Raw genomic sequence first — 288,358 nt, forward strand, 5'->3', positions numbered from 1 at the left:
ATGTGAGAGAAACAGTGATTGGCTGCCCCATACATGCCCTGATCTGGGACCAAACCCACTACCCGGGAATGTACCACAACTGTGAATCAAAGCAAAAACCTTTTGCTTTGCAGATGATGCCCAACCAACTGAGTCACACCTGCCAGGTGAAGTTGTCTTAACATGTCTCTTTAGTTTTGATGTTTTTAAAAATATGTTTTAAATTATATTTTATTGATTATACTATTAGTTTTCCCAATTTTCCCTCCTTTATGCCCCCTCCACCGTGCGCCTCCCAACCCTCCAGCATCCCCCCACCCCTTAGTTCATGTCCATGGCTTGTACATATAACTTCTCTGAGTTCTCTGTTTCCTATACCATTCTGACCTCTCCCTGTCCATTTAATGACTACCAATTATGCTTCTTCTTCCCTGTACCTTTTCCCCCTATTCCTTCCCTCCACCTCCCCACTGAAAACCCTCCATGTGATGTCCATTTCTCTGATTCTGCTCCTGTTCTAGTTGTTCACTTAGTTTTTGTTTTTATTGTTTTTCTTTCTTTTATTTTTAGGTTCATTTATTGATAGTTGTGTTTGTTTTAATTTTACTGTTCATATTTTTGATTTTCCTTTTCTTAGATAAGTCCCTTTAACATTTTATATAATGATGGCTTGGTGACAATGAACTCCTTTAACTTGACCTTATCTGAGAAGCACTTTATCTGCCCTTCCCTTCTAAATGATAGCTTTGCTGCAAACAGTATTCTTGGATGTAGGTCTGCCACAGAACAGACCCGGGGGCGTGAATGATATACTATTACTGAATGCACGCAACCTTGTAATCTGGGTATTCCCCACCCTGTACTAGGTTCGTCTTGCCCACTACCAGGGACGTCTCTCAATGCCAGAGACTGGTGAAAAGGAAAGCGATAATTTAGTTAAAGAGTTACACAAACTTAAGAGTAATGACTTCATGTCTTCACTGAGATCCCAAAGTCCTTTAGAATACCCACAAATGCACAGTCCTTCCTTCCCCCTCTGCCCAGTCTGGGGTACTGTATCTCAGAAAAAAGAAGTAGAAGTCCATGGTTCTTCTCTGCCCAAGCCGAGTGATCCCAAAAAGACTCTGCATAGCTGCTGTACCTGGGTTTAAATCCCAGTGCCAATCTTCCTCTGCCACACCATTTCTGATTCCTCCCACGATTCGCCACAGCTGCCAACATTCCCATGTTTTTCCAGATTTACTGGGCTTCCATAGTAAGTCTAGGCAGGTGTGGTCCTGTGGTGTGGAGCCAATTCTCTCCAAACTCTTACATAGGCTCTGTAACCAGGGAGAGCTGCCTCCCAGTTACATCATGGGTTGAAGTCATTCCCATCTCTCTGGCTCGAAGCATGAACACAGCTATTTAACATATCTATGAAACCAGTTTAAAGTTATAGATATGTTAAATGACTGTTCTAAGTTTATCTGAAAAACTGTTACTATGCAAAACAACTCTCAATGGCCCTGTTCCATGTGTCCCATCCCCTAGCTCAAAGGTGTTGGAGTGAGGACATCCTATATATATATTTTTTTCTAATATTCCTGGACACTAATTTCTGGACCCTATTACAAATCCCTATCCCCCCCCACCCCCTGCACTGGCTGCACACTGTTACAGGTCCTTGCCTTTCATGACTTCAAGTACTTTCCAGTACCTTCTTGTCCGCAAGATTTCTTTTGAGAAATGAGCTGATAGCCTTATGGGAACTTCTTTGTAGGTAACTGTCTTGCTGCTTTTAAGATTGTCTCATTGTATTTAATCTTGGGTAATTTAATGATGATATGCCTTGGTGTGTTCCTCTTTGGGCTCAACTTTTTGGGGATTCCCTGGGCTTCCTGGGCTTCCTAAAAGTCTATTTCCTTCACCAAATTAGGAAAGTTATCCTTCATTATTTGTTCAAATAAGTTTTCAATTTCTTGCTGTTGTTCTTGTCCTTCTAGCACCCCTATAATTTGGATATTAGAATGTTTCAGGTTGTCAGAGAGGTTTGTAAGCCTCTCTTCACTTTTTTGAATTCTTGTTTCTTCATTCTGTTTCACTTGGATGTTTATTTCCTCCTTTTGTTCCAAATCATTGATTTGAGTCCTGGTTTCCTTCTTGTCACTGTTGGTTCCCTGAATATTTTGTTTTTTTCCTTTTGGGTATCTTTCATTTGTCAACCAAGCTCAATCAGTTCTGTGAGCATTTTGATTACCAGGGCTTTAAATTCTCCATCAGATAGGTTGGCTGTATCCTCCTTGCTTAGCTCTCTTTCTGAAGTTTTGCACTGTTCTTTCATTTTGGCCCTATTTCTTTGCTCAGGGCCCCTGATAAGTTTTAAGGGGGCAGGGCCTTTGGTAATCATCCAGGCAGGGCAAACCTCCTGGCTTTGCTGCAGCACTGTCTGTGGGGAAGGGGCCAGAAAGAGAACAATGCAGTGTGCCTGCTCATCTCTAGTGCAAACCCTTGTATGAGACTGGGAGTTTCTCCCACCACCGCAACTGCCATAGTCCACAGCCACTTCTGAGTCTGTTTCCCCTTAAGTCAGCCTATCCCACACAGTCTGCAGCCTCACTGTGGTTTCTCTTTATATGCTGCCTTACTGGTATGGTTGTTCTGGTTGATTTTTTCTTCAATCCTATGGTTGTCGGAGTTCCATGCAGTTTGATTTTCTGGCACTTGTGGTTGTTTATTGATTTCAATTGGTTGTTTTTCTCCTTTTGGCTGTGTGAGGAAGCAAAGGGTTTCTACCTACGCCTCCATTGTGGCTGGAACTTCTTGTTTTGATCTTTTTTTTGTTGTTCTGATTGGGTGTTTTCAGCTTCAAAATGTCTGATTTGGTCCTTTGCTTCATCTACATCACTGCTGATTACCTATAATGTATTTGTCATTGCATTTAATGTATTCTTCATTTCTGACTGGATCATTTTTATGTTTTCCATTTTTTATGTTTCCTGTCTCTTTGTTGAAGTTCTCATTAAGTTCATCTACTCTTCTCCTAAGTTCATTGAACATCCTTATAACCAGTCTTTTGAACTATGTATCTGCTAGATTGCTTGTTTCAATTTTATTTATTTTTTTCTGGAGTTTTGCTCTGTTCTTTCATTTGGAACATGATTTTTTTATTCCTTATTTTGGCTGCCTCCCTGTGTTTATCTGTATATTAGGTAGAGTTGCTATGTCTCCCAGGCTTGGTAGAGTTGCCTTACATAATAGGTGTCCTGTAGTAGGGTCCAGTGGCATAGTCTCCCCAATCATCTGAGCTGGGTGCTCCAAGTGTGAACTCCATGTAGGCTGTGAACACTCTCCTATTTGTAGTTGAGCTTTGATTGCTGTTGGCACCTCAACAGGAAAAATATAACCCAGGCTTATAGACTATAAAAATTGGTTGCAATCACTGTGGAGGATCAGCTGTTCAGGGGCCAACCTCACAGAACAGGACTCCCTTGAACAGTGCTCTGGTGCCTACTGAATCCACCCATTGAGAGTGTTGCTTGTGGAGGCGGTCGAGTGGTAGTCCTTTGGCATAGTCTCAAGTTGTCCACTTGGGTACACTGGCTCTGGGTTCTTGTGGCCTCCCAGGAAGTTCAGGCCAAGGTCAGCTTCCACCTGTGCCATGGCAGTAGCCACCTGGCATGAGCTACAAAGAAATCTACAGATGGTTGTTACTTTGCTGGGATTGGAGGTTTCCAGGTGAGGCCAAGTGACAAACCAAGGCCGTCTGCCATGAGTGTTGGGCCTGGGACCACTTAGTGACAGGTACAGGGCATGCTGAGGCCAGATGATGCTTCTCTGAGAGATTTTAGGAAAGTCTGAAGCATGAGGCAAGACTGGTCATTTGTATGGAAAAGGTTTGAGTGGGCTGACAAATTGAATGGGCCAGGATCTCGGGGAATCACCAGGGTGAGGAGAAAAGTGTTATGCATATTTATGGAGTATCAGATATGGCACCTGCCTGCCAGTTCTGTGGGAGGAGGGCTCAGAAAAAGGAACAATTGTTTCTGGTAGCACTTCTGTCTGGGAGAAAGCTGCCCATACAGCATATTGCCCTGATGCCAGATAATTCGGTTCCTCCACATAGTTTCTGATATATTTTGAGGTGCTGCTCCAGTGCTTGAGTTTAGAGGCAGTGAGTCTGAATAAGTCCATGTGTGGACCTTTTAAGAGGAATGTCTGGGACTCCAGAAGCCCTCTGTCTCACTTGGCCGCAATCCCTACTTATTTTTATGGCAAGAAGTTATGAGGACTTCTCTTCCAAGAAATGGAACCCTGGGCTAGAGGTCCTGGTGCGAGGCTGAGACTCCTTGCTTCTCAAGGGGAGCAACTGTAACTGAGACATCTCTCCCAATTTTAGTCTGCCACATGTGGGTATGGGACCAACCTGTTGCAATCTCTTCCCCTCCTAACAGTCTCAATGTGGCTTCTTTATATTCTTAGTTCTAGGCTTCTGTTCAGTGAAATTTCAGGCAGATCTCAATGATGGTTGTTCTGTAGTTTAGTTGTAATTTTGATGTAGTTGTGGAAGGATTTAAGTACTGTATTTACCTATACCACCATCTTGACTGAAACTCTGAGGCCCTGATATTTTTGTGTATAGGAAGAGAGGACCAACCATCTCAGAGACTCAGTTGAGCCTCTGGATGACTCCAGATGCCATCTGACTACAACTGCATGGTAACCCCCTAGTAAAATAAATAGAAGAACTTCCCAGTGGAACCCATTCAATCCATAGAATAGTGAGATAAAATAGGTTGTGTTTTAGCCATTACATTTCAAAGAAGTTTGTTAGGTAACAATAAGTAATAGAAGAATTCTCTTTCATAACTGGACCCAATACCACACACTATGATGTAGGGTAATAGAAATCTAATACCAAACCCCTTCTGTGCACACAAGGCCAGGTTTCCTTGTTGGAAACCTGTTCAACTCTCCGTGAAAAAGGTTTTACTTCTGGGTTATTCACACTTCTGTGTGAGCCAGGGATCAGTACAATATCTTCCCAGAAGGGAGTATTCCAAATCTATTCTTGAGTTATACAGGAAAGATTTAAGTTCCAGATCTTGGCCTTTCTAGCATAAATAGGCAGGTAGGGAAAACTCTATGAATGACTCTACATGCCTGCCTATCCAGAGGCTGATAATCACTCAACTGTATTGCCTTTCCAGGGCTTACAATATCCATCCACCACCACCACCACATACCCTTACAAGTTCTGGTTGCACTAAAAAAATTCTCCCATATGAATGCATGATGTCATTCTCAGGTTTGCATTAGATTGAGTTCTGAGTGCACCCACAAACAGGCATCATTCTCCTACAAATTTAGAAGATATATTGCTGACTTTATTTACTTCTTTTCATTTCCTTAAAAGTTCCACATCAACAGGTCCTTTGAAAACATTAATTTGCTGCTATAATAGTTTCAAAGTACATTTTGGAGGTAGCTGATAGGCATATAATGAAAAAAGACAACTTGTATAAAGCAACCATCCTGCATTGTTTTATTTAGAATGCACATCTTTATTTTATAAATATGGCCAACTTGTTTATGTAGGCTACTGAAGGGCAAAATGGTCTAAATAATCTAAAATTTTTGAGAAATGGTCATTGATATTTGTTTTAGAAATGCATTATAGATTTTTTCCACCACAAGCAGCAGTTATATCTAATCATGATTTTGCTTAGGGTAACACTAGAATTAAACTGCACACTGAGCATATATATGTCAAGAATATGTTGGGCAACTGAGCAAGTACAGCTAACTCAAGATTCTTCAGAAGCTGCTTGATGTACAATTTGCCTGCAAAGTCTTGACTCCTCTTTTTTGAAACTGATCTATCAGATTTCCCATATAAAATGAGAGCTATTTCTCACTTTGACAGGCTGCATACCAACTCCAAATATGCCATCATTTATAATATTCTCAAAATATCTATTCAGTTTACTTCTAAAATCTGTCCTCTTTTCCTGAGTCATGGCAGAATCTGGGCTCCTGTGTAAACTCATCCATTGCAATGTGTATTCCTGATACACTTTGGAGGTCATTTGAGAGACTTAATAGGTAAAGAAGAATGTTCTGGATCAGCCATAAGAATGCATAGCTTCAGCCATGGTCTTTACTCTGATTGTCCCTAAATCCTTTTTCCTAGCTAATACTTTCCCTCCAAATCTAGTGGTGTGTAGATCTGCCTATTTGTCTCCCCCTTTAATGTCCCACAGGAACTTCACCTGGCTTTCCTTTCCTCACTCCATTCCAAATTTACTTCTCCTATGTTCTTTATATCGGTGGTGGTACATCCAGTCCCCAAACTAAGAATTTCGGCATCCTTCTTGCCTTCTTCCTCCTCTCCTTGGTCCTTCCCCACCTTCTCCAGTTTTTGCTGATTTTACTCCTTGATTATCATGTTGGTTCACCTGCCCCTCTCCACCCTCTCTTCCACTCAGACCAAGTCTCCATCACTTCTTTTGTGGTTTATGAAAATGTTCTATTAATTGGCTTTCTTGCATGGAGTCTTGTTCCCTGCTCCCATTCATCTTTCACAGAGGAGACACAGATAAGCATTGTTCTAATACACACATCTTAAGTTACTCCAGTGCTGAATGGCCACCCATTTCCCTCAAGGCAAAGTTTTAAATCATTCACTCTTTTGCAAAAGCCTGATACAAGTGTGACACCTGCCAAACTTTCTAGCTTTGTGTCATGTCTCTTTTCCCTTTGGTCTCTCCACTTCACTCATGTTCTATTTTTAACCTGAGGACATGCTAGGCTCTCTAGTCTCTAAGCCTTTGTTAGGGTCCTCCCTTTGTCTGGAGTACCATTTCACTTTCCTGTTTATCTGGTTATGTCCTCCTCATTATTCAGATCTGGATCAAAATGTCACTGACTTAGGACAATTGTCTCTGACACTCCAGACTTTTAGGTCTCCTGGTTTATGCTCTCCTATCTCCCTGGACATCTTTGTAGCACTCTTCAGGCTATGAGTGCACAAGGGGATAGGATATGTATGTTGTATTTCTTTCTTTCTTTCTTTCTTTCTTTCTTTCTTTCTTTCTTTCTTTCTTTCTTTCTTTCTTTCTTTCTTTCTTTCTTTCTTTCTTTCTTTCTTTCTTTTAAATGTGGAACACTATGCATTTGAGTGTCACCCTTGCACAGGGGCCATGCCAATCTTCTCTGTATCATTCCATTTTATTATATGTGCTGCTGAAGTGAGAACAGGACATCTATGTTTTTGTTCCTTGATCAAGTCATTAGCACAGTGGTTAGGACAAAATAGGAGCTTAGGAAATGTTTTCTGGGTGACCAATTAGACAATAGCCTCCAAACTGGCCTCCTTTCCTCCAGGTTCTTCCCTTCCAACCTATTCTTTCCACTCCCACATGAGTGATCATCTAACTCTAAGATACGAGGCTAAGCTCCATTCATGTCACATTTGGAATAAAAATAATCAATTTTCCCCCTTATATACATAATGAAATTCAAATGCTTTCATGTAGGACATCAAGATCTTCTGTGATCTGTTCCAATACTATCTGATCAACCTTATTTTTGTCTTAATTTCTGCTTAGAAGAGTAGTCTACATTCCAGTCAGATGGAAGTAAACATTCTTTTATGTCCATGCCTCATGATTTCTAGCCTACATACATTTGCTTTTGCTGACCAATCTACCTGGCAAGTCTTGGCTGCATTCATGCATGACTCCCATATCTCCTTTATCATCCAGCTTAAAATTTTTGTCTTCCCTGAAGCTTTTATAGTTCCTCCCCATTGTAGCTAGAAATGACCACTTCTTTCTCCCAACATACCCAGTGTTTTTTACCTCCCTTGTGGCACTGATCCCATTACGTACACACAAGGCTCATTTTCTTACAGACTGCAAACTACAGGAGAGAAAGATCTGGCTATTTCTTTATCATTGACAGGAGTCAGGTAACAGTAGAGACATGGGGCCTATTTGCAGGCATACCACTTGTTTCATAAGCTTGTATTCAAAGTATGGTCCAAGGACAAGCTGCATAGGTATCATCTGGGGGTTTATCAGTAACTCACTATCTGAGGCCTACTAGACTTACCAAATCAGAATCTGCATTTTAACAAGATCACCAGGTGATTTGCACACACATCAAAATTTAAGAAGTAGTGCACTGTTTTTGTAACACCAGGGAACATACATTCTCAGAAAAAGATAAATACCACATTTTGTCATTCCATGCTCTCAGACCTGGTACCAATTTACAGATCAGCTGCACAGTGCGTGCTTCTCTATTTCTGCATTATTAGCCAGTAATCATCTGGCTCTTAGTTTGGGACCCTCCCCTTTTCAACAGCATGGGATAAAACCTATCCTAGACAAGGGAAATCCCTTTCTCCTAATAGAGGGCTGTGGATACACAAAGCCGATCTCAATCGGGGAGGAAAGCTGTGATTCTTTAAGCTTGCCTTAATCAATGAAGTCTCTGGCCAAGCTCTGAGTCAGCCTTGTGTCCTCTATTAATCATCTGTGAGAAGAATGCCATGGGGTGATAGTCAAGTGAGCTTTTGAGCTAACCACTCCTAGAAACATCTGGAGCCAGTGGAGGATCATGACCATGAATACAGATGAGAACAATTGAACAATTTGACTTAATCACATTTTTAAGTGCTTTGTACAAAATATATTTGTGTTTTGATCTAAAGTGGCAAAAAATAAGCAATGCTTGCACTTCCTAGGTTTTAGAAGAGATGTCAAGACTCCATTAAAGGGACTCCCCTGAACTTTCTCTCCAGATTGTTTGAATGAGAATAGCCTTCTCTTTTTCCTTAGGCCTTACTTAATTATTAATGTAGCTCAAGTGTTATATTCAGTGCCCACCTTGTCTGCAGAAGCTGATGGGTCCTATGGAGCACACTGTCATTTCTTCGCAGTGTGCTGCAGAGAAACCTGGTGATTGGAAATACCCTCAAGTTCAGGCAAAGCAGCTCAAAGTGGGAAGTGGCAAAACCTGTTTGCTTGCGTGTTTGATTTATTATGTACGTACGTACGTATGTATATATTTACGAGTGAGGCATGTATTTGCTGATAAATGACTGCTTCTAAAATCTCTTCACTCTGATTTGAGCTGCTTAGCCTCTAATCAGAACCACATCCAGACTCAGACAAGAGTGGCTTCAAACTAGCTTCAGTCTGACACTGTAGAAAATAATACAAAAACAAACAAAAAGCAACCCCAGGGCTTGCTAGCAATCCGGCTGTCACAGGCCCCTGACTGAGTGAACCTAATCAGAAGTATCTATTGTCAAATAAGGCTTTGCCAGAAAAAAAGTCAACTGCTTGGAATCAGAAACTGGAAGATAATGTATAGGCCACTAATGGAAGCTGTCCTCATAAGAAAGTTGCCCCTGGACAAAATTGTGAAATAGACACATTTTGCACTTTCTCTCTAACTATCTCTTCTTTTGGTGGGTGTATCAATCAATCAAAGTTCTCCAGAGATAGAGAGTAGGGGTGGTCTAAGGAACTGGCTAACATGTTTGTGGATCTGGCAAATTCAAAATCCATATGGCAGGCCATCTGGCTATAAACTCAGGCAGGATTTTCATGTTTTAGACTTGAGAACAATTTCCTTCTATGGCACACTAAGGCAGTTCTACCATTATAACTTCATTTAGTATAGGCCACCTTTTGCCTATGTTTCATCCAAACAAACAAGCTGATACACTGGGCTAGCATCATCTGGCCTTTCTGGTTATTTAAGGTTGTTGGTCTGGACCACAAGGGAATAATGATTGGGTTCCCTGTAGAACTAGGAAACCACAAAGGATTGACAGGGACACTTGTCTGATGCTTCCAGCATACATAACAGGAGTCTCTGGTGCAATGTCAAGATAGCCAAATTCCCAGGCTGTCAAATCTCTCAGGCAATGACTCCAGAGCTATTGTATGGTCTTCTTTTGACTTTTTAAGCCACAATAATTTGGCCTTCTTTATTGTGTACTGTTCTGCCCTGCTAGTCTGTACATTTCCTCTGAATTGAAAGAGTAGTCACTGGTCTCTTCCCAGCTGCCTGGCTCTCACCTCCCTAGGGAGCCCAAAAGAAGACTTGATTATGCCTGGCTGCCTCTTTCCCTGCTAGGATCCTGAAAGGCATCCAAAGATCCTTCATTTATTGAACAGCTATTCTGTGGTAGGCAGAGGTCTTTTTTTTTCTTTTTTCTTTTTTATTTAATTAATTTTATTTAGTTATTTTTCAAATACAGTTTTTTGTCTATTTTTCCCATCCCAGCCTCCCCCACCCCTTGCTCCCCACCTCCCTCCCATTTCCCCCCCCTTAGTTCTCATCCCTGTGTCCTTCCTATTTGTTCCTCCAAATCCATCCCCCTTTTTCCCCTTAACTTCCCTTCCTTCTCCCCTCTGGTCACTATCCCCTTGTTCTCTATTTCAGTGTCTTTGTTTTTTTTTTTTTTTTTTGCTTGCTTGTTTGTTCTGTTGTTTAGCTTCCTGTTAAAGGTGAGATCATATGGTATTTGTCTTTCAGCACCTGGCCTATTTCACTCAGCATAATGCTTTCCAGTTCCATCCATGTTGTTGCAAAAGGTAGTAGCTCCTTCTTTCTCTCTGCAGCATAGAATTCCATTGTGTATATGTACCACAATTTTTGGATCCATTCATTTACTGATGGGCACCTAGGTTGCTTCCAACTCTTGGCTATTGTAAATTGTGCTGCTATGAACATTGTGGTGCATAGTTCTTTGATATTGATGTTTTAGGATTCTTAGGATATAATCCTAGCAGTGGAATTGCTGGGTCAAAAGGCAGGTCGATTTTTATTTTTCTGAGAAAATTCCATACTGTTTTCCATAATGGTTGTACCAGTCCCACCAACAGTGAACTGAGGACCCTTTTTCCCCACAACCTCTCCAACATTTGTTGTTTGTCGCTTTGTTTATGATAGCCATCCTGACTGGTGTAAAGTGGTATCTCATTGTGGTTTTAATTTGCATCTCTCTGATAGGGCAGAGGTCTTTAGAAAGAAATCATATATGGTCCCTACTCTTGAAGTGCTCCAACCCAGGAAGTCAATAATTTCAGGCAACTGGGATTAAGAGGAAGCTAGCTTATCAACAGGAACTAATGTTCCTCCCTACTTTCCAACCTTGGTGATCCACATCCTCCCTCCTCACTATGTGCCTTTATTGGCCTTTTGGTTGCCCAGGGTTTTGCACTGCAGTTTTCTGGCCTTGCTCTCCCTCTCCATGCTTCCAAAATAGGTCTGCCCTACTCTTCTATGTGTTCAGAACTTGTTGACAGTTCATGGGTCATTGGTTATCACTCTGATAAAGTGGAGTGACAACATGGTATGAATAAATGATAGTGTACTTAAATTAATTCATTCTACCAACAAGTGTGTACCTGGAGTCTACTGTGTATCAGGTCTTGTGCTAGGTTCTGGGTATAGCGAGGTAAATCTGATATGGTTCTTGCCCACAGTGAACTCATCATTTTGTTAAGAAGATAGACAAGCAGATAAACACAGACAATTGCCACACAATATAAGAAGTGCAATGAGAGAAGTGTGTGCTGTGGACAGCTGTGGCAAAGAGAAGGAAAGAGTAACGCTTCTTGGCCTGGGAGAATGGTGATTAGGGAGAGGAGAGGCTTGAGCAGCTTCTTGAAAAATAAGTAGCTGCTCACCAACTAAACAGGCAAAATAGACATTCCAAGGAAAGGAAACAGAAGGAACAAAAGCACAGTTGTGTAGTCACACACAGCCTGTTGGGAGGATGAAGATAAATTGAGCTAGTGTGTCTACGTATGCCAGACACAGCACACAGCACATGCCAGAGGTTGGACATGTATGTAGACATTAAGGCTCTGGTCTTCCAGGCAATGAAACTTTGACTAGCTATTATGAGCAACACAGAGCTATGCACATTTTTGGATTTGGGTAATAGCTTTATTAAACTATAATGTATATACCATACAGTTCACTTACTTTAAGTATATAATTTGTGCTTCTCAGTATAGTCACAAATTTGTGCAACCACGATGACTACATAATTCTAGAATATTTTCATCACCCAAAAAAGAAACCTTATATTAGTTAGGAGCCATTTCCCATACCCCCCCAACTCTCTAGCCACTAGCAGCCACTATTCTATGTTTTTCAAACATATATATTTGCAAATTATGTATTATATATGTATATATAAAATTTGCCTATTCTTGATATTTCACATATATATGACATCATGTGGTTTTTGGTGAGAGGCTTCTTTCACTTAGCATGACTCTTTCAAGGTTTATGCATGTTGTAGTATATATTAACACACTCCATTTTTTCATGTCCAAATAACATTCCATTATATGAATGTACCATATACAGTCATCCATTTGTGACTTAATGGACATTTAGGTTGTTACTTTTTGGATCTTATGATTAATGCTGTTGTGAACATTTGTCTGTAAGTTTTTGTATGGATATATGTTTTCATTTCTTTTGGTTATATACCATTGAGTAGGATTTCTGGATGATATGGTAACTCTATGTTTAACTTTTGAGGAACCTCCACATTGTATTCCAAGGTGACAACACCATTTTACATACCCATCAGCAGTACAGGAGAGTTCCAATTTCTCTGCATCCTTGCTATCTTATATTATCTTTCTTTGTGATTATAACTTAGTCAATGTGATATGGTACTTTTGTTGTCTTTTTCACTTGCATTTCCTTGATAACTAATGATATTGAGTATCTTTTCATATACTATTAGCCATCTGTGTGTGTGTATAATTACCTATTCAGATCCTTTACCTGATTTTTATTGGGTTATTTGCCTTTTATTATTGAATTATAATAATTATTCTAGATACAAATCCTTATTTTATATATATATATATATATATATATATATATAATTTGCAAAAATTATTTCCCAATCTGTAGCTTTTTTTCACTTTCTTACTGACATCCTTTGAAAAAGTTTTTATTTGCTGAAGGGCAATTTATTGATTTTTAATTTGATATATAATGCTTTGTGTATTGCATCTAAGGACTCTAGACAACCTCATATCACAAATATTTTCTCCCTTTTTTTTCTAGAATTTTTAGAGTTTTAGCCCACACATTTATAATAGGTCTGTAATTTATGTTAAATTAATTTTTGTATATCCTTTTCACTGAGACTCTAAATTGCTCTTTTTTTGCATGTGGATGTCCAATTCTTTCAGACCATTTGTTGAAACAGCTGTCATTTTTCCATTAAATTGTATTGCCATATTTGTGAAAAATTAGTTAACTATACATAGATTCAATTCTGTCCCACTGATCTTTTTGACTATCCTTGTGCTAATACTACTAAACTGACTTGATTACTATTGCATTATACTAAGTTTTGAAAACAGGTAGCTCTTTTTTTAAAAAACATTCTTTTGGCTATTGTAGATCATTTGTATTTCTATACAAAATATTGGGATCAATTTTTACTTGTCAATTTTTATACAAAAGCTTATTGTGATTTTGATAGGGCTTGCATTGACACTATATATCAATTATGGGAGAATTGCCATCCTGACAATATTGAGATTTTCATTCCATGAACATAGAATCTATTTCTGTGTTCTTAGTGGAAGTCTGACAATGACAAAATTAAAGAAACCGCATCTATCCAGGCTGGTAGGAGGGGCAGAGACACAGAACATCCATGTGTGGGGGATAGAACTTTGGGAGAGATATCTCAGGAATGTGGAGTTCCAGCCCCACTCCAGGCCCTCCAGCCCAGGGTTCCAGTGCCAGGAAGATAAATCCCTTAAAATTCCAGCTGCAAAATCCAGCGAGGACTGAGTCACTGGAAGAAACTTCTGAGCTTCCAAGCAGTTCCTCTTAAAGAACCCACACATGGACTTACTGACTTACTGACTTACTCAGACTCACTCCCTCTGAGCTCCAGCACTGGGATAGCAGCATGAAAGACACCAGAGGCATACAGGGAGAAACTGAAGTGTCTGGCATCAAGGCAGTAGTTGGGAGACAGTTTTCTCCCAGACAGAATGGCTGGCAGAGGCCATTGTCACTTTTCTGAACCCTTGCCCCATAGAACTGGCAGGCAGGTGCCACATCTGAGACTCCATCAACCTAGCTAACACTGTTGCCCTATGCTGGAGATCCCCTGAGACTCTGTCCCATCCAACTTATGGGCCCATCAAAACAGTTAACAGTGGCTTTTCCATATGAATGGCTGGTCTTGGCTCATGCTTCACAACTCCCTAAATCCTGTCAAACAAGCCAGCCTCAGTGAACCCCCAGCCCCTATACCTCTTGCTAAGTGGCTCTTGGGCCAGCACTGGCAGCAGATGGCATAGATTCACAGCTTGGCTTTGCCTTGGAAATCTCCAAGCCGAGCACAAGTAGCAGCTGGAATTTTGTCCAACTATTTGGTGGATTTTGAGGGAGAAGATTGGCTCATCTCTTCATTTGGCCATAGCAATATAGAAGAGATTAAAACAGGGAAGTGACATACTATGTTTAGCAGGAAAGAAAAATCAATATAGCCAATATGTGGTGAAAGGCCTTTGTAGGACGTTTGAAAGTAGAGACCAGTTAAAAGATTATTGAAGTAACACAAGTGAAAAATGATAGGGGTTGTGAATAAGTTGTTGCAAGTGATGATGAACAAAGTGGATGGATTGAACGATTCTATCAAATTTGAAGTCACAAGCATTTAAGTAGGCCCAGTTGGAAAGGTATGTTTCTAGTTGGGTACTGGAAATATCAAGGGAAACAGTTTGTATTGTATATGATTGTCTAACCATTATGTTGTACACCTGAAACTAATGCAAAACAATGCTGAATGTAAACTCTGATCTTAAAAATTAAAAGTAAGATCAAATATAGAGCACTGTAAGTAGAACTGGAAAGTAAAAATATTTTAAAGATCTATTGCTTTGGTAAAGTTGCAAAGACTTTATGTCCAATGGAAAAATTAGTGTGTGTTGAAAGTGAGAGAGAGAGAGAGTTTGGGTCTAGATTACTGGAAGTATTAAAGCACCAGGCATGGAAAACAGAACAAAGGATGGGGACAGGCTGTAGTGTGAAAGGAGAAGGAAGTTAATTTTGAAAAAAAAAACTTTATTTTCAAAAAGCCATAATGACATCCAAATGGAAATGCAGAGTAGGTAGTAGATTTAGCTCTGCAGCTCAGGAGCAATGAAAGTCTGCAGATGCAACATTAAAAAACACCTTTTACATTAACATCCAAGTAAAGATGTGTCCAGAAATATGAATATATCCTGGGTGTTACTGTTTTCAATAATAATGTTTGGTTCTCCATAGTCTCTTATGCTTATGTACGACCACAAGAAGGTTTTTTGTTGTTGTTTGGTATATGTTTTTATTTTGGTTTGGCCATGCCAGGAAGAGACTGGTCATTGGAAGAGAAACATATAAAAACTGGGTGAAAGAGGAAAGAAATTGAGATCAAGAGAGGAAAAAAAACACATAAAGCATATCAGAATCATCCTCTATCATGAGCCTCATAAAACTTTGATGGGAATGCCAGGTCGGAATGAGCGACTATGTTTTCCACATACCTCCACTCCCTAATTTTCAATGAAAAGTTCACTCTATCTTCCTTAATATCTGTATCTGTGTCTTACTTGTTTTGGCCGCGTTTTTGCATTTCTCTGCTTATCTTTGTCTCTCTTAGTTTCTCTATCAACTTTCCCTCAGGGGGCATATTTATTCTTCATCTGTTCAATATTTTATACTTGGGCTGGCCCATGTTTCTCCAAATGGCTGGCAGAACCATCTAAGAATATACACAGGCCTTTGGCCCAATATGTAGCTATGAACTACCACTAGATGGCAGTGTCTGGGAACTTTGCTAATTAGGCCTAGATATTCAGGCAAGCCTGACTGCTGAGTGGTGGGGAGTATTAACCTGGTTATATTACTTTTACTCTGTTGCAACAAAAGGCACTAGACCTAGCAGGATCCCTTTTTTAATCACAGAGGAAAATTCATGTTTGAAAAATACTCAGGACTGGAAAAGCCTCTTCTCTAAGCTGGTATTTTCTCCCACCTGAATTCTCACACACACACTCCTAACTTCAAACCTTTCCCTAGATGCCCTCTTATTACCTGCTCAGCTTTTTTTGTTTTAGATCAGATTTCCTCTGTAACCTGGTTAGCAAGTTGGGTTGATCCTCTTTCTTCACTTTGAGCATAGGCTTATAGAATCATGAGCTGTCAAAGCCTGAAGAGCTTTTAGACTTTGTTAGGCTAATTCCATCATTTTCAGATGGTACAGCTGAGGCACATAAAGGAGCAGAAATTTGTTCAAAATCATATAAATAACTCAAGGAAGAATCCTCTGGGCCAGAGTCTCATAACATACTTATAATAATTAATAAAACAGCCAGATCATTTAGGCCCACTAATTGCATTACCAAAACTAAATGTCTGGGGAAGGAGAGGGAGGCAAGAAACATCAGACATGATGCTTGTCCTCCAGGCACTTGGAATCTAATTGGGAAGAAAGACTTACACTTAGCAAAAAAGAGGTAATGCCCTTTGTGATAAGGCAGTGCAAGAAAAATGTTAATATGGGTGAGTGGTTCAAGGATTCAGAAGAGAGAAAGAGCTGTAAGCAGTAGATATAGAGTGGTAGAGAACTAGGTGAAGCTTGCAGAAGAAAAAATAAACCATTATAGTTTCTTCAGGGTCAAATCCTAGGCTGACTTAGCAGAAGGAGATGGTCAAAGAGAAGTAAAACATAAGACTAGAGTAAGGGGCTGGGATCAGGCTGTTCAGGTTCTTATAGGTCAGGCTAATTTCCTCCTAATACTAAAGAAGAATTCCCAAATGTTTTTGATCTTCATATTTTCTATGTTTGGAGGTAACTTTTACCTAAGTTTGTTTCCCCGGGACGTAGCCTCTTCAGTTTGCCCTCTTTCTCCCAGTAGTCTCAGGTGGTCAGAGATGAAGTTCAATGAAAAAGATAGGCTGATGCTTGTTTCCTCTCTCTTTCATGCTCAATCCACTGGGTTACACCAACCAGGACATAAATAAAATCTTTTTAAAAATTAAAAAAATGGACAAAGGAATTGAAGAGACATTTTTCCAAAAGATATATACAGATCATCAATAGGTACATGAAAATATGCTCAACATCATTAATCATCAAGGAAATGAAAATGTAAACCACCATGAGATATCACCTCACACCCATTAGTATAGTTATTATCAAAAGGACAGAAGATAACAAGTGTCAGGATGTGAAAGAAAGTGAAAACTTCCAATGTAAATCAGTATACCCATTATAGAGAACAGTATAGAGGTTACTAACAAAATTAAAAACAGAACTATACTACATGACCCAGTAATCTCACTTCTGGTATTTATCCAAAGGAGATTAAATCTGTATGTCAAAGAGACATCTGCACTTTCATGTTCACTGTAGTATTATTCATGGTAGCCAATATGTGGAAAGAACCTAAATCATTGCGAATTAGTGAATGGATAAAAATGTGTTATGACTGTGAAATGAAAAATTATTTAGTAGCAAAAAATTCTGCCATTTGTGACAACATAGATAAACTGGAGGATATTATGCTAAGTGAAATAAGCAAGTACTGAAAACAAAAACAGCATGATCTCACTTATATGTGGAATCTAAAATAGTCCAACTCACCCCAGCTGGTGTAGCTCAGTAGATTGAGCACAGGCCTGTGAAGCAAAGGGTCGCCAGTTTAATTCCCAGTCAGGGCACATGCCTGGGTTGCAGGCCAGGTCCCCAGTAGCGGACCATGAGAGACAACCACACATTGATGTTTCTCTCCCACTCTTTCTTCTTCCTTTCCCTATCTCTAAAAATAAATAAATAAAATATTTTTTTAAAGCCCTGGCTGGTGTAGCTCAGTGGATGGAGCACGGGCCTACAAACCAAAACATTGAGGTTCGATTCTCTGTCAGGGCACATGCCTGGGTTGCAGGCCAGTTCCCAGCAGGGGCCAGTTCCCAGCAGGGAATGCACCAGAAGCAACCATACATTAATATTTCTCTCCTTCTCTCCTTCCATTCCCTTCTAAAGATAAATAAAATTTTAAAAAATACAATAGTCCAACTCATAGAAACAGAGAGTAAAATAATGGTAGTCAAGGGCTAGGTTGAGAGAAAAATGGGGTGATGTTTTGATGGGTAAAATGTTTCAGTTATACAAGATGAATAGGTTTTGGAAATCTAATGTAGAGCAATGTGAATATAAATAATACTGTACTGTATACTTGAAACTTGCTGGTAGGGTAAATCTTCAGTGTTCTTACCACACAGAGAAGGAAAGAAAGGAAAGGAAAGGAAAGGAAAGGAAAGGAAAGGAAAGGAAAGGAAAGGAAAGGAAAGGAAAGGAAAGGAAAGGAAAGGAAAGGAAAGGAAAGGAAAGGAAAGGAAAGGGAAGGGAAGGGAAGGGAAGGGAAGGGAAGGGAAGGGGGAGAGAGAGAAGAGAAGAGAAGAGAAGAGAAGAGAAGAGAAGAGAAGAGAAGAGAAGAGAAGAGGAGAGAAGAGGAGAGAAAAGAAAAAAGGGAAGGGAAAGAAAGGAAGAGAAAGGAAAGAAAAGGAAAAGGAAAGGAGAGGGAAGGAGAGGAAAGGAAAAAGAAAAATGGTAACTGTGAGTACATGGATATATTAATTAACTTGATTGTGGTGATCATTTAACAACACATACATATACCTAAATATGTTAAACATCTTAAATATATACAATTTCTACTTCTCAATTATGACTTAATAAAGCTGAAGAAATAATTTTAGGTAATCTCTATACCTGTTCACTGCTGGCTTTTGAACTATGAGTCTTGTAGTCTCCAGGGCTTAATGAAAATGCCTCAAATATCATCAAGGGAATGATTCTCTCCTCTTTACCTCCTTATCCAAGCAACTCCACTTTTGCGTATTTTATACATTGTAATTCTACATAGTTCATTTAAGGGAAGGGTTCCTCTACTAAAAATGATTGCATATCACCATGAATCAGCTTATCCCTAAATACCAAAAGGACAAATATCTATCTACCTGTCAAATTAGAAAGACAATTTCCAAATCAGGGAGCAGACTGATCCTGAGTATCTCCTCAGCAGTGATATCTAGACTGATTAACCATTCAGATGCCTCTGAGATAGGTGGCAAAAAGTAACTAAAAATAAAGAAGTCATATTGGTGCCTGTAAGGCAAATAGGGTATAAATCAAAATGGGAGAGCGGGGGAAAGAGATGCAGTGATGTTAAAATAGTAAAGAATCACATTCTTGGGACCTGCAAGATTTTGAGTAGGCTTTACCTGAAAATAATCAAGCCAAGATTGTCATGGACAATGGCACAGGTATAACAAGAAACTGACCTTAATGTTCCTTCTTTGCTACATACTTGCTACCACTCAACCCTTCTTTTTATATTTTAATTGCTGTTCAAGTACAGTCTTCTGTCTATTACTCCCATCCCAGCTCACTCCCCCAGTGCTCCCCACCTACTTCCCATTTCCGCCCCCCTTAGTTTTTGTCCATGTGTCCTTTATACTTGTTCCTGTAAACCCTTCCCCTTTTCCCCTGAAATTCCCTCCCCTCTCCCCTCTGGTCACTGTCAGCCTGTTCTGTATTTCAGTGTGTTTGGTTATATTTTGCTTGCTTGTTTGTTTTGTTTTTTAGGTTCTTGTTAAAGGTGAGATCATACAGTATTTGTGTTTCACTGCCTGGCTTATTTCACTCAACATAATGCTTTCCAGTCCCATCCATGCTATTGCAAAGGGTAGGAGTCCTTTGTTCTTTCTGCTGCATAGAATTCCATTGTTTATATGTACCATAGTTTTTGGATCCACTCATCTACTGATGGGCTCCTAGGTTGATTCCAGCATTTGGCTATTGTAAATTGTGCTGCTATGAACATTGGGGTGCATAGGTTCTTTTGAATTGGTGTTTCAGGATTCTTAGGATATAATCTTAGCAGTAGAATTGCTGGGTCAAAAAGCAGATCCATTTTCAGTTTTCTGAGAAAATCTCACTGTTTTCCATAGTGGTTGCACCAGTCTGCACTCCCACCAACAGTGCACTAGGGTTCCCTTTTCTCCACAACCTCTCCAACACTTGTTGTTTGTTGCTTTGTTTATGATGGCCAATCTGACCTGTGTAAAGTGGTATGTCATTGTGCTTTGAATTTGCATCTCTCTGATAGCTACCAATATTGAGCATCTTTTCATGTGTCTCTGGATCCTCTGTATGTCCTCCTTGGAGAAGTGTTTGTTCAAGTCCTTTGCCCACTTTTTAATTGGGTTGCTTGTCTTCTTAGCCACTCAACCCTTCTAATCTTTTTTTTTTTAATTTATTTTATTTTTTTAAATTTTATTTAGTTATTTTTCAAGTACAGTTTTTTGTCTATTTTTCCCCATCTCAGCCTCCCCCGCCCCTTACTCCCCACCTCCCTCCCATTTCCACCCCCCTTAGTTCTCATCCCTGTGTCCTTCCTATTTGTTCCTCCAAATCCATCCCCCTTTTTCCCCTTAACTTCCCTTCCTTCTCCCCTCTGGTCACTATCCCCTTGTTCTCTATTTCAGTGTCTTTGTTTTTTATTTTTTCTGCTTGCTTGTTTGTTTTGTTGTTTAGCTTCCTGTTAAAGGTGAGATCATATGGTATTTGTCTTTCAGCACCTGGCCTATTTCACTCAGCATAATGCTTTCCAGTTTCATCCATGTTGTTGCAAATGGTAGTAGCTCCTTCTTTCTCTCTGCAGCATAGAATTCCATTGTGTATATGTACCACAATTTTTGGATCCATTCATTTACTGATGGGCACCTAGGTTGCTTCCAACTCTTGGCTATTGTAAATTGTGCTGCTATGAACATTGTGGTGCATAGGTTCTTTGATATTGATGTGTTAGGATTCTTAGGATATAATCCCAGCAGTGGAATTGCTGGGTCAAAAGGCAGGTCGATTTTTATTTTTCTGAGAAAATTCCATACTGTTTTCCATAATGGTTGTACCAGTTTGCACTCCCACCAACAGTGAACTGAGGACCCCTTTTCTCCACAACCTCTCCAACATTTGTTGTTTGTTGCTTTGTTTATGATAGTCATCCTGACTGGTGTAAAGTGGTATCTCATTGTGGTTTTAACTTGCATCTCTCTGATAGCTAACGATATTGAGCATCTCTTCATGTGTCTCTGAATGTTCTGTATGTCCTCCTTGGGGAAGTGTTTGTTCAAGTCCTTTTCCCATTTTCTAATTGGGTTGGGTGTCTTCTTAGAGTGGAGTCGTGTAAGTTCTTTGTATATTTTGGAGATTAAACCTTTGTCTGAGGTATCATTGGCAAATATGTTTTCCCATACAGTTGGTTGTCTTGCTAATTTAATACTGTTTTCTTTAGCCATGCAGAAGCTTTTCAACCCTTCTAATCTTAATTTTCTTCATTTTCAATTGACAGTAAAAATTCCTGTCTTGCTTTATCTCACAGAGATTGAGTGAAACTCAGGTAATAGACTAGATATAAAAGAGCTAAAGAAACTTTTTAAAGGCTGGGGAGCCCTGGCTGGTTGGTGTAGCTCAGTGGATGGAGCACGGGCCTGCGAACCAGACAATCGCGGTTCGATACCCAGTCAGGGCACTTACCCGGGTTGCAGGCTGGTTCCCTGCAGGCCAGTTCCCAGCAGGGGATGCATGAAAGGGGACCATACATTGATGTTTCTCTCCCTCTCTCCTTCCCTTCCCCTCTAAAGATAAATAAATAAAATCTTTAAAAAAATAAAAATAAAATAAAGGCTGGGGAAATGGTAGCTACTATTATGTGTTCTAACTGTCGTCTTTCTTCAGCTTTGTTTGGAAATTGATATATAGGTATAAATTGAATGGCTGACCATGGTTCTTTAGTCTAGACCCATCATATCCTCCAATCTGAAATCTCTATTTATGCCATCCATCAACCATTACCATGAATGAGCTTACCATATAGCTGGGTAATTAGGGGCTGGTTCATCAATAGAAGAAGGAAATGGTGCCAAGAAAGGTGTCTGGCCTAACAGAATAACCAATTTCCAACTTCTCTCTCTCTCTCCTCCCCTCTCAAAGATATTTGCTTTATATGTTTCTGTACATGTGTGTATATTTATGTGCAAACATATGTAACAAACATTTATATGGAAATAAGGACAGAAACTTGTCATGCAGTCATAGCTGGTATTTATAAAAACCTTCTTCTACTATTTATTCCACATTACCTTTTTCTTTAGCAAGAACCTCAGCTGGTCATGGTTCTTTTTTTTTTTAATTTATCTTTAGAGGGGAAGGGGGAAAGGAGAGAGGGAGAGAAATATCAATGTATGGTTGCCTTTTGTGCGTCCCCTGCTGGGAACTGGCCTGCAGGGAACCGGCCTGCAACCCAGGCATGTGCTCTGACTGGGAATCGAACCTCGATCGTGTGGTTTGCAGGCCCAAGCTCAATCCACTGAGCTACACCAGCCAGGGCTGGTCATGGTTCTTTACCTGATGAGGTGACCCATTCATTCCTGAATGGCTTGGGCCATTATTAGTTATACCTGTATTGGGTTGTTATAGTTTTTCATTGACCTTAATCACAGGATATGTTAATACTGAGATGCCCTAAAGGATTTTATGTATTTCTGACATATTCTTTCTTACCTCCATATGGAGTAGTGGTCCAATTTCCCTTGGTAGTCAGGATCGATCACCCCAACCAGTATAGTAACTCTCATCTGTGCTTTTGACTCAGAGGCACGAGGAGGTCAAAGTAGCTGTAGTGCTGCAGGTGTCCACTTTTGGATAGTGGCTACACATAATGCAATAGCATTTGAAAAAGGCCTGAGTCTTCTCTTCCTTTATCAACTGATCATAGGGAACTCCCCAAGGCCATAGATGAAGAGTGGGAGAGGGAAGGTAGTGTAGCAGGGCTAAGGACCATGGATATCTGGGCCACTTCTTTATCTAATTTACTTGTGCCTTCAAGGCTTACTGAGGCCCAATCATGTATATTTCACTTTCCTTTGGTGATAGAGTGCTTCTTTACATTCTCAATTTTATCTCCTGATGACTCAGATAAAACCCAATTCATGATGGGCAGCTCAGTTGGCATGGTAACTTAGGCAGCTCATGGTTTAACATTCAGTATGTACTGAGGCCTAGTAGTAGGCCAAACACTCTTTCTCAAAAGGAGAGTGGTTATCTGTAGTGGATAACAGGGCTTTATTCCAAAATATTAAGAGTCTATGGTATAATTCACCAGTCGCTACTTGTCAAAGACTCCAAACAGGATCTCAGTCTCTACTGACACTTCAAATAACATTGGATATGCTGGATCATATGGCCCAAGTGACAGAGCAGCTTGCACAGCAGCATGAACTTGTTGCAGTTCCTTCTCTTGTTCTAGACTTCACTAAACATAGCAGGTTTTCAGGCCACTTGGTAAATAGGCTGGAGTAACACATCCAAATGAGGAATATGTTGCTGCCAATATCTGAAAAACTCACTAGGTGTTGTACCTCTTATGGGGTTGTATGATGTGCCAGATGCAACACCTTATTTTTCTCCTTAGAAAGGATATCTTGACATACCCTAAAGCACTGAAATCCTAGAAACGTCACAGATAGATCTTTCAATGTTTATTGGATTTAAGTCCCACCCTCTAATAAGACGTTGATCCATTGTCTTCCCTCTTACACAATTTCCAATCTTGTCATCTGTTTTTGTTCTGAATATAACATGTCTCTTTTCTCTGTTTTTACAGATTTTCTCTTTATTACTGCTTTTGAGCAATTTGTTTATGATGTGCCCCGCTCTAGCTTTCTTCATACTTCACATACGCATTTAGCTTCTTAGATCTGTGATTTATAGTTATCTTCAAATTTTCAAAAATTTCAGCCATAAGTTCCTCAAATCTTTTTTTCTCCCCCTACCCCCTGAAGTTCTGCTTACATTGCATATTAGGCTACTTAGTGTAGCCCCAAGCTCAATGATGCTCTGTTCATTAATTTTTTCTTTCTGTTTCATTTTGGACAGTTTTTATGGGTATTTCTTCATATTCACCAATCTTATTTTCTGCCATGTTTACTCTGCCATTAACCCTAATCCAGGGCATTTTTCATTTTAGAGATTGTAATTTTCAATGATGTTAATTCTTTCTGTCAAGGAACATCATATGTGCTTCTACTTTCTTGCATCTTGTTGAATTTCTTTCTTCAGTGCCTTATAATTTTCTGAATACAGGGCTTTTATATCCTTGGTTACACTTATTCCTGGGCATTTTATTCTTTTTGAAGCAATTGAGAATGGGATTGTTTTCTTAATTTACCTTTCTGTTAGTTCACTATTGGCATATAAAAGTGCAGCTGACTTCTGAATATTAATTTGTATCCTGCTACTTTGCTTAATTCAGTTCTCATTTATCAGTTCTCATAGTTTCTCGGTGGAATCTTTGGGGTGCTATATGTACAATAATATGTCATCTGTAAATAAAGACAGTTTTACTTCTAAACTGTATACTTTTGCTGCAATTATGTGAAATGTATATGTGTATTATAAAAACAAAAGTATGAGAAAATAAATAAATAAAAATAAAAAAGGACAGTTTTACTTCTTTCTTTCTAATTTGGATGACTTTTATTTCTTCTTCTTATATGAGAATAAGAGAGGTGAAAGCAGACATGACTATCTTGTTCCTGATATTAAGGGGAATGCTTATAGTTTTTGCACATTAAGTATGATGCTGGCAGTGAGTTTATTGTATATGGCCTTTATTACGTTTAATGTGTTCCCTCTATTCCCACTTTGATGAGAGTTTTGATCATAAATGGGTGCCAGATTTTATCAAATGCTTTTTCTGCATCTGTTGATATGATCATGTGTTTTTTTAAAGATTTAATTTATTTATTTTTAGAGAGGGGAAGAGGGGGAGAGAGGGAGAGAAACATTAATGTGTGGTTGCCTCTCACATGTCCCCTACTGGGGACCTAGCCTGCAACCCAGGAATGCGCACTGACTGGGAATCAAACCAGTGACCGTTTGGTTCTCATGCCAGCACTCAGTCTACTGAGCCACACCAGCCATGGCTTCTGGTTTGTATCTTTCATTTTGTTTATGTAGTATATCAAGTTTATTGATTGGAGTGCTTTATCAACCTTGCATTCCAAGAATAGATCCCACTTGCCTATGGCTTATGATCATTTTGATGTATTGCTGTATTTGGTATGCTAATATTTTGTTGAGAATTTTAGCATCTATGTTCATTAGGGATACTGGCCTATAATTTTCTTTTTTTGCAGTGTCTTTATGTGGTTTTTGGAATTAAGATAATGCTGGATTTAAAAAATTTTTTATTTATTTTTCTTTAGAGGGGAAAGGAAGGAGAGAGGGAGAGAAACATCAATGTATGGTTGCCTCCCGAGTGTCCCTTGCTGGGAACAGGTCTACAACCTAGACATGTGCCCTGACTGGGAATTGAACCGCAATACTCTGGCTTGCTGGCCCACACTCAATCCACTGAGCTACACCAACCAGGGCTGGATTTTTAAAATTAGCTCAGGAGTCTTCTCTCCTCTTGAATTTTTTTAAGTAGTCTGAGAAGGAGAGGTGTTAGTTCTTCCAGGAATGTTTGGTCAAACTCACCCAGGAAGCCATTCAGTCCAGGGCTTTTGTTTGTTGGGAGGATTTTGATTACTGCTTCAATTTCACTAGGTGTAATATGTCTATCCAGATTCTCTGATTCATCCTGAATTATTTTTAGAAGGTTGCATGTTTATAAGAATTTATCCATTTCATCCAAGTTGTCCAATTTGTTGGCATATATTATAGCTGTTCATAATATTTTCTTATGGTCCTTTGTATTTCTTTGGTGTAAGTTATTATTTCTCTTCTTTCGTTTCTGATTTTATTTATTTGGATCCTCTTTTCTTCTTCTTTTTTTTATTAAATAAATTTATTTATTTTTTTGAATTAATTATGCTGTTACAGTTGTTCTATTCCCCCCTTCATTCCCCTCCACCCTGCCCCCCCAACCCCACCATTACCCCCCTTTAGTTTATGTCCATGTGTCTCAAGTCCTTTAGGTTCTATATTTCCCATACTATTCTTGCCCCCCCATCTATTTTCTATCTACTGTCTATGCTACTTGTTTTCTGTACCTTCTCCCCCCGTCTCCTCCTTCCACTCCCCTGTTGCTAACCCTCCTTGAGATCTTCATTTCTATGTTTCCACTCCTGATCTAGCTGTCCTTTTAGTTTGCTTTCGTTTTAGGTGTGGTTGTTAATAACTGTGAGTTTGTTGTCCTTTCACTGTTCATGTTTCTTTAACTTCTTTTTCTTAGATAAGTCCCTTTAACATTTCATATAATAAGGGCTTGGTGATGATGAACTCCTTGAATTTGGTCTTATCTGAGAAGCACCTTATCTGTCCTTCCGTTCTAAATGAAAGTTTTGCTGGGTAGAGCAATCTTGGTTGTAGGTCTTTAGATTTCATGACTTGGAATATTTCTTTCCAGCCCCTTCTTGCCTGTAAGGTCTCTTTTGAGAAATCTGCTGACAGCCTGATGGGGACTCCTTTGTAGGTGATTGTCCCCTTACCTCTTGCTGCTTCCAGGATTCTTTCCTTCTTTTTAATTTTGGCTAATGTAATTATGATATGCCTTGGTGTGTTTCTTCTTGAGTCCAACTTTTTTGGTACTCTCTGAGCTTCTTGGATTTCTTGGAAGTCTATTTCCTTTGCCAGATTGGGGAAATTTTCTTTTATTATTTGTTCAAATAGTTTTTCCACTGGTGGTTGTGTCTTTCCCCCTTCTGGTACCCCCTATAATTTGGATATTGGAGCGTTTATAGATGTCCTGGAGGTTCCTAAGCTTCTCCTCATTTTTCTGAATTCTTATTTCTTCATTCCTTTTTGTTTGATGATTTTTTTCTTCTTCCTTCTGGTCTACTCCATTGATTTGAGTCCCAGTTTTTTTTTTCATCTCTATGGTTTTCCTGTGGAATTCCATTCATTTCCCTTAATTTAGCCTTCATATGTTTCTCTAATTTGTGGCTATAGTCCACCAGATCTATGAGGAAGCTGATGACCAGTGTTTTAAACTGTGCGTCTGAGAGATTTGCTATTTCTTCGTCACTTAGATTTATCTGTGGGGCTTTGAGGTCTTCCTGCGACATTTTTGGTCTGTTCTGGCCCTTTAAGTGGGAGGAGCGGCGCCTTGGATTCCCAGGTCGCTGGGTTGTGACGCTGTATGTGGGGGCGTGGTCAGAGCGGGAAATGGCAATGGCGCCGCCACCGCCACCGGTCCAAGCGCTCACTCCCTCACCCGCGTGCAACCATGCAACCTCAGTCAACTCGCTGCCACCGCCTCCCCACTGACTCCTCCGTAGTCGCTCACCCGGTGGGTTGCTCACTAGGTCCAATCCTGGGTTTGGAACCCGTGCGACTGGATTCGCGCGTCTGGATTCCGCGCCCGGGTCGACTCCTTTGTAACTCCTCACCAGACGCCGGTTTCGCCCCTTACCGGTCGGGCCGAAGAATTTGTTGTTAGCGGACTTCCGAAAAGTTCAGTTTTCCGTGTTCTGGTTGTGTTTTCTGATGCTAATATTTAGTTGTCCCTCAACTTGGTTGTGTGAGGAGGCAGGCACATCCACCTTAAACCTCCATCTTGGCGGAAGTCTCCTCTTTTCTTCTTGGTGACTGAATAAAGGTTTGTCAATCTTTTTTTACTTTTCAAAAAATGAGCTTTTGGATTCATTGATCTTTTGTATCTTTTTTTAGACTCTTGCATTTATTTCTGCTCTAATCTTTGTAATTTCCTTCCTTCTACTCACTTTGGGGTTTATTTCTTGTTCTTTTTTCAATTTCCTTTAAGCATAAAGTGAGATTGTTTATTTGAGTTTTTCTTGCTTCTTGAGATAGACCTCTCTTAGACTTGCTTTCCTTGTGTCCCGCAGATTTTGGGACACATTTTCATTTCACTCTCATTTTCATTTTTTTCAAGGTATCTTTTGATTTCTCCCTTTATTTTTATTTTTATTGTTTTAATTTTCATTTTATTGATTATGCCATTACAGTTGTTCTATTCCCCCCTTCATTCCCCTCCACCCTGCATCCCCCACCCCCACCATTCCCCACCTTAAGTTCATGTCCATGTATCTCAAGTTCTTTAGATTCTATATATCCCATACTATTCTTGCCCTCCCCCTATCTATTTTCTACCTACTGTGTATGCTACTTATTTTCTGTACCTTCTCCCCCTTCTCCTTCACCCACTCCCCTGTTGCTAACCCTCCATGAGATCTTCATTTCTATGTTTCCACTCCTGATCTAGCTGTCCTTTTAGTTTGCTTTTGTTTTAGGTGTGGTTCTTAATAACTGTGAGTTTGCTGTCCTTTCACTGTTCATCTTTTTTATCTTCTTTTTCTTACATAAGTCCCTTTAACATTTCATATAATAAGGGCTTGGTGATGATGAAGTCCTTGAATTTGAACTTATCTGAGAAGCACTTTATCTGTCCTTCCATTCTAAATGAAAGTTTTGCTGGATAGAGTAATCTTGGTTGTAGGTTTTTGGATTTCATGACTTGGAATACCTCTTTCCAGCCCCTTCTTGCCTGTAAGGTCTCTTTTGAGAAATCCGCTGACAGTCTGATGATTTCTCCCTTGATCTTTTTGTCAACCCATTAATGGTTTTTTTTTTAATATTTTATTTCTTTATCTTTAGAGGGGAAAGGAAGGAGAGAGGGAGAGAAACATCAATGTATGGTTGCCTTTTGTGCGTCCCCTGCTGGGAACTGGCCTGCAGGGAACTGGCCTGCAACCCAGGCATGTGCCCTGACTGGGAATTGAACCATGATTGTCTGGTTCGCAGGCCCGCGCTCAATCCACCCATTAATGGTTTAATAACATGTTACATAGCTTCCACGTACGTATGTGCTTTCTAGTGTTCTTCTTGTAGTTGACTTCTAGTTTCATAGCATTGTGGTTAGAGAAGATGCTTGATATGATTTCAAACTTCTTAAATTTATTGAGACTTGTTTTGTGCCCTAACATGTGGTCTATCCTAGGAAACATTCTATGTGCACTAAAAAGTATGTATATCCCTGGCTTGCGTGGCTCAGTGTATTGAGTACTGGCATGCAAACCAAAGGGTCATTGGTTTGATTCCCAATCTAGGGCACGTGCCTGGGTTGCGGGCCAGGTCCCCAGTAGGGGGACACGCAAGAAGTGACTGCCCATTGATCTTTCTCTTCCTCTCTTTTTCCCTCCCTTCCACTCTCTAAAAATAAGTAAATAGACTTAAAAAAATAAAAAGTATGTATTTACTGCTGCTTTGGGGTGAAATGCTCTGAAGATATCAATTAAATCCATTTGATCTAGTGCATCATTTAAGGCCACTATGTCCTTGTTGATTTTCTGTCTGGAAGATCCATCCATGGAAGTCAATTGGGTGTTAAAATCCCCTACTCTGACTGTATTACTGTCATTCTCTCCCTTTATGTCCATCAGTATTTGCTTCACATACTTGGGTGCTCCTATGCTGGGTGCATAAACATTTACTAAGGTTATAACCTCTTCTTTGATTGCCTCTTTTATCGTTATGTAGTGCCCTTCTTTGTCTCTTACTACAGTCTTAGTTTTAAAGTCTATTTTGTTGGGTATAAGTATTGCGACTTCAGCTTTATTTTCTTTTCCATTTGCATGAAATATCTTTTTCCATCCCCTTACTTTTATTCTGTGTGTCTCTTTTGATCTGAGGTGAGTCTCTTGGAGACAGCATATATAGATGGGTATTGTTTTCTTATTCATTCAGCTACGGTATGTTTTTTCAGTGGAGCATTGAAGCCATTTACACTTAGGTGATTATTGATAGATATATATTTATTGCCTTTTTATTTTTAACTATTTTCTTGTTTGTTTCACTCTTTCCCTTCTTCTTCTTCTTAAACCAAGCCCTTTAACATTTCTTGCAGTACTGGTTTGGTGTTTACAAACTCCTTTAGCTATTTCTTGTCTGGGAAGTTCTTTATTTCCCCTAAAATTTTAAATGATATCCTTGCTGGGTAAGGTAGCCTTGGTTGTAGGCCCTTGCTTTTCATCACCTTGAATTTTTCATGCCAATCCCTTCTGTCCTAAAAAGTTTCTGTTGAGAAGTCAGATGACAGTCTAATTGAAGCTCCTTTGTAGGTAACTAAGAGTTTTTCTTGTGTGGTTTTTAAGATTCTCTCTTGTCTTTAAGCTTTGCCATTTTAATTATGATGTGGCTTGATATAGGCCTCTTTGGAACCATTTTGTTTAGTACTCTCTGTGCTTCCTAGGCTGGTGTTTTTTTTTTTGTTATTGTTGTTGTTGTTCACCAGATTAGGGTTGCTTTTGGTCATTATTTCTTCAAATAAAGTCTCAATCCCTTGCTCACTCTATTCTCCTCCTGGTATTTACATGATGTGGATGTTGTTGCACTTCATGTTGTCCCAAAGGTTTCTTAAGCTCTCCTCATTTTTTTAAATTCCTTTTTTGTTGTTGCTCTGTTTAGTTGTTTTTTTTCTACCTTGTCTTCCAAATAGCTGATTTGATCCTCAGCTTCATCTAGCCTACTGTTTATTCCTTCTAATGTATGATATTTCAGATATTGCATTCTATATTTCTGACTAGTCCTTTTTATGGTTTCTATTTTTTCATGCTATTGAGCACCCTTATAATCCTTACTCTAAACTCTATATCTGATAAATTGGTTGCCTCCATTTCATTTGCCTCTTCTTCTAGAGAATTCTCTCTCTTTCTTATTGGGACCTGTTTCTTTGTCTTTCCATTTGGGTTTCCTCTCTGTGTTTGTTTCTATGTATTAGATGGGAATGCAAAGACACCTATGTCAGACAGTGCCTGTGACTGGCCCTGGTCAATCTGAAGCTATCAGTGATTCACAGCTTGTGGCTCCCTCTGCTGGGCATGGGTATATTCAGAAAAAAACATGCTGTGCACCAAGACTGGCTTTTACCAGCACTGGGCCTGGGGCAGGGTCAGCTAAAGTCTCAAAGCTCCCAGCATTCTGCCTTTGGCTGAAGATTTTCTGTTAATCTTAATCACCCAAAGTGCCTTCATCTGCACTCATCAGCAGTCTGGCTTAAGCTCCACAAGGTAGGATTAAAGGGATTCCTGCGGATGTAACTACTGCTTGACCTCAGAGTGATGCTTCCTGAGAAAGATGGCTTCTGCAGTATGGGGGTGACTGAGCAGGGATCTGGTGGCTGACCCTTCAGCTCTTTCTCCCCAGAGACACCAGCCCCAGACTCTCCTCACATGTCTGTAGTCTATTCTGTCTTCCCTCTGCTAGAGCCCAAGGTAAGAGGCTGTGAATAAAATTTTGTGCATTGTCCCTTTAATAGTCTCTCTGAATCTCTAGCCATCTCCCCCTGGTGGACAGAAACCCTACTGCTTTTTACATTGGATGTTATTTGGGTTCCTTTGCTGGTTCTGGTGCTCTAGTCTAGGGAACCTGGCTTGGGGTTTAGACCTCACACTTCTCAGGGGGCACTCCTGGACCACTGGAATGTCCCTCTGGAACTTTAGCTGCTGCCAGTGAAAGCCCAGCCAGCCCTCTCACACCTCTTCCATACTCTATCAGTCATGTCGTGTTGAAGTGATTTCTTTTGTCTGTTTGTGGTTGTAAGGCTTCTCCCCAGCTAGTGTTCTATTAGTTATTCAGGGTGATTTTTCTTTAATTTAGTTGTAACTCCAGTTTTGTCTTGAGAAGAGGTTAGAGTAGCTTCCACCTGCTCCACCACCACCTTGGATCCCCAGACATTATAGTTACCATCTCTAGCAGTTCAATTTGGCTCCTTTTATATCTTCCTTGTCTCTATTCAACTTTTTAAACATATTAAATACAGTTGTAATAACAGTTTTTATTACTTTTTTTTTTTTTTGCTAATTCTAACACATTTATCCTCCTCACCTCGGGTCATGTTTTTCTGTCTTTTTGCATGTCTGGTATTCTTTTATTGGACACTAGCCATTGTGACTTGTATCTCATTGCATGTGAGATATTTTTGTATTCCTATAATATAAACTTTTGTCCTGGGATGCAGTTAAATTACCTGGAAACTATTTGATCATTTCAAGACCTAGTCTTCATAATTTGTTAGGAAGGTCTGAAATAGTGTTCAGTCTATTTCCCTCAACTGAGAGAAGGCTTTTCTGCATACTCAACCCAATTTCCTGGAATCCTGAGGTTTTCTAATCAGGCTGGTTGGGGATAGGCACTATCCTGACTCTGTGTATGTGCTAAAGCACAGTTGCTTCTGATCCTGTAGAGTGGTACTTTCTCCAACATCAGGTAGTTTTTTTTTTTTCAGTTACTGTTTAGTACTCAGTGAGTAGTATTGAGGAATCCTCTGTAGATATCTAGAGTTCTCTCTATATACAACCCTTTACTCTCTGCTGCTCTGTTCTGAGAATTATAATCTCTTCCCATATTATCAATTTTTTATCCTCAACTCGAGGAGTCTGTCAGATTCTTCCTGGGTCTCCCCTTCCTGTACCATGACCTGGATGACCTTTTAAGGTAGGAAACTGGGGCAATCATAGGGCTCACTTTATTTATTTTCTATATTTCAGATGTTACTACTATTTATTTCCCAATATCCAGTGTCTCAGAAAGTATTTTTAATATTTTCATCTATTTTTGGTCATTTCATATAAAATCTCATTTCTTTTACTCATCTTAACCAGAAATAGAAGTTTATCTTCAAGGAAAGCTCTTCTAAAGCTTCTATATTAATACAGCCAGAGTTCTGACTCTTAAGTTTGTTCCAAATACTTCACCTAACTTCAAACCCCATGTATCCATGGGCTAAATTCATAACATATACAGAATACAGGTCCTTGGCCTAAAAAAAAGAAAAGAAAAGGTGTAGCTTACCACTTAGACTTTATGCTGATGGACACTTTGTCTCTTCAGATTGCAAAACTAATGTCTCCTTTGGCTGCAGCCTCTTACAATTTTTTCAGAATGAGTTTTGGTATATACTCCAAAAAGAACTGTATCATAGTAGTTCAGAGTTTGATAGTTTTCCCTTGATTTTCTTAGTTTCTTTCCTTTAACATTGGACACACTTAGAAAATATTTCACTGGGTTCAGGCATGATGCAGGTATCCTAAACTTCCCTGTGGCTACTCCAACAGTACTCAATATAAAGGGAAGCATGACATAGAGAAAGTTGAAAGGGAAAACTATAGTCAGCTAATTTAAAATATTTTACTTTAAAAAAATTTGTTTATTTACATTTTTTGAGAAAGAGGAGAAGGGAAGGAGAAAGAGAGGGGGAGAAACATCAATGTATGATTGCCTCTCACTTACCCCCCACCGGAAACCTGGCCCACAACACAGGCACATGCCCCAACTGGGAATGAAATCAGCAACCCTTGGGTTCAGAGGCCAGCACTCAATCTACTAAGCCACACCAGCCATGGTAAAATATTTTACTTTTGAAAAATTTACAAACACATACAATGTTGTGAACAGCAAGTGTCAGGGCCATTTCCAGGGTCTTATAAAAATAAGGGTCCCTGAAGCTTTATGGTCTATTACTTACATGGTAAATATGCCTCTACATATATAATTTTGATTGTGCCTTAGTCCATATGCTGGAATCTGCCTTTTAGTGTTCATCCCTGTCTCTCCAGTGACTCCTTGCTAAGCAACTCAATGATCACTACTTTTGAACTTCATCTTAGTTGGTTTTCACCACTCAACTACCTGATTTTCAAAGCATACAACTTTTCCATATTCTTATTCTGACCTCACCAACTGCTATTGTAAACACCAGCACTAGCTCTTGTTCAACCTTAATGCTTACACCCTGGCCAAACTCTGACCAACTCCTCGACTTACCTACATAGCTATTAAAAAGACAAAATCGGGATGCTGGGAAGATGGTGACAGAGTAGGACAGAGCAGATTCTAGCTCCTATCCTCGTGGGTGAAAATCCTGGCAGATCTATAGAGAAACAGCACAATAAACCATCAGTTACCCAGCATTTATGAAATTAAAACACCAGAGATTGTGACTGATGCTGAAACACGAGGCAGCGGCAGGGTCAGCTACGGGAGCTGGGACACATGCAGGCCCTGTGCCGCTGCCAGAGCAACAGGCCTCAGTGCCGGAGGAGTCCATTACTGGAGCCGGACAACTCAGCAGTGGTAGGTGACCAGCGCTGGAACCAGCATGAGGACCAGCGTGAGAGTAAGTGGAGACAGAGAACATCAAGATACCTGAGGAGTCTGCACTACTGAAATTCACAGGTATTATACCACAGAGGTTAACAACATAAACCCAAGGAGTCAGAACAGATTAATCTAAGAAGCCGAGGCTAACAAGAAGAGTCTCTCAAAAAATGGGAAGACAAAGAAACAATCCCCAAATGAAAGAAAAAGCAGAGGCTTCAGAAAGAATGTTAGATGAAATAGAGGCTAATCAACTATCAGATAGTGAATTCAAAGGACTGGTTATCATGAAGTTCAAAGAGCTCACAATGAACTACCAAAAACTACACAGGACCTACAATGATCTCACAGCAAACTATATCAACATGAAAAAGGAAATAGAAACTATCAGCAAGGGACAAGAGAAAATGAAGAATAAAATTTCCTAATTGAAGAACACAGTAGAAAGTTTCAAACATAGAATAGATAAGGCAGGGTATCAGATTAGTGAGCTGGAGGACAAAGTAGAAAGCATCTCACAGAAAGAGCAGGAAAACAAAAAGAAACTCAGAAAGAATGAAGAGGAATTAAGAGAAATACAAGACAATATGAAACGTAATATATCTGAATAATAGGGATACCAAAAGGAGAAGAAGAAGAAGGGATAGAAAACATATTTGAAAGAGTGATGAGACAAAACTTCCCTAATTTGATGAGAGAAAAAGTCACACAAATCCAGGAATCACAGAGAGTCCCAATCAAGAGGAACCCAAGGACTTCCACCAAGATGGAGGCATAGGTGGAGACGCCATGCCTTCTCACACAACCAAGTTTAGAGACAACTAAATATTAGCAACAGAAAACACAGCCAGAACACAGAAAATTGAACTTTTCGGAAGTCTGTTAACAACAAATTCTTCAGCCTGAACAGTAAAGGGCAAAACCAGCAGCTGGTGGAAAGGGGTTGCACAGGAAAACTCGGTCAGACGGACTCAGGCGAGGGGAATCCAGGCACAGGGAGGAACACAGGTACAAAAATGGCAATGAATAAATACCTATCAATAATAACCTTAAATGGAAATGGATTACATGTTCCAATCTAAAGACACAGAATAGCTGAATGGATACGAAAGCATTACCCTCACATATGCTGCCTACAAGAGACCCACCTCAGGACAAAAGACCATCAAAGACTAAAACTGAAAGGCTGGAAACAAATTTACCAAGCAAATGGAAAAGAAAAAAAAGCTGGGGTAGCAATTCTCATATCAGACAAAATAGACTTCAAAAAAAGGGGCAAAAAGAAAGACCCAGAAGGTTACTTAATAATACTCAAAGGAAGAATCCACCAAGAAGACATTAAGATTGTAAATATATATACAACAAACATACGGGCACCCAAATATATCAAGAAAATCTTAGAGGACTTCAAGAAAGATATTGAGAGCAACACAATTATAGTAGGGGATTTTAACACCACACTATCAAAAATGAACAGATCTTTGAAACAAAAGATCAACAAAGATATTGCACCATTAAACAAGACCCTAGAGGAAATGGACTTAACTGATATATATATATATATATATATATATATATATATATATATATATAGAGCCCTTCATCCCAAAGAAGCTAAATACACATTCTTTTCAAATACACATGGAACATTTTCAAAAATAGACCATATTATAGAACACAAAACGAACCTCAACAAATTCAAGAAAATTGAAATCGTACCAAGCATTTTCACTGACTACAAGGGACTGAAATTGGAAATAAACCCCAAAGGAAAAAACCCAAAGCACCCAAAATCATGGAGATTGAATGGTATGCTATTAAACAACGAATGGGTCAAGATTGAAATTAGGGAAGAAATCAAAACGTTTCTGGAAACAAATAAAAACAAACTCCGAACACCCCAAAACTTATGGGACACAGTGAAGGCAGTCCTGAGAGGGTAGTTTATAGCAATACAGGCCTACCTAAAGAAGATAGAAACATTACAAACAAACAACCTAACCCTAAGCCTACAAGAACTCGAGGAACAACAACAAAGACAGCCCAGAGCAAGTAGAAGGAAAGAAATAACCAAGATTAGACAGAACTAAATGACATAGAGACTAAAAGCACAATTCTAAAGATTAATGAATCCAGGAGTTGGTTCTTTGAGAGGATAAACAAAATAGACAAGCCTTTAAGTAGGCTTATCAAGAAAAGAAGAGAGAGGACTCAAATAAACACAATCAGAATGAAAGAGGAGAGATTACAACTGATACCACAGAAATAGAAGGGATTGTAAGAAATTACTATGAAGAGCTGTATGCCAAGAAATTTGAAAAACTAAAGGAAATGAACACATTTTTAGAAAAATATAATCTTCCAAAATTTAATGAAAAAGAAACAGAAAATCTAAACACACCAATAACAGCAAAAGAAATTGAAGCAGTAATCAAAAAACTCCCATCACACAAAAGCCCCAAACCAGATGGTTTCACAGGAGAATTCTACAAAGCATTTAAGGAAGAGCTAACCCCTATTCTCCACAGACTATTCCAAAAAATCCAGAAGGATGGAAAACTCCCAAACTCCTTTTATGAAGCCAGCATCTTCTTAATTCCAAAACCAGCTAGAGAAACAACAAAAAAGAGAACATCAGGCCAATATCGCTGATGAACATAGACGCAAAAATCCTCAACAAAATATTGGCAAATTGCATCCAACAATATATCAAAAAGATCATACACCATGAGCAAGTTGGATTCATCCCAGGGATGCAAGGATGGTTAAATATTTGCAGATCAGTAAGTGTAATACATTACATAAACAAAAGCAAAGACAAAAACCACATAATAATATCAATAGATGCAGAAAAAGCTTTTGATAAGGTACAACACCCATTTATAATAAAAACACTGAGTAAAGTGGAAATAGAGGGAACATTCCTCAATATAATAAAGGCCATATATGAGAGACCTACAGCCAATATCATACTCAATGGAAAAAAACTAAAAGCTTTTCCACTAAGATCAGGAAGAAGACGAGGATGTCCACTTTCACCACTTCTATTCAATATAGTATTGGAAGTTTTAGCCACAGCGATCAGGCAAGACAAGGAAATAAAAGGCATCCAAATAGGAAAGGAGGAAACAAAACTGTCACTGTTTGCAGATGACATGATAGTGTACATGGAAAATCCTATAGACTCTACCCCAAAACTGCTCAAACTAATTAATGAATTTGGCAAAACAGCGGGTTAAAAAGTCAATATCCAGAAATCAAAGGCATTTTTGTATACCAACAATGAATCAGCAAAAGCAGAAATCAAGAAGGAAATCCCATTCAATATAGCAAAAAGAAAAAGTAAATGAATGGATCCAAAAATTGTGGTACAAATACACCATGGAATTTTATGCAGCAGAGAGAAAGAAGGAACTACTACCTTTTGCAACAACATGGATGGAACTGGAAAGCATTATGCTGAGTGAAATAGGCCAGGCATTGAAGGACAAATACCATATGATCTCACCTTTGACAGGAAGCTAAAGAATAAAACAAACAAGCAAACAGAATAAAAACAAAGACGCTGAAATAGAGAACAAGTGGGCAGCGACCAGAGGGGAGAGGGAAGGGAACTTAAGGGGAAAAAAGGGGGGAGGGATTTTGAGGAACAAGTATGAAAGACACAGAGATGAGGACTGGGGGGGGGGGTGAATGGGAGGGAGGGGGGAGACCGGGCGGGGGGGGAGAGGAGAAAAAAAATGTACTTGAAAAGTAACTAAATAAAATTAAAAAAAATAAAAAAATAAAAAATAAAAAATATATATATCTTAAAAAAAAAAGTGTCTTTCCACTGCACCACAGGGAATTATTGTAGTGACATTTCCGATATTTTTTTCTTCAACCAAATTGTTTCTAAAAATAAAGTCATTTCAGTTATTTAGCTTCAAAAAAAAAAAGAAAAATAAAATATCTGGGAATAAACCTAACTAAGGATGTAAAAAACCTGTATGCAGAAAACTACACAGCCCTGAAGAAAGAAATCAAGGAAGACACAAACAAATGGAAATATACACCTTGTTCATGGATTGGAAGAATTAACATCATCAAATGTCCATACTACCAAAAGCAATATACACATTCAATGCAATACCTATTAAAGTACCAATGGCATATTTCACAGACATAGAACAAACACTTCATTTATATGGAACCATAAACGAGCCTGAATAGCAGCGATTCTTTTGAGAAAGAAGAACAAAGTAGGAGGGATCACAATACCTGATATCAAACTGTATTACAAGGCCACTGTAATCAAAACAGCCTGGTACTGGCATAAAAACAGGCACATAGACCAATGGAACAGAACAGAGAGCCCAGAAATCAACCCAACTCTCTAAAGCCAATTAATATTCGACAAAGGGGGCAGTAACATAAAATGGAGTAAAGATAGCCTCTTCAACAAATGGTGTTGGGAGAACCGGACAGCTACATGCAAAAAAATGAAACTTGAGCACCAACTTACACCATACACCAAAATAAATTCAAGGTGGATAAAAGACTTAAATGTAAGTCCTGACACCATTAAAGTCCTAGAGGAGAACATTGGCAAGAAGATCTCAGATATTTCACGCAGCAACTTCTTTACTGATATGTCCCCTAGAGCAACGAATATAAAGGAAAGAATAAACAAATGGGATCTCATCAAAATAAAAAGCTTCTGCGTGGCTAAAGAAAACAGTATTAAATTAGTAAGACAACCAACTGTATGGGAAAGCATATTTTCCAATGATACCTCAGACAAAGGTTCAATCTCCAAAATATACAAAGAACTTACATGACTCCACTCTAAGAAGACACCCAACCCAATTAAAAAATGGGAAAAGGACTTGAACAAACACTTCTTCAAGGAGGACACACAGAACATTCAGAGACACATGAAGAGATGCTCAATATCGTTAGCTATCAGAGAGATGCAAATTAAAACCACAATGAGATACCACTTTACACCAGTCAGGATGGCTATCATAAACAAAACAACAAACAACAAACGTTGGAGAGGTTGTGGGGAAAAGGGGTCCTTAGTTCACTGTTGGTGGGATTGCAGACTGGCACAACCATTATGGAAAACAGTATGGAATTTTCTCAGAAAAATAAAAATCAACCTGCCTTTTGACCCAGAAATTCCACTGCTAGGATTATATCCTAAGAATCCTAAAACATCAATTTCAAAGAACCTATGCACCACAATGTTCATAGCAGCACAATTTACAATAGCCAGGAGTTGGAAGCAACCTAGGTGCCCATCAGTAAATGAATGGATCCAAAAATTGTGGTACATATACACAATGGAATTCTGTGCTGCAGAGAGAAAGGAGCTACTACCCCTTGCAACAACATGGGTGGAACTGGAAAGTATTATGCTGAGTGAAATAGGCCAGGTGGTGAAAGACAAATACCATATGATCTCACCTTTAACAGGAAGCTAAACAACAAAACAAACAAGCAAGCAGAAAAAAGAAAAAAACAGACACTGAAATAGAGAACAAGGGAACAGTGACCAGAGGAGAGAGGAAAGAGAAGTTAAGGGGAAAAAGGGGGAGCGATTTGTGGATACACATAGGAAGCACACAGGGACGAGAACTAAGGTGGGTGGAAATGGGAGGGAGGTGGGGAGCAAGGGGCAGGGGAGGCTAGGATGGGGGAAATAGACAAAAAAAACTGTACTTGAAAAATAACTAAATAAAATTTGAAAAGAAAGAAACATTAAATAAAAAATAAATAATAAATAAATAAATAAAAAGTGAGCAAAGGACCTGAATAGACACTTCTCCGAGGAGAACATACAGAAGATCCAGAGGCATATGAAAAGATGCTTAGTATTGCTAACTATCAGAGAGATGCAAATTAAAACCACAATGAGATACCACTTTACACAGGTCAGAATGACCATCATGAACAAAGCAACAAACAGCAAGTATTAGAGAGGTTGTGGAGAAAAGGGAACCCTAGTGCACTGTTAGTGGGACTGTGGGCTGGTACAACCATTATGGAAAACAGTATGGAATTTTTCTCAGAAAACTGAAAATATACCTACCTTTTGACCCAGCAATTCTACTTCTAAGATTATATCCTAAGAACCCTGAAACACCAATCCAAAAGAACCTATGAACCCCAACGTTCATAGCAGGACAATTTACAATAGCCAAGTGTTGGATGCCACCTAGTTGCCCATCAGTAAATGAATGGATCAAAAAATCGTGGTACATATACACAATGGAATTCTATGCTGCAGAGAGAAAGAAGGAGCTACTACCCTTTGCAACAACATTGATGGAACTGGAAAACATTATGCTGAGTGAAATAGGCCAGGTGTTGAAAGACAAATACCATATGATCTCACCTTTAACAGGAAGCTAAACAACAAAACAAACAAGCAAGCAGAATACAATCAAAGACACTGAAATAGAGAACAGGCTGACAGTGACCAGAGGGGAGAGGGGAAGGAATTTCAGAGGAAAAGGGGAATGGTTTACAGGAACAAGTATAAAGGACACATGGACCAAAACAAGGGCAGCGGCTGGAAATGGGAGGGAGGTGAGGAGGCCTGGGTGTGTGTGCTGGGATTGGAGAAAAAGGCAGAAAACTGTACTTGATCAACAATTAAAAAATTAATAATAAATTATGCAAAAAAAGAGAAACCATAAACAATGGCTTATAGGCTTGAAACAACAGGGTATTTGCTGAAAACTACAAGCATTTACCTGCTGTTGAAGTAGCAATTCCAAGGCAGTAAGTGACAAGACATGAATCCAGGGTAGTAGACAGAGACTGGGTCATGCCAGATGTTATAGGCTATCATAATGTGTTTTTTGGCTTTATCCTGAGAGCTATGGGAGATAATTCAATGGTTTTTAGGAAAGTAGTTATGCAGTCAAACTTGTGTTTTAGATCAGAGATTTTCTTTTTTTCACATTACATTATTGTATACATAGCATGCTAATTTTTGTGTGCATTCTGAAGTAGGTAAACTTGCAGCTGCATGTTGCTGGAAAGGATAGGCCCAAGCTTTACCTGCCTCAGGCGTAATACAGCTGTCCCAAGATCTAAGACTAGTAAATTGTCTTAGATTATTCTGACAGTCATGTGAAGAACCAATTGGAAGAAAGCAACACTGGAGGGGGATGTCAGGTTAAACTCACTGGTTGTAGTAGGGATAGAGAAACTCACAAGGAGATAGAATTGACAGGACTTGATACATTGGATACAGATGGTGGGGTTGAAGGAGTCAAAATTGATTCTCAGGTTTTTTGCTTGTACAACTGGGTGGAGGGGCAGCATATTTGAGAAGGGGTATTATGAGTTTAGGGATGGATATAAAGAGTGTTTTTACTTTCAGATGATTGGCTGGAGATGTTCAATAAAAGGTAATGTTCTTATTGGCTCTATTTGCTATGGAGATTGAGCTGTGTAGAGTAAACATCTACAATTAGTTTAGTGTGGAAATTCTCATAGCTTTAAAGGAGCTGTTGGAGTGACTATACTAGAGATCCACCTTCTTTGAAAAGTTTTCCAGCTCATAACCTCAAAGATGCAACCTTTTATTATGTATCATGTGACTCCAACTTTTTGGCTTGAACTGAATGTTACAGAGATGAACATTTGATCTACCAATCAAATTATCACTTAACAGAATTAAGTATTGGGGCCCAGTGACTGAGTCAATTACTTCTGAGGAACCAATCTAGAAGATAAAAGAGGAATCATTCTCAAATTGTGTCCCCAGATAATCAGAATCATTTGGTAACTTGCTAAAAGTGCATGCTCATGCCTCATCCCATGTGTACTGAATCCGATACTCTTGAGTGAGTCCCAGCAATCTATGTGTTACAAGCCTTTCAGGTGCTTTGAGTTCAGGATATCACTGATATAGACTGTTAGGAAGGATAAGATTACAATTTTGGAAGTGTCTGACAAGTAAGCAGAGTAAGGTGGTTTGCAGAAAGGAAAAGAGAAAGAGAAAGAGAAAAACAGAGAGAGAGTGCTACCTGATAACTTTCCAGCATTCCATGAAGCCCAGTTTTTCCTGCAATTGGAATTTGTGAAATTACCCTATATCACTACATAAATCCCTTTTATTTAAATAATGTTTTTTTACAATAAAACTATCTTGATTTCTTAGTTGATTTTTTCTCAAAAAATTTTATTATGCATTTACTATGCAGCTATTCTTTGAGACACTATAAGGGTTACCAAGATCAACTAGACCTAGGTTTTTGCCCTTCAGAAGCCTAGTTTAATGGTGGAGTCATATAGACAATGTTAAAATCACTTAAGGAAAAGTGGCTCCTGAGCTTTGAGATTATCTCCTAAGCACTAAATAAATATTAGCTGCATCTCAGTGGTATCTGGTAAGGCCATAAAAGATCTCAAGGGAGCAAAAGTTGATATCTCATTACCTTGAGTGATGAATTTGATATAGATAAATAGATAACTAGACAGACAGATAGACAACCTGATGAATAATAAGAAAGATGAGGAGGAAGAATAGGGGAAGTGGAGATGCAGTGGAGGTGCACTTTCTCCAAGTGGAGAGAAAAATAGCACAAAGATATGTGGACTGTGGTATGTATCTGGGGAAGGGTGAGTAGTATAAAGGTAAATACAAATTTAAAATAAGGTGCTAAATTCTCCTTGTGAAAAGTAAAGGAAGAGACTTCTCCCCCATCCCTTCCCTTTTCATTCAAAATTTCTTTCCTTATCATTTTCAAATGTATTTAAATATTTATAATGGCTAAATAAGCCTCTCATTAGTTTCACAACTTCCAGAATGTTTCCCCAAGGACCTGGGAGTAATCTCTTCAAAATGCAAATATCAAGGAAAGTAGAGCCTTATTTCCTATGATAAAGCAGCCTAACTTCCTTGAGCACCTTGCTCCAGTTTACAAAACTATTTCATGTGGACTTCTCCTATGAATGAAGTCAACACAAGTGGTCTCCCAATTATGATCATAAAGTAAGAACACACTATGAATGACAAAAGTTGCTGCCAAGTCCTCTTTTTTTAGTATAATTATAGTTAATTTTGAAAATATGTATGTGATGGGTTGTATCTGCTTGGATGTATAATGTGGTGAGATTTCTTTCTATCTTCACAATCTCTTACTAGATTGCCTGTGATGCACATCACATTCTAGTTTAATGTTTATTCAATAGTAAAAATGTTTTCTTCTACTATTACCTTCATGAGGAGGACTTTTTGATTGGAAGAAGACCTCATTTGTTATTATATTTCCCAAACAATGCTTTGGTTTGTCTGGAGTGCACACATTACAGAAGACAGGGAAGAGGATGAAGTTAGAGGGCAAGCTTAAAGCCAAAGCAAGGAAGAGTCTTTTGTTAGAGGATAGGCTTTATTCCATAGCCCATGAGGAGCTATGGGAGATTTATAGTCAGGGCAGTGAAGTAAGCAATTTTTTAAATTCTTTTTTAAAATTTTATTTATTTATCTTTAGAGGAGAAGGGAAGGAGAGAGGGAGAGAAATATCAATGTATGGTTGCTTCTTATGTGTTCCTTGCTGGGAACTGGCCTGCAACTGAGGCATGTGCCCTGACTGGGAATCGAACCTTGATCCTTTGCTTTGCAGGCCTGCACTCAATCCACTGAGCTACACCAGCCAGGGTGAAGTAAGCAATTTTTGTCCTTAGAAAAATGACATGGCTAGTAATGTGGAGGGTAAGTCAAATGGCCAAACACTAAACATGGACATAGTAATTTAAAATATTATTTTAAGGTTTTCTTAGTCTATTGTTATTCAAAAGTGATTCTTGGACTTACCTTTCTCTAGGTCTCCTAACAATATCTGGATCTCTACATTTCTATTTTTACAACAGGGACATTTCTCCTGGATGTATAGAGAACAACAGAGGATGTGGCTGCATGTATGACAACCCTTGGCCACTTTTCCTGAATGGTTTGGGTACTCCTTTGGCCTCACAATCTCATCCCAATGACTTTTGAAGTCCCAAGCACCTTTAGGGTCTAGAATACCTTTGATGGTGTCCATCAGGAGAAAGGAGTTGCTTATTACAGTGGCCTCTACCATTGGTTGGTGTTTACAGTAAATGCTTGATATTCAGTTTGGTTCTGTACACAATACAAATTGAGGTGTGACTGTTAACACAAATGCCTCATTTATTAGCAACCTCTGCCTGGAGGCCCAAATTGTGACCATTGATTGCCTGGATTCATGTGGGTGCAGGTTTTCCAAGTATAACAGCCCATAGATATCTTTAACATGGGATTTTGTGAATAGAAATTGAGAAAGACCAAAACGCTTTGATAGAATTACACATACATTTATTAAATAGTTATCAAAAGCACACATATATAATTGTCTCTTAGCTGCCAATTTCCTGAACACAGAATTGTTTAGTTCTTCAGATCATGAAGGCTAAAGCAAAGTCTCAGTTATGATATTCTTTCTTACTCTCTTCTTGAGACCTACATTGATCCTCAATGGGTTGACCACCATATTTTATAACTGTCACATCTCTAGAAATATGCTGACTGCAGAGACTCCTCAAATTCCTTCTGCATTCTCTCAAGTCCAGTTGTTAATGGAATTAATTAACGGAATCTGCTTAATGGAATTAGGTTGTCTGCTTTAAAAGGTGCTGTTGTTACTGCTTGCTGCTATTCATCCGCTGTTACTCTGATATTTTCACCAATCTATTTGCACTTGTAAATGCATGCAATGCACTGATTCACTTATGGGGAGAAAATTCCCTCTCCCTCAATAGGAAAACCTGTGATTTGTCTTGCACTTGTTGCCCTGCCTGCCCCTGCACTTCACTTTATTTTCATGCACAATTCCAAAATTCTGGGCTGCACTGACAGGAACTTCCTTCTTATACTGATTTCTGCATCTACTTCAGAATGTTGTGCTTTTGTTTTTAGCATTCATTTGTAAAGGCAGAAATCAGACCTCCTGTTTCCCTTCCAAACCTCATCATTTTATCTAGGTGGCTTCCCTTTCTACCATTTGAACTCCTGGCTTTTATTCCCCAGACTCTCACTGTCCTCCTGCCTAAAGAAGAAGTGTAAGTCCAGGCCCCGAAAGGAAAACCTTACTGGGAGGGCTAAATTAAATGAGTATTTTTAGTACAGAAAAGAGCCAAGTAAAAAATTGGAGTATGTGTGTCCATTTGTTTAATATTAGCAAGTATAGGCATTAGACTACTCCAGAAATGTGATTATGTATCACATTTCTGCACAACTATCATTGTGTCATGCTTTCTACTATAGATGCTGACCATGTGAGTGATTTCTAGTCTGTTGAATTTTGGGATATTCACTATTTTAGACTCATTATTTTATCAGTACTTTCCTGACAGTAACAAAATGGCGGGTCTTCCTTTTTAGGCCTTCTTCAGGGGGTAAATGACTGCACTACTCATCCATGGGAATTCAAGTGCCTAGTGGTTTGCTTCATTATAACCTCCCTCATCTACACATGTGGCCATCTAATATTTGATCACTGGAGAGTCATGCTTTTTAAAATACAAACACTCCCATGAGTGGCAGCACATTAAGCATTCATTGTCAGGCTTTAACATAATGTGAGTTAACTTTTAGGTCACAACTATGAGCTGCTTTCCATGGCCTGAGATGTCCAACAGGAAAGCTCTGGAGGAGAAAAGTCCAGATCTACCTGGGAAGCAGGTCTGATAAGTTGCTACTATGGGACTTCTAGAGGGCCAGAGGCCACTAGGAAGTATGAGAATAGGAGAGGCTTAGAAGGATGATGGGAAAAGAGGTTGAAAAGTGTCAAAGTAAACTTGGTTTTCATCTGGTTTTGCCTGTGGGTCAACATTCTTCTGCCTAATAGAAACTCCATTTTCATGGTGATCAGGAAAGCCTGACCTGAATTCTTACCTATAATTCAGCAGCTTCAAAGAGAAAGACATAAACTGAATTCTGAAGAGGCCAACATCTCTTGTAAATGTTTATATACTGATTTGGTTTTGGTGCTGGGGTTATCACAGACTCACAGGAACAAGCACAACACATCAAAGGGATCAAATTTGGCTTATTAAAAATGCCATAATGGGAATCACACTTGGAAATAGTAGAGTCCAAGAAGCGAGGGAACTAGTAGCTTTGAATGATTCAGCTGATATTCAACAGAAACCAAACCTCCTCCCTACCCTTTTTCACTGTTATAGACCTGTGAACAATAATACTTTATTCTGTCACAACCTCTTATCCAAAGCTTCTTCACTACAGTTTTCTATCACCTCCAATACTTAACAGTCGCCAATGAAAAGTTCACAGTCAAGTGTTTTTAATTATTTAGAAACCTGACAGAATAAAGTATTACCAAGTTACATTTTGCTTTCTTAAAAACCAAAAATGATTATCCTTTTATTCCTGTGTCACTTATTGGACAAAACTGATCTTAAGTGAGAGAAAACATTTTAATGGAAAAATCCACACACCCCATTGTTATAAAACCATTGATGCCCATCTTGAACAGAATAAAATGAATAGCACTGGTTTCATATGTTGCATTTAAAATGCATGGTAGGAATGAATAACTGGAAAATAGAAACTTCTAATATATCTTAGAATATGCCTGAATTTCTGAAGCAGAATTGAAACCAGTAAGCATTATCCCCAAATTTTTAATTTTATTTTAATAAAATACATGTGTCTTCCTTAGAAATAATACAAATAATACAATGGATGTATTATATATATATTATATATATAAAATTTAAAATACTAAAGGTATATTTGGAAATAAATTTATTCCATGTATGAAATATAACATTGAACAAAATCACAAACTTAAAGTTTTATTAGAATTACTAAATGTTATGATTCATATTCTAGAACATGAATAGCTTTTAAGTGAACTCCTGATGTGTGAAATGGATTAATAAAAAGACATATACCAAGAAATTTAACACTTTATTAAAAGATCAAAAATAGACATAGTAATAACATACTAAAATGAATTGCATAGTACACACTTTTAAACACAAACAAGAAGTACAGCACTATAACTTGAAAAAAACAAAAATCAAAGCACGTGCCCTGTTGATAGCAGTTGAAGGAATGAGCTATTGCATTTTGGAGGCAAAATATTATGAGAAGTTTATATATCTGAAATATTGTAGTCAAAATCTATAATTGTTACACAGAGCTAATAATTTTCTTATCTATAGGTATTTTTAAATTAAAGTTTTCTTCCTAAGTACATACTTTCATTTTATACATTATACTGGATTGTTGTTGTATAAATGTGGAGAATTATCCCTTAAAAAGACTACATTTAAGAACATCTTTTGAAAAAATCTCTTAAATTTTTGTAATTAGTGAACATGGTAACAAATGGTTCATTTTCTAATAATTAAAGCAGCAACAAAAACCATAACAGAAAATTTATTTTGAAAAAGGGTAACCCCAAAATCCAATGATATGATAGTTACATCATTCTCTCAACTGCTAGACACAAAAGACAGCAACAAAATAATTTTGTTTTCATTATTAACAAATAGCATCCTGTATACAGAAATAAAGCTTTAAAACCATGCAGTGCTATGACAGATAAATATTTAGGTTGTGTGGTTTTTTGGGGGGGAGGAGCACTGCTTAAAATGGTATTACTTTTAGGTCTTGTTACAGAGGTATTTTATTAAAGTAATATGATGTAGGAGATAACCAGTAAAGATTTTTTGCGGTATCTGAAAATAGTAGTGACTTACTTCATGGTGATACATTTTTTTCTTTTAGATATAGCACTATAATTAAGGATGGGTTCTATTTAAAGGTAACATTTCTCGGGAATAATCTCATTTTGGCTTATTAAATGGTGATTCTCTTCCAGGTGAGGATAAATGGAGAAGCTAGAAACTGTGTGAATTAGTCAACTAACCCCTTTTCCTGGCCTTAACAGCAGGGTCCTCTTTTGGCCTCAAGTTATTCACATTCTGTTATACTTTATTCTCTAGTTTTACATATTTAAACACAGCTACCTTGATTAAGCTCCAAAGAGTGTGATCCACTGGCTGTCAAGACATATTATGCCATAAATAATTTGGATATCTAGGTTTATTCTTACTATTTTACAGATGATTTTTCCTGACTTAAAATCTTACCATAATTTTATTGACCTCATGATACTATATTCTTGTGGCTATACATTCACAAGGCCATGTGAAAAAATATGTTGGTGATAAGATTAAAGTTGGAGTTCTTAACTGCAGAATAAGTGAATGCTTACATTTTATATCAGTGAAAATGCTGGTCAGATGGTTAGACTGTTAGTTGTATGTTTGATTCTAAGTGATATGGGCTGAAGGGAAAAAAATTCTAACCAACTGGCCCTGAGCTATTGGAGAACTATAAGGCTTGGATTGCTTTCTAGCTTTGGCTAAATTTCCTGTCTCTCAAAGTGAAAAATATCATAGTGGGTAGCAATACTAGTAACTCCCTCAACCCCAGGATGGGCTCTTTCTCCAGGGCAAGGGCAGCAAATCCCAAGATGTGAAGGACTCAAAGTACCTTTGGTGATCTATTGTTAAAACTTTCTAGTCTCGACCTTTTCTAGAACTCTTTGGAGGCAACAAAAGAGTAAAGGGTGATGTGTGGATGATGTGGGAGCTGAAATTGGAAGAGATGGTGTGATTGAAACATTCTTTCCCAGCTCCTATGTATGTAAGATTTCAGCTGATTCTTGTCTGTTTAGTTAAAACAGTTAAAGGCGGAAGTGACACACAGTGAAGTACTTTCTAACCTTAACCTGGTAAAAGTTAAATCAGAAAACAGCTTCCAGTGAACAAGTATAAGGCAAATAGAGTCATTTATAAAGTTGTGGCAGGAACATATTTCCCTTTGTTGAAGGGAATGAAAAGCCCAATACTGGTCATACTTAACTGTTAAATTAAACCTTTTCAATGGTTGTCAATTTGGTTTTTGGTTCTGGATCTTAATGGGGAAATAGTGGTAAACATTAACAATTTGCCACTTAAATATATTTTAATTTATGTAACTGATATATATCAGTTGGTAATTTTCTGTGACAGATGCAGTCTAATTTGATCATAGTGGGAATATCCATTTCAGGATTTGCAAGGTATTTCATTACTTGAAATCAATGAAAAAAACTCAGATAGAAACCTGCCTGGTGTGTGTATATGTGTGTATGTGATAATACAGAGAGGATTACTTTAAAAAGCAAACAATCTTTGCTAGTGGTCTTGCTAAAGGATAAAGTAGTTTTACTCTTGTTCAGTGCTTCTAGCTGAAGATAAGCTGTTACCTGTTACCAGTCCACTCTTTTGATCAGCTGTAGCAAACTAGAAAGTCTCCACAATAGCAAAGTAACATGATGTTTAGTTAAGTCTTACAGCAAATAAACCCCTCCATCTCAAAGCCTTAGAAATAACTCTCTCTTACTAACTTTTCCACTATTCTCACAGACTTATTACATTTTTAAAAAGCTCCAATGATTGCTTTCATGGACTATGTACATAAGTGCAAAAAAGGTGTGTCTCACACATTCGCACCCTAACTGAGACAATCAGTTAACTGCAGCATATGTCTCTTGAACACTGTTAAGGGGTCATTCCACGGTGTCTTTATGCATGGTTTCACAAATGCATTAATTTCATAATATGTTTTCATCATTCTTTAATCCTTATTTGGATATATTTGTTTAAATATGTAATTCCAGAAAAGAGAATTTTTCCAGCTATAACTATGCCACTTAAATAATTTTGAATAAATGAAGCTATGAAAAAAGATCAGGTAATGTATTATAAATACCACAATTGTATTTTGAAAGTCTAAATACTATGGAATCTCCCTATCCAAACAACAAATTCTATAAGCCATAAACCCAAATTCTAGAATCCACATTTTGTAAACTTTTTGATGAAAAAGCCACACAAGGGCACAAATTAAGCTTTCAGATGGAAATTTGGGGTAAAAAAATAAATCAACCACATACATTTTCTGAGATTTGAGTTGTATCTTCTACATGTGCATACTGTTAAAACTATGTATAGTGTACAAGTAAAACTTTCACCAAAACGGTGTCTTAAGGTAGCCATGTTGTAGTTTTGTTGCTAAAGCAACAACTAAATATAATTAGTTAAAATTATTATTTGTATATAAAGTTAAGTTTGTTCTTAAACTGTGAACTGTAAAGAATAGTTATGTATTTCAATCTATATCTTATCATGCTTCATTGTCAGTTTAGAACTTATCTAACCAGGTTGAATATATACATGTAGTAAAATCTTAAAATTTCTCTAACTCTCCTTCAAAAGTAAATTCATTAGTTACTAAGAGATATATAAAAACTACTAAAATCAAAACCTTAAAAACTAACAAGTAAAATTAAAACATGGCACCAATTACTGAGTTTGGTGCTAAGAACCTTAATTTGTCATTATGTTCACAGTTTGATTAGGTTATCAACTAAATTTCCAAATGTTATATGCTTTTACATACTATTTATTCTACTGTCTTTAACAGGAGCTGGTAAAATTAAAATTAGGGCACTATTTTTCTAAATCTATTCAACAGAATTGAGAAATAATATTTCCCTATTTCTATTTCAATGTGTGTGAAATGCAGAAGAGATAAAAGAAATAAAAGAGGATTCCAGTTTCTAACCTGTCTGTATATAACATCTTACCCTACAGATTAAAATAACTCAGAAACCTTGCAGCTGCATTTTACTTAAGAGCATCCTCATCTACTATGTACAAAGGATTGGGGAAAGAGTCAAATAACATTCCAAATAGCATAAGGCCTTCCTTACATGTTATTTAATAAAATTTACTGCCAATGTTGTCCTTATTTATACATTACTGTGCTAAATGGTCATGCCATTAAAAATATAGTCAAGTTGTAAAAGTTAATTTCATTTAGTTCCTGCTGGTGGTAGTGAGGAGGTACTTGCTTTTCCCAAATTGGAGAGCTGGTAAGGCTGTCAATTAGTGAATACAACCTAGTGATGTAGAAAAACAACTTTGGAAAAATAAAAGTACTTTAAAACATGTTCAAAAACAAATGGAGGAGATTGATGGAGTTGGGAGAAGATGGCATTTCACACCATGATCAACTAGAAATTACAGACTAATCTAAACAAGTGAAATGAAATGCAATAGCTGGTTGTGGAATCATGCTCCATTTGCAAAAGCAAATACTGTATTTAATAGAAATTTTATTAATTCATTTAATTTGGGTTTAATATTAATCTCTATACTTATGGTCACAGTGTTTTAAAAAATTGACACTACTAAAACCCTCTTAAAAGATAGTTTTTAGATTATTTTCTCTATATACATGACTTATTTTGTCTAAGTTTCAGCACACTCGCATATTTTTTGCAAAAAATTAAAAGAAATAAACAGAAACAATTTTGGATAAGTAAAAATAGAGGCCCTTGCAAATTACAAAGCTTATAAAATGTTAACTAATAATCATAAATGATTAGAATTTTATATATACAATTCATTCAGTAAATTTTTGTTTAGAGTCACTGATTAGTTTTGTGACTTCTCTTTATCTGAAAATTTATAGTCTAATGACTGATCTTCTCTTCTTGAATAAAGATATGTTGAACAAGTCATTGCACAACTAATTTAAAGAATGTTATCTTAAAATTCCATTTATGTCAAAATTCTTCTGTATCTGCATCAAAAACTTTAGTACTTTGACTTTCTTTAAACTCATTTATAAAGCAATATTTCAATGCTAACATTGAAACTTGTGGCACCCAAAATTGAACTACCCTAAATATTCTTCACCAAACCTTTTACTAAAACATGTCTTCCAGTGCTTAAAGTAACATGAAAACACCTGCACTCCAGGTGTACTATCTATGTACATCTTCATCAGAAGTTTAAAAAAACGAAATGATACATAATGTTGCATCAAAATGTCAAACTATACAAAAAGTTCATTGTGCCCCCCAAACTTCTCTATCTCCTTTAGGGATACATCCAGGCTAGCTCAGGTGCAGCCTTCCTGGAGTTTTGTGATCAGATCTGCCCTTCTGGAGTGGCGCTGACACAGGATATACAAAATTCAGTTCCAAACATGAGTAATTTCATAAAGATGTACTCTCCTTTCTTCTCTGACAATGTTAAGGTTTGAGGAAAGAGAAATTAAGTGGTTCAAAAACAATAGGTAAAAGTCAGGAAACATCTTGTTCTTTAACTCCAGGCAATACTGTAAACAGATGGCAATGGTTCCATAAAAGCAAACCCATTTAGAAATCACTGATGATCATGACTGGATTGATAATTAAAATTGAGAGGATATCATTAACTATTAAAGAGCTAATTTTGATCTTTTGTATTTTGACCCAAATTGATCTGCTTTGGGATGGAGTTCCAAATGTTTTGAAGCACAAATGATGTGAAACAGAGGAGCAACTGGGAGTCAGGAGATACTTCTGAGTCCAACTGTACCCAAAAAGGTAGGTAACCATGGGGAAATCACATACCCTAGGCCTCAGTTTCATCAACTGTGAAAAGGTTTTACCAACTCCATTGTTCAGTGATTCAAACAAACTAGCCTGCTTAAGGTATCCATCAGATTTTCTTTGTCGTTTTCATGAAGTATAAAACAAACTTGTTATAAACATCAAATTTGATGATTTTACACTTATCAGTGAGAGAATATATATTTAGTAGAAAATATTAAATCTGCATTGATGCAAACTATCATATGGTTCCACCACTATATAATAATTGTAATTTTAATGACTGAAAAAAGAGGAGGAGGTATGTCACATAACGTAAGAATTAATTAGTATTTTACTTGGTTAAAAGTATTTAATAAGAATGTGAATTCAGCTCAGCTCTGTGGAGTGAAGCCAATTTGTCTCATCCAAAGGGTCTTAAAAACCTCTCTTATAATTTCCAAATACATGTAAAAATACAAATACAAATCAACATTGTTTGTGATGAGAGAGACTCTGCTGTTAATAAAGTTTTGGGAGGGCAACATCTGACATATATCATAAGCACTTGCTCCTTCAATAAGTGTTTAACAAAACTGAAAACTCAGCTAAACTGGAGCTAAAGCCAACTGTGACATCCTTCCTAAAACTGTTAAATAAATCAAGGAGAAATTTTAAATGTCTTCCTATCCTTCTCCCCACTTTTGCCATTTCTCCAAAGCTATACTCAGGATCCAACTGTGATCAATATAAAAGTGTGTCCATTTGGGGAGGAAAGGCCTCACTTAGAACCAATTCTCTTTCACCCTGACTAATCTTGCTAGATTGCATCTTACTATTCAGAGTAGTCTAAAAAGCATGAGCCATTTGGATTCAGAAGTGGCTCTCCTGTAAAAGGTTACATTGCAATGTTTTTTACAGGCTTTCCTCCAATATATAACAAGTGCCTCCACATTCCCATCTCCCTGTTAAATTTATAACCTGTAATTAGCATACCTTTAAGCCTCCAAGTACCAATTTTTCAACTGAGGATGACAAATGGCTGTTTTAGACACTCAACCTAAGAGTGTGTCTAAATCCTTCAGCCACGAAAAATATAATGGGCACTTTATACACTTTTCAGTATAAATGCTGAGAAATGTATTTAAAGATAAATTCTAGTTTTCCAAGATGTTTAAAGAGTGAAATTAGGGATTAATGTTGTTAAGAAGTTCCCACTTTTTAGCAGGTAATTATATCTCCTCAGAAATAATCTACTAATGTAATCATATTATGCAAGGTCAAATTTGCAGCTACAAATTATTTACATGGATGTTTATGAACAGGTTTTGCAAACACTGAGAAATGAGGCCTTTTAAATGGCTGCCCTCAGAATCCCCCAGAAATGTTCTAAACAGAGAGAGCATATTAACATTAACCTGTCATATTTTACAAGCACATGTATTTCTGTTTACCATTAGTAACATTTTAGTTGATACCAAAAACAACACATATTACAGCAAATCCCCGTAGTATGTAAAAACCTAACACAACACAATATACCACAATACAGTACAATACAATAATGGGAAAATGGTCTTTGGATATAATTTTTACCTTTTTAAATCAACCGATTAGGCTACTGCATAAACAAAACAGTAAGGTAACACTTCAAAAACAGTTAAACATTTATCCACTAATAATGCACAGTAAGCCAAAAACTCATTGTGGAGATTCACTCAGCATAACAGTTATTAGAAAATCACAAAGAATAGTGTGACAAATTACAAAATTTTATGGTAGTGTTCTACCTAATGATTCAAATAACATAGATGGTAGTTTTCTATTCACGTTTTGTTTTAACATCTCCATTGATTGTTAAATGCTTTTTTTTAATTTAAATTTGTTGGTATTTTTGTTTTGTTTACTATATTGACTGTGCTGTGCTTATTGTTGTGTTGGTAGAAGAGGACATACAACACTATATATATATAAAGGCTACATGGAGGTTCTGATGGAGAGATTCTGATATTCCATAACTCTGTTGTTCAGAATTTCAGCTGAAATGCAAAAAAAAATAATAATGAGAAATATTAAAGGTGTATTCAAGCAGGGGTAAGGATACTTGGTTCATGTTTCAGTTTTTTATGTGAACTATGCCAAGATATTACCCATTGTGAATTTCATATTCAAATGCTCTAAAAATTAGGCTGTTGGAGATAGTCTTTAAAGAATCATGTACCATGATAGTGTATGCTTCTCATTGAGTGCTAATGTGCAGAACTGTCCTAAGTTAACAGAGATAAACTCAATTGTTTAATGTATTATCTACACAATGCCAAAACTTGTTGATGAACATCCACCTATCCATCCATTTCCTTCAACAAATATAGTAGAAAACATGCTTATACCTGAAATGAATATAAAGTAATATTGAATGTCAATTGTAATTGAAAAATAAAAGAAAAAAACACTTGACTCCAAGCATTCAAAATTATGCAGATATTACATAAACTTTAAATATTTTATCTGAATGCATTGGAGCCTCAGTATGAAATATAGGTATATATTGTATCTTACAAAATTACATTTTTTGAATTTTGGAGAAATTTTCAATACCTTACATATTAAAGTGATTATTATGTGCTAAATGCCTCTACAGTTTCTAGTGGAATCAAAGAAAAATGAATCACTATTCCCAAACATGTTTTGTTAGGGAGTTAATTTGACAAGTTTGTTTACCTTGATATAAAGCAATGCATGAGAATCATGGAAGTGTTTCCAAAATCCACAGTCTTATATTTAGTGCTATTCTGAAGCTGCCATTCTCCCAAATTATACCCCTGAAAATTACTAAAATTCACAGCTACTTCAGTTATTCCACATACTCAAAGGCATATTTTTAAAACATCTTCTTATGATTGAAGGGACCTATTTATCTAATGTACAGTCAACTACAGGATCTGTCCAAAACAATTAGTGTTCTGGGCTTGTGTGTCCTTAGCAGGAAAGAAATACTAGCCAGTTCTGGAAAACTAGTTCATGAAGATAATAGATCTCTTGCCTCCTTCAACCAAATGATACACTCTGATTGTGAGAGCCTCAAGCTTTTAGTGACTAATGTATACAATTCAGAATTAATCACTCATTTAATAAGCCCCTTAATTAATTAATTAATTAATTAAGATGCCTCAGAGTCTTAAGTGGCTTCAAAAGTCATATGCTCCAAGTGAACAATTGCTCAAATTAAGTGTGTGCTATTACAGGCTCTGGGCCAAAGAGAAGATCAAAGGTGAAGAGGGTAAAAATCCAACAACAGCAACAAAAATCACATGCAAAAAAAGCTATGATATGAATGAAAATAATGATTAAATTACTAAATTATGTCACTCAACATTTGAAACAGCTGGAGCAATTCTGATGACTTACATGGGAAGCAATGAAAACTGGCAGACTATAAAAACACTATTTACTATAATGAAAGAGGGAAGCACATTGCTTACTGTCTTTAAGATAACTATCTCAGTCAAATTGTGACATAATTACTTTGCTTAAATTTAATTTTGAAAATAAGCTAGAAAATGTTAAAGAATTAAAACTGAAAACTGATGTCTGTATTTATCTAACAAATCATACCCCTTTAAGAATAGAAAAACATTTCAGAATTTGTAAGCTCATTGGAAAAATATACTACCAGCTGTCATTTTCATATAAGAACTAGATATTTATTGTTTACATTTCAATTTGGAAAACTTAGAATGCTTTAAATCAAGCTCTAAGTTATAAGCAATGTCTACTATTGAAAGTATTCACCAAATCTTTAACAAATGCAACTGTGTAAATAAAAGATATCACCTATAAATATGACTTATATTAATACTTAAAGAAACTTACTGTTCTACCGGTAACTTCTACATCTGTGAAACAAACATGCTGCTATTCAGTTCATCTATTGATAATGGGGATATCTATAGCAGTAAAAAAGATTTCAGATTAAAATAGTTTCTTGAGAGAAGTATTTATTTTATTCACTGCTTGGGCATGGTAATCAATAATAAAATCAATTCACAGGAAAATTTAAATATATTAATTATATCCACTAATAGTTAATTTTGCTAAGCACAGATTAGAATGTGATTTGTCTTCCCAATCAATTAACGCTTTGTGTGCTATATAGTTATCATACTTGTAATTGAAGCAGCAGTGGAACTTGCAGTCTTTAAGCATGGTTACCACTCTAATCAGGCAAAATAGCCATAATATTGCACAATAATTATTTATGTATCTCCTTACAATTTTAAGACTTCTCCCATATTTATAAGTTGCCTTATGACCCTGCTTATCAATACCTAAAGCAAATGAAAATCAAAAACAACATAAGTACTAATGTCAGTATGAGAAGAAATTTCTGACATAATTACCAGATAATTATAGGGATATCTGTGCCTTGGAAAGAAATGTGTTAACTTGCTTTCTTTCTAGTAGATCTGAAGGTAAAGGTAATGACTGTATTAAGTGAAATTTTTAAACACAATAACAAAAAATGCTAGTAAAATAAAACAAATTCACCTCTTGACCAGTAAGGAAGCATTTAACAAACAGTATACACATTTAAGGATTGGTGTAGTAGCAACAATTGTATATATAGAATATCAAGAGATACATCTAGTAACTGATTGAAAATGAGAAGACTGCTGATTCATCTCAGGATAACTAGCAAAGTAGATACATCCTTCTAGAACAGTGATGTCAAACTAATTCCTAAAATTGTGTGGTATACCAAAAGATGTTATATTGTTGCCAATATAACCAAAGTAAGGTATAATTTTGATTCATTTACACCACATGGCCATTGTTGTCTTGACTGTTGTCATTTTTTAATTTGACAATCTAAAGGAAAATAGGTGAGTGGCCCCGACTAGTCAGGTAATGCATGTTTTAAAAATTCTTGCAGCACACAGGTTAAAAATTGCTGCTCTAAAATAAACACAAAAATTAAAATTCCAAATGTAACAACTGCTTAGGAAACACATAAAATTATGAACTAATGTCTCTCACCAATCCAAAAAGCATATACTATTTGTCACCAATACATTATAGTTATCTAGGTGAAATAAATTGTCAAACCTGATTGCCTGTAGCTGTTGCAGCAAAGGGAATGCTGGTGGCAGGTGTAGTTGCTGCAGACACAGTGGTAGGTGTAGCACTGTGCATCATGGGCACTTTCAGCAGGAAACCATGGAAGCGACACATGGGAAAGTGAACCATTTATGCAACCATGATATAAATGATGAAGTGGGGTGTGGTAGGTATCACAGCAATAAGCCATGTGACATCATCATGATGGATACACCAGGTTGCAACATACAATCACAGTGCAAAGCAACACAGCACAGAATGGGGAAAAATTTAAAAAGAGAAAAGGGAAAACAATTATAGTTTACATTAAGAAGCATGAAATTATTCTCAACATTTAGCTTTTGAGTAGAATCACATTTTATTTTAATTAAAAGGCCAAATTTCCAGAAGGGTTTACAATGGCTGCATGTTGTAAAATCTAATGTTATCAAGGCTATCTGTATGAATAGCTAGTTAAGCAGACAAGTAACTGGGTTGCACATTCAAAATGGGAGTAGGGAACTGTGAATTGGTATTTGGGTTCACTAACTTGTAAACTTGAGTGCTGTCACTAATACAGACAACTGTAATTGAACAACAATAAAATAATTTAAATTTTAAAAAGTATACAATTATATGTATACTTACCTAATCTACACACAAAAATGTAGTACTTCAGTTGGTGGGTACATGGTAAGGAAACAGATATGAAGAATATAATGGCCTACACATGCAGGTTTTTAAGTACAGTTCTGGCAAAACCCTGGAAACTTAGGTTATTTAAGCCTTGTTTAATCGTTTAATCAGTTCCTATAATTACCTAATTAATTAATTAAGATACCTTGGAGTCTTAAGTGGTTTCAAAAATCACATGCTCCAAGTTAACAATTGCTCAAACTCAGTGTGCTATTACAGGCTCTGGGCCAAAGAGGAGACAGATACATAGGACACTTCATAGAAAATATTTGACAAAATCTTGACCTCATGGCAAAAATTACAGCAACAATGGCTAGCAGCTATAATGACAGTTTCAGGGTGTTTTCTCTTTGCCTTTTCTAGTGTTCTGCCTCATTTAAGCTTTTTGGATGTTTTTCTCATTTCTAGTTCACATTGGAAAGCAAACCAAGGAATTAATGGGTGAATGTCAAGCATTCATATATAATAATTTACAACTACATTGATTGAATTTAGATTTTCTGAAAGTATACAGAGAAAATGAATAACCTGAAGGGAGGAAAATCAACATATACAATGTCATAGAAACTACAGTTGTACCCCAAATGGTGGGATAACAGAAATTCTGTAGTTATTCCTTATGCCTATCACAAGTAAACCATTACTTATAGATATCACTTATTGTACAATATGTCAATTCTAAAAACACTTCTGTTTTCCCTTTGGGAGCACAGAAACTATACAGGATGCAGCAGTACTGAATCACACAGTTTGCATTCCCACACAGAGTTCTTACATGAAAGGACAAGGGAGCAGAGTCACAAATTGTAAAGAGAGACACATTTTTACAAACTTGCAGAAGTCTGTTCTTCTAATCATATGGATATAGTGTTCCTGTTAGTACCAAGGAAAATGATTTTAGTTCTTACAGGGGGCAGCCAGTCTCTCAATAACAGAAGCCTCACCTCTGTCACCAGTTAGTGCTACTACTATGTGGTTGTCATTTTGAATTTCTGTTTTTATCTCAATAAGTCTCTTAGTCCTTTTTTAGGCTTTGCATCTACTCTGGTTGACCAATGGGACAGAGGTCAAATTATTGTAAACTCTCAAAAAGAATGAAAGGAACTGGATTAATATGAGATGATGTGGTGGGGTGGAATAATTTCTCCTTGTATCAAATGGAGCCATTTTTCCTGGTCTGTTCCTGATAGTCATGGAGGCTATAAAAGCTATGAACTTCCCAGAAATTCTAGAAAGGAAAATAAGTCACTTTCTTTTCTTCTTCTGTATTTAGTGATATACCAAATGCTTTTGAGATGGCTACCATATTGTATTGGTGGTTAAACAAAGGATCTTGTGTAACTAATTAAAAATTAAATATCTGCAGAGTCATTTTGAAGTTATTCTGTTGTACTTAGTTTCCATGCACATGCACTTCCTCCTAGAATATTATAGAATTCATTATATAACATTACAAAATGTTCTACCTTTGCTAAACTCATTCTTTCTAAATACCTCAGTATTAAATAATTTATATGCTGTAGATAACTTTTTTGGAGGGATTTTTATACTTTAGATATTGCACATTTGAACTATTTTATGACTTCTTAGTAACAGATGTAAGGCAAAGAATAAAACTGCCCATTCTGGCTAGGTTAAGAAATGTTTCAAAATAGTTCAACTACAATTTTTAGGGTGAAAATAGACCATCATTATTTGGCCACAGTGGCAAACAATGAGGACTTGAGAGGGCAGGACTATTGTGACTCCACAAGGATGTGAGACAGTACCCTATTAAAACTTATATACTCAGAAAGTATCCAACCACTTTATTCAGTCACTCATCTCTTTCACAGTCACACAGAAAACACTTTTTTCAAATTATAAAAAGTTAAGAATTTTTATATAAAACCTACCAATATTTGAAGCAGGTGCCATGCACAGTATTTGCCCTGTACACCATGAAGAAAAGTGTGAAAAGTAAATAAAAGATATTTCATTATTGAAGCTTTACTGATAGAAATAAATTTTAACTAGAAAGATATTCTTTGCAATATTAATTAATCAGCACATGCAAATTCAAGTAATTTCATATGTTTGCAATTACAGTTTAGTTTTAAGATCACACACCCAGGTAATCAAAGTAATTCTTGGATCTTAGGTAAAAAATGAATATTAATTTTTCTATAAAAGGATTATCTCACCTTAATTGCATCTTTTATTTATTTTAGACAAATACAACCTAATTAATTTTAATCATTAAAGAGATAATTTTATTTATTACATGTGTTAGTTTCAAAATATGTGCCAAGATTTGGTATCAGATGCCAATATTTCTATTTAGAGCACTAATCTGTTATCACTACCTCTTCTACCTTCTTACTGAGGGCTTAAATATGAACATATGGCACATAGGCTTTTCATAAAGAGGGGGTGTTCTCAGCCTGAGAGGTTTTTAATTTGCTATTAATTAAGGGGTACAGAATTCTTCAGATATTTTGACTTATAAATCTAGATTTTAAATTAACCAAATCCAGCAAAAAAAGTCTAAAAATGGTAAAAATTGTGCTTTTAAATGGTACTATATAAATTATTGTGGTTAGTAACTAGACAAAAGACTTAGTAGCTTCTTTAAAAATTTATCACCTAATTAATCAATTAACCACAATATTTTTAAGTCCAGTTATCTGTTACTATGCATTTAGTATATTTATACATTAATAAGGCTTTATAAATTAATTTTTAATTACTGTAATTTTCAATTAATAATAATTTACAAACTGGGCATTTATAACTCTGGCAAAAAATCTACTGTACTCTGGGTAGTTAATATTTTTAATTTATTCTTGAGACTATACACTCATTCTTAAAGTGCTGAAACATGAGAAAAAAATATTTTCCCTCATATATATGTACTTGAGTAAAATTCTGGCTTAAATTTTGTATTCAATTTGATACAAACTGTTATACTATTAAATATAGCCAAATGGAGGAGATAACAAAATATGTTGGAAAGTGCCAGGGAAATATATCAGGAAACTGCTATATTTTTGTTTAATATTTTATTTTTTATAAATTTTTATTTATTTATTTTAGAGAGAGTGAGAGAAATATTGATCTTTGTCCTGGCCAGGACTAAATGTGGCTCATTTTTTTAAAAAAGATTTTATTTATTTATTTTTAGAGAGGGGGAAGAGAGGGAGAAAAACATCAAAGTGTGAGAGAAACATCAATCAGCTGCCTCTCCTATGTGCCGTAACAGGGGGCTGAACCCTCAACCAAGGCACATGCCCTGACCAGGAATCAAACCTGCAACCATTTGCTTTGCAGGATGACACCCATCTAACTGAGCCACAATGGTCAGGGCTAAATATGGCTCATCTTGATTCAACTTTTTTTCAGAGGAGAGGAGAGGGTCTGTGGAGTATTTTAGAGCAAAACCCTGACATGTCAAGAAAACTGCTATATTTTTGTATTACCTAATTTAAGAATTAGAGGCTAGAACTACCTGTCACAGAGTTCTATTATATATGTGTGTGTGTTATATAAATGTTATATATATTATATATATAAATTTAATGGTAGCTTTATTATAACTATTTTCAGTATGTCAAAGATATATTTACTATATATTTTTGCGATGGTGAAAATGGGAGATTTTTTTTTAGGGTAGACCAATGTCTTTGGAAAGTGCTACCTAAGAGTCAAAAAATTAGTTTGAGACTGAACCAAGTGAATCAATAATAAAAGCAAAAATTAAGAGATGCTAAAAAGAAAAATGTTGACAATGTTTTCCAGTTCGAATTCAAATCACTAATTTTCAGGAATCATAGAAACAAATTTATTTATATATACTAGCAGATTGAACATAAGTGCCATGTTTTATTTCTTGTCATAACACCTGTTATAGTCCTGGCATAAAAGTTCTTTGGAAGCTGGTGTGCATTGTATACATTCGCAAGATGATTACATTAGCAGTGTCCAGAACCTTGTTCTTACCTCCAGGGAAAAATGCTGGCTGCTGGAGCTGCATGTTAGCCAGAGACTGTTGGCAGTGGAAAACACTGGGATTAAACACCGGGGTGGCACCATTGGTCTTTTCAAGTGCCGATCTCTTTGGTATCAGTTGAAATGCACCAGACTGTAGGGCCTGTGAGGGAAAGAGTGATTAATAAATAGTACCAAAGAAAGTAAAGAATGTACTCAAACCAAGCAAGCAGCACTTAGATAAGATATGGTCTGGGAACCCTCTGGAAGTGTATCCCATAGAGCAAGGTAACCACCTGCAGAGATGAACCAGTTCACGAAATGAGGACTTATTTTAAAACTGAAAAAATATATACAAGAAAAAAAGAAGCTTTTCAACTTCATTAACTTAGGCAAATAATAAAGGACCTCATCATTTGGGCAGCACAGGACAGGAAGCTGTTAACAGCAAATAAGTATTGAAAGTTAACATGTCAGGGATGCTCATTTATCTATTAAAATGAGATTTGAAGAGGCAATAGCTATTGCAGGAAAGAGATTTCTTTCAGTTAAAATTATTATATGGATTTAGGAGATAAATGGTATATAGGTGATAAAACAGATTATCAGTAGCTGGAGTCTGATACTGTAGCTCTGAAAAACAAAATCCAAATTATATAAGGACTTCAGGTGCAAATTCTATAACTGTATATCTCTTAACTAACATGTAAAGAAAAAACAAATAAATTCTTCCTCCCCCATTACTCACCTCACCAAGATACCATAGATACTTAGTAAAATCAATGCAATTCTAATTTATAGAGGCTTGTGCATTTCAGTTTGTGCGATTTGTTTTTTTTAAGTCCTTGTAAGTCTTAATTCTAAAATATTTAGCATTTTAAAATCCTCCTTTCATGTCTACAATTCTTTCAAAATCTCAGTGTGCTCATAATGTTCAGTCAAACTTGTCCCTAGATCAGCTTTATTGGAAAACTTTCACATTACATTTTTTCCTTGGCAAATTGTACATTATTTTAAAAAGCATGCCCCTGGAAAAATAATTAGGTATGCTTCAAATTCTTAAGAAGGCAGGATCACTTGTGCTGAGTAACTAGCTTTCCACACATTAAAAAGGGATATCCCATGATCTACTTAATCTTGTGGCTAAAGAAAGTGTAAAGGTATCATTATTTTATTTGAGAAACTAAATATTAGCCCTTCAAGTCTTTTTCTTTTAAATGCATACAAGATTTTTAGTGCAGTCGACCTGAGCCATGCATATGAACATGAACAGTGTAAAAATATCTCTTTTACAAAGATTACAAAGTAGAATCTGAATCCTGAAAAATATAAGCTTTAAGAAAGCTTAAACTTCTTCATGGAAAGTCTCCTTTGTTTTGTCTTAGTTCAGACAAATTCCTATAAGCCAATTTGAATTTAACACTGAAACTCTGCTCTGATCAGTTACTCAGAAAGGAATATTATATTGACATTCACAAGTACCAATCACTTGAAGGCCAAGTACATAATATTTAAATTTCTATATGAAAATTTGTGGCTGACATGTGCATTTTACCAAACACACCCAGATTATCAGAAAAGGGCACATGCATATGAAGACTCCATGCCTGAGTGTGGGATAGGTACATAATGGCACAAGCAAACCATTCTTTATACACTACACGCATATGAAAACCTAGAGGGTCAGCTGTATTCTTCTCTTTTATAAGAGGTCAATGTTATTTCTGAATTCTATTGCCAACAACAGAAATAATCCAAAAATTGAAGACATAAATTCTGCATTGAACATTCTGAATACATCCTATTTTCATAGTGTAAAATTCCCTCATTCAACGAATTTAAGATAAAAAAAAACATGATGAAGTCTTTTTAAAAAATATTCATTAATAGTGTATGTTGTCCAGATCAAAGGAGAAAATAAGTTTGTTCTATTTTGGTGGTCAGCTCTTTCATGATGTAATGGGTTCAGTTCAGAGAGAAAAGGGGTATTGAGAAAGTGTAGCAAGTCCAAAACTGTTACTGCAGCCTTAAAGCCATGATCTACCAAAAAGTTTGGAGAAATTTGGGTATCTGGTTTAGAGAAAGATATCAGAATCACCACTCATATGGAATAGGAATTAACTAATTTTGCATAATAAAATAAGTGTAAATTTGAGTTCCAGCAAGGTAGATTTCAACTACTATGAGAAAAACATTGTTAAGAAATGGGAGGGCGAAAATAAATGTATTTCCCAAATTAAACATAAGCTCTCTGTTGTTGACTTCAGGGTCTTGTAGGTGATTTTTTTCCACAGACAGGAAATGTGAAGTTACTCAGGGGTTTGTCCCTTATTGGATTGTTAAACCCTATTACACAAGGAAAGACCCAAGCTAAAAAACAAACAGCAAGCAGCTTATAAAAATAATTGACAGCTGTGACAAACAAGTAATCATAACTCCTATTTATCAACCTTTCACAATGTAGTGTGTTATACAAATATTTTCTCTAGTTCCTACCTTTCAGTATTAACTACAACTAACTTTTCCCCCATACTGACTTGCTAAGACAACTCTTTTAGTCTCTTCTTCCCATGTAGAAATGCCTCCCCAGTCTTGGCTGGCTGCTTCCTTGAAACCATCCCTTCAGAAAGGAAAGAAAACCTTAACCTTTGGGAAATGAGTGCCAACCTATTATCCCATCTCTCAAGTTCTCTGTTTTTTGGAAGGCATTATGGATATTACTAGCAAAGTACCCATTAAAGTGGCTCACAGGCAGAGAGGCAACTTGTTGCCTTTTTTCAAATACTAAAGTTAGTTACGGTATAAAAACCACTCAGAACTAATTTACTGTTTAAATTATATAATTTTACCTTTCTGTAAAAATGAGAGAAAAAGCACAGCAGATTAAAATGATCAGTAAACCTTTTAAATGATTACTTTTAACAAATTTTAGTGCATTAAGTAGAATCAATACACCCTCTATTTTTCATCTTATCACCTTGGCTATTTATATTCAGGTCCTCTCATGACTATCCAAGATTACTACAAGATACTAATTTATGTTGTAGAATATACTAATCATTTACCCACAAATAAACAGTGCACAATTGCTGGCCTGTTCTTACCATGGTGGTGGCAGCTGAATGATTCATCTGGTGATGAGCTGCCTTGAGTTTGGCTTGCAAGTGTGGGGGAGGATGAAAGTACTTGCATTTCTCCCGGGAACATCGGCCTTTGATGTAATCCATGCAGATGGTCACAGTATTATCACTTGCTTCAATCATAGAGGCATCAGTAGGATGAGCATAGCGGCAATCACTCTCACCACGGGTACAATTTCCACGCTGAAATTCTCGGCAAATCTTAAAAAAAAAAAAATCACATTGATGACTTGGAAAGTCATTAGGTTTTATTTATTTTGCCAGTAAATATAAGAGCAATAGTATATGTTATTATTTTTGTCATCTATTTAGAAAATATCTAAAAAGCTGAAGGATAATGTTAAGCCATATTCACTATGAGATGTAAACATAGGCAATTTTTGATTCCAAGAAAAAATGCATTCTCTTAAAAAAAAGTTGTCTTTTTTTCTTATATTGAAATAAAAGTACTTAAAAGCATTGTTGGAAGCCAATTTTTAATTTTCCACTTAATACAGCCTAAAGTATAATTACCTAAGTTTGCAAAAGGGAGTTACTTTGTTAAGATTCAACATGAGTCTTTATCACACAGCAATGCACTTTTCCAGAAGCAAACTTGTGGACCATGACTGAGTTACATTATGTGTACGATCAAATTCCATTATGACACACTGCCGGGCATATAAGGAGCTGCCAATGAAGCTTACTTTGTAAGAAATTGACTAGTTATTTATTACAATTTATGAAGAATGACAATTAAGAAACATTTAAAGGACTTTATTAATAAAATTGTTTGAAATTTCTTTCAGATTTCCTTTTCTTAGATCTCAAGGGTTATATAATATGTAATACACTATTCTTAAAATGGAAGAAAAAGGTGTACACAGTATGAGAGTCATTTACATTCTGCATTCATAAATTAGTTTACTGTTTTTAGTTAGAATATTCTAGCAAGTAGAGGCTCATCAACAGATATAGTAATTTCAGTCTATGAAACTGGAGCCTCAGTAAAAGCAGCATTCCCACCAGACTTCCTGTGGCTGGGTATACTACGACATTCTTTGACCTACTGCACAACTCAAACACTGCACTTCACAATAGGGTATAATTACAGTAGTAAAATATTAAACATTTTTCTGAAATTATATTCCACAAGCTAAAAACCCAAGTGCACTCATTTAAAGCATTGAAAACATTGGTCTCTGAGGACATTGTTTTGTGCATAAGATTAATATTGACCCTATAAGGTATTTATATATTTTTATGCAAATACCTCCAGTTTATCTGAACGCATCACTTTTGGACCAGCAGCTCCTGGCACTGGGAGAGGTGGGTTTCCAGAAAACAAAACAGGTGTATTTGGTAAAAGTTCGGCAGGAACCAGACCCATCCCAGGATGAGGCAAGTAAGGATTGAATGCCATGGTAGGATTAGGTGCAAGCGGTGGAGTCACAGGAAAGGAATTCTGTATATTTAAAAGAGAAAATGTGTTAGAGGCAAAGAGATTATTCTTATTAACACACAAGGAGGCATTCTTTTAGAAAGCCTACTCATATCAAAATTTGACATTGTTTCTCAGATTTATTTTTAGTCTCATACTAAATCCATATAGGAGTTTCTTTTAAACCAAGACATCTCTTTGAGTAACAAATTTATTGATAAGCCAGCAAAACAAGCCATATACCATTAACAGTCATAAGTTAGCCAAATTTAACTTTATTGGTGGATTCTGTTCCAAATGTGTTTTCTTTAGTACTTCCATTTTTACCTAAAAACCATGTCACCAATGATATTATATAGCCAGACAATCTGCCCTGTCTCCTTCCATAGGCATGACCCTTGCAGGCAGATTTCAGGTTCTCCAGAAAACCCCCTTTGTTTCACCCTCCTCCTTTCTCTTCACCATCAGTACTGCTTGGCTGTAAGGCTGCCTGTCCTACCGCAGTTCCCACCTGCCCTACCAGACACTTGTTTCTCTTGGTTCACTATTAATTGTAGAAGACAGCAATGAGTGAGGAAGAAAGGGGTAGATTTTAGAAAGTAGGGGCTGTAACAATTCCATTCCATCTACCTAAAATAAGATTAGTATGGTTCTTTAAAAAAATTAAAGGTCCTGTTTCACAAACTAATTGGACCTGCCTAGCCTTGTCTTCATCTAGGGGGCCACATGATAGGCACAGTTCAAAACAAGGCCACAAAAATACTACAAGGATCCCTGCTAGAAAGAAGAAATAAGATAACAAGATGATAAGGTACATAAACCAAAGTATAACTTGTGAAGAAAATCTTTACAGACACAAAGGACTCACTGATTTTTCTATTTTTAAAAAATCCAGTCCTGATCTCAAATATTTTGATGTATGTATTGCCTTTATTATCTGTAACTACAAAATTTATTGCTTTACTGTGCTGTTTTCCAGGTTGTTCCACATGTGGGAGGCCTTACTCCTCAAAGTGGTTATAATTTCTTTGATAATTCTCTTTGTCTCCCCTGTAGTGCCCAAAACTTAGTGAATGACTGATTGACTGATATAATCCAAGATAAAATGTAAAAATAAATGTGAACAGTTTAATGAATTGATAACAAATTATGGTTAAATGTAGTACAATTCTAACAAACTCTGTAAAACAGTTAGTGCCTTGCTGTGTAACTGCTAGTGTTTCATTATGTATTACTAGTAACATATGTTATTTCATGCTTTCTTTGAATTTATATCTCTTAAAAAATAATGAATCTTTATACCGACAACCAACCTGTGTCCACATCTTCTGCTAAATCACATTAACAGGAACAACTCTAACTCCAAGTAGTAGAATATGAGGTTGTGGACTATGAAGTGAGGGGCAGTATATATTCACTCCATCACCCCTAGTCAGACTTGAAGTTTTCACCACCACAACATTCTCCATAAAGTCATCGTTATAAACTACATTCAACTTGGAAGGAAGGGCTTCCCTATTAGCACTCTACCTTAAAATGAGTTTATCAGATTAGCTAACTGGCAGTTGGGAAGGACATAAAAAAATATGCCCTCCCCAAACTGGCAAGACTCATTAGGGTAAATAGACAGGGCATGTGGACCAAGAACTTTAAGAGGAAAGAGGCAGCACCAGGTGCTAGGAAAGATGATGGAGCAGACAGGGAGGTGCTTTTAAAATCTGAGACAGGCAAACTAGGTACTGTGATATAAGAAGCTATACAGACATGTCATACTTCTCATTGAATTAGATATGAAGCTCCATGAATTAGCTGATATGATATATCTTACATGGTGAGATAGAAATCCCTTGGAAACACCCACACATGCATATTTCCACAGAAGGCACACATTATCAATTTGATGATTTATGGTTTTCTCAAAAGCAGCAAGACTCTCTAATCATAAAAACTCCATATTTGATCCACACAACTGTACTCTTTGTTCTACTTCCTTTTTCTCTCTTTCATAATAAATTTCTCACTAAAGTCACCATCTTGTTCTCCTGGATATTTTTTTGCTTTTGCCTTTTACAGAACTGAGAAGGACCATTATTATGTAAAAAATATTGAAGTAAAAGAAAGACTTGCAGATGAGTAAATTCTCAAATTGAACATCACTAATGACTAATAAATACTGAATAATTAATAATAATTAAGCCTAATGTATAATACATGTAAGCAATGCCTCCTATTTACAGTAGTTCTGAACTCCTGTAATTTTTCCTTCCTTTTTTGGGGGGAGGTTCTTGGTTAACTTCTACTTTCTTTAAATTCATTTTAACCTTCTTCAATGTGTTACATGCTCCAAGTATATGAAAACAAGCTGTAAATTAATTTAAAATTCTACCTAAAAAGTGCAAGTGCTTGCTGAAAATGTTTAAATTTTTAAAAGTTTCTCCACATACTACACTGTACTATCTTTAGGTTTCAAAATGAGTATTATAGCTTTTATAATCACTTCCTTCTTAAATACAAACTTCATTCTATAACACTGTTACTAGAAGAAGCAAGTTCTTCTATTTCTAACCCTGGGGCATAGACAGGAACTCCTGAGATTCTTATTCCTTTTCACATGGACATTTTTATTTTATCACTACCACTTCTGCCCAAGGTAACTACTCCATTTAATGAATTTGAACATTCAAGGATTTGGCTTTGGGTAACAGGCCTCTGTTAAGCCAAGCAGCCTGCAAAACTTGCACATTCAGCTTTAATAAGCAACTTTAATCCTGCTTATACCTATATTGCAGCCTTACATGTCAGTTAAGCTAACACAAACTGATCCAAAGGGTAATCTTTATTTTAAAGAAAAATGTTCTTAAGAGGTTGAATCTGATTTCTATTTATAGCCTGGACATGGTCTGGACCATGGTCTGGACCTTAAAATGGTCTGGACATTTACATATGTTTCAGATATTCACTTGAACCTAAATTATTTACTAAATACTTGAAAATATGAGACTTTTCCTCCTAAAACCAGAGGTATAGATTTTCAACTTTCTTCAAAAATCAACAAGAATGGTGAAGACAATTGACTTTATGAATAAAAAGATCATCCAGACAATTATTTACCTTCACTGTCTCTAGCAGGATTTTCTCCTACAGTAGGAATTCCCATGTGTTCTCAGTGACTTACACAGTACCAAGAAACTCTAAGGGTCTTAGGAAATGACTTCTAAAAAACAGTGAATTGAGCATGGGCCTGTGAACCAAAAGACTGAGGTTCGATTCCCCATCAGGGCACATGCCTGGGCTGCAGGCCAGTTCCCAGCAGGGGATGCACCAGAAGCAACCATACATAGATATTTCTCTCCTTCCCTTCCCTTCTAAAGATAAATAAATAAAAATTTAAAAAATAAAAATAAAAAAACAGTGAATTGAGCCCTGGATGGTGTGACTCAGTGGATTGAGCATGGCCTGCGAAACAAAGGGTCATGGGTTCAATTTCCAGTCAGGGCACCTGTCTGGGTTACAGGCCAGGTCCCCAGAAGGGGGTGTGCAAGAGACAAGCATATAGCAATGTTTTTCTTCCTCTTTCTCCTTCCTTTCCCCTCTCTCTAAAAAAATAACTAAATAAAATTTTTAAATAAAAACAAACAAAAACAGTGAATTGTTTCTACAATAACGCCTCCTCATCTTTTTAGGTGCTGGATTCCTCTGAGAGTCAGATTAAAGCTGTGGATCTTGTCCACGGAAAAATTCATATGCTTTCAAAATGCTTCATGAAATCTCAGGAAGTTCGAGAACCTTGATGAAATTCACCACCTGGTGTCAGGTTATGGACTATTTACCGTTTAAGTGCTTGTCTTCTAGTGTAAGTTTTAGCAAACTACAACCCCTGAGCCAGATCCTGTCTGCCCTGATTTTGTATGTCCAGAATGGTAAGAATGATCTCTACATTTTTAAATGGCTGAAAAAAGTAAAAGATAAAAAAAAATATTTCATAATGCATTAAAATTATATGAAATTCACATTTTGGTGTCCATAAATAAAGTCCACTGTGCTCATTAGTAGATCTGTATTACAAAAAGTTGTGGATGTTATAGAAATACCTACAAAATATCCTCAACTTTGCCCATTGTCCCACAAAGCCTAAAATCTTTACAATTTAGTCATTCACAGAAAAGTTTGTTGACTCTCATTCTAGAGGATTCCCCCAAATAAAGCACTCTATCAAATTTTGGAGTAAAGTGATAATTATATGCAAATCTATTGATATAAATTTAATACTTGTGGCAAGACTCTAGGAATTGAAAAAGCTTTGCTTTAGAAGCCAATACTAAAGTATTTACTGAAATATTCCTTTAAATAGTCACTAAAATTAGGGTTTTTATCTACTCGTTATGTATAACTACTAAGTGATGATGATAGATGGAATCTTATCAAAGTAAAATTTTAGGAGTCACCACATACTGGCATTAAAGGATTCTGAAGCACCTTTGAATAATAATACTAATATAATTCAGTGAAAAATTATGCCTTGATAAATATGTCAAGTTTACACATGCATTTTAGAAACATTGATTTAATACTTAAATTGAGTTATTTTTCAGCTAGTATAAAGAAATAAAGAGTAAATGTTATGCTAAATCAATCTTTGTGTCTCCCCAATAGCCTAGATTTATTTGTAGTTACTTCAATAATATCCCAGGTTAGTTACAATTATTGTTGGATGACTGCAAAACACTTGAAGTCACTTTGGCTAATCCTAGCCTGAAATCAATATAATAATTAAGACCTTCCATCTCTGAGGTCCTATCTAGAGGTGGATGACCAAACACATTTTTTATAGAATGGTAAGCATTTGGTAACAATTTGTTGACTCAGTTTTAATACCACAAAAAATAGTACTCTTAACTTTTACTAGCACTCATAATACCATAATTTTATTGCTAATTTAAAATCATTTATATCATATAAAAGGAAGGCTGTTTCACCATCACTGTGCATATTTCTATCCTTAGATTATCCCAAATCACATTGAAATGTATAATTTTAGTTTCTATTAGACCTTACTAAAGGCTCACATGGAGGACAAATGAATAATCTTGGTTTCACAGTTTTTTCTTGGTCATTTATGCACTCTGTGTGTGATTTTTCTGCAGGGACTGAAGTGGCCAAAAGACATGGGAGGAGGCCCATATATCCTTCACTAGTTAATTGGTCCCTCGGTAATTGAGAGTTAACTTTATAAACAGACACAAGGAGATAGTGGTGTTTATGTACTAATCATACTTGTTAATGAATTAGTCACTGTGGCTCCAAAGAGAGCTAAGAAAAAAATAAGTTCAAGGATCAAAAGTGGATAGTTGTTCTCACCTAGAGCTGGGTTTTCTGACCTTATTAATCACAGAAGTCTTCAAGTAATAGCAAGGATTGAAGATAGGCAAGTAGGTGAAGGATCAACACATTATTGTGGGTATAAAAGGTGTAAAGTATAGCATGCAAGAAAGGACAAATCACAGTTTGGATCTGCCTGTATTTGGTGGAGGAGAAGCTAAAAAGTAGGCCAGAAGTTATAATGGAGAACCTACACACAGATAACCATATCAAGAGGGCAAGTTACTTCTTCCCTATATGGGCAAGGCAATTTTGACTCTGTTCTTGAGAAGTGAACAAGAGCTGGTATAAAAATTATTTGCTGGTGAACCACCATGTGATAATAACAACAATTCAATTAAATTTAACACTTTAACATCCCTCTAGGAAAAGTGTTTTTTTCTTAAATCAAGTTGTATGAAACAAAATATTGATTTTTTTGGTGAGGGGATGACAAGAGCTTAGAAAATCAAAGACTCCACAGGAAAGTTGTAGACTATAAACATCTCAGTGCAAGTCCAGGGTAAGTGGGTGCTAAGGTTATAATAATAAGGGGTTCAACAAACAACCACCAACCTAACACAAGTCAAAACACAACCTTGCATGGTTAATAGCAAGATAAGTCTATGGGAAAAAAAAAGAAAAGCCAAAAGCTATACAAATACAGAGGATAGGGTATATATCAGAAATTAAGGGGGTCACAAAAATGTTAATTCACCATCTTAGTACTGTCATACTTTCCTAGAGGGTAGAGACAGTTTCTAGTCATCTTTTTACCCACCTCTTACTCTTTTAAATGTTTGGCACAGAGTAGGTGTTCAATAAATATTTACTGAGTTGAGTGTAAAGGAATTCTAAGTCATTGATCACTTTTATAATTCCAATTAGAAAAATGCAATTTAAAAATCACAGTACAAACATCCAAGGATCAATAGTGGATAAATACATCAGTTTTTCTCTCTATTGAGGGAGACTTTAAGCAGAATTCCACTCACAAATTGTCTTTTGATATAAGTGTGAAATGCTAGATGAAACAGAATGAGAAACACAGGGTATTTTATACATTCATACACATGTGTGTGGATGTGCATGGATGCACAGAAACATACATATGCTATATGTATGCATTTTTTATTGGAATAGCTAAATCATCAGTATAAAAGGTTTTGTGATACTATAAATCAAAATATGCAGTTTCTTATCACAAAATGTATAGTTCCAGGGAACTAGTGAATTGTTAACATGACTAGTCTCCACAGAATGGTTTAAGAGAAGAGACTAGGTAAAGAAGGATGTAAAATATTTCATAGATATTTACAAGATATTAAAGCAAATTGGGATTGTTTGGGGTGCCAGTTTAAGATTATTAACAGGTGCAGGGGCAACCATAGGATTTATACTCGGTCTCCCAATGGAGATTTGAGCAAGGGGATAGTTTTATAAGAAAAAAATCATCATCCTCTATAGGTGAGATTGTTAAGCACTGGTTTTGTTTATTTTTATTATTGTTTGTTTGTTTGTTTATCTTCCATGAAGGAAAAACCTTTTCACGGAGCTCTCCCAGCTTCTTGCCTTCATTTCACTGGTGATCAACAGCAAGTAATTTTCGGGTAGCTGGCTGTGACCATGAACAGAAAAGCTAACAGGCCTATGTAGTCTCATTAGCACCAGATTCTAACCAACTGAACTAACCAGCCCCAGAGGAAAAATATACAATGTGGTCTGAGAGAGGTTACATTTAATTTATCCCATGGGAATATATGAGGGAGGATAAAGGGAGAATGCTGAGATCCATCACTGTCAAAGAAACTGGGCTCCATAAAAGATATCATGTACAAATGCCCTCTGTTTGTCTACAAAAGTGCAGCATTTTCGTGTAACTTTTCAAATAAAAAGATTATACATTGTGTATTAACAGTGTTGGCACAGGCAGCAAACCTATAGCTTGTATGATTTGTTTTGTTTTACTGAAAAATAAACTTTACGCAGTGCAACATACACAGCCTTGGGAAAGGACCTGAATAACTACTCTACTTTGGACAAGTAATTGCAATCAGGAGTGAATAAAGGGTCTGTGGGGCCAAAAGTTTATTCAGTAGATTTGGAGAGGGGAGCTTTATACAGGAATATAGTTTGCAAATTTTACAACCCCATTGTAAACCTATTGCTTGGGCTTCTCCAGGCCCTTGGAAGGAGATCATGCAAATGAGTAGACCTGAGCCTTCAATAACCTCAAAATATTTTGTCAAATAAATAATGCTAGCCTTTGGTCGTTATATCTATTAGCAAAATCTTTTCTGATCTTTTAGAACACATAGTGAAATCCAGATGAAATGTGGGCTCATAGTATGGTTTCACTTCACTCACTCCTGTGATGCGATTTGGTGAACTTCAGTTAATTGGCACTTCACATGGTAATAACAGTCATATTAAGAGGAGCATATTAGCCTTTTAATTATATAATGCCTGTTATCCACTGACTTGAATGTTTTGCAAAAATCACTTTAGAAAATATTTAACATCAATAAATTGATATAAAACAGCTAAATGTTATTTGTCATTCTGCAAGTAGGTAAACTGAGAAGCCCACTGAAAAACTGCCATTAAAATATACTATAATATCTGTACTGACCATGAGACTGGTAATCTGGAATATGGACATAGTTTTCTTTTCCTCAAAATCTACAAAATGCCTTGCCTGCTTTTTTCATGATAATTTTAAATAAAACAGTCATGACACTAAGGGAGATAGCATGAAGGGCTCAGTAAATAAAATTACTTTATGTGAACTAGAAAAACTGTAACTCTGATGTGAATATGGAAAATGTACAATGCACCTTGGTGAGGGAAAGATATTATCCTTTAGTATTTAACTACTAAATCATTTAACTATTTTTCAAACTTTTTCAACAATTAAAAAGTAAATAAATATTTTAAAATTTTACTTCACTTAAAAGTGCTTTAGTCCAATTTCCCAAAGTGATACACACCTTATAGCTCCTATTTAATTCAAGAATAAAATTATTTGTGTCTAAAAATAATGATATTATTTATTAGTTGGTATATCTCTTTTCTCATTGGAGTCTAAAAATAATAATATTATTGATTAATTAGTATATTTCTTTTCTTCCTATCTACTGGAACTTCCTATTCTCCCCTTTTGGTGAAGTGTTACATAACTTTCATTTCATACTATATTAATGTCAGATAAACATGTAAGCTTGTGTGTGAGAAATGCATTTGGTAAATAGTTATACAAATGATGTAAAATGGTGGGAGGGCCCAGACCGACAACAGATGATTCTCCCTGTGATGAAGGAAAACTTTGGAGTGGGACCCATGCTTATAGCCTCTGTGGTTTGGGACACCATAACCTGGCCACAGGAATGCAAGCCATGAAAAGGCACACAGCAGATCAGAGGATTTGGCACACCCCAGTGGTTGAGCCAAATGTGCCAAACCAATAATCTTTATATAAATCATCAGGTAAATATGCTCAACTGAGTCAAGTTTACCTGTGTGAAAACAATTGCTTCCATGTGAATCAGCACATTCAAAGAGAGAAAGTAAAGAAATGTACTAGATATCAACAGGTCTACAGTATTCAAAATGTCTAAGTCAAAAATATTCTAATAGCCTTATAAAACCATGTCCACTTTACACATACATACATTGCACCCAGGATTGAGAATCCTTCCTCCATGTAATGAAAATTCCTAGTTATGAAATTGAAAATTTAAACCACTAGCTGTGTTGGAGAGTAATTCAGTGTGTCTACTTTTCCTAAAATCCTTGTACAATGCTCACATTGGCCTCACTAATTATGCCAAGGGGGACGGGTCTTATAATTTCCTGCCATGAACATCAGAAATTCTCTCTTAAACAATATTAAAAAATATTAGGGCCTCACACCCTTTGTCTCACCTGCTAAACATCCTTAATAAAGCTAGCAAAAGCTTTTAGAGGTGGAATTTTACACCAGCAATTGTCAATTCAGGAGTATTAAATATGGTGAACAAACTTGTCTGCTAGAGCAAGGATTCCACCCAAATTGACTAGGGGTGGCTTTTATTCATTGTTCAGTCATACTGAACAAAATCTGTTCTCTAGCTACCATCCCATTTAGGCTGACATTACCTTTATCTGAGGCCTTATAATAAGCAAATCATACTCACTTTTCCCAAAGCAGATATGCTCTTCTGGTATCTTAGAAACAGATCAAAGTATGTTTTGTGGAAAGACCTGCAGTTCAAGCCAGTGATATTGAATAGGTCTTAATATGCAACCATATAAATATAAGGACTGGAAATTTAAACAAAAGCTTGAGTATTTTAGAGAAAATAATCATATTTTGGAGGGTGTAAAAAAGGATAGAAGATTATTTGGGGAGAGTAGGTGTCATAGAAATTAAGAACGACAATATCTTACTTCTATCATAATAACAAGATCCATAATAAAGAACATTTCTTTCTAATCAAACTGGTAAATATCACTTCATGGGGGAAAATAAGGATAACTGTAATTGAACTACAATAAAAAATTAAACAAATTAAATTACAACACTCCTACAAGGCAGCTTTCTAGACCTCAAAAGACGATCATATTAACCATTATGGGGTTAATTTTTTGTATACAGAATAACTGCAGAAATCAATCTTTTCTCTTTAACAAGACCCATTGTGATGTCTTATTACATCACAATGGGTCTTGTTAAATAATCTACAAGTTAGAAAACTAATTTCTAATTGTTCTTGGCAGGGGTCATCTAAGTAATGTCCTGTATCATGTAATATGGCATAAAATAAATTCCCATGAGTCATATCAGTTATGTTCTGCAGACTGAAATCTGAAATTACCCTCACTGAAGAAATAAGAGAAATGCATTCTATTATAGAAAGCATAAAGTATCAAATCAGAATGCCCAAGAGGCCAGTAAAACCTCAATGTATCTTTTATTGGACTCTAAAAATGTATGAAGGGTTGAGACTTGGAATGGGGAGAGTCTGCTGGAGGCTGAATAGAAAATGAATAGTCAGCCTTCTGTCTTTACCCCTACTTTACTCCAGTCCTTGATCTGATTCCCAGAAATAGGGCATTTGATTGGTGCCCTGATGCTGTTCCTTGACTAGAGAAAAGAGATGCTCCAACTCAATAAGAAAGGCTGGATTCAGGTGTGTGATTAAATTTAGCACCCATTCTTTGCTCAGTTTGAAATTGGGACATCCATCAGAGGCTGAGAGTAGTAAGGATTGGTGAAATCTCCTTTGATTTATTCCTCATCTACTCACATTTTCTAGATTCACCAAGCACACTCATTTCTCTGTGGCTTTGTTTAACCTGTCTTGGTACCTAGTATATGTTCTCTTCCCTGCCCCCCTAGAAGTAGGAAGGAACTGAAATATTTCAGTATGTGAAAGTCCAGGTAAGAGTCTGACGGAGTTCAACCATATAAAGTAATCCTGTAGGCCAAAGAGGAGCTCTGAGGACTCACTGATGATCTTCTGGGAATTAATTTATAATGTCATTAATCAACATTAAATTCCAAGGCAATATTTTTGGCAAACTAATAATATAGCACATAAAATCTATTTATTTCACTTAAATATGTCTAGACATACTAGAAAATGAGAATGATAATGCAATATTTTAATGACACATCAATGCCCCCACCATCTTTTTGGTACATTGTCTACACATATGGAATAGTTAAGGGGAATCCTATATATACATATCTTCTTTAATTCTAAAGATCGACTTTATAATGAGATAGTCAATCTGCTATTGGCACCCATATTTTATTTTTCTTTTTAAATTTATTTTATTTTTAATATATTTTATTGATTATGCTATTACAATTGTCCCATTTCTCCCCTTTATTCTCCTCCACCCTGCACACCCCCTCCCACCTGTACTCCCCCCCTTTAGTTCATGTCCATGAGTCATACATATAAGTTCTTTGTCATCTACATTTCCTACACTATTCTTAACTTCCCCTGTTTATTTTCTACCTACCATTAATGCTACTTATTCCCTGTAATTTTTCTCCCTTATCCCCCATCCACTCCTCTGCTGACAGCCCTCCATATGATATCCATTTCTGTGATTCTGTTCCTGTTCTGGTTGTTTCCTTAGTTTATTTTTTTAGGTTCAGTTGTTGATAGCTGTAAATTTGTTGTCATCTTACTGTTCATATTTTTTATCTTCTTTTTCTTTGATAACTCCCTTTAACATTTCATATAGTAAGGGCTTGGTGATGATGAACTGCTTTAACTTGACTTTATTTGGGAAGCACTTGATCTGCCCTTCCACTCTAAATGATAGCTTTGCTGGATAGAGTAAACTTGGATGTAGGTCCTTACCTTTCATGACTTTGAATACTTCTTTGCAGCCCCTTCTTGTCTGCAAGGTTTTTTTTTTTTTTTGAGAAATCAGCTGATAGTCTTATGGGAACTCCTTTGTAGGTAACTGTCTCCTTTTCTTTTGATGCTTTTAAGAGTCTCTCCTTATTTTCAACCTTGGGTAATATAATTAAGATGTGCCTTGGTGTGTGCTTCCTTGTCAGTGGCCATGTTTTCATTGGATCTAAATACTATATATATTTTTCAACTTTCAGTGCATTTATTAATCAATGACAAAATAGGTAACAAATAAAGATGACTTTTTCAAATTAGTATTTTGTTAATGGTTCAGGAAATAGGCCAACTCTAATTAAAATGAGATACCACTGAACTAAATTTGAGACCTGTTAGAATTCAGTAGAAAAAAGAGTTTTCAATCCCCCCCCACACCCAGGAAAGACAAACTGCAACTTCTAGTTTAAGGTAGCAGGACAAGACAAATTCTCAATAGGACAAAGTTACTTTTAAAATAATCTATCTAAACTCCCTGATCCACAAAAATACTAGACACTGGTCCAGAATTATACCATAACCTTATTCCCTTATTCATTTCTGCAAAGGGAAACTCTGTGGCTAGGTTAAATTAAAACCACCATCAAATACCTGACCAGTATTCCTCAAGATTGTCAAGGTTGTGGGAATCAGGGAAAGACTGAGAAGTGGTCACAGACCAGAGGAGAGAGGGCGGACAAGATTCAAATAAATGCATTGTGGTACCCTGGATTAGACACTAAAACAGAAAGAGTACACGAATGATGAAGTCTGAATAGAGTCATAGAGTCTGGAGTTTAGTTAATAGTAATGTGTATCCCTGCCTGGTGTGGCTCAGTGGGCTGGGCATCATTCTGCAAACTAAAAGGTCGCTGGTTTGATTCTCAGTCAGGGCACATGCCTGGGTTGCAGGCCAGGTCCCTTCTTGGGGGCATGTGAGAGGCAACCAATTGATATTTCTCTCACACATGGATGATTCCCTCTCTTCCTCCCTCCCTTCCCCTCTCTCTAAAAAGTAAACTGATAAAATCTTTAAAAAATTGTATCATATACTGTCACAAAAGGTATCAGCTCCTTCTTTCTCTCTGCTGCATAGAATTCCATTGTGTAAATGTACCATAGTTTTTTGGTCCACTCATTTGCTGATGAGTACTTAGGTTGCTTCCAGCACTTGGCTATTGAAAATTGTGCTGCTATGAACATTGGGGTGCATAGGTTCTTTTGGATTGGTGTTTCAAGACTCTTAGGGTATAATTCCAGCAGCATAATTGCTGGGTCAAAAGGCAGTTCCATTTTTAGTTTTCTGAGGAAATTCCATACTGTTTTCTACAGTGGCTGCACCAGTCTGCATTCCCACCAACAGTGCACTAGGAACTGGAGAGCATTATGCCAAGTGAAATAAGGCAGTCAGTGAGGGACAAATACCACATGATCTCACCTTTAACTGGATCATAATCAACAAGAGAAAAAAGCAAACAAAGTATAACCAGAGACATTGAAATTAAGAACAATCTGACAGTAACCAGAGGGGAGGGGGAGAGGATAGTGGGGAGAAGGGTTTTCAGGAACTACTATAAAGGACACCTGGACAAAACCAAGGGGGAGGGTGAAAGCAAGGGAGGGAGGTGGTTTGGAGGGGGTGGGGAGAAAATATGGACAACTGTAGTTGAACAACAATAAAATAATTTAAATTTAAAAAAGTTGAAATCAGGATAAAAATTAAAATTAAAATTAAAAAATAGTACTGTATAAATGTCATTTTCTTAGTTTTGACAAAATACCATGGAAATATAAGATATTAACAGTGGTGGAAACTGGGTGAAGAATAATATGGGAACTCTTTTACTATCTTGCAATTTCTTTTAAATCTAAAATTATTTGAAAATAAAAGTCTATTGAAAAATAACAATAAAGCCACCATCAAAGACTGTTTGAAATCTTAGAATTTGCATATTTACATAATGTAATAATAACCAAATCTCTTCTTCATCTTAAAATGCCCCTACTCCGTTATTAATATTCTTCTATAAACAGAATTCATGTTTAAATACAACCCAGATTATATTTTATTTTTTTGATAGGTAGCAAGTTTTAATAAGGGAATTTATATACATATATGAAGCTTGTCTTCAGTGGCCACAAGATGAGTAGACTTCCACACACAACCACAGAATAGTAAAAGTTTATACAGAGGCCTTAACTGGACAACCCAGATTTTATTTTATTTTTTTAAATTTTATTTAGTTATTTTTCAAGTACAGTTTTTTGTCTATTTCTCCCATCCCAGCCCCCCCCCGCCCCATGCTCCCCACCTTCCTCCCATTTCCACCCCCCTTAGTTCTCATCCCTGTGTCCTTCATATTTGTTCCTCCAGATCCCTCCCCTTTTTTCCCCTTAAATTCCCTTCCCTCTTCCCTCTGGTCACTGTCCCCTCATTCTCTATTTCAGTGTCTTTGTTTTTATTCTGCTTGCTTGTTTGTTTTGACAACCCAGATTTTAAATTGAACACACTTGATGCCTCCCTTCACATGCAAGACAGCTTTATAGTGTCAATTAAAATATTAGCTTGTTTCCTAAATCCTTCTGTAACTAACTTCCCAAAGACCCTATGAGGTAATTCCAATATAGATATATCTTCTTTAAAAAAAAGGGCACACACACAATTTTTCAAAGTCAATGATGTGACTTACAAGTGGTGGCATTTGACCATTTTGGAGCATAAACTGCATCTGCTGGGCAAACATGGCTGCGGCGGTCTTTTGTTGAATCAGATTGTTCCGTCCATTAATTTCCAGCTGTGTTTTTAAGTGTGGAGGAGGGTGAAGATACTTGCAGTTGTCTCTAGCACACCGACCCTAAAAGTGAAGAATTAGACAAATTTTCATTAGTGTCTCTAAAAATATAATATGACTAAGAATAATAAAAGTGTATTAAACAATCAAGAAAATTGAGGGAGGCCCAGCTGGTGTGGTTCAGTGAATTGAGTGCTGGCTTGAGAACCAAATGATTGCTGATTCGATTTCCAGTCTAGGGCACATGCTTGGGTTATAGGCCAGGTCCCAGTAGAGGGCATGCAAGAGGCAACCACACATTGATGTTTCTCTCTCTCTCTTTCTCCCTTCCATCCCCTCTTTCTAAAAATAAATAAAATCTGAAAAAATGAAAAGAAAAAATGTTATTTATTTAAGTGATTATGTATTGAATGAAAAAAATTCTATTGATTTTATATTGTTCCACTAAAACCTACTTACAAGCATACACATGGCCTCTCAAAAGAAGTAACAGCAATTTTAGAATTACAAACTATATGTACCAGATTACCTGGTTCCTATAACCATTAGACACCTATTAAAGGCTAGGAACTATCTGAAAGAGCTACATATGAAGCACATCTAAATAAATTGAGTATTAGCCAGATGTTAGCACACTAATGACAAATTCCCCATTTTTTTCCTTTTAGAGTCCTATCTTTATAAATACAAATACAGTCTGCATAATTTTCTCCTTCAATATTGAACCACCTATGAGTATATATATATATATATATATATATATATATATATATATATATATATATGAAGTGCATCTCTAAAATCTTGTGTACAAGTTTTGGGATGCAGACAAGAATTTTTAAAGACTATAATAAACCATTTCCTGAATATGTTGAAGGCAAAATTAATGAGGTTGAACATAGACCCCATGCACAGGGCCAGATACGTACATACACCCCAATTGTAGTCAGCACTGATATACATGCACAGGGCAATGACTTTGGAGCAAACCAGCACTAAGTTCAAATAGGCAGGAAGGTGGGAGGAGGGAGGAATAATTTTCTTGTGTATTGGTCTCAAGAAAACTTTCAAATTGTGATCTTCAAAAGATAAGAGGAGAAATAGGCTCAGCAATCACACCATTGTTCTGAAAGAGCCCACTAAGATAACTTGTTTACCAGAATCATTACATTTAGGGCTGAAACAGATTTTAAGGAACATCTTGTGCACCCTTATCTTATGCAGAAAGAGATGAGGTGGCTTGCTCTAATTAACAAGCAGCACAGTAAGGACAGGAGCCAAGTTTTGAGATTCTCACTACCCAATATGGATTTTCAGTTCAAATGACTCTTCCTTTGTAAAAATTTTCCTGAGCCCATCTCCCCACCCCCACTACCATTTATCTCTCCCTCTTTTGTGCCTCCAGCTGCACCTTGTACTCAGTTTTATGGTTGAACTTATCACTGTGTACACTGTGATAAATTGTTTGCATGCCTATCTCCCCATTAGACTTTGAGCTTATCTAAAGGCACGGTTATATCTTCCTCATCTTTGAATCTCCAGGAATGTTTCTTATGCCTGGTTAATACTGGCCACTCCATAAAAGTTTGCTGAATGAATAAATAAACTTTGTGAAAATAATCTTACAGGGCTTAACATTAAGTCTGCCTTAGAAGTCTAATTCGTTCTCTTGCTATTTCTTTCATAAGGTCTTTTATCTTCCTCCAAGAAGAAGATCATAGCCAACACATGACTGAGGTTGTTCCTGGTTGTTTGTTCCAAATGAACCGTTATTCTATTCAGGCCCAGAAAATAATTAATCTGTATCTTTTCTATTTTCACTTTTTTTTTGCTATGAATATATATTCAGAGGTGTACGTGACCATATGGCTGAAAAATTCTGGTAATTCAGTATCACTGAGCCAGAAGTGTCAGGAATCCATAAGGCACACAGAAACTAACTCTGGTCTAATTCCAAGAGTATGTAGTCACAAGAACCCCCAGGATATGGGGCCCCACATTGCCGAGTAAAGGAACCTGCAACAGATTATATTTAAAGAGCATCTAGGCCTGCCCAAGGGGAGCAGTGCATTTCCGGGTCTGGCTTAGAATACACAGCTTTCTCAAGCTGCTCAACCCCCACCCTACATTTCTGTGAACAAACTGCAAGTCAAATTCCCAGAAGCTACTTGGACAAAGGTGGAATAACTGGCTTTGGGATAATCACATAGGTGGGGCCTTCTTGTGGATCTCTATTGCATATACTGACTTCTTACAAGAAAAATACTCCCCTGTACTTCAAGACACGCATTTAGCTGCATTCATATTACACATTTATTTTGATATACTCATGAGCTTACATTTTTTACTCAAAAAAATTTGAAGGGCTAATAACAAAAAAAATTATAGTTGCTGCTCACAGTGAAACTAAGCCTGCCTCACGACTACTCCAAATATGCTTCTTGCCCTCTCCCTAACCCCCCACTGACCTAATCAAATACCTTCAATCACTTTAGAAAAATATTAACTGAATATCTGTTCAATAATAAGCTCCTCAAGAATGCATCATCTACATTTACAAAATAGCCAATTAGAATGAAATTAAAACCCAGAGACAATTGAAGTATGCTGGTACTAAGTTACCAAAAGTCAGAGGCATTTCTGATGGTAAGTATTCATGGAAGTTGTCTTTAAAGTAGTTAATGGCAGGAACATAAAATGTCATTAAAATATGGGGGAAAAGGAAAGAAAAATAATGGCATTAGATTTGTTATTCCAGAAAATAAAATACACATAAAATCATGCAACTTCAAAATCTACTTACTACCTAGAATTTGTTATGAAACAACATAAAAGGTTATTTCTTTCAGCCCTTAGTGAGTTAAATCTCCTGCTCTTAGGGTTCCCTCACTTCCCTTTTCTAGATACCCAATCCAGTCACCTACCAAAGCAATTTAGAACAAAGACAAAGGGGACACCAGCTACTTGCACTCTTTCTTTCCAGCTAGGGCTTTTCCCTAGAACCCTGGCTAGGGTCGCCAAATATATCTAAAGAAAATACAGGACTCCCAATCAAATTTGAAATTCAGATAAACAACGAATAACTTTTTAGTATAAGTATGCTCAATACAATATATTATCTCTCAACCCTCTCCCTATTTATTCTTCTACCCTGGTGAATTGAGCTAAATAAAGTCAAGCTCCAAAACTCAATTTACCTCCTTTACCTTAAAGTTGTAAGCCGCCCTCTCCATGGAATCAGCCCAGGTTCTATTTGGCCTCCAGTTAGTTGCCCAGAGCAAACCAGAAGGCACGCTCAGTCCCAGCTTACCTGACCAGCTACAAGGAATTTAAGGAAGTTGACTGTTGGGGAAAGCAGTTTTTTATTCCATGGCTCCTCCCACAGAAAGCTTCACACGGCTCCCAACCCTGTCAGCCACTCAGCTTTCCCACTTGAAGTGGTGCAAGTGTATATTCAAATGACTTTGATGCCTGCCAGAACTCCTCCTTAGGTTAGGGCAAAGACAGGCATGGTGAGTGACCACCAAGTCTAACTACTGACTCTAAATTTTTACACAATTTTTGAACATATGATCTACTACAGGAAGAAGATAAGGCTTTTATGTTTTTAAGGTTTTACATGTGTGTGGAAAGGTGAGGAGGGCAGATTAACCTTTTTCAAGCATCTCCGTGGAATACTAAAATTTAAGCAACAGTCATCCATTGAAGTCCAGGAAAATGACTGCTTAAGCATCATGTTTCTCTATGCACACATAAAATCTATACAGATACATATTCAAAACATGCAAAAATAGCATGAATAGCCATTATTTGCATAGATCTCTTTTTCACTCAACCTTTAATTATACATATTAAAAGACAGGGAGAAGTAGAGGGGCATGGTTAATTCTAATGAACAAAATAATATGTTTAGGAAAAATGGCAATCGATAATAGCTCCACTTAACAGAATATGTATATCACAAAATGGTAATTTTGAACATTTAAGAATTAGTTTCTAGACAGAATCTTGAAATTATTTTGTATTCATTAAGAATAAAGACTTCTTCACTTGAATTATTAAGAATTAAGAATTAGTACAGTCAGAAAGAATGAAATTATACTACATTGAAGAAGTTTATAAAATAAACATGTCAGATCATAGAGATCATTTAGTCCAGAATTTACCAGAGTATGTACCACAGACCACTATTCCCAAGAAGTCTTAGAAACTGAGTTTCCTGGTTAAATACTTCCAAGAAATGGCAAAATATATTTCTCTTTTGGAGGCCGACAACCCACTGGAGCATGGTAAAGGCTGTCTCTTATCTGTCCTACAGTGAAAAAAAACTGCTTACACTTAACTCAGCATTTCCCAACATAGCTTAATCCCAGAAGCTATCCCTCTTTTTTCATAAAACACCTTTTAACATATCTCATAAGAGTATCCTCGTGAAAATACTGATCTATTTCAACTCCCTTCTACTAAAGTTCAAACCAAGCCCTGTAGCATTTTACAAGTCAAGCATTTTCCGTCATACTTTTCATTTCTATTTCTCCCCTAAATAGGAATATATAGTAAACTCCAAACAACTGTATCTTCCATTCAAATGACATTTAATGTTTTTGCCTATACAGTAAGTTCTCACTTACCATTGTTAATAGGTTCTTGCAAACTGAGCATTTAAGTGAAATGATGTATAAGGAATCCAATTTTACCAGATGCTAACTGATAAAAACAAGAGTTAAGTTCCTATGGCATATTTCTGGTTGCAAAAACATCACCATACTTCTAAAAAAGACCCTGAAAAACTTCTAATAATAAACATGGAAATAAATGGGAGCTATACATACATGTAAAAAAGATGAAGAGAAGACAAGTGAGGGAGTTATTTTCCAGTCTGCTTATTTTAGTTCAGGATCTGAGATGGCTGGAGCCTCTCCCAGCAGCTCAGGGCACAGGGCAAGACCCACCCTGGACAGGACACCTTTCCATCATAGAGTCATTCACACCCCACACTCACTCAGACTGGGACCATGTAGACATGCCAGTTCACGTCACATGCACGTCTTCAGGACGTGGAAGGAAACTGCAGTTTCTGTGGAAGGAAAACCACACAAACACCACAGAGATAGTGGCCCTGGCCTGGAATCATTTTTCCCCCTCATCAACTTTAAAACAAAATGACATTATTTGAAGATCTGCTTACTTGATTTTCCAAAAACTAACAAGATGGTGGGGTTTTTCCTATGATTGCTACAAAGAAAGATTCCACAATCATCTTCCCAACAACACTTGCAAAAGCTGTAAGTTGTATAAGATATTTGCAAATGGCCCCTGGGGCTTTCTTCTTTTATTTGAATCCTTGTCAAGAAACTTCTGAAATTACAATTTTGAGTCTTCTCTGTCAAACTGGATTTCTCTGTAAAACTATGACTTCTGTGCCTTGAACCCAAGCCAGTTACCTTAGGTTTCCCATGACTTAAGGATCTCAAGTGAGTTTTAACTGCATTAAAACTTGGGAAGTTAAGAATGTATTTGGCAGTCCCCTCAATTCCTAAGGGTCTTAGCTTTGCACTCAACTTAAACCTTGGGTTTTCCATGTGGCAAAATTAAATTTCCTGTCTTTTAGTAAAAAGAAAGTTAAAAAGAGTTAAATTTAGACAAATATCTTGCAAACTTGTAAGGAAAGTATAAGGTGAGAAAGGTACTGATTATTTTCAGATTTAAACAATTTATCTTGCAGGGTTCAGCATGCTGCTAAAAATAAATTAAATAATTACAACTCTATAGCCAGATACCCCTCTACCTAAAGGTTATATAAAGGACAGATATAGTTATTGATTTACCTCTTCATTTTGAAATTAGAGGCACAAAGATGAAAATCAGTCCCTTTTGCTAAACATAAATCTTATTTCAGATAAAGAAAATTAGAAGTATGACATCAAAATGGCTATTTACAGGGTCTGCTAAACTCCTGAGCACAAAATCATGTTTCAAACCCCAAAGAGAGCAAAATGTATCAACTTTTTAAAAAGTATTTTCCTCATGCTCCTACCCAACTATCAAACTAACACCAAATGTGCAATTTCCAAGTCGAAAGTTTTACTTGGTGACATGGACTGTCATTAAAATATTTTGAGGCACAGACTACATCTACACTTTGTTAATGGCAATATATTTTTATTACTAAAAAGGTCTTATTGAGGCCTTTATGCTAACTTCTTATTAAAACTGTAGGCATTTTAAAGTATGAGACAACCAACCACCCCACCACCAAAAGCCCCAAACTCTGAATGCATTTTTTATTTAAATAAAGTGTTTTTTAATTTATTTAATTATTGTTCAAGTACAGTTTTCTGCTTTTTACTCCAATCCCAGCCCCCTAATCTTGGTATATTATAGATTCCATTGTATGATCGTTGCACTAATATTATTGTAAATAATAGTTGTTGCATGATGTTGTAAATAAATAAAGTGGGTTTTTTTTAGCCAAGTAATTCTTCAAAGCATCATCTGAAAATTAGGCAAACTTTGTTTGTTCTGTAGACATAAAAGATTGCAACTTATTCTTATAAATACTTTTTCTTTTAAAAGTAAAGATCTATTCTGCCTAGCCTGAATATCCCCCAAGTATATTAAGTTTCATTCAGAATGTTTCAGAGATTTGAATGGCATTGACAAAGTTCTAGATAAAACTACTATGATTACTTTTTAAAACAGATACAGGGTCTGGAAGAAGTAATGCCTGCTTGAGTGTGGTTGGTAGGTAATAATATGGGTATAATAATTCATAGTTTTAATTTGAACATGTCACCTAAAAAGTCACATGGTGTGCTTGAGTGTGACATTGTTATGTTACAGAATTACATGCTTATGATTTTGTAATAAAAAGGGGTGGTATTTGTGCCAGACCCTGTATATTTTTAAATTATCCCCTCACTCTAACTTAGTAAATATAGTAAACTTGTTAAGCTCACCTGCTTTCAGTGAGAAGTTAATATTTGATGATGATGAAACTGTTCCTGGTATTTAAAGAACTAAGCAAGGCTATCTACAAACAATGTGACTAGAAATGGGGTTAGTTTAAAGAAGATAAAATGATAAGTGGAGGTTTATGTTTTAAAATAAATCTATCCCTGAACCATAAAGTCTCATACCCTTACAGAGAATGTGAAATATGACCTCTACTAAAGAATGTCTATCTCCAAATCTAAAACAAGGAAAAATAAAGCAAAGAACAGAAAAAGTTAATTAGTAATTTTAAAATTTGTCCATTGAACTCCTCAAGTCAGTTTCAACAACTGGAACAAGAGCTACTGGAAGAATAATGTGTTTGCAAGGATGCAGTGTTCTTTAAAAACATATACCCTCTATAGTAACCACATACCCTCTATGTTAACCATAAAAAGGTTTTAAAGATCATAGGGGAATTCTAATAAGTGCCTTTTTAGTTAGTGAACTCCTTATTTTAGTGAGGAAAAAATAAAATGGATCTACTCTAGCTTAATTGTGCCTTACCTAAAAATTAGAATAAAATTAGAAAGCTTCAGAAAACATGTCTTTCTGAAAAATAAAGAGTCCAGTTTATGTGTCTTTTATATGAGGCAAATAAAATTTAATTTTATAAAAACATATTTTTAAAGTAATATAATGAAATAAAGGTAGTGTAAGATATTGTGCCAACGTTTTAAACTTATTTTTGTATTAAATATAACTGGACCATTTAACTGGTTTTATTTTGTTTCATGTTTTACATTAACTTTATATACTATACTCTAGTATACGAGGTTAAATGACCCTTTAGAAGTGAACTAATTCTGACCATTTATGAGTGTGCTGGAGAAAAATTATATATACCATTTTAGCTTATGTTAATTGGCATGTGACAATTAATGACATAAATTTAGAAACCAGGTTGAGGCCTCCATAAAATTATATTTCCCATTAATATCTTAAAAATGGTAATAATGACAAACCCTTTTAAGGGATTCATAGAGCTCTGTGATCAGGTCTGCATATTTGTTTCCACACTGAATCCACCTGAATAATAATAACAACTGACTTTATTATGTATTTATCATGTGCTAGACACTGTTCAAAGTGCTTTATTTACATTACCTCATTTAATCTTCACAATAAAAAGCCTTAGGAGACCAGTGTTTTACTGGGGACCTGAGGCACAGAGAGTTACAAAAACACATACAAGGTGACAGATCTAATGTAGCAGAGCTGGGATTAGAACTGAGGTGCTTCAGGCTTGGAGCTCATATTCTTAGCCAGCAAACTATTACCCCACTATACGTTGACATTAACTAACCTGAGAAATGAACTAGTTCAAATATTTTTACTGTCTGGTCCACTATTTCCCCTTTAAGATTATCACAAATATTTTACATCAATTGGCTGTTAGGTATGTCCAAAAACTATTTAAAATTTGTGGAGAGTAAGATGTATTTGTTAAGTATCTAGGGATCTTGGACAACTTGAAAAAGAATAAGACAAGGTAATTGAGTGTCCTTTTATTTCTTTTACAGTATGTCCACCTGAATAATCACAGCTAACTTTATTGTATATTTACCATGTGCTGGGCACTGTTCAAAGTGCTTTATATGCATTAAGTCTTTCATCCTCACCAAAGCAGAGCAATTAGTATGAACCCGTCCTCTCTTAGCTCAACTTTTTATTAAATGTTTGTGCAGTAGAATTTTGCCAGTTCATTGAGAAGAAGAACTGTCATATTATCAGTAGTTGGGTCAGGAGAGTTTAAACACAAACAACTATGACCTGACAAAAGAATAGTCCAGCAAAACCCTATGGACATAGAGAATGGATGAAAGTGGGGTTCAGTGAAAGAGTTGGTCATGTGCATTTTGTGACTGTCATTACTGCGCTAAAAGAAAAATCTTTTAAAAACAAAGTAATGGCATTTAGAAGCATGTTTACTCAGACCACAAATGTCTGAGTGCTGTAGCTTCAACACTATCAGAGAGGAAATCTCCAAAGACAAAAGATCAACCTTTATCACAAAGTACTACAAAGTGTTCTTCTGAAGCATTTCATTCCACTAAGAGCACAGGCAAATGAGAATTCACGTATGCTACACATACCATTTCATAAAAAACTACAAAACCAAAATCTCAGTAGTAGTGGAGATTTGATTTAAATGAGCAGAGAATGTATATACTTTGAGATACTGCAAAGTAGGGTGATGATTTGTGGGCCTGGGAACTAGGGTTTGATTTTTTCAATGCTTCATACGTAGGCTATAAACAAGAGTTGTGTTTATTTCTTTTTTTATTTGCCAATTTGTTTTTGGTTAAGTAAATAATACTAAAGACTTCACATACAAATCAATATATGGACACATCAGGTAAACACTTCAATAATATAAACATATTAATTCTATTCAACATAATTTATCATTCAGGTTTTTTTCCAAAACTTTCTAAAAACAAAGTGTTATAGATATTTGCCAATAATAGTAGGGAACCTGGATCTTATAGAAAGTAATTGAAAAATTGAGCATGCAGAACCCAAAAGCATACTTATACTTTTAAAGACAATATGATAGAGAAAATAACATTAATAACAAATTCTGTGTTGAAATGAATCAACTGCTCGGAATCACATCATAGGCTATTAATACTTTGACTTTTCATGCATTAGTCCCTAGACAAAGCAGGAATAAGTCTAAATTTTAATATAAATTCAGTATTTTATTAAAGAGAGTGCTAGACTGGGATTTAAGTGCCCTGGATTCTGATTACTGTTAGATCATAGCTAAATTCAAATTCTGTTCATCAGTTTTTCTGGGAATAACTTCTGTTCCTATATACCTCAGAGGTTCTTTGAATGAATAAAATGAAAAAGTGAAATTTAGTATTTTTTAAAAAATTAGTATGTTAAAATATTATATTTATTTCTCTTTATTAGTTCTTTAAAATAGAATTAGAACTGTTACTGTGAATTAAGTATTAAAAATATGACAGATTATAAACTATGTTTTACCACTTTACCTCTCCACAAGCGTAATGAATTATTATATGAGTAATTCTTGTTATTGTGAGTACTATAAATTTTCATGTGCCTAGAGAGGGAACTTATACAATGTTAAAGAATCAAGGACATTTCTCTTCTTAGAACTGAATTTTGTTAAACAGTTGCTGCTCCCACAGCTCAGTGGTATGATAGGTGAAAGAACAGAGGATAAAGAAGCCGATTCAAGCTTTAATCTTATCCTTGCAAATAACTGAAAAGATAAAATAATTATTGTTCCCTTTTCCACTGGCAATAAGCCAGTGCTTACTTAGGGAGACACATTTATCTAATCAAGAGACACATTTCTACCATCACAATCTTCTTACTTTAAGGTCTCTCATAATGAAAATTTACTTTAGAATCATAATGAATATTTATTCTTTATTTAAAGTAAGTTTTGGAGCATCACACTTTTTAGTTGATACATTTAAAATTTTTTATTTTGCCAAACTGGTGTTATATTTTATTTATAACATGTATTAATCAAGCAAGTAACTTTTTCCTGGTGAGTTAGGAGGATAAAACAAAACAAATAATAGACAATGAAATGTTAATGATGCCTAAAATGCTATCAAGTAATTAATTCTAGCAAAAATATTTTGAAAATTATTTATGTAAATTGGTGAAATATTAAAATTGAATCTCATTATAAAACTGTTTATAAGTTTTTAATTTTTAATTTTTAAATTTTTATCTCAATATGCCAACCACTTAAAAGCCAAGATTGACTCATATAAATGTGAAACATGTTTGAATGTGTAATGTATATGAGTGTACATACATATTTGTATTGTTAAAAACTAATAAATATATAATATATATTATAAATATAAAATACACATCATAGCTAATACACACACAATACATATTATATCTATGTATACCCTTTTATGTTCCCACACTTATTGCATACAAAATTTTGAAAGGCCACTTGTAGCAGCTAGAAACACAACAGTGCTCTTGGGGTATTAAAAAGTTACTAATATTTCTAAATGGTTATAATAAGAAAAATAATTTTTTCTTTTTAGCTTCATACATTTAGACAGTGCTGTTATTTTTGCCCAACCACCTGTGATGTAATGTTCCATAAGAAGTTTCTATATGCTCCATAAAAATAGGGTTCTTTGGTCAAAGAATTTTTAGACATGTTGGGTTAAATATTTAAACTGCTGTCTTTTGTACAGTATGTTTCACACCCTTATATCCAATTACGACTTATTAGCTAATAAAGTATTGCGGTACTTCATGGGGATGGGAAACATAAGAAGCTTCTCAAGCTTTCTAGAAGATATAATCTTCCAGAAAAGGTACCACTTTCTTTCCACCAGATCTGAACATAAACAATAACTCAAGAATCAGGCTATTTTAAAAATTAATGTGGGAACGAATGAATGAAAAAGCACTGGGGGACGAACCGCTGAGAATTCTAAAACTGAGAAATATACTCCTTTGTTGATACTTTCCTGGACTGGCATGGTTTTCTCTAAACCAGTGATTTTCAAACTTTAGTGTTCAGCAGAGAATCACCAGCAGGGCTTCTTAAAACACAGACTCTCAGACCCACACTTTCTGATTCAGCAGGTCTGGGGTGGGACCTGAGAATTTATATTTCTAACAAGTTCCCCGATAGAGCTGGTGTTGTTAGTCTGCCAACAACTCTGAGAAGCTCTGCTATATAGGCATACTGTCTCATCCAACAATGGATATCTTGTTTACTAAGCATTTTCTTATGTTACTGATCATTCAATTTCTAAAAGGTCAAGTGATTTTGGTGTCTTGATTCCACATCTCTGACCTCAGTAATGATGTTAGCAGTCATATAAAAGGCCAGTCCAAGCAATGAACAACAACAAAAAGAAATAAAATGAAAAGGACTAGGCTTCTAAAAATTCTACTCTACTATTCCTTAGAAACATTTGTTTTCTGTTTACAGAGTAGTGAGTGCTATTAAATATATAAGAGCTTTGTTAGATATGTTACTTACATTTGCTCTACAAATCTCCCCAGAGTGTTTTTCTAAATGTTCCCCATGTGCCCAAATTTAGGCAGATAAAAGATTTTGTAGTAAATTATCCTCAATTTTCCAATAAATACCTTTACTTACTGCACAAACCATACTAAATTGTAAGCATTACCTCGTCTCCTGACTCCCCACCCCCACCAAAATATGTAGGAAAAGACAAGCAAAAGGGAAATACTTTTCACATCACCTAAGCAAAAAATCCAGTACTGATCATGGCATTTCAGCATGGGCAAACAGAAGCTGAAGTATCGATAGATTCCGAGACCTCAAAGCAAGCAATGAATCCAAAGTTCATCTGTTGTACCCTGCAGGGATGCAGTAAGAAAGCAGTACATCTTCATACAATACTATGTCCTTTTAAATGTAAAGAAAACATGTCTAAAGAGCTCCAAGTATTCTTTGCTCTTTTGTTTATGTTTTAAGAGTAGTTTCAGCAACACTTGGTTTACTTGTGAATATCACTGGAAGCCTATTAAAACGGAAGCCCCCAGTTTGCATTACTGGAATGCCTGCAATACATTAACACGTCAAAATGAAAAAAAAACCCACTGGGATAGTTTAGTAGTCTGCAAATAAGAAATCAAGAAACAGAATTATCTCCTTCTCTTGCTCTCTTGCTCTTTCTCCAGTTATGTAACTACATTCTTCCAGAAAACCTTGAAAATAACTTACGACAAAGAAATATTTCCAGTAAGATCATTATCATAAGCCTGAAGAGCAAGAGGGATATAATGGTGAAGGTGGGATAAAAGCAACAAATACATTTAAAAAAACATCAAAAATCTAGACTAACTTGAATTGCTTCAGCTGAGCAGTAGCTCTGAGCTTTCTGGCAACCACAGTAAAAAGGACATGTATAAAGGAAAAACATACTGGTTAACAAGCACCTCTCTGTAAAAAGATACTGTGGAAGACATAAAGAAAAACAGAACATGGAACCTGCCCACAAGGAGTTTACATATCTTATCTCTCCTGCAATTGCAGAAGCATAAAGAATGTTGCTGGAAAGGGCTCTAGTACTTGGCTTACTGGGACAGAAATCAAAGAAACAAATGTACTTGAACAAGACAAAAAATAAAATAATAAAAATAAATAAATAAATAAATAAACATCCATAATGAAAAAGAAAGAGATACTATGGGGTAGAAATCAAAGATGACTAGGAGTGCATTTAGTGGTGCTATTGAGAAGGAGAAGTAGCTAGGTTGATAGGAAGAATGACAATTCCCTGAGCCATAATTAAGCATAGCTCTTCACTTTTGCTTCAAGAAAAGATTAGGATTTTATAGTGGAAAATGACTAATAAAACTGGCATAAATAATTGTCTTTTTGGGGAGTCTTACTTTCTCTTTCACCTCCTCCTTATTAATGTGTTATTTTATTCATTAAATCTTCATCCTGGTTTTGTTTCAAATACATTATTATTAGACTTGAAATATTTCAAAATGAAAAGCTTTTCTTAATAGGTGTCTCCAAACTTTTTTCTGTCTTTCTGTCTCCTTCCTTCTTCCTTCCTTCTTCCTTCCTTCCTTCCTTCCTTCCTTCCTTCCTTCCTTCCTTCCTTCCTTCCTTCCTTCCTTCCTTCCTTCCTTCCTTCCTTCATCTTGCTTTCCTCTTTCTCTACAATCTCCGAGTTGGAAGTAATATCTTTTTTCTTATGTTTCTCTGGTGGGTAAATAGGAAAATTAGGGGAGAGAAACAAGTGAAATATGACTAAATATGTTTTATTGCTAATACTTCAAAGACGCAGTAAATGTCATGTATCATCTAAGTGAGGTCTTCAGAACTTGGAGAAGTGAGAGAGAGTCTTGGTTTAGTTTTAGGTGTCAGTAGCCTATTAACACATGCAAGTCACAATTATATATATTATTAAAAATATTAATGATGTCAGCTGAATGTTGCTAATTAAAATCATTTTAAGCTTCTTTTAAAATTTATATTAAATATATTGGGGTGACATTGTTTAATAAAAGTATATATGTTTAAAGTATACAATTCTTTTTAAAAAAAATTATTTATTTATCTTATCTAGAGAGGAGGGGAAGGAGAGAATTAGAAAAACATCAATGTGTGGTTGCCTCTGGTGAGTCCCCTGCCGGGAACTGGCCTGCAACCCAGGCATGTGCCCTGACTGAGAATCGAACCGCGCCTACGCTCAATCCACTGAGCTATACCAGCCAGGGCCTAAAGTATACAATTCTATAATACATTATTTGTATACTGATTTGTGTGTTCACCATCACCATTTATTCCCCCTTTATCCTTTCATACCTCCTCCCAACCACCTTACCCTATGGTAATCACCATATTTTTTTGTGTCTACAAGTTTTCTTTTTTGCTTAATCCCTTCACTTTTTTTACCCAGCCTCCAACCCCCTTCCCCTCTCACAGCTGTCAGTCTGTTCTCCTAGCTATGATATATGAATCTGTTTCTATATTTTTACTAGTTTATTTTGTTCATTCGATTCCACACATAAGTGAAACCATATGGTATTTGTCTTTCCCTGAGTGGCTTATTTCACTAAGCATAATAATCTCCATATTCACCCATGCTGTTGCAAAGAGTAAGATTTTCTTCTTTTTTGTGGCTGACTAGTATTCCATTATGTAAATGTACCACTGCTTTTTTATCCATTCTTTTACTGATGGGACTCTATCTGAAGAAAACTGAAGTAGTGTTGTTTGCAAGAGCCAAGATTGTTTCTTTCCTTATTTTTCTAAAATGTTCCAGGTAACTTTCCTGTATCTGAAAGCAGAATCAGTTGCGCAAACCTGAATCATATCTTGATTACTGAGGACTGCTCCCAAGGCCTCAGGGTCATGTGTTATGAAAAAGAGAAATAACTATGTAGAAATGGAGGAGATGAAAATGGTATAAAAGATTGAGCTAATAGCACACTCCAAAATGTAGCTAATAAGTCAAGATTATTTAAAAATAACACCTTGAAATTTCCCGCTTTTTATTTACTCATTATTTTAAAAGTAGGTTGCTTGAATTAATTTCTAGTTATTGAGGGCTCTATGAAATTTTATTTAAAATGTCAATCCATGAGCTCTCTCTATGAGAATTTTTCTTTGCCTTTCTATAATCAAACTTATTGGACTTTGAAAATATCACTACACATTCAGAGCAATAAGTAGTAATTAAACTTTAAATATATTTTCATTAGACTAAGCTGTCACCTTTTACAGAAAACTCTTTCCTGCAGATTATGACTTTATACTTGACTCAGAATGACCTTATTAACACTAATCTTGCTTCCAAGAATACCTTGATTAATAAGCTAGCCATCTGCTGTGAAATTCAATTTCAAACATTTTAAGGCAAAAGGAATGATTGAATATTACTATATTATCACACCAATTACTCTAAAATAATATTTAACAATGGCACTCTGCAAAAGTTGTTAAAATCCATATATAGGGTAAAAGTACTCAAAATGCAACAGTTGGAGAGTATTCAAGGGCATCTATCCAAAGAACATTTCTATAATGCTAAGGAACAATTCAATTCACAAAGATGAGCAATCTGTAGGTCGTCAAACCTAGGTTAAAATGTGATTGAATGAGGAAAGTAGGCAAATAAGTGTGTACGATTTTCATTCATATTTAAGTAAAAACTGAACTAGGAGTGAAAGTTTAAATGCAGATGAAGAGATGACTGGGTACCTTACAGGGGAGCCCATATTTATTTTCCCTTTCTCAAACTGATTCAATAAGCTCATGTTTCAACACAAATTGTAAAATCCTTATATGTGCTATATGTGTTAGGCACAAAAGATACAGTGGTAAACAAGACAGCTTCTAATGTAAAACCAAAGTAAGTATGTCAGATCAGATATTAAACACAACAGCAGTAGACTGGAATAGAATGTCAATCTCTTCTTACTTAACTACATTGATTTGAGCAGTATTTCAACTCCATCACTGGCTTTCCCCTCCCACTACCACCAGCTAATTTAAATTCTTATTATTTCATACCTTCAGTACTCAAACAGCTGTCTCAGAGGCCTGCTCTTGCCAGCCTCTTTGCTCTACCAGTTCATCTTGCATAGGGTGATGATGTCAACTCTTAAAACACTGTCAGATCCCTCAGATTTACAAAATAAAGTTTAAATTCTACACTGATTTTTGAGGCTACTTCTCTGCCAACACAAGCTCTATGTTTCACAGGCTGACTTAACACTCAACTCCCCAAATACACATCAAAGTTTTCCCCCTCTATCTTTGTTCAGGGTATCCAATGTCCCTGGAATATTCCTTTTTCAAAGAATGCCTCAAACAGCATATCTCACACGAATGCATCTTTAATCACCACAGCTGGTTGTAATCCCAGCCCCTGCCTCATCCCTTTGACTTTTTAGTGGTTAGTTTGTACCTGGTTTATGGAAAATAACACAAACAGCTTCATACTAAGAGGTCAGACAGGGACTATGCCTTCCATATTTTGTATTCTGCACAATACTGAACCCTATGCTCAATAAGTAAGATATTTCAATAAATGTTTGTTGAATGAATCATTTCTTTGGGGGAATTTAACATATATAGAGTGCCGAATGGATTTAACAGGACTTTCAGCACTAAATGACCCTTGACATTTATAAAAGCCTTGTACTAAACCACAACCAATAGTCCTACAAATTGAGCACTGCTGCTTGCCCTTGTATGAAGAGAAACAGAGGTAGTAGTATTCCTATGACTTCCTCAAGGCCACACAGGAGCCCTTGTTAGAGTTGTTATTACAAGGCAGCATTTTCTGTGTTTACACCACTTGCTGGTACCATGCTTTGTTTCATATACTTCCATGGTTACACCTGTAGTTCACCCAAGAAAGAGGCATTTATCAAGGCTACATTTATCAAGCCTTTTTTTAAAAAAATATTTTATTTATTTATTTTTAGAGAGAGGGGAAGGGAAGGAGAAAGAGTGGGAGAGAAACATCAATGTGTGGTTGCCTCTCTTGAGTCCCCTGCTGGGAACTGGCCTGCAACCCAGGCATGTGCCCTGACTGGGAATGGAACCGCGATACTCTGGTTCGCAGGCCCGTGCTCAATCCACTGAGCTACACCAGCCAGGGCTATCAAGCCTTTTAAGGCTTCTTGGAAATATAAGATAATAACCCAAAATATATACAAAAGAATATTTTTTCAGTCACAAGAAACGAAAGCCTGCTCTTTGTGACAACATGAATGGTATTGTGAGGGCATTATGCTAGGTGAAATAAACCAGATACAGAAAGAGAAGTACTGTATGATTTCACTTATATGAGGAATCTAAAAAAGCTCAACTCAGAAACAGAGAGTAAATGGAGGTTACCATGGCCTGAGGACTGGGAGAAATGGGGAGATATTAGTCAGAGGTTACAAATTTCCAGTTAAAACAAGTTCTGAGGATCTGATGTACAGGAGGGTGACTATAGTGAACAATACTGTATTATAAACTTGAAAGTTGCTAAAGGAGTGGATCTTAAATGTTCTCACCACAAAAAAAAATAGAAAAAGTAAATATGTGAGGTGATAGAGGTGTTAACTAACATTATTGTGGTAATCATTTTGTAATAAATTCTTGTACAAAATTATAATGTTGTACACCTTAAACATACACAATGTTATATTCAATTATATATCAATAAAGTTGGAAAAATAAATCCCTCTTTCAGTTGGATACTAGCAAAATAAAAGTGTAGAGACAAAATTTTAAATTCTTTCAGTTGTTTTGAACTTGAAATTAACTTGTTTATATATAGAATGCTTTCTTGGTTAATAGAAAGTGAAATAACCAGGAAATTGCTAAATCTCTAGAGATTATATTTTTACAAAAAAATGGAAAAATTTAAGTTTATTTAATGGAGCATGTGATAAGTATAAAAATTAACAATAAAAAACAACTTCTTGGATAGGTGTTCATCAAACATTTAACAGAAGAACATAGAGCTCTTGAAGATATAAACAGCTTCAAATTGTTACTTCAATGTTCCTCTATTCTACAAATAAGATGAACACAAATTTTAAGGCAATGTGACAATGTGGTCATAAAAAATGTCACTTTAAAAATATAGTCTCCAAAAAGTATTTGGAAATGAGTAAAAGATGATTGATACAACAATGCTTCCTACTCAGTGTACCTAGACACATACTCGTGTAAAAGATAGGTGAAGCATTTAGAGTAATAGAGAAAAAGGTTTTTTATTTGTGTGTTTTTAGATTTGCATGACACTTAATTTTTTAATTGAATTTATTGGAGTGACACTGGTTAACAAAATTATACAGGTTTCAGGTGCACGGTTCTACAACATATCACTGGCACACCGTACTGTGTGTTCACTACCCCAAGTAAAGTCTCCTTTCATTACCATTCATCTCCCTCATCCCCTCCTCTACCATCCCCACTCCTACCCTGAAGAAGTCACCAAACTGTTGTACATGTCCATGACTTTTTTCTTTTTTGCTCAACACCTTTTTATCCCCTCCAGTATCCCAACCCCCCACAATAGCTATCGCCCTGCAATCTATGAGTCTGTCTCTACTGTTATACAGTTAACTAGCAAAACATAGCTGATACATAGGTTATGTCTTAGTTTAGGGAATTTGTCACATTTAAAACATATTTAACACTTATATTACTGTGGACTCTATATTTTCAAACTAATGGATGGTTTTTAGAATGTAGAAAATATCTTCACTATCCAATGTCTATCTACAAGAACATGGATAGGAACAAAAAGCTAATTTCTTTTCTATAAATTTCCAGTGGGGGGAGAGTTGAATTTCAATAGAAAAAACATATGCACAGTTGTGATAGACATAGTCCAATTTAAAATATACATTTAAATCCTTATGATCAAAATTGATAAATCCTTATAAGCATATGTACTTCATTAAATAACAGATTACACATGACACCAAGTAATATTATACAAACTTATCATAAACAAGACTTGAAAAAATAATTTACTCTGACTCTAGCAACAATATTGTTAGTCCAAATAGTGGATATTATTTAGAAAATAAAAGGTCAAAAAATGGAATTGTTTATTGACTTTTAAGAAAACAATATCAAGAAACACGAGCCCTGGCTGGTGTAGCTCAGTGGATTGAGCACGGGCTGTGAACCAAAGGGTCTCCAGTTCCATTCCCAGTCAGGACATATGCCCAGGTTGCAGGCCAGGTCCCCCGTGGGGGCCATGTGAGAGGCAACCACACACTGATGTTTCTTTCTCTCTTTCTCCCTCCCTTCTGCCTCTGTCTAAATACATACATACATACATACATACATACATACATACATAAATCTTTTAAAAAAGGAACATGGAAAAACAGTGTACGTTAAACTTGTAATTACACCCAGCACTAAAATTTGACCTGGTGGTAAGAATTGAAGGCACAAAAATAAAAACATTGAAAACCCAAGCAGGATTGAAAATCTGCATTAGACAGCAGCAACAACAACAACAAAAAACATAAATTTAAGAAAATAAAGACTGAGTACATGGTGAAGGAAATGAAGAGAAAATGAAGAGATTATTTAGAAATCCTAAGGAAATAGATGACAAATATATGTTCCTCTGGCCAGGAGTGTCCAATATTTTGACACCTCTGGGCCACACTGGAAGAAGAAGAGATGTCTTGGGCTACACATTAAATACACAAACACTAATGAAAACTGATGAGCAAAAAAACGTTTTACATAAATTTATAATTTTGCATTGGGCTGCATTCATAACCATCCTGAGCCTCATGCCCACGGATTGGATACCCCTGAACCCTATACATCAAAAATCAAGCTGCAGACTGAGGTAGAGGAAAACAGGGTAACCTCAGGGATGCTACAACCAGAATGATAATATGTAAGGGCAAAAAGATCAGTAGGTGAATAATGTTCTATAAATTAAATCATGTTCCTAGAAGAACTAATTATTATTTCCAGATGCACAGGAGTACTTTATATCCATATTTCATAATATCTTAAAATAGAGAAAAAGACAATATTTATAATGACTTCATACAGCTATGCAACATGAAGAGAATTATTTAATGATCAAGTAGGATCAGACATATATTTCCTTAACATGTAAGACTTTATTCCAAACAAAAGAGTTAATAAATCATAGAGAGTTCTGGCTGGGGAAGCTCAGTGGATTGAGTGTTGACTGGCAAACCAAAGGGTCGCCAGTTTGACTCCCAGTAAGGGAACATGCCCAGGTTGTCAGCTAGGTCCCCAGTGGTGGACACACCAGAGGAAACCACACATTGATATTTCTCTCCCTCTTTTTCCTCTTTCTTTACTTTACCCTCTCTCTAAAAAAAAAAATAGAGAGTTAGATTGGTGGGGAGGGTGAAGGAAAAGGCAGAAAACTGTACTTGAACAATAAAAATATATAAGTAAGTAAATAAAATATTTTAAAAAGAAATAGTAGACAGTTCTCAAAATTCAGATTTTCAGATATCTCATAATGGGATTTCTGTAACAAAGCATTAATCTTAATAATAGCCATATCACAGGTCCTTTCTCACCAGGTAGCCAATTGCAAACTTGGCCTCAAGAAGATGATAAAGTATTTTGAGCTATCCTCCCATAAAACAATATTTTAAATGAGTTGTGATAAATTCTAGTTATTTTACAGAACAATATTTGACCCATAATAGGTTGAACTGCTACTGCAATATTTTCAGCTGGTCTGTGACAAGTATCCCTTAGCTGACCAGGACATTGTACTAATGAGTATATAACAAAATCAGACATCATAGAGTTTCAAGCAGTGAAGATGTACATGATCCACAGGTCAGGTTTAATCCCCAATTCTGGCCAATTAACTCAATAAAACAAGGTTTAGGGAGAAGGATGGACAAGGGAGTAGAGATAGCTCAGTGTCCTGACTCTCAGCAATTAAACAAAGCTTAATATCACTAAGTTAGATACCTTTGTTTAAAAATAAAGTGCATCCTACTTCTTTTCCTCCTTCTCAAATAGCTCAAATCATTGTCAAAGAACTAAATATGAACATTAATTTAATGTATCAATCTGGGTTTCCACCAAGATGGAGGCGTAGGTGGAAGCACTGTGCCTTCTCACACAACCAAGTTTAAAAACAACAAAGTTTTGCCCTGGCTGGTGTAGCTCAGTGGATTGAGCATGGGCCTGTGAAGCAAAGGGTCGCCAGTTCAATTCCAGCCAGGGTACATGCCTGGGTTGCAGACCAGGTCCCCAGTGGGGGACACATGAGAGGCAACCACACATTGATGTTTCTCTCCCTCTCTTTCTCCTTCCCTTTCCCTCTCTCTAAAATAAATAAATAAAATATTTTAAAAAACAACAAAAACGCAGCCAAACCACAGAAAATTGAACTACATGGAAATCTGACAACAATGAACCCTTCAGCCAAACCAGTAAGAGGGGCAGAGCCAGCAACAGAGCAGGGTCAGGCAGGAAAGATCCACCAGACTGACCCAGGCATGCGACCCAGGCTGGCAGGCAGCCGTGGGTGGATCCCAGGTGTGGAGAAGTGGGCAGACCCACTGAGGGCTCAAGGTGGTCGACCCATGGAGGGCTGATCCCGGTCACACATTCGCGCACAGATAAACCAGTGAAGAAGTGAGCAGTGAGATGGACCTCTCAGGCCTCAGCAGCAGGAAGCAGCAGAGGGAACCTCTATTGTCCCTCTCTGACCCCGCCCCCACATACAGCATCACAAACCTGCAACTTGGGAGGCCCCGCCCTGGTGAACAACTAAGGCTCCACTCCTCATACGTAGCAGGCAGGAACATAGCAAAACATTATGGCTTATGAAGAACTCAAAGCCCCAGAGACCATAACTCTAAGAGATGAAGAAATAGCCAAACTTTCAGATGCACAGTTCAAAACACTGGTGATCAGGATGCTCACAGAATTGGTTGATTTTAGTCACAAATTAGAGGAACATATGAAGGCTAAACTAGTTGAAATGAAGGGAAATGCCCAGGAAACCAATAGTGATGGAAAGGAAACTGGGACTGAAATCAAGGGAGTGGACCAGAAGGAAGGGAAAAATGACCAAACAGAAAAGGATAAAGAAACAAGAATTCAAAAAATGAGGAGAGGCTTAGGAAGCTCCAGGACATCTTTAAACACTCCAACATCCGAAGTATAGGGGTACCAGAAGGGGAAGAGGAACAGCCACCAGTGGAAAACTTATTTGAACAAATAATAAAGGAGAATTTCCCCAATCTGGCAAAGGAAATAGACTTCCAGGAAATCCAGGAAACTCAGAGAGTCCCAAAGAAGTTGGACCCAAGAAGAAACACACCAAGGCACATCATAATTACATTAGCCAAGATTAAAATGAAGGATGGAATCCTAGAAGCAGCAAGAGATAAGGGGACAGTGACCTACCAAGGAGTTCCCATCAGACTGTGAGCTGATTTCTCAAAAGAGACCTTACAGGCAAGAAGGGGCTGGAAAGAAGAAGTATTTCAAGTCATGAAATCCAAAGACCTACATCCAAGATTGCTCCAGCAAAGCTTTCATTTAGAATGGAAGGACAGATAAAGTGCTTCTCAGATAAGATCAAATTCAAGGAGTTCATCATCACCAAGCCCTTATTATATGAAATGTTAAAGGGACTTATGTAAGAAAAAGAAGATAAAAAAGATGAACAGTGAAAGGACAGAAAACTCACAGTTATTAACAACCACACCTAAAACAAAAGCAAACTAAAAGGACAGCTAGATCAGGAGTGGAAGCATAGAAATGGAGATCACATGGAAGGTTAGCAACAGGGGAGTGGGAGAAGGAGAAGGGGGGAGAAGGTACAGAAAATAAGTAGCGGTAGTTAGAAAATAGATAGGGGGAGGGCAAGAATAGTATGGGAAATATAGAATCTAAAAAACTTGAGACACGTGGTCATAAACTAAAGGGGCGGAATGGTGGGGGGTGGAGGGGAATGAAGGGGGGAATAGAACAACTGTAATGGCATAATTAATAAAATATATTTTTTTAAAAAAGAAAGGAAATAGACATCCATTGATAAGGAAACAAGTCCATGTGAAAAATGGAGACTGCATAACAATATGTGTACCATGATTAGATTTTTGAAAAATAAAACCCTACATGGATATTAAAAAAATCAAGTATCAATCTAATTACACTATCATGAAACAGTAAGTGAAGGAGGGATTGAGAAAGTAAAAGTTGGCTTTTCCTCATATTTGAATTTCAGAAAGTAAAGGAGAGCAACAAAACCTCATAGGCAGTGCATCCTACCCAGTGTAATGTGAGAACAAGATAAAAGCCAGATGCTTTGGGTTTAATAAAGAAATAGCCCAGCTGATGTTTACTCCATTTCCTTCTCCAGAGAGGAAAAACACTAAAATGACTAGAAGAACGTGGGAGTCCTAGGGCTGTTTTGATAACTGCTTATGTGACCTTGGGCAAGTGAGTCATCTCCCCTGGATGTGCAGTTTCTAACATGGTAACAATTTGAACTGAATGGTCTTCCTTCTAAATCTAAAATACCTTCATTTGTCAGATATGGATGCCTTCTTAAATCTGACTCATCCAGATTATTGGGGTCAGTTGCAGAATAAACTATTTCATGGGTTTCAGAGCATTCTCCTTACTATCCCCAAAATTTTAAAAAGAAAATAGAATAAGGAAAAGTGAAAATAAACAATATCTCACTGTACTTCTGAGCATTAAAAGACAGGCATGCACATGTACGACTTAAATAGCTAACTTAAATCTCTAATTTTTAACTAATTTTAGACTTACAAAAGATTGCAAAACTAGTACAGATTCCCTGTATACCCTTCACTCAAATTCCTGTAACGTCAACAATTTACATACCATACATAGCACTGTTATCAAAATCAGGAAATTAACTCGGTTACAATATAATTAACTAAATAGAGAGCATATTTGAACTTCACCAATTTCCCCCCTAATATATTTTCTGTTACAGGACCCCATTTTGCATTTACTTGTCATGTTTCCTCCAATATGTTTCAGTTCCTCAGTCTTTCATTATCTTTCACAATCTTTTTTTAAAGATTTTATTTATTCATCTTTAGAGGGGAAGGGGGGAAGGAGAGAGGGAGAGAAACATCAATGTATGGTTGCCTTTCATGCATCCCCTGCTGGGAACTGGCCTGCAGGGAACAGGCCTGCAACCGAGGCATGTGCCTTGACTGGGAATCGAACCATGATCTCGTGTGGTTCACAGGCCCGTGCTCAATCCACTGAGCTACACCAGCCAGGGTTCTTTCACAATCTTGATGCATTGGCCATTGGAAACTTCTTCAGATTGACTCCTGTGTTCTCTTGTTATGCTCCAGACTTTTTGGAGGAATTCCTTATTTCCTGACACAAAGCATTACAGGTTCACCTTGCATTTGCCCTGCCCTCCCCTGATCCAGAATCAGCCATTACTCCAAGGAACCTTACTTCCTTTATTGAAGAATGGTATTAGAAACCAGGATTTGTGAACTAGGTATGCTTATTACTTCTGGGGTGCCATTGCTTATAGGCCCTCCTAAAACAGAGTTAGAAAATATGTTTAAGCGTGGGCCTGCGAACCACACAATTGCAGTTCGATTCCCAGTCAGGGCACATGCCTGGGTTGCAGGCCGGTTCCCTGCAGGCCAGTTCCCAGCAAGGGACGCACAAAAGGCAACCATACATTGATGTTTCTCTCCCTCTCTCCTTCCCCCTTCCCCTCTAAAGATAAATAAATAAAATCTTTTAAAAAAGGATAAAATGAACTTAAAAAGAAAATATGTTTAAGCATATTAACCCATGAATAGATAGATACACATCTGTATCTATTTCTGTACCTGTATGTCTATATATGTATTAAATTAAAGATGAGTTCATATTAATGTCTTCCCGTATATCCCCAATACAGGATTCATTCTAGCTTTCCACTTTCCTTACTTTTAATTATTTTGTCTGGTTATAAGAAACTTGATTATCTTTATTATCTATTCACTTATTTGTTGAACCCCAGTATTTACATAAAGTATTTTCATACACCTATGACCAACAGAGTTACTAACTGGAGCTCACTATTAGTGTTCAATTCTGTTTATATTTAATATAAATATAGCATCTTCAGGTTTCTTTTGATTAATGTGAACATGGTATTATCTTCTCCTATCCTTTTAATTATTTCTTAAAATGTTATTGAATTTATTGGAGTGACATTGGTTAATAAAATTTCATAGGTTTCAGGCATACAATTATATAATAAATCATCTATAGATGTATACCATCTATTGTATTGCATGTTCATCATCCAGAGGCAAGTCTCTTTCTGTCACCATTTATCCCTACTTTATCCTTTTTTACCTCCCTCCTTTTCCCTCTGGTAGTCATCATACTGTTTTCTGTGTCTATGAGGGTTTTTTCTTAATCTCTTCACCTTTTTCACCAAGCCCCTCAGCCCCTTCTCCTCTGGTAACTTACTATATTTAATTTTAGAATATTTTATTAAGATATTATTCATATACCACACACATCACCCTTTTAAAGTATACACATCTTTTAAAGTGGTTTTTAGTACATTCGCTAACTTATATAACCATTACCATTATCTAATTACAGAACATTTTCATCATCCCAAAAAGAAACCTTGTACTCATTAGTAGTCATTTTTTACTGTCCCCTTATCCATTCTCCCCTCCCAACCCAATTGCCCTGGCAACCGCTAATCTTCTTTCTATGAAGTTGCTAACTCTGGATATTTAACATAGATGAAGTCACACAATATGTAGTCTTTCTGAGCTGGATTTTTTCACTTGGCATAATATTTTCATGGTTCATTATGTTGTAGTATATATTCACACTTTTTTATAACTGAGTAATATTCCATTGTATCAAACCAAAATTTAAAATTTATACATCAATTAATAATCAATTGTTCTTTAATTTTAATTAAAAACATTATCAATTCACAAATTAAATTTTAAAATACAAATGAAAAGAAAGAACCTCTGCATTAAAAAAAAAGGTTTTCTAAACAATCATCATGGAAATAATGTATAAAGAAGAATAATGTAAGAAAAAGCTTTGTTGGTGCTTTGCCAGAGGACTCACAAGACTCAACAAGAGATTATACTATTGGCTAAGATTTATCAGAGCAAAGATACAGGGGGAAAGCAGCAAGAAAAAGATACACGTTAGGAGAGTCTAGAGAAGCCCAGCACTATCTTCTAATGTCTTTCTTTATCTGAAGCCACACAGGACATGCTGTCCCCTCTGAGTCTTCACCATGATATACACAACCTTACCTGATCACTTTAAACCCATCACCTCTCTGACCTCATCTCCTACAGCTCTCCAGCCATCCCAGTAATCTTGATTTTCCTGAAACACACCAGGTTCATTCATGCTTCAGGGTGTTTGCTGTTCTCTTTGCCTGGAATGTTCTCAGGAATCCTCAGACCTTTCACTCCTTCACCTCTTTTATCCCTCTCCTCAAATATTACCTCATTAAGGAGGCCTTCCTGAGCATTTTCTCTAAAACAGAAGCCCCTGATGTTCTCTGTGCCCTTTCCCTGACTCATTATTTTTTTCACACCTGATAATATGTCATTAACCCAAACATTTACTTTCTTTTGCCTGCCCCTCTCCCAACTAGATTGTCTGCTCCATGGGGGCCAGGCTGTTTCTAGCTCACTGCTGGGTCCCATGACTCACACAATGACTGGCAGACAAGGGGTGCTCAGTAGTTACCTATCCAGTGAATGAATGAATGAATGAGATATAGATATAGACACTGAATGGAGGGGAAGATGGAAGGTATTTGGAATACCATAAGATTTCACATTCTCAGCTCCAGACTGTAGATGAAATACTCAACTAAACTCATAACTTTTCTCTCAAGACTTGAGTATGCAAATATTATATTAAATGTTATAAAATTTCTTTAATAGATATGACTCTTGTTTCCCCTTAGAGGCTAGTCCTAACAAGATTCTCTCTCTCTCTCTCTCTCTCTCTCTCTCTGAATAGAATTAACACTTTTGCAAAAGAAAATATATACAATGCAGAAAGGACTAAAGTAGAAAGCAACTGTCCTCTAGACTGGAGGTTAAGGAGTCAGGGAGGGTAGGGGAAGGGGAGCATGCTCATTGTGACAGGGACAGCTGAAACACAATAGCTGCATCAGAGCATCTGTGTGAATTGGCTCATCAAAATGTCCCCACAGATAAATTGGTCACATCAGAATGTCTTGTTCTGCTATTTATGTCCTTTGCCTTTTTTCCCTAAGAATATACTTTTTATTTTTATGCTTTTTAAGATTCTATTGATTTATTTTAAGGAAAGGGGAAGGAGGGGAGAAAGACAGGGAGAGAAACATCACTGTGTGGTTGCCTCTTGTGCACCCCTGGTGGGGACCTGGCCCCAGGCATGTGCCCAGACTGGGAATTAAACTGGTGACCCTTTGGTTTGCAGGCTAGTGCACAATCCACTAAGCCACACCATCCAGAGCTAAGACAATATTTTTTAATGTTTGTGGTTTTTTATTTGCAAAACTCATTGTATATTAAAATAATCTGTCATATGTCATAATTTTTCCAAATTATATCTTGTCTTTTAATTGTGGAGTTTTCAGCCATTAATAAATTATTTTTATTGTATGGTATGTTCTAATAACCTTTGTCTTTATTGATTTTGACTTTGAAAGAACACTTAGTAGGTCTTCCACACCCAGGATTATAAGTGTTCACCCCCACATTATTCTAGTACTGGCATGATTTAATCTTATTTTTGATGTTTAAATTTTTAGGGCACCCAGAAATTATTTGTTTAAAAGATATTTCTTGAGTATTTATGATCAGCCAGGCCCTGTTTGAAGCACCTCACTTGGATCATCTCACTTGAATTCTCAGTAACTACAGAGAGAGGTGTTAGGAGGTTCTTTGTTTTCACTGGTGAGGAAACTTCAGGTTAGGGAGGTTGGGTACTTACCCAAGATCTCACAACTGGCAAAACTTGGCCCATCCAAGGCTACAGTTGACACAAGGTTGTTGTTAGAATTAGGGTCAGCATGTGTAAAGTTTCTGGTATATAGTAGGCAGTCAATAGAAGGTAGAGTTTATTATTATTATTATTATTATTAATTATTATTATTATTATCATTACTATTCTGGCATAGTTCTCATAGGCATAGTTTCTGATACCTACATATTATTTAAAGAATAATATTTTTTAATCAAGTATATTTCTAAAATATTATTCCTTCACAAATATGAAAATCTTCTAGGATTCCGTGGAACAAATGAACATTTTTTTAGAAAGAAATAGTTGTCACTAAAATTTTGAAAGGAAATACACCAACATGTAAAGAGTTTCACTGGGTGATGCAATTCATTTTTTAAAAATCTTTGTTGCTATACCACAGTTTTCCAAAAAGTGTGTTTTTATTTTCTGATCAGAAAAATAGCTCACATAAGGGGTTAATATTCAAAATATGTAAAAAACACATACAAATAAAGACCAAAAAAAACAATCTGAGTAAAAAATGGACAGAAGACCTGAACAGACAATTCTCCCAAGAAGACATACAAATTGCCAGCAGATATATGAAAAGAAGCTCAATCCAATAACTATTAGGGAAATGCAATTCAAAACTACAATGAGACACCACCTCACATCTGTTAACAATGGCTCACATCTATTAGAATGCCAAGTGTAACAAGTGTTGGAGAAAAAGGAACCTTTGTTCATTGCTGGTGGGAATGTAGACTGGTATAATCATTATGGAAAATAGTATGGATATTCCTAAAAAATTATAGAGTTACCATATGACCCAGCAATCCCTCTTCTGGGTAAGGAACTACCTGAAAGACTTGAAAACATTTATTCGCAAAGATATATGCACCTCTCTGTTCATTGCAGAATTATTCACAATGACCAAGATATGACCATTGTGACCTGTCACAACCAAAGAGTCCTACAATAGACAATTGAGTAAAGAAGATGTGGTACATGTATACTATGGAGTACTACTGAGCCATATGACAATATTAAATATTGCCATTTGTGACAACATGTATAAACCTTGAGAATATTATGCTAAGCTAAATAAGGCATAAAAAGTTAGAAACCGTATGATTTCACTTATATGTGTGAAATAAAACTGAAAGCAACAAATAAAACACTAGAAAATAAACAAACAAAAACTCACAGACAAGAGTATGATGGTTCATGAAGGGAAAGGAGGTAGTGAAGTAGTGAAGAGTAAAGGGAACCAAATATATGGACACCAAAGATGATTTGGCTTTGGGTGGTAGACACACAATGCAATATACAAATCATGTATCATAGAATTATACAACTGAAATCTATATCATCTTATTAACCAATGTCACTCCAATAAATTTAATTAAAATACATGCCTTATATAAAAGTTTACTAAAAATAGATCATAGCATTAAATGTGAAATGTAAAACTATAAAACTTTTCTCCAAAACATACGGAAAATCTTTAGGACCTAAGGTGAGGCAAAGAGTTTTTAGAATGTAACCAAAATCATAATCTATAAATAGATAAATTAGACCTCACTAAATGTTAACTTCTCTGTGAAAGCCCATGTGAATTGAATAAAATAATGATTTATGACTGAAACAAAGCATTTCCAAATTATATCTTCAACAAAGGACTAGTATCCAGAATAAATAAAGAACACTCACATTCCCACAGTATAAAACAAAATAATCTATTAGAAAATGGGCAAAAACATTAATGGACATTTTAACAAAGAGGATATACAGATGAAAATTAGTAATATAAAAAGATGTTCAATATCACTGTTCATCAGGAGAATGAATTTAAAACCACAAGATATCACTACATACCTATAAGAATTGCTAAAATAAAAAAATAGGGATGATACGAAATGCTGGCAAGGATCCAGAGATAGCAGATCACTCATATATGGTTAGTAGAAATATAAAATTTTATAGCCATTATGAATAACAATTTGGTAGTTTCTTATAAAAGCAAACATGCACCTATCAAATGGCTCAGTAATTTCACTCTTGAGAATTTATTCTACAGAAATAGCCAAAAACTGGAATCAGTCTAGATGTTTTCAACAAGTGAGTAGTGAAATGGTTAAATAAACTGTAGTATGTATATACTATGGAATATTACTCAGTAATTAAAATGAATGGAGTGTTGATAAATGCAGCAACTTGGCTAAATTAATCTCCAACAGAAAAAGTCATTCCCCAAAAGGTTACTTAATGTATTATTTCATCTATATAACATTTCTAAATAAAAAAATATAGAAATAAGAAAAACATTAGTGATTGCCAGAGGTTAAGGACAGGGATAAAAGAGAAGGGAAAAAGATGTAATTATAAAATGATAACTTGAAGAACTTTTCTGGTGTTGGAAATGTTTAGAACATTGATTGTGATGGTGGATACTCAAAACTACAAAGGTCATAAAATTTTATAGAACTTAATACACACAAATGTTAGTAAAATTAAAACTTGGAAAATTTGAATAAAATTGGTAGTTTTTATCAATGTTGAAATACTTGTGATATTATCTTACAGTTTTATAAAATGTTATTATCGGCAAAAACTTGAGAACCTGTTTTAGGGAATTTTTTGTATCATTTCTTATAACTGCTCATGAATCTGTAATTAACTCAGTAAAATCTTCAATTAATAAAAAGAACAATAGAGGACTTCCAGCCAAGGTAGAGGTGTAGGTAGATACACTTTGTCTTCTCACAACCAAACAAATACCAACAATACATTTAAAAACAAAAAACAACCAGAACTGCCAGAAAAAGCTAACGGTTTGGAAGTCCAACAACCAAGGAGTTAAAGAAGAAACATTGATACAGACTGGTAGGAGGGGTGGAGATGGGCAGCTGGGGCAGAGAGGATGCACAGCAAGGCCATGGCTGGAGGACCAGGAAGGTGAGGCAGCAGCTGGTAGACCAGAGAGGGCAAGGTGGCAGTGGGCAGACCAGATCACACATTTGTGTGCAGATAAGCCAGGAGGAACAACTGGGGAGTGAGATAGATCATGCAACCCAGGATTCCAGCACAGGGGGGAAAAGACTCAAACTCTCTGGCTATAAAAACTCTCTGGGTTGCAGCAGCAGGAGAAACTCTTAGCCTGACAAGAGAGCTCATTGGAGAGACCAAGAGGGTCCTAGAATGTTCACAAACCCAACCACCCTGAAATCAGCACCAGAAAGCCCACTTTGCTACGTGGGTTGCCTCACCTTGGCAAATACATAAGACTTTGTCCCCTCCAAGGCAAGAGGTATGCTGAGACAAAGAAATATGACCTAAATGAGGGAACGGATCAAAACTTCGAAAATAGAACTAAGTGATGAAGAGATAGCCAACCTATCAGATGCAGAGTTCAAAACATTGGTAATCAGAATTCTCACAGAAATTGTTGAGCATGTTCACAAAATAGAAGAAAAAGTGAAGGCTAAGCAAAGTGAAATAAAGCAAAATGTACAGGGAACCAACAGTGAAGGGAAGGAAACCAGGACTCAAATCAACAATTTGGAGCAGAAGGAAGAAATAAATATTCAACCAGAACACAATGAAGAAACAGGAATTCCAAAAAATGAGGAGAGGCTTTGGAACCTCTGGGACAACTTAAAACATTCCAACATTTAAATCATACGTATGCCAGGAGGAGAGGAGGAAGAACAAGAAATTGAAAACTTATCTGAACAAATATTGAAGGACAACTTCCCCAACCCAGCTGGGTAAGAAAATAGATGTCCAGGAAGTCCAGGAAACTCAAATAATCCCAAAGAAGATGGACCCAAGGAAGCACACACCAAGGCACATTATAATTACATTACCCAATATTAAAGATAAGTAGAGAATCTTCAAAGCAGCAAGACAAAAGGAGACCGTTACCTACAAAGGAGTTCCCATAAGACTATCTGTTGATTTCTCAAAAGAAATCTTGCAGGCAAGAAGGGGCTGCAAAGAAGTATTCAAAGTCATAAAAAGCAAGGACCTACATCTAAGAGTACTCTAACCAGCAAAGCTATCATTTAGAATGGAAGAGCAGATCAAGTGCTTCCCAGATAAGGTCAAGTTAAAGAAGTTCATCATCACCAAGCCCTTATTATATGAAATGTTAAAGGGATTCAATCTAAGAAAAGATGATAAAAAATATGAACAAATGACAACAAACTCACAATTATCAACAATTGAACCTAAAAAACAAAAACAAAAACAAACAAAGCAAACAACTAGAACAGGAACAGAATCATAGAAATGGAGATCACATGGAGGATTATCAGAGGGAGTGGATGGGGGAGAATCGAGGAAAAGGTACAGGGAATAATCATAAATTGTAGGTACAAAATAGACAGGGGGAGTTTAAGAATAGTATAGGAAATGGAGAAGCCAAGGAACTGAGACGTATAACCCATGGACATGTACTAAAGGGAGAGAATGTGGGTGGGAGGGGGTGTGCAGGGCAGAGGGGACTAAAGGGGGTAAATGGGACAACCGTAATAGCATAATCAATAAAATATACTTAAAAATAGAAAAATAGACACAATGATTGGTATAGTTTTTTTTAATTCGATGAATGACAGATCAGCAGCATCTGGATTTCTTTTTTTGGTAACTTGACATGAACAGGAAGGTAATAGGAAAGATAAATGGATGTAGAGGTTGATCTCCAGGATCACCTAAGGAGAGTAATGGAACATGGTGGCAAGAACACAAAAGGTAAGGTCAGGTTTATATGGCATATGTACTATTATATAAAAAACATAAAGACTGGAAGAAATACATAAAAACGTTACTGTTGGTAATGGATGGTTGGGATGATACTTTGCTACATTTTATTTATATTTTATTATGTTTTATTTTTATTCTAATGTTCTTGTATATGATTTTAATATTTTTGCATTTTGTTGTACTTTCATAAAGGTATATAACTTTTAAAACTGAGGGGCAATGTTATTTATTGTGAAAATAAAGGCAGAAAATATGATCTGTTAGAGGTAGCTGTAGGGACTGATTCCAGTGTAGGGGCCACCCTAAAGGAGCATGTGACAGTGACATGCACATCACAAAACTTATTTGGCTTCCCATTCTCCAGACAATAAAAAACTAAAGGAGTTTTTTTAACACCAAACCAGTATTGCAAAAAATGTTAAAAGGCTTGCTTTAAGAAGAAGAAAAAGGAAAAAAAAACGAGGAAAATAGTTAAAGAATAAAATGGCAATAAATGCATATCTATCAAACCACCTTAAATGTAAATGGCCTCAATGCTCTGACCAAAACACAAGAATAGCTCTATGGATAAGAAAACAATACCCATATATAAGCTATCTACATGAAATCCACCTTAGATCTAAAGATACACACAGACCAAAAGTAAAGGAATACAAAAAGATATTTCATGCAAATGGAAAGGGGTAAAAAAGCTGGAGTAGCAACATTTATTTCTGACAAATTAGACTTAAAAACCAAGGCTATCATAAGAGACAAAGACACTACATAATGATAAAGAGAGCAATCAAACAAGAGGCTATAGCCCTAATAAACATTTATTCACCCAGCATAGGAGCACCTAAATATGTAAAGTAAATCTTGATGGGCATAAAGGAAGAGAGAGAGACAGTAATACAGTCATAGTAGGGGATCTGAACACCCCCCTTTACTTCAATGGATAGATCTTCCAGACAGAAAATCAACAAGACAGTGGCCTTAAATGACACACTAGATCAAATATATTTAATGGATATCATCAGAGCATTTCACACAAAAGCAGTAGAATATACATTCTTCTCAAGTGCACATGGAATGTTTTCTAGGATAGACCACATGTTAGGACACAAAACAAGCCTCAATAAATTTAAGAAGATTGAAATCATATCAAGCATCTTCTCTGACCACAATGCTATGAAACTAGGAAACAATCATAAGAAGAACATTGAAATATACATGAAGATATGGAAAGTAAATAACATGTTGTGAAACATTAAAGTGGTTAACAGCGAGATGAAGGAAGAAATCCAAAGATCCAATGAAACAAATGAAAATGAGAACACAACAACCAAAAATGTGCGGGACACTGGGAAAGCAATCGTAAGAGGTAAATTCATAACATATGAGCCTATCTCAAAAAAAAAAACAAAACAAAACAAAACAAGAAAAAGCTCAAATAAACAATCTAACATTATACTTGAGGGAACTTAAAAAAGAAGAATAAATAAAGACTAAAGTGGGTAGAAGGAAGTAAAGGTCAGAACAGAAATAAATAAAATAGAGTCTAAAAAAAGGACATAAAATATCAATCAATCCAAGAGCTGGTTTTTGAAAAAATATACAAGATTGACAAAACCATAGCCAGACTCATCAATAAAAAAGAGAGGACCTAAATAAATAGAATAGGAGGTGAAAGAGGAAGCATAACAACTGACATCAAAGAAATACAAAGGACTATAAGAAATTAATACGAACAACTATATGCCAACAAATTGGATAACCTGGTTGAAATTGATCTATTTCTAGAAATATGCAATTTTCCAAAACTAAATGAGGAAGTATCAGAGAATCTGAATAGATGGATTATGCCTAGTGTAACTGAAGTAGTTATGAAAAAACTTCCAACAAACAAAAGTTCTGGACCAAATGGCTTCATAGGGGAATTTTACCAAACATTCCAAGAAGAACTAATACTCTCCTTCTCAACTATTTTAAAAACTTGAAGAGGAGGGAAGGTTCCCAAGTGCATTTATGAGGCCAGCATCATCCTAATTCTAAAACCAGATGAAGACACCACAAAAAATGGAAATTATAGGCCAATATCACTGATGAATATAGATGCTAAAATTCTCAACAAAATATTAGCAAATCAAATACAGCAATGAATCAAAAAGATCATACATCATGATCAAGTGGGATTTATTCCAGGAATGCAAGTTTGGTACAACACTCACAAATCAATAAATGTTGATTCATCACATAAACAAAATGAAGGATAAATCCCTATACAATTTTTACAACTTTTGTGTAAGTCTATATACTTATTTTAAAATTAAAAGTTTAAAAAGTGATACTGAGCTATCTACATGTATTTAAATATTAATTGCAATTCAACTTTTTTTTCAAAAGTGTTTTTCGAAATGTCAAAAATAGCATTGATTTCTACCAAAGATTCTTTTTAAGGTCAATATCATGGAAGATAAAGATCCTTAAGTAAAATGTTATTTTCTTTGAGTGTAAGGATGACGGGTGCTGCCTTTGTGTATTTGTAGTGTAGCAGACCCCTCTGATGGAGCTCATAAATGTTTCTAAGTCTTGGATAATTCAGCAAACCTTGAGATTATGTTGCTAGCAATTTTCTGCTCCTGGTAACTTTTACCTTAGGAAACAAGGATGAAATACATATTTAGTCAAAAATGATTAAATTTTAAACTTGTGAAAACTGCTGTGACTAGTGATACTAGAAGTGAGTATAGTGGTAACTTGATACAATTTGACCTACAGGGACAGAGTCATATTCATATGCCTACAAAACAGGTTTCTCTTGTGAAAATATTCTGCCTGTGATTATGTGTGATGTTGAAGATAGTGTAGAGCTGTTTTGTGTGGTCCTCACCCAGTTCAAATATTTTAGGAATGTATATGGGTTGACATGACGGATCTCTGACTATGCCTGCTGCTAAAGCCTTTCCTGAGAACTTTTTGTTACAAAACTACCCAAACTGGTGGGTGTGTTGGGGAGATGTGATGGATGTTGATGTGTCATACTGAAATAATGACAGTGTTTATATTCCTTCTGGAAAAGAGATGGCTGATATCGCACTGCTTTAGGTATACAAGGAAAGGTTTAAGATATCATGACATTGTTAAAGCAGAATACATGAAAACAACAATCTTGGCTATGAAAATAATCTCAAAGATTTTAGGCTGGTATTTTTAGTGATGATGTTTTGTTAACTCCCAAGGACACTCACTAAAAATACACACCCAAATCAATTTAAAATTATAATATCAAGATTTTGGTGCAGAATGGATTAAACAATACTTCAGAGAAAAAAATTTAAATGAATTGTGTCAAGCAGACTAGGCAATTGAGTCAAAAACAGCTACTTGTCAATATTAACACAAGACTCTTATGTAACTGGAAATTAATCTATGGGCTGCACTGTCTATGGCTCTATCTGAAGATAGATAGTGTAATCTTCATCACTGAATACTCAACATTCATGGAGTGACGGGCATAGCACTTCATCACAGCGTACAATTAACTGTGAAGCTTGCTCTCCATATTTTCACAATATTCCCTCATCATGAAGTCAGTATGAGACATATCTATTGTGCCTATTATGAAGGGAAAGAGAACCATTATCATCCAGCAGAGTACCTAGTGGTAAAGGAGTCATTACAAAAACTAAAAAAACAAACAAACAAAAAACTGGCCAAACTCATGAAATGATTGCTTCAGTTATTTAACCACTCATGAAAGAAAAATAGTGCACAGAAGCATTTCAAAGACAGTTCAATTATACAAACTCAAGGAAGATAGCAAATGTTGCAATAACCATTGGCATGTGTTATTTGTGTGTTATAGTTATGATAGCAGTACAATCCACATAAGTAAATTATCCTTATCTTAGCACACCTTTCAAGCATATCACAAATAAGAAATAATATAAGGGAACTACAAAGCTTTTGTGCAGACATGAAACTATGACAAATATGTTATCTAAGTAGTAAAACAACTGTTTGAAAGGTATTATATATTTATTTACTTTTTAAAAAGATTTTATTTATTTTTTGAGAGAGGGGAAGGGGGGAAAGAGAGAGAGAGAGAAACATCAATGTGTGATTGCCTTTCATGCACCCCTTACTGAGGACTGGCCCACAACCCCAGCATGTGCCCTGACTGGGAATCCAACCAGCGACCCTTTGGTTTGCAAGCCAGCACTCAATCCACTGAGACATACCAGCCAGGGCTGAAATGCATTGTGTATTTAGAATACTAAGGTTTTCATTAAAATTTGAGAATGTAATGATGAAGTAAATCATCTATATCCTGTGTCATCAGGTGGTAACAAAATGCAAAATTATTTTTAGAATTCTGAATACTGTGAATAGATAGTATATTTAAATAATTAACTGACTTATTAATATTCATTGACTATTATTTATGTAGTGTCTGAATAAAACATTTTCCAAACTTTAAAAGTGATAAGCAGTGTGCATTTCATTAACAATCCCTTTCCACATTACTCTTCCTCAAAATGTTTCCTATACAGCACTCTATTGCCTTTAAATGAAAGAACTCATCTGAACTGTAACAATAATTGGGTATATCACATGTCTTCTTCCACCAGGTGCCTGGGAAGATAGACTTTACAAAGCCTGAAAGGTTCTCTGTATTAAAGAGTAATCCATAAAAACAGTGATACTTAGCTTGAAGAACTAACATCACATTCAGGCAACTAGATTGGGGCATATACATTTGGAATATGAGTTTGTAGTTTTAAATAATAAACACTAACTTCATAGAACTGTTTTTGAAGACTCCTAAAACACATGAATTAATAGTAAGGACACCTTTTTAAAATTTTATTTTATTTTTTCCATCACCATTTGTCTTCCCCATACCTTCTTCCACCTCCACATACCCCCAGTGATACATGGTTTTTCATTAGTTTTATTGTAATTGCCACAATAACTGTGAAAGTAGAGAAGAATGCCCATCTATGAGAGATGAAATCATATAAATTGTATCTGATTTAGTAGCTGAGGTCAACAGTAGGGCTGAGATGTAGCCCAGATCTGAAAAAAATATGTAAAGTGCTTAGTGCTGTGCCAGATTCTCTTTATGGACTGGATGAAAGACATATTTCTTCCCCCAACTAATCCAGGACTCTTTTCTACCCCATGGCAGTGCCCAGTTCTGCAGTAATAGATTTAATTAATATACAAAATATTTGTAGGTGAAACTTGAATGATACTGAAATGAAAAAAAAAACAGAATAAACACTTTAGTCATCAATATTTACTGCAAATAAAAGCAATCTAGACATTTTTAATGGTAGTAATTACCATTATCTCTATGATAACAAGTTTTGATTCTTGAACTGGAATGGTTTGCAACAAAAAACTAGTAACCACAACATAAGTAAAAGTAGTATATCACTTAATAAAATGTATTTTGAAGAAAAGAATACATGAAGGGATATATCTCTATTAGTCAATGCATAAATAAAAATGTTAATGAGGTAAAATTGGTATGATGAGTATAAAACATTGTTAAAATTGGAAAGTTTCTTGTTATGCTTAATTAATTTTGATGCATTTTGGAAAAAATCTTTAATGCATCCTAGCAAATCTTATTAATTAAACCAGGGTTCTATTGCTTTTTTACTTCTATACTTTAACTTGTACATCTTTATCCTTAATTTAAGGATAGTTATGAATAAAACATGAACATCAATGCATTTTCTTATATGGCAATCATATAAGTACTATTCTACATAATATTTCATTTGCTGTCACATTCAGTTTATTCTCTAGTACATATTTTTGTGTATGTTGACCTTGGTGATAGGACATTCTTTATAAAATATACTCACAAATCTGAAATTGGTCAAAAGTGGTTTAGGAAGAAAAAAACTAGTGAATCTAGTTTTATAGAAATATATTTCAGGTAAACATTCAAAATATACTTTGACTAAGAAACTTCAAAATGCTATCATTTTCTTCCCGTGTAGTGAGATTTTCACCTTATACTATCTTGGCTGACTTTATCCTCTGAAAGCTGACTGGTCCCTGACAAGTGTGTTTGATAACATAGATAATAAGCTATAATTTAGTAAAGGGCTTCTCTAAGTTATATGAGGATTGTGATCACTGTATTCGAAACTGAAATTGTGCACAAAGAAGCATGGGAAGGCTGCAATTTCTCATTCCTGAATGAGAAACTCCTGAATTCCTGAATTTTTTTAAGTGTATCTCTCCTGATCAGTGGCTTTGATGGGGTGAACTTTAGTCTGGTTTAGTTGTACAAACACAAGGTCTATATCCTGTCTTAAAAAAACATGGACAATAGGATGGGGATTGACTGCAGGATCAGAGGGTGAGTTGGGTGGAGAAGGGCAATGGGGGAAAACTGGGGACAACTGTAACAAAACAACAGTAAAATATTTTTAAAAAATAAGCAAGGGGTGGAGGAGGCTGGGATGGGAGAAATAGACAAAAAAAAACTGTACTTGAAAAATAACTAAATAAAATTAATAAAATAAAAAAACACAAAAAATCAAATTAAAAACAAAGAAACAAAAGTTAGCACTTTCATATTATTATTAACTTTACCAATGTGAAAGCACATATTTTTAAAATAGAAATCAACATATTTAATGTAAACATCATGTACATTTAGATGAGACTCACCTTTAAAGAATCGAAACAAGCCACCACTCGACCATTTTCCACATGGCAAACTCTTGGTGGATGGGCAAACTTACAGTCCTCATCAGTTCGAGAGCAGGTTCCTCTTTGAAATTCTCTACAGACTTCTAAAGTCAGCCACTTGGTGTCACGAACCAGGGAAACATTGACAGCTGTCATACTGAAAGTAAGATTAAAATCAAGTGCACCCTTGCTAGAAAAGTATTACTGTTGTTTAAAGATTAAAAATTAATTCAAGCTAAATGTAAAGACTTCACAGGTTGCTTTGGTGAAATTTTTCTTGGTTAACACTTAGGTTTTCATTTAAGTCAAATTAGGTCTAGTCAAACAAAAAGCTAATCATACAATAAAGATTGTATCAGAATAAATAAAATTAAAATAGAGACCAACTCCTAAGAAGGCAACCATAAAGGTTAAAATATTGAGTGCTTTATTTTGGTTTTCTGCCAAAGTTACTTCAAATAACTGGTGGACTTTCAAAAGAATTATGTGCTGTCAACTTGATGTTTTCAACTATTCTTACAAAAAGCATATGCTGTTGGCTGCCCTTCAACTTGTGGAATGGTCTCAGTTCAGGGGGAGAAAGTTTTTCTCCCTATTTCTTGGCTTTAAAGATTAAGATTGGTAAGGATGTTACAACTGTAAAAATTTTGCTACAAAATCAAGATGAGGAAAATTGAGTATGAAAAACTGAGAATCAAAGAAATAAAAAGAATGGACAAGTTGCTGAAGGTGAACTGCAAGCACACCACGTTTTGGGGGATGGTGGTGGTAAGGAGAGGGCTTTGTAAAGAGATAGCTCTAGAGTGGAATCAAAGCAGTGGTTTTCAGAAGACACTTTTCAGGAACCTGCAAGAAAAACATAAAAATAAAATTAGCAAACATAATACAAAAAAAGAAGTAACCATTTCCTACTTAAAAGAAGAAGCATTTTAAACACAGTGCAACGTGGTACAATCAGCCATTGTCAATAAAATAAGCATTTCCCAGTGTAGAATTGTGCACAGTAAAATGAAGCAAATAGTTAGATTCACTGTTGCAATACAATAGTGGATAACAATTACAGACATGCAAATTAAAATCTGAAATAAAAGCTGTTTATTTAGTCAGCTATAATATATAACAATTATAATTGTTATAATAAAAGTGAAATGACCCCCAAAAACCACAGTTAAAAAAAGAATGTTTAATTTTGACCTGCTTTGTGACAGAAATTCATTCTGTGTCCCACTGCACAGAAAATGCAGGCCCTGGCATGATAACCTCTTATACAGTCATGATCCACCTGCATGTCTCCAATTTTTAGAGGCTACCAAAGACCTGTCTTTAAACTACTCTCAAAATCCAGAAAACAGAAATCGTTAAGAAAATTTCAGTTACTCCAAGAGGGTTAACTCTGTGTGTACTTGAAATGTAATTGTTGGTGATAATTTAAAATAGCCATGACATAATTAGCTGAAAATGAGGTAAGATAGAAGCTGGAATGTAAAATGTGCTTCAGATAAAGAAATCTTTTGAAAAGATGCTGGATTTTTTTCTGCGTATACTCTATTAGTTATTAGTGTTTGTGAAGGGATATTGGAGAAATTTAGAAAAAGTTTTCAGCATATACAAGTAAGTGCAGCTTTAAGGTTTGCAGTTTAACCCAGTGTCAACCAGGAACAATTGCTAGCAACTCATTTGATAAGAAAAATGAAAAGTTACATTACTGTCATTTGTGCCATGAGCACATACCAAAATAAAAGGGATTCTCTAAAGTAAAAGTAAGCTCTGAGTTTCAAGCAAATCAACTGTTAACTTCATCAAAAAGTAGAATTAAAGTTCCTAAAAACATTTCATTTACTTTTTAAAAACATCTTCTATAACTTTACAGAATCTGAATTTTCTATTTGTTCTTTCCACATTCAAGATGAAGCTCAGTATCACATAATTTTATAGATGCCAATGGAAAATTAAATTCATACAAGCAAGCATATCCACTTAAAAGCAAAACGTGTGTTTCTGTAAGTCAGTCTTCGTGGAAATCTTCTGAAATGTATTCTAGGTAGTTTTGCCTTCTTAGAAAATATTGGACATAATTTGGACTCTGATAGAAGACTTGGGGTCATAAATGTCCTGGGAAGTATTATAGTTATAGTTGTCCTCCTTCCATGGAAGATGAATATTTGTCACTTCTGTTCTTTTTTTACTTTAAAAATTATGTATTTAAAATTATATTTCTAATTACAGCTTACATTCCATATTATTTTGTATTAGTTTCAGGTGTACATTGTAGTAGTTAAACTTCTACTCTTACTTCTCCTCTTGCCAAAATATCTGCCATAGTGTACTTTCCAGCTCCCTTCTGGAAAACATAGTCAACCATGAATGTTGAATAAGAGTTAGTTACTTAGTGGATGAGGGGCCTAAAGGTGCAAAGGGCAGGGTTTTCATGCAAAAGGTTTATGATTGCTCTTACTAGTTTAGGGGCATTTTCACAATATGTTCCAAGTAGATTCTGTTGTAGAGGGCTAAGGTTATCAGATAAATAACCTCTAGAAGAAAGAAAATATATAAATCTATTATAAATATATATCTATTTACATATATACAAACATATATTTTTAAATGGGTGAACTGAATAGTATGTGCATTATATATTAATAATGTTAAAAGTCTACAGAGACACAACAACTAAAAAATATATAGGGTGGTAAAAGACTTTTAGTATATTCAAAAATTGTGCAACCATCACCACTTTCTAATTTCAGAATATTTTCATCATCCCCAAATAAGACAGCTAGTGTGAGGGGGAGGTTACACGGTGGAGGGGTTGAGCAAAAAGAAAAAAGGACTCATGGACATGGACAACAGTATGATGATTGCTGGGGGAAGGAGGGTATAAGGGGATTAAAAAATAATGAAAAAGTACAATAAAGATTAAATAAAAAAGAAAATTACTGTAAAAGTATATATTCTGTGAGTTTGTAAGTTTATATAAAGAAATATTAAACTATTAAAATTTAATACTACAACTAAATTACATATAGGCTGCTTGAACACATTTTTAAAAAAATATACCCCCCAAATATATAAATATATATTTGTAAATATATATATATAGTGTATATATATATAAATATATATATATAGTGTATATAGTGTATATAGTGTATAGTACATATATATATATATATATATATATATATATATATACAAATTTTGTACAGAATATAAACAATGAGGGTCTGGAGGAATTTTTCTACAAAGGTCCATGAAGTATAAAAACAGACAATAAATAGTAAATTTAAAATGTGAACTTTTACAAATTAAAAATGCTAACAGAAAATGGACTCTGGCCATACAAGTTATGTAAGATAGGGGTAATTGAAGAAGGAATTTTTTTTAACTCAGTCTGTAACCTTTGATGGGGCCCTGCCCAAATCCTCAATACAGTTCCTTTAGACTGGAAATATTTTTGAAGTTGGCATAGAAAAAGCTAGATGCAACAACTAAAGGGAGCTGATGTGGTGAAAGTTCTCTTATGCAGTCTTGCTTCTCTGACTGTGTATAAAAGACAGGGACGGTGTCTGTTTTCCCAATATTTTAAAGAAGATCAACTTTTGGGAACAATACAGCTTTATCCTCACTACCTTAGACCTGCATAATAGGAATATAAGTTTGCTTTTTATGATTTATAGTCCTCCAATGTAGAACATTACTTAACACATTTGTACTTGTATAGTATTTGTACTTCACAGGTGCTTTTATTTCATTTATCATTGGAGCTCTGAAAAATACTCTAAAGCAAGGGTGATAACTTCAAAATACCAATGAGAAAAATAAAGCTCATAGTGGTTACTTATCTGAGTTTACAAAGCCTTAAGCAGTAGAGCCACAAGTCAAGGCAAGATCCTCTGACTCCAAAACTCATGTTTAAATCCCAGCAGAATATTATAATAAAGATAATTTCTTATCTCTTATCTGTCTTGGGGATCTTAAACAAGAAAAGCCAGTCATATTTTTGGTAGTACACATAATTTGTTCTCAAAATTACATTCATGTCTGATGGATCACCATCTTCATAACATCCCTGAGTTGTGCTGCACCTAAATTTATCCATAATTTACTATGTGCCAGGCACTGTTCTAGATGTTGAACAAGACTGGTAATGTCCCTGCTGTCATGGAACTTCCTTTGTTCACTTATTTTTTAATTTTATTTTTTAAAATATGTTTACTGATTTTAGAGAGGGGAGAAGGGAGACACAGAGACAGAGAGAAATATCAACATGAGAGAAACATTGATTGCTTGTGCCCCATATATGGCCTGGCCAGAGACTGAATGCATAACCTAGGTATGTGCCCTGACTGGGAATGGAACCCCTGACCTTTAGCTGTACAGAACAACACTCCAACAAAGTCAGTCACACCAGCCAGGGAATCCTTTGCCCATTTAAATAGAGAACAGACATAAGGTGCAGAGAAGCAAAATGATTGTGAGACTTTGTGAAGTTCTGGAAGCACACATTAGGAACTCTAACTTCAACATCAGCCTCTACCTAATTCATCATGAATGGTATAACACACACTTAAGAAACACTCAACACACACTCAAATGCAACTGCATGTAAATGAGTCACCAAAAGGAGTACCTCAGAATTACACAGAGTATTAATGCTGTCTAGATCCCTTTTGGAGAGTGTAGTATTACTCCTATTTTACAGATTGGGAAACAGATTTGGAGAATATTTTAGTAATTTAACTTGCACAACTTCATGTTGCTAGTAGGTTATCAAACCATAGTTCAAATCCAGGCAGTATGAGTATAGAGCTTACCCTCTTAAGCATGTTACAATACTATGTGTCTCTGTTGGCACATATCATATTCTTCTATTATAACCATTAACTTTTCTCCAATATTAGATTGTAAATTCCTTGAAGGTAGAGATCATGCCTAAACTCAGTTTTGTTGGCTCTAACTTCTCACTGGAACTTATAGCATTCCCCAGGAGTCCTATTTTGAAAGCTCAAAGATTAAATGGTAATTCAATATTAACCTTTCTGTTGTACCATGCTAGCAAGAAGTTTTGTCAAATGAGGACCTTTGAGGCTGACTGAGCTTTGGCCACTTCTGTCACTTTTGAATCTATTACACCTGTAATGTTTAGTATTTTCTTGTAAATCTAGCTTTCATTTATTTTATTTATGTATGTTTATTATTTTATTTATTATTGTCCAGTTTTAGTTGTACTGTCTTTTTCCCCATTGTTCTCCCCTACAGCTCCCCCTTACTCTCACAGTCAACCCCCTATTGTCCAAGGAAGTAAAAGACTTGTACTCAGAAAACAATACAACACTGAAGAAAGAAATCAAGGAAGACACAAATAAAAGGAAGCATATACCATGTTCATGGATTAGAATAATTAACATAATTAAAATGTCTATATTGTCCAAAACAATTTATAGACTCAAAGCAATCCCTATCAAAATACCAAAGACACATCTCACATATATAGAACAAGTACTTCAAAAATTTTATGGGACCACAAATGACCCCAAATAGCCTCAGCAATTTCAAGAAAGAAGAACAGAGGGGAAGCAAGATGGTGACAGAGTGGGATGGAGCGGATTCCATTTCCTTGTACACATGGGAGAGGATCCTGGCCAATCTGCAGAAGAACAGCGCAGGCAGCCAGCAGTTCCCCAGCATATATGAAAATAAGGGACCAGAAATTGTGACAGTCACAGAGGATCCGGACAATAGAAGGAGGCGGTACAATGGAGTCTCAGGGACCAGAGCAAAGACAGGAGCAGCAGGGACTTTGGCTGGTGCACAGTCCAGGGCCCAGTGCCTGGCATGCAGCACTCAATACACCTCAGCGGGTGCCCAGGGTGCCTGGGTCGGTGCCCAGTGCTCAGGACCGGCTCCTGCTTGCCTGTCCCTCGGACTCTTTGGGAGCCCTGGGCATGCTGAAGGGTCCTTGGGAGAGAGCTGGGTTATCAGCTTCCTCCCTCCCCAGCCAAGCAAGGTTGCGTGCTGGGAGAGACTTGTTTGCTAGAGTTCGCAAAGAGGGTACTAAGGACCAAGGGCCAAGATCAACCGTGGACTCTGTGGTCACCAGCCCGGGAGAACTGAGAGGCACAGTGTGGGGCTCTGACTCCCATAGTCACAGCCGGCCAGTCTGCTCCCCACCCAGCCTGGCAGTGAACCTGAGGTTGGGTGGAAGGCCTGGAGTTCCCCCACAGAACTGGGACAGGTCTGCACCCAAACCTGCGAAAACCAGGCAGCCTGGCCATTGCATGCGCACACCGCAACAGAGCCTACGGTGGTAACCCCTGGGAAAAGAGTACTGTGAGGAACTCCTAGATCCCCTTCCTAAGGCACTTGGGAGAGGTGCCAGTTTGGCTCTTGGGAGAGCACTCACAGAGATACCACACTATTTGCCCCTCAGCCTGCTGCAGCCAGAAAAACCGGTTTAGCCAGTTTGAAACCAACAAGAGACTTTTTTCTTTTTTTTTAAAGTAATCTTTTATTTTTTTAATTTTATTATTGTTTTAACTTTCAATACTTTTTTCCTCTTTTTCCTTCTTTACTGTCTTGTTCCTTCTTCCTTTCCTTCCAAACTTTACGCTTTTTTCCTCCCTTCTTCTGCCTTTTTCTTCTTTTTTCTTTTACCCACAAGCAACACAAACAACTTAGAACTGTGAAAAGACCAGAGCTGGACCCAAAGAAGAGGCTTCCCAAAAGTAGAGTCGCAGACAAATTTCACTTTGCTATAGCAGAGAAGCCACAAGTTGCTGCATACTTGTATTATTATTTTTTTCATTATTCTCACTTCTTTTATATATTAATAGTATCTTTGTATTCCTCCTCTTTCTGTATACACTGCTTTGCCTTGGCTGCTTATATTGTATCATTTGACAGGTTTCCCCTGTTCTCTCTTCCACAGTGTATTGCTAATTTTCTATACTTCATGTCACTTATATTCCTTTAGCATACTTCCCAAAGTTCCATACCCCCTATTTAGACAGATCACATAGAGTCTGTCATATGATTGTTGCTCTAATATTATTGTAAATAAGAGCTGTTGTATACAATTGTAAATACTTCACAACACATCTCCTAAATCTTACTCCATGTCACAGTTTCCTGAATTCTATTACTGGAGGAATTAACTCTATTTGCTCATACACTACACATATTTACTATTCTTTACTCTCACCTTACCCCAGAATCTGACCAAACGCAACCTCACTGCTTTCCAGACCCAACTCACTACTTTTCCCTCTCCAACAAGAGGAGGGAAGGAGAGAGGGAGAGAAATATCAATGTATGGTTGCCTCTCATGCGTCCCCTGCCAGGAACTGGCCTGCAACCCAGGCATGTGCCCTGACTGGGAATTGAACCTCGATACTTACGTTTGCAGGCCCACGCTCAGTCAACTGAGCTATACCAGCCAGGATGTCCATACTCTCTTAAAAGTAGCAAGCTGGGTTGAAGATTACAGTTAACACTATATATAGCCTAAGATCTTCTATCTCTTCTCTACTGGTTGTGACTGTAAATGTCATACAATACTATCTCGCTGTCATAAACCATTTTGCCTCCCCCTCCAACAGATCAAACACACACACGCACACACACACACACACACACACACACACGAAGTAGGTGGAAGCAGGAAATGCCAGGATAACGGAAGGAGACTGTACCACTGAATTTCACAGGCATTCCACCACAGAAATGCACACCATAAACCCAGGGAGTCAGAACAGATCAATTTAAGAAGCTAGGCTAACAAGAAGAGTCTCACAAACAATGGAAAGACAAAGACACAATCCCAAAATGGAAAGGAAAGCAGGAAGCCTCAGAAAAAATGCTAGATGAAATAGAGGCAAGTCAACTATCAGATATTGAATTCAAAGCACGGGTTATCAGGAAGTTAAAAGAGTTGACAATGAGCTACCAGAAACTACAGGGGAGGTACAAGGAACTCACTGCAAAGTACATCAACATGAAAAAGGAAATAGAAACTATCAGCAAGGGACAAGAGGAAATGAAGAATACAATTTCTAAATTGAAGAACACAGTAGACAGTTTCAAACATAGAATAGGTGAGGCGGCGAATTGGATTAGCGAGTTGGAGGACAAAGTAGAAAAAACTCCCAGAAAGAGCATGAATAGGAAAAGAGGCTCAGAAAGAATGAAGAGGGATAAAGAAAAAATGCAAGACAATATGAAACATAATAATATCAGAATAGGGATACCAGAAGGAGAAGAAGAAGAAGAAAAAGGGATAGAAAACCTATTTGAAAAAGTAATGAGGAAAAACTTCCCTAATTTGATGAGAGAAAAAGTCACACAAATCTAGGAATCACAGATAGTCCCAAAAAAGATGAACACAAAGAGGCCCACCTCAACACATATCATCATTAAAATGGCAAAATTCCAAGTTAAAGAGAGAATCTTAAAGATAGCAAGGAAGAAAAAGGAAGTAACATACAAGGGACCCCCCCCATAAGGTTAACTACTGACTTCTCAATGGAAACACTTCAAGCAAGAAGAGACTGGAAAGAAATATTCCAAGTAATGGGAACCAGAGGCCTGCAACCAAGGCTACTTTACCCAGAAAGGCTCTCAATCAAGATAGAAGGCCTAATAAAGAGCTTCCAAGACAAAAGAAGTCTAAAAGAATACGCCTCCACCAAACCAGCTCTACAAGAAATACTAAAAGGACTGCTTTAAGGGAAGGAAGGATAAGAGGGAGAAAGAGAGGAACACAGGTACAAAAATGGCAATGAATAAGTACCTATCAATAATAACCTTAAATGTAAATGGATTAAATGCTCCCATCAAAAGACACAGAATAGTTGAATGGATAAGAAAGCATGACCCACACATATGCTGCCTACAAAAGACCCACCTCAGGACAAAAGACCATCACAGACTAAAAGTGAAAGGCTGAAAACAAATTTTCCAAGCAAATGGCCAGGAAAAAAAAGCTGGGGTAGCAATACTCGTATTAGACAAAATAGTCTTCAAAAAGAGGACCATAAAGAGAGACCCAGAAGGTCATTTTGTAATACTCAAGGGAAGAATCCACACAGACATTAACATCATAAATATATATGCACCCAACACAGAAGTATCCAAATATATAAAGAAAATCTTAGAGGACTTCAAGAAGGATATTGACGGCAACACAATCACAGTAGGGGATTTTAACACCCCACTGTCAAAAATGGATAGATCTTCCAAACAAAATATCAACGCCCTAAATGAAACAAACGTAACTGATACATATAGAGCCCCTCATCCCAAAGAAGCTAAATACACATTCCTTTCAAATGTACATAGAACACAAAACGAGCCTCAACAAATTCAAGAAAATGGAAATCATACCAAGCATTTTCTCTGACCACGAGGGACTTAAACTGCAAACCAACCTCAAAAGAAAAAAACCACGAACACTCAAAATCATGGAGATTGAATGGCATGCTATTAAACAATGAATGGGTCAAGAAAGAAATTAGAGAAGAAATCAAAAACTCTCTGGAAACAAACGAAAATGAACTCGCAAAAACTGCAAACTTATGGGACACAGCGAGGAAAGTCCTGAGAGGGAAGAAAGTTCATAGCAATACAGGCTTACCTAAATAAGATAGAAACACTTCAAACAAACAACCTAACCCTACACCTGCAAGAACACAAGGAAAAACAACAAAGACAGCCAAGAGCAAGCAGAAGGAAGGAAATAACCAAGATCAGAGCAGAATTAAATGACATAGAGACTAAAAGCACAATTCTATGGATCAGTGAATCCAGGAGTTGGATCTTTGAAAAGACAAACAAAATAGAGAAGCCTTAAGAAGGCCCATCAAGAAAAGAAGAGAGAGGACACAAATAAACACAAACAGAAATGAAAGAGGAGAGATTACAACTAATCCCACAGAAATAGAAGGGATTGTAAGACATTACTATGAAGAACTGTATGCCAAGAAATTGGAAAACCTAGGGGAAATGGACACATTTCTAGAAAAATACAATCTTCGAAAACTCAATGAAAAAGGAGCAGAAAACCTAAACACAGCAATAACAGCAAAAGAAATTGAAGCAGTAATCAAAAAACTCCCATCACACAAAAGCCCCGGACCAGATGGATTCACAGGAGAATTCTACAAAGCATTTAAGGAAGAGCTAACCCCTATTCTCCACAGACTATTCCAAAAAATCCGAAAGGATGGAAAACTCCAAATTCTTTTTATGAAGCCAGCATCATCCTAATTCCAAAACCAGAGACAGACACAACAAAGAAAGAGAACTTCAGGCCAATATCGCTGATGAACATAGATGCTAAAATCCTCAACAAAATATTGGCAAATCGCATCCAACAATATATCAAAAAGATCATACACCATGACCAAGTGGGATTCATCCCAGGGATGCAAGGACGGTTCAATATTCGCAAATCAGTAAATGTAATACATCACATAAACAAAAGCAAAGACAAAAACCACATGATCATATCAATAGACGCGGAAAAAGCTTCTGATAAGGTACAACACCCATTTATGATAAAAACACTCAGCAAAGTGGGAATAGAGGGAGCATTCCTCAATATAATAAAGGCCATTTATGAGAGACCTAGAGCCAACATCATATTCTATGGGCAAAAACTAAAAGCTTTTTCACTAAGATCAGGAACAAGATAAGGATGTCCACTTTCACCACTTCTATTCAATATAGTATTGAAAGTTTTAGCCACAGTGATCAGGCAAGAAAAGGAAATAAAAGGCATCCAAATAGGAAAGGAGAAAACAAAACTGTCACTGTTTGCAGATGACATGATAGTGTACATGGAAAATCCTATAGACTCTACCCAAAAACTGCTCAAACTCATTAATGAGTTTGGCAAAACAGCTGGTTACAAAGTCAATATCCAGAAATCAAAGGCATTTTTGTATACCAACAGTGAATCAGCAGAAGCAGAAATCAAGAGAAAAATCCCATTTGATATAGCAAAAAGAAAATAAAATATCTGGGAATAAACCTAACTAAGGAGGTAAGAAACCTGTATGCAGAAAACTACACAGCCCTGAAGAAAGAAATCAAGGAAGACACAAACAAATGGAAACAGATACCTTGTTCATGGATTGAAAGAATTAACATCATCAAAATGTCCATACTACCCAAAGCAATATACAGATTCAATGCAATACCTATTAAAGTACCAATGGCATATTTCACAGACATAGAACAAACACTTCGAAAATTTATATGGAACCATAAACGAGCCTGAATAGCAGCTGCTCTTTTGAGAAAGAAGAACAAAGTAGGGGGGATCACAATACCTGATATCAAACTGTATTACAAGGCCACTGTAATCAAAACAGCCTGGTACTGGCATAAAAACAGGCACATAGACCAATGGAACAGAACAGAGAGCCCAGAAATCAACCCAACCCTCTACAGTCAATTAATATTCGACAAAGGGGGCAGTAACATAAAATGGAGTAAAGATAGCCTCTTCAGCAAATGGTGTTGGGAGAACTAGACAGCTACATGCAAAAAAATGAAACTTGAGCACCAACTTACACCATACACCAAAATAAATTCAAGGTGGATAAAAGACTTAAATATAAGCCTTGACAACATTAAAGTACTAGAGGAGAACACTGGCAAGAAAATCTCAAATATTTCACACAGCAACGTCTTTACTGATATGTCCCCTAGAGCAAGGAATATACAGGAAAGAATAAACAAATGTGATCTCATCAAAATAAAAAGCTTCTGCATGGCCAAAGAAAACAGTATTAAATTAAAAAGACAACCAACTGTATGGGAAAACATATTTGCCAATGATACCTCAGACAAAGGTTTAATCTCCAAAATATACAAAGAACTTACAGGACTCCCCTGTAAGAAGACACCCAACCCAATTAAAAAATGGGAAAAGGACTTGAACAAACACTTCTCCAAGGAGGACATACAGAACATCCAGAGACACATGAAGAGATGCTCAATATCGTTAGCTATCAGAGTGATGCAAATTAAAACTACAATGAGATACCACTTTACACCTGTCAGGATGGCTATCATAAACAAAGCAACAAACAACAAATGTTGGAGAGGTTGTGGGGAAAAGGGGTCCTTAGTTCACTGTTGGTGGGATTGCAGACTGGCACAACCATTATGGAAAACAGTATGGAATTTTCTCAGAAAAATAAAAATTGACCTGCCTTTTGACCCAGCAATTCCACTGCTAGGATTATATCCTAAGAACCCCAAAACATCAATTTCAAAGAAACTATACACCCCAAATGTTCATAGCAGCACAATTATAATAGCTAAGAGCTGGAAGCAACCTAGGTGCCTGTCAGTAAATGAATGGATCCAAAAATTGTGGTACATATACACAATGGAATTCTATGCAGCAGAGGGAAAGAAGGAACTACTACCCTTTGCAACAGCATGGATGGAACTGGAAAGCATTATGCTGAGTGAAATAAGCCAGGGGTTGAAAGACAAATACCATATGATCTCACCTTTAACAGGAAGCTAAAGTACAAAACAAACAAGCAAGTAAAATAAAAACAAAGACACTAAAATAGAGAACAGGGGGACAGCACTCAGAGGGGAGAGGGGAGGGAATTTAAGGGTAAAAAATGGGAGGGATTTAGGGGAACAGGTATAAAGGACACAGGGACAATAACTAAGGGGAGTGGAAATGGGAAGGAGGTGGGGTGCATGGGGGAGTGTTGGGTGGGATGGGAGAAATAAACAGAAAACTGTACTTGAAAAATAACTAAATAAAATTTTTTAAAGAATTAGGCTATATATACATCATTTCACATCATATATACATCATATATTCACATATACATCATATATTCACATTATTTCTCGTGGATGTTTTCTTGGTAAAAGAAAATAAATAAATACTTTCTACTTATCTAATGGAAATAGTAACTTGTTCCAGAACTGTTTACAAGGCCACTGACAGCATCTAATTTTGCCCACTTTTTCAACATTTTCCTTTTCTCCTCCTTTTTATGCTTTCCCTCCATATACCAGCACATAACAGAAACATTGTCAATTCCTGCTCCAGAAGATCAGAAAGATACCATTTGGCACCTAAAGCAATATCTGAAGAGGCATTTCTTTAAGTGCATTTGTCAACCTCCTGAACAAACAATAAAAACAATATTTTCTTTCTTTTCATTTTAAACTTTCTTTACATCTGTATTACATTGGAATTTCTTGTGGCCATTTATTTTGGCTCTTTGACTATATGACACACCTGCCACATGCTGCTTGAATTGGCAGGCTGACAAAGTTTAAAAGCTTTTAAGTTTTCGTATTTGCTTCAGGTTCAATTTCCTTCACATGTTATGGTTAGTGGTCAACCAATACACCTTCTTTAAGGCATATGAGAGGTACTTAGCACTGCAGATGGAAACCATGATTTCATAGGCATCCCATGGAAAACTGAGTTTTCTATCTGAAAAATAAACTGTAAAAATAAGGATATTTTGCCTATGTGCAGAATTTTTTCATTAAGTTTTTTAAAACTTAATTACACTTTCCCACAATACTCTCAGAGTACTAAATTAAATACACTTTTTACAGAAATCAAGTAAGTTATTTCATTTCATAAAGCAATGAAAAGGCCTACCTCGGTTCATACATATGGTCATAGAAAGAAAAACAAACAGGTGCTACAGTGTCTCTTTCAAGTATAGCTTTAGCAGTGTATGTGACTGGATTTTCTCAAAGAAATTAATTTTTAAAATTTTTCGATTGAGAAGATGGCGGTGGACTAGGACGGAGCAGATACCAGTTCCTAGTACAAAAGAGACAGAAACCTATCCGATCGGAGGAGTAATCTGTTATTTCTTTTAAACTTTATTACTGTTTCATCTTTCCATATTTTTGTCCTCTTTTCCTGGACTTTCTGTTTTATTTCTTTTTCTTTTCTTTCTAAACTTATTGCTCTTTCTTCCATTCCCCTACAATTTTTTTCTTTCTCCCTTTTATTTCTTTCCTTATCATTTCTTTCTTTTACCCACAAGAGTCACAATCAACTTAAAAATACGAAAAGACCAGAGCTGGACCCATAGAAGAGGCCTCCCAATAGTAGAGTCAGAGAGACAAATTGCACATTGTTTTAGGAGAGAAGCCACAAGTTGCTGCATATTTGAGTAGGTGGAAGAAGAGAACAAGAGGATAACTAGAAGAGGCTGCATCACTGAAATTCACAGGCATTCCACCACAAAAGTTCACACCATAAACTCAGGGAGTCAAAACAGATTAATCTAAGAAGCTGAGGCTAACAAGAAGAATCTCACAAACAATGGGAAGACAAAGAAATAATCCGCAAATGAAAGGAAAGGAGGAACCCTCAGAAAGAATGTTAGATGAAATAGAGGCAAGTCAACTATCAGATACTGAATTCAAAGCACTGGTTATCAGGAAGTTCAAAGAGGTCACAATCAGCTACCAGAAACTACAGGGAAGCTACAATGATCTCACTGTGAACTATATCAACATGAAAAAGGAAATGGAAATTATTAGCAAGGGCCAAGTGGAAATGAAGAATACAATTTCTGAATTAAAAAACACAGTGGAAAGCATTAAAAATAGGGTGGATGAAACAGAAGATCGGATTAGTGAATTGGAGGACAAAGTAGAAAGCATCTCACAGAAAGAACAGGAAAGGGAAAAGAGGCTCAGAAAGAATGAAGAGAGATTAAGAGAAATGCAAGACAATATGAAACGTAATAATATCCGAATAATAAGAATCCCAGAAGGAGAAGAAGAAGAACAAGGAATAGAAAACATATTTGAAAGAGTAATGAGAGAAAATTTCCCTAATTTGATAAAAGAAAAAGTCACACAAATCCAGGAATCACACAGAGTCCCATTCAAGAGGAACTCAAAGAGGCCCACTTCAAGACACATCATCATTAAAATGGCAAAATTCCAGACAAAGAGAGAATCTTAAAGGAAGCAAGGGAGAAAAAAGAAATAACATACAAGGGAGCCCCAATAAGGTTAGCCACTGACTTCTCAATGGAAACACTCCAAGCAAGAAGAGAATGGCAAGAAATATTCCAAGTAATGAGAAACAGAGGCCTACAACCAAGGCTACTTTACTCAGCAAGGCTCTCAATCAAGATAGAAGGCCAAATAAACAGCTTCCAAGACAAAAGAAGTCTAAAAGAATTTGCTGCCACCAAGCCAGCTCTACAAGAAATACTAAAAGGTCTGCTTTAAGGAAAGGAAGAAAAAGTCAGAGACAGAGAGGAACACAGGTACAAAAATGGCAATGAATAAGTACCTATCAATAATAACCTTAAATGTAAATGGATTAAATGCTCCTATCAAAAGACACAGAATAGCATCATGGATAAGAAAGTATGACCCACACATATGCTGCCTACAAGAGACCCACATCAGGACAAAAGACCATCACAGACTAAAAGTGAAAGGCTAGAAACAAGTTTTCCAAGCAAATGGACAAGAAAAAAAAGCTGGGGTAGCAATTCTCATATCAGACAAAATAGACTTCAAAAAAGAGCCATAAGGAGTGACCCAGAAGGTCACTTCATAATACTCAAGGGAAGAATCCACCAAGAAGACATTAACATCATAAATATATATGCTCCCAACATAGGAGCACCAAAATATATAAGAAAAATATTAGAGGAATTCAAGAAAGATATAGACAGCAACACAATTATAGTGGGGGATTTTAACACCCCACTATTAAAAATTGACAGATCTTTGAAACAAAATATCAACAAAGACATTGCGGCATTAAACAACATCCTAGATGAAATGGACCTAACTGATATATACAGAGCTCTTCATCCCAAAGAAGCTAAATACACATTCTTTTCAAATGCACATGGAACATTCTCAAAGATAGACCACATGATAGGGCACAAAACAAGCCTCAACAAATTCAAGAATATTGAAATCAGAACAAGCATTTTCTCTGACCATAAGGGACTGAAACTGGAAATCAACCCCAAAGGAAAAAACCCAAAACACCCAAAATCATGGAGACTGAATGGTATGCTATTAAACAATGAATGGGTCAAGAATGAAATTAGGGAAGAAATCAAAAAGTTTCTGGAAACAAATGAAAATGATCTCACAACATCCAAAACTTATGGGATACAGCCAAAGCAGTCCTGAGAGGAAAGTTTATAGCAATACAGGCCTACCTAAAAAAAAACAGAAACATTTCAAACAAATGACCTTACTCTATGCCTGCAAGAACTCGAGGAACAACAACAAAAACACCCCAAAGCAAGTAGAAGGAAGGAAATAACTAAGATCAGAGCAGAACTAAATGACGTAGAGACTAAAAGTACAATTCTAAGGATCGATGAATCCAGGAGTTGGTTCTTTGAAAAAATAAACAAAATAGACAAGCCTTTAAGTAGGCTCATCAAGAAAAGAAGGGAACGGACACAAATAAACACAATCAGAAATGAAAGAGGAGAGATTACAACTGATACCACAGAAATAGAAAGGATTGTAAGACATTACTATGAAGAACTGTATGCCAAGAAATTTGAGAACCTAGGGGAAATGGACACATTTCTACAAAAATATAATCTCCCAAAACTCAATGAAAAAGAAGTAGAACACCTGAATAGACCAATAACAGCAAAAGAAATTGAAGCAGTATTCAAAAAACTCCCATCACACAAAAGCCCCGGACCAGATGGATTCACAGGAGAATTCTGCAAAGCATTTAAGGAAGAGCTAACCCCCATTCTTCACAGACTATTCCAGAAAATCCAAAAGGATGGAAAACTCCCAAACTCCTTTTATGAAGCCAGCATCATCCTAATTCCAAAACCAGATAGAGATACAACAAAGAAAGAAAACTTCAGGCCAATATCGCTGATGAACATAGATGCTAAAATCCTCAACAAAATATTGGCAAATCGCATCCAACAATATATCAAAAAGATTATACACCATGACCAAGTAGGATTGATCCCAGGGATGCAAGGATGGTTCAACATTCGCAAAACAGTAAATGTAATTCATCACATAAACAAAAGCAAAGACAAAAACCACATGATCATATCAATAGATGCAGAAAAAGCTTTCGATAAGGTACAACACCCATTTATGATAAAAACACTCAGCAAAATGGGAATAGAGGGAACATTCCTCAATATAATAAAGGCCATTTATGAGAGACCTACAGCCAATATCATACTCAATGGGCAAAAACTAAAAGCTTTTCCACTAAGATCAGGAACAAGACAAGGATGTCCACTTTCACCACTTCTATTCAATAGAGTATTAGAAGTTTTGGCCACAGTGATCAGGCAGGAAAAGGAAATAAAAGGCATCCAAATAGGAAAGGAGGGAAACAAAACTGTCACTGTTTGCAGATGACATGATAGTGTACATGGAAAATCCTATAGACTCTACCCAAAAACTGCTCAAACTCATTAATGAATTTGGCAAAACAGCAGGATACAAAGTCAATATCCAGAAATCAAAGGCATTTTTGTATACTAACAATGAATCAGCAGAAGCAGAAATCAAGGAAAAAATCCCATTTGATATAGCAAAAAGAAAAATAAAATATCTGGGAATAAACCTAACCAAAGAGGTAAAAGACCTGTATGCAGAAAACTACACAGCACTGAAGAAAGAAATCAGGGAAGACACAAACAAATGGAAACATATACCGTGTTCATGGATTGGAAGAATTAACATCATCAAAATGTCCGTACTACCCAAAGCAATATACAGATTCAATGCAATACCTATTATAGTACCAATGGCGGATTTCACAGACATGGAACAAACACTTCAAAAATTTATATGGAATCATAAACGAGCCCGAATAGCAGCTGCTCTTTTGAGAAAGAAGAACAAAGTAGGGGGGATCACAATACCTGATATCAAACTGTATTACAAAGCCACTGTAATCAAAACAGCCTGGTACTGGCATAAATACAGGCACATAGACCAATGGAACAGAACAGAGAGCCCAGAAATCAACCCAACCCTCTACAGTCAATTAATATTCGACAAAGGGGGCAGTAACATAAAATGGAGTAAAGATAGCCTCTTCAGCAAATGGTGTTGGGAGAACTAGACAGCTACGTGCAAAAAAATGAAACTTGAGCACCAACTTACACCATACACCAAAATAAATTCAAGGTGGATAAAAGACTTAAATATAAGCCATGACACCATTAAAGTCCTAGAGGAGAACATTGGCAAGAAAATCTCAGATATTCCACGCAGCAACATTTTTACGGATATGTCCCCTAGAGCAAGGAATATAAAGGAATGAATAAACAAATGGGATCTCATCAAAATAAAAAGCTTCTGCATGGCTAAAGAAAACAGTATTAAATTAAAAAGACAACCAACTGTATGGGAAAATATATTTGCCAATGATACCTCAGACAAAGGTTTAATCTCCAAAATATACAAAGAACTTACACGACTCCACTGTAAGAAGACATCAAACCCAATTAAAAAATGGGAAAAGGACTTGAACAGTCACTTTTCTAAAGAGGACATACAGAACATCCAGAGACACATGAAGAGATGCTCAATATTGTTAGCTATCAGAGAGATGCAAATTAAAACCACAATGAGATATCACTTTACACCAGTCAGGATGGCTAAAATAGACAAAGCAACAAACAACAAATGTTGGAGGGGTTGTGGGGAAAAGGGGTCCTTAGTTCACTGTTGGTGGGAGTGCAGACTGGTACAACCATTATGGAAAACAGTATGGAATTTTCTCAGAAAAATTAAAATCGACCTGCCTTTTGACCCAGCAATTCCACTGCTGGGATTATATCCTAAGAATCCTAAAACATCAATATCAAAGAACCTGTGCACCACAATGTTTATAGCAGCACAATTTACAATAGCCAAGAGTTGGAAGCAACCTAGGTGCCCATCAGTAAATGAATGGATCCAAAAATTGTGGTACATATACACAATGGAATTCTATGCTGCAGAGAGAAAGAAGGAGCTACTACCCTTTGCAACAACATGGATGGAACTGGAAAGCATTATGCTGAGTGAAATAAGCCAGGGGTTGAAAGACAAATACCATATGATCTCACCTTTAACAGGAAGCTAAACAACAAAACAAACAAACAAGCAGAAAAAAAAACAAACAAAAAACAAAGACACTGAAATAGAGAATAAGGGATAGTGACCAGAGGGGAGAAGGAAGGGAAGTTAAGGGGAAAATGGGGGAGGGATTTGGAGGAACAAATAGGAAGGACACAGGGACGAGAACTAAGGGGGGTGGAAATGGGAGGGAGGTGGGGAGCAAGGGGCGGGGGAGGCTGTGATGGGAAAAATAGACAAAAAACTGTACTTGAAAAATAACTAAATAAAATTTAAAAAAAAAACAAAAATTGTGGTACATATACACAATGAAATTCTATGCAGCAGAGAGAAAGAAGGAGCTACTACCTTTTGCAACAACATGGATGGAACTGGAAAGCATTATGCTGAGTGAAATAGGCCAGGCATTGAAGGACAAATACCATATGATCTCACCTTTGACAGGAAGCTAAAGCATAAAACAAACAAGCAAACAGAATAAAAACAAAGATACTGAAATAGAGAACAAGTGGGCAGCGACCAGAGGGGAGAGGGAAGGGAACTTAAGGGGAAAAAGGGGGAGGGATGTTGAGGAACAAGTATGAAAGACACAGAGATGAGGACTGGGGGGGAGGAATGGGAGGGAAGGGGGAGACCGGGCGGGGGTGGGGCTGGGGTGGGATAGGAGAAATAGATTAAAAAAAATGTACTTGAAAAGTAACTAAATTTAAAAATTTTTTTTCCTCATTTTAATTTTCAAATATGGTTGTTCAAATACAGTTAAAATTAATCTTTTTTAAAGGTATGTCTCTCTTTAAATGGTATAGAAAATTATGGGAACTCGCTAACAAATGCCATTTAAATATTTTATATTAATCCAAATGTAATATAAGAACAACTAAAAACTTGACTTCTAAAAACAGTTGTTTTTTAATAATACAGTTTAACTGCTTGCTTATGTGCACAGGACAAAAGTCCCAGTTCCATTCAAAGATCTTCATTCACCCAAAACTGGATTTAAACTTGGAGAGAATGAAAACTTAATATATTGGCAATTTATGTCCTGTAATATTCAAATATTTGAGATGAGCAAAATACAAAATGAATCACAAGATTAATTGCACTTAATAGATGCTGAGTGATTTTGCTGAATATTTATTCCATAGATATTTACTGGACATCTAGTATGACCTAGGCACTGATCTAGGTGTTGGGGATAGAAAGGCAACAAAATAAAATCTCTGTCCTGAGAATCATACATTCAATTGATTGGCCATGCATGAGGATGGGGGAAGGGGAAACATAAACAAATAAGCATATCCATCATTCATTTTATCCATTTAACAAATATTTATTATCATTCCGTAAAATTCAAACAAGTTAGGCCTTTAAAATATTCATGTGGGAAAATATCAATCAATCTACAAACATTATTGTACATAAACTATATGCATAGACTTTGTATCACATGTTTCTGGGGAGTTAATAGAGCTCTAAAACACTTTTTTTGCACTCAAGAAGTCTCCACTGAGTTGGGGAGGCAAGAACAACATAATATATAAAATTAGAACAAACAATCTAGACAAATAAGAACAAAATTCAGTAACATTAACAACAAATGCAATGAGAATTCTGAGAAAATGATACTCAGGCTGGAGTAGTCAAGAGAGTTTTCAAGCAGGAGAAAGTGGAGCTGGGCCTTAAAGATTGAGGACTAGATGAGGGCAGAGGGGCACAGAGTATTCCTGGAAAGAGGTACAGTGAGAATCAGGGTGAGAAGCATGGTGAGTAGACACAGGCTGTGTGGGATGACATGTTTACACTGTGGAAGAGAAATAAGTGGGTAGTTCCTGCAGGACCTTGAAAGCGACTCAACGAGTATATATGTGTTATGAAACAGGAACCTCTCTCAAAACATTTTAAGCAAAGTATAAATTTGGTGGCCCTAAATGTAGTATGGTAACAATGATCTGCCCTTGGAAAATTGGTTTATTTAAGTAGCCTACAACAATCAGAGCAAAGTTTATGCATCCAACACATCCTGGAAGAACAAAAAGTAAAAAAAAAAAAAAAAAACTGATGACAGTCAGAGTATTTCTTTCCAGTTCATAGGCTCTGTTAGGCCAGGACAGTGATTCATGTCAGGCTGGCATGAAAAGTGGGTACAGAAACAATCTGAAGGGTTTGTTGTTGTTAGACTTCCATATGGTTCAATTTTCTATGGTTTGGCTGTGTTTTTGTTGCTAAAATTTTGTTGTTTTTAGACTTGGTTGTGCAATAAGGTACAGTGTTTCCACCTCCGCCTCCATGCACATCATGATTACATTAGCCAAGATTAAAATGAAGAAGAGAATCCTAGAAGCAGCAAGAGATAAGGGGACAGTCACCTACAAAGGAGTTCCCATCAGACTGTCAGTTGATTTCTCCAAAGAAACCTTACAGGCAAGAAAGGGCTGGAAAGAAGTTTTCCAAGTCATAAAATACAAAGACCTACATCCAAGATTGCTCTATCCAGCAGAGCTTTCATTTAGAATGAAAGGGCAGATAAAGTGCTTCCTAGATAAGGTCAAGTTCAAGGAGTTCATCATCACCAAGCCCTTATTATATGAAATGTTAAGGGGGCTTACCTAAGAAAAAGAAGATAAAAAAGATGAACAGTGAAAGGACAGCAAACTCACAGTTACTAAGAGCCACACCTAAAACAAAAACAAACTAAGAGGACAGCTAGATCAGGAGCAGAACTATAGAAATGAAGATCACATGGAGGGTTAGCAACAGGGGAGTAGGAGAAGGAGAAGGAGAAGGGGGGAGAAGGCACAGAAAATAAGTAGCATAGACGGTAGGTAGAAAATAGATAGGGGGAGGGCGAGAATAGTAGGGAAATATAGAATCTAAAGAACTTGAGACACGTGGTCATAAACTAAAGGGGGGAATGGTGGGGGAGGGGTGTGCAGGGTGGAAGGAAATGAAGGGGGAAATAGAACAACTGTAATGGCATAATCAATAAAATATATTTTAAAAAAAGAAACAACCTGAAAAGTACAATTTCCTATTTGCATTTTTATAGCATTTTCTATCATCTTTATTAATGCACACAGAATTATAGAATAACATAGTTGGCATCCTCTAATTGAGCAGGTTATTGTACACCTGTGGAAATTGAACTTTATTAATTACTAGGAAGAAGTGTTGGAACTACCCGTTTATCAAAGACACCAGTAATTAAGGACACATAACTATATTCTTATTTTGTACATTGACTCAAATACTTTACAATCTTAATCTGTATCATGGAAATTCCTTTAAAAAATGTAGCTGAAATTTCAACAAGGATTTTCTTTCAGTTAGATTTTGTTACAGAACAAGCTCATGCCATGAGTTAAATTAAGTTAGTAACTTTTAAACTATAATGGCATCCTATAAATTCCAACTACAGGACTTTAACCAGTACTTTCCAGTGGTTTGAAAGTATTCATGATTCTCCCAAAGTACATGTTGAATTTATTTATTTATTTATTTATTTATTTATTTATTTATTTAGTCTTTTGGTATTATTTTATTTCTTATTGTATATTAGGAACAAGCATTGAATGGTCAAATTAGCACCAGTAACCACAGGGCCATTTCTATTCTTAAATTTAGTCCTCACTTTTTTTTTGAGTTACACAGAGGATCAGTTCTTTTTTTTTATATATATTTTATTGATTATGCCATTACAGTTCTATTTCCCCCTTCATTCCCCTCCACCCTGCACACCCCTCCCCCACCATTCCCCCCTTTAGTTTATAACCACGTGTCTCAAGTTCTTTAGATTCTATATTTCCCTACTATTCTCCCTCTCCCCCTATCTATTTTCTACCTACCGTCTATGCTACTTATTTTCTGTACCTTCTCCCCCCTTCTCCTTCTCCTATTCCCCTCTTGCTAACCCTCCATGTGATCTTCATTTCTATGGTTCTGCTCCTGATCTAGCTGTCCTCGTAGTTTGTTTTTGTTTTAGGTGTGGTTCTTAGTAACTGTGAGTTTGCTGTCCTTTCACTGTTCATCTTTTTTATCTCCTTTTTCTTAGGTAAGCCCCCTTAACATTTCATATAATAAGGGCTTGGTGATGATGAACTCCTTGAACTTGACCTTATCTAGGAAGCACTTTATCTGCCCTTTCATTCTAAATGAAAGCGATGAAGAAATAGCCAAATTTTCAGATGCACAGTTCAAAACACTGGTGATCAGGATGCTCACAGAACTGGTTGATTGTCATCACAAATTAGAGGAACATATGAAGGCTAAACTAATTGAATTTAACTCAATTGAATTTTCTCATTGATAAGATTTGGTTGACCATTCACTGTTCACTAACACACACACAGCAAAACAATATCAAAAGCTATCAGTAAATGTTTATTTATCCTCTGAATACTTACAAACAGCTCAACTGAGTCTGTAATCAATTTGTGAGTCACATAAGGGTGATCATTTGTCAAAGAGGTAAATGAAAGTACCATTTAACCAATTGATTGTGTAAAGCAGCAATTTTCAACCCGAACCACACCAAATATATTGTTTTGCTGATCTGACAAAAAAAAGCGTAATTGGGATTCATTCATACCAGGTGGCTATTGCTGTATTTACTGTTGTCATTTTTTTATTTGATAATCTAAAGGAAAAGAGGTCAGTGCCCCTGACTAAACAGTCAGATGTTGCATGTTTTACAAATTCTTGCAGCACACAGGTTAAAAATCACTGGTGTAAAGGGATTTGTTCATCACTATATCTAGTAGGCATCCAATGAAGGTTTCCTTACATGAATTAATCACTGGTATTATAACTAATAAATTCAGATTCTCAGTCTCAATACAAAGTCTCTACTCTTTATTAGAAGCACTTATAAAACTAGTGAAAAGAAAGAGAAAATGCTTTGTGGCTAAAAATGTTGAGAGAGGACCAAATGTACCCTGATTTCAAGGAGCAAGTAGTTTAATACATCAATGCCAATACTTCTAGTGGGCTCAAGGGGGTTTTCTGGGAAAGTAAATTTTCTGGCTAAGTATACACAAGAGTTCTACCTTTTATGTCTGAAGTTACTGCTGCTAGAGGCTTTATATCATATGCATGACTGAAATATATCAAATGCCTACAGTTAATTGGAAAGTTGACTGCTTTAGTAAAGAGTTACAAATGAACTGCTGGAAGCACATACAGAATAGAATTTTAAGTTATACATATCTAAATATTCACACAGGCCTTAGAGTGTCTTTCCTTAAAGACCTCTAAAATAAGAATTCCATGTTTTCTCTTGATTTTTCAATGTGATTTATGTCAGACTGAAAACTACAGGCATTTCTTTACAGAGAAATTTAGAGAAAATGTAAAATATGCTGGCTTTTAACAGCATTTATTGAATTTTGGACAAGTAGTCAATGCCCTTGCTAATGCTGAAGAAGGAGGTGTAACTATAATACAATTATTATAAAGTCATCTTCCTGATCCAGATATAATAGTTGTACTCTGTATATTAAAGTGAATTTCAACAAGTCTCCAAGGAAAAACTACAAAACTCTCAAATCATTGGGGACCTGGAAAGAAGATTGGTTTAATTATACCATGAGAATTTAAAGCAAAACTTTAACCCTAAAAAGTAAAAGTCATCCTCAATAAAAAAACAACTGTATAAAATTTATCAATATGAACTGTAGTTTGATTCAATAAATAGGGAAATAACTTATATGCCAATTTTTATAAGGCATGTAATTTCAATCCAGATTTCATATTTCAAAAAAACAGAGAGAAGAAAATCAAGTCCACATCTAATATAAAAATATTCTAATAACTCTAAATGAGCTCACAAATGAATTAGCAAAGCCAGTGATGAACATATATTATCCTATTGATTACTTTGACCTTGAACAGAGGCCCAGAAAATTCACCTATTTAGCAAAAATGCCTGAAATTGTTAGTGTACATATGAAGAACTCATGATCAAATTCCATCGTTTCTGATATCTTGCAATCTGTGTTCAAAATGGGCAGGCAGATTACTAAAAGCCTAACCCAATGGTTCTGATTCAGTTCTTTCATTGTCATCTTATACATGTCGGAGCTTAAGTTTTAGATATGGTGGCATCTCACAGCACTGAAAACCAGAAAGGCACTCTCCACAGCTTTGAGTTTTTGGGAAATGCAGTCCCTTGGCTCTGAAAGTATAAGGATTTATTGATCTCTGTGGGTCTGTGTCTTCCATTAATTTCAGTGTAACTGCCTTGATAACCTTCTTTCAGTTTCAGAAAACACCATCTTCTTTGCACACATAGTTTTGTCCCAAGTTCCTCTGTACTATAAGTTGTCCAAACTTTGGACTCTGCTTTTCCACTCTAATTTCTGAAAACCTTTTAGAATCAGACTCAGCTTCCTGGCTTATAACAATCTGACCCTACTGGACACAGTCAATTGCTAAGCAAAACATAATCTACCTTATTTCTCCTGTTAAGCAAATGTGAAGAAGGTTTTGACTTCTTATTTCTTATTTCTACTTATGAGAGGCCATTTCTTCTACTATCCTCTTATCAGTATAGACTTACATACAAAATACGCTATAAATTCAAAGCCCAAAACCATAAAACTTCCAGGAGAAAACATAGTTTATAAACTATCTGACATCAATGTAATAATATCTATTTGGATATGCTCCCTTAACCAAGACAAACCAAGCAAAAATAAACAAATGAACTTTATCAAACTAAGAAAAAACTTCTGTATAGCAAAGGAAAGCATCAGCAAAATAAAAAGACTACCTATGATATGGAAGAATATATTTGCAATTGATTTTTCTGAAAAGAGGTTGATGTAAAAATATAAGGACCTCATACAATTTAATAACAAACAAAATAAGCAATCCAATCAAATAATGGGTAGAGGACATTAAAAGACATTTCTCCAAAGATATACAGGTGGCCAACAGACACATGAAAAAATGATCAATATCACCAGTCATCAGGGAAATGCAAATCAAAACTGCAATGAGATATCATCTCACACCAGTCAAAGTGGATAATATCAAAAAGTAACATGTGTTAGGATGTGGTGGAAAGGGGACTCTGATGCACTGCTGGTGGGACTGCAAATTAGTGCAATCATTATGGAAAACAGTATGGAGACTTGTAAAAAAAATATCTACCACAGGACCCAACAATTCTACTTCTGGATATTTATTCAAAGAAAACAAAAATACTTATTTAAAAAGATATATAGGTATGCCTATGTTCATTGAAACATTATTTATAATACCTAATATATGGAAGCAACCTAGGTGTTCACTAATAGATAAATAATGATATATATATGTACATATATATGGAATATTGCACAGCAACAAAAAGAATGAAATATTGCCATTGCAACAATATGAGTAGACTTAGAGAATCTTATGGTAAGTGAAATAAGTCAGAGAAATACAAATACCACATGGTTTCACTTATATATGAAATCTAAAAAACAAAATGAAACAAAAATAGACTCATAAAAACAGAGACCAAAGGAAACTTTACCAGAGGGGAGGGCATAGGGGGATGGGTGAAAAAGGTGAAGGAGAATATAGTCAATAAAATTGTGATGAGTTGGTATGGTGACAGATGATTACTAGAATATCCAGGTGATTACACTGTAAGGACTAAAAATCTTGAATTGCCATATTGTACATCTGAAACTAATATAATATTGTATACAAGTACACGTAAAATTGAAAGTTCTCTATATCAATTTCTAATCAATTGTTAAATGGGGAATTTTACTGAGTAAAAATTCTAAGAGTGAGGGGTTTACAAAATAACCTCTAGAAGACAATGAGGATAAATTCACTTTATTGAGCACAATTTATGATTTATTATGGATATAATCTAAAGTAGTATCTTAGTTATTAAGCAATTGGTATTCCTAGCTGTTAATAATAGTTAACATTTATGGCATTCTTATTCTGTGCCAGGCACTGTGTTAAATGTTTAATTATCTTACTCAATAATACCAATACTGCATGATGTAGATAATAGTAAGAAGCAATATTTAACTTTCATTTTTTAAAAATATGTTACAAATATCAACTCTAGACTTGTCACCAAATACTGATATTGAGTTTTTCAATATTTAAAGTTCTTAGATGTCATAATAATGGAGTCACAAACACTACTTTAAAATCTCAAGATTCTCATCTTTCTTCCCATCTTCCTGTAATTACAATATGAAAATTCATTATTGCCTACCCATGGGAGCCAGAAGATCCTGAACTGCTTATAATTTTCTGAATATGTCATCTCATGCATGTCTGGAAAATAAATTACAAAATGCTTGACACATCGGGTTTAAAATCTGCTATTCAAGAAAATGCGTAGTCCAGAAATCTGTCATCCAGCTGGCAGAAGGGAAGCATAAAAGCCTTTGGAGATATTAAATCCCTACCCAATAATAAAATTATTTACCAAAAAATGGTTATCTAAACCCAAGTGAAAATTTTAAAACAAGATTTTAAAATTATGAAAAAAACTGTGAAAGTAGCCATTGCCTCAAAAACTCCTCTTTCTCTTGCTAATTTTTAAGCTTCCATATCAAAATCTGGAGTATGCAAACCATAAAGAGAAGGAAAAATAAAAGGTTTCTCCACATGAAAGTTTCAGCACAAGGTCTGAGTAAGAGCCTGAAAAGAAAGCAGAAACTTGAAAGTAAAACTCAAGTAAAATGCTGCAGTCAAACCAGCAAGGAAGCCTGTATACTAAGGTATACACCAACATAGATGAAAAGTAATTTTATATATATATATAAATATATATATATGTGTGTGTGTGTGTGTGCGTGTGTGTGTGTGTGTGTATATATATATATATATATATATATATAATCATTTGAAAACCAATTCAGCTTAAATGGCCAAGCAAAAAAGAAAGAGGAAGAAGAGATGGATTAATGGCTTCAATATTGAATTAAAGAGAGTACTTACATTTATACATAGATTAATGGACTGCCCACTAAAACTGATGAAATTCTATGCAGTAGTTACCATGTTATGTCCATCAATTTAAAGTCATGGAAGTACACCATTTAGGGATGATGAGAAAATTAGAGTTAACATTCTATCATCTATATCACCAAGTACTGAATGACTTAAATGATTAAACTTGGCTGCCATATAATTCCATATATATCAATGAAGAAGACCAAAATGCCTTGATTCTATTGTAAATAACAGTATAATCTCACAAAAAGTCATAAAGGTTCTCAGCATAATAAAAACTTCAACTCACAGTGACACAAAACTGACCTTAAATTCTCAGGTTCTGAATATGGATGGTATTACCAATCACATGTACTACTAAACACTTGTTCTACTAAAAACACTCAAGCAACGAAGTGGCTTTCATATTAGTAATCAATGAAACAAAACAATTTGGGTTATCAGCTGTGTCAGAAGTCAAATAAGACTCTTTCTTCAAAGGATAAAAATTTTGAAAACTCTAGATTGCAAGTGATCATGAAAGATCAAATTTAGTTCATTACCATCAGGCAACTAAATGAAGGACTATAAACCATTCATGGTAAACAGCTCATATTCAATTATTGAATGCATATTAATAGTAGTTCTTTATAATTTATCTCTTATAAATATATTCTCTGAAGAAACATGTAGTAAGGACTAATTTGGGGTCACATTACTAGATATCAATATGTATAAACATTAATAGGAACAGCCCCTCATGATTACACTTTATTTTCAGAATTTCCAGTGAATTTCCAAAAGGTAATCTTAGTGGGTAGATGACATTGATTTAGGAATCCCTATGTTACATATTCTTCACTTTCTCAAACTTATGTTTAGGCCAACAAGGTTACTGATGTAGAGGCCAAGCCATATTATGAAGAATTCACTGAATCCTTGACCATGTTCTTCAGGTATCTTCCCATTATGTCTTATGTTACAATTCTGTCTCTCTCTCTCTCTGCTAAAAATACCCATGTGACATTTCTACAGATCATCTCTTTCCCATTCTCAAGAAAGAATTCCTAAGCCATTATTGCTGGAGTATTTTCTACCTGATACCGCCTCTTCCTCATTACCAATCATTCTTGCAAGCATTACAATATGACTTCCATCTACACCATTCTATTAAAATGGCTGCAGATTCAAAAGAATTTAAGAATAACACTAATTTGATGTAAACTTCACTAGAACCACAGATATATTTACTATTACATCCCCCACCACAATACCTGGTACAACTAGGTTCTCAACAAATACTAGAGAAGCTGAATACTATATAAATAGTAAAGGTGGCAGTATGAACAAGAGTAGTTACTCACTGAAAATCTTTGAATTGTCAGTGGTGTATAGGCAAGGGTTTGTATATTTACAAAAATGATTTTTCTTCATTCATTTTATAAATATGTACTAAGTACTATGTACAAATTATTGGACATGGTTCTTTCCTATTCTCACGGACTTCAAGAGTTTAGCAAACTGTAATTTTGATGCCACACACTTAAATTTGTTTATATATACTATATGTATATATTTTGTAATATTATATTGTATATATGCTAAGGTTATATAGAATTATGGAACATACCTCCTTAGAAAGGGAGAAATCCCCCTTGTTCTTCTAAGGCCAGCTTCTCAACTCTATTAAGCAGAAGGGGTCACTAAGTTCTCAAAGCACTGTTCAAATAGACCTATCCACCATGATCCCATTGTATCTTAGTTATGCACATATTTCTGTGAACCATTTAGGGGCAGGAGCTAGCCTAGTGCCTGGCACTTAGTAGGCTGGCTCTCAGTCCATTTGTTTTCATTGCATACATGAGGGAACTAAGGTCAAAAAAGTAAAAAAAAAAAGGTTAGTTTTTCTGTGGAGTATACAATGAGCTTTACAATCACAAAGGCCTTGAACCTTAGTCAAAATATTTAACCTCAGAATTTCAGTTTCCTAGCAGGATTGCATCATATGACAAATGTGAAAACCTGTACTGTGAAGTAGGCACTTAATAAACCCAAGATCCTAGTTAATGACATATAGCTGGTGTTAGACACTGTAGGTGAGTTGTTAGGAATTTAAAGACAAAGAAAATATAAGTAAAAACATTATGGTATTTATTTGTCATTTTAAACTTGACCTGAACCCCCGAAAAAGACCCCAAATAATCTCAGCAAACTTGAGAAAGAAGAACAAAATTGAGGTCATCACAATACCTGATAGCAAACTATACTACAAGGCCACTGTAATGAAAACAGTCTGGTGCTGGCATAAGAATAAACACATAAATCAATGGAAGAGAATAGAGAGCACAGAAATAAACCTGTGTTTCTGTAGTCAATTAATGTTTGACAAAAGGGGCAAGAGCACACAATGGAGTAAAAACAGTCTCTTCAATAAACTGTGTTGGCTTCTCCAAGGAGGACATACAGAACATCCAGAGTCACATGAAGAGATGACAATATCGTTAGCTATCAGAGAGATGCAAATTAAAACCACAATGAGATACCACTTTACACCAGTCAGGATGGCTATCATAAACAAAGCAACAAACAACAAATGTTGGAGAGGGTGTGTGGAAAAGGGGTCCTTAGTTCACTGTTGGTGGGATTGCAGACTGGTACAACCATTATGGAAAACAGTATGGAATTTTCTCAGAAAAATAAAAATCGACCTGCCTTTTGACCCAGCAATTCCACTGCTAGGATTATATCCTAAGAATCCTAAAACATCAATATCAAAGAACCTATGCACCACAATGTTCATAGCAGCACAATTTACAACAGCCAAGAGTTGGAAGCCACCTAGGTGCCCATCAGTAAATGATGGATCCAAAAATTGTGGTACATATACACAATGGAATTCTATGCTGCAGAGAGAAAGAAGGAGCTACTACCCTTTGCAACAACATGGATGGAACTGGAAAGCATTATGCTGAGTGAAATAGGCCAGGCATTGAAAGACAAATACCATAGGATCCCACCTTTAACAGGAAGCTAAACAACAAAACAAACAAGCAAGCAGAAAAAAAAAAAACAAAGACACTGAAATACAGAACAAGGGGACAGTGAACAGAGGGGAGAGGGAAGGGAAGTTAAGGGGAAAAAGGGGGAGGGATTTGGAGGAACAAATAGGAAGGACACAGGGATGAGAACTAAGGGGGATGGAAATGGGAGGGAGGTGGGGAGCAAGGGGGGGGGGGGGCTGGGATGAGAGAAATAGACAAAAAACTGTACTTGAAAAATAACTAAATAAAATTAATGAAAATAAAAAATAAAAATAAAAACAAACAAAAAATAAACATAACTAAATAAAACTTTTTAAAAAAACCACTAAATAAATAAATAAATAAATAAAGACTTCCGCCAAGATGGAGGCATAGGTGGATGTGCCCTGCCTTCTCACACAACCAAGTTTAGAGACAACTAAATATTAGCAACAGAAAACATAGCCAGAACACGGAAAATTGAACTTTTCAGAAGTCCGTTAACAACAAATTCTTCAGCCTGACCGGTAAGGGGCGAAACCAGCGGCTGGTGAAGCAGGGTTGCACAGGAGGTCTCGGTCAGCTGGACTCAGGCTCGGAATCCAGACTCGCGGAATCCAGATGCACGGAATCCAGGCACAGGGTTGGACCTAGTGAGCAACCAAGCAAGCCACCAGGCGAGCAACCCCGGGGGAGACAGCGGGGGAGCGGTGCTGCGTGTTGACTGTGGTCGCGCATTTGTGCGCGGGCGGACAGGTGAGGGAGGGAGTGAGCGGTTGGACCGGGGCCGGCGGGTCCCCACGGCAAGGGGCAGTGGAGGGCACTGCCATTTCCCTGCTCTGACCGCACCTCCACATACAGCGTCATAACCCAGGGACTCTGAGTGGCCCAGCCCAGGTGAACCACCTAAGACGCTAATCCTCACCCAGCTGTGAGAAACAGCAGAGGGGGTCGCCATTTCCCAGCTCTGACCACGCCCCCACGTACAGCGTCACAACCCAGCAGTCCAAGGCACCTCTCACCCTTAAAGGGCCAGAACAGACCAAAAATGTCGCAAGACCTCAAAGCCCCAGAGCCCATAGAACTAAGCAATGAAGAAATAGCAAAACTCTCAGACGCACAGTTTAAAACACTGGTCATCAGGATCCTCACAGAACTGGTTGATTATACCCACAAATTAGACAAATATATGAAGGCGAAACTAATTGAAATGAATGGAATTGCACAGGACACCAATAGCAATGAAAAGGAAACTGGGACTCAAATCAATGGAGTGGACCAGAAAAAAGCAAATAATGGCCAAACAGAAAAGAGTCAAGAAGCAAGAATTCAAAGAAATGAGGAGAGTCTTAGGAACCTCCAGGACATCTTTAAATGTTCCAACGTCCGAATTATAGGGGTACCAGAAGGGGGAAAGGCACAGCCACCAGTGGAAAACTTATTTGAACAAATAATAAAGGAGAATTTCCCCAATCTGGCAAAGGAAATAGAATTCCATGAAATCCAGGAAGCTCAGAGAGTCCCAAAGAAGTTGGACCCAAGAAGGAACACACCATGGCACATCATCATTACATTCGCCAAAATTAAAATGAAGGAGAGAATCTTAGAAGCAGCAAGAGATAAGGGGACAGTCACCTACAAAGGAGTTACCATCAGACTGTCAGCTGATTTCTCAAAAGAGACCTTCCAGGCAATAAGGGGCTGGAAAGAGGTATTCCAAGTCATGAAATCCAAAGACCTACATCCAAGATTGATCTACCCAGCAAAGCTTTCATTTAGAAAGGAAGGACAGATAAAGTGCTTCTCAGATAAGATCAAATTCAAGGAGTTCATCATCACCAAGCCCTTATTATATGAAATGTTAAAGGGACTTACCTAAGCGAAAGAAGATAAAAAAGATGAACAGTGAAATGACAGCAAACTCACAGTTACTAAGAACCACATCTAAAACAAAAACAAACTAAGAGGACAGCTAGATCAGGAGCAGAACCATAGAAATGAAGATCATATGGAGGGTTAGCAACAGGGGAGTGGGAGGAAAAGGGGGGAGAAGGTACAGAAAATAAGTAGCATAGACAGTAAATAGAAAATAGATGGGGGGCAAGAATAGCATGGGAAATATAGAATCTAAAGAACTTGAGACACATGGACATAAACTAAAGGGGGGTAATGGTGGGGGGGTAGGGTGGAGGGGAATGAAGGGGGGAATAGAACAACTGTAACAGCATAATCAATAAAAAAATTTTAAAAACTCACAATTTCCAATTACATGGATATTAAATAAAGTCTCTGAAACTTAAAAAATTATATTCATTTATTGTTTTCTTTTTTATTATTGTGCAATTACAGTTATCCCCATCTTCCCCCCACCACTTTCCCCTGAAACTAACTTTTGACCCAGTGATTCTACTGATGGGAACATATCTGAGGAATCCTGAAATACCATTTAAAATTAATGTATGTGCCCCCATGCTCACAGCAGTGCTATTTACAATAACCAAGTGTTAGAAGCAGCCTAAGTTCCCATTAGCAGATGAGTGAATTAAAGAATGGTGGTACATCTACAGAATGGAATACTGCACAGCAGAAATAAAGAAGGAATTCCTACCTTTTGTGACAGCATGGATGGAACTGGAGACTATTGCACTATGTGAAATAAGCTAGTCAGTGAAAGAAAAATATCATATGACCTCACTTATAAGAGGACTCGAATGAACTAGATAAACTAATCAGAAAAATAGAACCAGAGGCACAGAATTATGGAACAGACTGACAGCTAATAAGAGGGAAGGGGAGAAGCGGGGACTGATTGAAACAAGGGGAAGGGATTAAAAATCATAGATGAAGGACCCATGAACATGGGCAATGGTGAGGGGACTGATTATGGAAGTTGGGGGTGGGCTGGGTGAAGGGAAGCAAAGGCGGGAAAAGTGGGACAACTGTAACAGCATAAACAATAACAATTTTAAGAAACCTTGACCTTAGGTAAAGTGAATATTTAAATAAATTCAGTGTGGGAGAGTGCAAAAGACCTGGATGGGAAAAAGTAGAGAGCTACCCCAGGGACACAAAACAGAGCTGATGTAACAGTATCCTGAGACTAGAGTAAAAATTATCCAGATGTTAGCAACATCAGTGAATTAAATAGGAAAAAAGTTTTATATAAACTAAATAAAGATATAGTACTTCAAGGTCACAAAAACAGAGTAAATGAAAGCAGTGTCTTTACAAATCTTTAAGCAGTACCTTTCTTAGATCTTTAAAGGGGAAACAATTTAAAAATAATTAAATAATGTCTCATAAAAATGGAAATTTAAACAACTAGGTATTTACCGATGGGAACAAAAAAAAAATAAATGCCCTTGCTTAAAAAAAACATGAAACATATCCTATGATAACATAATGCTTGAGAAGAGAGTCAAAAGGCCTTGTTCATAATCCCACCTTTTACCTACTAGTTGAAATATCTTGGGCAAGTTACCTAAATGATCTGTACTTCAGTTTCCTCATCCATAAAATGGTGTCAATAATAGTATCTATCTCATAGGGATGTTCTGTAATCTGGAATGTGTTAATGTTTATAAAGCACTTAGAACAGTGCATGCCACAAATTAAGCACTAATTAAGTGCTTCTGAAATAAATCAGCTGAACTCATCTTGTTCAGGAACTGACAAATTTTGTCCCATTACTTTATAATGACTAATTTTTTCAAATGTTATGTATTCATCCTGAAGCCATTAAGTTCCTTATATAAATTCTTAAAAATGAGAAACTCTAGAGATAAACAAGAAAAACATAAAGGCAAGAAGTTGACTTGTTTTGTGTTTCTTTAGAAGGTTCTATTGGTTAGAACTATAGAGAGTCATGGAGCTACACATTTTAGCTCAACACAGTGAAAGACCGGCTCTTCCATGGTGCATTGGACTGCTTCACTAGGTAGTGCAGCCCTCTTCACTTGGTTTCTACCACATGACATGGGAAGTTGGATTAGAAACATTCAAATCACTGTACAAGGCTAAAATGCCACGACTCAGTAGCTTTTTATTATAGTATCAGAGAAGTGCATTGTTAAGTTGTATATTATATGCATAACACTGCATTTGGTTTTTGGTTGACACAAAATGCATTTATGAGACAGGTCCTCCTCCCTCAATGATTTTATAACCTAACTGGAGAGATAATCTCACATCCCCAAACTATTAGAGTAGCATATGATTAAATTCTGAACCTCACTTGTGTTTTAACTATAAATCTGAGAAATACAGAATAACATGCTGTGCCATTTTAGAATACTAAATTCTTATTCAAAGGTAATATTTCTTGTAAATCACAATGACCATATCTATACAAATGAAATAAATAACTATCACAGGATTCCTATTTTCCTTTAATGTAAATGTGAAAGTGTTATATCCACCAATGTATCCCAAATGCAAAGCATTTAATACATTGATTGCAGCAGGTCCAGGAAATGCAGTAAAGAAAAAGAACAAACCTATACATTTTCATTGTGCATAAAAATATGTGTTTTTATAGGTAGTTGAGTTGTTCAGTCATGAACTCAAGCAGTCCTGAAGTTAAGACGCATTCTCCACATTTTTGCTTTAATATGAGTTTGAGTCACAATTTAGGTAATGATGATCTACAGAGCAATTACCACATTTTTCAGACAAGACAACAGGGCTATAATGATAAGGGACTTTGGCATAGTTACCTAGAGAGTTAGTGACATAGCCAGCACAAGAGCTAAGTTCTAATACCTAGAATTGAACACTTTGTTCTATACATTCTACACCCTGGAGATGTTTTAATATCTCTCTCTCTCTCTCTCTCTCTCTCTCTCTCTCTCTCTCTCTCTCTCTGTCATTCTCTTTCTTCTTTCTCTTTATATTTAAATTTTAAATTTCATGTCATGAGAATACATATGATCAAAAAACTTAAACCACTATGTCTCTACTTAAAACCAATCTATTTACAATTTGAAAGCTGAAATAAATGTTTTCAAAAGAAGTAATAGAGTAATGGCCTCTTTTTACAAAGAAAACTATGAAGATTTCTGGTATAAGACTACCAGAAACCTGCTAAGGAAGTTAATAGATAATCTTTATTATTTGATACGAATTATATTTTTAAAACAATCCAAGCATCAAAGTCCAAAAAAAGAGAGAAATATTTGGAAGTAGTGAAAAAATCTGGCAGCTAGCTGGTGGAAAAAAGACCATCACAGGATTTTTCAGAAACAAAAGGAAGATACAGCCACATTTGTACATATTTATATCATACTGCTGGAAACCAGTGCATGGGAGGTTGGGGAGAGAGGGATGTAGGCATTTAGGGTGTGTATGTATGTGTGTGTGTGTTATTGGGAGAACAGATAAAATCTTATGACAGCTGGCTAAAAAGGAGCTAAATTCTAGTGAGACATTGCATAGCATATATAACACAGTTCTTTCCTACATAAAAAAATGCTAAGAAATAATACTTCACTTGAAACCTAAAAAAGCCAGACTTTAGTTATTTAGATCAGTTGGACCTAACAATAAAAACAATTAACTAGGGCAGTAGAAGAGAAAGCTATAAGCAGAAAGCCTACAGGAAGCTATATAGTCATATGGCCTAGAGCTTCTTAAAATACCAAGTATTTTGAATAAAAGGAAAAGTTCTCCTTAAAAGAAAAAAACAAAGAAAGTATAAGAGGTTATTAACAAAAGTTGGTAGGAGAAAGATACTCATAATTATGCAATTGCATTTCCTTAAATATTATTAAAATTGTGTATTAATCTGTCTATACCTGATAACTGAATATTTATATTGATGATTTTAATGAAAAATTAATTTTCATAGAAAACAAAACCTGATTAAGTTGTATACTATAAACCGATTCTCACTATTATCCACACATGGAAAGCCCACATGATTGGAATTTACAACTAGGTATGACTTAGTGGCAGCTAACAGAATTGCAAGCATAGAGTCTGCATAAGGCTAGCTTTTCAAAGCATAATTTAAGAAATAGGTACTCCACAAAATATTAGCAAATAACTAAAGTCATGTATTTACAATGACTGTTTTCATCACTTTGGTGGTATTTAAAATATATATAGACAGATTACAGATGAATCAATTGCCTAGCAGTGCCTATCAATAAAGATTTAGAAAATGAGTGGGTTTCTCATTCATAATTAATTGAACAAACATGATACTAAATTTAACAAATATTCACCCATCATTCTACCCAAAATAGGTTGGATGAATTTTTAAGATACAAGAGGAGAATCATGTGTCATGAGATTATAAACATAAATAATAGATAGATGACAAAAATTGCTTTTCTTCATCAGTTTTATGAAAAGCTAAAGCATGCTACTATCGGAAATCAGTCAAGATATAGAACAGATTCAATTAATGAAAATACTGGCTGATTTTAAAAATTTATGGTTACTAGAAACCACTTTGGATAGAAATCATTTCAATACAATCCTCTGTGTGTGGGTGTATAAATGATTGTTAATAAACAACATACATAAAGCCTAATTATATATTCTTCTCATTAATAGAGATGTTTTAATACCTTAAGACCAGCATTCCTGAACATCAATTCTTATTAAGGTTAACAGAGCTCACAAACAATGGGAAGACAAAGAAACAATCCCCAAATGAAAGGAAAGGAGGAACCCTCAGAAACAATGTTAGACAAAATAGAGGCAAGTCAACTATCAGATACTGAATTCAAAGCACTGGTTATCAGGAAGTTCAAAGAGCACACAATCACCTACCAGAAACTATAAGGGAGCTATAATGATCTCACCATGAACTATATCAACATGAAAAAGGAAATGGAAATTATTAGCAAGGGCCAAGAGGAAATGAAGAATACCATTTCTGAATTTAAAAACACAGTAGAAAGCATTAAAAATAGGGTAGATAAAACAGAAGATCAGATTAGTGAATTGGAGGACAAAGTAGAAAGCATCTCACAGAAAGAACAGAAACGGGAAAAGAGGCTCAGAAAGAATGAAGAGGGATTAAGAGAAATGCAAGACAATATGAAACATAATAATATCTGAATAATAGGAATACCAGAAGGAGAAGAAGAAGGACAAGGGATAGAAAACATACTTGAAAGAGTAATGAGAAAAAATTTTCCTAATTTAATGAAAGAAAAAGTCACACAAATCCAGGAATCACAGAGAGTCCCATTCAAGAGGAACCCAAGGAGGCCCACTTCAAGACACATCATCATTAAAATGGCAAAATTCCAGACAAAGAGAGAATCTTAAAGGCAGCAAGGGAGAAATAACATACAAGGGAGCCCCAATAAGGTTAGCCACTGACTTCTCAATGGAAACACTCCAAGCAAGAAGAGAATGGCAAGAAATATTCCAAGTAATGAGAAACAGAGACCTACAACCAAGGATACTTTACCCAGCAAGGCTCTCAATCAAGATAGAAGGCCTAATAAAGAGCTTCCAAGACAAAAGAAGTCTAAAAGAATTTGCTGCCACCAAACCAGCTCTACAAGAAATACTAAAAGGTCTGCTTTAAGGAAAGGAAGAAAAAGAGACAGACAGAGAGGAACACAGGTACAAAAATGGCAATGAATAAGTACCTATCAATAATAACCTTAAATGTAAATGGATTAAATGCTCCAATCAAAAGACACAGAATAGCTCAATGGATAAGAAAGCATGACCCACACATATGCTGCCTACAAGACACTCACCTCAGGACAAAAGACCATCACAGACTAAAAGTGAAAGGCTGAAAACAAATTTTCCAAGCAAATGGACAAGAAAAAAAAGCTGGGGTAGCAATTCCCATATCAGACAAAATAGACTTCAAAAAAGAGCCACAAAGAGTGACCCAGAAGGTCACTTCATAATACTCAAGGGAAGAATCCACCAAGAAGACATTAACATCATAAATATATATGCACCCAACATAGGAGCACCAAAATATATAAAGAAAATCTTAGAGGAATTCAAGAAAGATATAGATAGCAACACAATTATAGTGGGGGATTTTAACACCCCACTATCAAAAATTGACAGATCTTCGAAACAAAATATCAACAAAGACATTGCGGCATTAAACAACATCCTAGATGAAATGGACCTAACTGATATATACAGAGCTCTTCATCCCAAAGAAGCTAAATACACATTCTTTTCAAATGCACATGGAACATTCTCAAAGATAGACTACATGATAGGACACAAAACAAGCCGCAACAAATTCAAGAATATTGAAATCATACAAAGCATTTTCTCTGACCACAAGAGACTGAAACTGGAAATCAACCCCAAAGGAAAAAACCCAAAACACCCAAAATCATGGAGACTGAATGGTATGCTATTAAAAAACAAATGGGTCAAGAATGAAATTAGGGAAGAAATCAAAAACTTTCTGGAAAGAAATAAAAACGATCTCACAACAACCCAAAACTTATGGGACACAGTGAAGGCAGTCCTGAGAGGGAAGTTTATAGCAATACAGGCCTATCTAAAGAAGATAGAAACAGCTCAAACAAACAACCTTACTCGATGTCTGAAAGAACTCCAGGAAAAATAACAAAAACAGCCCTAAGCAAGTAGAAGGAAGGAAATAACCAAGATCAGAGCAGAACTAAACGACGTAGAGACTTAAAGCACAATTCTAAGGATCAATTAATCTAGGAGTTGGTTCTTTGAGAAGATAAACAAAATAGACAAGTCTTTAAGTAGGCTCATCAAGAAAAGAAGGGAACAGACACAAATAAACACAATCAGAAATGAAAGAGGAGAGATTACAACTGATACCAAAGAAATAGAAAAGATTGTAAGAAATTACTATGAAGAACTGTATGCCAAGAAATTGGAGAACCTAGGGGAAATGGACACATTTCTAGAAAAATAGAATCTCCTAAAACTCAATGAAAAAGAAGTAGAAAACCTGAATAGACCAATAACAGCAAAACGAATTGAAGCAGTATTCAAAAAACTCCCATCACACAAAAGCCCTGGACCAGATGGGTTCACAGGAGAAATCTACAAAGCATTTAAGGAAGAGCTAACCCCTATTCTTCACAGACTACTCCAAAAAATCCAAAAGGATGGAAAACTCCCAAACTCCTTTTATGAAGCCAGCATCATCCTAATTCCAAAACCAGATAGAGAGACAACAAAGAAAGAAAACTTCAGGCCAATATCACTGATGAACATAGATGCTAAAATCCTCAAGAAAATATTGGCAAATTGCATCCAACAATATATCCAAAAGATTATACACCATGACCAAGTGAGATTCATCCCAGGGATGCAAGGATGGTTCAGCATTTGCAAGTCAGTAAATGTAATACATCACATAAACAAAAGCAAAGACAAAAACCACATGGTCATATCAATAGAGGCGGAAAAAGCTTTTCATAAGGTACAGCACCCATTTATGATAAAAACACTCAGCAAAGTGGGAATAGAGGGAGCATTCCTCAATATAATAAAGGCCATTTATGAGAGACCTACAGCCAATATCATACTCAATGGGCAAAAACCAAAAGCTTTTCCACTAAGATCAGGAACAAGACAAGGATGTCCACTTTCACCACTTCTATTCAATAGAGTATTAGAAGTTTTGGCCACAGTGATCAGGCAGGAAAAGGAAATAAAAGGCATCCAAATAGGAAAGGAGGAAACAAAACTGTCACTGTTTGCAGATGACATGGTAGTGTACATGGAAAATCCTATAGACTCTACCAAAAAACTGCTCAAACTAATTAATGAATTTGGCAAAACAGCAGGATACAAAGTTGATATCCAAAAATCAAAGGCATATATGTATACTAACAATGAATCAGCAGAAGCAGAAATCAAGAAAAAAATCCCATTCGATATAGCAAAAAGAAAAATAAAATATCTGGGAATAAACTTAACCAAGGAGGTAAAAGACCTGTATGCAGAAAACTACACAGCCCTGAAGAAAGAAATCAGGGAAGACACAAACAAATGGAAACATATACCTTGTTCATGGATTGGAAGAATTAACATCATCAAAATGTCCATACTACCCAAAGCAATATACAGATTCCATGCAATACCCATTAAAACACCAATGGCATATTTCACAGACGTAGAACAAACACTTCAAACATTTACATGGAATCATAAACCAGCCCAAATAGCAGCTGCTCTTTTGAGAAAGAAGAACAAAGTAGGAGGGATCACAACACCTGATATCAAATTGTATTACAAGGCCACTGTAATCAAAACAGCCTGGTACTGGCATAAAAACAGGCACATAGACCAATGGAACAGAACAGAGAGCCCAGAAATCAACCCAAGTCTCTACACAGAATTAATATTTGACAAAGTGGGCAGTAACATAAAATAGAGTAAAGAGAGCCTCTTCAACAAATGTTGTTGGGAGAACTGGACAGCTACATGCAAAAAAAATGAAACTTGAGAACCAACTTACACCACACACCAAAATAAATTCAAGGTGGATAAAAGACTTAAATATAAGCCTTGACAACATTAAAGTCCTAGAGGAGAACATTGGCAAGAAAATGTCAGATATTTCATGCAGCAACTTCTTTACTGATATGTCCCCTAGAGCAAGGAATATAAAGGAAAGAATAAATAAATGGGATATCATCAAAATGAAAAGCTTCTGCCTGGCTAAAGAAAACAGTATTAAATTAAAAAGACAACCAACTGTATGGGAAAGCATATTTGCCAATGATACCTCAGACAAAGGTTTAATCTCCAAAATATACAAAGAACTTACATGACTCCACTCTAAGAAGACACCCAACCCAATTAAAAAATGGGAAAAAGACTTGAACAGACACTTCTCCAAGGAGGACATGCAGAAGATCCAGAGACACATGAAGAGATTCTCAATATTGTTAGCTATCAGAGAGATGCAAATTAAAACCACAATGAGATACCACTTTACACCTGTCAGGATGGCTATCATAAACAAAGCAACAAACAACAAATGTTGGAGAGGGTGTGGGGAAAAGGGGTCCTTAGTTCACTGTTGGTGGGATTGCAGACTGGCACAACCATTATGGAAAACAGTATGGAATTTTCTCAGAAAAATAAAAATCGACCTGCCTTTTGACCCAGCAATTCCACTGCGAGGATTATATCCCAAGAATCCTAAAATATCAATCTCAAAGAACCTATGCACCACAATGTTCATAGCAGCACAATTTACAATAGCCAAGAGTTGGAAGCAACCTAGGTGCCCATCAGTAAATGAATGGATCAAAAAATTGTGGTACATATACACAATGGAATTCTATGCTGCAGAGAGAAAGAAGGAGCTACTACCTTTTGCATCAACATGGATGGAACTGGAAAGCATTATGCTGAGTGAAATAGGCCAGGCATTGAAAGACAAATACCATATGGTCTCACCTTTAACAGGAAGCTAAACAACAAATGAACAAGCAAACAGAATAAAAGCAAAGACACTGAAATAGAGAACAAGTGGGCAGTGACCAGAGGGGAGAGGGAAGGAAATTTAAGGGGAAAAATGGGGAGGGATTTTGAGGAACAAGTATGAAAGACAGAGGAATGAGGACTGGGTGGGGGAGGAAATGGGAGGGAGGTGGGGAGAAAGGGCAGGGGCGGCTGGGATGGGAGAAATAGACAAAATCTGTACTTGAAAAATAACTAAATAAAATTTAAAAAAGAAATAGTAAAAAATAAAAATAAAAAAAGAAAAGGTTAACAAGCCCTGGCTGGTGTAGCTCCGTGGATTGAACACGGGCCTGCAAACCAGAACCAGACTATTGCGGTTCGATTCCCAGTCAGGGCACATGCCTGGGTTGCAGACCAGTTCTCTGCAGGCCAGTTCTCAGCAGGGGATGCACAAAAGGCAACCATACATTGATATTTCTCTCCCTCCCTCCTTTCCTTCCCCTGTAAAGATAAGCGAATAAAATCTTTAAAAAAAAAGGTTAACAGAGGCTGTTGGTATTTTGCTTAAGTATAAATTGACCTTAGGGTATAACAATGCAGGGTTTTTTCCTTACATTTAATCTCTGGTAAATTCACATTTTATTTTTCTTAATTATCAAATGCAGAAAAAAATTTTATTGATTGTGCTTTTCAGACAGTTGGGTTCCATATAATGTTTCACTGCATTTGAGAATGTATTAACAATCTCAGTAAAAGGAAAAATATGATCCTACAATATAAATTCAAAATTAATTATATCTTATAATGGTAGCTAAAATCAAGAACATCTGCTTCCCATCAAAATTAAAAGCTTTTGCACAGCTAAAGAAAACAGTATTAAAATAAAAAAGAGAACCAACTGTATGGGAAAACATATTTGCCAATGATACCTCAGACAAAATATACAAAGGGTTTAATCTCCAAAATATACAAAGAACTTACACCACTCCACTCTAAGAAAATAAGCAATGCAATTAAAAAGTGGGTAAAGGACTTGAACAGAGACTTCTCCAAGGAGGACACACAGAGGATCCAGAGACACATGAAAAGATGCTCAGTATTGCTAGCTGTTAGAGAGATGCAAATTAAAAGCACAATGAGATACCACTTTACACTGGTCAGACTGGCCATCATACACAAAGCAACAAAAAACAAGTGTTGGAGAGGTTGTGGAGAAGAGGGGACCCTAATCTGTTACTGGTGGGATTGCAGACTGGTACAACCACTGTGGAAAAGATTATGAAATTTTCTCAAAAAATAAAAATCGACCTGCCTTTTGATCCAGCAATTCCACTGTTGGGATTATATCCTAAGAACCCTGAAACACCAATCCAAAAGAACCTATGCAACCCAATGTTCATAGCAGCACAATTTACAATAGCCAAGAGTTGGAAGCAACCTAGGTGCCCATCAGTAAATAAATGGATCAAAAATTGTGGTACATATACACAATGGAATTCTATGCAGCAGAAAGAAAGGAGCTGCTACCCTTTGCAACATCATGGATGGAACTGGAAAGCATTATGCTGAGTGAAATAAGCCAGGGATGAAAGACAAATACCATATGATCTCACCTTTAATAGGAAACTAAACAACAAAAAAAACAAGCAAGCAAAATATGACCAAAGACACTGAAATAGAGAACAGGCTGACAGGGACCAGAGGGGAGAGTGGGGAGAATTTCAGGGGAAAAGGGGAGGATTCACAGGAACAAGTATAAAGGACACAAGGACAAAAACTAAGGTGGGGGGGAGGAAATGTGAAGGTGGTGGGGAGCACTGGGGGGGTGGGCTGGGATGGGAGTAAAAGACAGAAAACTGTACTTGAACAATAATTAAATAAATTTTAAAATTTTTTAAAAAGGAAAATCTGCTTCTTAAAATTGCAAAGGTCTATAAGGTGACACAAATCATTGAGACTATTAATTCTCAAATCTAGTGGGAACTAGAATTAAAACCTGAGAAAAAATGATAATTCCATATCTCATTTATTTACCAGGTTATTTATGCCAACAGAAAAGTCAGGAAAACCATTAGTGATAAGTGGAGTGATACTGTATCAACTAAAGATAAAATTACCAAAATAAAACATCCTATTGTAATTGGTATCCAAATACACTAATTACGCTAAGCAGCGTTGAAAACAGCATAGTTTAAATACCATCTGATGCAACACAAATGCTGCTTTCTAAAAGCAGATGGAAGCTGATATAATACAACGAAATTAATAAAGAAAAGAGAAAGGAGTAATGAAGAAAAGGGGAACTAAAATAGACTTTTTACTACTGAGCTCATAGTAGGTTTTCAAAAATATATTTTAGCACATATATATCATAATTGGAGTCTATCAAGTAAATTTCTTTGCGTATATACATTTGTACATGGAAAACTCTAGGGCACATCTTGTAAGCTATTATGGTATTTATTTTGTTATGATAGCAGTATCTACTTTAAATTAATTGGAATATTTGCTGTTCATTACACTAAATAATACAAAACTGAACTTATTTTAAAAGCTATACTTCTGAAGAAAATGCATGTGGGTTTTTACTAAACACAAGTAAGAAACATGTCCTTTCGTATGCTTTCTTTTCAGGAGAGTACTACCTCTAATGCAGGGTATTGTGAACATGCACATCCACACAGCACTTGAAAATCCTCACATGATAAGCAAAGTCTTATTCTTGTTTGAAAAAAATATTTCACTAGCAAAATGAACCTTTAAAAACATTTTAAGGTGTTTTTTATTTTTATTCTTTTTTTATTCCACATTTCTATTTGAAAATATGCACAAATATTTTTGGAGGAGGTATGATATTAATAAGGGAAAGTAATTTTCCCTCTATATACAATACATACTTAAGGGAGGAAAAGATGGACATGCAGAAATTGAATGATAACAACAGTTCATTTTTTATTCTTCTTCACCAGGCTCTCTTATACATTATTAGTGAGAAAATAATTTTTCAATCATATTTCATTAAGAAGTACAAAAAAGATTTATATTCTGTATGCTTTGCCTCCATACATAAGCTCTATGAGTTCAGAAGTGCTTTTACTAAAAACAGCTACCTCTTTTTTAATGCTGGTTCTGGTCCCAGAATAATTTTCTCAACACCATAATTTCTGTGAGGAATAATTTTTATTAATGTTACTGACCCCCCAGATATTACAAAATTCCATTAGTTCACATTAAGATCTTTTAACAACAAAAACTTGTTTATTGGAACACTGGCAAGTTGGGGATCAATAAAAGTGAAATTTCAAAAAAACAAAACTCTAAAACATTAATATTTGTCTCTTTATAAATCTGGATAAAAATCTTTCTGAAAGTCTCTCTAAAATTTTTGCCCCCTTTGACATAAGACAGTAAAATAAAATTTATGCTTTTTCTGATAACCCTAGGTCATCTATACAAAGAAACATTAGTCATACCTTGAAGAATATGTTGGGCACTATTAAATAGCCCCAAATGCCTGTGTGTTTGGAGTCCTCATGTCTACTTTTATACTTTGTGTGTCTTCTTGCTCACTGGCAGCTACTTATTGGCTATGACTTCAGAGTGTACCTGTGTCTATTGCATCTCCCACAAGCACACCAATTAAATTGTTCTATAGTTTACAAAACCAGAGTCAATAAAATAAAATGTAGGAAACAATTTCTCTGTCTAAGGTCTTGAAGCAAATGTGATAGGTTACCCCTTAAAATACAAATGACATGGGCTCTGGAGTGCTCTCAGGCAGGCCCTGGGGACTTACCTATTAATACAGTTCAAAAGTTTTAGCACCTGGTTTTCATGAGGTCTAAAGTGTCTGTTAAAAGGTGAGCTCTAAAAATAGTACGCCATATCTTCAAGGGATATGACTTTTCTCTCAGAATGTTGGCTAACATTTTGGATGCAATCAGGGGAAAATGACCCATGAAAAGACTGTGAAGGTTACAGACCTCCAATGGCATGGGTAGTGGAGATAGAGGTAGATCTCACAATTGGCTATGAGCCAGGGAGGAAATTCAAAATATTAAACAACACTTAAAACATGGGCACATGACCATCAGGACTGATGGTATTCTGCTAGGAAATGTCATTTTCATTGCTGAATCATGGGTGTGTACACAAAGTGAGCATTGGAAAGGGTGTTTTGGCCAGTGTCTATTTACCAACCAACATGGAAGTATTCCAATAAATATTTCAATGATATGTAACCATACTGAGGTATACTACTGTACTCTGATACTGTTAGTTTGTACTAGGTGCTGGCTAACACATAACACATGTTCAGGTCTCTTGACATTATATGTACAATATAAAGGAATGTATGAGAGCTTGATTAGATTTTAGTTATTGAGCAATAAGGAGCCTTGGGTTTTCCAGGGAGCTAGCTAGGAGATAGCATAGTTTGGATTCCTAGGGAGAGACAGGGCCCTCCTTAAATCTAAAGTATGACTAAAAGGTATGCCAATGATTGGGAAATACAAGGGAACTGGTTACTGCTACTTTTGCTTATTATCTTGGTAAAAGCTCTGAAGAGTTAGTCATTAAACACATGATGATTTCTAGAGATAAACACAGCAAGTAAAGACTATTCATTGGTAATTTTCTAAACCCACCTTAACTGCTTATATATTTTACTTAAGGAAACTTCTGAACAAAAATTGATAATGACCATACATGTAAAAGCTAATTAACCCATTACTTATTTCTAGTGAGGAAGCTTTGTTTTGGAGGGAACAACATTAATATGTATTCATTTAATGACAAAGATAAAACTGTAATTTAAATATAATGATGAAAACATTGTAACAACTTGGTCCATAAAGGTTGAAAGAACAATGTGGATCTTCTTTGGACCCTGGACTGAGCTGTACTTATGTATAACATTTAGTCCTACCAGGCTTCTATTTTCTGTGCCAAACAGGCTACCTCACTCCTTCTTGCCATTTTTAGCATTTTCTTGTGCTTGACCCAGAAAATGATATCATCATTGTACTAATAAATGTGAAGCAATATAGAAAAATGAAAGGTTAGCAATAACCAGCACTAAGGCAAAAAACAGTAATGTTAATTCTCTATTATTATAAATGAATTTGTGTTTGTCAAGTATTTTATGACCAAGTAGAATTCCTAAACACTGCCAAAAGGCATTTATCAGCAGTAGAAGAATGGATGTCATCACTAACTTTTGGCCTCTAGACATCATACTAGCCAATAATGTTACCGGTCAACTAAAAAAATGCCTATCTAAATCACAAACAATATGGTACCAATGAGGCCAACAAGGGTAATTTCATATTTGTTGTGTGCTTCATTTCTTGTAGATTTTAAAGTATGCAACAAATATTCTAAAAGCACTGATCTCTGAGCATGGGATTATATGTGAGCCATGCAGATTTCATCAAGTTGATAGGATATAGTAATGTAATTTATTGTAAAACTCTGGGGCCATGTAAAAGAAGCGGAAAGGAATGTCAAACTTGGCTTTTCATTTCCAAGTAGAGATAAGAGACAACCTACTTGGCTTTTTGTGTAAAAAGAACAAAAGGTCAAAAGAGCAAAGTCAGGATTATATTGTCTGTGTAAGAGAAACCTTCATACCAGCAATTTTCAACATTTTTTTTCATGGCACACATAAGCTAATTACTAAAATTCTGGGGCACACCAAAAATTACACTATATGTTTTTGCTGATCTGACAAAAAAGTATAATTTTGATTTATTTACACCAGAAGGCTATTGTTCTGTTGGCTGCTGTCAATTTTTTTTTATTTGAGAATCTAAGGAAAAACAGATCAGTGTATCTAGCTAAATAGTCACATATTACATGTTTTATTTTTTTGAGAGTAAGTTCTCTATTTCTGCTAAATACAACAGTGTATATTTCCTAAGAATAAGGACATTCTCTTACATTACCACAGCATAATTATGAAAATTAAAAATGGTAACATTGATACAATATCATTATCTAATCCACATATTTTAAAACATTTTTGCAGCATATCAGTGTGCCACAGCACACGATTTGAAAATTGATACTTGACATCAGTCTCTAATGATTTAAATGTCATTTGAAGGAGCTCCTACCCTTTGCAAGAGCATGGATGGAACTGGAAAGCATTATGCTAAGCGAAATAAGCCAGGCAGTAAAAGACAAATACCATATGATCTCACCTTTTACAGGAAGCTAAACAACAAAACAAACAAGCAAGCAAAATATAACCAAAGACACTGAAATAGAGAACAGGCTGACAGGGAACAGGAAGGAGAGGGGAGGAAATTTCAGGGGAAGAAGGGTTTACAGGAACAAGTATAAAGGACACATGGACAAAACCTAAGGGGGGTGGAAATGGGAGGGAGGTGGGGAGCACTGGGGGGTTGTGAACTGGGGTGGGAGTAAAAGACAAAAAACTGTACTTGAACAATTAAAATAAATTATTTTAAAAGGTGCATGGGTATGATTTATTAAAAACAGAATACAAAATTTTAGTTGAAGCAAAAATATAGTAATATCAAATGTAAGCGCTGTGTTCACTATGCATTGATGTTCATCTTAAGATTTTAACATACATTAATTCATTTACTGCTCATAACAATCCATTGAGGTAGATACCATTATTGTCCCTGATTTACAGATGAGAAAATTGAGACACAGAAAGATTAAGTAAATTGTTCTTAAGTCACAGAGTGGATAGGTGGAAGTGCCAGGATCAAATTCAGGCATGCTCCAGAATGCTTGATGTCAACCATTGCTCTGTACTGCCTCCCATAGGCACAAAAGTGCACAAACCTAGCCTAAAATTCATAGACATTACGAGCAATTTTAGCACATAATGAATCCAAGTATTTTTTTAAAGATTTTATTTATTTATCTTTAGAGGGGAAGGGGGGAAGGAGAGAGGGAGAGAAATATCAATGTATGGTTGCCTTTTGTGTGTCCCCTGCTGGGAACTGGCCTGCAGGGAACTGGCCTGCAACCCAGGCATGTGACCTGACTGGGGATCGAACCGTGGTTGCTTGGTTCCCAGGCTCGCGCTCAATCCACTGAGCTACACCAGCCAGGGCATGAATCCAAGTATTTTTTAAGTTGTAAAGATTATTCAAAGTTCTGTTTCATTTTATTTTTAAAATTAGTTTATTGTTCAATTACAGTTGTCTGTATTTTCTCCCCACCACTGCCCCCCACCCCTACCAAACCCACTTCCTCCCCTTGCTTCCACCCTCCCCCTTGGTTTTGTCCATGTGTCCTTTATATAAGTTCCTGAAACCCTTCCTCCCACTCTCCCCTCCCCCTCCCCTCTGGCTATTGTTAGATTTTTCTTAATTTCAATATCTCTGGGTATCTTTTGTTTGCTGTTTTCTTTTGTTGATTATGTTCTATTCAAAGTTCTATTAAGACATAATATGATTTCTGGAGGTGCCAAGCAATACTAACAACAGATCTCCCTAAGTTTTATTTACAAATGAAATATTTAGTTGCATTGTATGCATAGACTTGATATCAAAATACATAAACAGTTGGTGGATTAGAAAAATAAAATTTAACTTCACTATGATGGTGAGAAATGAGTGCTTTCTTAATGGATGTGTTCAAACGTAGAGGAGAATGACTTGTATGGGATAGGCTTATCAGATGTGTGGTTAAATTAGATTCAGACATGAAACTATACTCAGGGTTTCAGCATCCCCATAAAAAATGTTGGCCTGTCTCTATCTTAACAATTGTCACAATGTAGCAAAATCCTTGCTTAGCTGTCTGTTTGACTCTGAGGTTTTTAAGGACATATCTCATTTGTCGTCAATGTCTGGCTCAATACCTCACACATAGTAGGTTCTCTACAAATACTTGCTAAACCAATGGACGTTGTAAGCATATGCAAGACATTGTGCTAGCTGGTGGAAAAATAAAGATTTGGTCTACATACAGGATATCATGGAAAAATGCCCAGTATATAGGGGGACCAATAAGAGAGGCACCCCCAAAACAGAGATGCTCAGTGTGAGTCTTTATATAAGAAATCTACTTTTCCCATAAAAGTTATAGAAGTGGAAATGCAAAGCTGTCCAAATCCATTGCTTCTCTTTAAAATACATCAACAACCGTCTCAATTTACCTGTGAATTTACCTTTGTTAATTATTCAAATTCAATGATATAACTTTCATCATACATCAGTCAGTACAACTTTTAATAACAGCTTTATTGAGATATAATTCACATACCATAAAACCCTTTAAAATGTACAATTCCATGGTTTTAGCATATTCACAAATATGAGCAATCATCACAAACAATTCTTGAATATTTTAGTACCTTTCTCATCAAAGGAATTCTTTACCCTTTAGCTATGTTCCCACTACTTCATCCTTAAGCAAACATTAATGTACATTCTGTCTCTGTGGATTTGCCTACTGGACATCTCATATAAATGGAATGAATCATGCAGTATGTAGCCTTTTGTATCTGTATTCTTCCACCAATAAAAGTGTTTTCAAGGTTTATGCATGTTGTAGAATGTATCTGTATTCCATTCCTTTTATACCTGAATGATACTCAATTATATAGATACCCACATTATGTTTACCTGTTCATCAACTGATGTGCATTTGGGCTGTTTCTTTTTTTTTTAGCTATTACAAATAAGTATGTAAAATTTTAAAACAACATAATTAGGCTACAGAAGGACATCCAAGGCAATTTATTATTTATCTTTATATAATAGTGATTTGTGATGGTTAAGTGATAGAAAAAAGTTTAGGTTCCTTACCTTAATACTAAAACTTATTTGAATACTTGTTCAGGGATATTATACGCAACACCTAGAAATGTAGATGACTTCTATAATGTGTTCACAGGGACATGTTGAATAAACAATTAATGCAAAAGAAAAGCAGAAAGTGAGATGGAAAGAAGAGTAAAACAGTATTTCTGGGAGGTCAAATATCAGAAGGAAAATCAACTCTGGATTTGAAATGTGCTGTGATAAGAGGGGAGGGGAGAGGTGAGGACTGTTTGAAAGAATGTGAAGGGATTAGTGAAAGAATATATATGAATGACACATGGACATGGATAATGGTGTGGGGTTGACTGTGGGAGTGGGAGAAGGCTAGGTTGAGGATGGTAAAAAGGGAAAAACTGGGACAACTGTAATAGTGTAATCAATGAAAATGTTTTTTAAAAACTAAAAAAGAAAAAAATGTGCTGTGATAGCTCATACACTGAATACAGTTTGTATGAAAATCTCCTAAACAAAAGATTCCTATAAAATATCAGCAACTGCCACTGTTAAATAATAACATACCTCACTGTAATACAACTTTTAAAAGTGTGGTTGTTGTTACTGACAGTATTGTGCAGAACATATTTATCCTGCACAAGCTTACTATTAATTTATTGATGCTTTTCTGCCTTCTGTTTCTCACATTTTATAGTTTTATAACTCAGAAGTATATTGTAAAGTTTGTAGCATCTGGTCATTCCAGATGTTTATTTCATCAAACAGTACTGTCTTTCACCAGTGCTCAGTGCTATGTCATTAAGATATAGTGAAAGAGACAAGCAGCAAACTCAAGATCCTGATGAAATTTTTTTCTCCTTCTATAATATAACCAGGGGGTTAAAAGCATATACTGTGGAATTAGAGAGGTAAGTTCAAGTTTTTATGTTGCTGTTTACTAGCAGAATACCACTGGATGTGCTACTTAATCTTTCAGAGACTCACATGCCTGGCCTGTTAGAGGAGATAAATAATAACACCAAAATCAGAGGGTTGTAGTGAGATAATATGTGTAAAATCCTTACCACAGTGCCTGGCACAGACTAAGTAGCTGTTTCTATTAGAAAAGACAAAAAAATTACATTATCTCTATCACTTCTTAAAAAATCATAATATTCTTCCCTTTTTCCCTAATTGATTATTCTGACACAAAAAACTAGCTATCAATAAATTTAAAAGTATGACTGATTTATTTTAGTCATACATTTATTTTATTTTAAGCCAGATATTACATAAAAAGATACAATTTAAAAGATCCACAGCCACTACATATCTACAATACAACTGCAATCTACCACAGAAGGAAGAGAATAATCAAGCTTAGAGCAGAATTCAATGACACAAAGACTAAAAGAACAATTCAAAGGATCAATAAATCCAGGGGCTGGTTCTTTGAAAGCATAAACAAAATAGACAAGCCTTTGACCAGACTCATCAAGAAAAACAGAGAGAGGACCCAAATAAATAAAATCAGAAATGAAAGAGGAGAAATTACAACTGATATCACAAAAATACAAAAGACTGTAAGAAATTACTGTGAACTATATGCCAAGAAATGTGAAAACTGGGGTGAAATGGACAAATTTCTACAATCATATAATCATGAAAAGCTGAATCAAGAAGAAGCAGAAAGACTGAACAGACTGATAACAGCTAGTGACATTGATGCAGTAATCAAAAAACTCCCAGCACACAAAGGCCTTGGACCAGACGGTTTCACAGGAAAATTTTATAAAACACTTGAGAAAGAGATAACACCCCCCAAGCAGAGATAACCCTTATCCTTCTCAAATTATTTTTAAAAATCTAAGAAGAGGGGAAACTCCCAAACTATTTTTATGAAGCCAGCATCATCCTAATACCAAAACCAGATAAAAACACAACAAAGAAAGAAAATTATAGGCCAATATTACTGATGAACATAGATGCTAAAATCTTCAACAAAATATTGGCAAACTGCATCCAGTAATGCATTAAAAACATTAGCCCTTGTCCTTGCTGGTGTAGCTCAGTGGATTGAGCGCGGGCCTGCAAACCAGGCAATCATGGTTCAATTCCCAGTCAGGGCACATGCCTGGGTTGCAGGCCGGTTCCCTGCAGGCCAGTTCCCAGCAGGGGACGCACAAAAAGCAACCATACATTGATGTTTCTCTCCCTCTCTCCTCCCCCCTTCCCCTATAAAGATAAATAAATTAAATTAAACAAAAGAATACCGTATATATATAAAAAAAACATCAGCCCTGACTGTATTGCTCTGTGGATTAGGTGCCAGACTGAGAACCAGCAGGATGCTGGTTTGGTTTCCAGCTGGAGCATATGCCTGGGTTGCTGGCTGGGTCCCCTATGGGGGGCATGCAAAAGGTAACCATACATTGAGGTTTTTCTCCCCTTCTTCCTCCCTTCCCTTCTGTATAAAATTAAATAAATAAAATCTTTAAAAAAAAGATCATACACCATGATCAAGTGAGATTTATATATTCACAAATCAATAAATGGATTACATCACATAAACAAAAGGAAAGACAGAAATAACATGATCATATCAAGAGATGTGAAAAAAGCATGTGATAAGATGCAGTACCCATTTATAAAAGCACTCAGCAAAGTGGGAATAGAGGGAGCATACTTCAACATAATAAAGGCCATATATGAGGAACCTACTGTCAACATCATATTCAATGGGCAAAAGCTAAAAGTTTTCCCACTAAGAACAGGAATAAGACAAGGCTGTTCACTTTCACCACTTCTATTCAACATAGTATTGGAAGTTCTAGCAACAGTGATCAGATAAGAAAAATAATTAAAAGGTATCCCAATTGGAAAGGAGGAAGTAAAATTGTGAGTGTTTGCAGATGACATGATAGTTTATATAGAAAATGCTGTAGACTCCACCAAAAAACTACTCACCCTAATAAGTGAATTTGGCAAAACAGTGGGATAAAAAGTCAATATTCAGAAATCAAAGGCATTTTTGCACACCAACAATGAAATATCAGAAACAGAAATTAGGGGGGAAAATCCCAGTAGCTATAGCAACAAGAAAAATAAAATACCTAGGGATAAACTTAACCAAGGAAATAAAAAACCTGTACTCAGAAAACTACACAACACTGAAGAAAGAAATTAAGGAAGACACAAATGGAAACATATGCCATGTTCATGGATTGTAAGAAGTAACATCATTAAAATGTCCATACTACCCAAAGCAACTTACAGATTCAATGCAATACCTTTTAAAGTACCAATGACATATTTCACAGACGTAGAACAAACACTTCAAAAATCTATATGGAACCATAAATGACCCCGAATAGCAGCTGCACTTTTGAGAAAGAAGAACAAAGTAGGAGGGATCTCAATACCCTATACCAAACTGTATTACAAGGCCACTGTAATCAAAACAGCCTGGTACTGGCATAAAAACAGGCACATAAACCAGTGGAACAGAGTATAGAGCCCAGAAATAAACCCAAACCTCTATGGTCAATATTTGACAAAGGGGGCAGTAGCATAAAATGAAGTAAAAATAGCCTCTTCACAAATGGTGTTGGGAAACCTGGACAGCTACATGCAAAAACATGAAATTTGACTACCAACTTAAATCGTACACAAAAATAAACTCAAGATAGACAAAAGACTTAAATATAAGTCACAACACCATAAAAGTCCTAGAGGAGAATATAGTTAGGAAAATTTCAGATATTCAACACAGCAATATTTTCACTGTTGGGTCCCCTAGAGCATGAAATATAAAGGACAGAATAAATGAATGGGACTTCATAATATTAAAATATGTCTGCACCGGTAAAGAAACCATCAGCAAAATGAAAAGGAAACCAAGGGCATGGGAAACTTGGATAAGGGTTTGATCTAAAAAATATACAAAGAACTGAACATGACTCCACACCAGAAAGACAAACAACCCAATTAAAAAATGGGCGAAGATCGTGAACAGACACTTCTCTAAAGAGGACAGACAAAGGGCCCATAGACATAGGAAAGTATGCTCAATATCACTAGTCATTAGAGAGATGCATGCTAAAACCACAGTGATATACCAATTCACAACTGTCAGAATGACCATCACTAAAAATCAACAAACAAGTGTTGGCGAGGCTGTGGAGTAAAAGGAACCCTAGTACATCATGGTGGGAATGCAGACTGGTACAGCCACTGTGGAAAACACTCTGGAATTTCTTCCAAAAACTAAAGATAGAGCTGCCTTTTGATCCACTAATCCCACTGCTGGAATTATACCCTAAGAAACTTGAAATTTCAGTTCAAATAACCTCTGCATGCCAATGTTCATAGCAGCATTGATAACAATAGGCAAGTTCTGGAAGCAACCTAAGCGCCCATCAGTAAATGAGTGGACCAAAAACTGTTAGTACATTTAAATACAATGGAATATTATGCAGCAGAAAGAAAGAAGGGGCTCCTATCCTTCACAAAGCATGGATGGAACTGGAGAGTATTTTGCTAAGTGAAATAAGCCAGGCATTGAAAGACAAATACCATATGAAATCACCTATAAGTGAAACCTAATCAACCAAACAAGTAAGCAAGCAAAATAGAACTAGAGACATGGAATTAAAGAACAAGCTGACAATGACCAGAGGGCAGGGGAGTAGGGGATAACAGGGGAAAGATGGGGAAGGGTTAAATCAAGGAACGTGTATAAATGACCCATGAACAAGGACAATGGGGGCAGGACTGAACGTTGGAGGTTGGGTGTGCATAGGGCAGGGAAGAGTAATGGGTGAAAATGGGGACAACTAGAACTGAGCAACAAAAAATTTTTAAACATGGTTCCTGTGTGTGTTGGTGTGTATGTGTTATGGCACATTTATCATTCAGATGCACTACTATAAACTTCCAATAAACATGTAGTCTGTAAAATGGCTTTCAAAAAAAGAAGGCACAACGTCTAGTATATTTTATTGCTGCAACCATTTTCCAAGGTTATAGGTGTAGTGATTTCTTTGTTGCACACTGCTTTTGAAGATTGCAAGAACTGTTACACTGTAAAAGTCAATTGCAAAAGTCACACAAAAACAGTATTCTTCAACCATTATGGAAAACAGTATGGAATTTTCTCAGAAAAATAAAAATCGACCTGCCTTTTGACCCAGCAATTCCACTGCGAGGATTATATCCCAAGAATCCTAAAACATCAGTTTCAAAGAACCTATGCACCACAATGTTCATAGCAGCACAATTTACAATAGCCAAGAGTTTGAAGCAACCTAGGTGCCCGTCAGTAAATGATGGATCAAAAAATTGTGGTACATATACACAATGGAATTCTATGCTGCAGAGAGAAAGAAGGAGCTACTACCCTTTGCAACAACATGGATGGAACTGGAAAGCATTATGCTGAGTGAAATAGGCCAGGCATTGAAGGACAAATACCATATGATCTCACCTTTGACAGGAAGCTAAAGAATAAAACAAACAAGCAAACAGAATAAAAATAAAGACACTGAAATAGAGAACAAGTGGGCAGTGACCAGAGGGGAGAGGGAAGGGAATTTAAGGGGAAAAAGGGGGGAGGGATTTTGAGGAACAAGTATGAAAGACACAGGGATGAGGACTGGGGGGGGGAATGGGAGGGAGGTGGGGAGACGGGGCGGGGGGGGGGCTGGGATGGGAGAAATAGACAAAAAAATGTACTTGAAAAATAATTAAATAAAAATTAAAAAAACAAGTTACTACAATACTATCTGAGAGATATGTAAAAAAACAGTATTCTTGACTTTTCTCTATGTATTTTTGCAGATATTGTTTTTATATGAATTTGTATAGCTTGCTAACTAGAGTCTGATAAATTGACCTCTTTCCCCTATTTTGCCAACTGTTTTACACATATGATGCTACAACTTTCAATTAGAATATTGGATAAATCAAATTCCTTCTAGGGACAGAAGCTGCAAGACTTTGGATGTCAACATGGGTATTTAGTAATATTAGTACTATACCAGGAACTGAGGCTAAAGAGCCTCAGCTTACCTTTTGAAAAAGGAGGGAGCTTCACTGATGAACATACACAAGAGAAATCAAATAGAATTTGAATCTGAAAAAAGTGAATGACTACCTCTCAAAGGTGGCAAGTCCTACAAAAAGACAAGGTATATACATGCACAACCCATGGACACGGACACAATGTGAGGACTGACTATGGAAGTTGAGGGGGTGGGCTGGGTGAAGGCAGGCAAAGGGAGAAAACATGGACAACTGTAATAGGACAAACAATAAACTATTTAAATTTTAAAAAGAAAGAAAAAGACAAGGTACTTGGCATCATTTAATTAAATTTTCCTCTCAACTTAATGCAGCTGGGCAGAAGTGGAAGCAAAGGCTTTTACTGAAAAGCCATTTTAAAAGGGGTTTGTTTGGAAATACTCTCTCATCACTCATTTTTGTCTTCTTTGCTGGAATTTTTCCATTCTAAGCTCAACAAACAAGTCATTATTTCATTGGTATTTATGACAATATTAATCATACACATAGAAACAAAGATAAAGTAAAGATTTTGGAAAATAGGAGAGAGAAGGGGGAGGAAACTGGGAGAGGCCCTCGAGCGGGAGGTGGTGGAGTTAGGTGGCCATCGTCAGGCGGGAGGTGCGCTGAGGCCCCGTTCCGCACTCACCCCACCTCCCCACTCCCGGCGCTGCGTGGCCCAGTGGGCAAGGACGGCGCGGGGTTTCCTGGAGGCTGCTCGCCCGGAGCCCTCCGCTGGGCTTGGGTGGGGCGTGGGGCCCCCCCGGTAGGGCTCCACGGCTCCTTCTTCGCCAGCAGGCAGCTGCTGGAGAGGGGAGCGGGGCTGGGGCTGAGGGTGGGTGGGGGCGGGGAGGGGGGAGGGAGGAGGGGGATCCGGCTGCCAGGGACGGCAAGGCGTTCACCAAGGAGCTGGACCAGTGGGTAGAGCAGCTGAACGAGTATCAAGTGCGGACGCTGTGCAAAAAGTCGCTGAAAACAGACTTCGGTCAAGATGGAGATGAAGGTAGACACGCTTCACCTCCTTGTACAACCACAGAAAGAATTACAACTAGACCCCAGAACCATCAGAAAATTGAGCTGTATGGAAGTCTGACACCAAGGATTTAAAGAAGCCACATTCATCCCTGCGAGTAGGAGGGGCAGAGACATGGAGACAGGCAGAGACTCGGCAGTGGTGGAATGGGAGCGACCACACAGCCCATGGTGCCAGCACCAGGAAGATAAATCCCCGTAACTTCTGGTTGTTAAAACCAGTGGAGGTTTGGGTAGCAGAAGAAACTGGATTTTCAGGAGTCTCTGATTAAAGGGCCTGCGTGGACTTAGACTGTACACAGACCCGCCCTCTCTGGGATTCAGCACCCAGGCAACAGCTGGAAAGGTGCCAGTCACAGGGAGTGGGTGAAGTGACTGGAAACAGGGCAAGTGCTGGGCAAACCTCCAGAAGCCAGGCAGCAGCACTGTCCCCACTCCGAGCCTTCCCCCAACACAGTCATAAAGCAGTGAAGTGGGTTGCGTTGCCCTGGTGATTAGCTGAGGCTTGGCCCCACACAATTTATAATATCTTTTCTACAGTGGGCCACACTACTAAGATGGATTCAAAGCAACTGTACCTAATAGACAGAAACAAACACAGGGAGGCTGCCAAATTGAAGAGGCAAAGATATATGGCCCAAATGAAAGAACCAAAACCAGAAAAAGAACTAAACCAAAGCCCTAGGACATCTCCAGATGTACCAATATCCTAATCATAGGGATGTGAGAAGGAGAAGAGGAAGAGCAAGAACTTGAAGACTTATTTGAAAAAATAATGAATGAAAACTTCCCTAATTTGGCAAAGGAAATAGCCATACAAGTCCAGGAAGCACAAAGAGTCTTAAATAAGTTGGACGCAAAGAGGACCACACCAAGACGCATTGTAATTACATTGCCAAGGGTTAAATAGAGAATCTTTTTTTTTAAATTAAATAAATTTATTTATTTTTTTGAATTGTTTATGCTGTTACAGTTGTTCTATTCCCCCTTCATTCCCCTCCACCCTGCCCCCCCACCCCCCCCATTACCCCCCCCCTTTAGCTTATGTCCATGTGTCTCAAGTCCTTTAGGTTCTGTATTTCCCATACTATTCTTGCCCCCCCATCTATTTTCTATCTACTGTCTATGCTACCTGTTTTCTGTACCTTCTCTCCCTGTCTTCTCCTCCCACTCCCCTGTTGCTAACCCTACTTGAGATCTTCATTTCTATGTTTCCACTCCTGATCTAGCTGTCCTTTTAGTTTGCTTTCGTTTTAGGTGTGGTTGTTAATAACTGTGAGTTTGTTGTCCTTTCACTGTTCATGTTTCTTTAACTTCTTTTTCTTAGATAAGTCCCTTTAACATTTCATATAATAAGGGCTTGGTGATGATGAACTCCTTGAATTTGGTCTTATCTGAGAAGCACCTTATCTGTCCTTCCGTTCTAAATGAAAGTTTTGCTGGGTAGAGCAATCTTGGTTGTAGGTCTTTAGATTTCATGACTTGGAATATTTCTTTCCAGCCCCTTCTTGCCTGTAAGGTCTCTTTTGAGAAATCTGCTGACAGCCTGATGGGGACTCCTTTGTAGGTGATTGTCCCCTTAGCTCTCGCTGCTTCCAGGATTCTCTCCTTCATTTTAATTTTGGCTAATGTAATTATGATATGCCTTGGTGTGTTTCTTCTTGAGTCCAACTTTTTTGGTACTCTCTGGGCTTCTTGGATTTCTTGGAAGTCTGTTTCCTTTGCCAGATTGGGGAAATTTTCTTTTATTATTTGTTCAAATAGTTTTTCCACTGGTGGTTGTGTCTTTCCCCCTTCTGGTACCCCCTATAATTCGGATATTGGAGCGTTTATAGATGTCCTGGAAGTTCCTAAGCTTCTCCTCATTTTTCTGAATTCTTATTTCTTCATTCCTTTCTGATTGATCATTTTTTTCTTCCTTCTGGTTCACTCCATTGAGTTGAGTCCCAGTTTTTTTTCATCTCTATGGGTTTCCTGTGGAATTCCATTCATTTCCCTTAATTTAGCCTTCATATGTTTCTCTAATTTGTGGCTATAGTCCATCAGATCTGTGAGGAAGCTGAAGACCAGTGTTTTAAACTGTGCATCTGAGAGATTTGCTATTTCTTCGTCACTTAGATTTATCTCCGGGACTTTGAGGTCCCCCTGCGACATTTTTGGTCTGTTCTGGCCCTTTAAGTGAGAGAAGCGGCGCCTTGGAGTCCCAGGTCGCTGGGTTGTGACGCTGTATGCGGGGGCGTGGCCAGAGCGGGGAAAATGGCGCCGCCGCCGCCTCCGCCACCACCGCCGCCGCAGCCGGTCCCACCGCTCACTCCCTCACCCGCGCGTAACCGGGCACCCACAGTCAACTCGCTGCCACCACCTCCCCACTGACTCCTCCGTAGTCGCTCACCCGGTGGGCTGCTCACTAGGTCCAATCCTGGGTTTGGAACCCGTGCGACTGGATTCGTGCGTCTGGATTCCGCGCCCGCGCCCGGGTCGATCGAGTTCTCCTTTGTAACTCCTCACCCGCCGCCGGTTTCGCCCCTTACCGGTCGGGCCGCAGAATTTCTTGTTTGCGGACTTCCGAAAAGTTCAGTTTTCCGTGTTCTGGTTGTGTTTTCTGATGCTAATATTTAGTTGTCCTTAAACTTGGTTGTGAGAGGAGGCAGGCACATCCACCTTAAACCTCCATCTTGGCGGAAGTCCTCTGGTCAATAAATAGAGAATCTTAAAAGCAAGAGAAAAGCAGAGAGCTACCTACAAAGGAGTTCCCATAATATTATCAGCTGATTTCTCATAAGAAACTTTGCAGGCTAGAAGGGACTGACCGGAAGTATTCAAAATGATGAAAAGCAAGAACCTGCAACCTAAATTAATGTATTTAGCAAGGCTATTTAGAATTGAAGGGCAGATAAAGTGCTTCCCAGGCAAGGTAAATCTAAAGAAGTTAATCATCACCAAGCCCTTATTACATGAAATGTTAAAGGGACTTATTTAACAGAGGGGGGGGAGATAAAAACTAAGAATATTAAAATGGCAACAAATTCACAGCAATTAACATGAATCTAAAAAAACAAGCTTAACAAACAACCAGAACAGGAACAGAATCATAGATATGGATGTCCTTTGGAGGGTTGTCAGGTGAGGGAATGAGGGGAAAGGTGCAGGATTAAGAAGCAAAATTGATAGATGCAAAATAGGAGGATAAGAATAGTACAGGGAATGGAGAAGCAAAGAACTTACATGCATGACCCATGGACATGAACTAAAGTGGGGGACTGCTGGAGGGAACAGGGATACTGGGCAGAGAAGGTCTAAGGGAAAAAATGGGACAATTGTAATAGCATCATCAATAAAATATATTTTTAAAAAATAGTCACTGAAAACAAGTTGAAGTGAATAGGATACCTGTTTTTGTAAAAGTGTGAATCTATTTACCATGTACATACTTCCTGTTTCTTTATTATTACATGTAGCTCAACAGAACAGAGGGATTAAGAACAGTTTTCAAGCATTTTAGTCTCATGACCCGTTATAATTAAAAAAACTAAGGACTACAAAGAGGTAATTTTATTGATGTTTACTGTATTGACAGTTAAAATTGAAATTTCAAAAAGAGTTTATTCCTGAAGCAGCAATAGCAAATATATTACATCTGAACATGTTCTTGGTCCCACTCTGAGAACCGCTACATTCATTTATCTGTACATTATGTGAATAAACAGTTTTTTTTCAACAAAACTGCACTGTCTCGATATTATGTCATGAAACTACTAAAAGCCATCAATATTACAGAAAATCTTCTTACTCAGACTTGAAAGTCAACTTTCTGACATTAAAATACAAAAGAATAGAACTTGACATGACACGTAAATTGGTATAAAAATAGTTACAAGCCCCCTTTCATTAAACAGTTTAAATTAAGATGGCTGATTGGGAGCTTTATATCCTTGAATGTTCTTTTCCAAGCATATGAATATAGTTTATTAGGACTTAAGATTGATGGAATCAGTGATTTTTATACATATTGTGATTTATGCTACACATACCTTTATATGGTGGTTATCAACGTGTTCCTATTATCTTCTGTGTCACAAAAATTTTTCCAGGCCTCTCTTTCATTTTACTGTATACAGGAGGTTTTTTTGTTTGGCTGAGCCATTTGAAGCCAGTGTGTTGAGGCTGGGAGAGGGTGGCTCTGGAGCCTGGTCCCCAGCAGACATGTGACAGGTGTGTGTGTGCTATGTAAATACGTGAGCCTTACTCTTCAGGAGTATTTTGATATGTTGGGTGATTTCTGTGTATAGTATATACATCGAGTGAATGCTCTGTCAACTTGATAAACATTCCGTACAGGTACTGTATATTAAATAACCTTTCCTCTGTTAAAAAAAAAGATTTTGGAAAATATATTTTTCTATGTATATTTTAATTTTAGTAATTGTTAATATGTTTAATTATCTTAATTTCAATGCGTAAGTCCCATTGTTAAAAATATAATTGCACTATGCAAAAGGACTTTGAGAATGTGTTATTATTGATAATCAAACCCAAAATGATCCATTTGCAAATTCAATTTTGTTACGGAATACAATAAAAAACTGTAATAGTAATATATCAAAGAGCTGACCCTGGAAAAGGAGCTGAGATGCCTATGAGGTGTAGTTAATTGGCAACATGGAACAAGGACTTTAAAGAGATATCATATTAAATTAATTAGTTAAGAAATGCATAGAGTTTACAACTTGATTATCAAGCTGTTTAATTCCATCAAAAATAGACTTAATTTAAACCAACCACATGAACTTGCTTTCCTTTGCAATCTTTCCAATTATAAAGCAAAGTGTTGAAAATTGTTGATCATAGATTTAATAAGCCCATTTATGCTATTATTGTAAGTTTGTCTCTGCTGAACATTTTTCTTAAACAAAGTAAAAATATATCCTCAATAACTTATATGTGAAACCATTTGGTTTGCTTCTCTATGTAGGATATATAGAAATCTATTTTCTCTAGTATAAAATGATAAGGGAAAAGTTTAAACTAGAAATCATGAATAAGAAATTAACAAACAAGCCCCTGGCTGGTGTAGTTCAGTGGATTGAGCATGGGCCTGAGAACCACACAATTGAGATTCGATTCCCAGTCAGGGCACATGCCTGGGTTGCAGACCGGTTCCCTGAAGGCCAGTTCCCAGCAGGGGATGCACAAAAGGCAACCATACATTGATGTTTCTTTCCCTCTCTCCTTCCTTTCCCCTCTAAAGATAAATAAATAAAATCTTCAAACATTTAAAGTAATAAATTTATTCATTTATAAAAGTAAAAAAAAGAAATTAACAAACAAAATTTTCACAATAGTTTTAGAAACACAATTAAGAAACATTTTCCCTGGAGTGGTGGGAATCATTTAATCTAAGTTACTGCTGATCTTGTGCACTGTTTTTACTTGGCAGAAAGATGTTATTAAACTATTTTGATTCTTCTTTTTTATTTTATTTAAAAACACTCTTATTTATTATTTTGGCTGAATTCCACTACTTTTTTGGTACAAATCTGTCCTGGTTCTTTTATTACAACCTTAATCCTTTACCTTAACAGCAAAAAAGAATAAACACTAGAGTTGTTAATCAGAGTGCACAATAATACTGTGTGTATTAACAGAGATACTGGGCCAGTAGGGTAGGCACTCAATACATATTTGGTGATTTAGAGACATTTCCTCTACTCTACATTTGATGAGTAAAAATAGGGTCAAAGATCAAATTCTGCTTCACTTCTGCCTCCTTGTGAGCCAGTAAGCGTGTCTCAGTCACTCCTACCCGAAAAACAAAAAAACTATCCCTTCCCTTGATCCTATTTCCTTCTGAAATTGCAAAATTTCTCATCCTTAATCATCAAATATCTAAAAAAGGTAGTCATTACAAATTTCCTATGCCAACTTTTTATTTATCTCTCAACCTTCTCAACTGTCTTCTGGCCTCTAAAATGTCACAAAAGACCTCTTAAATACCATAACCAGTGGCCTCAGGTTTTTAATTCATGTTGTATTTTTTTAAACACACATGCATTTAATTGAAAAGATATATTGTAATGCAGAGCAAAGTCTATTTCTTTTTTTCTTATTTATTTATTTATTTATTTATTTATTTATTTATTTTTAATTAATTTTATTTAGTTATTTTTCGAGTACAGTTTTTTGTCTATTTTTCCTATCCCAGCCTCCCCCGCCCCTTGCTCCCCACCTCCCTCCCATTTCCACCCCCCTTAGTACTCGTCCCTGTGTCCTTCCTATTTGTTCCTCCAAATCCCTCCCCCTTTTTCCCCTTAACTTCCCTTCCTTCTCCCCTCTGGTCACTATCCCCTTGTTCTCTATTTCAATGTGTTTTTTTTTATGCTTGCTTGTTTGTTTTATTGTTTAGCTTCCTGTTAAAGGTGAGATCATATGGTATTTGTCTTTCAGCACCTGGCCTATTTCACTCAGCATAATGCTTTCCAGTTCCATCCATGTTGTTGCAAAAGGTAGTAGCTCCTTCTTTCTCTCTGCTGCATAGAATTCCATTGTGTATATGTACCACAATTTTTTGATCCATTCATTTACTGATGGGCACCTAGGTGGCTTCCAACTCTTGGCTGTTGTAAATTGTGCTGCTATGAACATTGTGGTGCATAGGTTCTTTGATATTGATGTTTTAGGATTCTTAGGATATAATCCTCGCAGTGGAATTGCTGGGTCAAAAGGCAGGTCGATTTTTATTTTTCTGAGAAAATTCCATACTGTTTTCCATAATGGTTGTACCAGTCTGCAATCCCACCAACAGTGAACTAAGGACCCCTTTTCCCCACACCCTCTCCAACATTTGTTGTTTGTTGCTTTGTTTATGATAGCCATCCTGACTGGTGTAAAGTGGTATCTCATTGTGGTTTTAATTTGCATCTCTCTGATAGCTAACGATATTGAGCATCTCTTCATGTGTCTCTGAATGTTCTGTATGTCCTCCTTGGAGAAGTGTCTGTTCAAGTCCTTTTCCCATTTTTTAATTGGGTTTGATGTCTTCCTAGAGTGGAGTCGTGTAAGTTCTTTGTATATTTTGGAGATTAAACCTTTGTCTGAGGTATCATTGGCAAATATGTTTTCCCATACAGTTGGTTGTCTTGCTAATTTAATAGTTTTCTTTAGCCACGCAGAAGCTTTTCATTTTGATGAGATCCCATTTATTTATTCTTTCCTTTACATTCCTTGCTCTAGGGGACATATCAGTAAAAAAGTTGCTGCGTGAAATATCTGAGATTTTCTTGCCAATGTTCTCCTCTAGAACTTTAATGTTGTCATGACTTACATTTAAGTCTTTTATCCACCTTGAATTTATTTTGGTGTATGGTGTAAGTCTGTGCTCAAGGTTCATTTTTTTGCATGTAGCTGTCCAGTTCTCCCAGCACCATTTGTTGAAGAGGCTATCTTTACTCTAGTTTATGTTACTGCCCCCTTTGTTGAATATTAATTGACTGTAGAGAGTTGGGTTGATTTCTGGACTCTCTGTTCTGTTCCATTGGTCTATGTGCCTGTTTTTATGCCAGTACCAGGCTGTTTTGATTACAGTGGCTTTGTAATACAGTTTGATATCAGGTATTGTGATCCCCAGTACTTTGTTCTTCTTTCTCAAAAGAGCAGCTGCTATTCTGGGTCGTTTATGATTCCATATAAATTTTCGAAGTGTTTGTTCTATGTCTGTGAAATATGCCATTGGTACTTTAATAGGTATTGCATTGAATCTGTATATTGCTTTGGGTAGTATGGACATTTTGATGATGTTAATTCTTCCAATCCATGAACAAGGTATATGTTTCCATTTGTTTGTGTCTTCCTTGATTTCGTTCTTTAGGGCTGTGTAGTTTTCTGCATACAGGTTTTTTATATCCTTAGTTAGGTTTATTCCCAGATATTTTATTTTTCTTTTTGCTATATCGAATGGGATTTTTTTCTTGATTTCTGCTTCTGCTGATTCACTGTTGGTATACAAAAATGCCTTTGATTTCTGGATATTGACTTTGTAGCCAGCTTTTTGCCAAATTCATTAATTAGTTCGAGCAGTTTTTTGGTAGCGTCTATAGGATTTTCCATGTACACTATCATGTCATCTGCAAACAGTGACAGTTTTACTTCCTCCTTTCCTATTTGGATGCCTTTTATTTCCTTTTCTTGTCTGATCGCTGTGGCTAAAATTTCCAATACTATATTGAATAGAAGTGGTGAAAGTGGACAACCTTGTCTTGTTCCTGATCTTAGTGGAAAAGCTTTTAGTTTTTTCCCATTGAGTATGATATCGGCTGTAGGTCTCTGTTATATGGCCTTTATTATGTTGAGAAATGCTCCCTCTATTCCCACTTTGCTGAGTGTTTTTATCATAAATGGGTGTTGTACCTTATCGAAAGCTTTTTCCGCATCTATTGATATGATCATGTGATTTTTGTCTTTGCTTTTGTTTATGTGATGTATTACATTTACTGACTTGCAAATATTGAACCATCCTTGCACCCCTGGGATGAATCCTACTTGATCATGGTGTATGATCTTTTTGATATATTGTTGGATGCGATTTGCCAATATTTTGTTGAGGATTTTAGCATCTATGTTCATCAGCGATATTGGCCTGAAATTTTCTTTCTTTATTGTGTCTCTATCTGGTTTTGGAATTAAGATGATGCTGGCTTCATAAAAAGAATTTGGGAGTTTTCCATCCTTCTGGATTTTTTGGAATAGTCTGTGGAGAATAGGGGTTAGCTCTTCCTTAAATGCTTTGTAGAATTCTCCTGTGAAACCATCTGGTCCGGGGCTTTTGTGTGATGGGAGTTCTTTGATTACTGCTTCAATTTCTTTTGCTGTTACTGGTGTATTTAGATTTTTTGCTTCTTTTTCACTGAGTTTTGGAAGATTGTATTTTTCTAGAAATGTGTCCATTTCCCCTAGGTTTTCAAATTTCTTGGCATACAGTTCTTCATAGTAGTTTCTTACTATCTCTTCTATTTCTTTGGTAGCAGTTGTAATCTCTCCTCTTTCATTTCTGATTGTGTTTATTTGTGTCTGTTCCCTTCTTTTCTTGATGAGCCTACTTAAAGGCTTGTCTATTTTGTTTATCTTCTCAAAGAACCAACTCCTGGATTCATTGATCCTTAAAATTGTGCTTTTAGTTTCTATGTCATTTAATTCTGCTCTAATCTTGGTTATTTCCTTCCTTCTGCTTGCTCTGGGCTGTCTTTGTTGTTGTTCCTCAATTTCTTGCAGGCGTAGGGTTAGGTTGTTTGTTTGAAATGTTTCTATTTGCTTTAGGTAGGCCTGTATTGCTATAAACTTCCCTCTCAGGACTGCCTTCACTGTGTCCCATAAGTTTTGGGTTGTTGTGAGATCATTTTCATTTGTTTCCAGAAATGTTTTGATTTCTTCCCTAATTTCATTCTTGACCCATTCATTGTTTAATAGCATACCATTCAGTCTCCATGTTTTTGGGTGCTTTGGGTTTTTTTCTTTGGGGTCGGTTTCTAATTTCAGTCCCTTGTGGTCAGAGAAGATGCTTGGTATGATTTCAATTTTCTTGAATTTTTTGAGGCTCGTTTTTTGACCTATCATGTGGTCTATCTTTGAAAATGTTCCATGTGCATTTGAAAAGAATGTGTATTTAGCTTCTTTGGGATGAAAGGTTCTCTCTCTCTCTCTCTCTCTCTCTATATATATATATATATATATATATATATATATCAGTTAAGTCCATTTCATCCAGGATGTTGTGTAACGCCGCAATATCTTTGTTGATAATTTGTTTAGAAGATCTGTCCATTTTTTTATACTGGGGTGTTAAAATCCCCTACTATAATTGTGTGGCTGTCAATATCTTTCTTGAAGTCCTCTAAGATTTTCTTGATATATTTGGGTGCCCGTATGTTTGGTGCATATATGTTTACAATGTTAATGTCTTCTTGGTGGATTCTTCCCTTGAGTACAATGAAGTGACCTTCTGGGTCTCTCTTTATGGCCCTTTTTTTGAAGTCTATTTTGTCCGATATGAGAATTGCTTCCCCAGCTTTTCTTTCTTGTTCGTTTGCTTGGAATACTTGTTTCCAGCCTTTCACTTTTAGTCTGTGATGGTCTTTTGTCCTGGGGTGGGTCTTTGTAGGCAGCATATATGTGGGTCATGCTTTCTTATCCATTGAGCTATTCTGTGTCTTTGATTAGAGCATTTTATCCATTTACGTTTAAGGTTATTATTGATAGGTACTTATTCATCGCCATTTTTGTACCTGTGTTCCTCTCTGTCTCCCTCTTTTCCTTCCTTCCCTTAAAGTAGTCCTTTTAGTATTTCTTGTAGAGCTGGTTTGGTGGAGGCATATTCTTTTAGACTTCTTTTGTCTTGGAAGCTCTTTATTTGGCCTTCTATCTTGATTGAGAGCTTTGCTGGGTAAAGTCGCCTCGGTTGTAGGCCTCTGGTTCTCATTACTTGGAATATTTCTTGCCAGTCTCTTCTTGCTTGGAGTGTTTCCATTGAGAAGTCAGTGGCTAACCTTATTGGGGCTCCCTTGTATGTTATTTCTTTTTTCTCCCTTGCTGCCTTTAAGATTGTCTCTTTGTCTTGGAATTTTGCCATTTTGATGATGATGTGTCTTGAAGTGGGTCTCCTTGGGTTCCTCTTGATTGGGAATCTCTGTGATTCCTGGATTTATGAGACTTTTATCAAATTAGGGAAATTTTTTCTCATTACTCGTTCAAATACATTTTCTATCCCTTGTTCTTCTTCTTATCCTTCTGGTATTCCTATTATTCGGATATTATTACGTTTCATATTGTCTTGCATTTCTCTTAATCCCTCTTCATTCTTTCTGAGCCTCTTTTCATTTTCTTGCTCTTTCTGTGAGATGCTTTCTACCTTGTCCTCCAACTCACTAATCCTATCCCACGCCTCATCTATCCTACTGTTGAAACTTTCTACTGTGTTCTTCAATTTGGAAATTGTATTCTTCATTTCCTCTTGTCCCTTGCTGATAGTTTCCTTTTTCATGTTGATGTAGTTTGCAGAGAGATCATTGTAGTTCCCCTGTAGTTTCTGGTAGTTCACTGTGAGCTCTTTGAACTTCGTAATAACCAGTGCTTTGAATTCACTATCTGATAGTTGATCAGCCTGTATTTCATCTAACATCCTTTCTGAAGTTTCTGCTTTTTCTTTCTTTTGGGGATTTTTTTCTTTGTCTTCCCATTGTTTGAGACTCTTCTTGTTAGTCTCTGCTTCTAAAATTGTTCTGTTCTGAAACCCTGGGTTTATGGTGTAAACTCTGTGGTATGATCCTTGTGAAGTTCAGTGGTACAGACTCCTTGAAGTTTCTTGATGTTTTTCATCTCCACCTACTCTCATGCTGGTCCTCGCGCTGGTCCCTGCGTTGGTCACCTACCACTGCTGAATGTCCTGGCTCTAGTAGCCACCTCATCAAGTACCCAGGCCCGTTACTACGGCAAGGGCACAGAGGCTGGGAATGTCCCAGCTCCCGTATCTGGCTCCTCCTTCCGCCCAGGGCCGTCACAGGGGTTTGGAGTGTCCAGGTTTCCGTACCTGCCTCCCCGGCATCTAGTCCTGTCTCTATGGCAGTGGCACAGAGGCTTAGAATGTCCCAACTCCCGTACCTGACTCACCTGGTGTCCAGTCCCGTCGCTATGGCAGCGGCACAGAAGCTGAGAACGTCCCAGCTCCCGTAGCTGGCTCCCTGGGGCCCAGGCCTGTCTCTATGGCGGTGTCACAGGGGCCTTTGGTGTCCCAGCTCCTGCAACTGACCCTTCCGTTGCCCAGGCCGGTAGCTATTGCAGCGGCACAGGGGCCGAGAATGTCCCCACTCCGGTTCCTGACTCCTCTGTCTCCCAGGACCATCACAGGGACTTGGAGTATCCCCCTCCCGTACCTGACTCCCCGGCTCCCAGGCCTGTTGCTCTGGCGGCAGCACAGGGGCCGCGTGAGACCCAGCTCCAGTAGCTGACTCTGCCGCCGTCTGGTGTTTCAGCGTCGGTCACAATTTCTGGTCTTTTAATTTCATAAATGCTGGGTAACCGATGGTTTATTGTGCTGTTTCTCTATAGATCTGCCAGGATTTTCACCCATGAGTACAGGAGCTAGCATCAGCTCCATCTTACTCCGTTGCCATCTTCCCAGCATCCTCCATGTGGTATTTGTTGATTGCACCCCTCTTCTAGAAACTTATGTTCTCTTATGCTTCTGTGACACAGAGTTTCCTCTTCTGGTACTCTCCTTAGGCTGCCATGGTCACTCCTAGGGGTAAAAGACTAACTCTTAAGGTGTTGCTCTATTATTTTCTCTGCATTCTGAACAAGTATAATCCAACTTTGCTCTAGAATTTTCTACATGGCTGTTTCAGCAGCACTTTCACTCAGCATCATTTTATACTCCTGACCCCTCACTCTCCATCCACTATTCACCCTCTGGTATATCCTTTTCTACTGCAGCACCCTCCATCAGGTAACTAAACAAGTCTTTTTTCTATCAAGTTGCATAAGAGGTTAATGTCGGCTTGACTTATAAGGAAATAACTGATAGAAGAGGCAGGCTATGGTCATGAAGTCATGGTATGGTCCCTGAATGATGAAGATAATATGACTAGACAATGAAGAAATTATTGTGTGTGTGAGGGGTGAGGTTGCATTAAAATGTGAGCAGAGAATTGAAGGTGTGCTCTTAGCATGATACCTATTAGATGTCAAAGACAATACTTGCCTGGCTAGGACCAGTTGCATTTCACAGTTAAATGAAATGTTGTCATAAAAAATGAAAGCACATAGTAGAGCATATAGTATACAGTAATTGTTCAATAAATGTCAGCTGACTAACTAAATACTCATTATAGAATTTTTATTGGGTGTAAAATGGAGGTTTAAATATTATTCCCATATGTAAACTCCTGCCTACAGATATTAAGATTTATTTGAAAGTATAATGTGTTCCTGGAGGTGAAGGTGATAGTAAAACCTGCCACCCAAGAACTTCGAGTGCTGATGTCACCCTGTCTGGTCTTGCTAGCATATGGAAATATTGAGTGAAGTCACAGGCCTCTAACATCTCATGTGGTTAAATTCTATGCCACCATTTACACCAAGCAAATCAGAAAAGGACCCTAAATAATAGAAAAGCAATGGCTTCTGATTTTGTTTTCTGACTTCCTATTTCCTAAGTCTGTCCTGTTCCAGGAAACTAAAAGTATACAGTTGCAGAAGTCTGGATTTGTGTGTAATTAATTCCTTTTATAGGGATCCAAGGAAATCCACATTATTTTCACTTAAACTAACAAACAAACCTCTCATTTCAAGAAAGTTCTGTTTTCTTTTACTTTGTTTTATTTGAATTTTACCCAACATGAGGAACAATATTTGCCAGAGCTCCTCTCCTGGAGCTGAGATTATCGGTTTTTTAATCTCCCTATGGGGTCCAATCATTGCAAGTTTCCTGAAAGTGCTAATGGCTACAATTTTGGGAACCAATGGGTTTTCCTTACTTACCAGTTAGGGGGAAACCTGCCAAAAGCAATACCAACATCTTAATTTCCTTTCGGCCAACAGGGTTCTACGAAAATAAGGAATATGGTATATGAGATTATACCATAATTAAGCAAAAGACTAGCAAATCTAGCATCTCTTCCTTTCCATCTTCGTTCTTCATTCTAGAAAAGAGTTTATCCTTACAGTGTCATTGCCTTCCAAAAATATTTTTATTCACGATAAATAAAATAAACTCACCTATCAAAGATCTTGAGCTCTGTGTATACCTTAAAGTTTTAAATAGCAGATGTGTTACACAAAGTATCATGATATTTCACAAACAGATTAACTAAAGCTAGAATGCTGAAAAATGAATGATAGTTTGTGGTTTAGTTTACTTTAACACACTTTCTTACATAGCTGTTTCTTATCACTATTGATTTGCCAAGTATTCTATAACAAAAACCCAGAAGACTAAAGTGAAAAAAGTAGCTGACATTTTAAACCAATGACTAATTTTGTTTGCCTAAAACACACAACCAGCCACGTGGTTGCTGCAGCTGAAAATCCTGAGTAACTCACATATAAACTTCCCACACCTTATTCCACCTACTCTATGCTACTCTGTAAATGTTGTTTACAGTGTAATAGATGCTATAGGCAGAGTTATCCTCTGCCCTAAATCATATACATTAGTACTTTCTAGATCAGCTTTAACAAACAGAATAAGAAATAGTTAAAATCTATCACTCCCAGGATCTGGAAATATATGCAGGTTCATCTATCACCATTTTTTAGTTTTCATCATCATGCATATGTATATAGTAATGTATATACATTTTTTGGTGACAGGTCACACTTTATTATGGTACTTAATTTGTTTTACTTCTCATTTCATAAATTGATTATTAATTACACAACTAAATGTGTAAATCTTTTTCTATTCTTAACAAGTTTTAAATATGGTATATATGAAGAGGGCAATAACTCATTTACAATGACAGAGCTTAGTTACCAACTCATTAAAACTGAGATTATATTTTATTTTCAGAGCAATAACTTAACTTTAACATTTAAATGTGTATAATGAGAAGCCTAATTTCATTTTAAATTTTCCAAGTTGAGAAAGCAGCAGTGCTTTAAGGCTCTGGAGCATGTCCACAGAAAGAGACCTTTGGGAATAAAGTCATGTCCAATGATAAGAGATTTAATGGAACAGGGAGGAAACTGGGGGTGGAGGAAGAGGATGAGATCCAAATGATCCCACTAGAGATATAACAGTACCTCAGATGGCAATGTTTTCCTCCTATCTAACAATTACTAAATCAAGTGAATATGCAAAAATTAAACAGACTTCTAAGGATATTTCTAATCTCCTAATGGTGTATACTCGGTACTTCATGGAAGTGAATTTTTTTTTTCCTACTACTGGACTTAACTCTAATTAATACAAAAAAGTAATTAGAAAGGCCATGTACCTATTATTATCATTATTTGTATAATGATCACTATTGTTATCATTATTTGTATATGATCATTCCCATCAATATCTCAGGTATATTTAACAGATTCTCACTTTATACCTCCCAGACACAGTTTTTAAATTCACTTTAATATGTACCTTTGTTCAATGCACCAAAAAGAGCTGTTTACAGGTTTTCTTCCAATGTGTAGTAAATTTGTATATTTATATTTATTTAAAAATCAGCTTTTTTTCTTGCAAACATCCTGTCATGTCACTGACCATTTTTGAATTGTAAAAGCCAAAACTAATTTTTAAACTTTTTAAAACTTACATTTAACTCATGCTAAGATAACATGTGATTTTTTTTCTACATTCAAATTTTTTGACAATTCTTTTGCTATTAGAGGCACCTCACTCCTAGCTACCCCAAGATTTTTGGTTGTTTTTTCTGGGACATCCTCTTTGGGCTTCTGTTCCTTGATAGCATTATTTTCTGTCTTGTTATCTATGAATATCACTAGGTAAATACATAATACTTACATAATGTGCATCCCCTCGGGACTACAAAATACTGTAGACATTAAATCTTACAACATACTTAGCATAGAAATATGTCTTACTTCTCAGTTTGAGAAAAACACAAATAACTATTAAGGTACTTAACCAACAAAACCATATGCCAGCACCCAAGCCCCCAGCGCTCCTTGCCCATTTACCTTCAAAAAAGGAGGAAAAAAACATTTTTGACTCAGTGTGAAATAACATCTAAAACATTGACTTTTAAACCTTTAACAGCAACAAATAGTAAAAAATACATTTTGCATCCTTAAGTACATAAGTGCATGGATCTAAAATAACTGTGTCATTAAAATACTTAAGCTTGCTACATGATATATTTTCTTACTGTTTATTTTACTCAATTTTGTTTAAAAGAAATGCCAGACAGAATCTACTAAATGAATTTCATTGTTAACTGAGTTGTTGCTCACCCCTTGAAAACTACAGTGATAGAAAAATAGGCTTTTCTAACTTAAATATAAGTCATGACGCCATAAAAGTCCTAGAGGAGAACATAGGCATGAAAATCTCAAATACTCCACACAGGAATATTTTCACCGATATGTCCCCTAGAGCAAGGGACATAAAGGAAAGAATAAACAAATGAGACTTCATCAAAATAGAAAGCTTCTGCACAGCAAAAGAAAACATCATCAAAAGGGAACTGACTATATGGAAAAATATCTTTGCAAATGATACCTCAGGCAAGGGTTTGATCTCAAAAATATACAAAGAACTGAACATGACTCCACACCAGAAAGACAAACAACCCAATTAAAACATGGGCAAAGGACCTGAACAGACACTTCTCCAGGGAGGACATACCGAGGGCCCAGAGACATATGAAAGGATGCTTAGCATCACTAGCTATCAGAGAGATGCAAATTAAAACCACAATAAAATACCACTTCACACTGGTCAGAATGGCCATCATAAACAAATCAACAAACAAAAAGTGCTGGTGAAGATGTGGAGAAAAGGGAACCCTAGTACACTGTTGGTGGAAATGCAGACTGGTGCAGGCATTGTAGAAAGAAGTATGGAATTTCCTCAGAAAACTAAAAATGGAACTGCCTTTTGACCTAGCAATTCCACTGCTGGGATTATACCCTAAGAATTCTGAAACACCAATTCAAAAGAACCTATGCATCCCAATGCTCACAGCAGCAGCATTTACAATAGGCAAGTGCTGGAAACAGCCTAAGTGACCATCAATAAATGAGTGGGTCCAAAAACCATGGTACGTTTACACAATGGAATACTACACAGCAGAAAGAAAGAAGGAGCTCCTACCCTTTGCAACAGCATGGATGGAACTGGAGAGCATTATGGTAAGTGAAATATGCCACACAGCGAAAGATAAATACAATATGATCTCACCTATAAATGGAATCTAATCAACAAAATAAATATGTGAGCAAAATACAATCAGAGACACGGAAATAAAGAACAAACTGAAGGTAACCAGAGGGGAAGGGGATAATGGAGGAAAGAAGGAGAGGGGTCATCAAGGAACAAGTATAAAGGACCCATGGACAAAGTAAAAGGTGAGTAAGATTGAGGGTGGTAAGTAGGGGTGGGTGGGGTGGGGGAGGATGGGGGGCTGAAGTGGAGACAACTGTGCTTGAACAACAATAAAAAAAAGAAAAACAGACTTTTCCAATACTACAAAGTAATGTTGTTGGCTATACATACAGAAGGGTTAACCTTAATTAATTTTGATGCCACTAATACAGACTGTGGTAAATGAACCTAAATCAGCTTGAAATATATTTTTGGACAATCTATAAAGAAAGGGTTTGCTTAACCAAATAATAATGTCAAGAAGATGGAAGTGGTATGTAACCTCTTAGAACAAGAACAAGAACAAGAACTTCTAAGGTTTTGCAATCATTATTTAAATGAATCTGTGTTATTAATTATCAATAAGTTTAATATTCAGGCCAATAGGACATTGACTTAGAAAAACCTTGTTTGTTCTTGCTCTAAAACATTTTAATTCAGAATATTGGTTTTAATTTGAGCTAGCAGCATTTTAATGTATCTTAACACTCAAATTCAAGAATGTTCACAAATAAAGTCATGTTTAAAATTTTTTTTTAGTTCACCTGGTCAGCGTATTGTTTTTAAATCTGTTCAAAGCATCAACTAATAATAACAATAGTAATGAGTATAGAGTTCATTTGTGGAGTATTTTAAACTTCAGAAAACTCCTTTATTTTGTTAACTGGTAATGACCAGCAATCCTGGGATTACTAAATATTTAAAGCATATAATGACATTTTCCAGACCCCAAAATGAAACTTAATATTTGGTTTGCTCTGCATGTGACAGATCACTCAATCCCATGAAGAAACCCAGGTGTCTGGAATCTAATGATTGCCTGTATTTTAGAGGTCTGGGTCACTCCTGCCATCCCTCACCAAATTTGGAAGGTATGAAAGAAATTAAAATTTCAAGGTAAAGTACCTAGCCAAGTTCTTGAGTGGGGGTGTCACACAACCTTCTCGTGTGGAAGTATTTAGTAAAAATCTTAGAACAGATGTCTATCTTTCATAAACATTTAACATTTTGGCAAATCAAATGCTCAGGAAACTAAGGGAGTGAAGGACAGGCCAGGAAGTTAGGAATTCCTGGATGTGAACCTAATCTTGGTCTTTTCCAAGAGCAAAAACACATAATCTCTGTTTTTGCTCTAAATCAATGCCAAAATCTTTACACCTCAGCTGCCTTATAGCAGGCAAGAATTATATGGGGGATAAAACTGTTTCCTCCGCATGTCTCAGGTTAAATGGTTAATATTACAGCCCTTAAATATACTTCCAGAAAAAGCAAGGCATTCTCCATGTACATAATTTTCCTTCATTATCTTAGGGAATTGAAAAGGAATATCTGTGTCCTGTTAATAGACTGACCTTGAACAGAGATAGTTTTTTCCATTCCTCAATTCTTGTCTATTTTAGCAATGATCTGTTATACAACTAATGAATAAATTCATTCATGTGACCTTAAAGGTTTTTAAGGTAGCTGTGAGTTGGATATTTTCAAGCAGTTAATAATTGGCAAATCAAGGTCCTTATCTTTATTTGTCCCTTCTCTACTGGGTCATCAACTTAAATGAAATGCCCTTTTCACCCAAGTCTTAATTTGGCAATTTATGGGAAGGTTGGTTGGTCCCTGTCTAAAAGAAGCTTAGTTTTCTATGCCAGTAGGCACCACATCCATATCTCAGTCTGCCCATGCTACTCTGGGATGTTTAAAAGGCAGAATGTAGTTTCACTTTCTCCTCGCCACTTCATGATAAAAGTGCCCTGGTCTCCTCTGGTGGCACTTAATGAATGACTCTCTCTCTCTGGATTTGGACTGTTGGCCCTCCCAACCAGTCATTAGCTGGCAGGAAATGCCCTCCTCAGCAATCACTATTGTGTAAATAGAGCTATAAACTTTGGAAAGCTGATACAATCTCAGATCCTAAAACTGCACGTGTGTACGTGTGTGTGTGTGTGTGTGTGTGTGTGTGTGTGTTGGGAGGGGCAGTAGAATCTTGATTGTAAAAGCACTGGCTTCCAAATTAAACTCAAACCACATGATACAGTCCATAAAATATACAAAACACACAGTACAGTGACAGATTTATTGTAACCCTACAGAATAAAGAAAAAAATCTCCATATGGAAAACACTGCTACTTTTGACCCAAACAGACCCCAAACAGGAAGTTAAAAGCAAATCAGCCAACTCTAGCCTCCCTAAGTTATGAAGGAGGCCTATGCAATGAGCGTTTCCTGTCATTGCTCCTCACCATTTATGAGTGCCTCTTTCTTAATTGTTTTCATAGCTAAAAATATAACAAAAACTTGTTTGGGGATAGATGGAAGGCAATAGAGGGGTTATTATATAATGTAGGCTTGAAAGTGAAAAATGTAATTTTACCCCAAAATTTTATTTTGTACAGGTCACACAAGTTCCTTCAACTTCTGCATTTTAAGAAATAAAGGAAGAATAGACTCCATTAATAAAAATAAAAGTGTTTAGGTAAGCTAGCTATTACCTGTTAATTTAGAATCCATATTCAAAACCAGTTTTCATGAATCTGATTAGTAAAACAGAACAGCAGACTACAATATTCATGAAAAGAGAAACTAGCTAATCTTAGAGTTGTGTTCTCTCTCTCACCATTCCCAACATGACTTATGAAACCTCAAAGTGTTTGCACATTTTAGGTCCTTTTTATAATCATCATCACCATCAACATCACGGTCTCCACAATGCATGGAGGTATTCTCGGTTTTGTTCCAGCACTGTAAAATGTCAAGCCCTATGCCACATTTTTCCAGCCTGTCATCTCATTTTTCCAGCCACAAAAGATCTTTGGAGGGGGAGTTTCAGTCAGAAAGCAAAAGCATTGTGTCCTCATATTATTGCTACACTGAATCTCTCAGTATGTCTAAATGAGACCCCCAGCCAAACCAAGTTTATCTTTCTAAGAAACAGGATTATGCACGGTGGCAAGGTAGCTAGTTGGCCAGTCAAAAGTTTGGCCAAAACCATAGGTCTTTCTCCAAAACAAATAAACAAAAAAGGCCCTCCCTTGGGGAGTGCCTGTCAATCTGAGTCCAGCTCAGACTGTAGCTTCAGAAAGCCAGCATAATCCTTATTGACATAGCCTCTGTGGACAGCTGAGGCCACTACTGTAAGCATTCACGAAACAGATCAGATTATGTAACACCTCTTCCCACCCTCATGTTTTTTTGTATTTTGAAGCCTTTAAACATAAAATGTGACCCCATAATGTGTGCTATTTTTCAGTTCATACTTCTGGGTGAGCTAATAAGGCTTTTCTTCATTCTATCCAGTTACTTAGGGAAATGCTGACATAAAGGAGTTGAGAGCTTCATTTGTTCCCCAAAATTATGTTTGAAATGAAATGCAAACCCCTTCTTTGGGATCCTCATCGATCTTGGACACCAAAAATTTTGAAAAACATCAATGCACCCTTTAACAAATAGCACCCTCAATTGGACCATTTATTGAATCCTTACTTTTCACAGGACAAATGCAAATTCCACTTAGGTACTGAGGTGAAATGTGGATCTCCAGCACTGTATTGTGGGTCTTGTTGAATGTGTCTCTATAATATTTTAATAGAACTCAGGAAAACTACTATGTAGTTCATGAATCAAGCCATAATAAATCAGCCACCTTAATATGATGTGACAATCTCATACTCAGTTTGTAAAGCATTAAATAACTGAGGAATGGTACTATGAGATACATACCCAAGCTAATATTATACATGGTGCTTTTGTTTGCTTCGTTTTGTTTTTCCATGTAAAGGTTGAAGACTACAAAACAAAAGGTGAAATGCAAGCTCTGTGGTTCTTTCACTCTCTCATTTTGCTAACAAGCCAACCCCCCCTAAAAAATCCTTGTTTGTTTTCTTCATACTGCCACATAAGGGGAGACTGCAAAAACTCTTCCTAAAGACCATTGGTTCTCTAGACACAAAAGATAATTGTGGTGGGTCTGAAATGGCAGCTCTTGTCTCTTCTGCTGTGTAGACTTTGCTTTCTGGATACAGTAAAAAGAGGCACTATTCATACCTGTATCTTGGTAAATAAAAACCTATGCAAATTCAACCTCTAAATGGGCAATCAGTGTTTGACTGAAAACGAGACAGCTCCCAGTGTCCTTTCTGGTTTCTGTCTGTGACTTCATCACTTTCTAAACTATACATGACAAGACATCTAAGTCACAGTATTTCTTATTTTCATTCCTTTTTTATCTGGTAAAACAGTTTAAAGAACTCTTTCTACATAACTTCTTGTTGAGACTGATTTCCCTTGTATGTAGAACAGATATACTAAATGCAACTGCAAGTGACAGAAAAATAGCTGGAGCCAATCCTAGAGGCCTCATCCCAAAATCTGATATTGCTTTCTTTTCCTTGAAGTTGTTAAAGAGTTAGTTGCTACTGTGGCCTCCAGCAGGACATTCAACCTAGTATTCAGTCTATTTTGTTGTTGTTGTTGATTTTTTTGTGTCAAAAAAAATAGAGATACTGCTACCTGAAGTCAGGGGAAGGATGTTCATAAAATACAAGACAAAGTTAGAAATATTGAACTATTCTTCAATTCATTTAGCAAACTTTTACTGAAAGCCTACTATGTGCTCGGCACTAGGGCTATGAGCTAAGGACACCCAGTAACCTGCCTAATATAGAGTTATTGATACATTTAGGGAAACCTGAATGAACCTGAAGAAACCTTTCTCAAATTTCCACACCAGTTCTGGGCAATGCCAAAGAAGTGCAGGATTCAATGAATTTGGTGGGACAATTTTAAGCCTATCTGAGTGATCCAAATGGAAAACAAGATCCGGCTAATAGTCAGTCTCTAGGATGTTCCTGTGTTCTAAGCCTTGTTGGAATCCTCTAGTGCCTACCCTCTGAATTTCTGCTCAGACTGCTTTTCTCAACTGGAGGCCCTTTCTTTCTGGGCTGTTGTAATTCATCTACCGTGAGGATTTTTTTAAAAACTCACTAAACTCCTGACTAAAATTGGAAACATATCTCTCCTACTTTTGAGCCAACTTAATGCTGATGGATGTAGGGCTTCAGAGTGGACATATTTTAACAAGCATGCCTAATTGATTTCTAAAATTGTAATCAAGCTTTTTTTAGTACTTTGTTCTGTTAAAAAATGACTTTTGTGATTACTATACTTGAGTTTCTTTAAAAGCATCATATACACAGATATATAAAATATAAACATCTATCTGCCTATACATAAAATATATAAATATTATCAAAAATCCATAAACATAGAATATATATTATATGCCATGTATATATGTATGCAGATATACATGTGCATGTATATACACAATATATGTGCATGTATATGAATATATAGTGTACATATATAATCAGGTACATTTTGTATACCTATATCTATATCTCCTATATCTATATCTACATCGCACATACACATATACACTTAAATCAAGTTTTCTCTCATTTCTGTTTCTTCTTCAGTTCTAAACAATGTATCCTTTTTCTGAATGTTCACTGCCCGGAGTTGAATATTCAGAGCCCCACTTCTTTTGAGCCTGGAAGACACTGCTTAATACAAATATTTATTATAGTTTATTGTGAACCTTTTTCATTTCTTTCTTAAAATGGCAGAAATAGTGTAAAAATAAGTACTTTTCTATAAATCTCCAGGGAGAAATCAATGCATATGTGTATAAATTGTTCTAAAATGACAACTAATTTGGACACACATGTATGTATGTGCTTGTGTTGTGTGTACATGCCCAGATAAAGTAGTAGTACTTTTATTTCTCAAATAAAAATACATATCATGTTATATTACTTTCCCCATCAATCTTTTAAAAAGTATCATTCAATTTAGTGTGAAGTAGAATTAAATGATGGATTTTTCCTCATAGATTTTATTAATTTAATTTTATTTTTTATTGTTGTTCAACTAGTTGTCCCCATTTTCTCCCCATTACTATCCCTCTTTCTACCCAGCCCTCACTTCCCACATTCAATCTCTCCCTTGCACTGTTGTTTTTGTCCATGGGTCCTTCACACATGTTCCTTGACTTGGCCCTCCTCTTCTTTCCCTCTAACAATAAATAAATGAAATCTTTTATTTTATTTATTTATCTTTAGAGGGGAAGGGAAGGAGAGAGGGAGAGAAACATCAATGTATGGTTGCCTTTCATGCGTCCCCTACTGGGAACTGGCCTGCGGGGAACTGGTCTGCAACCCAGGCATGTGCCCTGACTGGGAATTGAACTGCGATTGTTTGGTTCGCAGGCCTGCGCTCAATCCACTGAGCTACACCAGCCAGGGCTTAAATAAATGAAATCTTAAAAAAATAAAATAAAAACAGCTCCCTATAAAAATAATAATAAATGATGGACTTATATTGTGTTTGAACAAAATGATCTGGAAAAATATCTTTTCTGATCGTTTTTAGGTCAGATGGATATTATTAACACCTGATAATGCAATTGATGCATTGTTTACCCTAACTGTCAAAGTTGCCTTTCTAACATTGTCATTTGCCTATCTTGAGGCCATATATAACCATTCAGGAAGAGTAGGATACCATGGAGCACCCTGGTTTCCTTAAGATCTAAAAGCCCACAATAATACAGTAATAGTAATAGTTTTATTTTGGGTCATAATTTGTGTTTGTTAATTGTATGGTTGGTTGACAATTGAACTCTGTGCTCCAAAAATTTTTGTTACCATAGAGGAAAAGCGTCTATCTTATTTTATCTGAGACACAGGTTTCTTTCTGTTTTTGAAGTGAGAACTACATCGCACCTAGGGAGATGCACAAAAATCCCACAAAGAAACAAAACTTCTAATTTCCACTTTCTTGAAATCACATACATGTATAATGAGGGAAAATCCATCTGTTCAATCTACTAGACATTGTTATAAGAAAACCCAACAGCATGGAAGAACCTTAATGAAGTAAAGGTGGATGTAGCCTGCATGTTCTTTCAGACACTTGATAGTTTTAACATGGCAAGGACCATTATCTAACTTTAATTACAGGATCAAATTACTTGTCAAACATGCGCTGTAAATTATTCTTGTCTGCTGTGCCCCAATCCTTGTTTGTAATCCTTTCAGACAACATTATTTATTTCAAAACAGAAAAATCTAGCCACCTCCTGAATTTAGTGTATTATAAGCAGACTAAGTATAACATTTTAGGAATGAAAATCTTGTCACCTTTTTCTTCCTCCACTGCCTCTCACATATAAAAACAAGTGGGCCCAGAACAAAATTGTGCTTCAAACTATATTGTCAGCATCTGCACAGCAGCCAAGAGAGTGTCACTGTTCCATCCCATGCAGTACTGTACAGCCTCAAAAGACAAAACTTTTTTTTTTTTTAACCAAGCTGCTGTGATTACTTTTTCATATTGTAGAGCTGGGCCAATAATAATGCACCTAGTGGTCAAAAGGATGAATTACACAAGCCTGGAAGTAAAATGAAAAACAAAAGAACTCATCTGTGGCAAATAGAATTCAGGCAATTAAGGGATTGTACATTGTAATCTTCTTTAAATGTTTAGGTTTTTTGCAAGTACCCAACAATGTCTTCTGTTTAAATTAAAAGCTGTGCACAGAATCTGCTCCTCTGTGAATTTATAAACTATTCATTTTTAAGTCAACATATATTAAGTACCTACTTTGTGCAAAGCATTGCTTAGGTTAAGGGTGAGTGCAAGGGAATACCAAAGATACTTTGGATACCAGCTCATAATCAGAGGTTTTATCCCCCTTAAAAAGCAACTGTTGTGAAATGCTTGGTATGGACAGTGGAAGGAAAAAAAAAGTGTTTTATAATAGTCCTGGGAACCATTATGAGTGCTAAAAGCAAATTAGAGAAATGAAGTAGCTCTTAGAAGTAGAGCATAATATGTAATCATCACCTCTAGACCAGAATTATATTAATTCTCTCTTGAAAATATTTTTACAAAGTTTTTCACTTATGTTTTCATACAAAGTCTCCAATCTCATCATTATGTGAAACTGCAGAATGTTAACTGGCCAAATTTCCTTCTAAGGTCTCTAACACTAGTTTAGCTTGTCTATTTGGATCCGGAAGTTTAGTGTTTTCTTTTTTTTTTTTCAAAGGATGAATTTAATCTGAAGTATTTCAGCAAACAAGGCAGCAAGCACATCAGTACGCAAAGCTTGCTGAACTCAGTTCTAAATATGTAATCACTAAAATTGAGAGAAATTGCTTTTGGTCACCTCTCTCCCCACTTCTTGCAAAACTGCAAGTATCTATTGCTCTACCTGCAGGAACTCTTCTTTCAGATGTGAAGCAATGAATTACCCCATATGCTTCTCTCAAAAATCTTCTGAAAAACTGATGCAAAATTTATTTAATAGTAGATTCCATTGTAAACAGTTCATTTCTCTCTTTCTAGGCACACTATAGTACCTCACTGGGCGGGAAAACTGCACAGTTCTTTAATAGTTGCTAAACAATTATGACCTAAACAATTACCTTTCCCCACTTTTCAAAACCATGCTAAATTTAATGGCAGGACAGTCTGCCAGACAAGTAGCTTCCATTGTCTGGAGAGAAGTTAAGAAGGGACAGGGGTATTATAATACCAGCTGGGCTATGGGCACAAGTCCTTTTAGGCTAAGTTTAGGGAAGTTTTGATATATATGAAGGCATCCCCCCAAAGTATTGCATATTGGAAAAAAATTAAAACAACTTTTAAAAGTATTTAAACATTTGCATAGGCAAAAGAGAAAATGTGAATATAATCAGAAAAATCTGAGGTCTCCAGTAAGCCTTATTGTTAGCATACGTTACATCAGAAGGGAAAAAATCTCATGGATAAATTGTATAAAGCATTCATGTCTACTCAATGTACACCTATTTCAATAGTCTGCCTTCCAACCACTATATCAGTAATCAGGCAAAGACTTATTGATTACAACAAGGAGTCAAGATAGAGAAAAATCAACGTCATTTCAAAATTAAATCTTGGAATAGTTTTAATTCATGCTTTCCCATGAACACAATACATGTGTAGAGATAGGCTGTGGGGATCCATGCCCATTTACAAATACTAGCAATTTAGGAACATCTCAGAAAATAAGAACTCCTTTAAAACACACTTCCCTAATTAAACAGCAACACAATACATTCACTTTCACTGTTGTCTTTCTATATACCAATCAACAGATTGTAGTTATAAAAACACATAGATCTACTACAGTAATGATAAAACTACACAAATGAATTACTTTCATTACTCATCTTGATTTAATGTTGTTTTCTTACCATAAAAGCCTGTTTGTGAATGTTAACAAGTAAAGTTACCTTTTTAATAATCTGCTAAAATCTACCCTCATGCTTTTCAAATGCCAGCAGTAAAAGCAAACTGCCCAAACATGTTGATCTAGAGCGGGAAAAGACAAGAGCTGCAAGGAAGCCGTGGCACTGCTTGTGATATAACATGACCAGGGTAAAATTAGTTGGTAAACACATTAGCTGATGATATGTCATGCAAGAAGTTTAAATTACTATATATACTATTTATTATAGACGAAGAAATTGAAGAAAAAGAAAGCAGGAAAAAAGAAAGGAAGAACAAGAGGAAGATCAAAGCCCCAAAACTGCAACAAAGTTGCAGGGTTACTTTTCCTTCTATTTCCCATTTTGAAAAATAAAGTTTAAAAGGCATTTTATTTCGTCAGTGTCCTAGGAAGGCAGCCACTCTCATGAACCCCAACTCATCTCCAGCCTTACCTTATGCTGCTAGAGCAAACCCAGAGGCTAAAAGGTCCTGCTCTCAGCGGCAGCGGCAGAGGCAGTGGCAGCGACAGTGGCACATGCCATCTGTTAACTACAGAGAAGCAAAAGCAGCTCTGCGCGAGGTGGCCCAGGTGCCTGGAGAGCCTTTAGCATGGGTGTATACTGAATGCCGCCATTTTAAAGAGAGGCTCTGAAATCATTAGATATAAGCAAATTAAAGCCCGCCCCACCTACATAACTTCGTGGCTGGGACGTGCAAATGGGTTCCAAGTCAGCCGCTGCAGGGTATAAAATGCCAAGCCAAGAGACAAGCGCACGAGAACTCCTGGATGGAGGTGCCAATCACTCTGCTCCCTGCTGTGCCCTATCCTCCTGTGCTCTGGCAAGCCTATTTTCAGGCCCAGAAAAAATAATATTTTCTTTTCTTGGAAAAACCAGGACCCTTCCCGGGGCAGTGCGGAGTGCTGGGAAGCAGAGGGGCCACGGGCTGGCCTCCCCCCTTTTTCCATGCTCTTGGTTTAGTCCGCTCCTAGCGTTAGTCTGAGCTCCCCAGTGCCCTAGCTGTGGCTGGCTGTATGGGGCTCCCCTTGGCAAGCGGCTGCCATGGCAACCCCGGCCCAAACCCTGCGTGGTCAAAGGAGTGCCCTCCACCAGCTGTCCCCTGGGAGAGTCCCCCAATTAACACCAGCAACCTGGGCCCTACGCCTGGTTCGGCCTCTGGGTGCCCCGAGCTCCGCAGATAGCACACTCAAAGGGGACGGCGCTAGTGAGTGAGGGGACTTTGGGCGCCAAAACCGCAACTTCTATAAACTCTAGCGGCAGCCCACCTGCACGGAAGCAAAGGAGCTCGGAGCCACCCACAGCCGCAGGGCCTCGCCACACCAGGCCAGGTAGCACTGCGTATCCAGCACTGCTGCTGTCCTCTCACCTGGCTCAGAGCTGTGGACTGGCGGGAATTTTGCCACGTGCCGCCCCGGTGCCCACTTCCACCCTGTGACTGTCCTCTGCCTCCTGCTAGATGCTCCCATCAAATTGTCCAAAAGTCGTGCTTCTAAGCGTGCTCCGAGTACTGGCACTTTCTTCCTCTAGCACTGCTTTGTTGCCAAATATATTCATTAGTACCCTGTTCTCACAGAATGCAACGCAGCCTTTATTCTCAGAGGGTGTGGTGCCTTTTCCCCCAAACTCGGGCCCAGCCTCTGCTGCAAAGGCTCTTTCTAATTTCATTTTTAAGGGTATCGCAGGGGGGTGGTCATAAACTCATGTTTTACAAAAGCAAAAACCAGCAACTTGCACACACCCCAGGATGGCTGTGGATTGCAGCAAAGTTTCTTAAGCTTTAGGAACTGAAGTGCCAAGAAGAAACGCATTGTGATAAAAAGCTGAAGGCTTATAGTCATTTCAGTTACAGGTAATGTGAAATAGGTAATTTTAAAGATAACTTTAGTCAATAAATATATCGGCTCACACTGAAGGCAAAATAGAAAATAAAGGAAGGGGGTGAGGGAAAGTTGAAGAAAGAAGGAAGGAAGGAAGGAAGGAAGGAAGGAAGGAAGGAAGGAAGGAAGGAAGGAAGGAAGGAAGGAAGGAAGGAAGGAAGGAAGGAAGGAAGGAAGGAAGGAAGGAAGGAAGGAAGAGAGGGAGGGAGGGAGGGAGGGAAAACTCAGCAGCTACTTTCCTTAGTCCTCTCTGTTCTATAAATTCTTAAGTCCTTTATTTCCCTTTAAAAACCTTTGAGAAGGAAATGTTATATGCAAATAGTTTCCCTTCTTCAATGGGGTTTGAAGGGTAGGAGGAGCTGCAAGGTAGAGCTCCAGATATTTTTGAGAAAGAAATAAACAAAGCAAATGCAATTTTATATATTGATTTAAAAATGTGCATCTGGACAGCTAAATTACAAGTTCAATTTAATTCAAGTGTAATAAGAACACCAGCTGTCCCTTAATTGGAACCTTACAATAATAAATGCATGCTTTTATTTAATTTTACAAGGACAATTGTAGTTGATAACACATACATATGCAGGATTCACTGTGACAAGCTTATAATAGTGCATGTGCTACTTTCCTGCAATGAACTGCTTCATCCCCTGCATGGATTTCTACATGCTCTGCCAAAAGTGCAAAAACATCACAGGAGATATTTAAGTAGCAGTTAGGTTGAGGAGTAGGGTGAATTCTCAAGCTAACTATATATTTTTAATTTGCCAAACTGATCCAAATAAAATTATCCAGCTAATTTTAGGCAAGACATCAATCTGTTTGTTAAATACAAGATAATAGTAGCAGGGTCATAGTAGTTGGAAGGAGAATACTGGCACAAACTGCCCTTTAAATAATTGAGAAACACCCCCTCCACCAATGGCATCTGACATGCATTGTGAAAGTTATCAGGACAATGTGCAGGACAGTGTCTGTTACTTTTATAGTAATGGTTAGAATCTTAGCATAAGTCAAACAGAAGTCAGCAATTTCTGGTTATTTGGAAAAAAGCTCTAATTCCAAACTACCTCTTTCCACCTCCATTCTGACTTGCCACATTATCTGCACTACTCTAAAAGTCAAATTTCACTGACATAGAAAATAGCTTTGCAGTCCAGGAACTACCATAGTGAGTAATTAGGAGGTATTGGTTACCACAACAGTCTGGAGGGAAGGGCAAGCCTGAATTATATAACTATACCCAATGATCTAAAAAATGAGGAACTCTTATCACAGTGAGTTAACAAAGGAGCCTTTATACTAAGCATAACTTGGGTCAACACCAGTTCTCTACTTCTATCCAACATTACAAAGCACATCTCCTGTGGTACACTCTGGGTTTCCCTAACCTCATATGAACTGGCTCAATTTTATTGTTATTACATTGCTGATATAATTGTTTGATAATAAACTTAAGGCCATTTAATAGGTCAATTGGCTAGTTCTCAGGATAGCATAGTTTCAACATCATCTCTTGATTGAAATTTTTATTATATTTTATTGATTATACTATTACAGTTGTCCTGAATTTTCCCCCTTTGCCCTCTCTCCACCCAGCACCCCCAACTCTCTCAGGCAATCCCTCCCACCATTGTTCATGTCCATGGGTCAGGCCCATAGTTCTTTGACTATTCCATTTTCTTATACTATACTTTATATCCCCATGGCTTTTTAAAAAATATTTTATTTATTTATCTTTAGAGGGGAAGGGAAAGAGAGAGGGAGAGAAATATCAATGTATGGTTGCCTCTCATGTGTCCCCTGCTGGGAATTGGCCTGCAATCCAGGTATGTGCCCTGACTGGGAATCAAACCGCAATCATCTGGTTTGCAGGCCCGTGCTTAATCCCCTGAGCTACACCAGCTAGGGCCCCATGGCTATTCTTTAACTCCCTATTTGTACTTCCTAATCCCCTCCCTTCACCCATTCTCCCACATCCTCCTCCCATCTGGCAACCATCAAAATGCTCTCTGTATCCACGATTCTGTCTCTGTTCTTCTTTGCTTTTTTTTTTAGATTCAATTGTCCATAGATTTGTATTTTTTGCCATTTTATTGTTCATAGCTTTTATCTTCCTTTTCTTAAATAAGTCCCTTTAACATTTCATATAATAATGATTTGGAGATGACGAATTTCTTTAATTTTTCTTTTCTGGGAAGCTCTTTATCTGCTCTTCAATTCAAAATGATAGCTTTGCTGGGTAGAGCAAACTTGGCTATAGGTCCCTGCTTTTCATAACTTTGAATATTTCTTGCCAATTCCTTTCAGCCTGCAAAGCTTCTTTTAAGAAATCAGCTGACAGTCTTATGGGTACTTCACTGTAGGGAACTAACTGGTTTTCTCTTGATGCTTTTAAGATTCTCTCCTTATATTTAACCTTTGACATTTGAATTATGATGTGTTGGGGTGGGTCTCTCTGTATCTATCTTGTTTTGGACTCTCTGTGCTTCCTGGACTTGCATGTCTGTTTCTTTCACCAAATTAGGGAAGTTTTCTTTCATTATTTTTTTCAAATAGGTTTCCAATTTCTGCTCTTTCTCCTTTCCTTCTGGCACTCCCATGATGCGAATGTCAGGCCTTTTGAAGCAGAGGCTGTTTATACCATCCTCATTTTTTAAAATTCTTTTTTCTTCTTGCTCTGATTGGTTGTTTTTTGCTTCCTTATGTTCTAAATCATTGATTTGATTCTTGGCTTCATCCATTCTGTTTCCCTGTAAATTGTTCTTTATTTCAATTAGGGTACCCTTCATTTCTGACTGGATTTTTTTAATGCTCCTGAGGTCCTCACCAAGTTCCTTGAGCATCCTTATAACCAGTGTTTTGAACTCTGCATCTAATAGATTGCTTATCTCCATTTCATTTAGCTGTTTTTCTGGAGTTTTGATCTATTATTTCAATTCATCCATGTTTCTTTGTCTCCTTGTTTTGGCAGACTTCCTCTGTTTCCATGTATTAGGTAGAGCTGCTTTGATTCCGTGTTGGTGGTGTGCCCTAATGCAGTAAGTGTCCTGTAGAGTTCAGTGGCACAGCCTCCCCTATCACCCAAGCTGGGGGGGGGTGTAGCCTTCATGTGGACTCAATACACCTTCCTCTTGTAGTTGAGCCTTGATTGCTGTTGGCAGATCAATGGGAGGGATTTACACAGGACAGTCAGCTTCAAGGATTGGCTGTGACCACTTACTACCAACCTCTGCCCCAGATGGAGAATTAGCTGTGCAGGGGCAGAGTGGTACTCTGACCTGGTCTGTAGCTGTCCACTGGGTGCACTGGCCCTAGAATTTCCTGGGTGATGTCGGCCAAGGTCAGTCCCCACCTGTGTTTTGCCCAGGGCCACCCTGTCTGAGCTATAAATCAATCTGAGATGTGCTGGGCTTAGAGATTCCTAGGGGAAGCCAAGCTGTGAATCTAGTTTGGGTGCTGCTAGTGTTGGGCCTGGGTCTCACTGAGGCCAGCTGTTGTTTGTTTGAGAGTATTTAGGAAGTTGTGAAGCATGAGCCAAGACCAGCCATTGATATGGAAAAGCAGCTTGGGCAGGGCCATAAGTTGGGTGGGGTGAAGTCTCTGGGGATCTTCAAGGCAGGTCAAACAGTGTTAGCCATGTTGATGGAGTGTCAGATATGGCACCAGCTTCCCAACCATGCAGAGGGAGGGTTTAGAAAAGGACAATGGCTTCTGCTCACCTTGATGCCAGACACTTCAGTTCCTCCCTGTATACCACTGGGGGTATACCAGTGCTACCCCACTGGGTAGCTGCTTATACTATTCTGATTTTTTTTAATTCTTTCTTCTTGTTGTTATTCTGATTGGTTATTTTTTGCTTTCTTGTGTTCCAAATCAAGCTGCTACCCCAGTGCTGGAACTCAGAGGTAGGGAGTCTGAGTGGGTGAGTCTGTGTATGGTTCTCTAAGAAGAACTGCTTGGAGCCCCAGAAGTTGCTTCCACTGACTCAATCCCCACTGGTTTTTGCAGCCAGTTGTGGGGACTTATCTTCCTGGCACTGGAATCCTGAACTGGGGGGCATGGTGTGGGGCTGGGACTTCTCACTCCAAGATATCCCTCCTGAATTTTTGTCTATCACACATGGATTTGGGACCAGCCCATTCTGTATCTGCGCCCCTCCTACCATTCTGGATGGATGTGGTTTCTTTAATTCCATATTTGTCAGACTTCCATTCAGCTCAATTTCTAACAGTTCTAAGTGGTGGTTGTTCTATATTTTAGTTGTAATTTCATTGAGGTAGTGTGAAGAGGCAAGCCATGCCTGTTTATGTTGCCATCTTGACCAGAAGTCCTTGATTGAAATTCTGACCAGCGAAAGTTGCAAATTAAACTGTTTTAGTCTTTCTTTTTCATGTGGGAAGGGAGAAGAACCTTACAAACAAATTTATCTTGGTAATAGTGCTCCTTTTTCCAGGGATGGTATGACCTGCATAAATGAAGCTAGGTAAATTTCCATGTAACCAGGTCACTACAGAACGTGTTCAAAGGTGGTAGGAAATTGCTGTCTCCTCTCCTTAGCATTTTAAAAGGACTCATTTGCTCTCTGGGGTGGACTCACCTTGGAATTACTTTCCACTTTAGTAGAATGGTTAGAACTAGCTAACATTTTTCTTTTCTTGTCTTCACCTTAGGCATAATTGGGGGGCATGACCCAGGAAAAATCAAGTTGTATACTGACCGATTCACTACATGAGTTCTTAAAATAATGTATGTACATTATAGTCTTCGAACACTTAACATTCAATGGTTCTTCCATTGCTTTTAGAGCTACTCTCAGAACCACTTTTCCTGATGGATTTTCAAAGGTTAGTGCCTCACAACGCTTGGATTTAAATTTTCAGTACTGTCTTTCTCCCCTAAGGGGTCGACTAAATAGAGGCATATAAGTAAACATTTCAATACAGTTAGGAAACATGCCCCATGACCTCACTATGTCTTAATGTTTGAAATGGGAACTTGTACATACAAATGTAAGGCTGAGAGTATAGGCATGTTTCTTAAGGGGCATGTTTTTTCAATAAATGTAATTAACTTTGATGCAGGAAAGAATACTAAAGGTTATGCAATGGTTTAATAATAAAAGGATTATTGTAATCCACAATTAAACAAGTGTTGCTGTGTTTTTGAAGATGCTGGATTGGTGACAAGTTAAAGTCTCTCATATATCTGTGCATCATGGTTTTCAACTCTTAATATATTCTATCAGAATAATACTTTTATTTTTTTATTAAAGCTCATAACTCATTTTTGTTTTTTTTGAAAAGGTAGTTAACGGATACTATTGGACAGACAGGCAGGGTCATGCTATGCACAAAAGGGAGAGGAACTTAATCTTTTGAAACTGTGGATTTCCATAACCCTAGTACTATTAGCATATGATACCATTTCATGCTGCTATAGTCTAGAAATGGCTCCACAGGCTGTAGCCCCACAGTAGAATTTGTGGTCACTCCAAACAGAAGCCTCTGGGCATATATGGATATTTAAATAGTTGCAGATACTGATCATTCATCGATTTCTTAAAAGTCTTTTTCATTCAGAGTTGGTAATTTGGGGTTTGGAGTTCACACAAAGGTTCTCATTAAATAAACAGAAAAAAGCAGAATCTACTTGTGAAAAGATTTACACAATCGAAGAAACGCTGACTTCCAAAGTAATCTTTTTGTAAAATGATACAGACTATTTCTTACACAAGAAGGAATAAGGCAATCCAATAACTAGTTATATGCTGAAATAATTGCAAGTATAGATAATAAATTGATAAAAATGATCAGGTTGTAGAAAAATCAGAAATTCATATTTCTTTCCACAAAGTTGCCAGAGTTATCTGAACATATTGAATAAACACAGAGGTAAACAGGAAATATGTTAAAGAATCATCCTTTAAAGCTCAGGTAAGCCTGATGGATTTATAAGGTGATGTTTGTCCCCTAAGACTTTGAAGAATGTATTATACAAATTTTCCTTGAGTATTGAAAAGTATAGTATATTTTCTTAAAATAATTCCCAGAGTGAAATATGATAAGAATGATACATATAAAAATGATACAAAAATATAAGAGTAATATGCAACATAAGAATGATATAAAAATGACTATTACCACGTAGGAATATGATAATTATACCAGCAACCAATAATATGAAAATACTCCATTTCAGGCACTGTACCAAGAAGCATTTTCACAAGTTAGCTCATGTGATCCTCATAACAACCTCTGTAAGATATATGCTATTATGTTTCCATGTTAAATAAAGGAAAGTGAGGCTATTCTAAAGTAACAAAGGTATTAAGTGGCAGAACCAGGACCCATTATGGAGGTCCAGGTAGATTTGAACTTAGACACTTACTCCTAATAGTATGCCATACTGCCTATCATTGATGTGGGCATTTTAATCAAAATTCTACCACTAAAATAATTCAAAATTCCACCTATTAAAATAATTTTAAGCCAGAATCAATTATTGTTTATCCTAGAAATGTAAAGATGATTTTAGACAAAAATACCAATCAATATTGTTTAAGAATGCATGATAATCTTAGTAAATTGCAAAAAGGCATTTGATTTAAAAAAACCTCTTTTTTATGGTTAATGTCTTTTAAATATGGAAATAGTGAACTATCTCTTTAACATGATAAAACATATATTTAAAAAAATAACTACTTTCCTACCTATTGGAAAAACAAAGTCATTTCCCATAAAAACTGTACCAAAACAGGGGAGATTTTATTCATTTATAAGTTTAGTACGTCTGAGAAATTCATGTTTTGGTAATAAGGCATGCAAAGAAATCAGAAATAAAAATTTGGAACTGGAAAGCATTATGCTGAGTGAAATAGGACAGGCATTGAAAGACAAATACCATATGATCTCACCTTTAACAGGAAGCTAAACAACAAAATAAACAAGCAAACAGAATAAAAACAAAGACACCGAAATAGAGAACAAGTGGGCAGTGACCAGAGGGGAGAGGGAAGGGAATTTAAGGGGAAAAAGGGGAGGGATTTTGAGGAACAAGTATGAAAGACACAGGGATGAGGACTGGGGGGGGGAGGAAATGGGAAGGAGGTGGGGAGCACGGGGCGGGGCGGGGGGGCTGGGATGGGAGAAATAGCGACGAAAAACTGTACTTGAAAAAATAACTAAATAAAATTAAAAAAGAAATTAAAGAGAGATTATATTCAGACAACAGTAGTATATACCTAGAAAAGCCAGAGAATCAACTTCAAGTGATTAGACAAATCTACAGAGTTCAGCAAATTCACAAAATGCAAGCTAAGTCTTTGAAAGCCAGTAAAATATCTACCAGTAAGCCAACCCAAAAAAGAAAAAGTAACACCTACAATAAAACAAAAACATTAAAGTGTTTGTGAATAAGTAAATATATACACAATAGTGTGAGCAAAAGAAATAATATGAAGCTGTAATGGCAGAAAAAAATTTGAATAAATGTAGTCATACTATATTTCTGAATGAAAGACTGATAGTATGAAGCTGATACTTCTTCACAGGTTGACTTAGAGATGTACACAATTCAAATTAAGATCTCTTATTTCAAAAATTATATTACAGTAATTTGTAGTAACAATTGTACATGACTTTATAAGGAAACAAAAGTAATATGGATATAAAATATTAGAATATATTATTAATTAACACTAGATAAAGTGGCAGAATTCTGAAACAAATCAGAAATATAAATTGTAAATAGGATAGTTAGACTGAAAAAAGGCTCTAATGAAAGTAAAAAATGAATGTTTCATAAACAAAGCAGAACACAACAGTGGGGAAAGTACTCATTATTAAGTAAATTCAATGGTCATGAATATGCAGAAGAAGTAATGTAAACTTTTATCTCTTACTATAAATAATGATTCTTTCTGTATGAACTAAAAAACTAAATATTTAAGTAAAATTAAAAAATACATTAATAGACTGAAGTATTTAACTCAACCTTGGCAATCTTTAAAGTTTTGAAGTAATAGGAAACACGGCAAAGGAAATTCTGGTCAGAGAGTCCAATGTAATACAAAAATGTAAAACCATTATCAAAACTAAGATTAAATGGTGTAAGTGCTAGGAAGATTATCAATAAATAAATAGCATCTAAAAGTTGTGCAGAAGTTCTACAAACTTACAAGACCATTATCAGATTCCAAAAGGACAAATGGTCAAAAGTCATTATCACATCTAGAAGAAATAGATATTGTTCCAACTAGGATGCACTATTTGTATTTAATGTAATTGACAAAAAATAACATTTTACAAAACAATATCGTATAGGCTCTGGAAGAATAGGCCCATTGAAGTTACTGATAGCACTGCAAAGTAGGTCAAGAACCATAAAAATAGACAAAAAACTGTACTTGAAAAATAACTAAATAAAATTTAAAAAAACAAGAAAAAAAAGAACCATAAAAATATTTATAGTGCTGGAACCAGGCCTCCCAATCCTTGATAATTCAAAAGAAGTACAAATACCTTAGTTTAAATATCAAAAGCTTTAAAGTAAATTAAATATTCAATGAGAGGGGAATGATTGAGCTATTTATTATATATTAATGCAATGAACTAATTTGAACCATATAGATAAGCAGAAAATTGTGTAAGAAATAACATTAATAAAAGGTTACGATGCAAAATTATTTTTCCATTTTGATTCCATCCAAGATTATTTATTAGGATAACAATCAGGAGGGCCCAAAGACTTAGATCTAGGGTTTTTATTTTTTTTACAGCCAATACTGGGGAAAATTTTAACTTTTTTGTTATTTTGAAAATCTGATAAATACAGCATTAAAATGAAGAATATTTCAATGTGAGAATTATACCTCTATTTTAAATAAACTACTACTTCTCTCATGTTCTGCCACTTTTTCTTTCTTCCTTTGAATTTCTCAACATCTGATCTTTTATCTTATACAAATATTTCTCTGATCCTTTGTTTCTTTCTTTATTTTTCTCTATTCCAGCTCTCTCTCTCTCTCTTTTACTAGGCAAAAAAGAAAAAAAAACTTTATTAATCTTTGTTTCAAAGTTTATTCCCAGGCTTCTTCAGCCTAATTAGCTGCAAAGAATGATTTTTTTAAGCAAAACTGAAAAAAGCTGCAGCGTACAAGGGGGCTTGGTCTTAAGTATATTAGAGATCTAGCCTGGCTGGTGTAGCTCAGTGGATTGAGCGCAGGCCTGCAAACCAAGGGATCATGGTTTGATTCCCAGTCAGGGCACATGTCTGGGTTGCAGGTCAGTCCCCAGCAGGGGACAGACAAGAGGCAACCATACATTGATATTTCTCTCCCTCTCTCCTTCCCTTATCCTCTAAAGATAAATGAATAAAATCTTTAAAAATATATATTAGAGATCTAGATTTTATCAGATCCATAAACAAACATGAAAAAGCAGTCATAATATAAAATAGCAGCTTCCAGTAACTTCAAGTTTTATCTTCTTCAGAAGCTGACTCAATTCAGTTTGTTTTATTTTTGGCAGACACATAAAATTCTTCACATGGGGAACTTCATCATCATCATCTTCTGTGGTTACAAGTAGCGCTTTTCCATCCACAGATTGTTCGGGCAGTGCTTCAGACACTTTCTTTAAAGTATTCATACTGTCAGCACCAAGCTGGTTTAAGATGCTGGGTAGCATTACTGCCAGTGGCTTTGTCTGAGCATGGCAGTAATGGTGAAAGTGTTCACTGTCAGAGATGCCTGAACTTTAGGATTGTTAAAGTGGATCACTGTTCCTTACTTTATGAATATATTTAATATTTACCTCTTGGATATGTGAGATCTTGTTTACCTTTATTTTCTTTTAGGAGGACTGATGTTTTTTATCACCTATTGTAGCTATTCTGTGAACCAACTTCTTCCTGTGAACAGTTTCTTTCCCACCAATGTACACTTGTGCCTGTAGTTTGGCCAATTTATCTTGTTGGAGAGGAAACAGAGGTCATGTGGAGGACTAGAGTTGGTGCTCAGTGGGGTTTTGAACAGACCAGCTGAGAATAAGTGCACAAACGTGGGGACACAAGATCATAGCTAGTTTCAACTTTCTCTCTTTTTCTCTTCTCTCACCCCCCTTAACTTCACTTTTTCCCTTTTTATGCTTCTCAGCTCTTTTTGTCACTCTGTTTTTGGAATGGTTAAATTATGGGACAGAAATGTATTCTACTTGTTTTATCTATTGAAGAACACATTGCTTTTGTTTTATTTTAACAAGGAAAACAGAGACAGATTCATAGATGGAGAGCAGATGACAGCTAGTGTGGGGGATCTTAGGGGTGGAGAAATTGTGCAAAAAGGAGAAAGGACTCATGGACATGGACAAAAGTGTAGTGATTGCTGGGGGAAGACGGGTATACAGGTACTAAATGGTAGTGGAAAAATACAATAAATATTAAATTCAGAAAATAAAAAAATTAAAAATTGAATGCACTGAATTCAGTATTTTTTATTCTTTTAAAATAGGCATCTGAATTAAATTATCTTTTAATTATTTATTCATGGCCAAAGCCAAATCAAATATTTCTGCAAGGCTCTAAACTACATCAAGTGGAAAATAGTTCATATCTTAATTCCATTGAATTTATTATTACAGAAAGAACAATGAACATAACCATGAAAGATTTACATTCACTTGTGTAGGAAACCCTTGCTATTCCAATTTTAAAGCTTTCAAATATTTGATTTTTAGTCATGCTAATACGTGCTCTAACATCTATGCAACCTGGTAATACAATAATTACGATCTTGTACTTTGCATTCATGATATTGATAAGTTAATATCCATATGAATGGGTACCCTTAATCATAAAACCTGAGATCATGCTAAATCTAATGAACAAATGCAGAGAATGGGCAAGAGCTAAAAAATATATTGGAAATAAAGGGGTGGGCAAAAGATAGAGTTGTTCATATGGATAAATATAATACAAGAATAAACACTGTTTTGCTTACTCATAACTGTAAATCTACTTTTGCCCACTCCTGTATAGTTATTTAATCTTTCTTGATTTCCTCATAAATAAAATGCACATGTTTCTAGAACCTTCTTTGTAGCATATAGGCATACCTCATCTTATTGTGCTTCTCTTTATTGCACTCTGAAGATATTGTTGTTTTGTTTTGTTTTCCAGCTGAAGGTTTGTGGTCTACCCTCATTACAGCAATTCTTTGGGGACCATTTTTGCAGTAGACTCAGATGATTATTAACATTTGTTAGCAACAAAATGTTTTTAATTAAGGCATGCATATTTTTACATATAATGCTATTGCACACTTAGTGGACTACAGTGTAGTGTAAATCTAACTTTTATATGCACTAAAAACAAAAAAAATGTGTGACTCTTTATTGCAGTGGTCTGGAACTAAATCTGCAGTATCTATGAGGTATGCCTATATACTGTAAGATTAAATATGACAAAGTTTTGAAAGTACATACAGTACCTGGCATATAGTAAGTGCTCCATTAGTCTCTCCATTAGTGAGAGAAGGTGAAGGCCATTGCAGAGTTGGAGGCTCAGTGTGTACATTGACTTAGAGGCAGGAATTGAGATTGCATGTCAGGGGAAAAAGAAGAGATTAGCTTGGCTCTAGTAATGTTAGAGAGGTCATTTGGCAAATCTTTCTACTTGGAGAAAATAGGGTTGCTCGCACTTCAACTTCTTATCAAATTTTTAGGTAGCCACCAAGATTAAGTATTTTTTTTTAATTTTTGGAATGAAATGAATGAGGGATTGTTTGAGAGGCATTTCCTTGTCAATCTTGTGCGAGACAGAAAGTAATAAGGTGTTATGATCCCCCCACAGTAACTTGGGTTTCTGTTGGCAAGGTCAAGGTGCCAGATTAGTGGCTTTCTCTGCCCTGACAAATGAGGACATGTTTGCAATATTCTGGATATGTGCTTCAATGGTGAGTCTCTATGAGCTGGTGGTTGTATCTGGTCTATCTGCTGATGCTATGCAGGAAGAGGGGACTTAAACCTGAGATTCAAATTGGTATAAATAAACACTGCCTGCATTTATTTACTAGGGTGTGACCTTGAGCAAATGACCTGGTCTGTGATGCAGTTATTTGTTTGAAAAGTAGAGAAAATGATAGTGCCTACTTCATGGGTTTTGTGGTGAAAATTAAATAAAATATAACCAAAGATACTGAAATACAGAACAGGCTGACAGGGACCAGAGGGAAGAGAATTTCAGGGGAAAAGGGGAAGGATTCACAGGAACAAGTATAAAGAACACATTGACAACAACTAAGGGGGGGAATGGGAGGGAGGTGGGTAGCACTGGGGGGTGGGATGGGATGGGAGTAAAAGACAGAAAACTGTACTTGAATAATAATTAAATAAAAAAAGATAACACTAGATGAAACATTTAGAATATTGCCTACCAAGTCATGAATGCTGGCCATTTTTATCCATGTACAAATAGCCCATTTATCAACTTATTTTTTGATAAGGATAATTTTTTCATGAATCCAGGGAGAATGGATCCAATATAAAAAAGACAGGATCATGCATTTTCTCCCTGATTGAAGCTTAAGTGGGGCATAATAAAAGGCATAAGACAATGGCTCTGACACCACTGAGACTTTGAAATTACTATAGAAACCAGACAGAGGCTAATCCTGAAATCCTCATGGTACAGGGACACTCTTCCTCTGCAGGCTGACATGACACTTGAAATTTCTTGCCATCATACATTAATGTCTTTAAAAAAACCCTCTTGAAATAAACACATTATCCAGGAAAAATAACACATTAACCTGTTATCTGGATGAACACTTTAGCACAGATTGCTTTTATCAAATTACTTACCTTCTGGAAGCTGGAGCATGTGAGCTACCAGATGAGGGATAGCTAAATGGTGCTAAGAAGAAAGAAAGAAGGAAAGGGCATCTGGAGGCAGCCTTGGGGCTACTAAGGACTAAAGCCAGAGAAAGCAGCATCTGGTTGGGTCCCTGAATGGAGCGCAGAACACTCTTACTCCTGGAGTCTCCCTTACTCCCTTTATCCTCTTTTATTTTCTTAACTCTACTTTTTAGTATACTATACATCGTATAGTGAAAGGCCAGGCACACAATCAACAGACTTTATGAAGTACCCATTGAGTAAATAAGTACCTATAGTAGACAGAAGTCTCCAAATTCTTCCAGGATATGCTAACTTGCACGCACTAGGTATGGCCCAAAAACTACTGTCTAGGAAGAGTTATATAGTGGATGTCTTGCTTCATAAGGTGAGGCAAGCACATGATACTAGGAATATAACATGTACTAAGAAAGTACTCAAAAAACAAGTGAAGTGTAACAATGAGTACTAGAGAATCAAGCAGGAGTAGAAGATCCAATAATAGAGGCAATATACATTCAAGAAAATTACAAGGCAGGATTCAGTTCAAGAATCAGGAGAAAACTAAGTTTCTGAGAGAGGAAATTAAGGGGAAAAAAACCCAGCTTTTTACTGAGTGCTTCTTTGGCCAGGCACTTTCACGACTTTGTATAATTTATTCCTGACAATAAGGCCAAAAGTAATTATTGTCTCTATTTTTTATAAGTTGGAAAACTAATCATCAGAAAAGCTGGTCAAATTGTAGCTTACTGAAGTGACGAAGTGCATAGACTTGGACTCAATGTACTTGATTTAAATCCTGGCTCTGCCACTTATTAGTTGGGTGGTCATAGGCAAGCTATTTAATCTCTGTTGTCCTCAGTTTCCTCTTCAGTAAAAATAAGGATAATAATACTTCCTACTTTCTACAATTTTATAAGGCTTAAATAAGTTCAATATTAGCAAAGCACTTAGCACAGTGCCTTCACATATGGAGTGTTATATGAGTATTTGTGAAAAAATAAAATAAAGTTACCTAAGGTTATGTGATTAGAATGAGAAAGGTGACACTTGAATCTAGGTCCAAATCCTTCAGTCCTAACACAATTCCTAACTCCCCCATGAAGCCCAAATCTCACTCCTCTTCAAGGACCCCTTGAAGTCCTCAGTTCCTTAGAAAAGTTTCCCTGACCACTCCCTAGTTTGATTCATAGCTTGGCAATCAATCACAGACTTCTTGTATAATGATTTGAATTTTTCCTGCATATTATCTTTTTTTCCAATACTACTTTATACACCTGTTGTTAAGGAGTTCACTAACTTCTTTTCATCCTCCAAAGTGCCTAGGAATTCTCTGTGTTTTCCATTGAAATTATGCCCACAGCTCTTAAATGGAGCAGTGGCCTTGTGAAGTTATGAGAATGACAAGCATACTGCAGGTGATAATGGTTCAGGATCCCTTGGTCAATGTGGCCCATGTTTTCACATCTGTCCATTCATTTTCACAGTTTTTGTTTCACACTAACCAATGTCAGAAAGAAAAGATATTATGGTTTTTAACTCATTCTATCCAAATTTTAAAAATTATTCTTTCAGCTATCATCATTTTAAACACTTATTGAAGCATGTTAATAAGGGATAGAGACAGAGAAGTAATAGAGTACCACCAAAGTTCCTGTAAAAATATAGTTTTCTATGTTATCCCTTTCCAGGCATATGGCACTGAGTCATAAGGAATAATAGCAATGGAAAATGGCCAAATACATACTAGTATATTTGAGCTGAGTACAAAAGGAAGTATAGAGTTATTTTTAAGATACATGGAATTTTAGAGTGTTCATTGAACTTTAAATATACTATACAGTCATATCTCTAAAAGAAAAGAGAAATTTACCTAAGTTCCAAAAACACTTTCTAAGACACTAAATGAATGTACTCAATTTCCCTGACCAGAGACCTTCATTCCAATTTGATGCAAGCCATAAATGAAATGACTTGGTTGACTGTAAGTCAGTCCCCCATGAACATTTGTTTACATCTGAAAACCTCTACACATAATTGCTGTTTCTGCTCAGGGGAGGCCCTGCTGGGATTACAAGAAGTGTTGCAAGGTTCTTTGTAAGTGTAATCACCAGTTACGGCATGAACCTGGCACTGCATGTCCACACTCTGTCTGCTTTGACAATTGGATATATCAGTTTTCCTCCTTCACACTACTTAAATTAGCCAAAGAGAGCAGAAGTCTAAGGAAAGAGAACACAGGGCTATAAATTACATTCAGATCTGGTATGTCATGAGACAAGGACCTTCAGTCCACTTTGTTCCTGAGATATAGTCTGTAATTAAACAGTAGTTACGTTGTTCTTTCAAAAAGCCAAATGTAGTATAATCCAATTGTCAGAGAAAAGAGTGGGGTTAGAGATAAGTCAGGATCAAGGATATATCATAAATATTGATTTTTCCCCAAAATGGAAAATGGCAATTTACCTTAACCAGTTTTTTAAAGTATTTTATGTTGAAAACAATACAGGTTTTTAAATAAAACAATTAGTTGAGTTACAATTGACATAAAACTGCACATATTTAATATGTGCAACTTGATGAGTGAAGTGCACACTCATTAAACCTTATCACCATCAAGGCCATAAATGTATACACCACTTCCCAAAGTTTCTTCTCATTGTTGTTGTTTTTGGTGATAAGAACACTTAATGTAAGATCTACCCTATTAGAAAATTGTAAGTATATAGTATTATTAGCTATGGGCACTATTATCTTCAGAACTTATTCATTTGGCATCACTGAAACTGTGTACCCTTTCACCATCACCTACCCATTTCCCTCACTCCTCAACCCCTTGAAACTATCATTTTGTCCTTTGCTTCAGTGAGTTTGACTATTTTAGATCCTTCACATATGGAATGTGGTATCACATAGTATTTGTCTTTTTGTGTTTGACATATTTCCTCCTCCAGATTCATTCATTTTGCTGTAAATCACAGGATTCCCTTTTTTATAAAGGCTGGATACTATTCCATTTATGTATATACCAGTTTTTTATTCATTAATCGGTAATAGACATTAGGTTGTTTCCATATCTTGCCTATTGTGAATAATGTTGCAATGGCCATAGAGATGCTTATATCTCTTCAAGACTGTGTTCATTGCCTTTGCATATATATCCAGAAATGAGATTGCTGAATCATACTGTGGTTCTATTTTTTAATCTTTTGAAGAATTCATACTAAATCCTATTGTGGCTGTATCAACTTACATTCCCACCAACATTGCTTAAGGGTTCCTTTTTCTTCAAACCTCACCAACACTTGTTATCTTTAGTTGATTTTTTAAAAATAAAAAGAACATCATAATAGGTTGAGGTTTTGATTTGCATTACTCTGATAATTAGAGATATTGAACACTTTTTTACATACCTGTTGGCCATTTGTATGTCTTCTTTAGAGAAATGTCCATTCAGGTCTTTTCACCATTTTTTAATCTAGTTATTTGTTTTTGTCTTTGTTTATATATTTTGTTCTTGTGTTGTATGAATATTTTGTAATTTTGGATATTAACATACTATGAGATACATAGTTTGCAAATATTTTTCTCATTCAGTAGAATGCCTTTCATTGTTGATTGGTGTACAGAGTTTTTAGCTTGATGCAATCCCACTTTTTTTTTTTATTTTGCTGTTGTATCAAAAAATCATTGCCAAAACCAATGCCAAGAGTTCTTCCCTATATTTTCCACTAGGACTTTTATGGTTTCAGGTCTTCAGTTTAAGTCCATTTTGAGTTGATTTTAGTATATGGTATTTCATTCTGTTGCATGTAGATATCTAGTTTTCCCAAAAACCTTTTTTTTATTATTTTTATTAATGTTTGAATACAGTTGTCTTCATTTTCCCAGCACCACTTTCCTCCACCCCATCCACTCCCACCTCCCACCCTCAATCCTATCCCTCTTTGGCTTTGTCCATGGGTCCTTTATATATGTTCCTTGATGGTTCTTCCCCTTCTTTCCCCCATTATTTTCCCCCCACTTCTCTGATTACTGTCAGTTTGTTCTTTATTTCAACATCTCTGGTTATATTTTGCTTGCTCATTTGTTTTGTTGATTAGATTCCACTTAAAGGTGAGATCATATGGTATTTGTGTTTCACTGCCTGGTTTATTTCACTTAGCATTTATTAAAGAGACTATCTCTTTGCATATTCTTGGTTGCCTTGATGAAACTTAATTGACCTTATATGTGGGGGTTTATTTCTTGGGTAACTATTCTGTTCCATTGGTCTCTGACATATTGTTTTCATCACTGTATCTTTGTAGTAAAATTTGAAATTATAATTTATAATTTAAAAACATCCAGCTCAGTTCCACCAAAATGGACGCATAGGTGGAGACGCCGTGCTTTCTCACACAACCAAGTTTAGAGACAAGTAAATATTAGCAACAGAAAACACAGCCAGAACACAGAAAATTGAACTTTTCGGAAGTCTGATAACAACAAATTCTTCAGCCTGACCGGTAAGAGGGGCAAAACCAGCAGCTGGCAGAGCGGGTTGCAAAGGAAAACTCGGTCAGACGGACTCAGGCGTGAAGAAAGCAAATAATGGCCAAACAGAAAAGAGCCAAGAAGCAAGAATTTGAAAAAATGAGGAGAGTCTTAGGAACCTCCAGGACATCTTTAAACGTCAAACATCCAAATTATAGGGGTACCAGAAGGGGGAAGGAACAGCCACCAGTGGAAAACTTATTTGAACAAATAATAAAGGAGAATTTCCCCAATCTAGCAAAGGAAATAGACTTCCAGGAAATCCAGGAAGCTCAGAGAGTCCCAAAGAAGTTGGACCCAAGAAGGAACACACTAAGGCACACTATAATGATATTAGTCAAGATTACAATGAAGGAGAGAATCCTAGAAGCAGCAAGAGCTAAGGGGACAGTCACCTACAAAAGAGTCCCCATCAGACTGTCAGCAGATTTCTCAAAAGAGACCTGACAGGCAAGAAGGGGCTGGAAAGAGGTATTCCAAGTCATGAAATTCGAAGACCTACAACCAAGATTGCTCCATCCAGCAAAGCTTTTATTTAGAATGGAAGGACAGATAAAGTGCTTCTCAGATAAGGTCAAGTTCAAGGAGTTCATCATCACCAAGCCCTTATTATATGAAATGTTAAAGGGACTTACCTAAGAAGAAGAAGATAAAAAAGATGAACAGTGGAAGGACAACAAACTCACAGTTATTAACAACCACACCTAAAACAAAAGCAAACTAAAAGGACAGCTAGATCAGGAGTGGAACCATAGAAATGAAGATCACATGGAGGGTTAGCAACAGGGCAGTGGGAGGAGGAGAAGGGGGGAGAAGGTACAGAAAATAAGTAGCATAGACGGTAGATAGAAAATAGATGGGGGGGCAAGAATAGTATGGGAAATATAGAATCTAAAGAACTTGACACACATGGTCATAAACTAAAGGGGGGTAATGGTGGGGACGGGGAGGTAGGGTGGAGGTGAATGAAGGGGGGAATAGAACAACTGTAATGGCATAATCAATAAAAAAATTAAAAATAAAAAAATAGTAAAAAACAAACAAACAAAACAAAACAAAAAACCATCCAGCTCTGTTCTTCTTGCTCAAGATTGTTTGCCTATTTGGGAACTTTTGTGATTCTATACACATTTTAGGATTATTTTCTACTTCTGTGAAAATTTTTATTGGAGTTTTGATAGGATTACACTAAATCTATAGTAACTATAGATATTTTAACAATATTAATTCTTCCATTTCATAAACACACACAGTATCTTTTTATTTATTTGCATCTATTTTAACTTTCATCGATATTCTATGATTTTAGTGTACAGATATTTTACCTACTTGGTTAAAGTTTTTCCCAAGTATTTCATTGTTTTTATGCTATTATGACTGTGCTTGCTTATATAATTTATTTTTCAGATAGTTTGTTATTAGTATATAAATATGTAAATTATCTTTGTATGTTAGTTAACATTGTATCCTGCAATGTTACTGAATTCATTTATAAATTTTAATAGTTTTTTTGGGGGGGGGAGTCTTTAGAGTTTCCTATATATAAAATCATGTTATTTGCAAATACTTTTTGTTGCATGCCATAAGTTTTGGTGTATTGCATTTCCATTTTCACTTGTGTCATGATTTTTAAAAAATTTCCTTTTGATTTCTACTTTAACCCCTTCCTTGGTTGTCCAGGAGGGTGTTGCTTAATTTCTACATAGTAAAAAATAATGAAAAATAGTAATTTTAATTGGACAAATAGAAATTTATTTTATTTGAACAATTAGGGAAGATAAATGTATAACTTCTTTTCTTTATTAACAAATTTGTATTGAAAGTAAATTTATTTAATATCTGTAAATTGGACATATACTCATAATGTTATATACCAAAAAGGGTAGTTGGAGGAGTAAATGAGTTTACACATTTTAGAAGTCTTAGAAAATTGTAAGCATATGGAAAGCCATATATAAGTGTTTGCCATATAAATAAAAAAGTAAAATCTGAGGAGATAAAACTAATAAACATTATCATATCCTCCTTATATTTTGTACAGTTAACATTCCCATTTAAGTGACAATATATACAAAGAATAATTTCCATTTTTATTTATTTTTTGAATTTATTGTGGTGACATTGGTTAACAAAATTATGTAGGTTTCAGATGTAAAATTCTGTAATACATCATCTTTATATTGTATTGTGGGTTTACCACCCCAAATCAAGTCTCCTTCCATCACCATTTATCCCCCTTTATCCTCTTCTACCTTCTCTCACCCCTCTTTCTGTCTGTTAATCACCATGCTATTGTCTATGTCAGTAAAATCATATGGTACATGCCTTTCTCTAACTGGCTTATTTAACCTAGTAAAATACATTTAAGTTTACCCATGTTGTTGTAAAAGGTAAGATTTCCTTCTTTTGTACAGCTAAGTAGTACTTCATTGTGTAAATGTACCACAGCTTTTTCATTCACTCATCTACTGATGGGCACTTGGGCTGCTTCAAAATCTTGGCTATTGTAAATAACACTGTTGTGAACACAGGAGTGTATATATTCTTTCAAATTGGTGTTTCAGGTTTCTTATATTCCCAGCAGTGAAATACCTGGTCATAGGTACTTTTTTCAATATTTTGAGGTAAATCCACTACTTTCCACAGTGGACGCACCAACATGCATTCCTACCAACAGTGCATGAGGCTTCGCTTTTTTCCCACATCCTTACTAACCCTTGATATTTCTTGATTTATTGATGATAGCCATTCTGGCAGATGTGAGATAATTTTAATTTGCAATTTTCTAATGATTAGTGAAGTTGAACATCTTTTCATATGTCTGTTAGAGAGCTATATGTCCTCCATGGAGAAGTGTCTATTCAGGTCCTTTACCCATTTTTATTTGTATTTATTTTTTAATTAATTAATTTATTTATTTATAAATTATTTTTCAACTACAGTATTCTTTCTTTTACTCCCTTCTCAGCCCACCCCCATGCCCCCCACCTTCCTCCCTGTTCCACCCCACTTAGTATTTGTCCATGTGTCCTTCATGCTAGCCCATTTTTTAAATTGGACTTTTTTGTTGTTCAGTGATATAAGTTCTTCATAAATTTTGAATATTACTGGGCTCTCTGTTCTGTTCCATTGGTCTATATGCCTGTTTTTATGCCAGTACTAGGCTGTTTTGATTACAGTGGCCTTGTAATACAGTTTGATATCAGGTATTGTGGTCCCTTCTACTTTGTTCTTCTTTCTCAAAACTACAGCTGCTATTTGGGGTTGTTTATGGCTCCATATAAATTTTCGAAGTGTTTGTTCTATGTCTGTGAAATATGTCACTGGTACTTCAAGAGGTATTGCATTGAATTGTAAATTGCTTTGGGTAGAAATAAACCCAAGTCTCTATGGTCAATTAATATTTGACAAGGGGACAGCAACATAAAATGGAGTAAAAATAGCCTCTTCAACAAATGGTGTTGGGAAAACTGGACAGCTATGTGCAAAAAAATGAAACTCGAGCACGAACTTACAAAATACACCAAAATAAATTCAAGGTGGATAAAAAGCTTAAATATAAGCCATAGCACCATTAAAGTCCTAGAGGAGAACATTGGCAGGAAAATCTCAGATATTTCATGCAGCAATATTTTTGCTGATATGTCCCCTAGAGCAAGGGACATAAAGGAAAGAATAAACAAATTAGATCTCATCAAAATTAAAAGGCTTTTGCATGGCTAAAGAAAACAGTATTAAAATAAAAAAGAGAAACAACTATATGGGAAAACATATTTGCCAATGATACCTCAGACAAGGGTTTAACCTCCAAAATATACAAAGAACTTACATGACTCCATTCTAAGAAGACAAGCAACCCAATTGAAAAGTGGACCAAGGATTTGAACAGACACTTCTCCAAGGAGGACATACAGAAGATCCAGAGACACATGAAAAGATGTTCAATATCAGTAGCTATCAGAGAGATGCAAATTAAAACCACAATAAGATACCACTTTACACAGGTCAGAATGGCCATCATAAACAAAGCAACAAACAACAAGTGTTGGAGAGGTTGTGGAGAAAAAGGGGACCCTAAATCATTGTTGGTGGGATTGCAGACTGGTACAACCACTATGGAAAACAGTATGGAATTTTCTAAGAAAACTAAAAATGGAACTGCCTGTTGACCCAGTAATTCCGCTGCTAGAACTATATCCTAAGAACCCTGAAACACCAATCCAAAAGAACCTATGCACCCCAATGTTCATAGCAGCACAATTTATAATAGCCAAGTGCTGGAAGCAACCTAGGTGCCCATTAGTAAATAAATGGATCAAAAATTTATGGTGCATATACACAATGGAATTCTATGCAGCAGAAAGAAAGAAAGAGTTTCTACCCTTTGCAACAGCATGGATGGACTGGAAAGCATTATGCTCAGTGAAATAAGCCAGGCAGTGAAAGACAAATACCATATGATCTCACATTTAACAGGAACCTAAACAATGAAACAAACAAGCAAACAAAATATAACCAAAGACACTGAAATAGAGAACAGGCTGATAGTGACTAGAGGGGAGAGGGGAGGGAATTTCAGGGGAAAGGGGGAAAGATTTATAGGAACAAGTATAAAAGACACAGGACAAAAACTAAGGGGGGTGGAAATGGGAGGGAGGTGGGGAGTACTGAGGGTTGGGCAGAAAAAGATACAATACAATAAGACAATGAAACATATTACTGAAACCTAAAACTGTTATCAAAAAGAAGCCAATGTAAAAGAAAATCGCCATTTTCAATGATTGCTTCTCAGTGGTGAGGTAACAATGACCTTTACTTCTAGTTGTATCTTTTTGTATTTTCCAAAATTTCACCAAGGTATATATATTGCAGTGTAATAAAAATTAAATGATTAAATTTTTTAACATTAACCCCTCATTTGATGTATCACTGGAAAATATCTTCTCTCAATTGGTGGGTTGTCTTTTCATTCTGTTGGTGATTTCCTTTGCTGTGCCAAAACTTTTTACTTTTATGTTTCCCCATGTGTTTATTTTTTCTTTTATTTCCCTTGCCAGAGGAAATATATCAGAAAAATAATATGGCTACAAGAAATGTTTAAGATATTATGGTTGATGTTTTCTGCTAGGTTTTTTTTAATGATTTTGAGTGTAACATTTAAGTATTTAATTCATTTTGAACTTATTTTTGTGTATGATGTTAGAAGGTGGTCTAGTTTCACTTTTTTGCACATACCTGTCCAATTTTTACAATGCCATTTATTAAATAGACTATCTTTACCTATTGTATGTTGTTACCTCTTTGTCAAATATTATTAACAAAAAAATCATGGTTCCATTGATCTATAGGTCTGTTTTTATGCCAGTACCATGTTTGTTTTGATTACCATGCCTTATGAATAGTTTGATATCAGGTAGTGTGGGTTCTTCCAACTCTGTTCTTTCTCAAGACCACTGAGGCCAGTCAAGGCCATTTGTGGTTCCATATAAATTTTTGTACTATTTGTTCTTGTTCTGTGAAATATGCTATTAGTTTCTTGATAGGAATTGTGTTGAAACTATAGATTGCTTTGGGAAGTATGGACATTTTAATGACATGACTTCTTTCTATCCACAAACAAGATATATGTATCCAGTTACTTGTATCTTGTTTCAATTTCTTTCTTCAGTGCCTTATAATTTTCTGAATGAAGGTCTTTTACATCTTGGTTAAATTGAGTTCTAGGTACTTTTGATGTAATTGTGAATAATATTCTCTTCTTAGTTTCCTTTACAGATAGTTCATTATTGGTGCATAAAAATGCAACTGATTTGTGAGGATGTATTTACATCCTGCTACATTACTGAATTCATTTATCATTTCTAGTAGTTTTTTTGTAAAATATTTAGTGTTCTCTATATGCAGTACCATGTCATCCACAAATAATGACAGATTTACTTCTTCCTTTCCAATTTGAAGGCTTTTTATTTATTCTCCTTGACTGATTGCTGTTGCTGGGATATTCAGTAATATGTTAAATAAGAGTGGTGGAAAAGAACATTATTGTTTTGTTCCCAATTTTAAGGGAAACACTAGATTTTGCCCAATGAGTATGATGTTTGCTGTGCTTTTGTCATATACGGCTCTTGTTACATTAAGGTATGTTCCCTCTATTCCACTTTGCTGAGAGTTTTTATCATAAATAGCTGGTGGCTTTTATCTAATGCTTTTTGTGCATCTATTTATATAATCACATTTTTATTCTTCATTTTGTTTATGTTGTGTATCATGTTTATTGGTTTGCAAATATTGTACCAACCTTCCATCCCTGAAATAAATCCCATTTGCTCATGGCGTATGATCATTTTAATGCGTTGCTAGATCTGGTTTGCTAAAAAATTTTGAAGATTTTAGCATTTAAATTTATCAGGAATGATGGCCTATAATTTTCTTTCTTCATACTGTCTTTGTCTGGTTTGGGCTTAGGATAATGCTGGTCTCATAAAATGAACTTGCAAGTCTTCCCTCCTTTTGAATTTTTGAAAAAGTTTGAAAGGGATAGGTGTTAGTATTTCTTCAAATGTTTGATAAAAAAGTGAAGGTTATGAAAAATAAAATAAAGAAAAATATACAGGGAGCTATCAGTGAAAGGAAGGAAACTGAGATTCAAATAGATGATTTAGAGCAGAAGGAAGAAATAAACAGTCAACCAGAACAGAATGAAGAAACAAAAATTTTCAAAAATGAGGAGAACCTTTGGAACCTCCAGGATGACTTGAAACATCCCAACATCTGAATCATAGAGGAGTCAGAAAGAGAAGAGGAAGAGCAAGAAAGTGAAACTTATTTCAACAAATAATGAAGGAATACTACCACAATGTGGCTAAGAAAATACATTTCCAAAAAGTCCAGGAACCTCAGACATTCCCAAAGAAGATGTACCCAAGGAAGCACACACCAATGTACATCATAATTACATTAGCCAAGATTAAAGATAAGGAGAGAATCTTAAAAGCAGTAAGAGAAAAAGAGACAGTTACTTACACAGGAGTGCCCATAAGACTGTCAGCTGATTTCTCAAGACACCTTGCAGGCAAGAAGGGGCTGGAAAGACGTATTTTGAAGTCATGAAAGGCAAGGACCTACATCCGAGATTACTCTATCCAAAAAAAGCTATCATTTAGAATGGAAGGGCAGATTAAATGCTTCTCAGATAAGGTCAAGTTCAAGTAGTTCATCATCAATAAGCCATTATTATATGAAATGTTAAAGGTACTTATCTAGAAAAAAGAAGATAAAAAATATGAACAGTGAAAGGACAGCAAACTCACAGTTATTAACAAACACACCTAAAACAAAAGCAGACTAAGCTGACAACTAAAACAGGAATAGAGCCACAGAAATGGAGATCACATGGAGGGTTAGCAACAGGGGAGTGGGAGGAGGAGAGCTAGGTAAAAGGTACAGAGAATAAGTAGCATAAATAGTAGGTAGAAGATAGATAGATAGGGGGAGGTTAAGAATGGTATAGGAAATGAGAAAACTAAAAACGGAACTGCCTTTTGACCCAGCAATTCTGCTGCTGTGATTACACCCTAAGAACCCTGAAACACCAATCCAAAAGAACCTATGCACCCCTATGTTCATAGCAGCACAATTTACAATAGCCAAGAGCTGGAAGCAACCTAAGTGCCCATCAGCAAATGAGTGGATCAAAAAACTATGGTACATTTACACAATGGAATTCTACACAGCAGGGAGAAGAAGGAGCTTATACCCTTTGTGATAGCATGGATGTAACTGGAAAGTATTATTTATGCTAAGTGAGATAAGCCAGGTGGTGAGGGACAAACACCATATGATCTCACCTTTAACTGGGACATAATCAACAAAAGAAAAAAGCAGGGATGCTGGGAAGATGGGATTGGAGTAGGACGGAGCTGATGCTAGCTCCTTCACTCATGGGTGAAAATCCTGGCAGATCTACAGAGAAATGGCACAATAAACCAACAGTTACCCAGCATTTATGAAATTAAAAGACCAGAGATTGTGACCGACGCTAAAACACCAGACAGCAGCAGAGTCAGCTACTGAAGCTGGGACACACGAGCCCCTGTGCCGCCACCAGAGCAACAGGCCTGGGAGCCAGGAAGTCAAGTACGGGAGCCGGACACTCCAAGCCCCTGTCATGGTCCTGGGCAATAGAGGAGTCAGGAACCGAAGCTGGGACATTCTCGGCCCCTGTGCTGATGCCATAGCTACCGGCCTGGGCAACAGAAGAGTCAGTTGCAAGAGCAGGGACACCTGAGGCCCCTGTGATGCGCCATAGAGACAGGCCTGGGCCCCGGGGAGCCAGCTACGGGAGCCGGGACATTCTCAGCCCCTGTGCTGCTGCCATAGTGACTGGAATGGATGCCGGGGAGTCAGGTACAGAAGCCAGGACACTCCAAACCCCTGTGATGGCCCTGGGGGCAGAGGAGCCAGCTACGGGAGCCGGGACATTCTCAGCCCCTGTGCCGCTGCCATAGCGACAGGTCTGGATGCTGGGGAGTCAGGTACAGAAGCCGGGACACTCCAAACCCCTGTGACAGTCCTGGGTGACAGAGGAGCCAGATACGGGAGCCAGGACATTCCCAGCCCCTGTGCCACTGCCGTAGTAATGGGGCTGGGCGCTTGAGGAGGTGGCTACTAGATCCGGGACATTCAGCAGTGGTAGACGACCAACGCAGGGACCAGTGCAAGGATCAGCATGAGAGTAGGTAGAGACGGAGAACATCAAGAAACTTCAAGGAGTCTGCACCACTGAACTTCACAAGGATCATACCACACAAGTTCACACCATAAACCCAGGGTTTCAGAACAGATCAATTTTAGAAGCAGAGACTAACAAGAAGAGTCTCAAACAATGGGAAGACAAAGAAACAATCCCCAAATGAAAGAAAAAGCAGAAACTTCAGAAAGAATGTTAGATGAAATAGAGGTTAATCAACTATCAGATAGTGAATTCAAAGCACTGGTTATTATGAAGTTCAAAGAGCTCACAGTGAACTATCAGAAACTACAGGGGAACTACAATGATCTCTCTGCAAATTACATCAACATGAAAAAGGAAATGGAAACTATCAGCAAAGGACAAGAGGAAATGAAGAATACAATTTCCGAGTTGAAGAACACAGTAAAAAGTTTCAAAAGTAGGATAGATGAAGCAGAGGATAGGATCAGTGACTTGGAGGACAAGGTAGAAAGCATCTCACAAAAAGAGCAAGAAAATGAAGAGGCTCAGAAAGAATGAAGAAGGATTAAGAGAAATGCAAGACAATATGAAACGTAATAATATCCGAATAATAGGAATACCAGAAGGATAAGAAGAAGAACAAGGGATAGAAAACGTAGTTGAACGAGTAATGAGAAAAAAATTTCCCTAATTGGATAAGAGAAAAAGTCTCACAAATCCAGGAATCACAGAGAGTCTCAATCAAGAGGAACCCAAGGAGCCCCACTTCAAGACACATCATCATCAAAATGGCAAAATTCCAAGACAAAGAGAGAATCTTAAATGCAGCAAGGGATAAAAAAGAAATAACATACAAGGGAGCCTCAATAAGGTTAGCTACTGACTTCTCAATGGAAACACTTCAAGCAAGAAGAGACTGGCAAGAAATATTCCAAGTAATGAGAACCAGAGGCCTACAACCAAGGCTACTTTACCCAGCAAGGCTCTAAATCAAGATAGAAGGCCAAATAAAGAGCTTCCAAGACAAAAGAAGCCTAAAAGAATATGCCTCCACCAAACCAGCTCTACAAGAAATACTAAAAGGACTGCTTTAAGGGAAGGAAGGATAAGCGGGAGACAGAGAGGAACACAGGTACAAAAATGGCAATGAATAAGTACCTAACAATAATAACCTTAAACGTAAATGGATTAAATGCTCCAATCAAAAGACACAGAATAGCTCAATGGATAAGAAAGCATGACCCTCATATATGCTGCCTACAAGAGACCCACCTCAGGACAAAAGACCATCACAGACTAAAAGTGAAAGGCTGGAAACAAGTTTTCCAAGCAAACGGACAAAAAAAAAAAAACCAACAAAAATGCTGGGTAAGCAATTTTCATATCAGACACAATAGACTTCAAAAACAGGGCCATAAAGAGACTCAGAAGGTCGCTTCATTATACTCAAGGGAAGAATCCACCAAGAAGACATTAACATTGTAAACATATATGCACCAAAATAGGGGCACCCAAATATATCAAGAAAATCTTAGAGGACTTCAAGAAAGATATTGAGAGCAACACAATTATAGTAGGGGATTTTAACACCCCGCTATAAAAAATGGACAGATCTTCCAAACAAATTATCAACAAAGATATTGTGGCATTAAACAACACCCTAGAGGAAATGGACTTAACTGATAGATATATATAGAGCCTTTCATCCCAAAGAAGCTAAATACACATTCTTTTCAAATGAACATGGAACATTTTCAAAGATAGACCACATGATAGGACACAAAACGAGCCTCAAAAAATTCAAGAAAATAGAAATCATACCAAGCATCTTCTCTGACCACAAGGGACTGAAATTAGAAACCAACCCCAAAGAAAAAAACCCAAAGCACCCAAAATCATGGAGACTGAATGGTATGCTATTAAACAACAAATGGGTCAAGAATGAAATTAGGGAAGAAATCAAAACGTTTCTGGAAACAAATGAAAATGATCTCACAACAACCCAAAACTTATGAGACACAGCAAAAACAGTCCTGAGAGGGAAGTTTATAGCAATACAGGCCTACCTAAAGAAGATAGAAACATTTCAAACAAACAACCTAACCCTACGCCTGCAAGAACTCGAGGAACAACAACAAAGATAGCCCAGAGCAAGCAGAAGGAAGGAAATAACCAAGATTAGAGCAGAATTACATGACATAGAAACTAAAAGCACAATTTTAAGGATCAATGAATCCAGGAGTTGGTTCTTTGAGAAGATAAACAAAGTAGACAAGCCTTTAAGTAAGCTCATCAAGAAAAGAAGAGAAAGGACACAAACACAATCAGAAATGAAAGAGGAGAGATTACAACTGATACCACAGAAATAGAAGGGATTGTAAGAAATTACTATGAATAACTATATGCCAAGAAATTTGAAAACCTAGGGGAAATGGACACATTTCTAGAAAAATACAATCTTCCAAAACTCAGTGAAAAAGAGCAAAAAAGCTAAATACACCAATAACAGCAAAAGAAATTGAAGCAGTAGTCAAAGAACTCCCATCACACAAAAGCCCTGGACCAAATGGTTTCACAGGAGAATTCTACAAAGCATTTAAGGAAGAGCTAATACCTATTCTCCACAGACTATTCCAGAAAACCAGAAGGATGGAAAACTCCCAAATTCTTTTTATGAAGCCAGCATTATCGTAATTCCAAAACCAGATAGAGACACAACAAAGAAGGAAAAATTCAGGCCAATATCACTGATGAACATAGATGGTAAAATCCTCAACAAAATATTGGCAAATCACATCCAACAATATATCAAAAAGATCATACACCAAGACCAAGTGGGATTCATTCCAGGTATGCAAGGATGGTTCAATATTCGCAAATCAGTAAATGTAATATATCACATAAACAAAAGCAAAGACAAAAATCACATGGTCATATCAATAGATGCGGAAAAAGCTTTCAATAAGGTACAACACCCATTTATGATACAAACACTCAGCAATGTGGGAATACAGGGAGCATTTCTCAACATAATAAAGGCCATATATGAGAGACCTACAGCCAATATCATACTCAATGGGAAAAAACTAAAAGCTTTTCCACTAAGATCAGGAACAAGACAAGGATGTCCACTTTCACCTCTTCTATTCAATATAGTATTGGAAGTTTTAGCCACAGTGATCAGGCAAGAAAAGGAAATAAAAGGCATCCAAATACAAAAGGAGGAAGCAAAACTGTCACTGTTTGCAGATGACATGATAGTGTACATGGAAAATCCTATAGACGCTACCCAAAAACTGCTCGAACTAATTAATGAATTTGGCAAAACAGCCGGTTACAAAGTCAATATCCAGAAATCAAAGGCATTTTTGTATACTAACAATGAATCAGCAGAAGCAGAAATCAAGGAAAAAATCCCATTCAATATAGCAAAAAGAAAAATAAAATATCTGGGAGTAAACCTAACTAAGGAGGTAAAAAACCTGTATGCAGGAAACTACACAGCCCTGAAGAAAGAAATCAAGGAAGACACAAACAAATGGAAACATATACCTCGTTCATGGATTGGAAGAATTAACATCATCAAAATGTCCATACTACCCAAAGCAATATACACATTCAATGCAATACCTATTAAAGCACCAGTGGCATATTTCACAGACATAGAACAAACACTTCAAAAATTTATATGGAATCATAAACGACCCAGAATAGCAGCTGCTCTTTTGAGAAAGAAGAACAAAGTAGGGGGGATCACAATACCTGATATCAAACTGTATTACAAGGCCACTGTAATGAAAACAGCGTGGTACTGGCATAAAAACAGGTACATAGACCAATGGAACAGAACAGAGAGCCCAGAAATCAACCCAACTCTCTACAGTCAATGAATATTTGACAAAGGGGGCATTAACATAAAATGGAGTAAAGATAGCCTCTTCAACAAATGCTGCTGGGAGAACTGGACAGCAACGTGCAAAAAAATGAAACTTGAGCACCAACTTACACCATACACCAAAATAAATTCAAGGTGGATAAAAGACTTAAATATAAGCCGTGACACCATTAAAGTCCTAGAGGAGAACATCGGCAAGAAAATCTCAGATATTCCACGCAGCAACATTTTTACCGATATGTCCCCTAGAGCAAGGAATAGAAAGGAAAGAATAAACAAATGGGATCTCATCAAAATAAAAAGCTTCTGCATGGCTAAAGAAAACAGTATTAAATTGGCAAGACAACCAACTGTATGGGAAAACATATTTGCCAATGATACCTCAGACAAAGGTTTAATCTCCAAAATATACAAAGAACTTCCATGACTCCACTGTAAGAAGACACCCAACCCAATTAAAAAATGGGAAAAGGACTTGAACAGACACTTCTCCAAGGAGGACATACAGAACATCCAGAGTTACATGAAGAGATGCTCAATATCGTTAGCTATCAGAGAGATGCAAATTAAAACCACAATGAGATACCACTTTACACTGGTCAGGATGGCTATCATAAACAAAGCAACAAACAACAAATGTTGGAGGGGTTGTGGGGAAAAGGGGTCCTTAGTTCACTGTTGGTGGGATTGCAGACTGGTACAACCATTATGGAAAACAGTATGGAATTTTCTCAGAAAAATAAAAATTGACCTGCCTTTTGACCCAGCCATTCCACTGCTGGGATTATATCCTAAGAATCCTAAAACATCAATATCAAAGAACCTATGCACCACAATGTTCATAGCAGCACAATTTACAATAGCTAAGAGTTGGAAGCAACCTAGGTGCCCATCAGTAAATGAATGGATCCAAAAAATTGTGGTACATATACACAATGGAATTCTATGCTGCAGAGAGAAAGAAGGAACTACTACCATTTGCAACAACATGGATGGAACTGGAAAGCATTATGCTGAGTGAAATAGGCCAGGTGCTGAAAGACAAATACCATATGATCTCACCTTTAACAGGAAGCTAAAGAACAAAACAAACAAGCAAGCAGAGAAATAAAAACAAAGACACTGAAATAGAGAACAAGGGGATAGTGACCAGAGGGGAGAAGGAAGGGAAGTTAAGGGGAAAAGGGGGGAGGGATTTAGAGGAACAAATAGGAAGGTCACAGGGACGAGAACTAAGGGGAGTGGAAATGGGAGGAGGGTGGGGAGCAAGGGGCGATGGAGGCTGGGATGGGAAAAATAGACAAAAAACTGTACTTGAAAAATAACTAAATAAAATTAAAAATAATAATAATAAAAATAAAAAAGAAAAAATAACTAAATAAAATTTATTAAAAAAAGAAATCAAAAAAATAAAATAAATTATTTTGAGTCATAAAAAAATTGTGGTACATATACATAATGGAATTCTATGCAGCAGAGAGAAAGAAGGAGCTACTACCTTTTGCAACAACATGGATGGAACTGGAAAGCATTATGCTGAGTGAAATAGGCCAGATGCTGAAAGACAAATACCATATGATCTCACCTTTAACAGGAAGCTAAACAACAAAACAAACAAGCAAGCTGAAAAAGAAAATCAAAGACACTGAAATAGAGAACAAGGGGACAGTGACCAATGGGGAGAGGGAAGGGAAGTTAAGAGGAAAAAGGGGGAGGGATTTGTTTTTTTCATCAGGAACAAATAGGAAGAACACAGGGACGAGAACTAAGGGGAGTGGAAATGGGAGGGAGGTAGGGTGCAAGGGGCAGGGGAGGCTGGAATGGGAGAAATAGACAAAAAAAATGTACTTGAAAAATAACTAAACAAAATTAATAAAAAATTTTAAAAAAGTAAAATGCAAGCAAAATATAACCAGAGTCATTGAAATTGAGAACAATCTAACAATAGCCAGAGGGGAGGGGGAGGGGACAGTGGGAAGAAGAGTTTTAAGGAATTACTATAAAGGACACATGGACAAAACTAAGAGGGAGGGTGGAAGCATGGGCGGGAAGTGGTTTTGGATGGGGGGGACAGTAGGGTGGGGAGAGAATGCAGATAACTGTAATTGAACAACAATAAAATATTTTTTTAAAAAGTATTTTCCTATACTAAAGAATAATATAGGAACTATAGAAGCTGAAGAACTTATATGTATGACCCATGGACATGAACTAAGGCAGAGAATGTGGACAGGAAGGGGGTGTGAGACAGAGGGTATTAAAGGCAGAAAAATGGGACAGCTTTAAAAGCATAATCAATAAAATATATTTTTAAAAAAAGAAAAAGAAAGGTCTTCATGGCAAGGCAAGATGGTATCAAATTCTGCCTTCCTCACAGACATTATATAGCTTACTTTCCTTCTCTGAGCCTTGTTTTTTTCATCAGTAATTGCGTGACCCATTCTTTGGATTATTATTATCTTTTAAATTACCTTAGCAAATACAATTATCCTCCCTTTTGTACCACCACTGTACATTGCACACAACTCAATCTTTTCACTTTCTCTTCTCTCTGCTCTGACACTGCTATGTTTCTGCCTCCTGCACTATGTAGTGAATGCTTTCACAACAGGAACTATGTCTTACTTATAATTTGCATTACTGTCATTTGAATTTAGTGAACATTAAAAAATATTTGATGAATAAATGAATGAAGAAAAGAAAAAATGAATACTGAAAATGGTTGAACTATATTTTCAGAGCCACATATTCCAGGTTGGTCAATACCTCCTCAACCCAATTAAAACAAACTTTTGTTTAGGTTCAAGATTAAATAAAAGAACAGTTCAGAAGAACATAGGAAATTAGAGGCTGTGCATTAACTCTCTCATTTCATATGCTTCCTCTCTCAATTTCATACCTTTCATCTTTTTTTTTATCCTATGGACTAAGATCTACTATCATCATGTCTAAAGCAAAGAGAGAAAATTTGACATTTGCACTTCACCAGTCTGTCAGTGTTTATTCTAAAAACTATGACAATATGGTAGGACACAAAAAAAGCCTTAAAAAATTCAGGAAAATTGAAACCATATCAAGCATATGTTCAGATCACAATAGATTGAAACTAGAAACAAACCTTTACGAAAAATACTGAAAAACATTCAAATGCATTGATGCCAAAAAACATGTGCTAAATAATGAATGGGTTAACAATACGATCAAGGAAGAAATCATAAAGTACTTGGAAATGAATGAAAATGAACACACAACAACCAAAAACCTATGGGGCACAGCAAAGGTAGTCATGAGATGGAAGTTCACAGCAATACAGGCCTACCTAAACAAGGTAGAAAAATCTCAAACTTAACCCTATATCTAAAAGAACTAGAGGAACAACAACAAACAAATCCCAGAGCAGGTACAAGGAAGGAACTAATGAAGGTCAGAGTGGAATTAAAAGACATACAGACAGAAAAAAAACCCTCAAAAATTAATAAATCCAGAATTTGGTTCTTTGAAAAGAAAAACAAAATAGGCAAACCTTTAACCAAACTCATCAAGAAAAAAAAAGAGAGAGGACCCAAATAAATAAATCAGAAAGGAATGAGAAGTAACAACTGATACCACATGGTTACAACAAATTATAAGAAATTACTGTGAACAACTTTATGCAAAGAAACTGGACAACCAGGATGAAATGGATAAATGTCTGGAAATATACTATGTTCTCAATGTAAATCAAAATGAAACAGAAAATCGAAACAGACCAATAACAACCAGTGAAATTAAAGCAGTAACAAATAATTCCTGACAAAAACAAAAAAAACATGGACCAGATGGCTTCATAGGTGAATTTTATGAAACATTCAGAGAGCTAACCCCTATCCTTTTTGGACTATTCCAAAAAAAATCCAAGAAGAAGGAAGACTCCCAAACACTTTTTACAAAGCCAACAGTATCCTAATCCAAAAACCAGATAAAAACATAAAGAAGAAAGAAAACTACAGGCCAGTATTGCTCATGAACATAGATACCAAAATTCTTAACTGATCCAGCAATACACTAAAAAGATCATAAATCATGATCAAGTGGGATTCATCCCAGGGATGCAAGGATGGTACAGTGTTCACAACTCAATAAATGTAATATATCAAAAAAAAGGAAAGACAAAAATCACATAATTATATCAAGAAATGTAGAAAAAGCATTTGATAAGGTACAGCACCCATTTATGATAAAAAAACACTCAGCAAAGCAGGAGTAACAGGCAGCATACCTCAACATAATAAAGTCTACATATGACAAACCTACAGCCAACATCATATTCAACAGGCAAAAACTAAAAGCTTTCCCACTAAGATCAGAAACAAGACAAGGTTGTCCACTTTCACCACTTCTATTCAACATAGTATTAGAAGTTCTAGCCACAGCAATCAGATAACAAAAGGAAATAAAAGGCATTCCAAATTGGGAAAGAGGAAGCAAAATTGTCACTGTCTGCAGATGATATAATAGTGTAGTGTACATAAAAAATCCTAAAGACTCCACCAAAAAACTAGACCTAATAAATGATTTTGGCAAAACAACAGGATTTAAACTCAATATTCAGAAATTGAAGGCATTGTTATACACCAAAAATGAAATATCAGAATCAGAAATCAGGGAAAAAAATTCCCAGTTGCTATAGCAACAAGAAAAATTAAATACCTTGGAATAAACCTAGCCAAGGAGGTAAAACACCTGTATTCATAAAACTACACAACACTAAATAAAGAAATTAAGAAAAACACAATAAATGGAAGCATGTACTGTGCCCATAGACTAGAAGAATTGACATCATCAAAATGTCCATATTACGCAAAGCAATTTATAGATTCAATACAATTCCTATTAAAATATCAATCACATTTCACAGATATAAAACAAACATTTCAAAAATTTATATGGAACCACAAAAGACTCCAAATAGGGGCAGCAATTTTGAGAAAGAAGAACAAAGTAGGAAGGATCACAATACCTGATACCAAATTGTATTACAAGGCCACTGTTACCAAAGCAGCCTGGTACTGGCATAATAGACACATAGACCAAGAAACCAGAATAGAGAACCCAGAAATAAAACAAGTCTCTATGATTAATTAATATTCAACAAAGAGGGCAGGAACATAAAATGGAATAAAAATAGCCTCTCCAACAAATGGTGTTGGGAGATCTGGACAGCTACATGCAAAAAAATGAAAATCAATCACTAATTTACACCATACACAAAAATAAAGTCAAGGTGGATAAAAGACTTAAATATGTCACGACACCATAAAAGTCCTAGAGGAGAACATAGGCAGGAACATATTCCATGCAGCAATATTTTCACTGGTATCCATCCTTCAACAAGGGACATAAAGGAAACAATAAACAAATGGGACTTCATAAAAATAAGCTTCTGCATGGCTAAAGTAAACAGCAGTAAAATGGAAAGGGATGCAACCATATGGGAAAATATACGTGCAAATGATACCTCAGACAAGGGTTTTATCTCCAAAATATACAAAGAACTAACACCACTCCACTCCACTCCAGGAAGACAAACAACCCAATTAAAAAATGGGCAAAGGACTTGATCAGGCACTTCTCCAAGGAGGACATACAGAGGGACCACGGACACATGAAAGAATGCTCAACATCACTAGCTATCAGAGAGATGCAAATTAAAAGCACAATGACATACCACTGCACACTGGTCAGGATTGCCATCATAACCAAATCAACAAACGACAAGTGCTGGTGATGTTGTGGAGAAAAAGGCACTCTAGTGCACTGTTGGTGGTAATGCAGACTGGTGTATCCACTGTGGAAAACAGTATGGAATTTTTACAGAAAACTCAAAATGGAACTGTCTTTTGACCCAGAAATTCCACTGCTGGGATTATATCTTAAGAATCCTAAGGGGCTGGAAAGAGGTATTCCAAGTCATGAAATCTAAAGACCTACAACCAAGATTGCTCTATCCAGCAAAACTTTCATTTAAAATGGAAGGACAGATAAGGTGCTTCTCAGATAAGATCAAATTCAAGGAGTTCATCATCACCAAGCCCTTATTATATGAAATGTTAAAGGGACTTATCTAAGAAAAAGAAGTTAAAGAAACATGAACAGTGAAAGGACAACAAACTCACAGTTATTAACAACCACACCTAAAACGAAAGCAAACTAAAAGGACAGCTAGATCAGGAGTGGAAACATAGAAATGAAGATCTCAAGGAGGGTTAGCAACAGGGGAGTGGGAGGAGGAGAAGGGGGGAGAAGGTACAGAAAATAAGTAGCATAGACAGTAGATAGAAAATAGATGGGGGGGCAAGAATAGCATGGGGAAATATAGAATCTAAAGGACTTGAGACACATGGTCATAAACTAAAGGGGGGTGATGGTGGGGATGGGGGTAGGGTGGAGGGGAATAAAGGGGGAATAGAACAACTGTAACAGCATAATCAATAAAAAAATTAAAAAAAAAAAGAATACTAAAACACCAATCCAAAAGAATCTATGCACCCCTATGTTCATAGAAGCACAATTTATACTAGCCAATTGCTGGAAGCAACCTAAGTGCTCATCAATAAATGAATGGATCAAAAAAACTATGGTACATTTACACAATGGAATATTATGCAGTAGAAAGAAAGAAGGAGCTCCTACCCTTTGCAATAGCATGGATGGAACTGGAGGGCATTATGCTAAGTGAAATAATCAAGATGGTGAAAGTCAAATACCATATGATCTCACCTATAAGTGGAACCAAATCAACAAAATGAACAAGCAAGCAAAATATAACCGGAGGCATTAAAATTAAGAACAAACTGCCCTGGCTGGTATAGCTCAGTGCATTGAGTGCGGGCCTGCAAACTAAGGGATTGTGGTTCGATTCCCAGTCATGGCACATGCCTGGGTTGCAGGCCAGTTCCCAGCAGGGGACACACAAGAGGCAACCATACGTTGATATTTCTCTCCTTCTCTCCTTCCCTTCCCCTCTAAGGATAAATAAATAAAATCTTTAAAAAAAATAAAGAACAAGCTGACAGTAACCTGAGGAGAGAGAGGAAAAAAATAGTGGGGTGAAATAGGGGAAGGGCCATTAAGGAACATGTATAATGACACATGAACAAAGCCAGAGGAAGTAGGTTCAAGTGTGGGAGGTGGGGTTGTGTGGGTCAGGGAGCATGATGGAATGAAAATGGAGACAACTGTACTTGAACAACAATAAAAATATATAAGCGAAATTTAATGAACAAAATAAGCTAATCAGCAAATTAGAACCAGAAGCATAAGAATCACATAATAGACAGACAGACTCACAGCATTTAGAGAGCAGGAGGAAGGAGGGGGCATTGTTTGAAATAAGATGAAGGGATTAGTGAAGGAACATATATGAAGTATCCATGGACATGGACAAGTGGGTTCAGATTGACTATGGAAGTGGGGATGGGTTGGGTGGAGTGAGGCAAAGGGAGATATAGCTGGAACAATAGCAAAACATAAAAATTAAAAATTATATACACTTAAGATAATAAAACTACAACAAAGACAAACTTTCTAGTTCCTTAGAGACAACTGTATATGGTACAGTATTTCCTTGGTAAATGCAACTATTTTTATAATAATTTGCACTCTTTCTGCAGATGCATGAAAAATGAATATGGTGTTACAACCAACAGATCAAAGCCACAGAATCCCATGTCTTCACTTCCGAACCATTGATAGTTGCAGTTTACATCTGTGAAGTGTTTCTAAGCAATTTTAACCTTGTTCCCCCCTGTGTGGGAAAACTTAGGCATCCATCTTTGGAGTGCAGGCCTCCTGGGCAGTATAAGCTTCCCCCAGATTTCATCTGCCACTGTAAACTCTGATAGTTGCTTAAAGATTTTAGTTGCCCTGGTGACATTTAAGTAGGAATGGAAGTGTAATTCCATTTAGACCTATACATCTTACATACCTTAGAAAAAATCATTAAAAATGGAATATACTTATGTAGTACATTTATCAAAGTACTTTTCTTATATACTTCTGGCATTTAAAAGGTCCAAACACTCAGGTACAAATATAAGACTTCATAATACAGGTTATTTTACTAGAGAGAAGAGGAAAATTTGGAAAGACTGTTGGTTTTTCTTAATAGGGTTCCTATGAAATGAATCCTTTAATGGACCTAGGAAAGCAGAACAAAGAGGACAGTATGAGGAAAGACAGTGGAATTTAAATCAATGGTTCATAACAATGTGTAATGAATGACTAAGGCTTAAATCAAAGCCCAAAAGGAAAAGAACAGTCCAGCCTTGGCTGTAACATTCAAAAGTCAAAACAAACGTTAAAGTTCATCCTCTCTGGCCAGTACCATCCCCCCTTCAGGGCTCTTTGCCTTTTAAGGAAACAGGCCACAGCAGCAAACTCTACTCACAACTGAATATTCTTTATAAAAACTTCTTTTTATTACAGTTTATATTCAATAGTACTTTGCATTAGTTTTGGTATACAGCATAGTGGTTAGACAATTATATACTTTACAAAAAGTTCTCAACAATATTTCAAGTGCCCACCTGTCTTAAAGAGTACTTCTGTGCTCCTTTACTGCAAAATAGTCCAAGAACTGAACCTCCTGACTGTATCACTGCATAATGTAATGGAAAAATCCATTTTTTTCCATGGGTTTGTAGATTCCAAGACACCTAGTCAAGGTCAATTTCCAGATGCTTACTCTTCCCAGATAAAGCATTACAAGGAGAGACATCAAGGTCTTTTCACAGGAGTATGGAAATTTGGTGACCTGGAAAGGCATTGAAAGTTCCTCTCCCTCTCTTTGTCCCACTCCTGCTGTGCTATGTGCTGTGTGTGTGCAGGTGGGCTGCATGCCCTGCCACCAAGAGTTGGCTGCATTTCAGTGGCAAAGAAAAAAGACACCACAAGATGTGACTACTCCTTAATACCCATAAGTGTGATTTCTCCTGAATCCCATATACATTTCGCAGCATGGTATTGTTGCTGTATCCTTAATAGAAGTCCCTTTTAACACCATAGACACAGAATTAAAAGGATGTTGAATGTTACCAATTACATTTGCTTCTTAGTCCTATACTGAGTCGCTATTCTTATGAGCATAGTACAATCTACATGCAACATATTCTTTATATTAGGGAAATTTAGAGAAAATCACCTAACTTTTGAAATTCCTCAATCCAATCAATCAACAAAGGCACTTTGCTTCATTAAGATGTTTCCTAAAAGAATGTTTACTACAGGCTAAGTGTTACTTAAGTAGGCGGGGCCTAGAGTTTTCAAAATAAGTGGTTGAAGGCTTTGTTTTACAGAAGGTGTGGTCAGTAAAAGTGAAATTACATTTAAATCATCAGGGAACAGGCTGGTCCTTTACCCTGTAATGACCACTGCCTGCCTAAAATGCAATGAGACTACTTTGTTTCAATAAAATCCTCAGCATTTAAAACATCCATGTCTTTTTTCTTTTTAGAAGTAGTCTCTTCAGTGCCGGTATTTCTCATCTTGGAACTCCTCCTAGGGAAATGCCTAGAGCCAGTATCTGAGTCATACAAGACTCAGAAAAGTACACTCATTCCTTCAGATCCACACCTAGTCTTTAACAAAAACAGCATTACCCTGTTTGATACACTCCCCACCCCCACCTGCACCAACATTGCTCATCAGAGTTGGCTTTTTGGAGACTGTATGTCCTTACCAAAAAGTAAATCTACTCTCAAAAGACTAAACTTTTATACCACAGAGTGTTGTAAGAATAGACCCTGAAAGCAGTCCCCAAAGAAAAGGACCAAAATGTTGGGAGCCCCTGAATCCCACTGGAATAATTGTGGGATTCCAATTATTCCAAAAGAGACAGCACTTATTTTTATGTTTAAATACTGAATGTTATTTAAATAGTAAAGAAGGGGGTGTAAAAAACCTTATTTATATTGGATTAAAAATGTAGGCTTCCTGACTTCTGGAGATAAAAATGGGGTAAAAATGCTGAAGTCAGAGCGTTATTGTGATAAATAAATAAGATACATGGATATATTTTATAAACCACAAAGTTTCACTCAGCATAATGCTTTCCAGTTCCATCCATGTTGTTGCAAAGGGTAGTAGCTCCTTCTTTCTCTCTGCTGCATAGAATTCCATTGTGTATATGAGTGAAATAGGCCAGGCATTGAAAGACAAATACCATATGATCTCACCTTTAACAGGAAGCTAAACAACAAAACAAACAAGCAAACAGAACAAAACAAAGACATTGGAGAACAAGTGGGCAGTGACCAGAGGGGAGAGGGAAGGGAATTTAAGGGGAAAAAAGGGGAGGGATTTGGAGGAGCAAGTATGAAAGACACAGGGATGAGGACTGGGGGGGAGGAAATGGGAGGGAAGTGGGGAGCACGGGACGGGAGGGGCTGGGATGGGAGAAATAGACAAAAAAAATGTACTTGAAAAATAACTAAATAAAATTTTTAAAAAAGAAAGATATTTAAGATACACTAGATGTAGAAAATAAACTGTGAGCTATGAAATAAAAGAAAAAAGAAAAAGAAAAAGAAAATAAAATAAACCACAAAGTTGACATTCAAGAGTAAGCTACAGCCCTGGCTTGTGTAGCTCAGTGGATTGAGCGTGGGCCTGTGAACCACACGATCATGGCTCGATTCCCAGTCAGGGCACATGCCTGGGTTGCAGGCCAGTTCCCAGCAGGGGATGCACCAGAGGCAACCATATATTGATATTTCTCTCCCTCTCACCTTCCTTTCCCCTCTGAAGATAAATAAATAAAATCTTATAAAAAAAGAGTAACATACAGCCCTAACCAAGTAGCTCAGTTGGTTCAAGCGTTGTCCCATACACCAAAAAAAAAGGTTTTGGGTTTGATCCCCAGTCACTGCACATACCTGGATTTCAGGTTCAATCCCCAGTCATGGTGCATGCAGGAGGCAACAGATCAATGTCTGTCTCTCACATTGATGTTTCTCTCTCTTCCTCTCTCCCTTTCTCCCTCTTCCCATCCTCTCTTTCTGGAATCAATTTAAAAAATATGGGTGAGGATTAAGAAAAATAAAGGAAAAAAGTGTAAGATGCATGTGTATTAGAAAAGTAAGTATAGTATGTACAAGGGGGCAGGGGACACAAAGATATCCAGAATTATCTCCTGGAGGGTGGGCCCTTCCTCTGCTAGGTGAGTGATCTAGGAACCCATCTATATCATTGTATCAGCTGGTGTGAGGGGCTGCATTTGGTTTCAATAAGTTTTTTTCTGAAGACTCTTTCAATGCATCTGCCCATTCATGATGCGTGATTTACAACAGCACCTGACCACACTACACTGAGTGTTCAGAAGTTTTTGACTAAAACCAGCATGACCGCTATGCCCCATCCTCCTTATTCACCCAATCTCTCCCTGAGAGACTCTTTTTTGTTTCCCTGGATGAAAAACTCCCTCAAAGAGAAATGTTCAACCAATGTGGAAGAAGTTCAACAAAAAACAACAGATGTACTAAAAGTCATCAAAGCTTATGAATTCAAAAACTGTTTTGAGCAATGGAAAAATGTCTGAATAGGTGTATTGTATCAAATGGAGTGTACTTTGAAGGTGTCTGAAGTTTAAACATGTAAGGATAAACACACATTTTTTATAAGTAAATTCCATTTCTTGGGTCCCCCCTTGTACACATATCTACACAGTACATAAAATCAATGTGCAGAAAACATGTGGAAAAGTTAAAGAGGATAAAAATTAAATGAATGAATAGTTGAACTTACATGGATTAAATAGAAGAAAGATGTATACAGGTTTAATACAATAGGATGGCTTCAATTTTATTAATGATTCACTTTTCCTACCTTAGCGCCAAATGATACTATTTAAAAAAGGTTAAATCCTCAAAAAGTGAACTACATTTAAGTACAAAAAAAGATTAATTAATTCACAGTAACTGCTAATGGTTTGTAAATTGACTTACAATTTTTATTTTTCTTATACTGGTATTTCAATACCAAACACATTTAACCAAAGGAAGCTAAATTAATTGATTGAAAAGCTTAATTTTAGTTCACTTGAACAAAGTTTACTGAATTAAATTTCTTTTTGAGAAATATAATATTTGATGACACTCATGACCCTTAAAATAGTCTAAGAATTTATTACAGGCCTTTAAATGAATGATTTGTTTTATCACTTTTTCTTTCAAAATTATATACTCAAAGGATTAAGAGTATGTTTCTCTAGTTAAACTTAACTCCCAGTAATTAGTAGTAGGTAAAAACTCAATTAATTGGAAGTCAGCTGGTTAGAACTCTCAAGTTAATGGAATGTTGCTGTCATTAACTTTTATTTAGAACCAAATAATAAAAAAGTAAATGAAAGTCAGCCAATTCAGTTAACGGATCCTACCAAATCTTTTGGAGGAATAGTTTGATATTGTTTGATAATTCCTTATATAGGAATATATAAGAAAAAAGGGAAAGCAATACATGTTATGAAATACTTCTTATATACCCATCTCTGTGATCTGGCCCCATCTAACATTTTACACTTATACCTTCACATAGCTTCTGTTCCAGCCATTCTTATCATCAGCAATTTTGTTCAATATTAACAATAACCCTGTAAAATGTCATATATTTAATATTACTAAGGAGAAAACTAGGGACAGTTGTGTTACATAACATATCCAAGAACATAAGGCTAAGTCACTTGTTCAAGGTCACATAGTTAGTAGTTATAGGACTGTTATTTGAATACAGGTCAGTTTGACACCACAACATGTATTTGAATGATGAGACTTGAACAGTGCAAAATCTTGAAGTAGTGTGTAAATATTCTATTGCATTCATTAGGGTCTTTGTCCTGAGTGCCTTGTGAAAGTTATTGTGTGTACATAAGAATATGTTCAGCAAGAACAAATTAAAATGTAAATCCATTTTAATTTCAGTTAACTGTGGTTTCTTCTAATTCTAAAATTCCAAGTTAATTGTCTTTCACCGCCTGGCTTATTTCACTCAGCATAATGCTTACCCAAAATTAAAAGGAAGGAGAAAATCCTAGAAGTATCAAGAGATAAGGAGACAGTCACCTACAAAGGAGTTCCCATCAGACTGTCAGCTGATTTCTCAAAATACAACTTGAAGTCAAGAAGGGGCTAGAAAGATGTATTTTGAAGTCTAGAAAGGCAAAGATCTACATCCAAGATTACTCTATCCAGCAAAGCTATCATTTAGAATGGAAGGGCAGATAAAGTGCTTCTCAGATAAGGTCAAGTTAAAGGAGTTCATCATCCCCAAGCCCGTATTATATGAAATGTTAAAGAGACTTATCTAGAAAGAAGAAGATAAAAAATATGAACAGTGAAATAACAAACTCACAGTTATTAACAACTACATCTAAAACAAAAACAAAACACAGTAAGCAAACAGCTAGAACAGGAACAGAATCACAGAAATGGAGATCCCATGGAAGGTTATCAGTAGGGGAGTGAGAGGCGTAGACAGGGGGAAAAGGTACAGAGAATAAGTATCATAAATGGTAGGTAGAAAATAGACAGGGTGAAGTTAAGAACAGTATAGGAAATGTAGAAGCCAAAGAACTTATATGTATAACCCATGGACATGAACTAAAGGGGGGGAACAGGGTGGGAGAGGGTGTCCTGGGCAGAGGAGAATAAAGGGGGAGAATGGAACAACTGTAATAACATAATCAATAAAATATATTTTTAAATACTGTAAACAATTGTAGGCCAAGAAATGAACTAATATAGATGAAATGGACAAATTTCTAAAGGACACAAACTACATAAAACAACTGTAGAAGAAACAGAAAATCTGAATAGACCTTCATCAAGTAAATAGATTGAATTAGTTATTTCTAAAATGCCACAAAGAATAGCCCAGCCCCAAATAGCCTCACTGGTGATATCTCTCAAATGTTTAAACAAGAATTAACCTCATACTTCACAAAGTTTTCCAAAATGTCATAGAAGAAGGTAAACTTCTCAACTGATTCTGTGAAACCAGTATTACCAAAAGCCAAAGATATTATAAGAAAAGAAAACTACAGACCAATATTTCAAAAGTTTTCCATTTGAGAAAGCAAGAGAGGAGGAAAAGTGAGAAACAATGGCTCTTTAATTCGAAGGACAAGTATCATACTGAATCCCTCACCACCCACCCCACTCTCATGTGACTGTTATGATCCAGCATCAAAATTTTATTCCAGTTAACTTCTGTGTCTTGAATATCAATACAAGCTAGGCCTGGAGCTACCAGGGTGAATACAGCACAGTCCCTGGTCTGTATGTACTCATACATACAGTGTGGGTGGCAGGCATGTTAATGGATAATTACCCAACAATGTAATTACAACTCTAATAGGTGTGTGAACAAAGTGCTTTCAGTTGGGGACAGAAAGTAATGACATAACTGCATCACAAAGAGTTTTTACTTTATCCAATAGAGAGTCCATCATGCTGTGTAAACAAGGAAGTGACATGATCATATAAATGTAAAAAAAATAAAGGAACCTGAAAGCTTTGTGAAGACAAGGATGTGAATGAAATTATAAGAAACAATATACTTATGAGATTATTTTATTATTTCTGCCATATGACAAAAAAGATTTGAATTGAAATAATTATGGCAATAGCTGAAATAAAAGAAACATATGGAGGTGTCAATTATTTTAATGGTAGAATTAGAATCAGCAGGGTTTATTTAGCTAAAGAACACATATTTGAAATTTGAACACATATTTTCCTGCCTGTGTTCTCCTCTAGGAATTTTATGGTGTCATGACTTATATTTAAGTCTTTTATCCATCTCGAGTTTATTTTTATGTATAACCAGAGACATGGAAATAAAAAACAATCTGGCAGCAACCAGAAGGGAGGGGGAAAGGGATAACAGAGGCAAAGAAGGGGAAGGATCATCAAGGACCATTTATAAAGGGCCCATGGACAAAGACAATGGTGGGAGGGGATTGAGAGTGGGAGGTGGGGGTGGGTAGGATAGGAGAGAGTAATGGGGGAAAATAAGGACAACTGTAATTGAACAATAAAAAAGGAAGAAAAATACAATTACCCAAGTTATAGGAATATGCAACAAGAAAGACTGATCTTTGATAAAGTGTATTGTAGAAATAAAATTACTACTAATTTCAGATCACATATGTATGTATTTATTAATAACTGAGGTAAACGACATTCTTCGTAGTAAGGCAAGATTTGTATGAAGGATATGAACATACAAGAAAACATGGAAAATGGAAAAGTTAAGTCAAATAACTTGTGTGTTGTGTAAATTAAATGCATGTGTTGGATTGGTATAATATTTAAGAGCAGCAGAAATATCAAATTATATATTTGACTCTGAAAATACACTCTACAAATTTTTAAGTTATATTTTTAAGTGCTGCTTCTTTAAGTGGGAAAAAGGGTCACCATAGTAAAAATATACACAAATATTAAATACGTTTAGCAAAGAATATATCCAGAGTCAGAGAATAAAAACAAGCAAAGAAACAAAAAAAAACCCCACAAAGAACATATATACATAACTCATAGACACAGACATCAGTGTGGTTATGGCCAGAGGTAAGGGGGGCGGGGACTGGGTGGAGGTGGGCAAAGGCGAGGAAAATGGAAGCATTTGTCATAGTGTCAATAATAAAAGTAAAGTTAAAAAAAAGAATCAAGGGAGCTTGGTTTCTCAGTGGTTAGGAAAGACAAAACAAAAAATGGTTTTGTGTTTAAATAAATGATCGTGTGGTGAAGCCATTGATAGAAATGAAAAGTTTATGTTAGGAGAACTTTTTGAAGGACAGAGGCTATGTTGTGTTTTTAATATGTGTGTATTGGGTGGCAATTGAGCATCTAAATAGAAATTTCCAGCACATAACTGGACACATAGGCTTGAGCATAAAAATGTTTGTAATTTATACATGTGAAATAACCATGTAATAATATATACTGTAATTATGTGTACCAATCTCTAGAGAAGAAGCAAGAAGAAAAAGTCAGGAAGTATAACTTTAATTTTCTAGTAATTTTTTATTTCTTAAAAAAGAAGAGAGTTCTGAAGCAAATATGGCAAAATGTTAGCTTTTGTTAAATCTAAATGGCAGATACATAAGTGATATATTATTTTCTGTACTTTCTGTGTGTTTTAAAATGTATATAATTAACTACACAAAATAAAATTAAACTGAAAATTGTATTAACCAGAATGTATGATCCCCCAATTTCAAGTAGGTTGATATTTAACCTAAAAAGACAGAATGTATTCCTTTGATTATTGAAATGTACAGTTAATCTGAAGAGTGAAGTCAATTTGTATTTGTTTCCTATTGCTTCTAACAAACTACCCTAAATTTAGTAGCCTAAAACAATACAAATTTATTCTATTATAGTTAAGTATGTCAGAAATCTGAAATGAGTTTTACTGTGCTAAACTCAATCTATCAGCAGGACTAGTTTCTTCTGAAGTTCTAGGAGAGAATCCCTTCCCCTGTTTTTTTCTAGTTTCTAGAGGCTACTTGAAGTCCCTGCCTCTTGGCCACTTCTTTCATCTTCAAAGCCAGTAAAGTAGCTTCCAATCTTCCTCTCTCTCTGCTTCCATAGTCACAATGCCTTTCCTCTAAGGACCCATGTGGTTGGGCCTACAAAGATAATTCAGAATAATTGCTTGATTGCAAGAACATTCATTTAATTACAACTTCAAAGTTTTTTGCCATTTAAGATATTCATCAGTTTGAAGAGTAGTATGTGAAGATGTTGAGGGGCGGTGGTCCTTATATTATCTACTACATACATCCTCTTATTTAAGCTTAAAATAATAAGAAATGAAAATTAATAAAAAGTTGTTCAGTATAAAGGTTTTTATAATATTTACTCATTATAAAAACAATGGAAATAATGGAGTCTTTCTGATTTACACAAAATTAGAAATGAGAATCTAAAATTCAGAAAATTTTGTGGTTCCTCACAAATATTAGAATTATTTTATCTATTTCTGTGAAAAGTGCCATTGGAATTTTGATGGTAATTAATTGAATTTATAGATGGCTTTGGGTATTATGACCTTTTAACAACATTCATTCTGGTGATCCATAAACAAGCTATTTTTCCACTTGTTTGTGTTTTCTTCAATTTTTTTCATCAGAGTCTTATAGTTTTCAGTGTAGATATTATTCAATACCTTCATTACATTTATTCTTTTTTTAAGATTTTGTTTATTTGTTTTTAGAGAGAGGGGAAAGGAGGAATGAAGAGAAGGAGAGAAATATCGATGTGTGGTTGCCTCTCATACACCCCCTACTGAGAACCTGGCATGTGTCCTTACTGAGAATTGAACTGGCAACTCTTTGGTTCACAGGCTGGCACCTCAGTCCACTGAGCCACACCAGCCAGGGCTCATTGCATTTATTCTTAAGTACTTTATTGCTTTTTTGTTGCTATTCTAAATTGGGTTGTTTCTTAATCTATTTTTAGATATCTTATTGTTAATATATAAAAATGCGACTGAATTCTGTACATTAATTTTATATCCTGAAACTTTACTGAATTCATTGATTATCCCTAACAATTTTTTGGCTAACTTTTTAAGATTTTATCTATATAAGATCATATCATCTGCAAATAAAAAATATACTTCTTTCTTTCTAACTTGCATGCCTTTTATTTATTACTTTCCCTGATTGATGTGGCTAGGATTTCCAGTACTGTGTTGAACAAAAATGGTGAGAGTGAGCATCTTTGTTTTGTTTCTTAGCCCAGAGCAAAAGTTTTCAACCCTCCAACCACTGATAGAAAGTTAGTTGTGGGCTTGTTGTATATGGTCTTTATTGTGTTGAGGTTATGTTCCTACTAAACGCAATTTGTTGATTTTTTTATCACAAAAGGATGTTGTATTTTGTCATTTTATGACATTTATATGTCAAATCATTATACTCTACACCCTCAATTTTTGTAGTGTTGTAAGTCAATTATATCACGGTAAAACTGGAAGAAAAAAAAAAAAAACCAATCCAGGCAGTCAGCCATTGGGATTGCATTGGGGATAAAATTGTGAGCCAGCCCTGACATTGTCCTGCCCTCATACAACACAAACTAGGAAAATTTCTGAGAATGATATGTACCAGTGACTTGAGGCTGTATATACAATGAACTTGACTGGTCTGAGATCAAGAAACACTTAACTGCATTGAAATCCAGAGTGTGAGCAAATGTTAAATAAGCAAATATGGTGCAAGGCAGGAACATGTTTTAAGGAGAGCATTCTAAAAGGAAGGATTAACCTATGCAGAGAAAAAAAGCAGTGTGGTTCCCAGGAATAACAACAACAATGACAATAAAATGGTTATTTTGGCTGGAATATAGTGAGCATAATGAAGTAGTAGACACACTACAATAAAACCAGAGAAGTGAACAGAGTTCAGTTCATTTAAGCTATTACAAGACATAGTAAGGAATTAGAGTTTACTCTAAGGTAGCGGTTATGAACTGGGAAGGATTTTGCACACTGCTCTGCCCCAAAATATATTAAGCAATGTTTGGAATCATTTTTGGTGGTTACAACTGGGTGTGGGCTGCTACTGGCATCTAGTGAGTAGAGGTCAATGATACTAGTAAACATCTTTCTGTGCACAAGGCAGCCTTCACAAAAAATTGTTTTAGTCTGACATGTCAATAGTGCTAAGATGAGAAATCCTGTTCTATGGTTAATGGGAAACTATTAAAAGTTAATAAGTGGTCAAATCTTATGTATATTTTAAGACTGAAATCTGATGTCAGTTTTGAGAACTGGGGGAGGAAGGATATGACTGGATATTAATAGGTAGATTAATTAAGAGTTTTTTGTATAAGTCCAGGCCAAAGACAAATTATAGAATTGCCTGAGGTTGTGGCAGTGGTAGCAGAAAGTAAAATAATTCAACTTCTACTTTAAAAGCAGAGACTATAGGACTTGCTGAGGGACAGAATGAAGGTAGATGCAGAAGGAAAAAGAGGAATCAAAGATAGCCACATGTCTGACTTTAGTTGATGGGTGGATGAATAGAAGTATGATTAAGAGATAAAAGGAAGCTCTGTTTTGGACTTTGATGCAAGATGGCTCCAGAGTAGCTGGAAGATCCATCCACTTGCTTCCGGACTTGGACAAGTCTTACAGCTAAACCATGGAGTGATGAATTTAAAAATCTGGTCAACAGTGAGTGAGAGTGTGTATAAATGCTTACATGGACGAGAGTTCAAGGAGTGTGCATCAGTGGGCAAGATTCTGCCTGCCTGCAGATCACATGAGAGTGAGCAGCCCACACTCTCTTAGCAGAGCAAGTAATGCCACCACTGCCCAAACTGGCACTTCTGGCTATGAAGATTTGGGGTGGCTGTGGATTGGCTCAGAAACCACAAGCCTTGGGGACAGAGACAGATAGCTGGGGAAGTGCTTAGTGCAGAAACAGCATGGTGGGAGCAGGCCTGCCTGAGGCCAAGAATCACTGAAGGGAGTGGGGACAGCACACCACCACTGCCTCATGTTACAATATCAGTACAGGAGTCATCCCAGTGCCATCTGGGAGAGACCCAGAGATAAACTTTATCTAAATCTGTTGGAAGTTCTGGCAAGTGGTGGCCAGCCATGACAAAAAGAAGACTTTATGACTTTTGGGAAGGGGCAGCATGTAGAGAAAAGAGCAACTAGGGCTCAGTGCTGCAATGAGGGGACCACACAGAAACTCTTTTGAAAGAGGACTTGAGGGGAGACTCCAGACTTGGTATGAGCTGGTGCTTCTGTGTGTGAATGCACACATGCATTGTGGCTCTGCTAACAAAGAAATCAGAGGGATAGAGTCACACTGGATGGACTGTGGGATCCATCCCAGCATGGCTGATGAGAAGGGGATGGGACAGAGTGGAGAATTCAGGTCTGAGCTTCCTGAGAGAGAGTGGCATGCTAGGGACTAGAGCTGAACACCTGAGATTTGCTACAGCCAGGCAGTTTCCCTCACAGAGGGTGAGCCCAACACTGCACGTGCAGGAACACTGCAGTGATCTGACTCTGCAGATGGCTGAGGTCAGGCTCAGGAGCCCCTACTTGGTACATTTCTGCAGGGGAAGGAGAAAAGCTCTGAAAGAGCCCTTTATCAGACTCTATAAGCTACACTGTTTCTTGGGCCCTGATCCACTGAAATCTGCAGTGCAGAGACACTGGAGATAGGCATAACAAGGGGGATTCAGGGGCCTGCCCAGATTTGGTACCTAGACAATGCTGCTGTCTGGGCCAAGCAGGAAAGAGCTGCCCCTTTTATACAGATTGGCTCCTCACGGGAAATGGACAGCTAATTCACCAGATACCATACATTACTGGAAAAAGTCAGGGGCAGACCAAAACATGTGCTGAGGGGATGGAGAAATACTCCCACCACCTTTCCTGAAGACTGAAGAGTGTCCCATATGGTGACCCAGGGTTCCCACCCTCCCAATCACACCAGAGGCCCCTTCTGGAGGCAGGTGGAGAAGGTACTGGCAGTCCTCTTGGGTCATTAAATGAATTATTCCTGAGACCTGGGCTGATGGAAAGCTGGTAAGGTAGAACAGTGGGGTCCAGACAAATCTGAAGGAGACAGCCACAGACTGTGGATCACTTGCAGTCTCCAACAGGCTACCTAGGGCCAGACCAGGACAGGATCTGACATCACCTCAGATGGATCCTGAAAGAGAAGACAATGGTAAACAATGGATTCCACTGAGACAAATTCCACCATTTTCTTCTTTGTGATTTGTGTTATTTTCTCTCCTGCATAGCTTTTTAACATTCATTTATTTTCCTTCAGTTTGTGCCTATTATTTCACTAGCTTTTATATTTTAGTTTATTTCAAAACTTATATTTTGTTCCACCCTTTTCTTACTCCATTTTACATTATTCTTTCCTCTTATTTTTGTTTTAAATTTTACATTTTCTCTTACTATGACCCATTTCTATCCTGCACTGTTACTATCTCTCTCCACTTCAGCCTCTCAAAACTGTTTTTCTTATCATTAATTATCCCACATTGTTTTTTTTCACATTCTTTTTACTATTCTTAAAATACCCTTATTCTCTCTCCACCTTTATCAGTCTTTGTTCATTGGTTGTTGATATAGTGGATATTGTTGCATTTTTTCAATTTTATTTCTAGATCTTCACTATTTTTGCATTTCAAATCTCAAATTTTACCATTCCTCTCTCTTATTCCAACTTGCCTTCCTCCTGCCCCTTTCTTTTTTTGCACTTTAAATTTTATTTTTTCTTGTCTTAGACTGGTTTTTATTCCTCAGTCTTAGTATTCTTTCTCCCTCTATCCTCTCAAAGTCACTTTTCTTTCCTCTAGACATCTCATAAGCCTTTCTTTTTTTCCTTCTTATTCCCATTCCACCTACATTAATCTTTGCTCAATTGTTGTTCATATTGCTGCTGTCGATTTTGTTTCCAATATGATTTCTATTTTTTCACTATATATTTTTAAAAAATTTTTGTCTAGACTTAAACTATATGCATCCTTTATCTTATTCCATTCTGCCTTCATCCCTCCCTTTTTATTTACAGTGTAAATTTTCTTTTCTTTCTTTCTTTGGCTTGTTTCTCTTCTTTACACTTATTATTGCTCCTCCTTCTATTCTCTTAAAATCATTTTTCTTTCAGTTAGGCATCTCATTCATTTTCTCTTTCTTATGATAGCCTTAATCTATTTACATCTTTATTAATAATTGCTCATTTGCTGTTGATGGTGTGGTTGTTGGTGGGAGTTGTTTTTAAGGGTGTAAGTTTTTTTCCTGGGTTTTTTTGTTTTGTTCCGGCAGCACCTGCACAACAGCATACAAGACATGGTGGGTGGTATAACTCTCAGTCAGCCAACCAAAGGGAAGGACCCATCAAAGAATGACCCAACAACAGCCAAAACCTAATTACAACTAGAGAGCCCACATAAATGGCAGAAAAGACATCCCAAGAGCATAAAGCTCAGAAATCAAATAGACTGAAGCACACAGGTCTCCTAGCATGGAAGATCATTCCACAAAGAAAAGAAGTCAAAAAAGGTCAATCTAATGCACATAAACAAACAAAAAGACTCACCTAAAATGAGTAGACAAAGAAAAAAAACAATTTAAAGGGAAGGAGTAATCTCCAGAAAGAGTGCTAAATGAAACTGAGGGAAGCACACTAACACACATTGAGTTCAAAATAATGGTTATAAGGATGCACAAGGAGCTCGATGAGAACTACAGGAAACTCCAGGGAAGCTACAAAGAACTTATTGTGAACTATACCAGCATGATATAGGACACAGAAACTATCAATAAGAGCCTGGAGGAAATGAAGAAAGCAATATCTGAAATGAGGCATACATAAGGAGGAATTCAAAGCAGACTTGATAAATTAGAAGATTGAATCATTGAGCTGGAGGACAAGGTAGAAAACAACTTCCAGACAGAGCAATAAAATGAAAAAAGACTCAAGAAGAATGAAGAGGCATTAAGGAAAATGCTGGACAACATGAAATGTAATACTATTCATACCATAGGGATACCGGAAGGAGAAGAAGAGGTGCAAGGGATAAAAAACATGTTTGGAAAACTTTCCCAACTTGATGAGGAAATAGTCACACAAGTCCAGGAAGCACTGTGGGTCCCAATCAAGATGAACCCAAAGAGGCCCACTACGAGACACATCATAATTAAAATGGCAAAATTCAAACACAAAGAGAAAATCTTAAAAGCAGGTAGAGAGAAACAGCTAGTGACATACTAGGGAGCTATGAAATGGCTGTCAGCTGATTTCTCAACAAAAACACTACAAGGTGGAAAAGAATGGCAAGAAATATTCCAGGTAATTAAAAGCAAAACCTGCAACCAAGACTACTCTGCCCAGCATGGCTCTCAATTAAAATGGAAGGTGAAATAAGGAGATTCACAGACAAAAGAAGGCTGAAAGAATACACCTCCACCAAACAAGCATGGCAAGAGATGCTAAAGGGGCTGCTTTAAGAAGATAAAGAAAAAGAGAGAGAGGAACACAAGTATGAAGAAAAGTGGCAATGAATAAGTATCTATCAATAATAGCCATAAATGTAAATGGAATAAATGTTCTAATCAAAAGACATAGGGTAGCTGAACAGATAAAAAAGCATGAGTCAGATATATGCTGTTTACAAGAGACCTACCTCAGAACAAAAAATCCACACAGACAGAAGGTGAAGTGATGGAAAAAAACTATTCCAAGAAAACAGACCTGAAAAAAAAAAGCTGTGGTAGCAATATCACACAAAATACATTTTAAAACAAAGGCAATAAAACAGAGACAAAGAAGGAAACTACGTAATACTTAACACAGCAATTCATCAAGAAGAGATAACCCTTGTAAACACATATGAACCCAACATAGGAGCATCTAAATATATACAGAAAATCTTCGAGGACTTCAAGAAAGATAATGATAGCAACAAACTCATCATAGGAGATTTTAACACACCATTGCCAACAATGAATCAAAAAAGAATCAAAAGAATCAAAAAAGATGTTGTGGCACTGGACAACACCCTAGATCAAATACCCTTAATTGTTATATACAGAACCTCTCACCCCACAGAAGCAAAATATACATTCCTTTCAAATGCACAACAGACATTTTAAAAAATAGACCACATGGTAGGACACAAAACAAGCCACAACAAATTGAAGACAATTGAAATCATATCAATCATATCTGCACTTGGTTCACAATGGACGGAAACTAGAACCCAACCACAAGGAAAAAACTCAAAAATATTCACATATATGGAGAGTGAATAACTTGTTATTAAATAATGAATGGGTTAACAATGAGGTCAAAAAAAATTTAAATTACCTGAGAGTAAATGAAAATGAACACACAATAACCCAAAACCTATGGGGCACAGTGAAGGCAGTACTGAGAGGGAAGTTCATAGCAATACAAGACTATCTAAAATAGATAGAAACATCTAAAATAAACAACCTAATAATAGATAGACTTAACAAAATTTCTATTAAAATACTAATGGTATATTTCACACATCTAGACTAAATACTTCAAAAATTTATATGGAACCAAAAAAGAGCCCAAATAATTTCAGAAATCTTGAGAAAGAAGAACAAAGTGGGGGGGGGGTCATAATACCTGATATCAAACTATATTACAAGGTGAGCGTAATCAAAACAGTCTGGTACTGACATAAGAACAGACACATAGATCAATAGAACAGAATAGAGAACCCAGAAATAAACCTAAGTCTCTATGGTCAATTAATATATGAAAAAGTAGGCATGAGCATAAAACAGAGTGAAGATAGCTTCTTCAATAAATGGTGTTGGGAGAACTGGAATGGTACATGCAAAAAAGTGCAACTAGACCACTAACTAACACCACACACCAGAATAAACTCAAAATGGATGAAAGTCTTAAATATAAATCATGACACCATAAAAGTCTTAGTGGAAAACATAGATAGGAAAATTTCAGATATCCCACATAGCAACATTTTTGACAATATATCTCCTATGGCAAAGGAGTAAGGGAAAAACAAACAAATGGGACTACATCAAACTAAAAAGCCTCGGCATGGCTAAAGAAACCACCATCAGCCCTGGCTGGTGTGATTCAGTGGATTGAGTGCCAGCTTGCCAACCAAAGGGTCACCAGTTTTATTCCAAGTCAGGGCACATGCCTGGGTTGCAGGCTACGTCCCCAGTAGAGGGGCATGTGAGAGGCAAACACATGTGGATGTTTCTTTCCCTCTCTTTCCCCTTCCCTTCCCCTCTCTCTAAAAATAGATAAGTAAATTTTTTTAAAAAAGAAACCACCTTCAAAATGAAAAGGGAACTGACTTTATGGGAGAACATATTTGCCAATGATACATCTGACAAAGTTTTGATCTCCAAAATACATAAAGAACTCACATGACTCCACACGAGGAAGACAATCCCATTAAAAAATGGATAAAGGACCAGAACAGGCCCTTCTCTAAGGAGGACATACAGAGGGCCCATAGATACATGAGATGTTGCTTAACATCACTAGCCATCAGAGAGATGCAAATTAAAACCACAATGAGATAACCATGTTACACCTGTCAGAATCGTCACTGTTAATAAATCAACAAACAAGTGCTAGTGAGGATGTGGAGAAAAGGGAACCTTGGAAAACACGGTTGGTGGGAATGCAAACTGGTGCAGCCACTGTGGAAAACAGTATGGAATTTCCTCAGAAAACTAAAAATGGATCTGCCTTTTGACCCAACAATTCCACTGCTGGGGACTATATCCTAAGAATACTGAACCACTAATTCAAAAGAACCTATGCACCCCAAATGTTCATAGCAGCTCAATTTGTAAATAATTTTTTAGAAAGAATGAGGAAGATCTCATGAACTGATGTGGGGTGATTTCCTGGTTACCGTGCTAGTTGAAAAAAAGCAAAGTGCAGAACAGCATAACAAAATGTTCAAGTATCTGCTCATTTGTTTAGAAATAATACATAGTAAAGATAAACTGGAGACTAATGACATTTCTTTCCTACAGGATGTGGGTGGGAACATGGTGAAAAAAATAGATGAGAATGGAGTGTGTAACACTTCTCTGAGAATTCCTTTTTGAGCATTTCTAACTACTGAAACTATGTTAAACTTTTACATACTGAAAATAAGTACATCAATAAAATCAACAAGGATTGTAGAAACCCTAAAATAGAACACAAAAAGAAACAAACAAACCAATCTATATATTTTTTCCTAAAAATAAAAAAATTCTTTTTTAAAATTTTATTGTTATTTTTCAAGTACAGTTTTCTATTTCTCCCATCCCATCCCACCCTGCCCCATGCTCCCCACCTCCCTCCCATTTCTACCCCCCTTAGTTCTTGTCCCTGTGTATTTTTAAATAAATAACAACTGCACTGAATATTGGAAAAAGAGAACCAATTCAAATAACTGCCTTTTTCATACTTAAGAGTTTTATTGGTTGTTTTGAGGATCAATGTACATGTATATAAACAGTTTGTTCAAATTTTAATTATGTACCAAAAGTCTAAAAAGCCATGTAGTTGTAATTTTTTAATAAATAGTTACAGTATCTCAAGGACTTTCTAGTCTAAATTTTGAAGGCAAATTTTCATTAAGAGGGTATCAAGTACCAATATCTTTAAATGTTTGATTATATGTTACATTGTGAATCTCACTAATGCAGAATTTAATATTATCCATAGATGCTCTGGCTGGTGTGGCTCAGTGGATTGACTGCTGGACTGTGAACCAAAGGGTCCCCAATTTGATTTCCAGTCAGAGCACATGCCTGGCTTGCAGGCCAGGTCTCCAGTAGGGGGTACTCAAGTGGAAACCACACACTTATGTTTCTTCCTCCCTTCCCACCTCTAAAAATAAATAAATAGAATATTTTTCAAAATATCATCCATAGGTGAAATTTATATATCTTTCACATCATATAACAAAGGCACACTGGACTACCATCAAATACATTACAAAGTGCACACAAGTTTGACAGAGAAAGTCGCAATCATAGAGGTGTTTTCTTTAAGAAATAGCTCAGGCTGGTTTGCCTTAGTGGATTGAGTGCCAGCCTGAAAACCAAAGGATCACTGGTTCGATTCCCAGTCAGGGCACATGCCTGGGTTGCAGGCCAGGTCACCAGTAGGGAGCGTGCAAGAGGCAACCGACTGAGGTTTCTCTTGCACGTCGATATTTCTCTCCCTCTCTTTTTCTGTCCCTCTGCCCCCTGAAAGTAAATAGAGTAAAATCCTATTTTAAAAAAGGAATGATTATACTTATAAAAACAACATAAAATAGAAGCCATTCAAAATGCTGAAGGCATATTAAATGCATGGCTGAGACTCCAAATGGTCATTTCATATGCATTGTATTATAAGATATAAAAACTGCCTCTCGAAACCTGCAGAATGCCAAGTTCACATCCAAGATAATCAGACCCTCCCCTAATTTAAAATCCCACCATTATCTGTTGGCACCAAAAACAAAAACCAAAGAATCCAACCAACAAATTATTTTACCTCATGAATAAAAGCATTTACACTTAACTAATGAGACAAAGTGGCAATTTCTTCTTATAATTGTTTCTAGAGCTATTAAAAGACTTGCATTTACAGAATAGTTGATAAGAAGTTCCTATGATTGTACAGAGATACAGGGACCACTTATAAAACATATGCATATATACATATTAGAAGCAGTATTCCACTGCTTTCAGTTCTCCATTTTCTGCAGGTCAATCATTAGTTTCTTGGTTAGCCATTTCAGTCTGTTTGCCCTTTGCTCCCCATTTATCTTTTTTTTTTTTTTTGCCTTTTTGTTTGAGGATTTTTCCTTTCCTGCTGCCTTTTTGGACTTAGCTTCAGCTCATTGCAGGAGCAGGTTTACTTGACAACCTCACAGTTCTCTTGAATTCTCCCTTCACCAACCCTTCAACTGAATTGATCTTCCTCTGGGACACCTTAGTGGCAGGGAGGGTGCAGTCTGGGTACCTACAGGCCACTTCCCAAAGAGAGCCTTAGGGAAGCAGAGATGCTTGGCCTCTGCCTTCCTTCAGCCCTTCAGTAACTTTTGAACACAATGTTTGCACAATATGATCAGGCTAAAAATAAAAAAAAAGTTTCTCAAAAATATTGAGTTCTAATTTGTAGGCTTCTTTTCATCAGAGGCATAGGTTAGTCATACAAAATTTCTTTCTGCGTATTCTAGGATTGACCAATATGTATATATATTGTGGATAAAGCCAGCCACATTTCTCATTGTTAGAGAAGAGAGTTACAAACATAAAACTTAGGGAAAATAGAATGAACCCTGTAGCATTTGTTGAATTTGATTCAGAGGTATCATAGTCACATAATGGATTTTAATATAGATACAGATATGCAAAAAGATACAGATATATATGGGTGAATACATGTGTCTATTTTTGAGGTTTGTTAGCAGAGGGACAATACCTAGAAGCAACAACACCCAAGACGTAATGGGCACACTTAATGCCCAGATATTGATTTCTAAATACTCAAAGGAGCCTGAACTTGAAGAAATGGCTAATTTCAGGATTGACGTAGAAAAAGAACAAGATAAGTCTGTAATATCTTGGTGTACCAAAAAGTAAGCAACTGTTCAAAACATAAAAGGGTGTGTCAAAAGGAAATAGGATCCATTTGTTAGGTGTTTCCACTGACCAAATGCCTGATAATTTGAACATCCAAAAAAATGAGAGTAAAAGACTTTATTCCATCCAATAAAATAAAAATCTATGAGTCTATACTGATTAAATAAGTAAATAAGAATTTAAAAGAGAAGGGGAAATAGAAAGCTAATAATGTACAAGGAATGATAGACTTAGAAAAATTATCATTTGGTAACCATAATAGTAATAATTTTAGGCAAGACTCAAATCTAGTGTGTAACTTTGAGGATATTTACATAATTTCAAAGTGTCTCCCCATATGGAGGTTTTTAAATAAAAGGGGGAAAATAGGTTATGGTGAGCAAATCCTGGCAGAAATGCCTTTAACCAATGATCAAAATTAACATCATCACTAATGGGAGTGATTGACATCGTGTCTCCTGTAATGATGCAGAAAGTAGAACATAACATCACTTCAGGGTTATTCCTGCCCAAAATACATGAATATAATCAGGAGTAAACAAACAGATCCAAACTGAGGAATATTCTATCTAGTCAGTACTGTTAAAAACTGTCAATGTCTTAATAAAGAATAAAGTGACAGTAACCAGAGGGGAGGAAGGGAGAAGGATAGTGGGATAAAATAGGGAAAGAGTCACCAAGGAACATATATATAAAGGACCCGTGGACAAAGCCAAAGGGGGTAGGTTCAAAAGTGAGGGGTGGGGATAGTTGGGGTGAGGGGAAAATGCAGAAAACTGTACTTGAACAACAATAAAATAATTTTAAAAATAAAATAAAAATTTTTAAAAAGATCACTAAAGCAGAAAAAATTTAAAAACTGTCAATCCCTTAAAATATAAAGAAACATTGTTTCAGATTAAACAAAATTAAATAAACATGGAAATTGAATGTACCATGTGTTTCTGTACTTAGTTTATATATAGGACATTTTTCAGAAATTGCCAAAATCTAAATGAAGTCCATAGTTAAATAAATAATATTGTGCTGATGTTAATTTACTGATTTTGATAATAGTGTTGTTGTTACAACAGAGAATGTCTTTGCTTTTATTAAATATACACTGAAGTATTTAAGGATAAAGGGCTACAATGACTGTAATTGACTCTCAAATGGTTCAAAAATATACATAATAATATATATGTCAAATAATAAGTATGTATATACGACATGATTTATATGTATTTATATGCATATGTTACATATACACATTCAGGAAAGTCCCTATCTTGGAGAGATATTTTAAGAATTAAAGAGAAAACCATGTAGAGATAGTAGTCCTGGTTTTGGTACATTATAGATACTGTATACATGTTAATGATTGTTGTCACTATTGGCATTTAGAACTTAGTTTCTTCACCTCTAAAATGGACTTATTTTTTTCTGTTTTGTTAGTTCATTTATATTGTTGCTCACATGTAAGTGAGATCATATGGTATTTGTTTTTCTCTGACTGACTTATTTCAGTCAGCATAATGTTCTCCAGGTTCATCCATGCTGTCACAAAGGGTAAGATTTCATTCTCTCATATGGATGAATAACATTTTCTTTTGCATACCCCATAGGGTATTAACTAAGATAATGTTTGTAAATGTGTGTGAACCTTAATATACTCTAAAAAGAGAAATCATCGTTATTAAAATTATTTTTAAATTTTACTAGAACTTCCATACTGCATATTGTGTAGCAACATGGTCTCATTTAGTCTTCACAGCAACCCTATTGAGGCAGATATTACCACCCCATTTTATAGGTGAGGAAACTGAAACCCAAGGTTATACAGCAATAAGTTGTAGATCCAACCTGTGAGATTAAGAGAGTCTGACTCTGGAGTTTGTAGCCTTAAATACTATTATGCATTGATTGTCATTTCTTTTGTTACTTAATTTTTATTTCATGTATCTTAATATCTTCTTCAGTTTTTAAGAGAAAGCATTAGACTGCTAACATCCTAGGATTTGGTGACAATCTCATGGTGGCCCTCTCTAACTACTTAACACAGTACTATTTTGGTTTTATATAATTTTATACCCTCTTTTTCCAACATATTGGAGGTATCTTTTCTTTTTTATATATTATTCTGCTACTCTCCCTTATACAAAGCTATGTGGAAACTTTTAAATTTCACTTTTTTTCCCCAGAATCTCCCTTAGACTTGTACATACTGGTTCACGTGTGACAGAATAACGATTTTATACAAGAAATTGAGCATGTTGTTTTTCCTTCTGTTTTCAGTCCCATTTCTGAAAGTGGCCAGCCTTTGGTCAGTAATTTGAAAGGCTTAAACTTTTAGGAAGCTGCCTTGAAATGAAACTGGTACTTGCAATCTCATCTGTAGATAAACTATTAAAATAAGACTCTGAAAGTGATTTGGGGATGTCTAGAAATAGTTTGCTTCTCTTATGTTTTACCTTTTATTTTCTTTGGTTAGAGATCATTATTCTGATTGGATAGATACATGCAGAAAAATAAAACTAGATCACTTTCTTATACCACACACAAGAATAAATTCAAAATGGATCAAAGACTTAAATGTTAGACCTGAAACCATAAAAATCATAGAAGAAAACAGGCAGCAAAATCTTGGACATTGCTTGTAGCAACATTTCATTGGATATATCTCCCAAGGCAAAGGAAACAAAAGAATAAATAAACAAATGGGACATCAAACTAAAAAGCTTTTGAATAGCCAAGGAAATCATTAACAAAATGAGAATACAACCCACAGAATGGGAGAACATAATCACAAATATATGTGATAATGGGTTAATATCCAAAATTTATGAAGTACTTAAAAAACTCAACTCCAAAAAAACAAACAACTGAATTAAAAAATGGGCAAAGGATCTGAACAGACACTTCTCCCAGGAGGATATACAGATGGCCAATGGACATATGAAAAGATGCTCAACATTACTAATCATCAGAGAAGTGCAAATTAAAACACAATGAGGTATCACCTCACACCTACCAGAATAGCTATCATCAATAAATCAACAAACAAGTGCTGATAAGGATGTCGAGAAAGGGGAACCCTCATGCACTTTTGGTGGGAATGAAGACTGGTGCAGCTATTATGGAAAGCAGAATGGTGGTACCTCAAAAAATTTAAAATGGATCTGCTTTTTGGCCCAGCAATCCCGCTTCTGTGAATATATCTAAAAAAACCCAACACACTAATTCAAAAGAACATAAGTACTCCTACATTCATTTCAGCATTATTTGCAACTGCCAAGCTATGGAAGCAGCCCAAGTGTCCATCAGTAGATGAGTGGGTAAAACAACTTTGGGACATTAACACAATGGAATGCTACTTAGCTGTAGAAAAAAAGAAGAAAATTTTACCTTTTGATACAGTATGGATAGGCCTGGAGAACATTACTCTAAGTGAAAGAAGCTGGTCAGAGAAAGACAGATGCCATATGATCTCACTCGTATGTAGAATCTAATGAACACAATGAAGTAACTGGGAAAATGGGGACAGACTCATCATAGATGGAGAGCAGGATGACAGCTAATTGGTGGGGAGTGTTAGGAGATGGAAGGATTGAGCAAAAAGGAAAAAGTACCCATGGACATTGATGACAGTGTCACGATTGCTGGGGGGAGGGGTATAAGGGGATTAAATGGTAATGGAAAAATACAATAAAGACAAAATGAGAAATGATAAATAATTTTGTAAAGGTGACAATAAATGCATAATAGCTGTTGGAGTTTGTAAGAGATACTGTGACAGTTAAATTCCTGGTTTACATAGAATTCCAAAATGCTAATTAAATTTAGGCAAATTTGCTCCCAAATACTAGCTTTAGAAACCTACAACACAGCTCTATTTTCAAAGGACTGGTTCTTAAGTTCATGAATTGGCAACTATATAAGGTAATCGTGGTTACAAGGAACAAAAAAAAAGCCACTCTTGCTGTTTTAAGCCTGTCATGAAGCAGTTGTATTTTAACTCTTCCTCTTTTAGGAAATTAGGAAGCATGACTGTTAGTGTACTTTCATCCTAACTCTTAAAAAAATAACCAGCATAAAATGAAAGTGGTAAAGGAACCACTGAAAATAACAACAGTAGCCCTGGCTGGTATAGCTCAGTGGATTGAGCACAGGCCTGTGAAGCAAGGGGATGCTGGTTTGATTCAAGCACATGCCTGAAGGCCAGGTCCCCAGTAGTGGACACATGAGAGGCAGCCACACATTGATGTTTCTCTCCCACTTTTTCTCCTTCCCATCCCCTCCCTCTAAAAATAAATAAATATTTTTTAAAGAATTGAATTTTAAAAAAAAACTAACAGTAGAGTGGTGTACTAAATGATGTCTCACACTTCTCTGAAGTTCTATTCAACTTTTTTATTTAATTTTTCTCTTTTCTTCAGATTATATGCTGGGGTCTGAATGTTTGTGTCCCTGCAAATTTCACATGTTGAAATTCTAATCCCCAATGATGATATTAGGAAGTGAGACCTTTGGGAAGGGATTGGGCAATGAGGATGAAATGGAAGGGATTGGTGCCCTTATAAAAGAGAAATCAAAGAGATCCCTAACACCTTTCACCATGTGAGTACACAGTGAAATGATGACCTTCTATGAACAAGGAAGTGGGCCCTCACCAGACCCCAAATCTTCTGGCACCTTGACCTTGCACTTTGTAGCTTCCAGGACTGTGAGAGATATACACCTGTTGTTAATAAGTACCCAGTCTATGGTATTTTGTTCTAGCAGCAAAAACAGACTAAAACAGTGCATAATTCCTATTGATCCATTTTGAGGTTCATTAATTCTTTCTTCTGGTACCTCAAACCTACTATAATATCCCTGTAGTGAATTTTTCATTTCATCTTTTTTCTACTCCAGAATTCCCATGTGGTTCTTTTAAAGAATTTACATATTTTTATATTATCTATTTGATGAGTCATTGTCATCATACCTTCCTTTAATTTTTTAACATATTTATAATAGCTGCTTTGACGTCTATTTTTGGTAAGGCCAATAGCTCCACCCCTTCAAAGGCAATTTTATATTGCCTTCTTTTCTCCTATGTACAGGTCACATTTTTTTGCTTCTTTGTTAGTCTTCTAATTTTTTGTTAATAACTGGAAATTAGGGATAATGTATTGCAGCAACTATAGATACTGATCATCCTCCAGGGATTGTTTTTGCTGCTATTGTTTAGTAAATTGGCTAGGCTAAATCTGCAAAGTCTATTTCTCCTTTGCAGATTCTGGTGCCCTTGCTTAAATTTCTGCTTTTTATTTCTCTTTTAGCCTGACAAGCTGGTGCCCACCCTTGAGTGAGTATAAGTCACTTATAGAACAAATGTTGCACTTAAGCACACATAGCCAATTACACCATTTTCCTTTACCATTAGAGGTTTGTGTGGCTTGCATACTACTAATACAACTCAAGGAGTTTACATTTTTCGGCCTTATGTTCAGAGAGGGACTAGTAGCTGAGAGGTCCTCTATTAGATAGTTCCTGAGAGAGTATACCCTTGGGTACATACATAGTCTCACAGACTGCTAGGGATGACTGATAATATTTGTAGAACTGGCTTCCTAGGAGTCACTCCTGGGTCAGAGGAGCTTATTGTTAGTGTTTGGTCAGAGGTGTGTTTAAGCACCTTGTGCCAGTGAGGCTTCCACCCTGTGTTGAGAGAGTCTGTGTATAGCTTGGGATGCTTTCAAGCCTGCCTCATGTTCTGCTCTGATTGCTCCTGAGTGGGTACGGCTTCCACATGCTCACAGCTTTCCCAAACTGACAGATTTGACTATGATGCTAGGAGAGCTTTTTTTAACTGTTTCTCTGATTTTCTCTTCAACTGGTTGCTCTGCTACTTTGTTTATATCATAGAATTACTAGCTTCCTTTTTTTGTCCACCAAGACCTTCATTGTTTTCAAGAACACCCTTAAGCATAGAGTTCTCCATACTCTGCCCCTTAAACATATCTGTGGGGCTCTTCACTCTCTTAACCTGTCTTTCCTCCTGGGCAGAGTTCCTATGCTACTACACTGGAAATGGGTCCAAGGACCTACTTTTTCTGGAGTGTGAACATCACCATATGATATTGGTACTGGGGGTGGTGGCAATCTCTGATGTTCTTCCTTTGCCCTCTGGGCTTGGAACCTTCACCCAGTGATTCAGCTAGAGCGGGGATAATCTAGTCCAGTATTCAAGTGCAGTATGCTTGCTGCACTTGAGGTAAAACTTGTAACCTACAAGGAGGGACTTAGTGGTGAAGAAAGACACAGTCCTTTTGACCACACCCACCTGGAATAGAGCTTCTACAACAAGATTCTAAGGAAATGAGAAACAAAATGGAAATAATGATACCCTACAGAATGTTGTGAGAAATCAATATAGTCAGGTATGTTTGACACCTGGCAAGGAACAGGGACTCGGTCTGCAGCAGCTTTTTTTTCCATTCTTGGTGTCATAGCTGTTGAACAGAAGTTAGTTATTGAGGTTTCACTCACTGTTCCTTTTCTGCAGATTGTTATTTAGTCTCTTGTTCCTGATGGTATCTCTCGTGGATATTTATTATACTGTTCAACTGACACATGTTCTTAGTACTTTACATAATATTGTGCCTTAACTAATATTAGTAGTACTTTAAATAATGTTATAAGGGCAGAACTTCCTTGGAGACAGGAAGAGTCTGGATTTCTGGCCATTTGTTTTAATTAGTGAATTTCAGATTCCTACTTACATCCAGCTTCTTGTCTATTTTCACTGCTGTCCCATGAACCTCAGTTATCAGAGAATCTAGAACAGTGAAGTAATTCACTAATTTTATAGTCTGAAGTTCAAAGGTCAATTTTTATGTGTTTTAAAAGATTCATATCCTCTCAAACATAAGCAATTGAGTAAATCTGTTCAGTCTAAGTGCATTATGATTGGGTTGGATTAACCTCCTTCCATTCAAAGAGAAATGCAGAACTCTGCGCTGCAGCCAAGGGGTACTGGTTAATGTCCATTAAGGATCAACAAAGTTGTTGTTTGATTCTCGACTGACATTTTGTTCCCCAACTTCAGAGTTTTTTCATAAAATTGGTACAAACCTCACAGTCTGGTGAGAGTGGTTAAGAGCATATATGTGTGTGTGTGTGCAGTGTATACTTGTTTTGGGAAGAGGGGTCTGAATGTGGCCTTGGAAGTTCATGAGGTGTTCATGACAAGTCAGTAAGGATAATAATAATAAATACATTGTGTTTATAATATTGAGGCCCTATTCTAAGTGGTTCATAAATATTAACTAATTTAATGCTTGCAACAACCCTGTGAGTTAGTATTCCCATTTTATAGATGAGTATGCTGAGGCACAGAAAAGTGACTTGTCCATGGTCAAAGTTGGCAGAGAAACTAAAATGGCCAGCTTCAAAATCATACTGTCAACTACTATGCTGCTTCTTACATAATGATGTGGGCTAATAAGCATTCAAATGGCTTTTCATTATCTCTAAAACAGCATTCTTTTTTCAAAATATTGTGGTAAAAAACAAAAACTATACAATTTAACATCTTCACTATTTTTAAGCATACAGTTCAGTTATATAAAGTACTGCTTTTCCTTTTAAATTTAGTTTTTCTCCCCCACAGATTAATTAAGATATAATTGACAAATAAAAAATTGTATATATTAATAGTGACAAATAAAAAATTGTATATATTTATAGTGTGCAATCTTTACCCGAGTAGTGTAGGCAAAGCCAGTGAGCAAACAGCAACATGCATTCCTCCTGAGCCTGACTCAATGGGGATGTCTCCCAATTAATATTGGGAAGGCTCTGTCTCAATCCAAGCAGGAGAACATATGCATGTCTCCAAGGCCTCATGCTGTCAGCCCTAAGGGTGATAGCAGAGGACACTGAGAGGTAGAGTGCTGGAGCAGGTACAGGAGACATAGGTTGACTCTTGACAGTTCTCTGGGGAGATCTGTATGAATTTCACATGGTAAGGAGTGCAGTGTGGGAAGTTTCCCAGAACAATGCTACAGGGACACCCATGGGAAGAGGAGGAGAAGAGAAAGGGTACTAGGGTACTGCCCAGGGCCCAAACCCCAGGATGGCTCTAAAGCCAGGTCAGTGTGCGAATAGCTGAATATATGTCTCTGTTACTGGAACCTGAAAACATTGGTGGGATTGCAGACTGGTACAACCATTATGGAAAACAGTATGGAATTTTCTCAGAAAAATAAAAATCGACCTGCCTTTTGACCCAGCAATTCCACTGCTAGGATTATATCCTAAGAACCCTAAAACACCAATCCAAAAGAACCTAAGCACCCCAATGTTCATAGCAGCACAATTTATAATAGCCAAGAGCTGGAAGTAACCTAGGTGTCCATCAGTAAATGAATGGATCCAAAAATTGTGGTACATATACACAATGGAATTCTATGCAGCAGAGAGAAAGAAGGAGCTACTACCCTTTGCAACAACATGGATGGAACTGGAAAGCACTCTGCTGAATGAAATAAGCCAGGTGTTGAAAGACAAATACCATGATCTCACCTTTAACAGGAAGCTAAACAACAAAACAAACAAGCAAGCAGGAAAAAAATAACAACAAAAAAACCAAAGACACTGAAATAGTGTCCAGAGGGGACACAGTGACCAGAGGGGAGAGGGAAGGGAAGTTAAGGGGAAAAAGGGGGAGGGATTTGGAGGAACAAATAGGAAGGACACACGGATGATAACTAAGGGGGGTGGAAATGGGAGGGAGGTGGGGAGCAAGGGGTGGGGGAGCCTGGGATGGGAGAAATAGACAAAAAAACTGTACTTGAAAAATAACTAAATAAAAGTAATAAAATAATAAAACTTTGCAGACTAAAAAGGATTGCGAAGAAATACTCAAAGTCATGAAAAGCAGAGACCTACGGACAAGTTTGCTCTACCCAGGAAAGATATCATCTAGTATTGAAGGGCAGATAAAGAGTTTCCCAAACAAGAAAAAAACTAAAGGAGTTCATCATCACCAATTCACTATTTAAGAAAATGACGATAAAAATTATGCATAATAAAGAAGCAATAAATATGTATTTATCATTAACTGAATCCATAAAACAAGCTAAGCAAACAAGAAGAACCTAGACAGAAACATGGATACAGAGAATGTTTTGAGGGTTGCCTGATGGCAGGGGATATGTGGGAGTTGGTGAAGAGGTGAGGAGATTAAGAAGTACAAATAGGTAGTTATAGAATAGCCATGGGGATGCAAAGTATAGTATAGGAAATGGAGTAGCCAAAGAACTTATACACACATGATCCATGGACATGAACAACAGTGATGGGATTACCTGAGGGACTTATGGCTGCTAGGTGGTGGAGGAGAAAGGGGAGAAATCAGGACAGCTATAATAGCATAATCAATAAAATAAAATTTTAAAGAAGACTATCAGATAAAAAAATGTAAAAATATATTGCTAAAATATACCTTGGATGTGCATTGAACTTTCATGACAAAGGCCCTACTCAGTAGGTGTTTATTTTCATTGGGACTTCTCTTTATCTTAGTTGTAAGATTTGTGGTAACCAATTAGATATTAAAATGCATGTAGGTTTTTTCTATTTGTTTTAATCAAGAAATGTCTATAACTCTTTCTTCGTTTATGAGGATGTATTTTTAAACTTGAATCTTAATGCTACTTCTCTCACTTTTAACCTAAGTACTTCCTTTTGATACTAATGCCATTCCCATACATAACAATTTTTACTGTAGTTGTTACAGTCCCAAGTTTCAAGTTGATTTTCATCAATTATTCAGTAATTGGATTGAGGACTTGCTAAACTTTTGAGAAAACAGATTGTCTTAGTTGATTATCTTCCTCAGGTTGTACTCTTGAAGCAGGTTTACAGCATTGGTGTGTTCATTTGCAGCAGATTGTGTTGTTTATAGAAAAATATGAGTGTTCCGGGGGGACTTCCACCAAGATGGAGGCATAGGTGGATTTGCCATGCCTTCTCACACCACCAAGTTTAGAGACAACTAAATATTAGCAACAGAAAACACAGCCAGAACACAGAATATTGAACTTTTCGGAATTCTGTTAACAACAAATACTTCAGCCTGACCGGTAAGGGGCGAAACCAGCAGGTGGCAGACCAGGGTAGCACAGGAAAACTCGGTCAGATGAACTCAAGTGCACAGAATCCAGGCGCAGGGTGGGACCTGGTGAGCCACTGCGGGGGAAACAGTGAGGGAGCAGGGCTGCGGGTTGACTGCGGTCACGCATTTGTGCTCGGATAGACAAGCGAGGGAGTGGGCGATTGGACCGGGACCCAGAGGTCCCCGCAACAAGCAGCAGGGAGGGGGCCGCCATTTCCCTGCTCTGACCCCACCTCCATATACAGCATCATAACCCAGTGACTCTGAGTGGCCCGGCCCTGGTGAAACACCTAAGACTCTGCTCCTCACCCAGTGGCACGAAACAGCAGAGGGGGCTGCCATTTCCCTGCTCTGACCACGCCTCCACATACAGCATCACAACCCAGCGACCTGGGAGTCCAAGGCTCCGCTCCTCACACATAAAGGGTGCGAACAGACCAAAAATGGCTCAAGAAGATCTCAAAGCCCCAGAGCCTATAAATCTAAGCAATGAAGAAATAGCAAAACTCTCAGACGCACAGTTTAAAACACTGGTCATCAGGATCCTCACAGAACTGGTTAATTATAGCCACAAATTAGACAAACATATGAAGGCGAAACTAATTGAAATGAATGGAATTGCACAGGAAACCAATAGCAATGAAAAGGAAACTGGGACTCAAATCAATGGAGTGGACCAGAAGAAAGCAAATAATGGCCAAACAGAAAAGAGTCAAGAAGCAAGAATTCAAAGAAATGAGGAGAGTCTTAGGAACCTCCAGGACATCTTTAAACACTCCAACATCCGAATTATAGGGATACCAGAAGGGGGAAAGGAACAGCCACCAGTGGAAAACTTATTTGAACAAATAATAAAGGAGAATTTCCCCAATCTGGCAAAGGAAATAGACTTCCAGGAAATCCAGGAAGCTCAGAGAGTCCCAAAGAAGTTGGACCCAAGAAGGAACACACCAAGGCACATCATAATTATATTAGCCAAAATTAAAATGAAGGAGAGAATCCTAGAAGCAGCAAGAGCTAAGGGGACAGTCACCTACAAAGGGTCCCCATCAGACTGTCAGCGGATTTCTCAAAAGAGACCTTACAGGCAAGAAGGAGCTGGAAAGAGGTATTCCAAGTCATGAAATCCAAAGACCTACAACCAAAATTGCTCTATCCAGCAAAACTTTCATTTAGAATGGAAGGACAGATAAAGTGCTTCTCAGATAAGATCAAATTCAAGGAGTTCATTATCACCAAGCCCTTATTATAGGAAATGTTAAAAGGACTTATCTAAGAAAACAAAGTTAAAGAAACATGAACAGTGAAAGGACAACAAACTCACAGTTATTAACAACCACACCTAAAACAAAAGCAAACTAAAAGGACAGCTAGATCAGGAGTGGAAACATAGAAATGAAGATCTCAAGGAGGGTTAGCAACAGGGGAGTGGGGAGGAGGAGAAGGGGGGAGAAGGTACAGAAAATAAATAGCATAGACGGTAGATAGAAAATAGATGGGGGGCAAGAATAGCATGGGAAATATAGAATCTAAAGGAATTGAGACACATGGTCATAAACTAAAGGGGGGTAATGGTGGGGATGGGGAGGTAGGGTGGAGGGGAATGAAGGGCGGAATAGAACAAGTGTAACAGCACAATCAAAAAAATTTTTAAAAAACTTAACGGGGGGAAGAAAAAGAAAAATATGAGTGTTCCTAATTTCCCTGCTAATGTGTTATTAATTGACCTTTTCTTTTATAAGTTTGTTTTGAACTTTATTTTATCTAATGTTTTCTACACTTTTGCTATTTCCGTTAACATTTTTCCATAATTTATCTGAATAACTCCGAAACTTAAAAAATTAAATCTTATTTAACACAAGCATGTACTACACAGATACACATGTAGAGATTCATCTGAGAAGATTTATTTTAAGTTATATGCAATAATGTTCTCATGAAAGGCCTTTCATGGAGGCACTACTTATAAGAAAATCACATTTTCTTCTCCTTTTTTAACTTCTTAGCAAAAAAACCAAACTCTACCTTTGCTTCAAGTCTGAGATCACATTCTTTAGGCAATGAAAAGTTAATCATTACTCTAAAGTAGAATCTTACTGATTGGTATTTCTGAGATGAACTTCATCATTTCCACTTCCCAGAACCACTTTTCTCCTTATCAAGAAGAGAAACTCTCACTTAACAGTAGAAGTCAGGTCCACTGGTCACAAATGTGGAAAACAAAGCACAGCAGAAATAGCAAGGTGTGTAAATAAATCATCCTGGGGTTGAGGCTCCATCCCAATGTTATGTAGCTATAACTCATTGCTTACCAAACTCTTATAGGACCCTCAATCTCTATTGCTTCTTTGCTGATTGTCAATTCAGCTCAGATTCTGCAAGGTTCACCATACTTCTGGAAAGCAAGCAGATCACAACGCATCATAAAGCAAGTCCAATACTCTTATAAAGCTCAGAGCATATTTGGCAGAAGCCATATATATGCATGTGTTCATAAGATATAAAAGAAGCAAGAACTCTAAGCTGTCTGCTGAAGGTGGTTCCACCCACCTTCTTGCATTCCCCACCTGCTAAGCTTAGGGCTTGTGGTGAACTTTTGGGTGAAGATCAATCACAGAGAAATTCTATATCCATGTAATTGGTAGCAGGATAGTCACTGAACATCAGGAAATTTCAAACAGGTATGAGACATTCTGGGAATTACTGACTACTCTGCTTTCACACAAAGCTATTGGAAAATATGTATTCTTATGATACTAAGTGATATGTCGTATTTATGGTTTTTACCTAATAAAATTTGCATGATAAGCAGCCTGAAATAAAAGGGCTTCCAAGCTTAGCTCACCCAGTGTTGCTGATCATCCAGTGGAGCAGAGATGTATCCATGGTGATCTTTCTCTTTTAGCCAGAATAGAGATTCCCATAGAGTTTAGTGGCTTGGTGTATTTCTAGCATTCTTAATAAGTAAAATGCTGCATCACCTAAGGGAAATTCTGAAATGTCCTTTCAGGGAGAGTGAAGGTAGTGATATTTGTTATATTATGTCAGTAGGTGGTAGATAAGTATAAGATATTCAAATTGGAGGCTATTAAAACATCTCTATTCTTTGAAGTGTCTCATTTTCTCCATTTTTTCAATCTTGTAAATAATCAATGAACAATATTCCTGGGGTTGGGGAGGTATGCAATTGACTGGACATTATGGATGATGAGAAGGATGCTATGTTGAGTGAGAGAAGTAGTAAAATAAGCAAATTTTATGGAGAGACATTTTCTCACTTAATATCTTGTTAATTTGGGACCATTTAGTGAGGAGGGTGAAAATAACAAATGTGACAATTTACAGAACATCTCTAGCTGGGTATAGGTGAATGTAGACCAGGAATTTGATGTTTAAAGCATAATAAGAATGCTATCATTCTCTCCTTCCCTTTGTCATCTATTCTAAAATATATTTCCCAGATGAGGCAACAAAAAATGTGTTGGTTGAGAGAGAGGGAGAGAGAGAGAGAAAGAGAGACTCCAAACTAAGAGGCATGGTCATTGGAAGTTTGTGAAAAAGGAAAATATCACTTGTGATCAGAAGAGCAACCTATTAACACTTCTCAATGAATAATTTAACAGTTTGACCAATTTCTACCTTGAAAATTATGAAGGCTTGGATAGAGAGAAGGAAACAAAGGACATTGTGTTGGTGGTAGTAACGTAAGTCAAGGATGGTTGTGAGGAGCAATGGGCAGTGCCCATGGAAGGAGAAACCCCAAATGATGGAATGCTGACATGGTAGAAATCCCAAAAATGCATCAGATCCACAGTAAAATTAAATAGATATCCTTGGTTAGTAAATAAGAAGCCAGAGGCTTTTTGGAGAGGCTTTGGACTCTAAGATAACAGAAGAGAATGGCTTGGTAACTTATGATACATTCTAGTCACAGACTGTAGATCAAATGGAAGCAGTGGTTCCTAATCCTAGACTTTTTATTTAGTACCTATAGATGAGAATCAGGAATACATAGTTTTAAGGTCTTTAGGAGAATCTAGTACTTGACCAGGCTTGGCAACCACCATTTTAGACAGAAGTAATCACTAAAATGACCTGAATTTTACCTAAGTGATAATATCCCAGTGTTTTGGAAAAAGTCATATAATCAATAAAGATTTTGCAGGTAATTATTATTTTTAAATCTGTTCTATTTGAGCAGTCAGTCCTCTTTCTTTTCAAAACAAAGCATAACTTCAATACCCTATAATTTAACAAGTACCCAGTGGATCTACTGCTGTTTAGTGATAGAACACTCTAATATTCAGTCTTATTTTTGTTGATGTGGTTCTTTCTCTTGGCTGTTGGTGGTGGGAGCTTTTTTTTTCTTTTTCTTTCTTTCTTTTTTTTTTTTGTTTGCTTAGCAGGGTAAAGACCAGTTTTGAATAGTTAATCCTCTACCCCTTCAGTTTGGAAAGAATACAAACATTGTATGTGTTCATATAAATGGATTCAGATGATGAAAAATGTAAGTAAAAATATTGTCAAGTTACATTCACAATAGCTAAAAGATGAAAACAACCCAAATGTCCATTGATGGATGAATATGCTTAGACAAAATGTGGTAAATACACACAATGGAATATTATGCAGCCTAAAATAGGAAGGGAATCCTGCCACATGCAACGACATGAATTAATCTTGAGAAGATTATGCTAAATAAAATTAGCCAGTCATGAAAGTGCAAATACTGAATGATTATTTCATACTTTCCCAAGGAAAGAGGTAGGAAGGCCAACTCTCCCAACTTACATGTTTTTTAAAAGTTACTGTTTGGAGAGAGGCAAGAGAGGAGTAAATGGAAGCCATACTATCCAACTCCGAGGACCGATCTGGAATTACAACTAAATTGTGGAGAAATCACCTATAACAAACCACTGAACAAAAGTGAAAGAAAAGCCGCATAACCTTGGACAAACAGAAGAATCAGCTTCAGCACAACCTGCCTGGTAAGGAGTGCTGTTGAGACTTGAGAGGGCTAGCTAGGTGTCCACAGGTGGCAGTGACGGAGGGATAATTAAGCAGCAGGTTGCATCCCCCTGAGACAAGTACGATCTAAATCCTAAGCGAGGATCCTCAGCCTAAAACACCAGACCCCCAAAAATACATAAATAACAACAGGTAGCGAAAAGCAGCAAGGTTGCTCTCTGCCAGAGATGGATGACCTCAGATGCAGAGAGCCTTTTAAAGGGCTAATGCTTGAATTTTCTTTAGTAGCCACATACCCTGGGTTCTGGCAAAGGCGGGAGCAGAGTGGGCTGGTGATGCCTGAGAAAAGACTGGGGATAGAAGCTTTGGGGAGAGAGCTGAGAGAGTAGCCATGGGATCATGTTGCTGAGCCATCATCTCTACTGCAGCAGCCATCCTGCTCAGGCAGACCACTTCCCTTTGAGCAGCAGCAGACTGAGGAGAAACAATAGCCCCAACCCCAGGAGTGATTCTTCCCTGCCCTATGAGGCTTAAGGCTCAAGCTGAGTGCAGACTGACTAGATTAGCAACTGAAGCAGACAACCACAGACAGCAGGTCCTTGACAGTCTTGGAACAGACCACCTAAGGTCAGACAGGGTCAACATCTGACATAACAGAGGCTGATCCAGAAAGGAAAAACAGTAGTAAATACTAGAGGCTACCGAGATAAAATCCACTGTTGCCTTCTTCATGATTAGTAATACTTTCCTGAATAGCTTTTTAACATTCATTTTTGTCCAGCAATTTTGTGCATATTAAGCCACTAGATTTTATACTATAGTTTATTTCTCTCCTTTCTTATAATAGTCTTAATCTCTTTACACGCTTATTAATACTGGTTCATTTGTTGTTGACAGTGGGGTTGCAGGGGTGGGAAAAGATATTTTTACAGATGTGAGTATGTTCCCTGGGCTTTGTCGTTTTGTTCTAGCAGCACCTGCACAACAGCATATAAGATATGGAGGGCAGAGTGATCCTCAGTCAACCAGCTGGAGGGAAGAAGCTACTGAAAAATGATGCAATGAGAATCAAAACCCAATTACATCCATGGAGCCAATGTAAATGGCATAAAGGGCATCCCAAGAGCATCAGGTTCAGAACATCAGGGAGACTGCACCACTTAATCTACCAGGTCCCTTATCATAGAAGTTCACACCACAAACTAATGGAGTCAAAACAGATCAATTTAATAAGCACAGGCAAAAAAGAATTCTCACAAATAATGAGAAGACAATGAAAAAGCCCCCAAATGAAAGGAAAGGAGGAATCCTCAGAAAGAATGCAAAATGAAAAAGAGGCAAGTCAACTATCAGATATTGAGTTCAAAACAATGGTTATAAGGAAGCTCGATGAGCTCACTGAGAATTATCAAAAACTACAGGGAAGCTACAAAGAACTTACTATGAATTGCATCAGTATAAAAAAGGACCATAGAAACTATCAACAAGAGCCAAGAGGAAATGAAGAATACAATTTCTGAACTGAAGAACACAGTAGTAAGAATCAAAAGCAGGCTAGATGAAGCAGAGTTCAAATCAGTGAGCTGAAGGATAAGGTAGAAAAAAATTCCATAAAGAGCAAGAAAAAATAAAATGACACAAAAAGAATGGAAAGGGGTTAAGGGAAATGCAGAACAACATGTAACTTAAGAATATCCATATAATAAGGATACCTAAAGGAGAAGAATAGCAAGGGATAGAAAACCTGTTTGAAAAACTAATAAAGGAAAACTTCCCTAATATCATGATAGAAAAAATCATAAGTATCTAGGAAGCAGAAGGGTCCCAATCAAGAGGAACCCAAGGAGGCCCACTCAAAGATACACCATAATTAAAATGGCAAAATTCAAAGACAAAGAGAGACTCTTAAAGGAAGCAAGGAAGAAACAGGAAACAACATACAAGGGAGCCCTGATGAGGCTAGCAGCTGACTTCTCAATGGAAATACTAGACATCAGAAGGGAAGGGCAAGAAATATTCCAGGTAATTAAAAGCAGAACCTGCAACCAAGACTACTCTACTCAGCAAGGCTCTCAATTAAAATGGAAGGTGAAATTAGGAGTTTCCCAGACAAAAGAAGGCTGAAAAAACATACCTCCACTAAACCAGCATTGAAAGATGCTAAAGAGACCGCTTTAAGAAAAGGAAGAAAAGAGCGAGAGAAAAAAGAACACAGGTGTGAAACGAGTAAAATCACAATGAATAAGTACTTATCAACAATAATCTTAAATGTAAACAGATTAAATGTTCCAATCAAAAGACATAGGGTACCTGAATGGATAAGAAAAGTTTACCTGTACCTATGCCGTCTACAAGAGACCCACCTCAAAACAAAAGACCTGCACAGACTGAAAGTGAAAGGTTGGAAAAACTATTTCAAGCAAATAGGAAAAAAAAAAAGCTGGAGCAGCAATACCTATATCAGAAAAAAATACTTCAAGGCAAAGTCTATATAAAGAGACACAGAAGGACACTTTATAATACTCAAGGGAAGAATCCATCAAGAGGACATAAACATTATAAAAATATATGCACCCAACATAGGAGCACCCAAATATATAAGGAAATTTTTGGAGGACTTCAAGAAAGATACAGACAACAGCACACTTATACTAGGGAATTTTAACACACTATTGTAAAAAATGGATAGATCTTCCAAATAAAATATCAACAGGGATATTGTGGCACTGAACAATGCCCTAGATCAAAGGAACTTAACTGATTAACTTACTTAATCTTTCATCCCAAAGAAGTAAAAGACACATTCTTTTCAAGTGCACATGGAACATTTTCAAAAATAGACCACGTGATAGTACTCAAAACAATCCTCAAAAAATTCAAGAAAATTGAAATCATATCAAGCATTTTCTTGGAGTGCAAGGGACTGAAACTAGAAACCAACCTCAAGAAAAAAACACAAAAACACTCAAATTCTTGGAGATTGAAAAGCATGATATTAAACAATAAATGGGTTAAGAATAAGATCAAGGACGAAATCAAAAATTTCTGGAAACAAATGAAAATGAACTCACAACAACCCAAAACTTATGGGACACACCAAAGGTAGTCCTGAGAGGGAAGGTCATAGTGATACAGGCCTACTTATAAAAGATAGAAACATTTCAAACAAACAACCTAACCCTACACCTACAAGAACTCAAAGAACAACAATAAAGACAGCCCAGAGCAAGTAGAAGGAAGAAAATAACTGAGATCAGAGAAGAATTAAATGACATAGAGACCAAAAGCACAATTCTAAGGATCAATGAATCCAGGAGCTGGTTCTTTAAAATGATAAACAAAATCAACAAACTTTTAAGCAGACAAATCCAAAAAAAAGAGAGAGGACTCAAATAAACATAATCAGAAATGAAACAGGAGACATTACAACTGATAACACAGGAATACAAAGGATTTTAAGAAATTACTACAAAATCTATATACCAAGAAATTTGAAAACCTGGGTGAAATGGACAAATTTCTAGAAAAATAAAATCTTCCAAAACTCAATGAAGAAGAAGCAGAAAGCCTAAACAGTCCAATAACAGCAGATGAAATTGAAGCAGTAATCAAAAACTCCTGACACACAAAAGCCCTGGACCATATGGTTTCACAGGAGAATTCTACAAAGCATTTAAGGAAGAGCTAACCCCTATCCTTCTCAGACTATTACAAAAAATCCAAGAAGAAGGAAGACTGCCAAACTCCTTTTATGAAGCCAGCATCATCCTAATCCCAAAACCAGATAAAGACACAACAAAGAAAGAAATCTATAGGCCAATATTGCTGATGGACATAGATGCTAAAATCCTCCATAAAATATTGTCAAACTGCATCCAGCAATACTACAATGATCATACACAAGAAGCATATGCAATGATCAAGTGAGATTCATTCCAGGAATGCAAGGAGGTACAATATTTATAAATCAACAACTGTAATGTGTCACATAAACAAAAGGGAGGACAAAAATCACACGATCATATCAATAATTGCTGAAAAGCATTTGAGACAATACAGCACCCATTTATGAAAAAAACACTCAGCAAACTGGGAGTGGGGGGAGCATACCTCAACATAATACAGGCCCCATCTGAGAAACCGACAACCAACATCATACTCAATGGGCAAAAACTAAAAGCTTTCCCCCTAAGATCAGGAACAAGACAAGAACATCTGCTTTCACTACTTCTATTCAACATAGTATTGAAAGACTTAGCCACAGTGATCAGACAAGGAAAAAAATGAAGACATTCAAATTAGGAAGGAGGAAGCAAAACTGTCATTGTTTGCAGATGATATGCTAGTGTACATAGAAAACCCTATAGACTCCACCAAAAAACTACTTAACTTAATAGGTGAATTTGGCCAAACAGTGGAATACAAAGTCAATATTCAGAAATTGTAGGCATTTTTGTACACCAACAATGAAATATCAGAAACAGAAATCAGGAACAATATCCCATTTGATATAGCAACAAGAAAAACAAAGGACCTACAAGTAAACCTAACCAAGTAGGTAAAAAACTTGTACTCAGAAAACACCAAAGAAAGAAATTAAGGAATTTGGAAATAAATGAAAGCATATGCCATGTTCATGGACTGGACGAATTAACATCATCAAAATGTTCATACTATTCAAAGAAATTTATAGATTCAATGAAATCCATATTAAAATACCAGTGACATATTTTAGATAGAGAACAAACATTTCAAAAATTTATATGGAACCATAAATGACTAAATAGCTGCAACAATTTTGAGAAAGAAGAACAAAGTAGGAGGGATCATAATACCTGATATCAAACTGTATTACAAGGCCACAGTAATCAAAATAGTCTGGTACAGAAACATAGATCAATGGAACAGAATAGAGGACCCAGAAATAGATGCAAGTATCTATGGTCAATGAATATTTGACAAAGAGGGCAGAAGCATAAAATGAAGTAAAAATAGCCTCTTCAACAAATGGTGTTGGGAAGTCTGGATGCAAAAAATGAAACTAGATCACCAATTTATATCATACACCATAATAAACTCAAAATGGATTAAAGACTTAAATATTAGCCCTGGCTGGCGTAGCTCAGTGGATTGAGCGTGGGCCTGCGAACCATGCGATCGCGGTTCGATTCCCAGTCAGGGCACATGCCTGGGTTGCAGGCCAGTTCCCAGTGGGGGACACATGAGAGGCATCCATACATTGATGTTTCTCTCCCTCTCTTTCTCCTTCCCTTCCCCTCTCTCTGAAAATAAATAAATAAAATATTTAAAAAAAAAGACTTAAATATTAGCAATGACACCATAAAAGTCCTAGAGGAGAACAGGGGGAGGAAAATCTGAGATATTACATGCAGGAATATTTTCACCCATATGGCCCCTAGAGCAAGGGACGTAAAAAAAAAGGATAAACAAATGGGACTTTATCAAAATAAAAAGCTTCTGCATGGCTAAAGAAAACATCAGCAAAATTATTATGGGACCAACTGTATGGGAAAACATATTTGCCAATGATACTTTGGATAAGGATTTGATCTCCAAAATATATAAAGAACTCACACTACTCCCTTCCAGGAAGACAAACAACCCAATTAAAAAATGGGCAAAGGACCTGAACAGACACTTCTCCAAGGAGGACATACAGAGGTTCCAGAAGCAAATGAAAGGATGCTCAACATCACTAGCCTTTAGAGAGATGCAAATTAAAACCACAATGAGATGCCATTTCACTCCTGTGAGAATAGCCATCATAACCAAATCAACAAACAAGTGCTGGCAAGATTGTGGAGAAAAGAGAACCCTAGTGCAGTGTTGGTGGAAATGCAGACTGGTGCAGCCACTGTGGAAAAAAGTATGGAATTTCCTCAGAAAAACAAAAATTAAACTGTGTTTTGCCCCAGCAATTCCACTGCTGGGATTATACCCTAGGAATTCTGAAACACCAATTCAAAAGAACCTACGCATCCCAATGTTCATAGCATCACAATTTACAATAGCCAAGTCTTGAAAACAACCTAATTGCCCATCAGTACATGAGTAGATCAAAAACTGTGGAAATTTACATAATAGAATACTATGCAGCAGAAAGAAAGAAGGAGCTATTATCCTTTGGGACAGCATGGTTGGAACTGGAGAGCATTATGCTAAGTGAAATAAGCCAGGCAGTGAAAGACAAACATCATATGATCTCACCTCTTAGTGGAACCTAATCAACAAAAGAAACAAGCAAGCAAAGTATGACTAGAGACATTTAAATAAAAAACAAACTGACAGTAACCAGAGGGGTGGTAGGAGGGGATAACAGGAGAAAAGGGGGAAGGGTTTTCAGGAACATGTATAAAGGACACACGGACAAAGCTGAAGGGGGGTAGGACTGAGGGTGGAAGGTGGGAATGGCTGGTGTACATAGGGAGTGGAAGAGGGGAAATGAAGACAACTGTACTTGAACCACAATAAAAAAGGAAAAAAATTAAAAAGTACAAATAATGATAATAAATAAATACACCAAAATAGAAATACTGTATGATTGCACTTATATGAAATACTTAAAGTAGTCAAATTCATAAAAACAGAAAGTGTAATGGAGGTTGCCAGGAGTTTGAGGGAGAGGGAAAAGTGAAGTTGTTTTTTAATGGGTATAGAGTTTCAGATTTGCAAGATGAAAAAAGCTCTGGAGGTCTGTTTCCAAAAGATGAGAATACAGTAAGCACTGTGGAACATAAAAATGGTTAACCTGGTAGATATTATGTTATGTGAGTTTTTTAAGTACAATGAAAAGAAGAAAACATTGGCAATTTCTCATTACCATCGAGCCACAGAGAATTTTCATTCCCATTCATGTAATAATTTTGAACTTTGGCATACATTTCTTCTGAGCATCCAATAAATTGCTTTTAAATAGCCCCAAATCCTGTAAATTATCAAATTTATAAAGTCTTCTGTCTACCTTGAGATCAGAGTTTTTCCATTGTTCTCTTTTTCAAATATCGAATGCATAAAGAATTTACTTCTTCATTTTTCTGTTTTGAATCTCATTGTGTCATGATCACTGTGAAATAGGAAGTTCCTGTGGGAAATGCAAACTTGCTGCTCTTCCTTACTGTAATCCCAGATAGCCTACTTCTGTTTGCATGGAGCAAAACAATACTTCTGTATTCTTGGCATGTACATCTCCCAGGTAATTGTGATGCTATCTATCACCCCCTCTCTGTCTATTCCTTTGTTGATGCTTATTCAGATTCGTGCCCATTTCAATTTTCTTTATAAGAAGTCTCTGTAATCTATCTCTTATTTAATCATGCCATTGCACTTTGTACACATCTCTTGAATTTGTTTTGCTTTTTGTATCTGAAGATTCCTGAACAATTTATTTACTATAACAAGGG

At 36.5% G+C, this 288,358-nt stretch overlaps 1 protein-coding gene, 1 non-coding gene and 1 pseudogene across 8 annotated transcripts; all 3 read right to left on the reverse strand.

Annotated features, from left to right (window-relative positions):
* Positions 1–7,109: 7,109 nt before the first annotated feature.
* LOC119050195 (U6 spliceosomal RNA) lies at positions 7,110–7,213 on the reverse strand. The gene has a single exon (XR_005082701.2). It is a non-coding gene; the product is annotated as a U6 spliceosomal RNA (small nuclear RNA).
* Positions 7,214–47,142: 39,929 nt separating this feature from the next.
* MBNL3 (muscleblind like splicing regulator 3) lies at positions 47,143–206,350 on the reverse strand. Of its 7 annotated transcripts, none has more exons than XM_053662345.1 (10): positions 206,165–206,349; positions 120,975–121,841; positions 81,428–81,592; positions 66,823–67,014; positions 65,535–65,771; positions 62,443–62,593; positions 60,360–60,395; positions 57,778–57,872; positions 56,545–56,618; positions 47,143–54,710 (listed from the first exon to the last, which is right to left on the reverse strand). In XM_053662345.1, exons 2-9 carry the CDS (start codon positions 121,149–121,151, stop codon positions 56,562–56,564), a joined length of 1,110 nt encoding a protein of 369 aa, XP_053518320.1. In that variant the 5' UTR covers positions 121,152–121,841; positions 206,165–206,349; the 3' UTR covers positions 47,143–54,710; positions 56,545–56,561. The 7 variants fall into 7 exon arrangements, with proteins under 7 accessions (XP_053518320.1, XP_053518321.1, XP_053518322.1 ...); XM_053662346.1 differs by lacking the exon at positions 206,165–206,349 and adding an exon at positions 123,451–123,519; XM_053662347.1 differs by lacking the exon at positions 60,360–60,395 and having other exon boundaries at positions 206,165–206,350.
* Positions 206,351–217,052: 10,702 nt separating this feature from the next.
* Positions 217,053–217,583, reverse strand: LOC128626924 (transcription factor BTF3-like; annotated as a pseudogene).
* Between the last annotated feature and the right edge of the window lie 70,775 nt (positions 217,584–288,358).

Source organism: Artibeus jamaicensis, unplaced genomic scaffold, assembly GCF_021234435.1.
Source record: "Artibeus jamaicensis isolate MK-2021 breed Jamaican fruit bat unplaced genomic scaffold, CSHL_Jam_final contig_240, whole genome shotgun sequence".
Classification (NCBI taxonomy): Eukaryota; Metazoa; Chordata; class Mammalia; order Chiroptera; family Phyllostomidae; genus Artibeus; species Artibeus jamaicensis.

Coding starts and splice junctions, on each gene's coding strand:
- MBNL3 (XM_053662345.1), bottom strand. CDS start 121,151: ATGACAGCTGTCAATGTTTCCCTGGTTCGTGACACCAAGTGGCTGACT. Junction 65,772..66,822: donor TGCGTTCAGATAAACTGGAG/GTATTTGCATAA, acceptor TTTTTTTTTAAG/ATTTGCCGAGAATTTCAGCG. Junction 57,873..60,359: donor GGCACCTGCTTCAAATATTG/GTAGGTTTTATA, acceptor TCCTGCTGAAAG/TGCCCATGATGCACAGTGCT.